General features: G+C 50.6%; 15 protein-coding genes, 1 long non-coding RNA gene and 1 pseudogene across 30 annotated transcripts; 7 read left to right on the top strand and 10 right to left on the bottom strand.

Moving 5' to 3' along the window:
* Positions 1-58,796: 58,796 nt before the first annotated feature.
* Positions 58,797-249,637, top strand: TSPEAR (thrombospondin type laminin G domain and EAR repeats). Of its 3 annotated transcripts, XM_012501851.2 has the most exons (13): positions 58,797-58,911; positions 80,878-80,939; positions 181,097-181,317; positions 215,792-216,030; positions 218,442-218,532; positions 220,054-220,210; positions 221,734-221,865; positions 222,808-223,034; positions 224,487-224,673; positions 228,262-228,491; positions 241,157-241,344; positions 245,641-245,742; positions 247,568-249,637. In XM_012501851.2, exons 3-13 carry the CDS (start codon positions 181,219-181,221, stop codon positions 247,719-247,721), a joined length of 1,806 nt encoding a protein of 601 aa, XP_012357305.2. In that variant the 5' UTR covers positions 58,797-58,911; positions 80,878-80,939; positions 181,097-181,218; the 3' UTR covers positions 247,722-249,637. The 3 variants fall into 3 exon arrangements, with proteins under 3 accessions (XP_012357305.2, XP_003277425.2, XP_012357306.2); XM_003277377.4 differs by lacking the exon at positions 80,878-80,939 and having other exon boundaries at positions 58,830-58,911; XM_012501852.2 differs by lacking the exons at positions 58,797-58,911; positions 80,878-80,939; positions 245,641-245,742; positions 247,568-249,637 and adding exons at positions 175,262-175,292; positions 241,633-242,039.
* Positions 66,546-67,393, bottom strand: LOC100584790 (annotated as a pseudogene).
* Positions 73,354-74,221, bottom strand: LOC101176172 (keratin-associated protein 10-12). Its single transcript, XM_004092335.3, has one exon. The coding sequence runs from the start codon at positions 74,210-74,212 to the stop codon at positions 73,448-73,450; it is 765 nt and encodes a 254-aa protein (XP_004092383.2). The 5' UTR covers positions 74,213-74,221; the 3' UTR covers positions 73,354-73,447.
* On the top strand, positions 89,255-89,895 carry LOC100586454 (keratin-associated protein 12-1). 3 transcript variants are annotated; one of them, XM_004092334.1, is made up of 2 exons: positions 89,255-89,470; positions 89,531-89,895. In XM_004092334.1, the coding sequence occupies exons 1-2, from the start codon at positions 89,289-89,291 to the stop codon at positions 89,637-89,639; spliced, it is 291 nt and encodes a 96-aa protein (XP_004092382.1). In that variant the 5' UTR covers positions 89,255-89,288; the 3' UTR covers positions 89,640-89,895. The 3 variants fall into 3 exon arrangements, with proteins under 3 accessions (XP_004092382.1, XP_012357331.1, XP_030662143.1); XM_012501877.1 differs by having other exon boundaries at positions 89,289-89,380; positions 89,435-89,639; XM_030806283.1 differs by having other exon boundaries at positions 89,289-89,639.
* On the bottom strand, positions 97,916-98,313 carry LOC100583457 (keratin-associated protein 12-3). Its single transcript, XM_003277368.3, has one exon. The coding sequence runs from the start codon at positions 98,269-98,271 to the stop codon at positions 97,981-97,983; it is 291 nt and encodes a 96-aa protein (XP_003277416.1). The 5' UTR covers positions 98,272-98,313; the 3' UTR covers positions 97,916-97,980.
* LOC100583795 (keratin-associated protein 10-11) lies at positions 102,475-103,659 on the bottom strand. 2 transcript variants are annotated; one of them, XM_012501863.2, is made up of 2 exons: positions 103,297-103,659; positions 102,475-103,059 (listed from the first exon to the last, which is right to left on the bottom strand). In XM_012501863.2, the coding sequence occupies exons 1-2, from the start codon at positions 103,657-103,659 to the stop codon at positions 102,763-102,765; spliced, it is 660 nt and encodes a 219-aa protein (XP_012357317.1). In that variant the 3' UTR covers positions 102,475-102,762. The 2 variants fall into 2 exon arrangements, with proteins under 2 accessions (XP_012357317.1, XP_012357315.1); XM_012501861.2 differs by having other exon boundaries at positions 102,475-103,230; positions 103,339-103,659.
* On the bottom strand, positions 111,668-112,323 carry LOC100585458 (keratin-associated protein 10-3-like). The gene has a single exon (XM_012501876.2). The coding sequence runs from the start codon at positions 112,280-112,282 to the stop codon at positions 111,668-111,670; it is 615 nt and encodes a 204-aa protein (XP_012357330.2). The 5' UTR covers positions 112,283-112,323.
* Positions 122,099-122,926, bottom strand: LOC100585110 (keratin-associated protein 10-9-like). Of its 3 annotated transcripts, XM_012501873.1 has the most exons (3): positions 122,609-122,926; positions 122,489-122,545; positions 122,099-122,374 (listed from the first exon to the last, which is right to left on the bottom strand). In XM_012501873.1, the coding sequence occupies exons 1-3, from the start codon at positions 122,924-122,926 to the stop codon at positions 122,099-122,101; spliced, it is 651 nt and encodes a 216-aa protein (XP_012357327.1). The 3 variants fall into 3 exon arrangements, with proteins under 3 accessions (XP_012357327.1, XP_012357326.1, XP_012357325.1); XM_012501872.1 differs by having other exon boundaries at positions 122,099-122,185; positions 122,267-122,926; XM_012501871.1 differs by having other exon boundaries at positions 122,099-122,542; positions 122,621-122,926.
* On the bottom strand, positions 137,059-137,921 carry LOC100583126 (keratin-associated protein 10-8). Its single transcript, XM_003277367.2, has one exon. It carries the CDS (start codon positions 137,903-137,905, stop codon positions 137,126-137,128), a length of 780 nt encoding a protein of 259 aa, XP_003277415.1. The 5' UTR covers positions 137,906-137,921; the 3' UTR covers positions 137,059-137,125.
* On the bottom strand, positions 148,426-149,412 carry LOC105738738 (keratin-associated protein 10-12-like). The gene is made up of 2 exons (XM_012501859.2): positions 149,047-149,412; positions 148,426-148,830 (listed from the first exon to the last, which is right to left on the bottom strand). Exons 1-2 carry the CDS (start codon positions 149,410-149,412, stop codon positions 148,426-148,428), a joined length of 771 nt encoding a protein of 256 aa, XP_012357313.2.
* LOC115833126 (keratin-associated protein 10-3-like) lies at positions 157,537-158,253 on the top strand. The gene is given in 3 exon segments (XM_030805972.1): positions 157,537-157,905; positions 157,907-157,928; positions 157,931-158,253. Coding segments are annotated over 3 exon segments (714 nt in total).
* Positions 168,898-169,761, top strand: LOC100584450 (keratin-associated protein 10-1-like). 2 transcript variants are annotated; one of them, XM_012501867.2, is made up of 2 exons: positions 168,898-169,218; positions 169,330-169,761. In XM_012501867.2, exons 1-2 carry the CDS (start codon positions 168,898-168,900, stop codon positions 169,759-169,761), a joined length of 753 nt encoding a protein of 250 aa, XP_012357321.1. The 2 variants fall into 2 exon arrangements, with proteins under 2 accessions (XP_012357321.1, XP_030662131.1); XM_030806271.1 differs by having other exon boundaries at positions 168,898-169,233; positions 169,456-169,761.
* Positions 174,182-175,313, bottom strand: LOC105738740 (keratin-associated protein 10-12-like). Its single transcript, XM_030806278.1, has one exon. The coding sequence runs from the start codon at positions 175,311-175,313 to the stop codon at positions 174,576-174,578; it is 738 nt and encodes a 245-aa protein (XP_030662138.1). The 3' UTR covers positions 174,182-174,575.
* Positions 190,376-191,293, top strand: LOC100584122 (keratin-associated protein 10-3). 4 transcript variants are annotated; one of them, XM_012501855.2, is made up of 2 exons: positions 190,376-190,696; positions 190,949-191,293. In XM_012501855.2, exons 1-2 carry the CDS (start codon positions 190,376-190,378, stop codon positions 191,291-191,293), a joined length of 666 nt encoding a protein of 221 aa, XP_012357309.1. The 4 variants fall into 4 exon arrangements, with proteins under 4 accessions (XP_012357309.1, XP_012357307.1, XP_012357308.1 ...); XM_012501853.2 differs by having other exon boundaries at positions 190,376-190,735; positions 190,880-191,293; XM_012501854.2 differs by having other exon boundaries at positions 190,376-190,854; positions 190,999-191,293.
* Positions 198,429-199,184, top strand: LOC100585802 (keratin-associated protein 10-3). The gene is made up of 2 exons (XM_030806277.1): positions 198,429-198,749; positions 198,846-199,184. The coding sequence occupies exons 1-2, from the start codon at positions 198,429-198,431 to the stop codon at positions 199,182-199,184; spliced, it is 660 nt and encodes a 219-aa protein (XP_030662137.1).
* LOC100586114 (keratin-associated protein 10-1) lies at positions 209,971-210,872 on the top strand. 4 transcript variants are annotated; one of them, XM_012501868.2, is made up of 2 exons: positions 209,971-210,344; positions 210,441-210,872. In XM_012501868.2, exons 1-2 carry the CDS (start codon positions 210,009-210,011, stop codon positions 210,870-210,872), a joined length of 768 nt encoding a protein of 255 aa, XP_012357322.2. In that variant the 5' UTR covers positions 209,971-210,008. The 4 variants fall into 4 exon arrangements, with proteins under 4 accessions (XP_012357322.2, XP_030662132.1, XP_012357324.2 ...); XM_030806272.1 differs by having other exon boundaries at positions 209,971-210,353; positions 210,594-210,872; XM_012501870.2 differs by having other exon boundaries at positions 209,971-210,455; positions 210,594-210,872.
* On the bottom strand, positions 231,608-232,657 carry LOC101176495. Its single transcript, XR_180286.1, has 3 exons — positions 232,526-232,657; positions 232,028-232,101; positions 231,608-231,732 (listed from the first exon to the last, which is right to left on the bottom strand). It is a non-coding gene; the product is annotated as an uncharacterized LOC101176495 (long non-coding RNA).
* Positions 249,638-250,415: the final 778 nt, after the last annotated feature.

Here is a 250,415-nt window from a genome sequence, read left to right as displayed (position 1 = left end):
GCCTGGGGCGGCATGTGCTGGGCGTGTGGGTGCCTGGGTGTGTGGGTGCCCCGGGTGTGCCGGTTGTGCTGGATGCCCGGGTGTGCTGGGTGCCCGGGTGTGTAGGTGCCCCGGGTGTGTAGGTGCCCCGGGTGTGCTGGGTGCCTGGGTGTGTGGGTGTCCCGGGTGTGCCAGGTGTCCCGGGTGTGCTGGATGTCCGGGTGTGCTGGGTGCCCGGGTGTGTAGGTGCCCTGGGTGTGTAGGTGTCCCGGGTGTGCTGGGTGCCCAGGTGTGTAGGTGCCTGGGTATGTGGGTGCCCCGGGTGTGCCAGGTGTCCCGGGCACCCCAATTGTGCCGGTTGTGCTGGATGCCCGGGTATGCTGGGTGCCCTGGGTGTTAGGTGCCCCAGGTGTGCAGGTGACCCGGGTGTGCTGGGTGCCTGGGTGTGTGGGTGTCCCGGGTGTGCCAGGTGTCCCGCGTGTGCTGGATGCCTGGGTGTGCCAGGTGTCCTGGGTGTGCTGGGTGCCCAGGTGTGTAGGTGCCCTGGGTGTGTAGGTGCCCCGGCTGGGTGTGTAGGTGCCCCTGGTGTGCTGGGTGCCTGGGTGTGCTGGTGCCCTGGGTGTGTAGGTGCCCCCGCTGGGTGTGTAGGTGCCCCGGGTGTGCTGGGTGCTCGGGTGGTGCTCGGGTGTGCTGGGTGCCCAGGTGTGCAGGTGGCCTGGGTGTATAGGTGCCCCAGCTGGGTGTGTAGGTGCCCCGGGTGTGCTGGGTGCCTGGGTGTGCCGGGTGTCCCAGGTGTGCCAGGTGTCCCGGGTGTGCTGGATGCCCGGGTGTGCTGGTGCCCTGGGTGTGTAGGGTGCCCCGGGTGTGCTGGGTGTCCCGGGTGTGCTGGGTGCCCCAGGTGTGCTGGGTGTCCGGGGGGGGGGGGGGGGGGGGGGGGGTGGGGGTGTGCTGGGTGTGCCGGGTGGGGTGCTGGGGTGCCCTGGGTGTGCTGGTGTCCCGGGTGTGCTGGGTGCCGGTGTGGGTGCCCCGGGTGTGCTGGGTGTCCCGGGTGTGCTGGGTGCCCAGGTGTGCTGGGTGTCCCGGGTGTGCTGGGTGCCTGGGTGTGTAGGTGCCCCGGGTGTGCTGGGTGTCCCGGGTGTGCTGGGTGCCCGGGCGTGTAGGTGTCCCGGGTGTGCTGGGTGTGCTGGGTACCCCAGGTGTGCTGGGTGCCTGTCCCTTGGACATCCCATGACAGGCACATCCCTGCTGGGAAGGTAGCACGTTGGACACCTGCCATGGCCCCAGCCTCTGTGCGCGGCACTCCTGTTTGCTCAGGGCTGGTGGAGGAGCAGCGGGAAACCAGAGGAGTTCTCAGGTTGTGTGTGTGGGGGGGGCTTTCTGGCAGAGGACTGTCTCATGTTGGAACCAATTCAGATGGAAACAAACGTGGAAGGTTGTCCTTTGCTAATGGATCTTTGAAATCCTGGATAATATACTAAATGAGTTGGAACCACATGAAACATTTGCAGCTTAAGGGCAGAAGAGACTTGAGGATTCTCACGGGTTTCTCCTGCTGGACTGGTTCCCACCTGAAGGAGCTCCTGAAGCAGAGGACGGGGCTGCAGCACGATCCCAAATGTCCCGGGGGCAGCCGATCCCACCCAGACCTCAGGTTCCACGTCACCGAGCATGTGTGTGTGTGCACACGTGTGTGAGAGTGTGTGTGCCTGTGTGTGCCTTTGGAGCAGTTGCAGCAAAACATTTGGCCTGCTCTTTTGTGAAGTTCCGTCTCTCTGTCTCTGTCCCTCCATCTGTCTCTGTCTCTTCCCTCGCACCTGGGATGCTCTGCAGGTGTCCTGTCGTGTCAGCCCTGACCTGCTATGGAGGGTGGAGCCCAGGGGCAGTGAGGCCAGCGGCTCGTGGGCTCCGGGGGCGTACATGGTAGAGATAGCCCCAGAGCAGCCCTGCTGGCAGCCAGCGTTGGAGCACACCCTTCTCTCCTCCCACAGGGCTGCAGAGAGGTGGATGTGGTAAGAACCTGATCCCTGGAACTGATGGGGACATGGGCAAGACAAACACCTGCCCTTAGCTGGCCACTCCTGGGCCTGCCTCAAAGACCCCAGGGCTGGGTGGAGCTGGGTTGCCATCTGGGCCTGGGAGCTGTGTCTCTGGATGGAAGAGAGGTTGGCTCCTCATCCTGCCTCCACCAGCCACGTAACCCTCCTTGATGACGTGGGGTCCTGAGAGTCTGTGTCTGGTGGCTCTGACGAGACTGAATTAGCTACCTAGCAAGGGTACCTAGCGAGCCTGGCTGTGGCAGCCCTTCCTGGTTGAAGTTGGCCGTTGCGGCACGGTCAGGGTCGACTCTTAGCACACTGGGAGCTGGATAGAGAGCTGCAGGCCCCGGGCTTCCTGGCCAGAGGTCCTGGAATCGGCTTGCCAATGCCTGCCCATTCCAGCTGCTTCCAGCAAGAAACGTGAAAACATAACTTCCAGTTGAGTGTGATCTCCAACCCAGTCGCCTTCTGTGTTTGTCACAGGGGTTCCTAACAAGGGGCTGCCTGGCCTCCTGGGCACACTGGGCGGCATCTGCAGACCTTTCTGGTTGTCACAGCAGGGGGCGGTGTGCTGTCGGCCTCCAGCGGGTAGAGGCTGGGGTGCTGGTCAGTGGGCCTCCAAACAGGGACCCAACCCCGGAACTCAGTTGGACCCAGTCAGCCTAACCTTCCATTGGGCTGCTTCTGTTTGAGAACCCAGGGCCGGGGTTTGCCCTGGACAACAATGTGGGTGGTGACGGGGAAGGAGAGGAGGGCAGAGCCCGTGACATGCCGAACACCAGGTGCTGGAGGGCAGTGGGGTGGGGAATGGACCAGGGAGCTAGCCGGCCACGCCCCTGCACCACCCTCGAGTGCCAGACCCCCACGCCTGCGCACCCACACAGCGCCACGCCCACACATGCCCAGGCACACAGCCACTCACATGTGCTCACTCATACACACACACCCTTTGCTCTCTGTTCTTCAGAATGCGCCGTTTCTATTCTCCCATCTTCAAGGCCACTGACTCTTCCGCCATCTCCATTCTGCTATGCGCCCATGGGGTAAAGTTTGTATTTCGTGTGTTGTATTTTTTAGTTCTACAGTCTTTGTGTAGGTCTGTTTCCTGCTCTCCGTTTCTCTGTTGGGAACACCTGTCTCCTCACGCAGCCCAGGTGTGCTCACCTTTGCCTCCAGAGGACGCTACCGGAACTGCCTTAGAGCCTCATCTGATGGTTCCAGCCTCGGCCGCGTCTTGGGGTTGGCATCTGTTGATTATCTTTTCCTCGGGAATTGTAATTTTTAAATTCACTATATGTTGAGTAATTTTATGTGAGTATTTTGAATGTTATGTTTCCAGACTCTGGTGGTAGCGGCAGAGCTCTCGGGAGCTTTTCTGTGCGGCATGGAACTTTTCTCTGCGTGTGCGGCTTTGGGGAGCCAAGAACTTCCGTTGGTCCATGCCTGAGTGAGAGGCCTTGCCCAGCCCTCTTCCCAGGAGCTCCAGGGCCCCTTCCCCACCGTCTCTGGATGGAATCTGGAATGCTCTGAGAATGTCTCCCCTGCTCCGTGCAGCTCAGCACAGCTGGAGCCGCTTCAGAACAAGGCAGTGATGAGCATGGAGAGAAAAGCAACGTAACTGTTCGTGGCAGATGGCCTGGGCTCTCCCCTTCTCCAGAAGACAACTGTTGCTCCTGGTCCCCTTGGCGTTTGAGAACTGGTGGGTCCACCTGAATTGGTCTGAGTTTGGTTTTACCCTTTGTTGGGTGGGATCTGAGAAATGTCACAAGGGCCTCCCAAGTCTCTGTACCTGAGTGGGACTCCGTGTCCACCCTCCGTCTCCCCTGTGGCTCCTGTCAGGGCTTGTCTTTAGGCATGGCCAGCGTCTAGGGTAGACCTTACTTGAGGGCGTCTTCCTCACTTCTCAGTTGTGGCCTTTCTAGTTTCTCGGCTGGATGCCCAGGGGATCTCAGAGGCACTCAAGGGCTCTTTCCATGCTGGCCTGGCCAGAGCTCCGTGTCCCCAGCACCCTCCACTTTTTGTCTGTTCCCCCCGCAGCCCAAGGCAGCTTCTCTGTCGGTTGCCACCTGCTCCCTCTGGGCAAATGCAGCAGCACCCAGCTGAGGCCTTGGGGCTCCATGAATTTTAGGCCCCACCTCTGTGCACTCCTGCTTCCGTCTCCAGCTCCTAGGCTCGGGGGCCCTGCCAGGCTCTGCCTGGAGTCTAGCCTCTGTGCCTGGGTACAAATTGCCCTGGGAAGGGAGCTGTGGCACCTGCAGTGTGTCCTTCCCCCTGGATCACAGCCTTCACCCACCCGCACCTGTAGACAGGTGCCTGTGCGTTCCGTCCAGTGTTTGACTATTTAGGGCAGACGTGCTAGGCCCCCATTCTAGTCAGCAGCAGAACCTTGAGGGAATTCACACCTTTATTTTGTATTGATTCCCTTGTTAGAGCCAATATGTGTCACTTTTTTAATTTGAAAATCATGAAATAGCGATGGGAATGTTGGTAAAATCTGTGGCCTGCCTTTTGCAGGTACAACTCTGCCCGACTGCTCAGACCGACCGCTCTCGCTCAGCACTCTGAGGGGCAGGAGTGGGTGCAGCCAAATCTTCTGCGTTTTCTCCTGAAGTCTGCTGCAGGGAGAGAGTGAGGGCCGCACACCTACAGGGAGGGGACACAAGCAAACATAAGTTCAGTTTTGACGCCTGTTCATCACCCTTTAAAGAGAGCACTCAGAGCTTACGTGATACTCATTTTGGCTTTAGTCATTGGGCGTCTGAGCCCACATTCGGCGTTTGGAGATTCCGACAGACCTTGGCTAAGGCCCATCCAAAGAAGCAGGAAAGGCCAGAAGCCCCATCTCAGAGAGGCCGCTGCCCATCAGTGTCGGTGCCCTGAGCTGGCCTTGGGGGGTTGTCAGTGGGCTCTGTGCAAGGACACCAACCACTGCCATGAGGGCAAATCCCTCTGGGCAGGGATGGTCATCTGGCAACACCGCTGGCCTGGTGTCCATGGGGAGAAGACGGGCCACAGGGCAGCAGGGGCCGCTCAGCTCCAGGCTCTTTCTGGGTTGTGGCTCACAGGGGGCCGGCAGGAGGGCATGCTGGCCTGGTGGCCGGGCCCTCCCACTGTGGTGGGGTTTGCTATGTGCCCAACCGGAGCCCTCTGTAGGGGTGGAGCAGTCCCTCGCTTCCATGGCTGTGGGAGCTGGAGAGGCCTACCAGCCACTGTCAGCCAGAGTGGCCAGCTGATTGGAGAGCGTGGCCCCAAGGTGGGGCTTCGGCCTCAGCAGGCTCAGGGAAGGCTGGAGCCTCAGCAGAGGGAGCCAGGTCAGGGTGGGGAGGGCTCAGGGCAGCAGCTCGTTCTGGAATGAGGGTGGAGCTTTGGAGCTTAGGGAGAGGCAGGGGCTCCTAAGCTGGCCTGGTGGGGCTGTGCCTGGGCGTGGGGGATGTGAGGGAGGCATGGCACGGCTCTGAGGGGCCCTGCAGCCCAGGATCCAGACTGACCTTCGAGAATGTTCACTTGTGCTGTTGTGTGGGAAAGGATGGAGTCGAGGAAGGAGGAGACTGTGGCGGGAGCCCAGAGGCCAGTTGGCGACAGTGAGGAGGGGCCGCCCCAGGTATCACAAGGGGCCCCACATACACGAGGGACCACAGGGACACACAGTTCCAGGGGAGGATGAGGGGCTGCAGGACCTGGGGGCAAACAGGCTCTACATGCACACACGTGTGCACCACGAACTGCCCAGGGCGCCAGTGTGCAAGCCCTGGACAGGTGACGCCTGATGTTCCTCCACCTGGGCTCATCCCACTCCTGGGGCACCTGCCGCGGGGCAGATACCTCCAGCCTGCACGGCCCCGGGCGGCTGGCAGCAGGCCCATGAGACAGCGCTCACTTGCCCGCGCTCAGTGTGTGTGGACTGCCTCTGGTATTACCATGTGCCCTCCAGACAATGATTACAAAGTAATTAACCTAAATTTAGCCTGTTTGTCATAAATAAATTAGCCACCTGAATCATCTGATTTGCCAGCCTACACAGGCTTGGCTACCAGGTGAGTGTCCCTGCAGGGGGAGCGGGGGTCCCTGCAGCCCCCCGTATCAGGCTGCTGCTGGCATGTCCACCTGCAGGTGGTAGAGGAGGTCACCCGTGGGTGCCGGCTCACACCCCAGCTGGGCCTTGGTGGCTGAGGGTGTCGCTCATGGTGCCTGGAGCTCCGCACTGGCAGAGAGTGCAGCCTGAGGGGTTTGCCTCGGACACTGGCTGGCCCCTTCCACCAATCCCTGAGGGCTGAGTGGGTGGCACTGGGGGAAGACCCCGCAGGCCAGGGAGGTGGCACCCTCTGGCTGCAGGACCATGCTGGGCCTCAGGAACTGGCCCTGGGGGTTTGTGGACCACATGGGGCTGCTTGTGGCCACTCATGCGGCAAATACCTGTGGCCTGCGTATGGTTTTGTCGGGGTCCCAGCTGGGGACGTGTTTCTGTTAGTCAGAGTGGGTCTGGCTTATGCTGCAGAAGCAAATGGTCCCCAAATCCTAGGGCTTGAGGTAAGTTTGCTTCTCTCATTCATTACCAACCAGTCCAGTGAGATCTTCAGAGGGGCTCTGTTCCACAGAGTCACTCAGGGACCCAGGCTGGTGGGGCTTCTGCCACTGCCTTGTGGCAGTTCTAGGAAGGGAGTCCAGCCCCCCAGACAGTGGGGCCTTCCCTCTTTGTGCCCATTCCATTCTGAGCCAGGCATGCCTTGGAGGTGTGTTCCCCCCGAGACCATTTGCTTTTGCTTCTGCTGGGGGCTTAGGGGAACGGTCGGCCAAGCTCCTCTTTAAACTACCTCCACTGATGCTTTCATATTTCACCCAGCCTTGTGCTGGTTTTCAGCATTCAGGGACTTTGGGGTTCCGTCTCCACATCTCTTGCGACCCCCCCCACCCCCCAGCTCTCTGCTGTGCGGTCTTCTCCACACCTGTCGTGACCCGCCACCCCCACTCCCACCCCCATCCCCCAGCTCTCTGCTGTGCGGTCTCTTTTGGCAGCCCCTCCTCAGCTGCCTCTTCCACCTGGGCTCTCTGGGATTCCAACTGGGCATCTGCTTTCCAGCACTTGCCTCCCTCCACAGTCTCCTCATGGTTTTCTTGAAAACGTCAGTGCACGCCCTCCCTACCCTCCCTGTCCCAAACCGTCTGAGTGGTCCAGTCATTGTGGCTGGAGCTCCAGTCACCAGCCCCAGCTGCCCCATCAGGCCCCAGGGTCCCCGTGTCTTCCCCATCAGGCCCTGCCTGAACACATGGCCCCATGTCCTGGTGATTCTCAAACTACCCGACCTGCGTTCTAGGTTGTTCTCTCTCACCTGGACCGTGGCAGTGGCCTCTCCTTAAATAGACAAAACACTGAAAAAAAGCCTTTTAATTTTCAGTGAAAAATCAATTTATGACCCTTTTGGAGAAATTAGAAAAGAAAGGTTAGCAAAAAGCTGGAGCTAAAATATATCCATGGTCTGGATCAGCACTGCTGCTAATTGCTTCTTGGTGCCCTGGTCTTGTGCCCTGTCTTTGGGTATTTTAATACCCGGCACAGGGCTCTGTACCAGGATGCTGGGGATGGCAGAGGTGGCGAGGGTGGGCCTGGTCAGAAGCAAGTGGGAGCCTTTTCATGCTGCCTGCTGGTGTCTCCGGCGCCAAGATGGGGCCCTGATGGGCTATAGTGACCGACTTCAGGGCACAGACGGCGTTCAGCCCTGCACGTCTCCTGATCCCAGACTCACGGCCTTTCTCAGCCCCTACGCACATTCCCTCCAGTTGGCGTTCAGGCGTCTGAGTGGCCCCCCACTTCAGAGCCACCTCAGAGGCCCTATCAGTCTTCCCTGTGGTAGTCAGGTCTTTTCTACCATGAAAACCATTGCAAACACTATCTTTGTTCATATTCTTGACTGTGTCCTTAAGATGGCTGGACAGCTGTTGAGGGGAGCAGGGCAGCAGAGGCCCCATCGCATGCTAAGACTAGACAAGTGTTGCAGGCCGAAAGAGTGAGGGTTGTGATCAGCTCAGTATACCACTGGAGGCTATACGAGTAAACAGCAAACTGTTCTCATCAATGCAGAATGTTGGCAAACTGACAAACTGCATCTGCTGCCCCGAAGAAATGCTGAGGGCAGTTACGCCTCAAGCTCAGTGTTTCTTGTGATTAGGCACATCTGAAGCCTGTGAGCAATAATGTGAACCTGTGATCAGTCAAGCAGCTGAGTGATCGTTACCTCCTCCCTGCTCTTTCTACCTAATAAATATGAAGGGCTGTAGAAGCTCGGGGCAGTGGCCCTTGCTCACTAGAAGCAGGGAGCCCTCTTCTTCCCTGGACCCCTTCTTTAAAACCGTTCAAGTTTTCATTTCTGCGTTTGTCCTCCTTCGTTCAGTCCCGTGGTAACTGTGGTAACCATGGCAAACCGCAGCAGACAAGTCTCAAGAGAAACGTTTGTCCACGGGGTTCGATGTGGGGTCTGGTGGCCCTGCAAAGCAGATCTGGGGCCCTTTGGGTCCTGCCTGGTGTCCAGACCTCCCTGTTGCTCCAGCATGCTTTGGTGCTGTAGCCATGGGCCTTCTAGAACCTTCCCACATTCCTGAACTTCAGTAGTAGTGCCCTCCCTCTTCTCCATCACTCCAGTTCTGTTCATTCTTAAATTTTTTTTGTGGGTGTGAGACAGGGTCTCACTCTGTTGTCCAGGCTGGAGTGTGGTGGCATAATCACGGCTCACCTCAACCTCAACCTCCCAGCCTCAGGGAGTCCTCCCTTCTCAGCCTCCCAAATAGCTGGGACTATAGGCATGCACCATCACACCTGACCAATTTTTGTATTTTTTGTAGAGATGGGGTCTTGCTATGTGGCCTAGGCTGGTCTCAAGCTCTTGGGCTGAAGCAGTCCTCCTGTGTCGGCCTCCCAAAGTGCTGGGATGACAGGCGTGAGCCACTGTGCCCAGCCCTTAAATAAATTTTGCAAATTAAAAAGTAATTTGAATTTTTACGGGGGGGGGGTGTGGTCTCAAAGGGTCTCAAAGAAATTATTACGAAGAGGGTCAAGGTGGCATTCTTTTTTTTTTTTTTTTTTTTGAGACAGAGACTTGCTCTGTCACCCAGAGGACATTTAACCCATTATACAGAACAGTCCCCTATAAATGTTTGGGGAATGAGTGGTGCCCCCAGGTGGCAGGATATTGAAGTTTCTATTTTACCAACCCAGCTGCTGTACAAAGAATGGAGGTCACATCCAGGGGCATTTGCGTGGTGGGGGATTGTAGATTGGGAGTGGACCGGAAATGCCTCCCCACTGTCTCCTGGCTTCCACAGCCACTGTGCAGCTTCCTGTGGCTCCTCTGAAGGAAATCTGCAGTTTTCTTTGGCTGCTGTAATGCTTTGACTTTAGTTTTCTGTAGTTTCACTATGATGAGTCTACTCTGTGTTTCTTTTTATCTATCCAGCTTGGATTTCTCTTGGTCTCTCAGATCTGCAGAATGATGCATTTTATCAGTTTTGGAAAATTGCCAGCTAGTCTCTGTTCAAATGTTCCTTTCCCCCCATTTTCTCTCCCCTTTCCTTCCGGGATTGGAGTTAAAAATATGTTGGAATAGTCCAGGGAGACTCATTTTGATCTTCCGACCTCCAGAACCGTATGACAATAAATTATGTTATTTTAAGCCTCTAAGTTTGTGGCAATTTGTTTGTAGTGTTTCAAACATGCAGATTCCACTTTTCATAATTTCTAGTTTCCTGCCAGAATTTCCAAGCTTGCCCAGATGTTTACATCTATGTCTAATCTGGAGTCTTTGAGGGTCTATTTTCTGTTGTTTTGGCCAGTTTTTGTTCATGTGGCTGTGTATCCTTGTATGCTTGGTCATCTTTATATTCTGGGCATTTTATTTGGAAACTTATTCATAAAAAATAATTTGAGGCCTGGGATAGTGTTATTTTCTTCCAGATAGGATTGTACAAATTGCTTCTGCTAGGTGACTGCTGGCATCAGTATTTGGAGATTGCCTTAACATAATTTCTGGGCTTGATGTTTTCCTGGCCTGAATGCCTAGAAGCCAGGCTGCAGGCTGTGCAAGGGCTAACTTGTATTCTGCTCACCCTGGTCCTAGAGTGCAAACCTTCTGGGTCCTGGCATGAGGCAGAGGTGCTTCCCAGGTTACCCATCTTTTTTTTTTTTTTTTTGAGACAGAGTCTCACTCTGTTGCCCAGGCTGGAGTGCAGTGGTGCGATCTCGGCTCACTGCAAGCTCCGCCTCCCGGGTTCACGCCATTCTCCTGCCTCAGCCTCCCGAGTAGCTGGGACTACAGGCACCCGCCACCATGCCCGGCTAATTTTTTGTATATTTAGTAGAGACGGGGTTTCACCGTGTTAGCCAGGATGGTCTCGATCTCCTGACCTCGTGATCCGCCCGCCTCGGCCTCCCAAAGTGCTGGGATTACAGGCGTGAGCCACTGCGCCCGGCCTGGGGCTCCCACCTTTGTTGGGCAGACCTCAGTTCCTGTTCTCCAGGTCATGGGCGACTCAGCTCAGCCACTTAGCTGCCTCCTGCAGGTTGTCAGATACCTCCAGAGCAAAGCGGCTGCAAACCCTGGGCCCATCTCTTGGCTTTCTGTCCTCTCTTGGGTCTTGGCTCAGGAGTGCTCACTGGCTTGTTACCTCTTTGATAGTATTCACGAGATTTTAGACATATTTTTCGAGCTCTGGAAAGGTCTTCAGCATGAGGAGGGCACAGACGGCCTGGGCTGCTGCTGCACAGACTCAGGTGGGTCTCTTCACTTCACCTCTCTGGTTTATGGACTGCTACACTGTTTTAAGTCCAGAGCTTAGTTTTTCATATCAGAGCCATATGTAGACACTTTTTCCATGGTTACCTCCTGTGTGGAGGATTCTCCAGGAAGCTGTTCTGCTCATTGTGAACTGACTCCTCTGAGATGCTGCAACGATGAGAAATCAAGGATTGACTGAAACCGACCCTGAGCCCATGCATCCTGCAGCCAGAGCCACGGCCCCCTCTTCACTGAGGGCCTCGCACAGTGGCCTGGGGCTGGCGGAGAGCTGGGGCTCTGGCATCAGACAGTCCTGGAGCTGCCGCATGAGCTCCGTCGTGTGGGAGCAGCCGCCGTGCTTGTGGACACAGAGGCTGGCGCGTGGCAGGTGCTCTGCAAACAGCCCCGTGTTGTCCTCTTCATCAGCACCATCTCTCTCCCATGCTGCTGGACAGAACTGGGCCTCCCCCAGGAGCCTCTGAGGGTGGGTGCTTTGACACGGGATTCTACTATGAACACACAGCCCAGCCACAGACACGCAGAACAGGTAGCACAGACGGCGAAGATGTGTGATTTCTCTCAGGGTGCCGCACTTTCATCTTTTACAGGCACAGACGCACGTCGAGACCAGTTGTGGGCTGCCTCATTAGCAGTGCCACCCGACTGACATCTCCTGGTGTTTTACACTTGAAAACCTGGAGTCACACTCGGAATGAGTCCAGCTTCCTCCCCTTCAGCCACCTGGAGATGCAATCATTTCCTTTATCTGGCTAGATTCTATCTGCCCCATTCAAAGCCATGGGCCTTTCCCTAGTTTTAATTACCTGTGGCAGGAGGTGACTCACGCAGCCTTGGAATCTAATGAGGCTATTGCTCTTGCTGGTTAGACAGGTACACTCACACACATGCACATACACGTGCACACACAGCACACATGCACACGCACTCACACATGCATACACGGTCACACGCGTTCATGGACATACATGCACTCTTGTGTGCACACAGAGCTTGTAGGCCCCGGGCAGTGAGGCCATGTGCAATGGCAGAGGCTCAGCACACGAAGAAGCACTGAGCATTTCCTGGCTCCTGTTGCCAAAATCACATCTTTATGCAATAAGTTGTCAACAAATTGTTAAATGTTAGAAGTTTAAAAGTTCCCTTTTCCTTCCCCGGTCTTTCCCTTTGTCCCTCCCTCCCTCCCTTCCTCTTCCTCTCTCCCTCTTTCTCTCTACACTTATTTACTACCCATCAGGTGGCCGGCATATTGTGCTTGGTGCTAGGATAACAGTGGAGAAAACACTCGGCAGCTGTGGGCCTCGTGGATTTGGGGAGTTGGACGATACACAAGTGAAAATGGATGAAGGGAGCATCCAGTGCTCGAGGCAGTGAGGAGCGGCCCAGGGCGCCCGCCGTGAACCCACACAGCCCTGGGCGGGTGGGAGGGGGCTTCCCATCTGCAGTGGCTGTAAAGGGTCGTTCTGGGAGCATCACAGGCAAAGGCCGGGCTGAGCAGAGGGTGAGGGGTCCAGGAGCCAGCGGGCCGGGGCCTCCTGCAGAGGCCTCCCGGGCAGAGCTGGTGGGGAGAGGTCTGGTGCCGTGGGCTCCATCGGGCAACCTGGGGGTTTGGAGCTTACCCTCCTGCGAGGAGAGGCTGGAGGAGGTTGAGGAGCCACATGCTGGGACTCGGGTCTTCAAGGGGTCCCTCTTGCTGGTGAGTCGGGTTGAGGGAGGAGGAGGCTGGGAGGCCGGAGGCTTAAGTGGGGGCGGGGGCGCTATGGAGAGGGAGACAGCAGGTGCACTCAATATGGATTCCGAGTGGAGTCCACAGCATGGGCCGACTGATCTGAGATGGATTCAGAGTGGAGTCCACAAGATGTGCTGATTAATCTGAGATGGGTTCGGAGTGGAATCCACAGGATGGGCCAATGGCTCGGAGGGGGCGGAGGGAGAAAGGACGAGGGCTTGCCAGTGGGACACTGGGCAGGGGGCGGCTGGAGCCATGGGGAGGACCAAGGGGCCGGGAACAGGTTTGGAGCCATGGATGTGGGGCCCTGTTTTGGATGTGGGGCCTGTGAGATGCTGCGGCGACACGCTTGTGTATTCGGCCACAGCACCCATTCTCCCTGATTTGGGTGGCGCCCCCTCCCCCACTCCTTTTGGGAATCTTTCCGTAGCAGTCGCAAGGGACATGGGGAGTGTGCGGCCGTTTCCTCAGCCACTGGGGTCCCACCTCCTGGCCTGTGAGCTGAGGGTCCCAGGGACAGAGCACACCCAGAAGCCTGTGCTCCTCCCGGGAGGCCCCATGGCTGTGAAGAGGCTGTGCCCCCGAGACGCCGTTTTGCAGAGCCCGGCCGGATGTTTTAGCGACACTGTGAGCCCGGAGCCGGTGTCGGCTTCATCCACCAAGGGCGGGTTTCATTCTCAGCAGCACAGGGAGCCTGGCACTGGGTCTCTGAAGGTTCACCCTGCGAGGTGCAGGAGCAGGCACAGGAGCTGCAGCGGCTGCAGGGAAGAGGTGCAAGCCCCAGCCAGCAGAGCCTCTGGAAGGGGTTAGGTCGCTGCGGGCGAGGGCCTGGGCATAAATGCGGCATTCTCGGTTTCGATGCTCCCCTGTAACTGGCATCTGAAGTTTCCAGTGAATTCCAAGGGACGCCTCCTGCCAGGCTTTGCTCCCTTGGGGAACGTTCTCTGTAAGAGCCGAGGCCATCACAGTCTCTGCCTGCCTCTGACAATTGTCACACTCACTAACCCGTGCCTTGTGAGCTTGGTTCAATTATCTAACACACACCTGGTGTTTAATTCCACCTTTTACAAAACTCCACCCAGCCACGGTGGATCAAGGAATTAAATTTGCTTTTAAAAAATACCAGTATTATTGGAACAGGAAACCAGCTAGTGATATGTGTGCGGCTGTATACGCAACAGTGTCTGAGCGACTCTCATCACCTGGGCAGATGGAGTGCAGCCTGTGGAGGAAGCATGACTTTAGGGCACAGCACAATCACAGGCAGGAAGTGGGAATGGAGAGGCAGGGGGCCAGTGTGGAGCGTTCAGGTGTTGTTGACCTCTGCCAACACACAGAGGTGCAGGGGCACAGCCAGGCTGCTGCAAGCCTCATGGGGTTGCAGGGAGCCCCACATCCATAGCAAGCAGGCCGTCCGCCCCGGCACGCACCCGGCACGCACACGGCACACACGGCAGGGACATTTGTTGGTTGGTTGGCTCAGCATGCACGGGCCTCGCTCAGCTTGCCGGAGCAGGGAGTAGCTGGGATTTGGCCAAGGGCTTCCGACCCCTGGGCAGAGGCTGGGCTGTGTACCCCATCCCTAGACACCACCATCGAGGACACAGCGCCCAGCCTGAGGATGGTTTCATTCCTGGGGCAAGAGGACTCTGGGTGACTGGCGCTGTGGGATGCTGGCACCGGTGCGGGGAGGCCAGCCTCGTGGGGTGGGTGACTGGTGTTGTGGGGTGCCAGCCCGGTGCAGGGAGACCAGCCGTGTGGGGTGGGTGACTGGCATTGCGGGGTGCCGGCACTGGTGCGGGGAAGCCAGCCGTGTGGGGTGGATGACTGGCATTGCGGGGTACTGGCCCGATGCGGGGAGGCCAGCCGTGTGGGGTGGGTGACTGGCGCTGCGGGGTGCCAGCCCGGTGCGGGGAGGCCAGCCGTGTGGGGTGGGTGACTGGCATTGTGGGGTACTGGCCGGTGCGGGGAAGCCAGCCGCATGGGGTGGGTGACTGGCGCTGTGGGGTGCCGGCCCGGTGCGGGGAGGCCAGCCGTGTGGGGTGCTGCCCTTGGGTGGCGGTGTTTCTCCTGGAAGCTCCTCACCAGTGGCGGGTGGGCACAGCGTGTGCTGCTGGAGGGGCCACAGGCCCTGTCCCAAGCTGGGGTCTCCTGGACCAGCCCAGGAGGAGTGAAATTTGAGTAACTGCAAGGAAAGGCCAAGAATTCCGCAGTCAGCTCACAGCCTTGGACGTGGCCCACAGGCAGGGACAGAGAGACCTCGCTGGCTTCAGAGGGTGTCAGGGACCTGGCCACTGGAAGCAAAGGTTAGGAGCAAGGAAGCAGCGCCACCCCTCACACCCCACCTGGAGGCCTCGGTTGGCCCAGGGCGCTGACACGGAGCTGGCGAACAGACATTCTCGCTGGGGCCCCTTCATCAAAGCCTGTGTCCCTTGTCTGGAGACCCCCAGTGATGCTCTGCCCAGACAAGGAATCCAGGGCCACCCCCGGGAGGGGATCCGGCCTTCTCCTTGGGCTCCCTTGCCTCAGTCCTGGCCTCTCTCTGAACCTGCAGCTCACAGCCAGGTGAGGGCACAGAAATACTGCGAGGTCTGGAAAGAAGCCGACCCTGGGTCTCTCCCGGCCTGCCTGGGCAGCCGCAGTGCTTGCGGCGGGAGCTCCCCCGAGGATGTCTGTTCACCAGCTCCGTGCCGGCGCCCAGGCCCGACCGAGGCCTCCAGGTGGGGTGTGAAGGGTCGCGCTGCTTCCTTGCTCCCAACCTTTGCTTCCAGGATCCTGGTCCCTGACACCCTCTGAAGCCAGCAAGGTCTCCCCGTCCCTGCCTGTGGGCCACATTTAAGGCCGTGAGCTGACTGCGGGATTCTTGGCCTTTCCTTGCAGTTACTCAAATTTCACTTTTTCTCGTCAACCTGGGCTTCATTCGCCTGCCTGCCACTGCCCCTCCTCATCCGCTGCCCCCACTTTCCAAATGCCTTACGGTGCTAGTCTCAGCGTGGCTGAATTTCTCCCTGAAGCCCCAGCGCTGGTTCCCAGTCCATTGAGAGAATCGGAGCCATTCCGAGGCTTGTTAAGACAGGGCTGGCCCCAGCCCTGCCTGCTGACTCCGAAGGGCTGGGTGGGGCCTGAGAATTTGCATTTCTAATGCGTTCCCAGGTGATAGCCCTGGGGCTGGTCTGGGAAAGCCTTTGAGAGGCTCTGCCCTAGAGCCATGCTTCCCAACCTTGGCGCCTGGTGAACGCAGCTGGTGGCCTCCAAGAGGCTGACTCAGGCCTGGGCTGGGGCCCCCTGAGAGCTGCTGATGCCCTGCGGGGTCTAACAGAGGCGGCACAGGGCTCAGTGGACTCAGACCCCGCTAAGCCAGCCTTCTGCAAGGGCCAGGGAGAGTAAAAGGACCGAAGGCCCGGAGAATACCATGGAACGTGATCTGGTTTTCCAAAGACACAGAGGATCCGCTTCCTCACAGTTGTAAAAGAGGTGTTTCTATTCCAGAAAGTCTTTTTGTTGCTCATCACACTCATCTGCAACAAAAAATAGATATATTAATTGAAATTAGAGTTTAAAAAATTCTATGAACATAAGGATCTAAGTGCTAAATATATATTTTTATTTTTTTCTCTAGATTTGCCCTTAAATATTAATACAAAAATGTATAAAACTGCACTGTTAACTAAAAATAAAATTGGAAGCCTCCCACCAATTGAATGGACCTCCTCTTGGCCAAGGGGACCCCAGAAAAACCTGAAAAACCTATTTCTTTCCTGGCGCAAAAAGCCCTTGACCTCAGGAGTTCCAAGATGCAGTGAGCCATGATCACGCCACTGCACTGCAGCCTGGGTGACAGAGCAAGACCGTGTCTCAAAACAATGCCCCAAAACTGACGAAGTATAGACAGGACCTAAGCTCATGCCAGACAAGGGTTAAGTCACACACCCCATAGGTCACGCTGACCCAGTGTATTGGTTCAAAGACTTCCTGATGTTAAACATTCTTTTCTGCCTGCTCCAAAGTTTTATACAACGCTTTATTCCTTTAACCAATTGCAAATGAAATAATCTCTGAATCTACCTACAACCTCATTCACAATATTCTGCCCCCTATTCACAATATTCTGCCTGTGACCCCAAATATCTGAGACAGGTCTCAGTCATTTTAGAAAGTTTATTTTGCCAGGGTTAAGGACACCTGCCTGTAACACAGCCTCAAGGGGTCCTGACACGTGCCCAAGGTGGTTGGAGCAAGCTTGATTTTAAACATTTTAGGGAGACATGAGACATCCAACAGTATGTGTAAGATGAACATTGGTTTGGTCCAGAAAGGCAGGACAACTTGAAGCAAAGGTGGGACACCTCAAAGTGGGGAGGGGGCTTACAGGTTATAGGTAGACAGGAGACAAATGGTTGTGTTCTTTTGAGTTTCTGATTAGCCTTTCCAAAGGAAGCAATCAGATACGCACTTATCTCAGTGAGCAGAGGGATGACTTTGAATAGTATTGGGAATAGGCCCCCAAAATCTGGCCATAAACTTGCCCTAAAAGTGGCCATAAACAAAATCTCTGCAGCACTGTGACATGTTCCTGATGGCCATGACGCCCACGCTGCAAGGTTGTGAGTTTACTGGAATGAGGTTAAGGAACACCTGGCCCACCCAGGGCGGTGAAAACCGCTTGAAGGCGTTCTTAAACCACAAACAATAGCATGAGCGATCTGTGCCTTAAGGACATGCTCCTGCTGCAGATAACTAGCCAGAGCCCATCCCTTTATTTCGGCCCATCGCTTTGTTTCCCATAAGGAATACTTTTAGTTAATCTATAGAAACAATGCCTATCACTGGCTTGCTGTCAATAAATACGTGGGTAAATCTCATCTCTGTTCAAGACTCTTAGCTCTGAAGGCTGTGAGACCCCTGATTTCCCACTCCACACCTCTATATTTCTGTGTGTGTGCCTTTAATTCCTCTAGTGCTGCTGGGTTAGGGTCTCCTGGACCGAACTGGTCTCAGCAGAATAGAATGGGAGTCAGATTTAACCTAAGCAATCCCCAGCTTGAATTTTCCCTTTAGCTTAGTGATTTTGGGGCCCCAAGATTGATTTTCCTTTCACATTCATTTTCAGGCTGAACCAATGTATACCTTCCATGTATTGATTTATGTCTTTGCCTATAACTCTTGTCTCCCTGAAACGTATAAAACCAAACCATGGGCCGGGGATGGTGGCTCAGGCCTGTAATCCCAGCAGTTTGGGAGGCCGAGGTGAGCAGATCACCTGAGGTCGGGAGTTTGAGACCAGCCTGACCAACGTGGTGAAAGCCCATCTCTACTAAAAATACGAAAATTGCTGGGCGTGGTGGTGCATGTCTGTAATCCCAGCTACTCAGGAGGCTGAGGCAGGAGAATCGCTTGAACCCAAGAGGCAGAGGTTGCAGTGAGCTGAGATCATGCAACTGCACTCCAGCCTGGGCGACAGAGAGACTCCGTCTGAAAACAACAACAACAACAAACCATAACCCAACATGTCAGGCACACTTTCTCAGGCCTCATGAGACTGTATTTCCATGGGCCATCATCAGCCATGTTGGCTCAGAATATCTCTTTAAAATTTAATTTTACAGAGTTTGATTTTTCTGCTAACAGCACAAACATAATTATAATATTTAATAAAATACTGAAAAGTGAAGTAGGTAATTGTTTGGAAAGTGCATCTCCTGCTTAGGTGGGATTTTTTCCGTAGTTCATATGTCCATACTCCATGTAGTATTCACGCAGTCCATGTGTCATCGATACAGGACTTCTCCTCCTTAGCTCAGTGAAAACCTGGGTTCTTGTCCCACAACCAGGAAGAAGTTAGGCACATGAACATGCTGAAAGGTGAGGAAAGCAGAATTTACTAAAAAAAAAAAAAGCTCTCAGCAAAAGAAGAGGTCCTGCCAACAGGCTCCCACCACTCAGATTGAATTCCAGGCCACCACACATGAGCCAGAGACAAGGCTCCTCCCCCTGCATAAGGCCCAAACTTCCCATGGCCCCACCGCATCCTCCCAGTACGCAGGTGGGCCCCCAGTCCGTTGTGGGCATGCGCAGACAAAGCCCTGGGCAGCTTCCCTCATCTGTCTCCTGCAGCTGTCATTCCCCCTCTAAAGAAGTACATCTAATTGGTGTTAGAATAAGGATAAGAATAAGGACGAAGTCTTAACTGCTTCCTGCTGACAGGGGCACTGTTTTGGGGAAACAGCAGTCAGCTCCCTCAGAGGCCTATTTAAGGGTTCCCAGCAGAAGGGGCTATCGTCCAAGGCCCCCCTTGCAAGACCGATTGGAGTTTGATGGTCTGAAGGTGAGAGGAGACAAACCAGGTTATTAGAAAACATGTATCGAAATGAAATAATTGGGGGGTAAGGACAACTCAAAAACCCTGAGGCCTTTTCCCAGTCTGCAGAAGGAGAGGGAGGTGAAAAACCCAACTGGTAAAACAAAACAAAACAAAACAAAAAGAAAAACCTTGACCCTTTTGCCGGCATGTTGCACTTCTGGGATCCCTTCCCCGTGTCCGATCCTAAGCCAACCAGTTTAAGGTCTGGGAAATTAACTTTTCCCAGTTTGGAGGATGCATCTGAGGGGAGTGTCCCATTGTACAGAGACACAATTACCTATCTATGAAGACAGGACAGAGGAAGAGAGAGGAAAAAAAGAAGGTTTTTTTTTTTTCAAAGGAGTCCCAGGGGGTCAGGATGCATTTAAAAGGGGTACAGATGAAGGTGGATGGCTACCCACTAGAAGGAAGGAATTGAGGCATCCCAGGTTCCCTTCTCTTCCTAGCAGATACCTGGGGTATGTGAGGGAGATAAAGTGAGGCAACCTTCTTCTTCCATCCTCATATCCCTGGGTCCCAGCGACCACAACAGGGTGCCACCCATGGGTGTCAAATCGGCTTTCACCCATGTTACCAGGGGGGCCTAGGGGGTGGGAGTATCTGCTCTCACCCATGGACGTCCTATTTCCCCTGCTATCAGTAGCCTCCAAATTGCCTAGACCTCGCTTATGCCTTGGATACTAGCATGACCTTTATCCATGAAACAGGAGGCTCGGCTTAACCTGCAGGAATCACTCACCTGTGCTGTGCCTTTTAACTTCATTATCGTCTGCCTCTGGGTCCTTCAGATCCAATTTTGTTCCCTAGGGCTTTGACCCGAAGCTTGGAATTGAGTTTGGGACAAAAATGTGTCTCAAGGAGGTTGCATGGACTCCTTATCATAGGTTGAACGGTAAGGTGAAGCTGTGGAATTGAGTCCTCCTCCAACAAGGGAGAGAAAAGGATGTCCTGTGACACGCCTTGATAACTGGTAGATATAGTTATGCTTGCTAAGATTTAGGTGGGTGGGGCTTGGCTTTGGTTAGCTCCCTTGGTCTTACTTTCACAAAAAGGAAACCTCCAGGTGATAGGCACTATATTTATTCCCATCACCCGGCAGGATTTGCAGGATCATTGCTCAGAATTAAATATTGATCCAGATTTTTACATTACCCATCCCCTTTTGTTCCTTCTGAGCTACAGTTGGAGATCGCTGGTTGGTTCACAGGAATAATCAGGGTTAGTCTAAAATGTAGGCAAAAACGTAAAAACAACGAATGAGTATAGAATTTAATGACAAATATATGATAAGTTTTGAAACATAATGTCTCTCTCTCCAGTCCTCATTTTTGTTAAAAACAAATCATGATAGGACTGAGTTTTTGCAAAATAGACTTTAGTCTTATACTTGGCCTGATTATTTGCATAAAGAGCAGCAAGCATAATTATTTTAACATGGGCCTTTTAGATTTACCTGGGCTTTGATGGAACTCTGTTTCACAAGGAATCTCAGATAGGACTTTCTAAAGCTGAGCCTAGCCATGGGTTCTGTACCCTCAAATACTTGTGAGCTGGGTAAACTCCTCTCTTCTTGAGGTCCCAATAGCATGGAGTTCCTGGACCTGTTAGAAAGTGACATGCTTTACTCACCACAGGTTAGGAACCCTGTATGGGGACTGTGTAGACCAGGTATGAGGCCAGTTTTCCCAAGGGGCTTTTATTGGCTCTGCAAATCGAGCTTGACTCCTTCAAGGTGAGCATACCCTTCTAATCAAAGCCTTGGTAAAACAACCAGTTTCTCCAACTGTGTCTTGTTGCAAAATAAAATGGATTCTTATTGCACTGATGCAAACAACTATATTGCCATAAGTTAAGAATACTTACAACTAGTTTCCAAATCCTGGAGAAGCCAGGCAGAGAGAGAGACAAATATGGTCCAAATTGTGTTCATAGGAGTATACCTTACTCAGTTATTAAAGGCCGTAAATAGCTCAAAATGTTTCCTTGACTCTGAAAACAAAACAAGGATCAGCAATTTTCCAAGCAAAAGTAAAAAATATTACTTCAGTTTTCTATTAGTTCAGTCCTTTCAGTTAACTCTTGTTTTACTTGATATTTGTGAACATTTCAGCTCTTCATGAGTCCTGTACATTTTTTCTTTATTCTAATGTCACAATCTCCAAAGTTATTAGAAACCTGCATTTGAGAGCACCTGGTGAAGTTCTGTAGCTGATTATAAACCATCCTTTGAAGAGGATCAAAACAAGACAACAATTGTCTATGAATAACAAAATGTCTAGGGTAGTTACAGTCAGAAACGTGATTGACAAATACATTTGGTTATCTCCATAGTTTACAATAACTTAACAACCTTAATTGTGATTGACACTCAGACATTAGAATTTTAGAAATCCCATATAACTTTGACACATATATTAATATTATTCCCTAAAATATAACCTGAAGAATATTAAAGATCATTTTGGCAATCCCATGTACCTAACTGTGTCAGGTAATCCTGTTTACCTCTCTTCTGGGTGCTCCAGGGGCCCTCTGTAGCATCCAAAAGCCAGGGATCAGGAATGACAATTTTTGAAACAGGAGTTTGATTTTGGAAAGCCTGTCAAATATGTTAGAGGTTTAAAAGAGTTGATGTTATGAAATAGAATTCCAGATTTCCATAAGTTATTTATTTCACCAAAATGATGACTCAGACATTTTTTTAAGAAGCAAAAACTTTTTATAACCCTTTACAAATTTTGCTAGATAGCAGATTACTGTCTTAAGAGAACCCTTTTGGGCTTTTATTTCAATGCTCAATTTATGGAAAAGCCATAAATTAAAGTCATGTGAGCTAAAAGGTACCACAGCTTTTGTCTTCCCTTTAAAAAATATTTGATCCAAGTGCTTATCCTTCCTTAAGTCAATTAATTAGAGCTCTTTTTTTTATAGACATCACACACACAACACATATATAACTACATAGGCAGAAGAAGATTCAGTAGCTATACTATTTTTTATTTACCAATCTCCTAATTGGATTATTGGCCTCTGGGTGGACCCCTTTAAGAGCAAGACTAGGAAAACATGCAGTTTCCAGGCTCTCATAAACAAGTATAGCTGGGAGACAAAAACAGATTTTGAGAGGGATCCATCTGCCTCTAATTCCTGGGGCTCCTTGAGGAAATCAGAGGTCTCTCCTCTCTCATGTGTGCATTAAGAGTGGCAAGGCAAAATGGAGAAAAATAATTCAGTCGACTGAGAAAAAACCTCTTTCCAGCAAAACAAGATCCAAGAAGAGAAAAACAAAGGCCTTTTAAATATACCTATAACTTGGATATCCACTTTTAATTAAGCTGAGTGCTCTTTAATAAAATCCTTTTAAATCTCATTACCCAACTTTAGCCATGCCAAGCGGCCAATATTTCTGGCTTTCAAACTTTTCTGAAGGTTCAGAGAAAGGAAAATCCAAGGCAGTTTGTGGAGGGGGAGGGAATCAACAAATGGCAAAGGTCATGTAGATATCAAACCAGAAAGAACTCATTCCCTAAGCCAGGATTGGACCTGGGCTGCCACTGTAAAATGGTGGAGGCTAAACCAAAGCACTGGCATGTCGTTACAGGTCATGCTCCCAAGGACATAAAACAAGATGGAGGCCTGCAGCAAAGTTTGCTACTGACCATACAGAAAGACATGCAGAGCACACCAGATTGGCTGTAGCTAAAGACCAACTCACAAATCTTTCCTTCCTTCCTTCCTTCCTTCCTTCCTTCCTTCCTTCCTTCCTTCCTTCCTCCCTTCCTTCCTTCTTTCCTTCCTGTCTCTCTCTCCTCTCTCTCTCTCTTCTCTCTCTTTCTCTCCTTCTTTCTTTCCTTCCTTCTTTCCTTCTTTCCCTCCCTCCCCCCCTCCCTCCCTCCCTCCCTCCCTCCCTTCCTTCCTTCCTTCCTTCCTTCCTTCCTTCCTTCCTTCCTTCCTAGTTTTTTTACTCTTGTTGCCCAGGCTGGAGTGCAGTGGCGCAATCTTGGCTCACTGCAACCTGTGTCTTCTGGGTTCAAGTGATTTTCCTGCCTCAGCCTCCTGAGTAGCTGGGATTACAGGTGCGTACCACCATGCCCAGCTAACTTTTTGTATTTTTATTAGAGACAGGGTTTCATCAGGTTGGCCAGGCTGGTCTTGAACTCCTGACCTTAGGTGATCCACCCACCTCAACCTCCCAAAGTGCAGGGATTACAGGTGTGAGCCACTGCACCTGGCCCACAAATCCTTTTTCATAATTAAAACTTTACGGAGAAAAACAATGATAGCTAGGGTCCTGGCCTAGTAAAACGCTTTCTAAAAGGGGGGAAAAAAACCCTCTTACTTAAAAGTTAACTCCTGACCTCGTGGAGAAAAGAAAAAAAGCTTAAAGTGCAGGGTTGGAAAGATGCCTTGGGAAAGAACCTCTTATTCTTATGCAAATAGTTTCCTCCAACAGGGAGAGAAACTTATTGCTGTGAATGGAGCTGGACTCCTCAGTCATGGAATGGGGAGACACCATGGACACATGGTGAGGAATGCTGGCCAGCCTGCCACATGCAGCCTTTGAGCTATGCACCCCAGCCCCAGCTGGGCGGGGAGGCCGGGGGAGGGGGGAGTTGCCACATGCAGCCTTTGAGCTATACACCCCAGCCCCAGCTGGAGGGGAGGCCGGGGGAGGGAGGAGTTGCCACATGCAGCCTTTGAGCTATGCACCCCAGCCCCAGCTGGGAGGGGAGGCCGGGGGAGGGGGGGAGTTGCCACTCACTCACGTGTCCCAAACAATGAAGGAAAATGCCATAGGAAGTCTGGGTTGGACCAAGGCCGACATTCTTGACCCCTGGGAGTGGCAAGGGTGGGGACCTGTTTCCTTTACCTTCAGAAGAAGTCTGAGGACAAATAGGCTCAAAAACAAAAGGGGAAAAGATGTTTTGGTCCACATTTACTCACCTTTGCTTGTGTCCCTCTAGGGGCCACCAAAATGATGCAGGATTTTACTCCTTAGTTTCCTCATCTGCACAAAAGCATCTGATATAAACACTTGTGGGGTGGGCTGGGGATTCTCTGGGGACCCTCACTTATCTGCCTCCTGCATCTATCATCATTTTGTGATAGAATGAAACTGAGTCCTGTAGAAATTAAAAGCAAAGAGATAATAATGTCTTGGCCATTAATAAGTCTGGAGCTTAGGATGAGTATTTTGAAGACTGTTACATGTCTTATTTAAGCTAGAATTGGCATTGTGTTGCTGTTCATGTGATCTAAGTCAAGTCAGGACTGACAGGACTGAATGGACAAGTGGAAACATAGCAGCTGGGCAGCAAGAAGAAAGACTTGTGCCCAAATGCAAAGTGACTCTGGATTTATAGTATGCACTATAGTCTACTGCTCTGTAACAAACTGTCCCCAAACAGTAGCTTAAAACAGCCAAATGTATTATGGCACACAGTTTCTAGGGGTCAGGGACTCAACAGCAGCTTAGTTGGTGGTTCTTGTTCAGAACATCTTATGAGGTTGCAGTTAGATGTTGGCTGGGGCTGCATCATCTGCAGGGTTTAAAAGGAGTGTCACTTTTAAGAAAGCTTCCTCACAGGGCTGGCAGTCAGTTTGTGCTTTAGTTCTGTACCACATGGCCTGTCCAGCAGGATAGCCTGGACTTTTTTACATGGCAGCTGGGCTCTGAGAGATGGGGGAGAGGAAGAAAGAGGGAGAGGGAGTTCTGATGTGTGTCCTTTTCCTTAAAGATTTATTACTGGTCCATCAGAAGGAAATGTGAAACTTCCCACCTCCTCCTCCTTGAGATGCTGCAAATATACAACTGACCCTGGGGCTGAGGTGCAGGGGGCAGAAGTGGAGCCCTCTCTCATGGCCCAGAACAGAGAGGATGCAGAGTGGCATTTCACAGCATGCTGTTTGGGTAACATGATACCCTAGGTCTAGGAGCAATAGATGCATAAATGGATGGCTGGGCAGGTGGATGGACAGAGGGAGGGACACTGAAGCTTGTCCCAGGTGTCTTCTACATGGACTTGGGATCTACACTGCCATCTTTGCTTTCTTCCTACATTGTCATTGCTTGAACAGGACTGCCCCAAGAGAAATGTGTTTTTTGGCAAGTGCAGGGGCTAGAAAAGGAGCAGTTAAGGATAACTGCCACTGTGCCCACTCTACCTTCAGAGCACCCCATTGTGGCCTCAACATCCCTTTTTTAATGCCAACTTTTCACTTTACATTTCAAGAAAATAATCTCTTAAAGCTCTCGGGCCTGGATCCTCTGAGGACTGCATGCTCTTGAGAGAGTGGGGCTAGCCCCTGGTTGAAGACCTTTTTTCTAAGGTTGCTGTTGATTCACTCCCCTTGCATCTCTTAAGTCTGTGTATAGTTGTCCCTCCTTCTTTCTTGCTCCTCTCTCACTGGGATTATTGCCACTGCCTCTGTGGGGATGTATATGGTTTTGGCCTGTCCAGCACCCACTCATCTTTCCCCTGCTAACAGCTGCCTGGCTGGCCTTGGGGCCTATGCCATTCAGGGGACTTGGGGCTCCTGGTTTCAGGACAGGAGAAAGCTTGGAAACAGGATGTATTCCTCTTGATTTCATGTGTGCTGAGTGGAAAGGTAAGGCTCATCAGGGTTGCCCAGGTCAGAGGCTGGCCCCTGTGGAGGACACCAGGCAGCTGCTGCTCAGAGGTCTCTGCAGGAAGGACAGAGAGCCCACTTAGCTGGTGCTTGCCAGACCAAGGCCTTGACTTAGATTGAGTGTTTTGAATAGTGATGCAGGAACATGATTTAGAGTTGCATAGAGTGATGATGACCTCCTCCAACCCATTTCTGCCAGCTGCTGGATTCATACATCCTTGGAGAGATGGTTGTTTGCCATCTTTGCTTCTCTTAGTGATCTGTCTGGGATCTTGTGTCATGGAAAATGTCCAGGTGTACCACCTTCATTTGAGTGTCTGCATAGTGTCCCTTGAATTGACATCTCAACCTTTACTCAGTCCCCTCTGTATTGACAGCCAGTTTGTTTCCATCTTCTGTTCTTAAACAATACTGCCATAATATTTTGGTTCTTATGTTGTTATATGTATGTGGAGGTAAATCTGTATATATAAAAAAAGTCCCAAACAGGAATCACTGGGTCAGAGGTATTGCCATTTTAAATACTGAGAGATTGCCCCCAAATAAACATGACTTGTACATTCCACCAGGTGCATAAGAGCAATGTTGCCTTTCATAAACAAAGAAAACATTTGGTTCTGGTTCTGCCTTCATGACAGTTTGTGGTGAGCTCTTAAGGCCTCTAATGAGCTTTCTGGTGAATGTCGGCTCCTTTGCGAGCATATCTTGATTGAGACTCTCCTGCACTCTCCTTTTTGGATGCTCTGGTATCCACCAACATGTTCTCTGCCTGAAACTCCTGTCCCCCTTGTTTTTCCACCCAAAAACCCCTTCTTCAAAACCTGTCTTATGCACCCTGTCTTTCATGAAGCCCTCCCTGCCACACCCAGGCTGAGTCTCTTGTCTTCCATGCTCTGAGGGTCTTCCTCCATCTTTGGGTTCAAACTCCACTGTTCAAGTGGGCTGTTAGAAGAAGCAGGCTGCCTGTTTAATGGATGAGGGCTGGGCTGAGAGGGGACAATTTGGGGGAAATCATTTATTTCCCTCATCCATTTGGAAGAAACTTCCTTTATTACTCAAAATGCTTTGGAATATGACACCTTTTAAATTCATTTTCCCCCAAATCACTCTTCATGCTGCATTTTTGACCAGTGGGAGAAAAACCAGAGTCCACGCAGTGGCAGGCTATCCCTATCCTTTGTTCTGCCTGCTGTCTGGCCAAGCAGTGGTGTGTGAGGGAAGAGGGCTCCTCATGCCTGCTCTCCTCCCTCACATCCACATCTCATCCTCCTTCAGCTCTGTCTGTCCAGCCTTTAAAATATGTTAGTTTTATCCAAGCATCATTTCTCCAGGACATCCTAGATCCTCCCAACAGTCTCTTGCTCCCACCTCTGCCCCAAAGTCTCCTCTCCCCAGTGCTCAGATCATGCACCCCACCCTGTTCAAATCCTCCCTGGCTCCTTGTTACACCAGAGTAAGACACAGACACCCTTCCCTGCCCACAAAACAGATGAAGCCTGCCCCCACTCGCCTGTCCCTCCCCTGCTCACCTGCCCAGCCCCCACCTGTTCTTCCCCTTCCCCACCCCTCTCCTGGCTGTTCTCTGGAAACCTCAGCCTTGTCCCCTGCAGAGGGCCTCTGCATCAATTCCCTTCTCAGAGAGGCTTGGCTGGTTGCTTGCTGCATCCCAGCTGCCCTGTCTCTCTTTTCTGTCCCCTCTGTGGGACATTTGTTTCCATGATCCACCACAACATGGCCTCTGTGGCCCCACAGCAGATGGGGGACACCCAGAAGGGCTCTCGGGAGGGAACTGTGATTTATCTCAGGGCACAGGGCCCTGCAGGTCCTTGCTAAGCATCAGTATCTGCCCCTCCCATGGATGCCCAGCCCAGTCAGGGCAGCTGCATCACTCACTATGTTGGCCTGGTGCCCATGCTCTGTGAGTTCAGCTGGACTGTGGTGTCCTGCCGTGTTTGCTAACTTGTTCCCACCAGGCTATTTCCTTGGCCTCTGGACACGCAGCCTACTGTAAATGATCATCTCAGTGAACCTTGTGCAGCTTTGCCGCAGGGACCCTGAAGAAGATGCCCATTCCTCCTGTCCACTCTTGTGTGGGTGAACTGGCAGATGATAAGAAGGGAGTGTCACTCAGGGAGGGCTGGTGCCCTGGAAGCATGTGGAGCCTGCAACGGCCCTGCTGCTGCTGGCTAGGACAGAGTGGGAAGTCAGGTGGGCCTGGGGTACCCAGGGATGTGGCAACAGGACAGGGATTTTGCGATGGCCTCAAGGCGAGGCTTCTGGAGAGCCCCGGAGGATCCAGCCAGGAGTGGGCCCAGCTCCTCTCCAGCTTGCTGTGCCTCAAAGAAGCCTCTGGAGCTCTCTGCCTCAGTTTCCCTAGCTCACCACTGACAGGCTGGACTTCAGGCCCTCTGCAGTGGCTCACAGAAACACCCATGATTCTGCATGGCCACCCCAAAAAAGATGCTGAAGTCCTCTTCCTGTGAATATGCCCTTATTTGGAAAAAGTGTCTTTGCACGTATAATCAAGTGCAGGTGAGGTCACTGGGGTGGCCCTAACCCAAGAGGCATATGTCCTTATGTGAAGGTCGTGTGGAGACAAAGACTCAGCAGGTGGCCGCATGACAACGGAGACAGAGGTTGCAGTGATGCGGCCACAGGCCAGGAAACACTGCAGCTGCCAGGAGCTGGAGGAGGCAGGAAAGATCCTCCCCTGGAACCTCCAGAGACAGTGTGGCCCAGTGACACTTTGATCTGGGACCTCTGGCTCCAGGCCTGAGACAAGACGTTTCTGTTGCTTTAAGCTGCCCGGGTTGTGGCTGTTTGTCACAGCAACCCCAGGACACTGGCACTCCTGACATCTCAGCCAGCCACCACCATGAGAGAAACCAGCTCTTCTCCCCTGGCCACGACCATGAGAGGAACCAGCTCTTCTCCCCTGAAGTCTACCTTTCTCCAGCCTAGACCCCGAGGAAGGACACTGTCTCGTACCCTGCAGGGAGCACCCATGACCCCATTGGGGGATGGAGACCCCGTGTATTGTGGGAGGACGTGACACATCCCTGCAGGGAGGACCATCTGCTTCCTTTCTCCTTGTGGTGCGTGGGCCTGACCTGGAATTCGGAGCTTTGGATTACCTCGCTGCCTGCGTGGAGGCTCCTCAAGTGGGACACCCTCTATGTGTTCTGCTGTGTCGTCTATCTTAGGTCAGAGCCAAAGCACACAGCACACGTTTTATGCCTTTCAGAGTTAATTTGTCAGAAGGCAGGGCCTGCTGGATAAACACTGGGAGCTGGGGACCCCAGCCTGGCTTCGAGGGCTGGGGAGGGTGGTGCCTGGGGCCCCACAGAGCCTAGGAGCTCCACGCCAGTGCGGCTCTTCCGCCTGCTCGGATCGTCTCTGGGTAGCCGCTGAGCCTGCCCGTTGTCACTGGTTTTTCAGGTGACCTCAGTGGCCTGCCAGTTGGGCCTCAGCGCTCATGCAGCCCATGAAGAATTTCTGGGTCCTCGTTTTCCTGAACATTTATCTTCCATCCTGGAACATTTACGCTTCCTCACTGAGAAGACAGAGAATGCACCCCAGCCCTGGCTCCTGCAGGAGGCTGGGAAGCCACGCTGGGACAGTGAGGCCCTGCTGGTGACTTGCCGCCAGGCAGCCCTGGCCATTCCCAGAGCAGCTCTGGCCTCATTTCCGGGGATGAGGCCTCTCCTGTCCTGCCCCCTCCTATTGGCACCCTCCCTGCAGCCGGGGCCTGGGGTTGGGAGAGGGAGGCTCTGACAGTAGGGAATGACCTGGCGTTGGCCACAGTGAGGAGGCAGAGTCCTCTGGGACAGGCTCGGAGGGCAGGGCTGGAAATGGGAATTGGGAGAGGACGGGGCCGGGGCGGGCGGGATGGCAGCAAGAGCCGGCCAGAGTCCACAGGCAACATGGCTATTGCTGTAGCTCCAGCCCCATTTCTCCCAAACCTCCAAGTTTTGGGAAGCTCAGGAATTAAACAAATGTGTCCTAAAGACCCGTATCATGCCCTGAATACCATGTGTGGGTGAAAAGTCATCAAGGTGGACAGCAGATCTATGTGGAGTGTGCCCTGAGCACATGTATCCCCGGCACGGGGCTGTGGGTGGGCCCTGCTGTGTGGAATGACTGAAGGGCTGCTCCCCACTTCGGGGACCCTTTGGATGGAAGGCTGAGTTTCCAGGGGCCGAGTGGCATTTGGGAATGGCCACTGCTGTGGTTACACGAACGGCATTATCTCCTGGCCCAGTGGAGGGGCTGAGCCCAGACCCAGGCCACCTGTTTTGTAGGAACTTGGGGAGGCAGGACACTGGCCACCAGCAGGGTTCCCTTTTTATGGGTCAGAAAATGGAAACTCAGCGAAGTGAAGGGATTTGTCTCTTCCCTCTCACCCAGGGGCGGTTTAAGCCGCCTGCAGCCCCACCCAAGCCGGGCCCCATCTTGAGCAGTGACATTCGGAGAGGACAGAGAGCCACAGCACGTGTGGGGAGGCTGACTTCAGGCCACGTGGCACTTTCTCATAGATGACATGTCCTGACCCCGCAAGTGTTTTACCTCCCGGGGGTAATGCTCTGAGGCCGGGCACCCTACACTCTGAGGCCAAGAGCCAAAGCAGCTGAGTCAGTCACGAGACACAGGCCCATATGTGCCGTTCAGCTCACATAACGCGCAGCCCACATCCCCGTGGGTCAAAACAGCCAACATCTATTTTTGCATGTCACAAGTCCAAGGGGGGTTGAAGTTACCCAAGGCTCAAGGGGAGGGAGTACCCCATGCGCTGAGTCTCTGCTGCCCATGGCCCAAGGCCTAGGAAGCAAGCAGTCAGAGCCAAGAACCAGCAATCACCCCCACCCAGAAGACCCACCGCCAGGCCCAGCTCCAGGGGCAGGGAAGGCAGGCACAGCCATCAGAGACAGCCGAAAACCTGCCCAAGAGTCAGGGCACACTCCGTATGGATCTGCTATTCCAGAAACACAGCCGTGCAGTAGCCTGGATGCAGCCTCTGCCCCGGTACTAGAAGGCCCCGCGACATAATCAGAAATATAGATTTGGGGTTCCTGGCATGGAGCTTTTAAAGCCCTTGTAACTTCCTGAGCGATGGAGTGAGAGAAACATCGTGTGTTATAGTATTTTGTCCTAGCTCCTAAGACCCTTGGACTCTTGGGAGAGATGAATGTTTTCTGTTTGTTGATGAGATGCCTGGAGGTGAGGCCCTAACCAGGTTCAGGATGGGGTGCTGGTGGCCCGAAAGACCAAGGCAGATGATTGGAGGTGGGGCCCTAGCCAAGTTCAGGATGGGGTGCTGGTGGCAGAAAGACCAAGGCAGGATTCGAGGCTGGGACTTGCTGGAACCTGTGACCTCGGTGCAGAGGTTGGGGACTGAGTCAGTCTCCAGGAGTCACTCACTTCACCAGTCACGCATCACAGAGGCTCCTTCAAACCCCCACACAGCGGATGCAGAGAGCTACCGGGCTGGGAACACATCCTGAGCTGGGAGGGCGGGGCAGCCCGGGCTCCCCCTCTGGGCCTTGCCTTGCGCACCCCTCACCCGCTGCTCGTGTGTGTCCTTCAGCACACCCTTTACTAGGAGAGTAACCCAGCAAACGGAAGTGACGTTTCCCTGAGTTTTGTGAATCCTTATAGCAAATTATTGAACCCAAGCAGGGGGTCATGGGAACTCCCAATTTATAGCCGAGGTGCTGGGAACAGGTGACACCCCGGGACCTGTGATTGGCACTTGGAGTGGGGACAGTCTCCTGGGCCCATCCCTCGGCCTGAGGGGTCTGTGCTGACCCTGGTCAGTTAGTGTCAGAACTGAATTAGATTGCAGGACACCCCATTGGCACTGATGCAGAATTGGAGAATTGGTATGGAAACCCACACATTTGGTGTCAGAAACCACAGTCTGTTTTCATTTACCCCCATCTTGCTTCTGTCTTTTAATTCCACTTTATCCTATTCCTAAAACTGAGCTGAAGAACAAAACCTGTGCTGAGGGAAGCTGAGCCCTGCAGGATGTGCCCGGTCTGGGCCCTGCTGCGGCTGCGCTCCTTCAGCTCCAGGCATCTCCCAAGCCTGCTGCTTCCTGAGCTCCCATGCCCAGGCTGCAGGTGCCCAGGCCGCAGGGGCCTCCTCACTGTTGCAGGGGCAGAAGTCCCTCTACTGCTGTGTATTTGGCTCTGAGTCTCACGCCCAGCCGTTCACAGTGTTCCTTTCCCCTCACCTGCATCTCCTCTGTGGAGCCTGCCTTTCCTGCCCATCCCTCTCCTTCCCTCACCGTCCTCTTGCCACCAGGTTGTCAGCATTTTGCAGATGGGACTTGTGTTAGGTGGGGCTGTGACTAGCTTTCCATGTGACATAAAACCTGAGCATCTTGATGCCAGGAGTCTTGCCATGCTCTTTGGATTTCACTGACTTAACATCTGGGTTTTGTGGTCATTGTCATAGACTGAATGTTTGTGTCTCCCCTAAATATATCCGTTGAAACCATAACCCCCAAGGTGAGGGTATTAGGAGATGGGTCCTTTGGGGGCTGATGAGGTCATAAGAGTGGAGCCCTTGTGAATGGGATTCGTGTCCATATAAAAGAGGCCCCAGAGAGCTGCCTTGCCCCTTCCACTGTGTGAGGACACAGCGAAAAGACAGCCGTCTGCAACCTGGGAGAGCTTTTAGCAGAACCCAACTGTGCTGGCGCCCTGGTCTCCAATTCTCAATCCCCAGCACTGTGAGGAAATAAATGCCTGTTTTCTGAACACCATCCAGTCTACAGGCACTGTTGCGGCACCCAAGCCAGGACAGATCAGTGCAAGGAGTGAGAGCTGCTGCAACCAACGCCTGTGAATGTGGATGTGGCCTTGGAACTGATGAATGGGGGCAGCTGGAATCATTCAGAGCCACATGCTAGAAAAAGCCTAGATGGCTACGAACAGCTTTTTAAAGGTGATTCTGTTGCGGGCTCAGCAAGAAGAGGAGCACTGCAGAGAGAGCCTCTGTCTTCTCAGAGGACGCCTAGGGGATCGTGAGCAGAACCCTGGATGGGGAGGCTCATATGGAAACCAGGAACATGCTAGCGTCGACTGGAGGAAAGTCCACCTTGTTAAAAAGCGGCAAAGAACTCGGCTGAACTGTGTGCGTGTCCCGGTGTTGCGTGGAAAGCAGAACTTGAGAATGATGAAACGGGATATTTGGCTGAGGAGGTTTATAAGCAAAGTGTTGAAGGGATGGCTTAGTTCCTCCTGGCTGCTTAGGGTAAAATCTGAGACGCTAGAAATGATTTCAAGACCAAGCTGTTAAACAAAAAGAAACCAGAACTTAAAGATTTGGAAAATCGTTAAGCCTATGCATAATGTAAAAAAATGAGAATGTGTGTTTGGAAGAGAACATTAAGGGCATGGCCAGGGGACCATCTGATAAGGGGATTTGTGTGGGTGTGAACCACAGTCACCACCAGCTGTCCCGGCAGGAATACTTAGCTTGAACCAAAGGTGGGAGAGAGGGGAAGGAAGTGAGTTTGGCTGTCCGACCTCTTGGGTTGTACCGAGCAGGACCAGGGAGCTATTTGGCTGTGAACATGCACTATTCTTCAAGACAAGGGAAGAAGGACCCAGAGGGTGATTTAGAGTCCATCAGGGCTGCCATATGGGCAGCTGCTCCCTGGCAGCAACAGGCCAGATGCTCCCTGCCCAAAGCCTTGGGGGCAGGACTGCCCAGAGCCTTGCAGGCATGACCCCTGCCCCCCAGAGCTGCAGGGGCAGGACCATTGCCCCAGTGGGTCTGGAAGGCAGGGGCTCAAGCCAAAGAAGATGATTCTTTTTTTTTTTTTTTTTTTTTTATTATACTTTAGGGTTTTAGGGTACATGTGCACAATGTGCAGGTTTGTTACATATGTATCCATGTGCCATGTTGATTTCCTGCACCCATTAACTCGTCATTTAGCATTAGGTGTATCTCCTAATGCTGTCCCTCCCCCCTCCCCCCACCCCACAACAGTCCCCGGAGTGTGATGTTCCCCTTCCTGTGTCCATGAGTTCTCATTGTTCAATTCCCACCTATGAGTGAGAACATGCGGTGTTTGGTTTTTTGTCCTTGCGATAGTTTACTGAGAATGATGTTTTCCAGTTTCATCCATGTCCCTACAAAGGACACGAACTCATCATTTTTTATGGCTGCATAGTATTCCATGGTGTATATGTGCCACATTTTCTTAATCCAGTCTATCGTTGTTGGACATTTGGGTTGGTTCCAACTCTTTGCTATTGTGAATAGTGCCGCAATAAACATACGTGTGCATGTGTCTTTATAGCAGCATGATTTATAGTCCTTTGGGTATATACCCAGTAATGGGATGGCTGGGTCAAATGGTATTTCTAGTTCGAGATCCCTGAGGAATCGCCACACTGACTTCCACAATGGTTGAACTAGTTTACAGTCCCACCAACAGTGTAAAAGTGTTCCTATTTCTCCACATCCTCTCCAGCACCTGTTGTTTCCTGATTTTTTAATGATGGCCATTCTAACTGGTGTGAGATGGTATCTCACTGTGGTTTTGATTTGCATTTCTCTGATGGCCAGTGATGATGAGCATTTCTTCATGTGTTTTCTGGCTGCATAAATGTCTTCTTTTGAGAAGTGTCTGTTCATGTCCTCTGCCCACTTTTTGATGGGGTTGTTTGTTTTTTTCTTGTAAATTTGTTTGAGTTCATTGTAGATTTGGATATTAGCCCTTTGTCAGATGAGTAGGTTGCAAAAATTTTCTCCCATTCTGTAGGTTGCCTGTTCATTCTGATGATAGTTTCTTTTGCTGTGCAGAAGCTCTTTAGTTTAATGAGATCCCATTTGTCGATTTTGGCTTTTGTTGCCATTGCTTTTGGTGTTTTAGACATGAAGTCCTTGCCCACGCCTATGTCCTGAATGGTATTGCCTAGGTTTTCTTGTAGGATTTTAATGGTTTTAGGTCTAACATATAAGTCTTTAATCCATCTTGAATTAATTTTTGTATAAGGTGTAAGGAAGGGATCCAGTTGCAGCTTTCTACATATGGCTAGCCAGTTTTCCCAGCACCATTTATTAAATAGGGAATCCTTTCCCCATTTCTTGTTTTTGTCAGGTTTGTCAAAGATCAGATAGTTGTAGCTATGCGGCATCATTTCTGAGGGCTCTGTTCTGTTCCATTGATCTATGTCTCTGTTGTGGTACCAGTACCATGCTGTTTTGGTTACTATAGCCTTGTAGTATAGTTTAAAGTCAGGTAGCGTGATGCCTCCAGCTTTGTTCTTTTGGCTTAGGATTGACTTGGCGATGCGGGCTCTTTTTTGGTTCCATATGAACTTTAAAGTAGATTTTTCCAATTCTGTGAAGAAAGTCATTGGTAGCTTGATGGGGATGGCATTGAATCTATAAATTACCTTGGGCAGTATGGCCATTTTCACGATATTGATTCTTCCAACCCATGAGCATGGAATGTTCTTCCATTTGTTTGTATCCTCTTTTATTTCATTGAGCAGTGGTTTGTAGTTCTCCTTGAAGAGGTCCTTCACATCCCTTGTAAGTTGGATTCCTAGGTATTTTATTCTCTTTGAAGCAATTGTGAATGGGAGTTCACTCATGATTTGGCTCTCTGTTTGTCTGTGATTGGTGTACAAGAATGCTTGTGATTTTTGTACATTAATTTTGTATCCTGAGACTTCGCTGAAGTTGCTAATCAGCTTAAGGAGATTTTGGGCTGAGACAATGGGGTTTTCTAGATATACAATCATGTCATCTGCAAACAGGGACAATTTGACTTCCTCTTTTCCTAATTGAATACCTTTTATTTCCTTCTCCTGCCTGATTGCTCTGGCCAGAACTTGGAGCACTATGTTGAATAGGAGCGGTGAGAGAGGGCATCCCTGTCTTGTGCCAGTTTTCAGAGGGAATGCTTCCAGTTTTTGCCCATTCAGTATGATATTGGCTGTGGGTTTGTCATAGATAGCTCTTATTATTTTGAGATACGTCCCATCAATACCTAATTTATTGAGAGTTTTTAGCATGAAGGGTTGTTGAATTTTGTCAAAGGCCTTTTCTGCATCTATTGAGATAATCATGTGGTTTTTGTCTTTGGTTCTGTTTATATGCTGGATTACATTTATTGATTTGTGTATGTTGAACCAGCCTTGCATCCCAGGGATGAAGCCCACTTGATCATGGTGGATAAGCTTTTTGATGTGCTGCTGGATTCGGTTTGCCAGTATTTTATTGAGGATTTTTGCATCAATGTTCATCAAGGATATTGGTCTGAAATTCTCTTTTTTGGTTATTTCTCTGCCAGGTTTTGGTATCAGGACGATGCTGGCTTCATAAAATGTGTTAGGGAGGATTCCCTCTTTTTCTATCGATTGGAATAGTTTCAGAAGGAATGGTACCAGTTCCTCCTTGTACCTCTGGTAGAATTCAGCTGTGAATCCATCAGGTCCTGGACTCTTTTTGGTTGGTAAGCTATTGATTATTGCCACAATTTCAGAACCTGTTATTGGTCTATTCAGAGATTCAACTTCTTCCTGGTTTAGTCTTGGGAGGGTGTATTTGTCAGGAATTTATCCATTTCTTCTAGATTTTCTAGTTTATTTGCATAGAGGTGTTTGTAGTATTCTCTGATGGTAGATTGTATTTCTGTGGGATCGGTGGTGATATCCCCTTTTTCGTTTTTTATTGCATCTATTTGATTCTTCTCTCTTTTCTTCTTTATTAGTCTTGCTAGCGGTCCATCAATTTTGTTGATCTTTTCAAAAAACCAGCTCCTGGATTCATTAATTTTTGGAAGGGTTTTTTGTGTCTCTATTTCCTTCAGTTCTGCTCTGATTTTAGTTATTTCTAGCCTTCTGCTAGCTTTTGAATGTGTTTGCTCTTGCTTTTCTAGTTCTTTTAATTGGGATGTTAGGGAGTCAATTTTGGATCTTTCCTGCTTTCTCTTGTGGGCATTTAGTGCTATAAATTTCCCTCTACACACGGCTTTGAATGTGTCCCAGAGATTCTGGTATGTTGTGTCTTTGTTCTCATTGGTTTCAAAGAACATCTTTATTTCTGCCTTCATTTCATTATGTACCCAATAGTCATTCAGGAGCAGGTTGTTCAGTTTCCATGTAGTAGAGCGGTTTTGAGTGAGTTTCTTAATCCTGAGTTCTAGTTTGATTGCACTGTGGTCTGAGAGACAGTTTGTTATAATTTCTGTTCTTTTACATTTGCTGAGGAGAGCTTTACTTCCAACTATGTGGTCAATTTTGGAATAGGTGTGGTGTGGTGCTGAAAAAAATGTATATTCTGTTGACTTGGGGTGGAGAGTTCTGTAGATGTCTATTAGGTCCACTTTATGTAGAGCTGAGTTCAATTCCTGGATATCCTTGTTAACTTTCTGTCTCGTTGATCTGTCTAATGCTGACAGTGGGGTGTTAAAATCTCCCATTATTATTGTGTGGGAGTTTAAGTCCCTTTGTATGTCACTGAGGACTTGCTTTATGAATCTGGGTGCTCCTGTGTTGGGTGCATATATATTTAGGATAGTTAGCTCTTCTTGTTGAATTGATCCCTTTACCATTATGTAATGGCCTTCTTTGTCTCTTTTGATCTTTGTTGGTTTAAAGTCTATTTTATCAGAGACTAGGATTGCAACCCCTGCCTTTTTTTGTTTTCCAGTTGCTTGATAGATCTTCCTCCATCCCTTTATTTTGAGTCTATGTGTGTCTCTGCACGTGAGATGGGTTTCCTGAATACAGCACACTGATGGGTCCTGACTCCTTATCCAGTTTGCCAGTCTGTGTCTTTTGATTGGAGCATTTAGCCCATTTACATTTAACGTTAATATTGTTATGTGTGAATCTGATCCTGTCATTATGATGTTAGTTGGTTATTTTGCTCGTTAGTTGCTATAGTTTCTTCCTAGTCTCGATGGTCTTTACAATTTGGCATGTTTTTGCAGTGGCTGGTACCAGTTGTTCCTTTCCATGTTTAGTGCTTCCTTCAGGAGCTCTTTTAGGGCAGGCCTGGTGGTGACAAAATCACTCAGCGTTTGCTTGTCTGTAAAGTGTTTTATTTCTCCTTCACTTATGAAGCTTAGTTTGGCGGGATAGGAGATTCTGGGTTGAAAATTCTTTTCTTTAAGAATGTTGAATATCGGCCCCCACTCTCTTCTGGCTTGTAGAGTTTCTGCTGAGAGATCAGCTGTTAGTCTGATGGGCTTCCCTTTGTGGGTAACCCGACCTTTCTCTCTGGCTGCCCTTAACATTTTTTCTTTCATTTCAACTTTGGTGAATCTGACAATAATGTGTCTTGGAGTTGCCCTTCTCGAGGAGTATCTTTGTGGCGTTCTCTGTATTTCCTGAATCTGAATGCTGGCCTGCCTTGCTAGATTGGGGAAGTTCTCCTGGATAATATCTTGCAGAGTGTTTTCCAACTTGGTTCCATTCTCCCCATCATTTTCAGGTACACCAATCAGACGTAGGTTTGGTCTTTTCACATAGTCCCAAATTTCTTGGAGGCTTTGTTCATTTCTTTTTATCCTTTTTTCTCTAAACTTCCCTTCTCTCTTCATTTCATTCATTTCATCTTCCATCAGTGATACCCTTTCTTCCAGTTGATCACATCTGCTACTGAGGCTTCTGCAATCTTCGCGTAGTTCTCGAAACTTGGCTTTCAGCTCCATCGGCTCCTTGAAGCCCTTCTCTCCATTGGTTATTCTAGTTATCCATTCTTCTAATTTTTTTTCAAAGTTTTTAACTTCTTTGCTGTTGTTTTGAATTTCCTCTCGTAGCTCAGAGTAGTTTTATCGTCTGATGCCTTCTTCTCTCAACTCATCAAAGTCATCCTCCATCCAGCTTTGTTCCGTTGCTGGTGAGGAACTGCGTTCCTTTGGAGGAGGAGAGGTGCTCTGTTTTTTAGAGTTTCCAGTTTTTTTGGTCTGTTTTTTCCCCATCTTTGTGGTTTTATCTACTTTTTGTCTTTGATGATGGTGATGTACAGATGGGTTTTTGGTGTGGATGTCCTTTCTGTTTGTTAGTTTTCCTTCTACCAGACAGGACCCTCAGCTGCAGGTCTGTTGGAGTTTACTAGAGGTGCACTCCAGACCCTGTTTGGCTGGGTGTCAGCAGCGGTGGCTGCAGAACAGCGGATTTTCGTGACACCACAAATTCAGCTGTCTGATAGTTCCTCTGAAAGTTTTGTCTCAGAGAAGTACCAGGTTGAATGAGGTGTCAGTCTGTCCCTACTGGGGGGGTGCCTCCCAGTTAGGCTGCTCAGGGGTGAGGGACCCACTTTAGGAGGCAGTCTGACCGTTCTCAGATCTCCAGCTGCGTGCTGGGAGAACCACTACTCTCTTCAAAGCTGTCAGTCAGACAGGGACATTTAAGTCTGTGGAAGTTCTTGCAGAGTTTTTGTTTGTCTGTGCCCTGCCCCCAGAGGTGGAGCCTACAGAGGCAGGCAGGCCTCCTTGAGCTGTGGTGGGCTCCACCCAGTTCGAGCTTCCTGGCTGCTTTGTTTACCTAAGCAAGCCTGGGCAATGGCGGGCGCCCCTCCCCCAGCCTCGCTGCCGCCTCGCAGCTTGATCTCAGACTGCTGTGCTAGCAATCAGCGAGACTCCGTGGGCATAGGACCCTCCGAGCCAGGTGCGGGACACAATCTCCTAGTGTGCCGTTTTCCAGGCCCGTTGGAAAAGCGCAGTATTAGGATGGGACTGACCCGATATTCCAGGTGCCGTCTGCTTCCCCTTTCTTTGACTAGGAAAGGGAACTCCCTGACCCCTTGCGCTTCCCGAGTGAGGCAATGCCTCGCCCTGCTTCGGCTCGCGCACAGTGCGCTTCACCGACTGTCCTGCACCCACTGTTAGGCACTCCCTAGTGAGATGAAACCGGTACCTCAAGCAGAAATGCAGAAATCACCCGTCTTCTGTGTCGCTGGGGCTGGGAGCTGGAGACCGGAGCTGTTCCTATTCGGCCATCTTGGCTCCACCCGAGAAGATGATTCTTGAGCCTGAAGATTTAACATTGTTTGCCCTGTTGGGCTCCAGGCTCCATGGGACCTGTTACCCTTTTCTTCCTTCCCATTTCCCCCTTCGGAATGGGAATGTCTGTCATGCCTCTCCCACCATTGTATTTTAAACGCATGTAACTTGTTCCATTTTATAGGTTCACAGCTAGGGAGGGAGTAAACTTTGAGTGTCACCCGTATCTGATTTAGATGATGTTTAGATGAGACTTTGGACTTTAGACTTTAGAGGTGATGGTGGAACAAGCCACCACTTTGGGGTTGGAGGGATGAAATGAATGTGTTTTGCACGTGAGAAAGACATAAAATTTCGGAGTCAGGAATAGAATGTTATGGACCGATTGCATCTCCTGGGAGTTCCTGTATAGAAATTGTAACCCTGGTGTGGTGGCGCTAGGAGGCAGGGCGTTTGGGAGGTGAGTGATTAGGTTGTGGCCCTCATGATGGGGTCCTCTTATGAAGGAGACCCCAGAGAGCAGGCTGTCACTTTCGCTCTGTCTGCCACATGAGGGTGCAAGAAGACAGCTGCGAGCAAACCAGGAAGCGTGTCCTTGCCAGAACCCTGCTGCCACCTTGGCCTCCAACTTCCAGCCCCTAGACTGTGAGGAGCACAGCCTGCTGTTCAAGACACCCAGTCAGTGGTATTTTGTTACAGCGGCCAAAACCCACTAACGGTCATCAAGAAGCTGATGTGTGATTAGGAACCACCTCTTGCCCAACGTTCGGGGAATCAGTTGGAGCCTGACGGAGCTGCCTCGATCAGGGGTCCCGGCTGCAAGGGAGGGACATCCACAGAACCCAGAAGTTACGGAGAAGCCACCGGGGCACACGCAGCCTGGCTCCCTAGGATGCAGAAGACACCAGGCTCTCCGTCCCCTCCCCGCTGCAGGCTGCTGTCCTGCACCTCTTGCTATGGTCAGGGGTGCCGTGTCCCCCTGGCCGCCCTCTGCGCTGCCACGAGTCTTTGGCCCGCTTGTGGCTTGGGCTTACCACAGTGCTGTTTTGTGAGGGGCACAGACGCACACCATCAGCGCTCAAGAGGCTGACACGAGATCGGGTGATACTGGGCCAGCAGGCCAGTGTGCAGCACCCGCCCCTTCCCGGCCCTCTTGGATGGTCACCTGTCCTGATTCTGTGGCCCAGCAGGGCCCTGTCCCCCTGATCTGTGCATATTCACAGGGGTGGGGTGCTGGTGGAGAACTCAAGGGGACCCAGGGCTGGGAGCAGCCAGTGCTCCTGGTGAGCTCACTCTGACCAGCTGCACAGGCCATGTGGAGGAGGGGACGATCCCCAGGTGCCCCACGGGCCCTCCTATCCGCCATCTCTTCAGGAGAGGGATGACGACCACTCCCAGCGGTGACTCAACGCCTGTGCCACCCACATCATCAGCTGTGCTGGCGGCTCACAGAAGATGATGGGACAGTCCATGTTCTATGCCCACATATCATATATCTTTTATCTACCATGGGTATCTACATACATTCTTGCTGCACGGTGCCGAGATGCTCAGTGTCTATCTCTGATGGTGAAATTGTGATCAGTTTTCATTTCCTACTTTTTGTCATCAATATGTGATGAGGTTTCAACAAGGGACCTATTATTACTTGTGTCACAGGAAAAATAAAGTTATTTTTAAAAGCAAATGTATGTCTAAGTGATGTAATCTATTTGCTGGGTGTAATAGGCTAGAACGCTCTCAGAAGCCTCCCACCTGACAGCTCCCCTCAAATCTGTCAGTGGGGAATAAAACTGTAAGGGCGCGACGGCCTTCCGGTTCTTAGTTTAGCAAACTGCACGAGTAAGACACAAGCACATTCTCGTCCATCAGCACCAAGCGGGTCGTCGTGGCAGGGGCAGGACCAGTGCTATGAACTCGCTGTAATTTGGAATTCTACCCGAGAAAAATGCAGTTATTCAAGGGACACTCTGACCCTTGCATTTGAATTTCTTGCATTTTACTTGGACCAACATTATCAATGGTGGGGGTCTATGGTCTCCAGTCTCTCACCACAAACATCACTGGTGGTGATGCTTAATGAGTTGCCATTTGACTTCTGATGCTGAGAATAGCACTAATGCCAAGATACGCTTTTTTTTTTGAGACGGAGTTTTGCTCTTGTTGCCCAGGCTGGAGTGCAATGGCGCGATCTCGGCTCAACACAACCTCTGCCTCTGGGATTCAAGTGATTCTCCTGCCTCAGCCTCCCAAGTAGCTGGGATTACAGGCATGCGCCATCACGCCCAGCTAATTTTGTATTTGTAGTAGGGATGGGGTTTCTCCATGTTGGTCAGGCTAGTCTTGCACTCCTGACCTCAGGTGATCTGCCCGCCTTAGCCTCCCAAAGGATATGCTTTTATCTACCTACTTTTGTTCTGAATAATGACCTCATGTGTCTTCTCTGAGGATGGTTTTTCCGGAGCCCTGGCTGCCAGGGCGTCTCCCAGGGCTGCAGATGTCTCCGGGCCTCTTGTCCTCTGGGTCTCTCATGGCTGTGCCGGACTCCATCCCCCTTCCTGTCCCCTCCAGGCAGGCTCCGCTGTTCCCAGGACCCTCAGCTCTTCCTGCTGCTTGTTCACTCTGCTCCTGCGGCCTGGAAGCCTGTGGGCCACTTCCTGCCACTTGCCTGAAGGACAATGACCCCTCAGAGAAGTTCAGCGGCCCAGGACTGCCCCCATCTTCTCCGCCCACAGCACCCCTAGGGTCACTGTGCTGCCCTGCTGTGCCACCCGGCTCACGTGCCCCTCCCACGCCACTGTCGCCAGCGCCAGACTCTGGGAGCCCAGGGGTCTCTCTGGAGCAAGCACTCCCTCGGGGATCGTGAGGCAAATGAATGACGTATGATCTCTAATACTGTCAGCCATTCTGATGGAAAGTGCTGGCACTGTGGTCCCTGGAAGTCCATTAGGACTGTGGTGACAGGCTGTCCTCATGAGGTGTCCCTTCCTTCGGGGAAGCCTGGGGTCTTCTGACCGGAGGCCTCAGCCGTCCTCTAAGCTCTGCGGGCTGAGAGTTGAAGCTGGGCCCATTTGAGCATCACCTGGATGTGGGTGCTGAGCTGGACCTGGGATTGTCCAGGGACCAAGGCTTAGGAACAGCCAAGGAGTTCACAGGAGGCCAGAGAGGCTGCAGTGGAGGGGAGGCTGTGGCGGAGGGGAGGCTGCAGCGGAGGGGAGGCTGCGGCGGAGGGGAGGCTGTGGTGGAGGGGAGGCTGCAGCAGAGGGGAGGCTGTGGCGGAGGGGAGGCTGTGGCGGAGGGGAGGCTGCAGCGGAGGGGAGGCTGCGGGGAGGGGAGGCTGTGGTGGAGGGGAGGCTGCAGCGAGGGGAGGCTGTGGCGGAGGGGAGGCTGTGGCGGAGGGGAGGCTGCAGCGGAGGGGAGGCTGCGGCGGAGGGGAGGCTGTGGTGGAGGGGAGGCTGCAGCAGAGGGGAGGCTGTGGCGGAGGGGGGGCTGTGGCGGAGGGGAGGCTGCGGCGGAGGGGAGGGGGAGTTCAGGGCAGCTGTGCTGGGCGCAGCAAGGAGGCCTAGATCCTGAGTAGGAGCAAGTGAGGGGCCATGTCCCTCCAAGATGGAGAAGGACCCTGGGGGGACTAGCACCTCTGCTGGGGATGGAGATGTGGTGTTTCTCAAAGTGGGGTCAGGGCACTCCCAGCCCATGCTGACCTCACAAGCTGGAACCCCCAGGGGTTTGTGTGCACTGGACTTTGAGAACCCTGTCCAGGAGGGGTCCCTTAGAGGAAGAGGCAGCGGGGCTGAGTAAGGAGGGGTGCCTTCAGGAATGAGGACTGTGGAGTGGAGTTGGTGTGGACAACCCAGGTGGCTGTGCTGGCCCTTGGTGGAGAAAGGGACAGGCTTGGGGTGGGGGAGACTCAGAACTTGGCGGCTGTGGACCTGGGGAGGAGGAGAGGGTGTGGCTGGCTGCTCAGCTGCAGGAGCAGGAGCGGGCACCGGGAGCCTTTCTGGTATCTGTGATCTGCAGGGCAGCTGGGACGGGCTCGCGGTGCCCAGCAGGTGGGTCATGAGGGCTGCCGGTGAGTCCCGGAATCAGCCCAGCATGGGGATGGTGGGTGCAATCCCTATGAGGTGCCTGGGCACACTGAGAGCTCCTTATGGGGTAAAGACCCCCCCATCCCCACAGCCCCCACCACCACTGAGGCAGGCTCCCCCTCCCTCCAGCAGGCAAAGGCACTCACCCAAGCCCACACAGGAAAGATCTTGCCAAAGGAAAGCTTGATTCGTGACAAAGTCCACAAACTGCCACAAATTCTATTTCTAGTGAAGCTGAAAAAATGCGCACTCTTTAAATAGCCTGCCTGTCCCTGAGTGCCACAAAACGCAATTTAAGGTAAACACGTGGGTGCCTCAGTGACAACATTTGCAACGCTAACCTCGCTTTTAAAATTAATTTTTAAATTGAGGAATAACATACATATAAAATGTACCATCTGCACCATTTTAAAGCGTACAGCTCAGCGAACAAGGAACACGTTTAGATTTCCCTCCTTTATTGCCCCTCCGCCTCCTTCCTCTAGGAACCACCATTCCACTCTGCCTCCACGGGAGCCTCTGGTTTAGCTTCCACATGAGTGACAGCGTGAGATGTTGGTCTTTCTGTGTCTGGCTTATTTCGCTTAACATAATGACCCCCAGTTCCATCTATGTTGCTGCAAATGACAGGATTTCATTCTTTTTGATAGCTCAATAATATTCCATTGTGTATATTTACCAGTTTCTTTATCCATTCATCCACCGATAAGCCCTTAGGTTGATTCCACATCTTGGCTATTGTGAACAGTGCTGCAATAAACACAGGAGCGCAGAGATCTCTGACATATTAATTTCCTTCCTTTTGGATAAATGCCAGTAGTGGAATTGCTGGATTACATGGTGGTTCTGCTTTTTGTACTGTTTTTCACAGGGGCTGTACTGTGCTACCTTCCCACCCACAGTGTTCTACATCCTCACCAGCGTCTGTTATTGCCTGTCTTTCTGATACGGGCCATTTTCACTGGGCTGAGATGATAATGCACTGTGGTTTGATTTGCATTTCTCTGCTGATTAGTGATTTTGAGCATATTTTAAAACACCTGTTGGCCTTTGTATGTCTTCTTTTGAGAAAAGTCCGTTCACACCTTTTACCCATTTTTATTCGGGATGATTATTATTTGTTATTGTTGTTTTGAGATAGGGTCTCACTCTGTTGCCCAGGCTGGAGTGCAGTGGCACAGTCATGGCTCCCTGCAGCCTCTGCTGCCCGGCTCAAGCAATGAATCACCAATCCTCCCGCCTCAGCCTCCGGAGTAGCTGGGACCACAGGTGTGCAACACCACGCCTGGCTAATTTTTGTATTTTTTGTAGAGACAGGGTTTTGCCATGTTGCCCAGGCTGGTCTCAAACTCCTGGGCTCAGGCAGTCCACCTGCGTTGGCCTCCCAAAGCGCTGGGATTACAGGTATGAGCCACTGCACCTGGCTACTTTTTTATTTTTATTTTTTGGCCATTGAGTTATCTGAGCTCCTCATATATTTGGATTATGAATCCCTTGCCAGATGGATAGTTTGCAAATATTTTCTTCGATTCTGTGGGTTATCTCTTCACTTTGTCAATCTCACTTATTTGAACTTGCCATTTCTGTCTTTGGCAAAATGTTAAGCAAGGCACAGGGTGGCCCTTGGGAAGTCCACACAGTGACTGCAGCCTGGTGAGCCCTTTCCAAATGAGCCAGTCTCCAAGGCTTACCTCAGGCCCCAGGTCCCCGCAACACGCTCCAAAAGCTCCAAATGAGCCAGTCTCTGAGGCTTACCCCAGGCCTCAGATCCCTGCGACATGCTCCAAAAGCATGGTCCTAGTTTAAGACTTTTTTGTTTTTTTGAGATGGAGTTTTGCTCTTGTCGCCCAGGCTAGAGTGCAATGGTGCGATCTCAGCTCACTGCAACCTCTGCCTCCAGGGTTCAAGCAATTCTCCTACCTCAGCCTCCCGAGTAGCTGGGATTACAGGTGCCCACCACCACACCCGGCTAGTTTTGTATTTTTAGTAGAGATGGGGTTTCTCCATGTTGGTCAGGCTGGTCTCGAACTCTCGACCTCAGGTGATCTGCCCGCCTCAGTCTCCCAAAGTGCTGAGATTACAGGCGTGAGCCACCGCGCCTGTCCACTTTATCAGATTTTTAAAAATGTACTAGAAAATCGTAAGAAGAAAAATAGCTCATAATCCCAAATGATCCCTTTTGGTCCTTCTAGAAAAGAAGTAATCCATGATTGAAACCCGGAATATTTAAATATTACAGAAATGTGCACGGAGCCAGAGCCTTCCCACCTGGCCTCACCACCTTCCCCACGGAGGCTCCTCTTGGATTCATTCTAGGAAGTCACTCCTACACACATACCTGTCCGCACTCACAGGCGCACCCACCCACACAGACCCTGAGCCCCAGTCAGCACTTTGCTGCCGGAGGGCACATCCTGCATCTGTGTCCTTAGAAAACCCGGTTTTAAAAACACCTTAAGATAACAAGCATAGCACACCAATACGGAGGCCAGAATACTCGGACTTGGAGGCAGTCTGGGATCAACAAGCCATCAGGCAGGTGGCTGGTGGTCGGCCACCTTGAATCCCACCCTTCCTTCTCTCTGGGTGGCTCCTTCTGGAAGCTTCCCCACAGCACCCTCCCCATGGCTCCTGGTCCCCTTAGGCGCGGGCCGGGGGGGCTACTGCTCTCCAGCCCCCCTCCCTATGCGGACACCCAGGGCCGGCCCCAGCGGGGTCTGTGCTCTGTCTGGGAGCAGGGATGTGGCCAGTCCAGGCCCTTGTCCGCAGATCCCAAAAGGTCCAGGGAGCCTGGTGGGAGGCAGACCAGGGCATCTCCATCCTGCTTCAGGCGCTGGGGGAGCACTGGCAGGGCGGGGTCGCCGTCGCATGCCATCGCCCCTAAGCCAGGCTTCCTTCTGCGCCCTGACTCTGCAGGGACTGGGCGGGAGAGGTGCGCCCGCCTCCCTTCCCTAGTTCTGGGTGATTCACATCAAACAGGAGGCGTCTTTGTGCCTCCCTGGCTCTTCGCTCCCACGCGGGCCTTTCCTTGCTCCTTGGAGGCCGCGAGGCGTGAGCAGGCCCGTGGTCGCCCGGCGGGGCCGCACTAATTACAGCTCTGCCTCCCTGGGCTCCTCCCGCGCCTTTGAAGTGGGGGCTGCGGCCCCGCCGGCCTCGCACCCGGTAATTGCAGCTTCCCTCCAGGGCCCTGGGGACGGCTGGTTGCTAAGCTCCCTTGGTCTTTTCAACAGGTTGTTGGGATAAATTACAATGCAGCTCACGGTGGAAGGGAAAACGTTTGCCTTTACCGGGTTTAGATTAATGTGGGTTAATCTGTAAAGAATTTTAAGAACATGCTTGTCCTGGTAGGGTGAGCTTTGCCTGGAGGTGGGAACTGGTGCCTCGGGCAAGCTGAAAATGACAGGCTTGGTGAACCCGAGGGGAAGGCGCGCCGGTGGCCTCCACCGTGGCCGAGGCAGCCTGGTCGTCTAGGAAACAAATGGCCAACGCTCCCTTGTCTGTGCCTTTAGACCAGAAAGCCTTGCCAACTGAACGTCGGCTTCCTTTCCCTAACGAGCTAAGAAAACTAAGTTGAATGCTTGCACTGATGCAGATTCTGGTATTTGAAATAAGCCAAAAGTCAGTTATTGAGGGAGAAGGAGGGAAACAGTTCCTTCTTACCCCTGTTCCCTTGATTCTCTGCAAGGAAACATACTGTTAAGTCAGTCCTTTGGAGATTTTGTCTCCAGCAGTAAATGATTGTAGAAATGATGGCCTGGGCTGGGGCAGGGGAGTTTTGCATGCGGAGATGTCATACGTAGAGATGCAGGAAGCCTTTACCCACCCCCCGCCAACAGTAGCTGCCTTCTGCCTTCCTGGAGCGCATGGCTCCCTCAGCCACTCCACACCTGCCTTCTGCACAGGGACATCAGGCCGACTGTGGACAAATGTGGCAGAGCCCAGAATCTTCAAAGAGACACTCCAGGGCCCTCCTTAAGTTGCAAATGTGACGTAATTTACTGAGTCCTTGGAAAGGGTTTGTCTGGGCTGAGTTCATACTAAAGAGTCATAGAAATTTATGGGATGTTATTATAGAGCAGAATATTGTGGAAAACAGTAAATAAATGCCTAATTCATGTCTCAACCTACTTAAGGAAGGGGGTCCATTGAAAACAGATCCCGGCCAGGCACTGTGACTCACACCTGTAATCCCAGCACTTTCGGAGGCAGAGGCAGGCAGATCACGAGGTCAGGAGATTGAGACTATCCTGGCTAACACAGTGAAGCCCCATCTCTACTAAAAATACAAAAAAAAAAAAAAAAAAAAAAAAGGAGCCGGGCGTGGTGGCATGCATCTGTAGTCCCAGCTATTTGGGAGGCTGAGGCAGGAGAACCACTTGAACCCAGGAGGCAGAGGTTGCAGTGAGTCGAGACTGCACCACTGCACTCCAGCCTGTGTGACAGAGTGAGACTCTGACTCAAAAAAAAAAAAAAAAAAAAGAAAACAGATCTTACCATCAAATAGGTCACATTGAAATTCCCTAGAGGGCTGGGCACAGTGGCTCACGCCTGTAATCTCAGCACTTTGGGAGGCCAAGGCAGGTGGATCACAAGGTCAGGAGTTCGAGATCTGTCCAACATGGTGAAACTCTGTCTCTACCAAAAATACAAAAATTAGCTGGGCGTGGAGGCGTGCACCTGTAATCCCAGATACTTGGGAGGCTGAGGCAGGAGAATCGCTTGAACCCAGGAGGTGGAGGTTGCAGTGAGCTGAGATTGTGCCATTGCACGCCAGCTTGGGCAAAAGGGTGAGACTCCATCTCAAAAAAAAAAAAAATATATATATATATATATATATATATATATATATATATACATATATATTCCCTAGAACAGTGGTTTCCAGGTTTTTACACTTTAATTTAGGAGAATCTTTTTCCCCCAAAGTGACATTACATAGAACTCCAATATATGATGATAATAAAAGCAGAACTCCTCTGTTTGTGAAGACGTGAAGATCCAGGAACCTCACTCCCTTAGTTCAACTCTGTCCTCTTCCTCCACCTTCTCTACTCTCCCCACCCTACCTTAGGGTGTATGTTGGAAAATAATTTCAGAAGCACTGCCCTATCTTTTTATTTATTTATTTATTTTTGAGACAGAGTCTCACTCTGTCATCCAGGCTGGAGTGCAGTGGTGCAATCTCGGCTCACTGTAACCTCTGCCTCCTGGGTTCAAGCGATTCTCCTGCCTCAGCCTCCTGAGTAGCTGAGACTACAGGCACATGCCACCAGGCCAGGCTAATTTTTGTAATTTTAGTAGAGACGGGGTTTGGCCATGTTGGCCAGGCTGGTCTCGAATTCCTGATCTCAGGTGATCCGCCCACCTCGGCCTCCCAAAGTGCTGGGAATACAGGCATGAGCCACTGTGCCCGGCCCTGTCTGTCTGTCTGTCTATCTATCTATCTATCTATCTATCTATCTATCTATCTATCTACCTATGACATGTTTTTCTGGAAAATCACCCACTTCCTAGTGTGTGTGTGTGTATATACATATATGAGTGATTTATTTTAAGAAATTGCTTTATGTGATTGTGGGGGCTGGCAAGTCCAAAATCTGCAGGTGAGTTCAGCAAGCTGGAGATCCAGGGAAGAGTTGGTACAGCACTTCGAATCTGAAGGCCAACTTCTGGCAGAATTCCCTCTTCTTCATAGGGAGATCAATCTTTTTCTCAAGGCTTTCAGTTGATTGGAAGAGGCCCACCCACATTATGGAGAGTAATCTGCTTTACTCAGAGTCTCCTGATTTAAATATTAATCTCATCTAAAAAATACCTTCACAACAATATCCAGGCATGTTTGACCAAATATCTGGGTCCCATGGCCTAGCCAAGTTGACACATAAAATTAACCATCACACTAGCAAATGTAAGAGCATCATTACTTTTCCAAATGAAGGCACTTTCTCTGAGGATACTTCTCATGGGCTCTGAGCAGGCAGTCCTGGATCCCGGGAAGGGGTAGCTTTCCTGAGAGTGTGGGACTCAGTTTATGTCCAGCACAGTTTTCTTTACTGACTTGGTTGAATATCGTGAATGATATTTTATAGTACCACTCCTTTCAGTCTGGTGAAAAGAGGTGATTAAGAGGAAAAGCAGAGGGTGGAGATAAGCTGGGCATTAGGTTCTATTTGACATGAAATTAATTAGTTAATCCTGGGCTCCTTACCGTGGAGATTTACAAAGTATCTCTATTTCAGGACTGGTTCAAATGTCTCCCATTTTGTGACTCTTTCACCAACTCCTCAAAGCCATACCCCTCCTGTAGGCTCTTGTGGTACTTTTGTTGTCAGGTGGAAGTCTGTATGGTGGTGTCTGGTGAGTGAAAGCAGAGACAAGTGACAGGGCCATCAAACACTGTGAATGTTGGTGGAGTGAGGGCCGAGGCAGAGCTAGAGCTGCTCAGGAGAGCTTCAGGGATAAACAGGAATGTTATGTGCCAACCAGGGAAAAAGAAATGCAGAGCACTTAATGATCATGAACATATATGCACCTAACAATATAGCATCAGAATTTATAATACAACAATAGACAGAATTAGAGAGAGAAATGGAACAGAATAGAGAGCTCAGAAACATACACACACACTCACACAAACTGTAGGAGAATGGATTGTTTTGTAGGCAATGTTGGTAAAACTGTCTACTATATGGAGAAAAAGCAGAGTAAGAACTGTACCCAAGTACTTAAAATATGTCTAAATGTATTAAAGATCAAAAACTGAAAGGAAGAATTATAAAGCTAATAAAATATCAGGTCCAGGGGAAAAACAGAGTATCTAAGGGCTTGGTAAAACATAATTTTAACATACATTTAGAAAACTTGGGTATTCAAAAGACTGATAGATAAACTCATGAGAAAATTTAAGGAAGAAGGACAGAGCACAAAAATATGCAACATTAAATATGAGAAAACAGAATTGCAGATGCAGAAGAGATTTATTTTAAGGACATTTTATGTTAATTATTTGTTAATAAATTTGAAAATTTGGAGGAAGTAGGTGATTTTCCAGAAAACTATGTCATCACTGTTATCTCATGAAAGAGTAAAAAACCGGAATGAACCAATAATCATAGGAGAAATATGAAAGTTTAAAGCATTTATCACCTAAAGAGTCCCCAGCTGGAATTGAAATGTAGAGTGCATATTAGCTATTTTTATGGGATCAACGATATTTTTCTTAGATGTGATAATCTTATTGTAGAAATTTGGAGTGTCCTTATTTTGAGGTGACAATGCAGAAATAATTAAGAGTGAAAATCATGTTAATAATTTACATCTAAATGATTCAACAATAAAAAACAGTTTACATGGGCACATGTAGACATGAGAGAGAAAGCAAATGTGACAAAGTAGTAACTAGCAGTGCATTGGGGTGAAGAGTGTTTGTCAAATTTTCTGTAGGCTGGAAAAGTGTTTTAAATGTTGCAAGGTGACGAAGGCTCAAAAGTTTTCACAGACGAGTTCCAGTTTATCTTTAGGAAACAAATTTTATTAGCCAAAATATTCTAGACCATATAAAAGCATGAAAAGCACTCCAATTAATTTTATAAAGCTAGCATAATCTTAGTATCAGCCCACACTCAAGATAATGAGTTCATTCGCTGATTGGTTATACATTTATTGAACGGCAGGCACCGAAGATACAAGGCTGAACCTAAAGAAGCATGGTCTGGGTCACCTGCAGCTCCCAGTCTGGGCGAAAACACACACAATGATCACCTAAACAAGGGGTGAAAACCACCACCCTGAAGTAGGGGCAGCACATAGTGCAGTGAGAGCTCCTGATGGGGTGGCTTTCCCCAGAGGAGTTAATTGGGACAGGGACAGAGGACCGGTGTTCAGGGAGAGGGCCCAGCCTGGGGGCAGCCTTGGTAGGTGGAAGCTCATCATGGATGCGTGCCTGGGAGACACCAGTGGCTGCAGCAGAAAAGGGAGGGCATGTGCAGGCCTGAAATTGCAGCTGGGTGGCAGGCGAGACCACTCCGGGGCCCTACAGGTCACATCCTGGAATGTCGTCTTTATGCTGGGGACAACCAGAAGTCATTGAAGGGAGCTCTGGCCTAACCAGTTCCGGGTTTTGCAGAGACTGCTCTGAATAGGTCCAGGGGACCTAAAGGGGACGTGGGAGACTATCGGGCAGTGAAGGCCACGGGCAACGAAAGTGGCTGGACCAGGAAGGTGGCCAGGAAGGAGGGCAGGAGTGCTTGAGGTTAAACTCAGTGGGACTTCCTGAGAGAGATGCCAAGGATGACGTGAGGATTTCTAGCCTGAACCCCTGGATGGGGGGTCATTTTTGAGATGGGAAACATTTCCCACCTCAGTGGAGAGGGGTGGGCTGTGGCACCCATTTCTTAATCTCTGCATTTAGGGAAGACCAAAGCCTGAGGGGACTGCCTGGAAAGAGCACTAAGAAGAGAAGAATGTGTATAAATGCGACATCAGACTGAACTCAGCAGCGTATTAAAAGAAAAATGCATCCTCACTCTGTGAATCTATTCCAGGAATGTAAGGAGGTTCAGCATTAGGAAAGCAATAGTTGTAATTCATTCCATTAACAACTAAAATTGGAAATGTGAAACCATATCAACTGATGTGCAACAGCATTTAAGAAAATTCAGCAGCCATTCCTACTCTGAGAGGAAAAGAGGGACAATTCTTTAATATGTTAATGACTACCAAACCCCACAGCCATTAGCACTGAAATCTGGAATGAAATAAGAAGTCTACTGTGGCCACTATTTTCAACATTTGCTTTGAAGGTTCTAGTTCATGCTATAAAATAAGAAAACAAATCTATTGGTACACATAGTAAAACTGAAGAGGAAAATTATCCTAGAAAAACAAGAGATTCTAAAATCACATAGTAAATTCAAGGTTGCTAGATATAACTGTACAAAATGAAACAATTTTCTTTATACAAGCAATAACCAATTACAAATAGAAATGGGCGAATATGTTTACAATAATGATAAAATCACAAAGAAATTTATAGGAAGGACTTTACAGAGAAAATATAGGACCTCTACAGTCAAAACTATAATTAAAAAAATAATTGAAGATTGGAATAAACAGATATCTTCAGTGGGAAGACTTCATATCATAAAAATGTCCATCTGAGATAAAAATGTCCATCATTCTCAAATTAATCTATGGATGTATTGCTATTCTAATAGGTATTTCTGTAGTGTTTTTTCCTTGTTTGTTTGATTTTGATTTGGGAGGTGCAGATGGAAACCAATAATTTTTAAAGTCCATGTGGAAGAGTAAGTATGTTAGAATTTCTAACACATTTTTGAAAAGGGAAACTAATGCATATATTATCAGTATGAACCCTTACTATAAATACTGTTATTAAAATAATATAATGCTGGCAAAGGAAATTGACAGAGATAAATAAAGCCAAGATTCATGGAATAGATCCAAGTATATATAGAAGCCTAATTAATCATAAATGTGACATTTCAAGGTGGTGGGAAAGAAGTATGTAATAAATGGAATGTGTATAATGACTTTCTGGAAACAGAGTTAGATTCACTGCATTCCATATGCAAAATCACATTCCAGATGGAAGCGAGATCTAAATAGACACATACAATTCAATAGCAAAAAAGTCTAAAAATTGTAATTCAAAAATTGTCTCCAAGTTTAGTGAGCATTAGAATAAAAATTGTATTTTAAGACCCCTAAAGTCTCAAAGAAAATATTGCTGACTAAATGAGCATTTAAAATACCTGGCAAAATGACAAGGCAAAACAAAGCATCCAAAAAAGGGAAGCAGGCCGGGCGTGGTGGCTCTCGCCTGTAATCCCAGCACTTTGAGAGGCCAAGGCAGGTGGATTACTTGAGCTCAGGCATTCAAGACCAGCCTGGGCAACATGGCGAAACCCCATCTCTAAACACACACACACACACACACACACACACACACACACACACACACACACACAGAAGCAATCAGGATAAAGCAGACAAAGGGTAATACCCTACTATTTAAGGATCTCTTCAAAAGAAAAATAAAAATAAATGGGAACTCTAATGTAATAGGTCAAGGGTCAGATTCTAGTGTTAGATTTTGAGAACCAAAATTTCCTCTCCTTGGAGGTCAAGATTAATAATTATGTTGTTCTTAGTAATATAAAAGACCTACAGTAGTTCTTGTTTAAAAAAAAAAAAACTATGTGAGAAAATAATCTCTTATTCTCTTGTTAAATAATGATATCTAAATGACTTTCAAATTGGAATTCTAGCATGCATTTTCTGGAGACAATGGACCTCACTTTGCCTGGCCAGTTGACTCAGTGACTGATGGACCCAACTGCTCAGTGATGGGGAGCCCAGCCTTGGAGGGCCTGGCCCAAGAGCATATAACCCTAGTGTATTAGTTCATTCTCACACTGCTATAAAGAACTACCTGAGACTGGGTAATCTATGAAGAGGTTTATTTGACTCACAGTTCCACAGGCTGTACAGGAAGCATGACTGGAGGCCTCAGGAAACTTACAATCATGGTGGAAGGTGAAGGGGAAGCAAGCACGTCTTACCATGGTGGAGCAGGAGAGAGAGAGCAAGGGAGGGAAGCACCACACACTTTTCAACCATCAGATCTCCTGAGAACTCAGTCACTACCACGGGAACAGCACGGGGGAAATCCGCCCTCATGATTCAATCACCTCCCACCAGGTCCCTCCTCTAACACTGGGAATTACAATTCAACATGAGATTTGGGTGGAGACTCAGAGCCAGGCCATATCACCCAGAGAGTTGGCTAATGCTCATTGTCCAAGCTTGCCAAGTACTCCCCAGTCTATCTAAACTCATTGTCAGACGCCATGTGTGTGCCTTCTCTTTTTTTTCCAGATACCTTTTCAAATGTCATACAACAGTGGTCATTATATACCAAGTGATGGTGTATCCTGGAAGAATTTTTGTGTCTTTAAATTATTAAAAACCAGCCTGGGCAGCATAGTGACTCTATTTCTACAAAAAAATTAAAAATCAGCTGGGTATGGTGGTATGTGCCTCTCTGGTCCCAGCTACTTGGGAGGCTAAGGCAGGAGGATCACTTGAGGCCAGGAGTTCCAGGCTGCAGTGAGCCATGATCTTGCCACTACACTCCAGCCTGGGCGACAGAGCAAGACACTATCTCTAAAAAAGAAACAACAAAAACCAAAATACAAAGTCCTTCTGGGGTTCATAGACCACAGAAGTGATGGTTTAGTTTAATAGAATACAAAACTGGAGGAGTGAATGTAAGAGTGTTATTTTTGTAACATACAGTTATCATTTCCAGCTTCTCTGAGCTCTGTTCCTTGTTTTCTTGGAGAATGCATTGTTCCCTGTTTGGGGCATGTTGAACATTTAAAGACATGGACACACTTCACAGCCACCTTTGGCCAAACAATGACATGCTCAGGGTTACTTCTGCAGCTTGAGGAAGCCCATGATGACCTCCTGGGGTTTGCTTACTGATCTGACTTGATTAACAACCTGCGTCCTTAGAGAATGGATGGACCCCTCCTCCTCTTCTATTGATCGTCTCTATTTCCCTTGAAGCAGACAAATTGAGTGACAGTCTGCACCAGGATGTGTTTGGAAGAAGTTCTTGGGACATTTTCTCTTTTGTCGTTTGGAGGCAGAGTTAGCAGACCTGGGATGGGCTGCCGTTCCCTCCTATGCTGTGAGGGCCTGGTGGGCCGTGAATTCCCTTGTTAGCAATGCAGCACTTACTCAGCCTGCTTCTAGGGAATGAAGCTCAGCTCTGATGTCTGATGTTATGGCAGGGACATGCTTTCTTCTTTACACACGCATTTCTCTTAGTGAGTTCTGGGGATTCGTCTCCATGAGACTTTGATACATATGATGTGGAGGATTTCTCTCTTTTCTTTTTCTTTCTTGATTAGTCTATTTTCACACTGCTATAAAGAACTACCTGAGACTGGGTAATTTATGAAGAAAAGAGGTTTAATTGACTCACAGTTCCACAGGCTTAATGGGAAACATGGCTAGGAGACCTCAGGAATCTTACAATCATGGCGGAAGGCGAAGGGGAAGCAACCACATCTTACCAAGGCGGAGCAGGAGATAGAGAGAGCAAAGGGGAATGCCCTATACCTTTGAAGAAACAGATCTGGTGAGAATTCCATCATGAGACAGCACTAGGGGGATGGTGCTAAACCATGAGAAACCACCCCCATGATCCAATCACCTCCCACCAGGCCCCTCCTTCGACATGTGGGAATTACAATTTGACATGAGATTTGGGTGGGGACTCCTTTCCCTCCCCTCCCCTCCCCTCCCCTCCCCTCCCTCCTCCCCTCCCTCCTCCTCCCCTCCCTCCCTCTCTCCCTCCCTCCTTCCCTTCCTCTCCCTCCCTCCCTCCCTCCCTTCTTTCCTTCCTTCCTTCCTTCCTTCCTTCCTTCCTTCCTTCCTTCCTTCCTTCCTCTTTCTTTCTCTCTCTTGATAGTCTTCCTCTGTCTCCCAGGCTGGAGTGCAGTGGTATGATCATGGCTCACGGCAACCTCTACCTCCTGGGCTCAAGTGATCCTTCAATCTCAGCCTCCTGAGTAGCCGGCACTATAGGTGCACACACCACGTCCAGCCAATTTTTAAAATTTTTTGTAGACATGGAGGCTCACTATGTTGCCAATGTTGGTCTTGAACTCCTTGGTTCAAGCAATCCTCCCAGTTCAGCCTCACAAACTGCCAGGATTTCAGGCGGGTGCCACCTCGCCCAGCCTAAGCAGGCTTCTGATCACCGATGTCTCAGAGCTCCACGTGGGTGAGCCAAGCTTGTGTCCCTGAGGCAGGGGCTGTGGAGTCCACCTGCAAATGCGCCTGCTTTTTCTCATCGAGCATTTTGGAGCTGGTGTTCCCTGGGTCATGGTTCAAGAAATGCTGATTTAGGTACATTATACCTATCACTTAATTTATAGGACAGTCCTACCACACATGTCCTCCTAGGCACATTTTACAGACGTGGAAGTTAAACCTCGGAGAAGTTAAGTGACTTGTCCAGGGTCACACAGGGAGCTGTAGAGGAGGGAGCTCTGAGCTTTCCTCCTGCGCTCAGCACATCTTTGTGAAGTTTTGTATGTGAGGAGTATTTCCACTGGCTCACCCTTAGTTATCTTTGAGACTATTACTAGTATTACTGCATCAAATGTAACGTAAGAAAAATTTCCCGGAAGGGTTCAAGGGAACTTAATTGTGATTCTTTAAATGAGCTCTGGAGTGCCACCTGGCCATCATTTGGGGGGAGTCCCCATCCCCTCAGGGGCGTGGTCTCAGAGGCCACTGTTAACCGCAGCTGGCCTGGGAGCGGCCCAGCCCAGGACAAAGTTCTCATGGATTGGGAAACAAAAGAGGAGACTCCATTTATTCCACTTGCACAACGATCAGGCCTTTCGCTCCTTTGAGGAACCATGTACTCCCTCATTAGGTTAGGGTTGTCATGAATGGTGCTATGTGGAGCGTTTCCAGCTGCTGAGCCCCAGTGGGGTGGGGAGCCCACTCAGGAAGCCTCTGTCCTGGCACTGAGTGCCCACCGGAGCTGGCAGGGGGTCCTGGGGTGTGAGGGAGGCACACCCCACCCCAGGACTCACTTGGGTGCTGGAAGAGGAGTCACATATAATGGGAGAGCTTTAACCTCCCTTCATATGATGCCAGTTAACTCAAGCCTCATAAATAGGACTACGAATTAATATCTGTGAATTAATATTAACTATGAATTAATATCCCTGGAGGCGGGGCCGGGTAAAAGAGGAAGAGAGAGGGAGACAGAATGAGCCTGTCCGATCACAGGGGCTGTTTATGGGAAGAGCCTCCAGAGCCCCAGGAGCTCTCTGTGCCTCCCCACTTTCTCCCTCTCCCTCTAGGTCTTTCCCCAGTCTCTGTTCCTCTCTTCAGCCCCTTTCTCCTCCCCTCCCTCTGTCTCTGTCTCTCTCAACAAGCCCTAATGACAGGGTCTGTGCTCTTGGAAAACTCATTATGTCAGAGGTCACGGAGCTGGGGCTTCCTTCTGAAACTAGCAGGAGTGGGTGCACTTTGTGGGCCTGTGAACCAGGGAAAGCCATCGGCCTCCGACCAGTTTGCCAGGGCCTCCACACCAGGCACGGAAACCCAGCACCCAGTTGCGTTGGAGATTTCTGCAAGAATGCTGCATTCAGTGCTGTTTGGAGAGGGTAGGGGGGCAGGGCACTTTTGTAAAAAGAATACTCCTAGTTAATAGCTGCTCCCCTCGAGTGGCATTTCATGCCCACTGCAGTGTCGAGAGGTCAGACGCGAGGGTCCTTGGCTCTGGATGAGTGACCATGGCCGCGCCCCTTCCCCGAGGGACACTCACCCGCTCCTTCTCATTAGCTGTTCCCTTTAAGGACCGACTTCCCTCCAGAGGGAAATTCCTGAAACCCAACAGTTGACAAACCCACACACCCTCGGGAGGGCTGGGCACCAGATAAAAAGCCCTCCGAGGGAGCCCAGTCCCTCCTGAGGACGGCCGCTGCCGCCGGGGGACCCAGCAGAGCCCGGGACCTGCCGCCTAGACCCCCCCACCCCCCGCAAAGCACAGGACCTACCTCTGGGACCCCCCCCTCCCCACCACAGCAGAGCCCCGACCTGCCTCTGGGACCCCCTAGCAGAGCCCCGACCTGCCTCTGGGACCCTCCAGCAGACTGTGGGGACTGCTGCCCAAACCCCCAGCCAGAGTGCACCCACCCCACCGGCTCCCGGCCTGCCATGGTCGCCTGTGCCCCTGGTCGAAAAGGCAGTGAGCCCAGAGAGCCTGCGCCTGAGGGAAACGGTCTTCTAAGTTTCTCTGGCTTGTACTCAGCTCTCCGCAGCACGATCTATTTCTGTCTTTCCTTTTGGAAAGTGTGCTTTGCCAGTGACTAATCCCAGGCCGTGCCGAGATTGTTATCACCTGTCACCTGCACGCAGGACCCAAGCCCATCAGGGAAATGAAGAGATAAACCAGCGGCTGCAGCCCAACCTGCCAGGGCCACCTGCCTCCCGCAGGCAGCAACCAGAAGCTTCCCCACCGCGACTGCCAGGGCCACCTCTGTCCCCGCTGCAGGCTGCTGGCATGTGGCCGTCGCAGTGACCCCCGGGGGCCCCGCGGCCGCCCCGGGAAGGCTGACGTAGACGTCTGAGGAGCAGCCACTTCCCTGCAGGCTGAGCGGAGCCCTGGATGGAGCTTGGCACCCAAGCCCCTCATGTCTGCCCTGCTGAGGCTGTGTTTTGTGCTGCCCCTGGTGGCCCCCGGCCACGGCGCGCAGCGTTGGGAGCCCTGCACAGGTAAGGCAGGGGCATGGGAACTCGGGCGGGGGTATCTTGCAGGGGAGCTGGGAGGGGCGTCGAGTCACAAATGCCACTTTCTAACACTGATTCAAGCCGCGGTGCCTGAGGATGCTTTGGCAGGACTGGCAGGTAGCACCCTGGGGAGACGGGCAGCGGCGGGAGGAGCACAGGTGGGGAAGATGAAAGCGCAGGGCGGGCAGTTGCAATAGAAACGCGGCTCTTTAGAACGCACGCAGGGTGGGGACGAGCTTCAAGAGCTAACCAGCAGCCACGGGGCCTCCACAAGTGCTTACCTGCTGGGCTTCCCGGGAAAGGCTGACACCTGCTTTGGGAATGAAGAATGAAGTCGCAGCAGCCCAGCAGGCCGCTGTGCACGAGCCGAGCCGTTTCCTTAGCTGGTGGAGGTGCCTCCAGCCTGCACTCAGCAAAGCGAAGGGCCACACCGGGCCTGCTCCTTCCCCACATGAGCAAAAAGATGGAGACACAGACACAGCCCCAAACACAACCACCTCCGGAGTGAAGGGCTCGGTTCTTTGGGGCGTAACCTGGTCTGAGTGGAGAGCCCCGGGCTGGCTCACCCGGGGGCCCTGGCGAAGCCTGGGGGTCTCCTTCCCACCTTTTAGAAAGGCTGTTTGGCTTGCTCATGACCATGACCCGCTAATACTTTTCTAGAGTTTCTGCTGAGGGATTTTACTTATCAAACCAAAATTTAATAAAGTAACAGGACAACTAGAGCTGGTCACTAGAAACCCGGTTACTGGACAGTAAATTAGTGACTCGAGCACTCAGGCTACGCGGCACGGCTATCAGGGGAGGCGAGGAGATGGCTTGCGCTTCTGGTTTTGTTTGCAAATCATACATCCTTGGTTCCCTGGAATAGATAAGTCCACCCCCGGCACCGGGCCACAGCTCTCTGCTCGGATGGCACTCAGATCCCGATGACATGACCAGGGGATGAGCACGATCACCCGAGTATGGAACGCGCTGACTCGAGTGGGGGGTGGGGGTGGGGGGTCATAAACGTGTGTGCCCACCCAGGGACGGATGGCTGTGCCTCCAGGACAGCCCTTGGGCTGTGCGGTGGGAGGTAGGCAGGCCTTCCGTGCTGGAACCATTACTGCCTGGGTGTTGGGGACGGGACTGAAGCCCCTGCCCCCTGGGCTCCAGCACAGCTGCACCTGCCCGCAGGGACTGCCTTGGAACTGGGTGATTCTGCAAACAATACGAGAGCCAAGTCAGCTTGTGGCAGAGCAAAATCCCCTGGCTTCACGCGATCGAGGGCCCAGCGCCAGCCTTTCTCCCTCCCCTGCTCGGGGACCCCGGGGCAGCTGAGCGACTCCTCAGTACACCCTGCAGTGGGGGGTGGGGTGGGGGGCATGAGTCACAGACATGTATTTTCATGTTCCCTTTAGCTCAGGGAACAGAACCAACCTGCATAATAATAATACAGGTTATTTATAAAGCCCGCCCCCTCTCCCCTGAAGCTAGGTTGCCAATAGTTAAAAGATGACCCAGTTATAAATACCACGAACCAGGGAGGAAAGATAAAAGTCACGTAATAATATTGAGCTAAATTTGGAACACTCCCAAGAGACTTGCATAAGGGCCAGCCAGGGCTTCAGATCATTCTGTAGAAGTCACCTTGGTTCCATTCCGTTTTGGGAAGCACATGCGCTTGCTCGCTCTGTGGGGTTCTGTGGGATTCCGCCTTAGCGTAGGGCCCCGCTGGCTGGGGGTTGTGCCGCTGTGCGCGTGAAGGCACCGGGTCGTGGCTGCGCCGTCTCAGCTTTCTAATCCTGCTCCGAGTCTGTGCCCACGGCGTGGAGCCGCGGCGGGTGGTTGACCCGCAGGTCACAGGCGGTCGTGAGGCTGGGGGTTTGGGTCTGCCACGGGGCCCACGCCCCTTCTCTGGAGTTGTCGGGAGGGGAACCTGCTTGGATTTTCGGCGCTCATTCCCCTTTCGTCTCTCGCTTTCTAGGACTTACTTTGCTAATTAAGTGACTGCCAGGCTTTGGGGAAGTTGTGGGCTGGGATTTTCAGGCGGCTCCAGCCCCGTGGGCAGCAGTGGAGGACAAACCTGTGTTTTTACACCACACCGTAGGAAGCCTCAGTGCGAAGGGCGATTGCAGGGACCCTTCCGATTCTTGTAAGGAGCCTGTGGTCCGGGCTGCACCGTGCTGCGGACCCAGGGGAGTGGGCTGCACCCTAGGCTCGGCACCCCTCATTCAGAGCAACCCACTTCACCTCCATGTGGACAGGAGATCAAGGCAGGAGGTCCCGTGGGAGCCCTCTGAGGAGCACTGGACCCAGTGGGCGGGGTCACTGGTGGGCTCTGAGGGGCTGGGCAGAGGGAGGGCTGCGAGGCTGGGAGTCCCGGAGCTGCAGGATGGAGGGTGGCCATGTCTCTTTCCATTGCCTCTCCCTGTCCCGAGTGTTACCCCAGGAACCGTCAGCGGTGGGGACCGGTCACGCAGGACCCTGCTCAGTGAGGCCTCAGCCCCTGAGCTACCTGGCTGTCCTCATTCACTCCCCTTCCCCCTACATTTGCTCAGCATCCATGCCAGGAAAGGCCGTGCCCCCACCCGGGATGTGGCAGCCACAGGCCAGGGCCCCTGCCCACACGGAGCTGGCAACTTGGCCAAACTGCAGCTCTGCCCGGAGCGAGTGCTGTGAGGTCCCGCGGGCTGTGCCTGCCCTGCAGGTGTCCAGGAGGGCCTCAGGGAGCAGCATTCGGGGAGGGGACTGCAGGAAGGCTGTCAGCTGGTGGAGAGACCCCAGGGTGGGCTGAGGGAGGGGTGAGGATGGTTAGGTCTCTGGGCCTGGGGACGGGAAGGGTGCATCCCAGGAGCTGGAGAAGACACTGAGGAAATAAATGACGGCGCAGATTTGCATCTTAAAAGATCACTGGGGTGTGGAGGCTGCTGGCTGGAGCCCCTTTGCAATAGGAGGTTGGGGGAGGTTTTCCAGCCCAGCCCTCCTACTTCCACTGGTGCTCCCAGGAGCTCTGCCCTCAACCTCTGTCCTCTGCACTTCAGTGCCTAAAGGAGTGTGAGCGCTGGGGAGTCCTGGTCCCTGGCGAGGTCTCCAAGGCCGCTCCTGGAAGGCTCTGTGCTAGCGACACCTTCTCTTGGCTGCGTGTGCATGACCAAAGCCCTCTGAGTGTCCTGCAGTTAGGAAGCGTGCTCATTCCTGACCCGGCAGCCCACTCCTCTGTCCAGGGGGCCCAGCTCCCCACTCAGACCAGGAGCCTGCAGTCCACCCTGCTGGGGGCTGGGGGAGGGATCTGAGCTCCAGCCTGTTGCCCCCAATGCATGCATGCATGGGTTACCCCCAGCGCACACTTGCACTCCCTCTCTCTCCCGTCCTTTCTCGCTCACTCGCTCTCATATCTCTATCGCCTCGTGCTGTGGTGTGTGTGTGCGCGCGCGGGGCGGGGCGGGGGGGAATCGGGGGGCACAGGCTAGGCAGCCAGGAGGGATGTGTGTGACCCCAGGGCTCCAGGAAGAGTGGGGAACCGAGGCTGAGGGACCTGCTGGGAACGGACTGTCCAGTCCACTCCAGTGGGCCTAGGGCTTGTGGCATTTTTCTATCATGTTTAATTACTGAATCCATTCATGTTCTGAAATGAATGACCCCCGCCTATAGAGAATCAGAGGCTTAGCCGCCTCACCCATCACCTTTGTCTCTCAGAAAACAAATCTCAGAGTTAAGGACCCCCTCATTCCCTGCTTCCAGCCAGGCGGTCACTCTGGGACTCCTGAAGCGCAAATTGTCAGTGGCCACGACTTTCCTTTTATAAAATTCTAAATATAAGGCCAGCACTTTCCCCCACTCTGCTCCCACGGTCATCAGGAAACAAAGAATGTTTAGCTTTAGGGCTGAGCCCCATACACTCTGTTGGACACTAGGGTTCCGCTCCACACAAGCCAAGGGTCTCCAGCCTCTCTGTTTCCAGGATAACGAGACGCACACACAGGGCCCCGACGGTCTGGACTAGGTTCCCACCTATCTGAACGCCCCTCCTCTGCCCCTCCCTGCGCCCTGCAGCTGCGCCGCCTCGGCCTCCGCCTCTGCCACTACCCCTCACCCTCCCGACCCTGTGTCCTCTCTCCCCCTACCCCCTCTACCCCGCGTCCTTTCCCCATCCCCATCTTCCTGGTGGAGACCTTGGTGTTGCAGTGGGGGCAGGGGTGGAGCAGCAGGAGTGGGGAGGGCAGGTGTGGTGCTCCTGGCTGTCACCCCCGTCCTAATCCCAAATCCATGTCCAGTGGACTTCGCGCCCCGATCGCCTGGGCTGGGGCTAGGGGTGCTCGCCCAACCCCACCCAACTGATAAATGGAGGCGACCCCGCAGGATTCCTCACTGATCCCACAACCCCCAACTGATGCCCGCGCCAATTCCACTAGGAAAGCCAGGCGGGGGCGGACGTGAAAGCGGGTGCTTCCCAGCCCGCCTTTGTCCTTGGAGGGGTTGGGGGTGGGGGGACCCCATCTCTCGATGGCTCACTTTTCATCCCCCCCACCAAGGTGGGGCTTGGGGGTGGCTTTGGCCCTGGGTGGGGTCTGCGTAGGAGGCTCTGGCGAATCCAATCCCATGGGCACCTTGGGCACTGTCAGGGGCTCAGGGGCGCCGAAGAAAAACAGAAGAGAAGCTCGTCTCGCTTCTAGGGTGACCTAGTCGGGTTCAGCCTGGGGAGCCCCTCCCTGCCCCCTGTCCCAGCATCTGGGAAAGGAAAACGGTGGCGGGGCGACCCCTGAGGCCTGGAGCTGCTCGATCCCCGGCACCTCCGCCTCGGCTGCCCCCTCTGAGAAGTGGGTGAAGCGCGACCCAGCAAAACGACTGCGTGGGAAGCATTTAGCGTGTGCTGCGTGCGAGTCGGAGCCGGGGACTCAGGGAGGATCGTTCTGCACGGCTGGGGACAGCGGTGTGTGCGCGTGCATGTGTGCGCATGGGTGCGCGCGTGTGTGTGTGCGGGTGTGCGCGTGGGTGCACGCGTGTGTGTGTGCACGTGGGTGTGCGCGTGGGTGCGTACGCGTGGGTGTGTGCACGTGGGTGTGTACGCGTGGGTACGCGCATGAGTGTGCACGTGGGTGTGTACGCGTGGGTACGCGCATGAGTGTGCACGTGGGTGCGTGCGCGTAGGTGTGTGCGTGGGTGTGTGTGCATGGGGGTGTGCGCGGGTGTGTGCACGCGTGTACACACAGCTGCGCGGAAGAACCCGGGACGCAGCTGCCCTTCCTTGGTTTTGCCAGTGCATGTTTTCTGTGGTTTCTACCAGGGCCTGGTGTTGCAGCAGGGGAGGCGCTGCCAGCTCTACCTGGCCTAGGCCGCCAGTGGGCACTGGGAAGGGTCTGGGGGGACCTGTGCTCGCACTAGGCCTCGATCTGCAGCTGGGGGTTATGGGCTGAGCTTGGGGCACCAGGGAAGAGTCACCAGTGATTGGGGACAGGCCATCACCGGCCACAGAGAACAGGTCAGTGCATCTGGGTGGGGTGGGCATCCAGGGCTCCTTTGTAGTTAAACTGTGCTCCCAGAGGCAGCTGGGCTCCATCCAGGGTCCCTGGATGGCGTGCAGGGGCCGTGACATGACACTGGGTGGGAGCTGCTGCATCTTTCTCCTGAAAACATCTCCCCAGTGATGGGTGCGGAGGCAGCACACGGCTGAGTGGGCAGCACCTGCCACTGTCACCCACCAAGGCTCCTCTTCTGGTCCCCGTGGTAGATTTCTGGAAACTTCCTGTGGGCCCATCCTGGAGAGACCCTTGCTCCTCTTGTTAATCCAAGCCTTAGTGGAAAGACCCTCCCTCAAGCTGCTGCCCCTCGGTTTTGAACGATCTGGGTAACCAGCTCCATCCAGGTGTCCCCCTTGAAAGTCTGGTGTGTTCTGTCTCATGTGTTGAGAAACCTGTTCTGAGAAGGCCGTGGGTTTTACCCGCCAGCTGGAGGCCAACAGCTCTGGCAGGTCAGGGCGACCCCGCACTGTTTGGGTTCCCTGGGGGTTGGGGGTGGACTGGGCTAGAGGGAGGCTGATGATGTCACAGAGGGGGTGAAGTCTGGACTGACAGGCCACAGAAAATTTCAGGCCCCAACAGCCAGGGAAGTGGGGAACTGGCTTCTCTCACCCCGTGTTCCATGGTAGGGACCCCTGGAGAGTGGTGGGGGGGTAGGGTACCCCAGGGAAGCAGGGGGCAGGGTCCCAGCTACCTCCCCACCCCCAGGGGCTAGGAAGAAGATGGTAGGACCCAGTCTGTCTGAACCCATTTACACCAACCCCGTTTTAATTGCGGGAGGGCCTTCCTCTCACTGAGGGTCGTTGCAGGGAGAGTGCACTGGGAAAGCTGGCCCACTCGAGGGCATCTGCCCCACACTCTCCAGGGGAGACAGAGGCCAGGCGATCTTAGACCTGCACTGAGGGTCCTGGGAACATCTTGCTGGATTTCAGGGCCTCCTGGGATTGCAGCCCTGTGCACCCCTCAGTCCCACCCTGTTCCAGCTCCACTGCAGCTGGGGGGACTCAGGAGCTGGGCGGTGGCATTGGTGTGGTGTGGAGGGGACAGCAGGTGAGGAGGCGGCTCTGGTGACGAGTGAGGCTGGGTGTGGGACTCTTGGGGATCCTGGAAACACTGGCCCCAAAGGAAACCCCCAGAGAATGGCCAGCTTGGGCCCCAGATCCCATCGTGTGGGATCCCTAGGTCATGTACCCTTTGGCCTCTTTCCCTCTGACCTCTGCCACACCCAGCTAGACCTGGGGCCACAGAACAGATGTTGCCATTAGCCTTCACAAGCACAAACAGAAGGTGTTGGCCATTTAAATAAAATGCCAGGGTTCCAGGGGAGAGGGAGGCCCTACCCCATCCCACCCAGGAGCTGGCTGACCACAGTGACGCTCAGCTTCAGCTGTGCCTGCAGAGGGCCCCACACAGAGGCCAACCTGGGCCCTGTCCCCGCGGTTCCTCAAACTCACCAGGGACAGGGAGACATGGGGGCACCAGGCCCCTCCTGCCAGGGAGCCCTCTGGCCAGATGTGCCACCAGAGACATCACCACCTGAATCCTGGATTTGCAGCAGGGTCACCCTGAGAGCCGCCTGGAGGTGCAGATCCGGGAGGCCTGGGCCGCGGGGATGGGAGCCTGGAACTCAGCACCGCTGGAAATGCTACCACGACGTGGCTCATCTCTAGGGTTGCCGAAGCCAGGGCTGTGTTTGCATAGAGGGCCCGAGAAAGAATGAAATAGAACACTAGGCTGGGAGAGGAGCACGCAGAGGCAGAGAAGGCCAGTTTATTCATTGTGCAAGGCACGTGGTGGGCAAGGGCGGCCGATGGCTTGGAAGAGAAGGGCAGTGGGGGGCCAGGGACCTCCTGTGGCTATGGGGGAATATTCCACCACGGAACACCCGGGGCCCCTCAATAACAGGAGAGGGCTGTCTCATGGTCGCCTGGGCCTGGCTTGGAGGTAGTGGATGGGTAAGCCATGGTTGTGGGGTATGAGGTCAGCCAGCTTGCACACTGCGGTGTGTACCAGTGCGTGTGCTGAGAGGTCAGCAGTGGGAGAGGCTGGGGAGAACCTGAGCCTGGCTGGCCCTGGGGGACGTGCCCGTCAGCAGCTGAGCTTCTGGCCTGAGCAGAGGCCTCAGCAGGAGGGGCGGGAGCACACAGGGCAGCAGAGGAGGGACATGCAGGAGGCTGGGCGGCAGCAGCTGGGCTGGCAGGAGAAGGCGGGCGCACAGCAGGAGGGGACGGGCATGCAGCAGGCGGGCCTGCACACAGGGTGGCAGAGGAGGGACACGGAGGAGGACGGTCTGCAGCAGGAGGAGGTGCAGCAAGCCGGCTGGCAGCTAGACTGCTGGCAGCACAGAGAGGAAGCCCCAGAGCAGACAGGCACATAGCTCACAGGCTTGCAGCAGACAGTCTTGCAGCAGATGGGCACACAGCAGGACTGCTGGCTAGGGAGGAGGTGCAGCAAGCTGGCTGGCAGCTAGACTGCTGGCAGCAAAAAGAAGAATCCTCAGAGCAGGTAGGCACACAGCAGACGGGCACATAGCAGGCCTGCTGGCAGGGGGAGGAGGTGCAGCAAGCTGGCTGGCAGCCAGACTGCTGGCAGCATGCAGAGGAATCCTCAGAGCAGGTGGGCACGCAGCACACAGGCTTGCAGCAGACAGGCTTGCAGCAGACAGGCACGCAGCAGGCTTGCTGGCAGGGGGAGGAGGTGCAGCAAGCCGGCTGGCAGCTAGACTGCTGGCAGCACGAGGGCATGCAGGAGCTGGTGCAGCCTGATTGGCAGGGGCTGGGCTCACAGGCCGCCTGGCAGCAGGGGCTGGACACACGGCTCCCTGGGGTGCAGACCAGGGTCAGGCAGGGGGCCGGGGTGCAGCAGCTGGGGGCGCAGCAGGAGGGCTCACAGCAGCTCTCTGGGCAGTCGTCCACCTGCCAGGAGTCGGTGCAGGCACTGGAGCAGATGGACGTGGTGGACGCGGCCATGCTGGGGGTTGAACTGGGGGAGATGGGAGGGAGTGGGTGAGGGAGTAGGGGAGGGAGCAGGGGAGGGAGCGGAGGAGGGAGCGGGGTGGGGAGGAAGTGGGGAGGAAATGGGGGAGGGAGCAGGGGGAGGGCAGGAGCAGGGTGGGGGGGGGGGGGGGGGGGGAGGGAGCGGGGAGGGGGGGGGGGGGGGGGGGGGGGGGGAGCGGGGAGGGAGCGGGGGGGAGTGGGGGGGAGCGGGGGAGGGAGTGTGCGGCGCTCGGGGCTGGAGCTTTTATTTCCCTATGTGCTCGGCGTTGTCTCAACAGGAGGCTTCTCAGTCTTCCTCTTTCCGTGCTGGTGTTTGGAGCGGGTTCTTGGGAGCCCTCATCAGGGATGGTTTATTTTCCCCGGAGAGGCCACTGCCTCATAAAAGCCCCGGCTGCGTTGGGTCTGGGCTGGCAGGTCCTGATTGAGCCTGGTTGGTGGGTAGGGAGGATCACGCTCCGGGATCTGAATCTTTGGGTGCCGGGCTCTCATCTTGGGGGACCCAAGGACGGGGTGACTTGGACTCTGAGCTCACGGAATGGCTCATGTGTGAGCCCCACTCTGGGGCCTGTAGCCCCCTTCCGTTTGTGTTTGTCGCCAGGTCTCTGCAGGTGAAGGGAGGGTGGTTATTCCAGGCCCAGCTCTGCCCGTGACTGCGGCCCACGGTTCCTGCCTCAGGCTGCACCCCAGATGTCTGTGTGCTGCCCAGGGCAGCAGCAGCCCACGCGTTTTTTCTGCCAACTGATACACGTGGGCTCCAGGTCGTGGGGTTGTGTTTGTGGGCAGGGGACCAGGTGGGCTGGCAACTGGCGGAGCAGTGGCCGCCACACGGAGGGTGTGAGTCCCTTCCAGCCATACCTGCTCACAGTGCCTGTGGTGCTGGCACAGCAGGGTCTCAGCCAGGTGTGTGTGGCCGCACTGCACGTCACAAGCTGGGGGCTCTGGAGGCCCCGTGGGCTTGGCTTTAGCCTCTGCTGCCCGCCAAGGAGGTGGTTGGCGCTGCTTCTGCATCTTCTTCTGCGGCCCTCGTGCGTGAGCACAGACCCTCATGCCCAGTGCACCTTTCCTGGGGGCCGAGCCGAGGCGTCCATCCACGGGCCCTTGGACAACCCCTGGGCTGCTCGTTGGTGGTCAGGAGACAGTGGCTGATGCTCTGCCAGAAATGAAAGTAGTGGTGTCCACTCTCAAGGAGGCAGCGGGCACGCACACCTGCACTCAGGCTGCCCCGGCCCTGGGCTGGCAGGATAGAGGCAGCTGCCTGTGGGCAGGCAGGGGGCGAGGAGACCGCACTGTGGCAGGCCGCAGGTGCCTGTGGGGCACACGGGGGCAGCTGGAACACCACGACCACTGCAGGATGGGAGCCCAAGGCAGGGACGCCCTGCAAGGAGGCAAGGCTGTCAGGTCCTTGAAGACCGAGAGCACCTTCGTCTGCCAGGGATTGAAGGGGCCAGACCTGACCCATTAGAAGGCTGGGGCTCTATTTCACGATTACTATTTCATTATCACTATCATCTCAATGACATTTTAAACAAGAACACCCTGAAATTGTGCAAGTTACGTTGATCATACAATGCTTCACATACATTTGCAGAGTTTCTCATGGCTGCTATAATAAATCATCACTAACTTGATGGTTTAAAAAACAGAAATGTATTCTGTTATTCTGGAGGCCAGATGCCTGGGAGCAGTGTTACTGAGCAGAAAGCGAGGAGTCTGCGGAACTGTGCTCCCCTCCAGAGGCTCGGGGAGGCCCCTTTGTTCCCCTTGAGCTTTTGCTCTGTGGGGTGGATGGGGGCCTCTGCTCGCATTGCTTCAGTCTTCACCCCTGTGCTCACATGGACGCCGCCTCTCCTGGGTGAAGTTTCCCTGCCTCCCTCTCATAGGAACGTGTGTGATGGCACTTAGGGTCTCTCCGGCTAAGCCAGGATCATCTCATATCTCAGGGCTCTGAACTTGGCTCAGAGACAGAAGACAGAGAACGTGGACCTCGCAGAAGGAAAACAGGGCAGGAGATGCTGGAGGCTGGAAGGACAGGGCAGGGAGGGTAGGGAGAGACTTGTTGAAAGACACGGAATTGCAGCTGGTCAGGGGGGACACGTTCTAGTGTTCTATAGCAGGGGGTCCCAACCCTGGTACCGGGGACCACTACGGCCGTGGCCTGTTAGGAATTGAGCTGCGCAGCCAGAGGGGAGTGGCAGGTGAGTGAGCTTTACCGCCTGAGCTCCGCCTCCTGCCAGATCAGTGGCAGCACTGGATTCTCAGAGGAGCACGCACCCTGCTGTGAACTGCACATGCCAGGGGTCAACGTTGCTCCTTGTGAGAATCTAATGCCTGATGATCTGCCCCTGTCTCCCATCACCCCCAGACGGGACCATCTAGTTGCAGGAAAACAAGCTCAGGGCTGCCACTGATTTGACATGATGGTGAGTTTTATGATTATTTCATTATAAATTACAATGTAATAATGGAAATAAAGTGCACAGTAAATGTAATGCGCTTGAATCATCCCCAAACCATCCCGCTCCCCAGTCTGTGGAAAAGTTGTCTTCCACAAAACTGGTCCCTGGTGCCATAAAGGTTGGGGACCGCTGTTCTAGATAGCACTGTAGGATGACTGTAAATCAGCAAGAATATATCATTTCACGATGCTGGAAGGAAGGTATCGAATGTTCCCCGCAGAGAGAAACAGTCCGTGTTTGAGATGATGGGAGCTCTGGGCACCCCGGCCCGACCGCTCCGCGCTGTCCCTGTGGAAGCATCACTGGGGACTCCATGGATATGTACAATAATCACATGTCGGTTTAAAAAATGTTTAAGGATCTTAATCAGCAATCTAATCAATCTGCAAAGTGCTTTTTCTCACTCCAAGGGCAGATTCACAGGTTCCAGGGATGAGGGTAGGGACATCGTCTGGGGGAGTGTCATTTCGCCGCCACACCTTCTTTCCCGGGGTTCTGTTGGTTTCTGCCTGTGTCCACCTCTCACCTCTGGCTTGGCTTGCATGACCTTGGAATATCACCCTGTGGGCTGCGGTTTCCTTTTCTGCGAGATGGGGTCATGGCCCACTCACCCCCCAAGGCCACGTGAGGATTATGTGGTTCCAAACAGGTCACGAAGGCTTCCTGAAGGTCAGCCACTGTTTTTATTGGCCACGAGGCAGTATCAAGCTTAACAGTGACACCTGAATTTCCTCTCAAGCCTGGAAAGCCTGGGATGCATTTAGGTGGAAGGTTTCCCTGCTGCAGGTGGGTTTAACCAGACACTGCTGAGGGGCTGAGGCTTCAGGGCCCTCAGGAGTTCTTTAACCGTGAAGTTCCCACTGCCCGGCCCCAAGGCAGATTCAAACCACTGACTTCATGGATATCGTGAAGTTCTAACAAAATAGAAGGTCTTATGCGGCACCCCTGGGGCTTCCAGGCCCCGCTCCCTGTGTGCTGTTTGGTTGGCAAGTGGGGCTCCGGGAAGTCTCTGCTCCCTCGGCGCTTCTCGTGTGCACTGGCCTCCTCTCTCCGGTCCTTCAACGCTGAGGGACTGCAGGGATGGGCTGAGGGACTGCACAGGCGGTGGCGGCAGAGGAGGGGCCCCAGCAAGGACAGAGGAACGGCTCTCCCTGCCAGGCACACGCGACACCCAGCACGACTCCGGCCTTTGTGCTGCGAGCCCTTTTCTTCCTGCTCTCTAGCCTTCTTGGTGGTGGAACCCTGGACTGGAAGGCAGAGTGTCTCCTGAAGTCACCAAGTTCTTCCTATCTTTCTCCAAAATCAGCATCTTCTCTTGGACAAAGAATATGCTTTCTTCCAAAAAAAAAATTCTGTAGAAGAATCTCTGTTGTCATGGGGCACTCTCAAAGCACGGGGCGGCGTCTCCTAGGATGCTCTTACCTGTGGACAGGACTGTTGGCAGCCCTGCTGGCCCAGAGCTGTTTAGCAAATCAGGGGCCAAAGTTACCCTAAGCTGAAGAAATGGTGGTGGGGAAAGGCAGGGCAGACCCCAAAGATATCTTCAGCTCAGTGAAGATGGCAGGGCCCAGGGCAGGGCGGGGAACGGGGTGGAGTCCAGCTTCCCCAGCCGGTCAGGGGAGAGGGCAATTTGGAGGAAGACGCTAGTTCAGCTTCAGATGTGCCCAGGAGCAGCTTCCCTTCAGTCTGGGGACACATCTGGAGGCCGCCGTAAGCGTGGCTGGGAGCCCAGGGGAGGCACCTGGTTGGAGGCCTGGAGTTTGGGGGCAGAGAGAGAACGCACATAGAGAAAAGTCAGAGGAATGAGCGCAGGAGCTGAGACAGACGCAGCCCAGAAGCCCAGGGAGACGGCGTTACAGGGCCAGGCACAGCAGGGGCTGGTCGGCAGAGTGAGGGACAGAGGGAGAGCGACCTCAGCACCGCAGTTCTTGGCCAGCTGCGGGAAGAGGGAAGAGAAGAACGGTGTGTTGGAGGAGCTGGGGGTGAGATGGGGTTGCCAGGAGCCACTTCCTCTGGGAGGTGCAAGGCAGCACTGAGTCAGAGGCTGCAGTCAGGAGGGAGGGGCCTTCGGCTGCATCGCTTTTCTTTCCCCTACCTTTTTTTTTTTTTTTTTTTTTGAGACGGTGTCTCCCTCTCACCCAGGCTGGAGTGCAGTGGCTCAATCATCGCTCACTGCAGCTTTGATCTCCCAGGCTCAAGTGATCCTCCCACCTCAGCCTCCTGAGTAGCTGGGACTACAGGTTCATGCCACCGTGCCCAGCTATGTATTTTTTATTTTAATTAATTAATTAATTAATTAATTTTTTGAGACAGGGTCTCACTCTGTCGCCCAGGCTGGAGTGCAGTGGTACAATCTCGGCTCACTGCAGCCTCCGCCTCCTGGCTCAGGTGATTCTTCTGCTTCAGCCTCCTGAGTAGCTGGTACCACAGGTGCGTGCCATGATGCCCTGCTAATTTTTGTATTTTTAGAGACAAGGTCTCACTATGTTGGCCAGGCTGGTCTCAAATTCCTGGGCTCAAGTGATCTTCTGCCTCAGTCTCCCAAAATGCTGGGACTGCAGGTCTGAGCCACATGCCTGGCCTTTTTATTTTTAATGGAGACAAGGTTTCACTCTGTTGCCCAGGCTGGAGCTTCATCTATTTTCTGTTAGAAAAGACTTCAAGATATTCATGATCTGGGCAGCAGGTTTCAGACACAGGAGTCACAGGGGCAGTAGAAGGAAGCTGAGCCGCTTCTGGAGCTGGAGAGGCGGGACAGCCTTGGGCAGCTGAGCCTGGGCGTTCCTCCCGGGACTCTGAATCTCCCTGTGAGGACTGAGGGGCTGGGCTGCAGGTGGAGCGAGCCATCCTCTCTGTCGGGAGCCAGGACTCTGCATCCAGCCCGCCCCCACTTGGCAGGGACTGGCGACTCCGCGGGGAAATGCGGGGTGGTGGGGGCGGCTGTGCCTGCAAGTGACCCTGCTGCCACCTCTGACACTCGCCCATCGGGGCCCTGGGAGACGGACTTGCCTGCTGGGCTGGGGTGGGGACGGCCTCTCCGTTGACCCTCCCTGGGACTGGTACATTCCTGCGGGGACGGCACCAGTGCCAGACTAATGTGTGCTGGGCCTGGAGAAGGGCTGAGGCTGGGCGCGAGGGCCCCAGGAGGCTGCACCTGTGTCCTGGCCTCCTGTCGGGCTCGTCAGCAATTCAACCAGAAATGACTCAAAGAAGAGGGCAAAGTGCAGCCGGGCTACGTGGAGGGCGTTTATTAGGACTTCCAAGCATGGTCCTAGAATGGCCAGAGGAGGCACAGCAGCTTCCAAGGAGGCGAGACCACAGGGGCCTGGAATGTGGGAAGTGGTCTGGAAGAGCGGGGGGCGTGGGTGGAGGCAGGGTCGTCTGGAGCTTAGCAGGAGCCCCCAGGGCTCAGGGGAAGAGAGGCTGTGCACACATCTCCAAGGAAGAGACAGACACCAGAGCAGCCCAGGGGCCGAGGGGCCAGCAGTGGGAGAGGTGGGGGACTCATAGTGCCCAGTGGCCCTGGGGGACGTGCCTGGCAGCAGCTGGACTTCTGGCCTGAGCAGAGGCCTCAGCAGGCCATGGGGGAACATGTGGGGCGGCAGAGGAAGGACCCACAGGAGGCCAGGCAGCCGAAGCTTGGCTGGCAGGAGGAGGTGGGGGCACAGCAGGAGGGGACGGGCACGCGGCAGGCAGGCCTGCACACGGGGCGGCAGAGGAGGGACACGGAGGACAAGGGTCTGCAGCAGGAGGTGGTGCAGCAAGTTGGCTGGCAGCTAGACTGCTGGCAGCACAGAGAGGAAGCCCCAGAGCAGACAGGCACACAGCAGATGGGCTTGCGGCAGACGGGCACACGGCAGGACTGTTGACACGGGGAGGAGGTGCAGCAAGCTGGCTGGCAGCTAGACTGCTGGCAGCATGAAGAAGCCCCACAGCAGACGGGCACACAGCACACAGGCTTGCAGCAGACAGTCTTGCAGCAGACAGGCACGCAGCAGGCCTGCTGGCAGGGGGAGGAGGTGCAGCAAGCCGGCTGGCAGCTAGACTGCTGGCAGCATGAGGGTGTGCAGGAGCTGGTGCAGCCTGATTGGCAGGGGCTGGGCTCACAGGCCGCCTGGCAGCAGGGGCTGGACACACAGCTCCCTGGGGTGCAGACCAGGGTCAGGCAGGGGGCCGGGGCGCAGCAGCTGGGGGCGCAGCAGGGGGGCTCACAGCAGCTCTCTGGGCAGTCATTCACCTGCCAGGAGTCGGAGCAAGAGTCACAGGAACCAGGAAGGCAGATGCAGCTGCCATAGCTCAGGTCGCTGGAGCAGATGGACGTGGTGGATGCGGCCATGCTGGGGGTTGAGCTGGGGGAGACGAGAGGGAGTGAGTGAGTGTCTGGGTGCTGGATGGGAAGGAGGGAGTGAGTGTCTGGGTGCTGGATGGGAAGGAGGGAATGAGCGTCTGGGTGCTGGATGGGAAGGAGGGAGTGAGTGGGTGCTGGATGGGAAGGAGGGAGTGAGCGTCTGGGTGCTGGATGGGAAGGAGGGAGGGAGTGAGCGTCTGGGTGCTGGATGGGAAGGAGGGAGGGAGTGAGTGTCTGGGTGCTAGGAGCTTATATATCTCTCAAGCATGTGTTTGTTGTCCCAGCACAAGGCCCCAGGCCTCTTTCCTTGTTGGTGTTTGGGGCGGTTTCTTGAGGATGCTCACCATGGACCGTGTAGCGTAGCTCAGCTCCCGAAGCTCCCCAGGTGGCAGAACTGAGCGGGACTGTGGGGACGTGGAGGGAGCCGGCCGATGGGCTGGAGCGCAGCCTCTGCATGGACCACAGAAGGTCAGCAGCCCCTGGCCGCCCCTCTGTGATTGTCTTTTGGGATTGCTTACTATTATTTCCTCCTAATTTCTTCACACTCAGTTGAGTCAAGGATGTTTTTCTTCTTGTTTTATATTCTCTTTATCTTGAATCCGTAGACCAATGAATGGCTTGGGAGCTGGATTTATTTTTATTTTTTTTCGGCAAACAGTCATGTGTTAGGTCTTGCTGTGTGTCAGGAAATATTCTGAGCAAGTTTGTAAATATGACCTCACTAACCCATACATCAACCTTGTAAAGTAGGGGCTGTTATTATTCCCACTCTACAGATGGAGAAACTGAGTCACAATTAAGAACTTGTGCAAAAGCCTGCGCCAGCAGGCAGAGGAGCCTGCACTGGAGGCCTGGCAGGCCCCTATTCCGTGTTCTTAGCCATCGACCTCTGCTGCCTCAGAGAGCAAGGGAGGTGGGAAATCAGCATGAGAAACCCAGACTGTGTGAGAGGAGCAGGGCGGAGCACAGTTTAGACATGGCCGTGTGGGATTGACGTGGAAGTATCTGATGGGTGCCCGGAGGGTTGGGCCTAGCTATGAAACAGGAGCTCCTTCCATCTAAAGAGAGAGGATTTGGGTTTATTTATGAGTGGGAATGTGAAAACCATTATTGTGAAGGGAAGCTCCGGTTCAGAGTTCAGAGGGGTTGTTCTAGGAGGTTGAAAGATTTCCTTATGGGAAGTGAATTGTTTTTAATTTTGAGAAGAAGACATTCTGCAGCCTTTGTGGTTGAGGACGCTAGAGCCCCAGGGCTAATCTGGCCTGGAGGATCCTGAGATGAAGGGAGAGCTGCTTGGCTCTGCCTGGAAAGTTGGAGGGCTTCAGGCCCACAGGCAGTGACCAGCAGGTGAGGGCTCGAGGTGTGTGGTGGATGGGCCCCTTGAAGTGAAAAGCCCTGGTGTGTGGTGTCTGCGGGTCTCTGTGTTGTAAATATTACCCTGTGATGAGACGAAGGCCCTGGTGTGTGGTGTGTACCCCTGTCCCGCTGTGGTGAGATGAGAGCCCCCGTGTGAAGTGTTAGCTGTCATCCATGGTGTAAATATTCGTATCCTGGCTGATTTCAAGCTATGAGCAGTTTAACAACCTGCTTGAGAAAATTCTGAATATTTAACAATCATTTCTCCTAAGCCGAATAAACTGACCCACCACAAGGGACCAGGAACTTGGAGGAAAAATTGGACTTGGGAAAAGGGTCTTGGGATCGGAGGTCATTGCAACCCTGAGGGAGCGTGAGCCAGGTTGGGGCATGGCCAGGGAGAGGCCCGAGGGAGGGAGGACCAGCTGGTGCCTCTGGCCTGGGTCGTGCATTCATTTCCTGCTTTGTGTCATGACCCGACCCCCCACCTCTCAGTAGAAGGTCTGAGAAGAGGTGCTTTGAGGACTGAGACCCAGGGGCCTGTTCTATGCAGATTCAGAGCCTGTGGTGCACTTGCCTGCCTGAGAGGCAGCACAGCGTCCAGTCCAGTGGGAGCAAAGGTGCAGGGGCAGGACCAGGAGAGTGTGAATGCCCCGAAGCCACAGGAGTCGGAGCGGGGTCGGGGGAGCCTGGATAGGCTCCGCACAGTGTGGAGGGCACTGTCTCTTGTTATTTTATTTGGATAATAAAGAGTGACCTCAGAAGGCCAGAGGATCTGGGGACATCTGGGTTAAACACCTCCGAGGTCAAGTGTCTGCATCAAGCAGCTCCATCCTCCAGCCTGTGGCAGAGGCCTGCAGGGTTGGGGCAAAGCACGACCCCCCTTGGGACAAGTCCAGGGGAGACCCTCCATGCTCTGTGTGAGCAGAAGGGATATTGAAGAGCTGGAAGATACGCCATTCCACCTGGAGTGTCCTTGGCAGGTTTATCTGACCTTCATGCTGCACCAGCTCACGGAAGCTCTGTGAGCGCCGCCTTCCTTCCACTTCCTCCACGAGCTACTCGAGCCACTTTTCTGAGACTCAACAAGGTCAACAACCTGCAGCCTTGTGTGCATTATTTTCATTATAGGCACTCAATAATTGTTGTTTATTATCACATGTACTTTATCAATACATGTACATATGTATAAAGTACACATGTACTTTATCAATACATGTGTGCCAAAACTGCATATTCTTCCATTTGACTGCCTTTAAAAATGTTTTATTGTGATAACATATATAACAAAATAGCCAACTATTTTTATCTTTTAAACATTGTGGTAAAATATACATAGCATAAAATTTACCATTTTAACCATTTTTAAGCGAACAATTCTGTGGGTTAAGTACATTCACAGTGCTGTGCAATCACCACCACCATTCACCTCCAGGACTGTTTCTTCTTCCCGAACTGAAACTCTGTCCCCAGTAAACATTCACTCCCCATTTCCTTCTCCCCACTGTCACTGGTCACTTCTATTCTACTTTCTGTTTCTGTGAAGTTGCCTGTTCTAGATATTTCATGTAAGAGGAATCAAACAATATTTTTGTGTGTGTGACTGACTTATTTCACTTGGCACAATGTTTCCAATGTTTATCTGTGTTGCAGTATGTGTCAGGACTTCTTTCATTTTTATGGATAAATAATATTCCTTCATATGGATATACCACGTTTCTTTTCATGTGGAAATCTAGTTTTCCCAGCACCATTTGGGTAAGAGATGATTCCTTCTCCATTGAATGGTCTTGGCATTCTTGTTGAAAATCGGTTGACCATGAATGAATAGCTTTATTTCTGGACTCTTAGATTCTATTGCTTTTTGTGTCTGTCCTTATGTTAGTACCACACTGTTTTGATTACTGTAGCTTTGCAGTAGGTTTTAAAATTGGGAAGTGTGAATCCATTCATCCATTCATCTGTTGGTAGATACTTGGGTTATTCATACCTTTTGGCTATTATGAATAATGCTGCAAAGAATGTTGACATACAAGGATCTATTTGAGTCTCTCTCTTTTTTATTTACTTATTTTTAATTCTTTTGGGTACTCCTTATTTCCTGAGTCATGTGGTAATTCTATGTTTAACTTTTGAGGAACCACCAAAATGTTTCCGTGGTGGTTGCACTATTCTACATTCCCACTGGTAATGAATGAGGGTTCCAGTTTCTCCACATCTTTGCCAACACTTGTTATTTTCCTTTAAAAAAAAATTACAGCCATCCTGGTAGGTGTGAAGTAGCATCTCATTGTGGTTTTGATTTCCATTTTCCTAATGAGTAATACTGTTGAGCATCTTTTCATGTACTTATTGGCCATTTGCATACCTTCACTGGAGAAATGTCTACTCAATCCTTTGCCTATTTTTTAGTTGGGTTGTCTTTTTTTTGTTGAGTCACAGTCAGATGTATGATTTGCAAATATTTTCTTTCATTCTGTGGATTGTCTTTTCACTTTCTTGACAGTGTTCTCTGATTCAAAAAAGTTTTAAATTTTGATGAAGTCTAATTTATTTTTTCTTTTGTTGCTGGTGCTTCTTGTGTAATATCTAAGAACCTAGTGTCAAATCCAAGCTCATAAAGCATTTTTCCCATCTTTTCTTCTAAGATTTTCATGGTTCCAGCTACCATATTTAGGGCATTGGTCCATTTAGAATTAATTTTTATATATGATATTAGGTAAGGGCCCAAATTCATTCTCTGCCATCTGGAAATCTAGTTTTCCTAACACCATTTGTTGAAGAGATTATTCTTTTCTTATTGAATTATCTTGACACTCTTGTTGAAAATCAGTTGGCCATAAAAGTATGAGTTTATTTCTGAACTTTGAGTTCTGTTCTATTGGTCCATATGTCTATTGTTAGGCCAGTACCACATGTTTTGATTACTGTAGCTTTGTAGTACATTTTGAAATTAGGAAGTGTGAATCCTCCAGCTTTGTCCCTCTTTTTCAAGATTGTTTTGGCTATTCTGAGCTCCTATAATCCATATGTGCTTGAAGATCAGCTTTTTCATTTCTGGAAAAAAAAAAGACTTGGAATTTTGATAAGGACTGCATTGAATCTGTAGATTTCTTTGGGTAGTACTGCCATTTTAACAACATTAAGTCTTCTAATCCATGAACATGGATGTCTTTCCATTTATTTACGTCTTCTTTAATTCTTTCAGCAATGTTTTATAGTTATCATTGTACAAGTCTCTTACCTCCTTGGTTACATTTGTTACTAGGTGTTTTATTCTTTTGGATGCCATTGAAATGGAATTGTTTTTCTTAATTTCCTTATCAGATTGTTCATTGCTGGTGTGTAGAAACATGCATGATTTTTGTATGTTGATCTTGTACCCTGAAACTTTGGTGAATTCTTTAATAAAGCTCTAGTAGTTTTCTTGTGGATTCTTTGGGATTTTCTATAGACGTGATCATGTCACCTGTGAATAGAAATAATTTTACTTCTTCCTTTCCAATTTTAATGACTTGTATTTATTTATTTTTCTTGTTTAATAGCTCTGGCTAGAACTTCCAGTACAGTGTTGAATATTGGTGGTGAAAAGGGACATCCTGTCTTGTTCCTAATCTTAGGGGGAAAACTTTCAGTCTTTCACTGTCAAGTATAATGCAAGCTGTGGGTTTTTCATACATGCTGTTTAGCAAGTTGAGGAAATTCCCTTCTATTTCTAGTTTTCCGAGTGTTTTAAAATCATGAAATGGTGTTGGACTTTGTCAAAGCCTTTTCTTTGTTAATTGAGATCATGTGGGTTTTTTCACTTCATTCTCTTTGTGTGGTGTACTACATTTATTATTTTTAATCTGGAACTATCTGCATTCCTGGGATAAATCCAGCTTGGTCATGGTATATAATCCTTTTAATATGCTGTTGGAATCACTTTGCCAGTATTTTGTTGAGAATTTTTGCATCTGTATTTACAAGTCACGTCCATCTGTGATTTTCTTTTCTTTTGATGTCTTATGTGGGTTTGGTATCAGCATAATGTTGGCTTCATAGAGTGAGTTAGAAAGTGATCCTTCTATTTTTTTCTTTCACAACTTGAGGAGGTTTTTGTTAAATTTTAAAAAACTGTTTGGTGATATTCACCAGTAAAGCTGTTGTTGGGTGGAGTGTACTATACGTATCTTTTGTGAGTAACTGGTTTATAGTGGGTTCAGTTCTCTATTTCCTATTGACCTTCTGACTAGATGTTCTGTTCCTTATTGAAAATGAAATATTAAAGTCTCCAGCTATTGTAGAACTGTCTATTTCTCACTTGAATTCTGTCAGTGTTTGCTTCATATATCTGGGGACTCTATGTATGGTGCATATATGTTTCTAATTCTCATATCTTTGATGAGTGGAATCTTTTATCAATAGATAATGTCCTCATGCATTTTTGCAATTGGCACAATATGGATGAATAGGTCCTTGATGTTCTGTCTCTCAGTTCTTAGGGTCTTAGTGTACGGATGGGGACATAAGGATTCTTGAAAGAATAAGCTTATTAAAGAGAAAGTCAGCTGTAAGTAATGGCCGAGACATCATATGGTGTTAACAGTTATACGTTAGAGACATAGGGGTGAGTGCCATCTTTGCTATCAGCTCTGTTCCCTGGCCTAATGATGCACATGCTAATTCCGTAATCTCTTAAAGCTTGGAGAGAGAGAGGGACTCAAAGCAACAAGATTGTAAAATCATGTTCTTAGGAGACATTTCCGATGCTACCTAGGTAAGGGGGTGAGCCGGGGAGAGAGAGAGAAGTGGGGAGAGAGGAGAGAAGGGGAGAGGAGGCGAAGGGAGATGAAGGAAAGGGAGGGGAGGAGGACAAACTGATAGGTGTCTGGATTCTCCATCCCACTTTAAATTAGAGAAGCTGTGTTTTAATCTGTTTTACAGACTTGACATCTAGGTCAGATTCAGTTTGAAAACATATTTCCACTACTTTAAAATATTTTGAAAAGAGCCTGGCATGGTGGTGCATACCTGTAGTCCCAGCTACTTGAGAGGCTGAGGTGGAAGGATCACCTGAGCCCAGAAGCTTGATGCTAGACTGGCAATATGGCAAGACCACCCCTTCTCTATAAACAAACAGACAAACAAAAATGTAGAAAAGCAAATGACCACACGCCCAGAGGATAAAATACATGCTACTTAGTCTTAGAAAAACACATATGCTTACTTAATAGTTTTATGGTTAATAATTTGCTGTCATGTTTATTGCTTATCTTAAGAACCGTTTATCTTCTGCTTAACCTGTTTATTTAGAGCATGCTCATCTTTGAAAGCGTGGGCTGAATGCTGACCTCCTGGACATCATGAGTGTCGTTCTGTGAGTCTGTAGCATTCGGTGCTGCTGATGAGATGTCTGATGCTAATCTGATTTTTATTGCTTGCGGGTGACTTGTTCATTTGTTTGTTTGTTTGATTTTTCTGGAAGCCCATGGGAACCACTTGTTATCTTTGATGTTATATAATTTCAACAGGACATATCTAGGATTTGTCCGTTCATTTTTCTTGGCATCACTTGGTTCTTTTCAGCCTGAAGACTGTGTCTTTAGCCTTGGGAAATGTTCCTCTTTAGGGGTTTATTTGTGCGTCCTCTCATCATTCTCACCGTCCCACTTTTTGGGACTCCCACACATCAGGGATTACATTCACTAGATCAGTCATTTATGGTATTTTTTCATCAGTTCTTTTTTTATCTCTTTGATGTTTTGTTCCAAATCAGATTTCTCAACCTCATGGTGATGGTTAATACTGAGTGTCAACTTGATTGGATTGAAGGATGCAAAGTACTGATCCTGGGTGTGTCTGTGGGGGTGTTGCCAAAGGAGATTCACATTTGAGTCAGTGGCTGGGGAAGGCAGACCCACCCTTAATCTAGGTAGGCACCATCTAATCAGCTGCCAGCGAATATAAAGCAGACAGAAAAAACGTGAAAAGGCGAGACTGGCCCAGCCTCCCAGCCTACATCTTTCTGCTGTGCTGGATGCTCCCTGCCCTTGAACGTTGGACTCCAAGTTCTTCAATTTTGGCACTTGGACTGGATCTCTTTGCTCCTCAGCTTGCAGATGGCCTATTGTGGGACCTCGTGATCATGTTAGTTAATACTTAGTAAACCCATATATATATATATACATACATATATACACACTATTAGTTCTGTCCCTCTAAGGGAACCCTAATACACTCACCTTCAAGCCTCTCTGTTTAATTTTAAATATCAATGAGATGTTTAATATCTGTGACATTTTAGGGATCATTATTTTAATTGTTCATTTTCAAAGCATCTTATCCTTGTTTGATAGATGTGACATCTTCCTGAATGTCTGAGTGTATTTAGGAAATTTTTTTTTTTTTTTTGAGATGGAGTCTCGCTGTATCGCCCAGGCTGGAGTGCGGTGGTGCCATCTCTGCTCACTGCAAGCTCCGCCTCCCAGGTTCACGCCATTGTCCTGTCTCAGCCTCCTGAGTAGCTGGGACTACAGGCACCTGCCACCACGCCTGGCTAAATTTTTTGTATTTTTAGTAGAGACGGGGTTTCACCGTGTTAGCCAGGATGGTCTCAATCTCCTGACCTCGTGATCTGCCAGCCTCGGCCTCCCAAAGTGCTGGGATTACAGGCGTGAGCCACCGTGCCCGGCCGTATTTAGGATTTTTTTAAGTTCCTTAAACCATTGGTTTCCTCTGGGTGCAGCAATATGTTAGTTTATCTTGGTCTTGCTTTTCGTGCCGCTGGCTTCCCTCCTGGCTGGGGTGAGGGTGGTCCCGGGCTGCCCGGTCTCCTCTCCTGCTGTGTGTGGTCTGTTTTCTGCTGGAGGAGCCCCCACCTGAGTGGGGAGGTTGGCCTGGTGCTCTATGCTAGGGGCGCAGGTCCATCCGTCGCCAGCCTCACTTTGGAGTAAAGGCAATGGGAGCCCGAGGCCAGCATGCGAGAACTGTGCCTGGTGCCCCTCGGGGTCTTTGGAGGTCCTGGCCAGGGGGTGCCGTGCTCACACCTTCAGTCCCCCTCTCCACTGCAGCCCTCCCCACTCTCCTTCCGCTGGGCTTGCTGGGAAGCAGAGCCGTGTGGGGCTCCCAGGCAGGTGGGTCCCACCTCTGCCCTGGCCGGCAGTCCACACACACCCCTCTCTTTCTTTTTCATTCTTTTTTTCTTTGAGACAGAGTCTGGCTCTCTTGCCCAGGCTGGAGTCCAGCGGCACGATCTCAGCTCACTGCAAGCTCCATCTCCCGGGTTCACGCCATTCTCCTGCCTCAGCCTCCCGAGTAGCTGGGACTACAGACGCTTGCCACCACATCCGGCTAATTTTTTGTATCTTTAGTAGAGACAGAGTTTCACCGTGTTAGCCAGGATGGTCTCGATCTCCTGACCTCGTGATCTGCCCTCCTTGGCCTCCCAAAGTGCTGGGATTACAGGCGTGAGCCACCGCGCCCGGCCCTCTCTTTCCTTTTCATTGCTGGAGTCCCTCATCCTTGATAAACTCACTTGCCCTCCCCTGTGGTGGTCTTGGGAAGGTGGAGATGGGAATGGTGAGCTGGGTCTGCCATCCTGCCCTTGGGAGGCCATGATATTTGAGTGTTGGCTTCCTCATGACTGTCCTGCTGCTTCTGGGACATTTGGCTGACCTGTGATCCACCGTTATTCTCCTTGAATGCTGGGTACCCCAATTCTCTGAGTGTACCCCACTTCCCTCTGATCATAGCCCAGTTCTCCAAAGCAAGGATCCCATGTGTGGCTTCTATTTTTTATGAAAACATTTACTATTTTCATCTTCTGAACTACTTTTTAAAAACTATCTTTGTTTTCATTTTGTTATGAAAAACGGAAACATACAGAAAAGTTGCAAAAATTAAACAGTGGGCATCCACGCGCCTGGCCCTGGATCTGCACCTGGCACGGCACTCACTCTGCTTGATCAGATACTCACCCCCGAGCTGGCCTCTGTCAGTGCATCTTATTTCACAGGCACTGCAGGGGAAGGCACAGCAACCACACACTTCACTCACACACTGCAGCAACGTGCCGTTAACTCGAGTTCAGCATTTATTTTGCATGTGAAATGATTCAAATCTCAAGGGTATAATTTGACGAAGTTTGCCAATCCGTCAACACAGCTCACCCAGGCCCCCTCGAGGCCCAGGGGTGAGGGTGGTCCCGGCTTCCCTCCTGGCTGGGAGAGGACCCCCATCAGGACCCTGGATTTACCATCCTCTCCAGAACTATTCTGCATTCCCCAGTCAATTTCACCCAATCCCCCAGAGATGGCCAATGTTGAGAATTTTTTAAAGCATGAATTGGTTCTCCTTGTTTTAGAACTCATTTAGATGAAGTCATACAGCAAGTCTTCCGGTGCCGGCCTCTCCCATGCCGCACGGTGTTTCTGCGATGCATTCCTGTTGCTGTGTGCGTAAGCAATGCCGCCCTCAGTGCTGCTGTGGATTCCGCTGTACCGCTGTGTCAGGCTGTGTTTATCCAACCACCGGCTGATGGGCACATGGGCCGTTCGGTTTTGTCTGCTATGATACAGTGGGAGAAGTGTGCCTGCCATTCAGAGCCCTCAGCACCCAGAAGCTGAGTAATCGCCAGGCGCCAAGTGTGTCACTGGGAGCCCTGGCTTTCAGGGGACTCTTCCTCCTGTTGGGCTGACATCTACCTCCCTGTCACACTGGCTCAGTGGCCCCAATCCAGCCTCTGGGGAAACGCGCTGGGGGAAAGCCCTTCTGATACCCGAAGGCAGCCGCCAGGTATTCCCCAGGCTCAGCTTCCTCCTTCCCGCAGCCCTTTGTCCTGTGGCTTGGTTTCCAGGCTCCAGAAGAGCACTGGGTGAGAGATCCTCATCTGAAACTACTGGGAAGGAGACACCCGCTTTGGACTCAGCAGCTTCAGCCACAGCTTTTCCCGGAGCGGCTTCCTGACATTCCAGGGTCAAGCTCCACCTCCGAGCAGTGACCAAGGGCAGAACCCCGTGCTGGCATTGTCTTGGTCAGGAAGGCAAAGGACAATGAGAAACAGCTTCAGGGAAGTTTTTAAAAAGACCCAGTATTGAGGAGCAGAGACTTATTTTTGATAGGGAGTTAAGCCTTCCTGCACAAGAACGTTCAGGGCAAATTCCAGCCACGGTGGGAGGTGGATCCATCACTGGGGACTGAGAAGTGCAGGGGGATTCTGATAATAGGACAAAGGGAAAGGCTTTTGCTGAAAAATAGCAGAGAGTTGATTATCAGGATAATCCATCAGCAGCAGGCCGCTGTGGCAGGCCACAGGTCTGCAGGCCAGGGAAGGGGCAGGAGGGCTGGCAGCACCTGGAGGACCGGCAGAAGGCGGCCACACACAGGCCCGACCTGAGCACGCAGCAGGCCGGCTGGCAGGAGGGGGACGCCTCACACCGGGGCCGGCACAGCAGAGCTGCCTGGTTGGGGGGCAGGGCGGGGGTGGCCAGGTGGCAGCAGGAGGTCCCACAGCCCTGGGTGGGCAGCAGGTGGTGGGGACACAGCATGGAACCAGGGCAGGCCACGGGCGTCCAGGCAGCAAGCCCCCTGGCATCTTCCTCCTGGGTGGGTTTTCCTCCTCTGCCCTCTCCTGTTGATCTTTCTGGGTTTTCTTGTTGAGGTTACTCAGTTCAGGAACCTCTGAGCTGGGGGCTCCCATGACTCAGCAGAGCATGTGTTTCCTGGAAACAGAGCCGAGGGGAGCTGGTGAAGGGCTGTCAGTGAGGCCCGGGGTCCGCCTCATGGATGTTCAAGGTCCCCCCATCGTAAATGCCGTCTGGAGCTCACACAAGCACAGTCACGCTCACTGCACCAGGGGCCCCGTTTCGACTGAGAAGCTCAGTCATCATCAGGGTCTTCCCAAGTAATGAGAGCCAAGCTACTGGGCTCCATATTGTGGAATAATAATGACGATGATTGGGGTAACAGTAATGCACAGAGGTCTAGCACTGTGCCAGGCTGTGATTGGCAGCTTACAGGGTTATCTCATTCATCTTTGCCAGCATTCGGGGTGGCCGATACCCCATTTTACAGATGTGCAATTTGTAAGTCGTAGAGGGTTTGCACAATGGGTGCGTGTCCGCGCCACTGCAGAGACGCAGGGATCTGGACTGCTTAGTTTCACTCTGGAATCCATGGTCGTTACCACTGTGCCAAATTATACTGGGGCTTGAGGGTCCAATAAGTGATTCATCCTGAAGTCCTGAACCAGCTGGGACAGAGAAGATGGATGAAAACATCAGCCACGTTGGCCTCTGCAGAGCATGGCTCAGGCGTGTGACCACAGTGGGCTTCCTGACACCACACCTCAGAAGTGCCCACTTCACACGAGTAGCACTAGTGGCCACAGGCCACCTCCTCTGCAGATGGAGCCCAGAAGGACCCATCACGGAGTGGGGCGTGAGCTACTCATATCTGGTTCCTCTCCCACAGTGTGGGTCTGATCAGTCTCACCCCTGCAGAGGCAGCTTGGGGGAAAGTGAGGGGCTGGCGTGAAATTCCAGGATGCCCCTGCACTTGGGAAGCAGCGGGCAGGAGTGTGGATGGCGCACTCCTCCTCACACCCCAGCTCTGTTCTCTTCATGGGTTGGCCACAGCGCATTATTCTACGGTGGTGTCACACGGTAGGGGGATGAGCCATCTCTCAGGGCAGAGCTACTCCCTCCACCCCAGGCAGCTCCCAGGGGCACGCTCTGCTCCTGTGTGGATCCTCCTGTGCCTGCTGGTGGTGGATACAGGTGATTCCTGCCAAGAAGCCTTCGGACAAGTCAGACACCACATTAATGAAAGCCCCTCCAAGGCTGAAGACCAAGTGGGGTCTCAGAGCTGTGGACAGAACTTAGAAGTCTACGGACCCAGAGCCGATCTGTGGCCATGTGGTGGGAGTGACCTTAAGGCCTAGGGACAAGCCAGGTGAGGCCACAAGTTCAGCCCTGTCAGGCAACTCCTTTCACTGCTATAGTTCAGAATCACACTTAAAAACCAAGAGAATTGGGGCAGCCACCATGATCACATGTTCCTATGTGACCTAGTCATCAAGTAATCCATTTTAAAGATTAGTTGTCTTACGAGTCGACTACAGAAGAACGAGGATGCATCTTTGATATTGACCTGTTCCTTTACCTTCCCCCATCCCCCCACTCCTTCCTGCAGCTCAGGGCCCACCTGGCCTCGTCCTAGTCAACCTAAAGCACATCTGTCCACGTTGCCTGCAGTGCACAACTGCAGGGGAGGATTTCTCCCAGCTTTTGCTCTTCTGAACAGGTCTTCCCTTCAATCTCAGTTTCTGGGGTTTTTTGAGACCCTTCTTGCTCGGTCACCCAGGCTGAAGTATGATGGTGCAGTCATAGCTCACTGCAGCTTTGAATTCCTGGGCTCAAGCTATCCTCCTGCCTCATCCTCCTGAATAGCTGGGACTGCAGGTGCGCACCACCACACCTAGCTAATTTTTAAATTTTCTGTAGAGATGTGCTCTTGCTTGTTGCCCAGGCTGGTCTACAACTCCTGGGCTCAAGTGATCCTCTTGCCTCGGTGTTCAAAGTCCTGGGATTAGAGGTGTGAACCACAGTGCCCGGCCCAGCCTCAATCTCAGTTTTGAAGTGCGTTCTTCATAGATGTAGACTTCTGGATTGCCAGTTTTTTTGCTCAGCATTTTAAAGATGTGTCTCCATTGTTTCTCACGAGAAGCCAGGGTGTTTTTCTTATCCTTGTTCCTTTGTATGTAAAGTGTCTTCCTGTCACTGCTCTTGAGATTTTGTCTTCATTTTTGGTTTTCATCACTTCATGATGTGCCTGGATGTGGTTTTCTTCCTATTTATCCTACTGGGGGTTTTCTGAGATTCCTGGATTTGGATGTTGTTGATTTTTGAAGTCAAATTTGGTGTATTTAAAATTTTTAACTACTGTACTTTTCAGTTCTAGGATTCCCATTTTAAAAAATAGTTTCAATTACTCTACTGAGATTCCCTATTTATCCATTCATGAAGACAATGTTTTCCTTTAATTATTTGAACAGTTTTCTTGGATTTTTTGGAACATGTTTATAATAGCTGCTTGCAGTCATCATTTGCCATGTCCAATATCTAGACCATCTCAGGTTTATTTTTTTAACAGTGAATTAAATTTACCTATATCTTTTAATATCTGATGATTTGTTTTTTGAGACAGGGTCTTGCTCTGTCACCCTGGCTGGAGTGCAGTGGTGTGATCGTAACTCACGGCATCCTCAACCTCCCAGGCTCAATAGACCCTCCTGTCTCAACCTACCAGGTAGCTGGGACCACAAGCATGCACCACCATGTCTGGCTAATTTTTAACCATTTTTTTTGTAGAGACAGAGTCTCACTATGTTGCCCAGGCTGGTCTCAAACTCCTAGCCTCAAGCAATCTTCCCATCTTGGCCTCCCAAAGTGCTGGGATTACAGGCATAAACAATCATACCTGGCCAATATCTGATGATTTTGATTGTGTATGAGGTATTATAATAATGCATTTACAGACTCTGAGCTGTATCATGTTTCTGATTTTTGTTCTAGTCGTCAGTTACTGGAGAATGACCTTAATCTTTGGTGCAGTTTTTGTTTAATGCTTTGCTAGGATGGATCTCTGGGAAGCATCTACAACTTGGAACACTCTCTATCTTGGTGGGACTCACATTCCAAACTGTCTTCCCTAAAAATCTTATTCTGAATTGGTTTAGGCTTTGTTCGGGCTGGTCTAGGTGGGTCTCACTGTAGTCTGTGGTCCTTACTCATTTGGTGCCGGGGTGTAGGGAGTCTTGGCTGGATGTCCATGTGGGGGCTGGAGGGGGGCTTCACTCTCAATCCTCTAGCAGCTTCTCTCTGGTGAGCCTGTGGTGGCCTTGCCCGGGGAATGCACAGCCCTGCCCCATTCCACAGATTCACAGTCAACTCCCACACTGCGGTGCGTGCTCTCCACATGGATCCTTCTTTCTGCTTCTCTGCTCCTCGGACTCCAGGGCTTCAACTGCATGGGCACTGGCCCCTTCCTCCTCAGCAGAGTTGGGCCACTGTATTTTGCTCAGACTCCAGCTGGTGACACTGCATTTTGGAAGCCTGCCCCAGCAGAGAGCTGGGAAATGGGAGTTTATCTCCTAAGTTTCTTCTCTCTCAGGAAGCACAGTCTGCACTGCTGGTTGACGGCTGCCTGAAAACGAGCATCTCCTAAATCTCAACTGTATAGTTGATAGAGTAGCCAGCTTTGCATCACCCACTCCAGCAGGTTTCCCAGTATGATGACATTGTCTATATTCAGTTCTGGTCTCTTCCCCGCAGTTTCTGGTTGATGAACAGAAGTTGTGGTTCGAGGAGGTCTTTTGGGTACCACTCATGTCTGCTCCAGTGTAGAACTAACGAAGGGAGAAAGATGTCAGGCAGTGGAGCTAAAACTGCCTGTGCATCACCCGATAAATTTGGGCAGTTTCCAAATGTAACAAGAGCTTGAAGCAGGTGCAATTAGTCATGAAACAAAGGGCCAAATAAAAAACATGAGCATCTACAACAGAAAACTGAGTTCCAGGAAACAGCCTTGAGGAAGAAAAACAAGGAAGACAACGGGTGCACGCTTCTGTGCTGTGGAGACGCCTGGGTCCAGGTATAAAAGCTGCCCAGGGAAGCTGTCCCCAGACATCACTGCCCTCTGCCTCGACCTTATCCAGCCACACGCCACCATGTGCCACACCAGCTGCTCCTCAGGCTGCCAGCCAGCCTGCTGCGTGCCCAGCCCCTGCCAGGCATCCTGTTACGTCCCTGTAGGCTGCCAGTCCTCTGTGTGCGTGCCTGTGAGCTTCAAGCCAGCTGTGTGCGTGCCCGTGAGATGCCAGTCCTCTGTGTGTGTGCCTGTGAGCTGCAGGCCCATTGTGCGCGTGGCCCCCTCCTGCCAGTCCTCCGTGTTCGTGCCTGTGAACTGCAGGCCTGTCGTGTATGCGGCTCCCTCCTGCCAGTCCTCTGGGTGCTGCCAGCCTTCCTGCACCAGTGTCCTCTGCAGACCCATCTCCTGCAGCACCCCTTCCTGCTGCTGAGCATGAATCTCCAGACCCGCTGCTCCCAGTGCAGATGAGGCCACACCTGTACACTCCCTGGATGAGTCCTCAGTTGGTCTTCTGCACATGGCGCAGGTGGAAAGCATGCTCAGTGAACCCTCTGAATTCTGGATCGAGAATATGATAGAATGATCTGGAGCCCTTGCTGACCTTGCCCATCCCCCCAGGGAAGTCTGGGGTCCCAGAGTCATTCTCTGACCCCATGAGAGCCAAATAAACCAGCTTTCCCCATGCAGCTCTGCGTTTCTGGTCTTTCTTTTTTATTTCCATACTCCCCGCTATCTATTCTGCTGATTACATAGAATTTGCTGCTAAACCCTCTTCAGTGATCCCTTCACCCAGTGCTCATCAGAAGGTGGTGTCCCGGGTGGAGGGCGTGGCTGCAGATGCCCATGTGGTCTCTCCCAGGGCTCCTGGGGCCCAGGTGCAGTGGCCGCAGCGGTGACTTACCAGCCTGTGGTGGAGTGGCCTTGCTTCCCCACTGGCTGTCCACTCCTGCTCCAGGCCAGCAAGCCCTGCATTGATGGCCAAAGCCTCAGTGCACTGACGATCGGGTTTTCCCATATGGTTGGTGGACGTCCTGTTTCCCAGGTCGCGGAGGATCTCAGGTTTACAGAACTGCATTAGTTCTGCAGCACACACTCCCATCACTGGTCCACAAGGGCTCGGTTTTTATTGATTGATGATCAATTACTGAGGATCCTAATAGAATAAACCCCCATGAACCCACATCATCAATAATTTACCAAGAACTTCTTGGGGCGGCCACTGTTGGGATTGTGTGCTCCTTATTCTGTTACTTTCTAGAAAAAATAGAGTTGAGTCATATCTCTATGGATTCCTGAAATGTGTGTTTTCTAATTTAGTAATTTCTGGTGATATGAAAAGGGAATTCTTCTGAATGTAATCTGGAACTTGCTTGTCCCAGTCTGTTGTGCTGGTAGCGTTCTTCTGCATTTCCCCTGTCTGGGCTGTATTCCCTTCCTGTGGGGCTCTGCTGTGACTGTCTCAGGTTAAACGTTCCCCAGTAGATGGGCCAGCCGTCTTGCCCCAGGAGTCTGCTATTCCAGATAGCATAGCCCAGAACTGTCCCCCGAAGAACGTTCTCACTACTGGCTGCCTTAGATTCCAAGCTTTTTATTTGCCTTGGAGGCAAGTGTTGAGTTTAGGGTTGAAAAACTGGTTTCATCATCTTTTAGGCAAGGTGGTCAGGGACCTATTGTGTAGTTTAAATTGGGGGGCTTTGGATAAAACTGAGCAAGAAATGGAACCAGTCAACTCAGACATATAAATGCTGGCAGCTGAACACATTCGAATCCATGAACACACCCAATGTGTGCACTACACAACATGCACACACTTATGCACACACGTAAGCACTCTGGTCCCCCAGGCTGGGAGTTGGAGGTGAAATTGGAAATCAGAGCATGAGAGGAGGGAGGGTTGGTAACCAAAAAATGCTTCTGGAGAACCTACCTGCCCTGTGCTCAGAGAAGCATGGACGAGGCCTGGCTCAGCCTCCGCCTTCCAGAGCTGTGGGGACCCTCAGGGCCACTTGGAGCCCAAGTTCTGTGATGCTAGTGCTCCACATGGGGCATGTGTTAGCGAGTCCAGGTTTTCGCATGGACGTATTTGTTTCTGTCTCTTGGGTAAATGTCTGGGAGTGGAATAGCTGGGTCATATGCTAAGTATCTTTTTGCCGACACCATCCTGCCCTGATAAATGCAGATTTATAGTAGGTTTTGAAATCAGCTAGTGTGAGTTCTCCAATTTTGTTCTTTTAAGAAGTTGTTTAGGCTACTCTAGTTTCTTTGTCTTTCCATATAGATATTTGAATAAGCTTATCAATATCTACAGAATTTGCGTTGAGATTTCAATTGGGAGTGTATTGAAACTATAGATCAATTTGGGGAGAGTTGACATATCCAGCAATCCATAACATGGTCTATTTATTTAGGTTTTCTCTGATTTTCCTCTTCAATATTTTGTAGTTTTCAATGTATACATTTTAAATATTTCCCCCAGAATTTATCCCTAAGTATTTTATAATGTTTAATGCTATTATGGTACTATTTTTAAGTTTCAATTTCTGATTGTTCATTGCTAGTATATTAAAATAAAATTGATTTTTGTATATTGGCATTTTTTCTTTGACCTTGTTAAATTCACTTATTAGTTCTTGTAGCTTTATTATAGAATTTTGGGGATTTTCTAGGTAGACAATAATGTAATATGTTAATAGAGACTGTGTTATTTCTTCCTTTCCAGGCTGCATGCTTTTTACTTCACTATTTAGGAAGTCCAGTATGGTAATAAATGGCAGAGGCAAAAGTGAATGTTCTTGCTTTATTGTTGATTTTAAGGGGAAAGCATGTAGTCTTTCATCATAAAGTATATTAACTATAGGTTTTTCATAGATGCTCTTTAAAAGAGGTTCCTTTTAATTTCTAGTTTGCTAGCAGTTTTTATTCTGAATGGATGTTGAATTTTGTCAAAAGCCTTTTCTGAATTTATTGAGATAATAATATGGTGCTTCCTCTTTAGTCTGTTGATATGGTGAATTATAAGTTGATTTTTTAACACTGAACCAACCTTGCATTCTTGGGATAAATCTCACATGATCACGACCTTTTATCTCTTTTACATATTTCTGGATTTAATTTGCTAGTATTTGGTTGAGAATTTTGTATCTATATTCATAAGAGATATTATTAATAGTATATAGTTTTTTATATACTATATACTATAATACTTTTGTTCAAATTTGATACCAAGATTATGCTGGCTCTATAAATTTAATTGGGAATGATTCCTTTCCTTCTATTTTCTGGAAGAGTTCATGTAGAATTGGTTATATTTCCTCTTTAAATGTTTAGTAGAATTTTCCCGGGAGGCCATTTGCCCCTAGTTTTGTTTGTTGAAAGATTTTAACTGAAAATTCTACCTCTTTAATAGATATGATGCTATTCAGGCTATCTACTTCTCTGGAATAAGCTTTCATACTTTTGTCTTTAAAAAAATCTGCCAATTTTACGTATGTTATCAAATTTAATGATATGAAGTTGTTTACATCATTCCTGTTTTTAATCATGTTTTTAATAATTGTAAGATTTGTAATGATGTCTCTTTTTCACTCCTAATATTGCTATTTTGTGTCTTTTTTTTTCTCTTTATCATAATTTTCCTGATCAGTCTGGCTAGATGCTTATTCATTTCATTGTTCTTTCCAAAGAAGCAGCTTTTGCTTTCATTGAATTCTTTTCCATTTTCTACTTCATTATTTTTTGCAGATTTTTAATTATTTCATTTCTTTTGCTAATTTTGAGTTTAATTTGCTTTTTTTTCTTTAAAGTGCAAACTTAGATAATTGGTTTCAGGACTTTCTTCTTTGTGAATATAAGCACTTAATGATATAATTTTATCCCTCTAAACACTATTTTAGCCATGTTCCATATATTTTGACATGTTGTCTTTTAATTTGTATTTAATCCAAAATATTTTCTAATTTCTCTTGTGATTCTTCTTTGAACCATGGGTTATTTAGAAGTGTGTTGGTTAGTTTACAGTTCTGCAGGGTGTTTCTAGCTATCCTTTTGGTGTTAATGTCTAATTGAATTTCTTTGTGGTCAGAGAACATACATTGTATTAGTTCAACTTTTTTACATGGGTCGAAGTTTATTTTATGGCACAGAATATAGTCTTTTTGGCGAATGTTTCATGTGCTTGAAAAGAATGTGTATCTGTTATTGTTGGGTGGAGTGTTCTGTAAGTATCCATTAGGTCAAGTTGATTGACAGTGTTGTCCAGGCCTTCTGTATCCTTCCTGATTTTCTGTCTACTTGTTCTCTTGAAGCTGAAGTCCAATGACAAATCTGATTTATCTGTTTTTCCTTTCCCTTCTCAGTTTTTTTGTTGCATGTGTTTGGAAAGTTGGCTGTTTGATGCTTACACATTTAGAATTGTTATGTTTCCATGGTGAATTGATGCTTTATCATTATGTAATATTCCTTTTTATCCTTGGTAATATTTCTTTTGTGAAGTTGACTTTGTTTGATATTAATACAGCCATTCCAATTTTACTTGATTAATGTTTGTGTGGTATATTTTTCCATCTGTTTGCTTTTAACCTATCTATGTTTTTATGTTTAATGTGAGTCTTCTGGTAGATAGAATATAGTTGGATCCTGAATTATTTAATCCAATTAAAAATATCTGTTTTTTGGTTTTGGTGTTTAGATGATTTGCGTTTAATTTAATTTAATAAATTAATTTGCATTTAATTTAATATTAGCAAAATATCACTTTACTAATTGTATTCTATTTGTTCCATCTGTTCCTTTTTATCTTTGCCCCCTTTCTATGCCACTTTTTGGTTTAGTATTCTTAGTTATTCCCTTTTATATCTACTTTTTATATACATCTTGATATAGTTTGGATTTGTGTCCCCACCCTAATCTCATGTTGAATTGTAATCTCCAGTGTTGGAGATGGGGCCTGGTGGGAGGTGACTGGATCATGGGGGTGGATTTCTCATGAATGGTTTACCATCATCCCCTTGGTGCTGTCCTTGCGACAGTGAGTGAGTTCTTGGGAGACCTGGTTGTTTAAAGGCGTGTGGCCCCTCCCCTGTCTTTCTCTCGCTCCTGCTCTGGCCACGTGATGTGCCTGCTCCCCCTTCACCTTCCACCATGCTTGTAAGTTTCCTCACAATTCTGCCTCCCCAGAAGCTGAGCAGGTGCCAGTATTGTGCTTCCTGTACAGCTTGCAGAACTGTGAGCCAATTAAACCTCCTTTCTTTATAAATTACTCAGTCTCAGGCATTTCCTTATAGCAAGGCGATAGTAGCCTAATACGTCTTTTCAAGCTTATTTGGCCTAAGATTTACAACACATACCTTTACTATAACAAAGGATACCTCCGGGTAATATGACGCCACTTCATCTGTAAGTGGCGGGACTTTACGGCAGTGCACCTCCTTGTCCTCTTTTATATTCCTTGTGTTATTGTTGCCATGTTTTACTTTTACTTATGTTAAAAATCCCACAATGAGGCCGGGCGCGGTGGCTCACGCTTGTAATCCCAGCACTTTCGGAGGCCGAGGCGGGCGGATCACGAGGTCAGGAGATCGAGACCACGGTGAAACCCTGTCTCTACTAAAAATACAAAAAAAAATTAGCTGGGCGTGGTGGTGGGCGCCTGTAGTCCCAGCTACTCGGAGAGGCTGAGGCAGGAGAATGGTGTGAACCCAGGAGGTGGAGCTTGCAGTGAGCCGAGATTGCGCCACTGCACTCCAGCCTGGTCAACAGAGTGAGAGACTCCATCTCAAAAAAGAAAAAAAAATCCCACAATGCACTGTCACTATTTTTGCTCTGGACAGTGGCGCGATCTCGGGTCACTGCAGGCTCCGCCCCCCGGGGTTCATGCCATTCTCCTGCCTCAGCCTCCCGAGTAGCTGGGACTACAGGCGCCTGCCACCATGCCCAGCTAATTTTTTTTTGTATTTTTAGTACAGACGGGGTTTCACTGTGTTAGCCAGGATGGTCTCCATCTCCTGACCTCGTGATCTGCCCGCCTCGGCCTCCCAAAGTGCTGGGATTACAGGCCGAGCCACCGCGCCTGGCTTATTTATATTTATCTTCTTTTAAAATAATTTCTAGAGCTCTTCTTTTCTTTTCTTTTTTTTTTTTTTTCCCAAGACAGAGTCTTGCTCTGTCGCCCAGGACAGAGTGTGCAGTGGTGCGATCTTGGCTCACTGCGACCTCCGCCTCCCGGGTTCAAGCAATTCTCCTGCCTCAGCCTCCTGAGTAGCTGGGATTACAGGGGCACACCAGCATGCCTGGCTGATTTTTGTATTTTTAGTGGACGGGGTTTCACCACTTTGGCCAGGCTGGCCTCAAACTCCTGACCTCAGGTGATCCAGCCACCTTGGCCTCCCAAAGTGCTGGGATTACAGACATGAACCACGGCACCCAGACAAGAGGTCTTCTTTCCTTTGTGTGGATCCAAGTGTCTCTCTGCTATCATATTCCTTGGCTCGAAGAAATTGTTTAAGAATTTCTTATAGTGCATGTGTGCTGTTAATGAAGTCTTTCAGTTTTTGTTCATCTGAAAAAGTGTTTTCTTTCATTCTTGAAAGATACTTTTAGTGTCATAGGGTCGACAGATTTTCTTTCAGTATTTTAAAGATGTACTTTCGGTCGTATGGTTTCTGATTAGAAGTCTGATGTAAACTTTACCTTTGTCCTTATGCTTGTAGTCTGCTCTTAAAATATTGATGCTTTGAAGATTTCCCTTTTTACCTTTGGTTTTTGTCAGCCACAGATTTAATGTGACACGTCTAGTCATTTGTGGTGGGGATATAGTTACCCAATTTGGGGTTCTCTGAACTTTTTGAATATGGGGCTTTATGTATTTCATTAGTTTTAGAATATTTCTCAACTATTCCCTCTTTGAATATTTCTTCTGCCCTGCCCTCTCTTTCTTCTCCTTCAGGGACTCCAATTACATCCATAAATGAGGAGTTGATGTTTTGCTCTTGTCTCCCTCCACCCTTCTCTTCCTCTTTCTCTTTGTGTTTTAATTTGGTCAATTTATATTTACATGTTTTCAAATTCAATGCTTCCACACCTGTTTGTATCAAGTGTACCGATGAGCCCACTGAAGGAAGCCATCTTTGATGCCGTATTTTGATTTTTACCATATCCACTTGACCTTTCTTATAGTTTCCAGCTCTCTGCTGAAATTACCCATCTGTTCATATACGTTTTTCATGCTTTACTCTTGATCTTTTAATCTATTCATTATAGTTATTTTAAAGTTTATACCTGATAGCTCTAACACCTGTGTCATTTTACTTTTTACTTTCTGTTTTTAGAGATATGTCTTGCTCTTTTACCCAGGCTGGAGTGCAGTGGTGCAGTCTCAGCTCACTGCAGCCTCGAACTACCAGGCTCAAACGACTCTCCAGCCTCAGCCTCCCAATGTGCTGGGGTTACAGGTGTGAACTGTGCCCAGCCCCTGGGTCACTTTTGAATCCAGCTTTGTTGATTTCTTTGTCTCCTGACAATGGCTTGGTTTTTCCTTGCTTTTCTGCATGTCTTATAATTTTTTATTGATTATCAGACATCATCAGTTCCCTCTGGAAATGCGTGTGTCTCTTTTTCGGTCAGGTCATTAGTGTGTGCGGGGAGGTGGATGAATCAGTCTGGTCAGACATTGACCGTGGTTTGGCTTTTGTTGTTACTGTGGTTGCCTTCAGTGCACCAACGGCTTGTGCTTAGGGTGTATCAGTGCTTGTGCTTAGGATGAGGGGTGGGGAGGGAGGTCAGTGCTTTTGCTCCACCCTAAGTTTCACACGCCCCTTCATGCCTGACATTCAGAGGAGATCTCTACACACTTCTGCCTTTCCCCAGAGGCAGGCTGACGTTGCTTACTGAACTGTGCCTGCTAGGCTGGAGCTGGAGAAAGGAGGGCTGTCTGTTGTCCTGGTCCAGTGTCAGTCTTAGGCAGGCCCTTCGCATGTGGGACTTGGAGAATGAGACTTTCTTGGACTTCCTGCTACCCCTCCCCGGGACAGATGAACTCCGCTCTGCATTTGTGGTGGGTGTTGTTTGAAAGAGTTTCCTGCCCTCTTTGCCATAGTAATCCTTTGAGGTATTGCATGGGATCCGGGGCCCAGGTCTATTTCTTGTCCATCCTTCTGGGTAGAGGGTTGTTTTCTTCTACCCTCCCCCTAACACCCTCCATCTGGAAGCTTCTCCTCTGGTGGTCTTTATACCCGGGTCCCAGGCATCTGGGTAACATAAAAACACAGCAGTTGTCTTCCTCATGGTGGTTCCCACTGTGTTTCCCAACATCTTATTACCCCACAGTGCAGGGCTTGGGGAGGGAGTCAGGGGACAGAACCTTCAGGCCACTCCCCCAACCAAGGACCCTCCACTTCAGCTCAGCCACCAGGAAGGCGGCTCTCTGAAGAGGTGCTGCTGCCATTAAAGTTGGTACGTACCTTCAAGGAAAGAACTTACAAAACATATGAAGATAAAAGGGAGACACGAGGTGTATAGGGACAGCCGATTTATTTGGCTCACATGGGTTTTAGTTTCCTGCTGGAGTGAGAGAAGGACTCTGGCAGCCAGGACTTCCTTGGGGGGTTCCCAGGGTCACGGAAGGTCTGAGTCATTTTTCCACGTTCTCACCCCAGAGTTCAGAGGTCTCCTTGAGCAGGCTTTTCTTCTGCCCTATGTGTGCAATCTGGGGGTCCACCAGATGCTTATTCACGGAGGGATACAGGTGTGTACCCCTGTGTACCAGGAGCAGCTGGTCAGCAGCAGGAAGGGGTGCTGCAGGAGATGGGTCTGTAGAGGATGGTGGTGCAGGGGGACTGGCAGCACCCCGAAGATTGGCAGGAGGGAGTCACATATATGATGGGCCTGCAGCTCACGGGCATGCACACGGAGGGCTGGCAGGAGGGAGCCACACACACAATGCGCGTGCAGCTCACGGGCACGCACACGGAGGACTGGCAGCTCACGGGCACATAGCAGGATGCCTGGCAGGGGCTGGGTATGCAGCAGGTTGGCTGGCAGCCTGGGGAGCAGCTGGTGTGGCACATGGTGGCGCGTGGCTGGGCTGGTACTGGGGCGGTGGATGGTGATGTCTGGAAGCTGCTTCTCTGGTGGTCTTTATACCTGGGTCCCGGGCGTCTGGGTAACACAAACACACAACTGTTGTCTTCCTTGTGCTTGTTTCCACTGTGTTTCCCAACATCTTATTTTCCCACGTGTACTTTCCCGCGTTATGCTCCACCATAAATAGCTTTGGCCTTGAGGTTAGTTTCTTCTGTAAACAGGATGTTCTGGTTTGACATTCTGCAGGTTTTTTGTCAATTTTTTTCAGGCTACTACTGTGCACATAGCACCACTGGCTTGACTCAAAGTACCAAATCCTGTTGTTTCACTTTTGTTTCATGCTATCAAGGAAGATGTTGAGGCAATAATGTATTTTGAGCTTTTATTTTGTAGAGTAAAACTTTAAAGCATAGGTTGGCAAACTATGGTCTGTGAGCCAAATTTGGCCCACTGCCTGTTTTTCAAATGAACTTTTATTGGATCACAGCATGCCATTAGTTTATGTGTTGTCTGTGGCTTCTTTTGCACTATGTTGGCACAACTGCATAGTTATGGAAGAGACTGTAACATGCAAAGGCTAAAATATTTGCCGTCTGCCCTTTACAGAAAGTTAGCCAACCCTGCCATAGAGTAATCTATACAAGAAGTTATTTGTTCATGCAACAAATATGTATTGTGTACTAGCAGCAAAGAGATCTTGGCCTCAAGAGCATTCTAGCAGTGGGCAATGAATAAATGAGTAAAGGAAGAAATGAATGCATGTAATAATTCCATACAGGGCTGAGTACTGGGGAAAATGGGTTCAGGAGATAGTAATGGGGGTGCTGGTGGGTGGTCTGGGGGGCCTCTGTGAGGAGACAGTGTGGCCGTGGAGAGAGTGAGGATGCTGCTTCAGAAACTGGTATGTCCAGGGGAGGCAGGAATCCTGCACTCTGGGTGTTGGGCCATGGGCAGGTGAACTGGCCAGATCATGAGGACCCAAGAACCAAGCATCAGAATCCCATGCTGGGGGGTCTAGGGTTTGGGTTTAGGAGTCAGATGGAAAAAGAGTCAGCAAACCTGAAGACACACCAGTAGAAATGATCTTGTCTCAAGAAGAGGAGAAAGAATCTAGAAAAATGAAAAGACATATGAAACAGTACTGAACTGTCTAACATACTAGTAGTTTCAACCTCAGAAAGAGAAGACAGTGATACTGAACCATAAATAAGTTTTGAAAAAATAATGGCCCAAGACACCAAATTTGATTTAAAAAATAACAACTTGCAGACCCAAGAATCTCAGAACCTGTAGGAGGATCAACACAAAGAAAACCATATCCAAGCATCAAATAGTAAAAGTAATGAAAACCAAAAAAATATTGAAGACAGTGGAAAAAAAAGACACTTTTCATACAAGGTACAAGGTTCTTGCAAGCATGAGAAAATCCTTCACTTCTCAGCAAAAACAGTGGAGGCCAGAAGACAATGGAACAACTTCTTTAAAATGCTGAAAAAAAAATTGCCAACCCAGAATTCTATAACTATGAAAAAGATCCTTCAAAACATGTTGAGGTAAAAACCTGTTCAGAAGAGCAAAAGCTGGGAGAAATCCTCCCCTGCAGATGTGCGCTGCAGACGATGTGCATGGATGTCCTTTAGGTTGACTAGGACGAGGCCAGGTGGGCCCTGACCTGCAGGAAGGAGTAGGAGGAACAGGGGAAGGTAAAGGAGCAGGTAAATATCCAAGTAGCGCAGGCTACTTCCCACCAAAGTAGCTGGGACTATAGGTGCACGCCACCACGTTCAGCTAAATTTTATTTTATTTTTTGTGGAGATGGGGTCTCACCGTGTTGCCTGGGCTGCTCTTGAACTCCCAGGCTCAAGTGATCCTCCCTCCTCGGCCTCCCACGGTGTTGAGATTACAGGCATGCGCCGCGTCTGGACCAACATGTCTTTTTTTAAGGGGACACTATTCAGCCCAGGAAAGAGGTCGGTGCAAAGCCATGAGAGCAGCCTGGGTTCCTCTGTGCGTCGGTGGGCCGTGGCGTCTTTCATCGTGGTTCCTTGGGAAGGAAGAGTCCACTGGGAATCCGCGTGGCTGGGCTTCTTCAGGACACAGCCCGAGCCCACTGCACACACAGGAAGGCCCGACGCTGGGCCTGAGGGTGGCCCGGCTCCCATCCAGGCATTGAGGCTATTGCAGAAGGAGGGAGGCCTGTGTGGGGGATGCCTGTGCTAATTCCAAGAATGGGAAGCTTGGCCCCCAAAACCGAGGTCTGCCCCGACAGAGCCAGCTTGGTCCCTGTGGCATGCGTGTGGGCCACACGGGAGAAAGGGCGTGGGCACGTCCTGGGTATGAGTGGGATTTGCCTGGAGGAGGTGGTGTTGGCACATGTGGGTAGCGGGGGAGCCGTTTGGGAACCAAGAAATCAGCTAAGAGGAGCACCAGCCAGTGCACCCCTCCTGCTGAGAGGCCCATGTCCAGAAACTTCTGTTACCAGGATGCCCTGTGTTGACGAGCATGTGAGGTGCAGGGGGACTCCTTAGAGGGCCCCCTCCACAGACCGCTGCTCACCCCTCCTTCCAGGCCAGCAGCCTCGCCTGGGGCTGTGCTCTCACCCTTACAACTGGGCGAGGGTGCCCGCAGGCTGGAAGGTCTCTGATCACACCCTGACGAGCATGCACCAGCCATGTCCTCGCCTTACAGACACCCTCCCCCGGTCCCCAGGGGCCGTCCGGCTCTGTCCAGCAGGCGGTGGAGGGGCTTTGCGGTTCCCTGTGGTTTCACGGAATGCCTTTGCAGGCAGCAGCTGCCCCTGACTCAGTGGGCCCTTCATCTCCCTCACAGACAGGAGGGGCACCCCGGGACCTGGGGGCGGAGCAATCGGAGCTGCCGCTGTGCTGTGAACACCTTCACGCACGTTCACAAGGGAGGGGGCCCCGCCGCTGCAGCCCTAGTCTCTCCTCCACGTCTGGCACGGCAGCTTAACCACGTGGGCTTGGAGAGCTGCACGGACACATGGCCACCAGCAGACCTGCATGTCAGCTGCCACACAGAGCACAGGGGCCCGGGTGTCACCAGCTGTGCCCGGCCATGGCTGTCCCTGGCTTTCCCCTCAGGAGCCATCGAGAGGCTCAAAGGCTCTGGTGACCTGGAGGCTGCGGCCCTGGGTGCGTCTGCCCGCTGGCTGCACAGCGGCTCGGCCTCAGCAATGTTGGTGCTCCCTGTGCCTTAGGCTCCCCTGTGCCTTTGGTTAGTGGTGAGGTGGAAACGTCTCCCCCTCTTTTTTTAACTCTTTGTGCTATGAAAGGTCCATGAAGGCCTTTGTCCACTTATTTATGGGGATGGCCGTATTTTTCTTAATATATGAATAAGCAAGTAATGGACACAGGGGTTGAATAAACTCTGGCAAACTGAGAGATTTATGAGTCAATGCGGGTTTAAATTCAGCTACTTTCTGGTTAAAGGTCCTCTTGGGGTTTTTGTTCTGTCGCCTCTTCCCTGGGCCCTCCCAGCCTCCTGAGGAGGTGCTGACATGACTGGTCTCACTAGTGCCCTCTTCACTCTCCAGGGCTAGTGGTCCACTGAGACTACAGCCTCATCCTCTCCCACTGTTCTCAGGGTTCATCGATAAGGTGTCTTTTTGCTCTGTGTCTCCTCACCCAGGCCTTAAACCCTGAGTAGGATGAGTGACGTCTGAGTGACCGCAGAACCCCTCTTGGGGCCCATGGAATTGCTAGTGCTTCAGAGCACACAGGGCGGCCCTCAAACTCTCGGGGCAGCCCTCTGCTTGGGCACCTTCTCCACGGCCCACACACCACGCGGCCAGCACGGTGCATGGGGCTCTCAGGTCCCACCTGAACGGGATTTCTGCTTCTTCTCGACTCAGCTTTAGCTTGGACTGGCAGGGGCCAGGCATGGGCAGGTGGCCCAAAGCTCACCAGAGGCCGAGCCCACTCAGCTCTGCTCCCCTCCCTGGCTCAGGTTGGAGGCTCAGCCCCTGTGGGCAGGGCTTTGGCAGCAGGAGGGGTGTGGAGCTGATCACATTTGCTTTCAAAGCCTGCTGTCTCCCAGGTGTTTGATCTTAGGATGAGAGACACCGTCCTGTCTGCCTTTAACAGGACAGTGGGTCCCACACCCCAAATTGGGAGTAGGCAGAGGGGCTCAGGGGAAGAGCAGAAAGTGCACACCAGCCCGTATTTCCTGACTCAAGAATGTATTATTAGAGCAGTTCTTCTTTGTCACATTGGGTGTAAGCAATACATTTGGAGAAGGGGGTTCCAGAAGGCCACAGTCCACCTGCTGAGGGATTTGTGGGTTGTCTCTTCCCAGACAGTGGTGAGGAAAGTGTCATGTGCTCAAAATCCCCTTCAGGCAGCAACTATGTGGCTACTGATGGAGCTGGTGGATTCTGAGGACTCCAGGGGCTCCTGAGACTGGAGAATCCTGCTTGGCAGCAAATACACAGTCGGCAGGAGACAAGGATTGAGCACTCAGCAGCTGGACTTCTCACCTGAGCAGAGGCTGTAGCAGGCCAGGCGGGAGCATGCGGGGCGGCAGAGGAGGGACACGCAGGAGGCCGGGCAGCAGCAGCTGGACTGGCAGGAGGAGGTGGGGGCACAGCAGGAGGAGATGGGCACACAGCAGGTGGACCTGCACACGGGGCGGCAGAGGAGGGACACAGAGGAGGAGGGTCTGCAGCAGGAGGTGGTGCAGCAAGCTGGCTGGCAGCGAGACTGCTGGCAGCATGAAGAGGAAGCCCCAGAACAGACGGGCACACAGCAGATAGGCTTGCAGTAGACAGTCTTGCAGCAGACGGGCACACGGCAGGCCTGCTGGTAGGAAGAGGAGGTGCAGCAAGCCGGCTGGCAGCTAGACTGCTGGCAGCATGAAGAGGAATCCTCAGAGCAGGTGGACACACAGCACACAGGCTTGCAGCAGACGGGCACACAGCAGGCCCGCTGGCAGGAGGAAGAGGCACAGCAAGCTGGCTGGCAGGTAGACTGCTGGCAGCATGAAGAAGCAGCCCCACAGCAGACAGGCACACAGCACACAGGCTTGCAGCAGACAGTCTTGCAGCACATAGGCACACAGCAGGCCTGCTGGCAGGGGGAGGAGGTGCAGCAAGCCGGCTGGCAGCTAGACTGCTGGCAGCACGAGGGTGTGCAGGAGCTGGTACAGCCTGATTGGCAGGGGCTGGGCTCACAGGCCGCCTGGCAGCAGGGGCTGGACACACAGCTCACTGGGGTGCAGACCAGGGTCAGGCAGGGGGCTGGGGTGCAGCAGCTGCGGGCGCCGCAGGGGGGCTCACAGCAGCTCTCTGGGCAGTCGTCCACCTGCCGGGAGTCGGAGTAAGCACTGGAGCAGACGGACATGGTGGATGCAGCCATGCTGGAGTGGGGAGGAAGTGAGCTGGGAGCTGGGGGAGGTGTCAGTGAGCGAGTGAGTGAGTGAGTGAGTGTGTGTGTGAGTGAGTGAGGTGCTCAGGGCTGTGGGGCTTTTAAATCCCTCCCTGGCATGTGTTGTCCTGACAGGAGGCTCCACAAGCTTCTCTTCCTTGTTGGTGTTTAGAGCTGGTGGCTGGAGATGCGTCATTCGTGCTGGTTTATCTCTGTTTGTTTTTCCCTCATTAAACTGGTGTGTATGTCACAGGGCTCTGTTTCTTCATCAGTTTTTATTTTGGCCACAGAAATGTGGTGGAAAATATTTCAAGCAAACTTTTGTTGAGTTGAGGTTTTAGAGATGAACGTTTCTCCAAAGGAAGCAATTCTGGTTCCACCTATCGTGTTTCTGGACTGATTAGATATATTTTATTACTTTTAGCATCTTAAAACATAAACATGGAGAAAAATGTGCAATTCATATGAAATAAAAATGGCATAGACGATAAGATAAGAGGAAGCTGGCCGAGTGCAGTGACTCATGCCTCTAATCCCAGCACTTTGGGAGGCTGAGGTGGGTGGATCACGAGGTCAGGAGTTTGAGACCAGCCTGGCCAGCATGGTGAAACCCTGTCTCTACTAAAAATACAAAAAATTAGCCCGGCATGGTGGCAAGTGCCTGTAGTCCCAGCTACTTAGGAGGCCGAGGCAGGAGAATTCTTGAACCCAGCAGGTGGAGGTTGCGGTGAGCTGAGATTGCACCATTGCACCCCAGCCTAGGTGACAGAGCAAGACTCTGTCTCAAAAAAAAAAAAAAAAAAAAAAAAAAAAAGCAAAGTGCTAAGTGGCCCTCCCTTCAATCCCTCACACCTTGTAAGGAGAATACTCAGAGATTCAGTAGCTGGTGGATCCGTGCTTTATTTTTGTCTCTTCAGCTCTTCCATGCCACCCTCAGAGGCTCTCTTTGTTTTATTTGAAGCTGCACCCTGGATTATTTCAATTTTCATTTTGCCTTGGTGAAAGATCAAGTACTTTTTCATATATGGTGATTTTAGGACATACATTTTAAGATTCCTTGCTTGTCTGAAAATATATCAACTTTATCCTCACATTTATAATGATAGTTTAGCTGGGTATAAAATTCTGGTTTTAAATTAATTTTCCTCAAAATGATGAACACATGTCACCATTTTTTTGTGATGTCCAGTGTTGCTGATGACAGTCTGATGCTGGTCATTTGTCATTTTTTAGTTTCTCTCTCTCTCTCCTTAACTCTCTGGGAGCATTTGGGTTTCTTTTTATTGTCCTAAAGTGTCACGTTTTTGTTTCTAGGCTACTGCATTATTTTACTTTCTGTGGTTAGAACTTATTGAGCCTTTCAGTATAAAGACTTATCTCTGAAGTGTTTTTCCATTTTTAATAATAATTTCATCCTTCCCAGTCTCTCTTCTTATGACTTTTTACTTTCATCTTGTGATGAATGAAATGTGTTATCCATTCACTCTGATGATGTTACTTTGAGTTTTTAAATGTTTTTTTCTTGTTTCATTGGACATCAGGTAGTCTGCTCATTGGTGGCAGTTCATTCAGTTTTCTGAATAAAAGACTATTTTATTCCAGTGCATTAGGGTCCTGCTCCAATTTATTCCCTAACCTGTTTCTGTCTCCTTCTCTTTTCTACAAACATATGAAGGACCCTGCTGAGCCTCCTGTTTTTGTTAGATAATTTTGATTTCATTTTTTATAACTCTAAATATCCTTTCAGTGATTATTAGTACAGATATGTGAGAACTGTGTGCTTAATCCACTTTCCGGGACTGAAGGACTTAGTGCTGCTTTCAGGAGATGATAGGAAAGCCAGGAAGTCTAGGGTGACACCATATTAGTGGGTGCACTACAGACACACACAGTGCAAGTACGGTCTTTTTACATCAGCCACAACATGAGGTGTAACTTTGGAGCCCCGGACTCACTGGAGACATGACTTTTTGGATCATGGAACTTTCCACCGGGGGCCAGCAGGGCAGCTTCTATGGGCCATCAAATGATCAAACCATTTCTTAAATCAAGCAGACACTCTGGGGATCTGAGTGAGCTGAGTGGCAGGGATTGAATGGCCCTGGTTGGGTGAGGGAGGTGCCGGGAGGAGATGTGAGTCTGGAGGGCAGGGTGGCCCACGGCTGGGTCTTCTGCAAGTGACACACATTTGGATTCTTCTTTTCCAAAACATAGTCTTTTGTTTTATTTGACTCCCTTTCGCTGTGGCTGGCTGCCCAGCACAACGCTGGAGACGTGATGACAGCAGCCCTCGGGTCTTGTTTCCAAAGTTAACAGAAATGCCTCCCGCAGCTCCGCACTAAGCCGGTGTTTGCTGGTTTGTAGCACAGCCTTGGTCTCGTGCATGCAGTGTTTTCCTACTTTAGTTTCTCATGAATTTTGCCTCAGACTTTTAAGGAAGGAGTGAGTTTGTTTGTGTGTGTGTGTGTGTGTGTGTGTGTGTGAATGTGTGTGTTATAATCTACTGAGGGTTCCAGTGGCTTTTCTGCTTCTATTTTATGAGTATAGTTAATGATACCCTTTGTAACTTGAGCGATCTAAGATATACATTACTTGATAATGGCTCATTATCCCTTTTTCCCCAGCTTTATTGAGATATAATTGACAAATAAGAATTATATAAATTCAAGATGTACAACATGACATCTTGATACATGTACACATTGTGTCATGATTACCATGGTCAAGCTAATTAATATGTCCATCACCCACGCAGTTACCTTTATTTTGTGATGAGACATTTAAGATGAACTGTTAGAAGATTTCGGTGTTACTATGTTGTGTTCTGTGTTACAGTCAACTGTCCTCATGCTGCACATGAGGTTTCCAGAACTGACTCATCCTGCACAGCTGAAGCTGTATCCTGTCATCAACACGTCCCCACTCCCTGCAGCCCCTGGCCTTCGAATCCCCACTCTACTCTCTGCTTTGTTTAACTTGGCTTTTTTAGATTCCACAAATAAGCAAGGTCTGCAGCATTTGTCTTTCTGTGCCTGGGTCACTTCACCTAGCGTAGTGTGTGCAGGTTCATCCATGTTGCCACAGATGACAGGATCTCCTTCCTTTCTATGGCTGAATCGTATTCCATTGTGCATATACACCGCATTTTCTTTATCCACTCATCTGTTGATGGTCACTTAGGTTGCCTCCATATCTTGGCTGTTGTGAATAGTGCTGCAGTTAGCATGGCAGTGCAGGTATCTCTGAGATCTGGCTTTAATTTGTCTTGTATAAATACACAGAAGTGGGATTGCTCATCACATGGTAGTTCCATTTTTAATTTTTAATTTTTTGATTTTTTTTTTTTTTTTTGAGATGGAGTCTCGCTCTGTTGCCCAGGCTGGAGTGCAGTGGTGCAATCTCGGCTCACTGCAAGCTCCGCCTCCCGGGTTCACGCCATTCTCCTGCCTCAGCCTCCCAAGTAGCTGGGACTACAGGTGCCCGCCACCACACCTGGCCAATTTTTGTATTTTTAGTAGAGATGGGTTTTCACCGTGTTAGTCAGGATGGTCTCGATCTCCTGACCTCGTGATCTGCCCGCCTCGGCCTCCCAAAGTGCTGGGATTACAGGCGTGAGCCACTGTGCCTGGCCCCATTTTTAATTTTTTGAGGAACTTCCGTACTATTTCCCATAATGGCTATACATAGTGGCTTTGTTTTCTGTTAATGTAGGTTCATACAATCTCTTACATTATGTTTTTAAATGACATTGGTCTACAGTCCTATCTCTCTCGCCGTTGTTCCTGGTTTTGGCATCAGGGTGTCACCAGTCTTAGTAGAGGAATCCAGAGGACCTCTGGCTTCTTCTGATCTCTGGAATATTTCAAGTGTCACAGAAAAGTCTTTGTATTGAAGGTTGATGATATACACCTTTGAAACATCTGAGTCTGCCTTCTGAAGAATGAGCTTTTTCAATACCATTTCCATATTTTCCTGGATATCATTGTATTAAAATTTTTGTCTTGTTACTCAGTGTAGGTAATTTATATTTTTTAGAACACGGTACATTTCATTTATATTTCCAAATTTTAGGATAAATATACCCATACTATCTTCTTATACTGAAAAAGGAAAATCTGTGAATCTGTGAGCATACTTCTTTTTCCATCTTTCATGTCTGCTTATTTTTATTAGACTTTATTTTTATTTTCTTTAGATTTTCCTTGATGGGTGTCTGTGGATTTTTGTGGACGTTTGAAAACAGGGGGTCATGTTCCTTCTTGTTGGAGATTGTTGAGTAAAAGTTTCAGAAAGCGTCATGGGTGGTAAACTTTCCAGATCCTTGTTGTTTAAGAACAGCCCTCCTGCTGACACCTGCCACAGCAGAGTCTAGGTGCGGAATTTCTTCCCTCCACCTTGGTAGAGGCTGGGCCACCAATGCGTCTCGTATTTGCATAACTTTGACCTTCTCGTGAAGTCTTTCCTCTGTCTAGAACCTGGCACTATTGTCTCTTTCTTGTACTTCATTCATTTCACCAGACCCCTCTTCTGTCACTGTCATCAGCTGTGTTCATCCCCTCGATCCCATCTTCCTTTAGTTCAAAGAACTTATATTCCCATATGGGTTTGATGATTTTCTTCCATTCTTGGATTTTCTCTCCACTGCAATCCCGGTTAGGATCACAGACCCTGGGTCTCCTGGGCTCTTCCCACTCAGATCTCAAGCTCTTCTTGGCTTTATCTCTGTCCTTCTGCATTGGGTTTGGGTCAATCCTTGCCTGAACTGGGGTCACTGTATCAGCAATTCTGCTTTCAGGGTCTATTATGCAGACCATCATTGAGTTTCATCTGTGTTTGGAGTGTCATGCTTTCAGTCTCCTGGAACTTGGGGTGTTTTCCTTCCTCCTCTTCCCCTTCCTTTTTGGTAGCACCCTGTTCTTGTTTCATGGAGTGACAGCCTCTTTGTTTCCTCATATCTGCATCATCGCTTGTTCAGACTTTGCTTCTCTGTCATGCTGTGATTTCCTCACATGTCTGAGGACCCTTAGTTGTTGTTCACATTTTTAAGTGAGGGTCTAGATTGTCTGGCATTCATTGCTGAAAGGTTTTCTGCACATAGATACACATATTCTGCACCCAGAGCTGATGCTGGGGCTCTGATGAGGGGGGCCTTGTTCATCGCTGATTGGACATGGGGGCTCCAGTTCATCTTGACATCCAGAGCTTCCTGGGGCATGGCCTCTTCCTCTCCAGCTTGGGACCTAGCCTGGGAGGCTCCTGGGCCAGCCCCACCCTTCCTGGTTCTCCCACTGGTTGCAGGCATGGAATGGCTCTTCTTCAGAACTCGACCCATCAGTTAAAGACCACTGAGTGCCCACAGCCATCCTCATGTATGGTCCCTTTGCTAGGATCCCCGGGAAAAGTCATTTGTCTTCAGAGTCCTTCTTCTGCCTTTCTTTCTGTTGGATTTAAAGTCAATAGAACCTGATCTTTTTGTCTTGCCTTTCCCAGAAAATCCTTACTGACCTAGTCTGTGGATGGCATGCCTCCGTTTTCTATCACTGCTCTGGCGCCATTCATTTTTATTTAGATGAAGGGGAGGTGGAGGCATTGGCCAGTGGCCATCCCAAATGGAGGGCTGAGACTATTTGTTTTTAACACATTGACCAAGAGAAAATTCACAAGCCATGAAGTTCACCCACTGTAAGTGCACAATCCATTGGTTTTTAGTGTATTCCCAGTGTTTCTCAGCCATCACCAATATGTAATTTTACAACATTCCCACTCCAAAAGCCACACCCATAAGCAGTCACTCCTCATTAGCCCCTCCGCCAGCCTTGGTCACCCACTCATCTACTTCCTTTCTCTGTGGATTTGCCTGTCCTGAGTCTTTCATACAAATAGAATCCCACCACATGCGGCCTCTCGCTGAGCATCATGCTTTCAAGGCTCACGCATGTTGTGGCCTGTGTCAGTATTTGATCCCTTTTCATGGCTGAATAATATTCCCATGGGAATGGGCTGTGTTTTGCTTGTCCATTCATCCTCTGATGGCCATTTGGGCTCTTTCCACTTCTTGGCTTCTGTCAGTGGTGCTGTGTACATGGGCACACAAATCTGTGTGTGGACGTTTGTTTCATTCCTCCAGGGTAGATGCCTAGAACTGGACTGACAGGGTTACAGGGTCACACAGTGAGTGACATTTTGAGGAACTGTTTTCCAAGGTGCTTTCACTGGGGGTTGAAGCTCTGATGAGGCAGAAGACACATCGAATGAGGACCCAGAGCAGGAGTCAGAGCTGAGACCCCCCGCCAGGAGGTGTCCTCCCTGGGGATGGCCAGACAGGATGGGTCCTGTTGGTGCCTCGGACAAGGGCAGGTGGGGACAATGGCAAATGTGGAGGAGGTCAGAGAGCCAGCCCTGGGCCCTCCTCCCGGCTCTCTGTTCTGACCCTGTGGCCATCAGTGGGCACAGTGAGGTGGGTGGGGCTCCGACACGCATGTGTGGGGAGCCCCTCCCCAGGATGTCTCTGGGGCCCTAGGATGGAGGCTCGGCCCCTGCCAGCTGCCCCAAAACCAGGGCAGGATTTGGACAAACATCTCTGTCCCTGGAGGCCCTCATTTGTCCTTTCATGGGGACTTGGCTTTGCTTCCAAGGAGGTGGACAAGGCTGTGTCAGTTTGGCCTCCGGCCCTGGAGATGGCTGCTGCTGGTTGTCCTGGGTGGTCTGCCTCAAGGGGAGTGAGGGAGGCGGCTGTGCTGACCACAGTGAACTCTGTCGGGTGGGACTCCAGGAGGTCCTGGTGCTGGGGCTGGTGGCCTCTGGCATTGACATGCAAGGGTCATTTGCTGGAGCCGGACCTGGTCTCTCAAATGCGCACAGTGACCTGGCGGAAAGAGTGCGGCGGCTTGTGTCGCTTCCCCGACATGGCATCTGGGACGGAGGGTGGCAGGCAGAGCTAAGGGCTATTTGGGAGAGACCTGGGAGGCTGGGGGTGTGGGGACAGGGTCCTTGGGGTCAGAGTCCAGGATCATGGGACCAGGAGGGAGCTAGGACCCTGAATCACCAGGCGAGGCTGCATGGTTATGGGGGCCCACAGGCTTGGTTAGTGGGTGCCATGGTCCCTGCCCATCTGTGCTGTCACCAGCGATGCCTGAGCAATGGGTATTCCAGAACCCCATGAATACTGGGCTGCTGGGCTCAAGTCCTGGGGGAGGGTGTGGTCCCCATGTCTTACTGTGGAGGAGACGAGGGCTGCAGGGATGGGCACTGTGGTCCATAGCTGGTCTCCCCAGGGGTAACAGGAGGGGTGAGGCTGCTGGCTGGAGCTAGGCCCCAGGTGGGCACCCTAGTCCTGGGGGGCAGCCATGGAGCTGGGGAGGGTGAATGTGGCTCAGGGGCCCAGAGCTGCTGCCAGGGTCCACTTTGTCCCAAAACTCCTGGCCTTGGTTCCAGAGGCAGCTTCCCTAAGATGGGCCGGGGGGCCACGTGCTGGGGTTGGGGGCCCACGGGGCTAAGAGGGAGACTGGCCTTCAGGGTTCACAGAGGCCAGCACCAGGTGGCATTGCTTCCTGCCTCATCCCATGCCCCTCGGGGGTCCACAGACAGGATGGAAGGTCGACAGAGACAGAGGGGTGGGGCCAGGCCTGCTGGGGGTCAGGACTCTCCCTGCAGTCACGGGTGGCATCACTTCCCACCTCACCCTGTGCCCCCCGGGGGTCCACAGACAGGACAGAGGTTGGTGTGAGACAGAAGCGGCTTTATTAGAACTAGAGGGGGTGCTGCCCAGGGTGGGGCCAGGCCTGCTGGGGGTTAGTTCTGCAGAACTTGGGTCTGGGGGAGCAGCTGGGGTCCCTCATGCAGCCAGCATCTGGGAAGGACTGGGGGAGCAGCCTGGTCCCTGAGACAAAAAGCCTGCCCCATCTTCTGAGGGTGTCAAAGCCAGAGAGGGCAGAGCTGGCTGGGGCAGCTGGGAGGTCAGCCCCTGGTGGGAAGGGACTCTGGATGACATCCAGGGCTGTCAGCAGCTGGACTTCTGGCCAGAGCAGAGGCTGTAGCAGGCGGGGCGGGAGCACACGGGGCGGCAGAGGAGGGACACGCAGGACACTGGGCGGCAGCAGCTGGGCTGGCAGGAGGAGGCAGAGGCACAGCAGGAGGGGACGGGCACGTAGCAGGTGGACCTGCACACGGGGCTGCAGAGGAGGGACACAGAGGAGGAGGGTCTGCAGCAGGAGGTGGTGCAGCAAGCCGGCTGGCAGCTAGACTGCTGGCAGCATGAAGTGGAAGCCCCAGAGCACACAGGCACATAGCAGACGGACTTGGAGCAGACAGGCACACAGCAGGCCTGCTGGCAGGAGGAGGAGGTGCAGCAAGTTGGCTGGCAGCTAGACTGCTGGCAGCATGAGGGCGTGCAGGAGCTGGTGCAGCCTGATTGGCAGGCGCTGGGCTCACAGGCCACCTGGCAGCAGGGGCTGGACACACAGCTCACTGGAGTGCAGAGCAGGGTCAGGCAGGGGGCCGGGGCGCAGCAGCTGGGGGCGCAGCAGGGGGGCTCACAGCAGCTCTCTGGGCAGTTGTCCACCTGCCAGGAGTCGGAGCAGGCGCTGGAGCAGATGGACATGGTGGACGCGGCCATGCTGGGGTGGGGAGGAGGTGAGCTGGGGGAGGTGTGTGAGTGAGTGAGTGTGTGTGTGAGTGTGTGTGTGAGCCTGTCGGCTGCTGGGGCTTTTATATGCCCAGGGCCTGTGTTTTCCCAGCAGGAGCAACGCCCTCCCCTTCCGTGTTCGTGTTTGGAGCCGGGAGGACCCTCATTATTTCTGCTTCCTTTGCCATGACTTGTCCTCACTCTGCTCCTAACACTCGGCTGGTCCTGGGCAGGACCGGTGCCCCTGGCTGAGCCTGTCCCCCGGGAACACCAGGAGGGAAGGTGTGACCTCTCTGGGGCTGACCTGGTGACTTCCACCTGGCAGGTCCCGTGACTGTGCCCGGCGTGGGCCCTCAGCCCGGGGGAGGCCCAGCCTCTGTCTGCAGGGACCTCACGGGGTGGGCTGGCGTGGCTGCGATTGGGAGAGCCAGGACGGAGGTGCCTGTGTTGGGAAAAGACGCTTGAGGACAGCGCTTCCTGGCGCGCTCTGGGATCTTCTAAGATCCTGATGTCTGCCAAGGGCAGGAGGACAGAGAGGACCTCCCCTCCCCTAAGAAGGAGATGGAACATTCCGGCAGGGCCTCTGGACAGTCAGCTCATTAGGAGGACAAGGTTTGGGGACTGGCTTTTGGGTCTGGACTGCCGTCCCCTGGAGCCCTGGTCAGGTGTCCTGTGAGGGGCGGGTGCAGGTCAGGGTCTGAGGGTGGGGAGCGGCCTTCACCTTGGAGAGGCAGTTGTGGAGTGAGGGTTGCGTGGAGAGTGGAGGATACTTGGGATTGGCAAAGCTGTCCTATGCTTGGGAGGTCACTGGGCAGGGCTGGCCCTGACCCCGGGGCAGGGACGGTCACAGGCAAGCTCCTCTGTCCCAGGGCCTGAGCCCAGCACGGCCTGAGGCTGGTTCTGAGGAACCGCAAACATCTCCCAATGTCCTTCCAGCCTCTTCTGGATGAGAAAAGGGTCAGATGGGGACACAGTCAGCCCCACTGCCCAGACGCCTGGCCTTACTCTATGTTTGTACCTTGGCTGAAGCCACATGCCAAGAATTTGAAATGTGATGTGAATTTCTGGTATCTGTAGGTGACATCATTGTCCACCTAGGATCAGAGTGACTGTCCCAGGCCACGGTCACTGAAGGGCTGGATGAGACAAAGTCACTGCACCCAGCACCCCCTACCTGTACCCCTACCATGACAGTGTGAAAATACAACGGGAAAGGAAGCCCGTCAGCCTGGCAGACCCCAGTATAAAATGCCCAGTGGAATGTTAGAGGGTCAGATGTGAACGAAAGCGTAAACCTTGACCAGAGCACATGCAACGTATGTCCCCTGGAAACCCGGCAGGGTTGGGCGCTGGAGACCGGTCCACGTGCCTCAGCTCAGCTCAGCATCCACAACATTCCCATCACAGCCCCGAAGGAATCGTTGGGTACACAAATGAAGATATGAACGGCCAGAAAGTACTTGCAATCTCCATGACAGATGGAAGATTAATGTAAAAAATTTAAAGTCCTTACCACTAAAACAGGATAAGATACAAGAGAATTGAATGCAAGACTAAAAATTTTAAGTTTCCAATAAGCATTAATGAGATGAACAGCTAGTTGATTTCATTAACAACTGAAGTTTCTCAGGTTTAAGCATACGTCTCCCACCTGTAAGAGCAAACAAGATTTAAAATGCTGATAATATCCAGTACTGCAGAGCGAAGGGCTTCATTCTTAGAAACCCTTGGCAGGTGTGGCCAGGCACGGTGGCTCACGCCTGTAATCCCAGCACTTTGGGAGGCCGAGACGGGTGGATCACGAGGTCAGGAGATCAAGACCATTCTGGCTAACACGGTGAAACCCCGTTTCTACTAAAAATACAAAAAATTAGCCGGGCGTGGTGGCGGGCACCTGTAGTCCCAGCTACTCAGGAGGCTGAGGCAGGAGAATGGCGTGAACCAGGGAGGCGGAGCTTGCAGTGAGCGGAGATTGCACCACTGCACTCCAGCCTGGGCGACAGAGCGAGACTGCGTCTCAAAAAAAAAGAAAAAAAAAGAAATCCTTGGCAAGTGTAATTTTATTTAAATTGTGATCAACCATAAAATAAAATGTACCATTTTACCCATTTTAAAGTGTGCAATTCAGTGACAGTAGAGTCACAATGCTGTGCAACCATCCCCACTACCTAGTTCCAGAGCACTGTCACGGCTCCAGAAGGAAACCCCGTACTATTAAGCAGCCACGCCCAGCCCCTGGCAACCACTACTCTTCTGCTTGTCTCTATGGATTTGCCTGTTCTGCACATTTCATATAGATGCAATCATGGAATATGTGGTCTTTGTGTCTAGCTTTGTTCACTTAGCATGTTTTCAAGGTACGCCCGTGTTGGGGTATGTTTCAGAATGCCATTCCTGTTTTTGGCTGAATCATATTCCATCATAAGGACACGCCACATTTCATTTATCCATTCATCTGCTAATGCACTTTTGGGTTCTTTTCAACTTTTGGCTAGTGTGAATAGTGCTTCTATAAACATTCTTTTTTTTTTTTTTTTTTTTTGAGGCAGAGTCTCCGTCTGTCACCCAGGCTGGAGTGCAGTGGCACCATCTCAGCTCACTGCAACCTCCACCTCCAGGGTTCAAGTGATTCTCCTGCCTCAGCCTCCTGAGTAGCTGGGATTACAGGCACGCACCACCACACCCGGCTAATTTTTTATATTTTTGGTAGAGACGGGGTTTCACCATATTGGCCAGGCTGGTCTTGAACTCCTGACCTCAAGTGATCCTCCCGCCTTGGCCTTCCAAAGTGCTGGGATTACAGGCGTGAGCCACCGCGCCCGGCCCTATAAACATTCTTGTACATGTTTCTGTTTGAACACCTCTTTTTAATTCTGTTGGGCATATACCTAGGAGTGGGAGCTGATGAGTTGTATGGAATTCCATGTTTACATTTTGAGGAACTGCCAGAGTGTTTCTCACAGCATCTGTACCATTTTATATTCTCACCAGCAATGTACAAACATTCCAATTTCTCTTCATCCTTGTCAACATCTGCTACCTTCTATTTGTTGGTGTATGTGTGTGTTAAATTATAGCCATCTTAGTGGGTATGAAGTATCAATAGCATGTCATTGTGGTGTGGATTTATGTTTCCCTAATGACCAATAGCACTGAGCTTATTTTCCTGCGTGTATCACCCATTTGCATATCGTCCTTGGAGAAATGTCCATTAAAGGACTTTGCCTATTTTTAAATTGGGTTGACTTTTTGCTGTTGAGTTGTAAGAGTTCTTTATATATTCTGGGTGTTAGATCCTCATCAGAATTATGATTTACAAGCATGTTCTCCCCTTGGGTGGGTTGTTTTACTCTCTTGATAGTGTCCTTTGATGCACAAAACTTTTTAATTTTGATGACATCCAATTTATCTATTTGTCCTCGTGTTGCTTGTGCTTCTGGTGTCATATCTAAAAAACCATTGCCCAACATAAGGTCATACATATTCAGTCTTATGTTTCCTTCTAAGAATTTTATGGCTTTATCTCATATATGTAGGCCTTTGATCCATTTTTGGTTAATTTATTGGTGTGAGATATAGTGCAACTTTATGATTTTGTGTGTAGATATCCGGGTGTCCCAGCACCATTAAAACAAATAGAGACACGGTATTGCTCAGCCTGTTGCCCAGGCTGGAGTGCAGTGGCACAATCATAACTCATTGCAGCCTCAAACTCCTGGACTCAAGTGATCCTCCCACCTCAGTTTCCCAGGTAGCTGGGACTACAGGTGCACACCACCATACTTGGCTAATTAAAAAACATATTTTTTTAGGGACCAGGGTCTTACTCTGTTACCCAGGCTGGTCTCGAACTCTTGGCCTTAAACAATCCTCTCATGTCAACCTCCTGAGTAGTTGGAATTACAGGCATAAGCCATCATTTTATAACATTTATGTACCTAACATCAGTTATAAACATTTATGTACCTAACAATTATAAACATTTATGTACCTAACATCAGACCCCCAAAATATATCAAGCATAAATGGACAGAATTGAAGAAAGAAATAGGTAATTCCAGCTCAACAATAATATTTGAAGACTTCAATAAGTCACTTCCATTGATTAAAAAATTTTTTTAAATAGATCAAAGATCAATAATGAAATAGAGAACTTGAAGAACACTATAAACAAGCTAGATCGAATATGGCCGTATATAAAAATTCAACCCAACAACAGCAGAATACAAATTCTTCTCAATTCTCCAGATTAGACCATATGTTAGTCCAAAAAACAAGTCTCAATAAATTTAAAATTATCAAAATCATATAATGTATCTTCTCTGACCACAGTGGAAATTAGAAATCAACAACAGAAGGAAAACTGGAAAATTCACAAATAGTGGCAATTAAACAACACACACTTATAACAACCAGTTGATCAAAGAATAAATCAAAAGAGAAAATACTATGGGATAAATGACAGTGACAATATAACAAACGGCAAAACAGTTTATGGAGGGAAATTTATAGCTATAAATGCTTATGTTAAAAAACAAGAAAGATCTCAATTCAGTAATCTAACTTCACACCTTAAGGAACTAGGAAAAGGAAGAGCAAACTAAACCCAAACCTAGAAGAAGGAAGAAAATAAAGATTATATGTAGGATAAAGGGAGCAAATAAAGAAATTGAGAATAGAAAAACAATGGAACCAACGAAGCCTAAAATTAGTTTTTTGAAAGCAACAATAAAATTTACAAACCTTTAACTAGACTAAGAAAAAAGAGAAGGCTCTAATTATTAAAATCAGAAATGAAAATGGGAACATCACTGCTGACCTATATAAATAAAAAAGACTATAAGAGAATATATGAACAATTGTACACTCACACATAAAATCAATAAAATTTATTCCATTTAAGCGTGTTTAGTGATATTAAATACATTCATAATGTAGATAACCTAGATGCAATAGATAAATTCCTATTAACATACAAACTACCAAAACCGATACTTTATTAGTGTTCTTTATTTCTTTTCTTCTTTTTCTTTTTGAGATGGAGTCTCGTGCTGTCACCCAGGCTGGAGTGCAGTGGCACGATCTTGGCTCACTGCAACCTCTGCCTCCCAGGTTCAAGTGATTCTCCTTGCCTCAGCCTCTCAAGTAGCTGGGATTACAGGTGCCCACCACTACACTTGGCTAATTTTTTTTTTTGTATTTTTAGTGGAGATGGAGTTTCATTATGTTGGCCAGGCTGGTCTCGAACCCTTGACCTTGTGATCTGCCCGCCTCAGCCTCCCAAAGTGCTGGGATTACAGGTGTGAGCCACTGTGCCCAGCCAGTTCTTTGTTTCTTAATATGGCTTCAAGTTATTGTCTAGTGCCCTTTGATTTCATCCTGAGCTGTCATTTCTTGTAGGGCAGGCCTACTGGCAATAAACTCTCTCAGTATTTATTTATCCAGAAGTGTCCTAATTTCTCCTTTAGTTTTGAAGAATCATTTCATTGGACACAGCCTTCTTGGTGGACAGTTTTTTTCTCTTTCAGCACTTTAAGTACATCATCTCATTGCCTTCCGTTCTTCACGGTTTTTGATGAGAAATTGGCTGTTAATCTTCTCTCTTCCTGCTTTCAAGATTCTCGTTTTGTCTTTGGCTTTCAGTAATTTAATTTTGTGTTTCTGTGTGGATCTTTTTGAGTTTATTCTACTTGAAGCTCATGGAGCTCCCTGAATGTGTAGATTCAATGTGTTTCATCATATTTGGGAAGTTTTTGGCCATTATTACTTCAAATATTTAAAAAATTATTGTAGTAAAATACACATGAAATTTATCCCATTTTAAGTGTACCGTTCAGTGATATTAAATACATTCATAATGCAGTGCGGTCATTGCCACTGTCTGTCTTCATAACTGAAACTCTGTCCCCATTAAATACTAACTCCACATTCCTCCTCCCCCAAGCCCCTGGCAACCACCATTTTACTTTCTGTCTCTATCGTTTTTCTTCAAATATTTTTGAGTGCTCCATTCTCTCTCTGCTCTTCTTCTGACACTGCAGTTAAGTGTGCTGTTGCTATGTTTGATGTTGTCCTACAGGCCAGTTAAACTCTGTTCATTTTTTAAATTCTTTTGTTTTTGTTTGTCTTGAGATGGAGTCTCACTCTGCAATTCAGGCTGGAGTGCAGTGGCATCATCTTGGCTCACTGCAACCTCCGCTTCCCAAGTTCAAGTGATTTTCCTGCCTCAGGCTCCCAAATAGCTGAGATTACAGGCATGAGCCACGACGCCCAGCTATTTATTTATTTATTTTATTTTTAGTAGAGACAGAGTTTCACCATGTTGCCCAGGCCATTCTCAAACTCCCAACCTCAAATGATCTGCCTGCCTCAGTCTCCCAAAGTGCTGGGATTACAGGTGTGAGCCATCACACTCAGACTCTTTTTGTTTTTATGCCCTTCAGACTGGAGTATTTCACTTGACCTATCTACCTGTTCTCTAATTTTTCCTTCTGTCTGTTCAAATCGGCTGTGGGACTTCTCTAGTGAAATTTTCATATCAGTTATTATACTTTTCAACTCCAGAAGTTCTATTTGATTCCTCTTTATAATCTCTCTCTTCATTGATATTCTCTCTTGGTTGAGATGTTGTTTTCTTAGTTTCTCTTTGTTCTTTTGCCATGGTTTCCTTTAGCTCTTTGAGTATATTTAAGAGAGTTAATGGAAAGACTTTGTCTAGTAAATTCAATCCTGGGCTTCTTCAAGGACATTTTTTACTAATTGGCTTTTTTTTTTTTTTTTAACTGTGAATGAACCATACATTCTTGCTTCTTTGCATGCCTCATAATTTTTGTTGAAAACTGGACATTTGGAATATTATAATTTGATAATTCTGGTTGGCAGGTTCTCTGTCTTCCCTGTGGTTTGCTGTTGCTGTTTGTGTGGCTAGCAGTTTTTTGTTTTGTTTTTAAGTGAGTTTCCTAAACTATTTTATTAATGACTATACTCTTTGTCATGAAGGGGGTCACTACTCCATTTGCTTAGTGCTCAGATAGTAATTAGAGAGAGTTTCTTAAACACCTGGAGTCAAAAGATGTTTTTTTTTTCCCAGTCTTTGTAGCTGGGCTGTGTGTGTTGGTCCACACCCTCAGTGCTCACGTGGGCGGTTTGCGACTCTGCCTTCCCCTTCACTTCCCCTTCACTTCCTGCCTTCCCCTTCACTTCCTGCCTTCCTCTTCACTTCCTGCCTTCCCCTTCACTTCCTGCTTGCTCAGAGCCTGCAGTTCAGCCAGAGGTGAGCACTGAGAGCCTCTCAGGTCTTTTCTGTGCCCCATCATGGGCATGCATGGGGGCCTTATAGACTCCCAAGAATATATGGAATCTTCCAATGCCTTTATTTCCCAAAGTGTCTAATTTCTCAGCTCTTCCTCCCAGGTTTTTTGGGGTGTCCATTGTTTTCCCAACTGATGTCCTTTGTCCAGGTGGCAGTGACTGGTTCATTTACCTTTAAATGTTCTGACCAAGCCTCTGTGTAGCTGCTTCTCTGGCTGGAGGGAATCTGAGTTGGTGAAATAAGGCAAGCCCTATGTGTTAGTCCTTCAGGAAGCCATCACTACTGTGCTCCTGTCCTGCCTTGTTCTATTAGATCTTTGGAGAAGAAATTATTTGCCTTCACATTTCACTTCCCCAGTGCTTGTTCCTCCTCTGCCCACCATAGGATGCCCCTGCCCAAAGAGTGTGACTGGAAAGCCCCTCATCAAGGTCTCCAAGAACTCCCATTCCTAAATCCTGAGTTGGTTTCTATCACTGGGAGTGTGTGTACCACGGCCCCTGAAGCCCTAGGTCACTCTCCATACCACTCAGGAAGCCTGTGCAAGATGCTCCTGATCCCCGCGACAGCCCTGTGGCCCCCACTTTCCCTGCACCCATCCCTGTGTGGCCTGTCTCTTCCAGCACAGCTGCCTGGCCTGCGCTCCATCCCCACCTTCCCCGTCTGGAAGCAAGCCATGCCTCCTGCGGTGGGACCAGTGAGAATTCCCCTTATGAGCCAGGCACTGGGGACAACAGGATGCCTAAACAGGAACCATTTGGTGGGTGTCTGAGGCCTCTGGACAGCGTTGTTCAGCAGGTGAAGGAGTCCATGTGAGCAGAATTTCCCTGAGGGTCGTGTCTCTGTCCAAATGTCCATCCCTGCAGTTTATGGACAGGGAGTGCCTGCCCCAGCCAGGCCCCACTGGGGTCTTCGAGGCACAGGTGGCCTCACTGCCACCCTCACTCCTGCCTCAAGGGCCAAAGCCAGACCCCCTAATATGGGCTGACTTGTGATGCCCCCGAACTTACATGTTGAAGTCCTAAGTTAAGGTCCCACGGATGGGCCCTAATCCAATGACTGGTGTCCTCGTGAGAAGAGGAGATGAGGGCAGAGACACACACAGAGGGACAGCCCCGTAAGGACACAGGGAGGAGACTGTGTCTGCAAGCCCAGGAGAGAGTCTTCGGGAACCAGCCCTGCCATACCTGGGCCTCGATTTCCAGCCCCAGGACTGTGAGGGACCCCATGTGTGTGGCTCAAGCCCCCAGTCTGTAGACTGTCACGGCAGCCTGAGCTGACACATGCAGCTCCTCTCAGGTGGGGGGTCCTTTGTGCCCACAGAGTATGGCCGAGGCCCCCAAACCCAACTGCATTCTCCTAAGGCGAGAAGAGTGGGCGGCATCGCAGCCCCGGGTCACCAGCGTGGGGGGCGTGGGTGAGGACTGGAGGGGACAGTGTGGCTCTGGCCATCTGCCTGTCTCCCATGGCAGGAGCTAAGAAACTACCCCCAGGAGGCCTCTTTCTTGCTCTCTGGTCTGGACACATTCCCACACTGTCTTGGGACTCCTCTGTCATCGCCGCCCTGAGACCTTCCTGTTCCCACTGGCCCTCCGCCCGCCCAGCCCAGCACAGGGAGCTCTGGAGACCACGTGTCTGTTCCCTACTCTGCATCCCAGCGGCAAGCCCAGGGCTGGAGCAGGGGCGTCCCTGAGCCTCTGAGTGTGCGCAGGAGGCCAGGATGGCCAAGCTGTCACCAAGTGGAACTCCTGAGTGCTAGGACAGCTGGAGCCCAAGTCTCCACACCCACCCCCCACTGCCCATCTCCCACCTCCCAGCACAGCTGGGGCCTGCCACCCCCTAGGACAGCCTCAACCCTTGCCATGGGAAGGAGCTGCTTCTACCCACAGTGAGTGGGGCGTTGGCCCGAGCCATGTGGTGTCCGTGGGACTCAGCCAGTGAGCAAGGCTTTTGGGCCCCACAGGACCCGGGAGGGGAGCCGGACAGCAGAACATGCCACGAGGTGGACAGGAGCTTCCAGGTGTCACACAAGAGCCCCCGGAGGCCCCCCAGCTGCGGATGTAAAGAGATCCACGGGGCCCAGCCCCCCAGAGCCAGGCCAGGCCCCACTCTGCCCCCTCCCGCCCTGGGTATGCAGAGTCAGCACAGAGTCAGCTGGGGCCGCAGAGGCTTTATTGGTGCTCAGAGGCAGAGGGTGACACTCCTGGGTGCGAGACACGGGTCAGGAGGGCCCATCCCCGACCAGCGACCAGCGGAGGGTTGTGGTCTGCAGCCAGGAAACACCGTGAGGAGCAGCCAGGGCTCGCCCACCCTAGGGGAGGTCAGGGAGGAGCCAGTGAGCATCTCAGACCCCATCCCTTGCCTGGGCAGCTGTGGGTGGGGCTGTTCCTTCTCTGTGTTGAGCTGTGCTGAGGCTGGGTGGGCTGGGAGGTCAGGGGCTTCCAAGGACTGGAAGACAGGTGGGGCCTGAGCCTAGCTGGCCCTGGGGGACATGGCCGTCAGCAGCTGGACTTCTGGCCTGAGGAGAAGCTGTAGCAGGCCGGGCGGGAGCACACAGGGCGGCAGAGAAGGGACACACAGGAGGCCTGGCGGCAATAGCTGGGCTGGCAGGAGGAGACGGGCACGCAGCAGGCGGGCCTGCACACAGGGCAGCAGAGGAGGGACACAGAGGAGGAGGGTCTGCAGCAGGAGGTGGTGCGGCAAGCCGGCTGGCAGCTAGACTGCTGGCAGCACAGAGAGGAAGCCCCAGAGCAGACAGGCACACAACGGACAGGCTTGCAGCAGACGGGCACACGGCAGGACTGCTGGCAGGGGGAGGAGATGCAGCAAGCTGGCTGGCAGCTAGACTGTTGGCAGCATGAAGAGGAATCCTCAGAGCAGGTGGGCGCACAGCACACAGGCTTGCAGCAGACGGGCTTGCAGCAGACAGGCACACAGCAGGCCTGCTGGCAGGAGGAAGAGGCACAGCAAACTGGCTGGTAGCTAGACTGTTGGCAGCATGAAGAAGCCCCACAGCAGACGGGCACGCAGCAGCCCTGCTGGCAGGGGGAGGAGGTGCAGCAAGCTGGCTGGCAGCTAGACTGCTGGCAGCACGAGGGCGTGCAGGAGCTGGTGCAGCCTGATTGGCAGGGGCTGGGCTCACAGGCCGCCTGGCAGCAGGGGCTGGACACACAGCTCACTGGGGTGCAGACCAGGGTCAGGCAAGGGGCCGGGGCGCAGCAGCTGGGGGCACAGCAGGAGGGCTCACAGCAGCTCTCTGGGCAGTCGTCCACCTGCCAGGAGTCGGTGCAGGCGCTGGAGCAGATGGACATGGTGGACGCAGCCATGCTGGGGTGGGGAGGAGGTGAGCTGGGGGAGGTGTGAGTGTGTCAGTGAGTGAGTGTGTGAGTGTGTGAGGTTCTTGGGGCTCTCAGGCTTTTATACCCCTCCTGGCCTTGTTGTTCCAGGGCCCACAGCTTCCCCTTCCTTGTTGCTGAGAGGCGGCGTCTGTCATGATTAGGGATGTTTGTTTCCTGGTGACATTGCCCAGCTCAGAAATCTCCTGTCACACCTGGGCTATAGCCGGTCGCATGTGGAACCTCAGGGGTAGGAGTTGGGGTGGGCCCGATCCCAGCTGGGTTCTGGAGGCAAGGAGGGCTGTGGGCGTCTGGTGGGTGGGATGTGGATGGGATGTGCCTGGGGCCATCCTTGGTTGCTGGGGCATCGTCCAGCCACTGACCCCAGCAGCCTCAGGACACGGGCTCCCTCTGCAGGAAGCCAGCCCTTAGGAATTATTTCCCGTGTTGCAAACTCCTCCTCTAGCATGGTCCTTCCCCTGCTGCAGGACACAGGACTCGCCAATTTCTAATCCCCATGGCCTCTGTGCCTCCTGCCGTCTGTTCATTGCCCACCCTGTCCTTTGCTTGGGAGGCAGCAGGACTCTATTCCAGGGCAAGGATCGTGGGCTCAGCCCACTCCTTGCTGAGGCACAATAACAGCATCCTGGGCTGTGGTTTCAGGTTCTGAACCTGTGAAGTAGCTGTGCTAGGCAGCAGGCAGCCGCCAGGCCTCACCACTGCTGGAGCCATCTCCTCCGTGTGCCCTGCACTGCAAGCATCTTTTTCTCACCAGCCCTGCCCACAGGCCCCATCACACACCCCCAGGTCAGCCACAGGCAACTCTCATGGCAGCATGATCTTTGATGATGAATTGTTGTCACCACAGGGCATAATGAAGTCCCGAGCTTCTTGCCTTATAAAATGGCCCTGATCACTTTCCAGGAACACTGCTACCCACTAGCTAATTATAATATTGATTGTGATTTAACATTTTTATTTAAAAATTCAAGTACACATATGCATATTTCATTATAAAGTAAGACGTATTACATGATGTTGAGTAGAACGTCTTTGTTGCTCTCAATCTGGCAAAGCTGGAAACGACCTCTCATTCTAAAAATAATGCTAACATTCTGGGTCAGACCTGTCCCCACAGGGTTTCTAAAATAAGACGGAAGTTGACCAGCTATGGCCAGCTGCCACACCCCACCAGTGCTGCCCAGGTTGTAAGAAGGAGGCTGCGGAGGCAGGGGTGGCCCTTCAGCCTTACGCAAAGTGTGGTGTCCCAGGGAGAGAGTCCTCCAGCTACTGTCCCTAGGGGTGTCTCTAAAGTGGGTCCTCGCTGAAGAGGCAGGAGCTGCCGGCAGCAGCACAGGATCACGGGAGCAGCCGGAGAGAAGGTGCAGCGGTGGCCAGTGAGCCCCACAGTGGTGGCCCTGCACATTCCTTCCCCCGTCCCCATCACTGGAGGAGTTAGAGCCCCAAACAGGGAGAAGGGGAGCAAGGAAGGAGAGGGCATGCACCTGCCCACAGCCTTCCCCGAGGTCCACTCAGACTTGCCTGTGGGAACGCTGGGGATAGAACTGGGTTTCAGATAGGAAAGAAAAGTTTTGAACTGGTCCATTCTGGGCTATGGATTTGGTTCTGCCCTTTAAGGCCATAGCTTTATGATGCGCTTCAATCATAGATAGTTCAAGTCCCATTATCAATATTTCTTTTTGTAAAAAAAAAAATTTTTTTTTGTAGAGACCAGAGTCTTGCTATGTTGCCCAGCTGGTCTTGAACTCCTAGGCTCAAGTGATCCTCCTGCCTCGGCCTCCCAAATTGCTGGGACTACAGGCGTGAGCCACTGTGCCTGGCCCATCATCAGTATTTCTGTGCCAAGTCTCCTAACTTTTCTTGCTCATTTTCTTTGCTGTCCTCAGCTCCCATTCTTCAAAGGTAAGCTTCATGTGGGCAGGAAGTGTGGTTGTCTTGTTCACCACTCAGTCTCTGAGGGCCTAAGATAATGCCTGGAATAGGGAAGATCCTTTATAAAAATGGGCTGAAATAATAAATGTTTTTGGAGAAATTATTGAAGAGTAATTTTGAGCTCTGAAAACGATTCCATTGTGCTACCTTTTTCTTATGCTACATAAAACTCTCTGTCAAGTTCTGCTTTTGTGTATGGGGAATTGGCTGACATCAGACTGGCCATCTAGCTGAGAAAAATTAGGAAACCTGATTTAACAAACAAAATCTCTATTTGAGGGCACCAGGAGTCACCAAGACAGCTGAGACTTGAGTGAGTGAATCCCTATTAGAGGGAAAGTGCACAGAAGTGAGTCTAATATTTCTTGTGGATTTTCTTATTGAGGCATTTACTGATTCACAGACCACAGCCATGAGGCTGAGGCTGAGCATAGCTTTTAGTAGTCTCATACAATTGGAAGACAAAAACATAGAGTTCAGGACCTGACAAGGGGGAGGGATTCTGGTAAAACAACAACAGCAACAACAACAACAACAACAGACTTTCAGTTGGAAACAGTGAATGTAAGTGAAGGATTACTCCCTAGGATGAAGGAAAAACCAGAAAGAAGAATGAAGCCCACCTTTAAATCAGCTCGTATTGAACTCATATAATTTGTCCATAGCCTAACTGCATCCCAGAAACAAAAGTGATCTCTTCTGGAGACAGCAGCATCAACAGAGGCTCAAATCATCTTGGAAATTTTCATGAAGTCCTGGATTCAGTGAAAAATTACTAGGGATACTCAAGACAAACCAACTGACCAAAGGACCAAGAGGAAAAAGCAAACGAGAAACAGATACACAGGGCCTTTAGATATTAGAATTGTCAAACTGAAATTTAAAGTAATGCTGATTAGCTTGCTCAAGAAAACAGAGGACAAATGGAGAATTTCAGTGTCAAACTAGATTTATGAAATGGAATCAAACAGAAATTCTGCAAATGAACATAATAGCTGAAATTAAGAACTAAGTAGATTAGCCAGACAACATATTAGACAAAACCAAAGAGAAAATTAGTAAAGAAAGGGAGATGAGGAACTGTCCAGCCTGAGTACAGAGATGGGAAAGAAAAGAGGGAAATAAAGAAAGTGGAGTAATAAGCATGCCCTTATGTTGTAAATAATTATGAATATAAATGGTTGAAATCATAGAAGGAGATGAGTAAAATAAGGGTAGTAAAATATTTGAAGGTATAATAGACAAGAAGTTTAAAGTGATGAAAAACATTAACCCATAGATGCAAAAAGCATTTAGGAATCTTTAGCAAGGTGAATACGAAGGAAACAACACCTGTGCATATTGGGGCTGAAATCCAAAGACAGAGAAAAATTTAAAAGCAGCCAGAGGAAAAAAAAAAGAAATATTACCTTTAAAGAAGCAACAATAACATTTACAGATGACTTCTCAGTAGAAATTATGGAAGCCAGAGGATGATGGAATGATATATTTACTGTCTGAAAGAAAAGAAGCACCAAGCTAGAATTCTACACCTGGGAAGAAGATCCTCAAAAATGAGGACAGGAAAATGACGTTCTCTGGACGCTGAGAGGATGTGTCACCAGCAGGATCTGCACTAAAGAAAATAAAAAGATAATTAGGCAGAATGAAAATGATCACAGATGGAAGCAAGAAGTCTAAAAGGAAATGAAGTGTAACAAAAGGAGGACACACATGAGGAAATTAAATGAATATTTACTGTATAAGATGTCTTAGAAGTTGTAAAATATTTATAGAAATAAAATACATGTCAAGATCACCAAAATCAGGGGGTGCTACATGAAGTTCAAGTGGTCTTAGTACACTATACTGTCTGGGAAATAATATAAGATCTAATTTACATTAGACTTTAAAAAGTCATAGATTCATGCTGTAATCTCCACTAGAGTAATCAAAGAATATGCAACTCAGGAGGAAGCAGATGAGGGTAGTGGGTTGAATCTTGTCTCCTCAAAAGTCATATCCACCCAGAACCTTACTGTGTTAGGCTGGTCTCGCATTGCTGTAAAGAAATATTTGAGACTGGGTAATTTATAAGGAGGGAAGTTTAGTTGGCTCGTGGTTCTGCAGATTGTACAGGAAACATGGTGCTGGCATCTGCTCAGCTTCTGTGGAGGCCTCAGGGAGCTTTACTCATGGTGGAAGGTGAAGGGGGAGTGGGCATGTCACATGGCAAAAGCAGTAGCAAGAGAAAGAGAGTGGGGGATGTGAGGTGCTACACACTTAAACAACCAGATCTTTCCAGAACTCCCTCACTATCCCAAGGACAGCGCTACCAAGTCATGAGGGATCCACTCCCATGACTCGAATAGCTCCCCCTAGGTCCCACCTCCAACAGTAGAGATCACATTTCAACATGAGATTTGGCAGGGCCATAGAACCAAACCATTTCACTCACAATGTGACCTTACATAGAAATAGGGTCTTTGTAGATGTAATTAGTTAAAATGAGGTCATACTGGGTTATAGTGAACCTTAAATCCAATGACTAATGTCTTTATCAGAGAAAGGAGAAGGAAGTTCAAACACACACACAAAGTGAAGAAGGCATATGACAACCAAGGCAAAGATTGTCATGAGGCAGCTATAAGCCAAGGGACACCAAGGTTTGCTGGGAGCACCAGAAACTGGAAGCAGCAAGGACAGATTCTCCCTCGGAGCTAAGAGAAAGCATGGCCCTGTGGATATCTTCATTTCAGGTGCCTGGCCCTAAGAACTGTGAGATAATAAATTTCCACTCTTACAAGTCACTTTTTTGGTGTCATTTGATGCGGCAGCCCTAGGAACTAATACAGAGAGGGGAAGATGGGGGAATAAAAAATCTCAAAACACTAGACCCAAAAACAGTAAAGCAAGGAGATAAAAGGGAGTAGATTCCTTGCATAAGCAAAACCACAGTGAGATGGGAGGTTTAAGCTGAAACGTATCAGCAGAGCCCCACATTCTTGCCCATCCTGCACAGCAGATATATCGTTACTTTAGTCAACACAGCTATACGGACAGAGTCCCTTGGGGTTTAAGTTTGCATTGTCCTGATGACTCATGATGTGGAGCATGTTTTCATGTATTTATTTGCCAACTGTATCTGCTCTTTAGGGAAGGGTCTATTTAAGTCATATGTTATGTGGCAAAATACTAAGCACAATGGGGTTCCATGCATATAACATTTTGGAAAAGGTAATTGTAAAGGGACCAAAAAAAATGTCAGTGGCTGCCAGGGGCTAGGATGGGGATGTGGAATGACTACAAAGGGCCGTGAGGGAAATTTATGGGATGATGAGAGGAGTCTATGTATTGATTGTGTTGGTGGAGACACAACTGTCTATATTTGTCAAGACACCGAATCCACACAAAAGGAAAAAAATACAAATATCCCATATTGATTAAATAACTTGAATCTAAAATCAAAAGCTTTCCTACAGAGCCGACTACAGACCCAAATACTTTCCCTGCTGAATGTTCTCAAACAACTGGGAGAGAAATAATACTAGTCTTAAATTTATCAGCTTGTTTTATGAGGCCGCCATAATTTTCCAGACCTTAGGAAGTGGGGCCTGAAGTATTGGCCTCTAGTGAGAGCGACTGAGGAATGCTATGTGCTGCCCAGGGGGCCACAAGGATGTTACCTGGGGACATGATGACCCTACTGGGGAGGGGCCAGCCACAGGCCAGGAAAGGAGCCTGATGAGGAAGCCACTGTCATACAGAAGCTGGAGCAGACTGATCAGCAGGGGCTGGGCCCACAGGACATTGTGTAGTGATTAAAGTCCATCCATCAATAAGATATACCAATTATAAATATATACACATTTAACATCAGATCACCAATGTATATGAAACAAAAATGGACAGATTTGAAGAAAGAAATAGTTCCAGTCCTACAATAAGAGTTTGAGACTTTAATAAGCCATTCTCTCTAATTTAAAAAAGTATAAAATAACAGAACTAAATTTTTATTCAATAAGGAAATAGAGGACTTGAAAAATGACATAAATCTACTGGGTCTAACAGATATGTGCAAAAACAAACAACCCAACTACAGCAGAAAACTCACTCTCAAGTTCACATGGGACATTCTTCAGATTCAATTATACCTTAGGCCACAAAACTAGCCTCAATAATCTAAATTGATTTGAATCATACAGAGTATCTTCTCTGATTACAATGGAAAGAAACTAGAAATCAATAACAAAAGAAAAGCTGGAATTCACAAATATGTGTAACCTAATAGCACACTTTCAAACAACCAGTTGGTCAAAGGAGAATTCAAAGAGAAGATAGAAAACTCTTGGAAAGGAATGAAAAAGAAATCACAGTAAACCAAAACTTAACAAGATGCAATGAAGGCAGTACATAGAGGGAAATTGATAGCTATGAATGCTTACATAAAAAAATAGAAACATCTCAAATCATTAATTGAACTTTACACCTTAAGGAATTAGAAAAAGAGCAAACTGAATCCAAATTTAGCAGAAGGTAGAAAATAAAGACTAGAGCGCAGATAAATGGAATAGAAATTTAAAAAATCAATAGAATCAAGGAACAAAAAAGTTGGTTCTTTGAGAAGAGCAACAGATTTGACAAACCTCTATCTAGACTGATTAAAGGAAGACAGATTCAAATAACTAAAATCATAAATGAAAATGGGAACATCACTACTGACCTTAACATCAAAAAAAATAATTATAAAGAAATACTATGAATATTTGTACCCAACAAATTAGATAACCAAGTTGTAATGGAAAAACTCCTATAAACACACAAACTACCAACATGGCTACTTTTGCTGTTGATCTTTCTTCATTCATATTGCTTCAGGTTACTATCGACTGCCTTTTTATTTCAGCCTGAATTAGCATTTCTTGTAAGGCACATCTTTCAGCAATGAGCTCTCTCAGGTTTTATTTACCTCAAAATGTGTTACTTCTTCACTTTTGAAGGGTCACTTTGCCAGATGAAGATGTCTTTTTGGTTGTTGGGTGCTCCCCACCCCTGTGCCCAAACCCAGCATGTTAAATATGTCATCCCAATGCCTTCTGGCCTCCATGGTTTCTGATGAGAAATCCGCTGTTAGTCTTCTGTCCCACTGCTTTCTACATTCTATCTTTGTTTTGACTTTTGAGAGTTTGATTATACTGTGTTTTTATATGAATCTCTTTGAGTTAGATTGATGTGTTTCCTCAATTCTGGAAGTTTGGGCCATTATTTCTTCAACTATTTTTTCTGCTCCCACTGTCTGCCCTCCAACTGGAAATCCTGCTGGGTGTGTTGGTATGCTTGATGGTGTCCCACAGGTCTTTCCAGATTTGCTTATTTTTCTTCATTCTCTCATCTGCTCCTCATTTTCTCATCTTCTCCTCAGACTAGAATACTTTAATGGATCTATCTTCATGTTCACTAATTCTTATAGCTGCTAAAATCTGCTGTTGAAACCATATCATGAGTTATTTATTTCAGTGATTGTACTTTCCAATTCCAGAATTTCTATTTAATTTCTTTTTAAAATTCCTCCTCTTTATTGATATTCTCTGTTGGGTGAGGCATCATTTTCCTGGTTTATCTTAATTCATTGTGATTTTATTTAGTTTTTTGAACGTGTTTAAGCAGTTGATTGAAAGGCTTTGTCTAGTAAGTCCAATTCTGGGCTTCCTCAGGAAGATTTTCCATTAATTGCTTTTCCTCCTTATGAGTAGCTTATATTTCTTGCTGCTTTGCATGGCACATGCCTCTGGTGAAAACTGGACAGTGACAATTACAATGGGATATTTCTGGGTATCAGGCTTTCCTCCCTCTGTGCAGTTTGCTGTTGCTGATTGTTGTGGATTGTGGTTGTTTTTGTTTGTTTCTGTCAGTTTTTAAAAATAGTTTCTTCACGATGCATGCTCACTGTTCTATTAGCTTCGTGCTGAGACAGTAATTTGACAGAGAGTTCCTTAAACCCCTGGAAACAATTTTCTTCAGCGTTTGTAGCTGGGCTCTGTGTGTTGGTCCATGTCCTCAGCACTTGGCTGGGGAGTTTCTGACTCTGCCTTCCCCTTCACTTCCTGCTTGCATCTTCACTTCCTGCTTGCTCAGAGCCTGAAGTTCAGCTAGAGGTGAGCATTGAGAGCTTCTCAGCTCTTTTCTGAGCCAGTGCCCCATCATAGACATGCATGGGGGCTTTCTGGACTCTTAAAAATATGTGGAATCTTCTAACTCCTTTATTCCTCAAAGCATGTCATCTCCTAGTTTTTCCTCCCAGGCTTTTTGGGGGTGTCCAATGTTTTCTCAACTGATAATTTTTGACTTAGGTGTCAGTGGCTTCTTCCTTTACCTTTAAACGTTGTAACACACACCCTCCATATAGCTGCTCCTCTACCTTGAGAAAGTCTGAGTTGGTGAAATAAGGCAAGCCCTGTGTGTTAGCCCTTCAGGGAGCCACCAGAAGGATCGAAATAGAAAACTACACTGCCTTACAAACAAGGTCCACTCTGCTTCCCTGGCAGCAGCACCCCACACCAGGAACTCCAGCTGCTGTCTTCCTGACTGTCACCCAGCTGGGGATGGGGGATGGGGCAAGGGGAAGTTAAAATCCACAAGGTTCTCCTATTGGGCTCTGTTGCTTTTACTTGATTATGTGTTCCCTTGCTCGCTGTAAACCTTCGGCTATTTTCCAGAGTTCAGATAAAGTTGATTTTACCAAGTAGTGTTTGTTTGTTTTTGTTTGTGTATTAGTCCTTTTTCACACCGCTATAAAGATACTATCCAAGACTGAGTAATTAATAAAGGAAAGAGCTTTGATTGACTCACAGTTTCACATGGCTGGGGAGGCCTCAGGAAACTTACAGTCATGGCGGAAGGCAATGGGGAAGCAAGGACCTTCTTCACATGGTGGCAGGAGAGAGAAGCAAGTGAGAGCAGAGAAAACTGCTTTATAAAACTGTCAGATCTGGTGAGAACTCACTATCACGAGAACAGCATGGGGGAAGCCAACTCCATGATCCAATCACTTCCCACCAGGTCTCTCCCTCAACACCTGGGGATGACAGTTCAAGATGAGATTTGGGTGGGGACACAAAGTCCAACCATATCTGTTTGTTTTGCCGGTTTCTGATGTTCTGTGGAGGGACAGCCCCTTACAGTTCCCTGCTGCACCATTTCCTCTGTCATCGGTCTTAGCAGGCACAGTTTGGACACTCTTTTTGAGGGTATTTCTAAATATCTTTATGAATTTGAAATCTGCTAACACTCCAGCTTAGAAGTGCCACTTTTAGGAATTTAGGTAAACACATACCTGAGTGTGGAAATGTATGCAGTGGAAACACCCACAGAAGTGCCATTTGTAATAATGAACAACTGGAGAGACATTCAGTGCCATCCACCTGTCGTTGCAGACATCAAGTGCAGCGTGTTCACACTTTGGAACACTGCACACCTTGCTGAAGAAAACCATAAGATATTTTTCTTCATTAAATTGGCAAAGAAAGAATAATGTGTTCCCCCGGCATTGTGATTGTATAGCTGTTAACAAGTAAAGACTCAGGGCCTCTCGCAGGCAACCTGGTGACGGCCACACCTTGCCAGCATCCCTTGCCTGCAGTTGTATTTCTAGGAGTCTGTTGCTCAATCCTGTTTGAAACCACATCTGGCTACATCTGGACCTGTGTGTCCATGTGTTTCTCTCACCCTCTGGTCTGCATGTGTCCCCGTGCTGTCCTGGACTTCCTGTGCCGTTGGGGCCTTCCTGTTCCCACCAGCCCTCTGCCCACCCAGCCCAGCACAGGGAATTCCAGAGGCCGTGTGTCTGTTCTCTGTTCTGCATCCCAGCGGCAAGCCTGGGGCTGGAGCAGAGGGCGTCCCTGAGTGTCTGTGAGCATGCACAGGAGGCCAGGATGCCCAAGCTGTCCCTGAGTGGAACTCCCTGAGCTCTGGGACAGCTGGAGCCCAAGCCTCCCGCCATGTCCCACCTCCCAGCACAGTTGGGGCCTCTGCCACCTGCCAGGAGTCAGTGCAAGTGCTAGAGGAGACGAACATGGTGGACGTGGCCATGCTGGGGGTGTGGAAGAGGTGAACTGGGGGAGGCATGAGTGAGTGAGCGGGTGAGTGAGTGAGGTGCTTCAGGCTCTTGGGTTTTAGAGACCCCCTGTGTGTGTTTTCTGGCAGGGTTCCCCACTGCATCCTCCTTTCCTGGTTGCTTTTCCTGGTGGGTGTCTAGGCTGTGGCACGTGTTCCTCCTAGGAACTTTTAGCACAGCCTTGGGGCTGTGTTGAATTGGCTGGGTTGTTCGGCACCAGAAGCAAAAGTCAGACAAAAAATACACCCAAGTGGGCAGGCGGTACCGGACCAGAGGCTGAGGCTTGAGCGGGCACCTGCTGCCTTAGGGCTGCTTGGTGTGGTCACACCACAGGCTCTGTCGGTGTGCCGCCTGCGCTGAGCCAGGTGTCGGGTGCACAGCCACATTGCCATGGTGTCTCATTCTCACTGCTGAGCAGAGCTCTCGAACTGGGTGCTGACCAGGGCAGGGTCTCGGGTTCCACGTAAACAAAGCCAGGTTTGCCCCGCTGATCTGAGAACAGGGGCTGGAGGAGTTGTGGGAGGTGGAGGAGGAGGCTGTGAAGCTCTGGAAGGCACCCGGCAGGGAGGAGGCGGAGGCAGGGCCAGGCAGCATGGTGAGGGACTGGGGACCCAGGGTCGGGGGCTGACAGGCTGTGAAAGGTAAGAGCCCTGTGGCTGCACACCTGTGACATTTGGGCCCGTGCCCCAGCCTTGTGTCTGTGGTTGTGTGGAAGGTGGTGTGGGGTGGAGAAGGGAGGTGCTTACCCCCAAGGCAACATCCTGGCAGAGAAAAAGAAGAATTGTAAGATCTCTCCCCCCTTTAGAGACAAAAGGGCACCGTGAGAGCATCCACCTCCCCTGGGGTTTGTTCCCTGCTGTCATGTCGTTAGAGCAGAGGTGACCCTGGCAGGGATCTGGGGCAGCTGCCTTTGCCTGCGTCGAACAGATGTGGCCTCGGGCTGGAGAGCCTCAGCATGTGTGCATTGACACATAGGAAGCCCCGCCGGGAGGCGCCCACTGACACGCTGCACTCTGCCCAGGCGCTGCCGACCTCTGTCTGTGGAGATGGGGTGGTCTCTGTGTGGCCTCTGCTGGGGGATGTGGCACTGCTGGGACGCCCTGTTGCTCAAGCGCCTCCTGACAGTGGCTTTGGCATCCCGGGCGGCCCCGCCTGAAGCAGTTGTCTCATGGGCGTAGTTTCCTTGATGAAGACCTCACAGCAGTGTCCAGAATGCTCAGGGTCAGGTCCTGGGAGGACGCTCCTGGGTTAAATGAGATGAGAATGTCAGGGTCACCAGGGCAGTGCACAGACTTATCTGATTCCAGTTTGGGGGGCTTTTTGGGAAATTTGGATACGACTGTTGCATGACGTTCTGCTTCTTTTGATAACTATATATATATAGAAGTTGGCCGTCCTCAGCTGCACTCACTGCGGGCAGGCGGGAGAAGGCCCTCACTCCCAGGAGGCACCTGCAGAGGGACCCGGGGGAGGTGCCGCCATGTGGCTACAGCACTGAATTTCAAATGGTTCCAAAAAACCAGAATAAATTAAAAAAAAAACCTTTGATCATGGAATTAATGACATCAGGTTAATCTGGGTGGTGAAATCCCCGCTGTTACTAATTCCACGGTAAAAATTTCTCTAATCCCCCAGCTATTTCTCTGGAAAATCCGCTGAGAGGTGGGATCCCATCCACTTATTTACAGAAACTGCTAAAGCGTGTCCCCAGGCCAGAGAGCGCCGCCTCGCTTGGCACCTGTGCGGCCTGGGCTTTCTTCCGCAGCCTGCGCACTCGCGCTCCTGTGTGTGTGCGGCTCAGGTGAGCGCACGGCCCTCGTTCAGGGCCTCCCCGTGGTGCGGCGCTGGCTCCATTCGCCTCCATTCCCTCGTGGATGGATATTTAGGTTGTTTCTAATTTTTCATGGTAACAAACAGTGCCGCTTACGTACATGCGCCGGAGATTTTTCAGCACTGCCGATGGTGGGGTCCGGGGGGCCTCTCCCATGGTAAGATAGGGCCCCGCCTCTTCCCAAAGTAGTGGTGCCAATCCCCCATTTCCACAGCCAGCTGGAGCTCCTGCCCGCCACGTCCCCTGAGCAATGGGTGTGTCCAGCTTTTTCTTCTAGGACAAGCGGGGTGAGGTGCCTGGGGTTCCTGTTGGCAGGTGCCTGCCTTCCAGGGGTGCCGATGTCTCATGTTCCAAGGCCATTTGGGCCTCTGGGTGGGAGTAGCCCGTCCATGCCTATTCCCTCCTGGGAGTTTATGCCTTTGTCTCATTGAAATCTTCTCAGTCGAGTGTCCTCTCACACCGTGGCTTCCTTTTTCACTGGTTTTCTGCTGTCGTCTCGTGGCATAGAGAGGTTAATGTCTGCTTATGGAGTCAAGCACATCAGGGTTTTCTTGATCTCTTGCTCTCCGTGTCTCATTGGAGAAGTCTGTCACGCATTCATCTGTCTGCTGGTGATGGTCCCCCCAGCCCAACACCCCCGAGCAGGCCCCGTCAGAGGGGAGAGGGGCCAGCAGGAACGTTCCGGAGCCCCGCCACACAGCCCTGCCAGAAACCGAGCCTGGAACTGGGAGGAGAGGAGGGCAGACCAGGGACTCTGTTCCACCCTCGCCTGGGCCCTGGGATTGGTCACTCACGAATGGCAGAGGTTTCTTGGACTCCCTGTCTGCAAGGGGGCCCACCCTGACAGCCCCCTGGGGATGGTGCCTGTTGTAGAGCTGGGCTCCCTCCAGCCACTGTGACTACTGGTCCTGTCTCTGGGCGCTGTCCCCGTGGTGGTGATGCAAAGCGCATGGCACAGGCCAACTTAGGGCTGCCTGACATCAGTGGGGACAGTCATCCCCAGCTCAGACCGTGTGCTGGGCTTGAATGGGTGTAGAGCGGGCAGTGACGCTGGCGGCACGGATCGTGAATCGTCAAAGCAGTGAGCAGGGTCTTGATGCTGTGGACAGAGCAAGATAGGGGAGCTGAGGTCCCCAGAGACAGACACCAGACACCCCGACAGACACCAGAGCAGGAGCTCATGGGGTCATCAGGTGAGGGACCTACGGCGGGATGGGCAAGCCCAGCAGAGCAGGGGCCGTCCCTATGCTGCTGGGCAGGGTGAGAGGAGGAGAGGCCTGAGCTGGAGCCGTGTGGACCCCTGACCCGGGTCGGGGCAGCAGAGCCGCAGGGCCTTGAAGAACCTGGCCAGGCCTGGCCTGGGATAGATTAGGGACAAGCCTAGAAAATCACAAGTTGCACACCTAAACCACATGAAGGACGTGCATTTCAGGGGCAGCGGGCGGTGGGCCTTGGGGAATGTCCCAGTCAGCAGCAAGCATCTGCCCCTATGCCATCCCTCCACCCACCCCATGATGCTTTTGTCCTCATCGAGTCCCTTGTCTCCTGTGCAGGTGCAGCAGCCCCTCACTCTCCCCTTGCGTTGCTGCTAAATGGGCAGAACCCTCGGGCGGGCGGCACACAGGGAGGGTGACCAGGCCTGGAGGCTGCAGTGCCCGGACCCCAGACCAGCTTCCCAGCAGGTGACTCTGCAGGGCGGGCTCTCCCAGGTGAGAGAGTGGGTGGGAGGGTCCTGGGGCCTGGAGAGCGCCACAGCCCAGGGCACGGCAGCGAATGACCAGGCTCAGGAAGACCTGGGCACAGGGGCTGAGCCGGGACTGAGCCTTCCTGGGAGTGACCGTGCGTCCCACCTGGTGACCCCCTGGAGGAGTTAGGCCACTGTCCCCTGTGACTTCTAGGTTAAGTCACTCATTCCTAAAAATAATCATGGCTGGAGGAGACCAATGTCAGCTCAAAACCGTGTGTCCCCCAGGAGCACAACAGAAAAGAGAATCAGGTGACCAAGGAGAGTTTATTGGGGAGCAGGAGGAGGTGCTGACAGGTTCAAGTCGAGGCCAAGTGACCCAGAGCAGAGAACCTGGAAGGGAGGACAGGGGACCCAGCAGGCAGGTGGGCACCTGCTGGGAGGCAGGAGCTGGGGAGCAGCGAGGCTGGAGGCTCCTGGGAGTAAGGAGGGGGAGGTCACCTCAGCACAGGGGAGACATGGGGACCCTGTCCCAGGTAGGGGCAGCCACTTAACCCAGGTCAGGACCTGAGCCAGCTGGCCCTGGGGGATGTGCCCATCAGCAGCTGGACCCTGGCCTGAGAAAAGGCCTCAGCAGGCCAGGCGGGAGCACGCAGGGCACCAGAGGAGGGACAGGCAGGAGGCTGGGCAGCAGCAGCTGGGCTGGCAGGAGGAGGTGGGGACACAACAGAAGGGGACGGGCACACAGCAGGTGGGCCTACACACAGGGCGGCAGAGGAGGGACACGGAGGAGGAGGGTCTGCAGCAGGAGGTGGTGCAGCAAGCCGGCTGGCAGCTAGACTTCTGGCAGCACAGAGAGGAAGCCCCAGAGCAGACAGGCACACAGCAGTTGGGCTTGCAGCAGATGGGCACACAGCAGGCCTGTTGGCATGGGGAGAAGGTGCAGCAAGCTGACTGGCAGCTAGACTGCTGGCAGCATGGGGAGGAAGCTCCAGGGCACATGGACACGCAGCACACCGGCTTGCAGCAGAGGGACTTGCAGCACACAGGCACACAGCAGGCCTGTTGGCAGGGGGAGGAGGTGCAGCAAGCCGGCTGGCAGCTAGACTGCTGGCAGCATGAAGGTGTGCAGGAGTTGGTGCAGCCTGATTGGCAGGGACTGGGCTCACAGCTCACTGGGGCACAGACCAGGGCCAGGCAGGGGGCTGGGGCACAGCAGCTAGGGGCACGGCAGCTGGAGGCACAGGAGCAGGGCTCGCAGCAGCTTTCCTGGCAATTGTCCACCTGCCAGGAGGAGCCAGTGCAGGTGCTGGGGGAGGAGACTCGGCTGACACAGCCCACATCACTGGAGCAGACAGACATGGTGGATGCAGCAATCACATACGTCCTGGTGCAGCAGGTGTCAGCCATGGTGGGTGCTGGGCTGGGTGGTGTGAGTGCTGGCGTGAGATGTGTGGGTTTGCGTGCCCTGGCTACCGTGAGGTTTTATACCCTCCCTGGGTATTTTCCTCACAGGAGTCTCACAAGCCTTCCCTTTCCTTGTTGTGGCTGAGACTTTGCCTCCAGGCAACCCTAATTAGTTTACTTGCTGTGGGTTGTTACTGTGGTCCCAGGACTGCTGCATGTGGTTGGGTGATGCTGGCCGCTTACAGGTGTCTGTGCCCTGCAACCACACGCAGTGATGCTGCATGTCTGCTGGTGGAGCTGGGAGTTGAACAGATCGTGAGTTGGCAAGTCTGGAAAACCTGGCCCCACTTTCCTCCTGTCTTTGCCTGTGTGTCTTTGCTATTGGGGTATTTGGTACCAGGGGTGGGGTATTTTTTTACCAGCAGATGTTCTCCACCTGTCCCAGAGTCCTGCTCCATTGAACAATGGGTGTCTCGGCTAGGAATGCCCCCTGGCTCCCCACCCTGCCACCCCTATCTGTTCCATCTGCAAACTCCGGTGGGATGCCCCTGTTTTAGTCCATTTTCACACTGCTGATAAAGACATACCCAAGACTGAGAAGAAAAAGGGTTTTAATTGGACTTACAGTTCCACATGGCTGGGAAGGCCACAGAGTCTTGGTGGGAGGTGAGAGGCACTTCTTACATGGTGGCAGCAAGAGAAAATGAGGAAGAAGCAAAAGCAGAAGCCCCTGATAAACCCATCAGATCTTGTGAGACTTATTCACTACCACTAGAATAGCACAGGAAAGACCAGCCCCCATGATTCAATTATCTCCCCCTGGGTTCCTCCCACAACATGTAGGAATTCTGGGAGATGAAATTCAAGTTGAGATTTGGGTAAGGACACAGCCAAACCATATCATTCTGTCCCTGACCCTTCCAAATCTTATGTCTTCACATTTCAAAACCAATCATGCCTTCCCAACAGTCCCCCAAAGTCTTAACTCATTTCAGCATTAACCCAAAAGTCCACAGTCCAAAGTTTCATCTGAGACAAGGCAAGTCCCTTCCACCTATGAGCCTGTAAAATCAAAAACAAGCTAGTTTCTTCCTAGATAAAATAGGGGTACAGGTATTGAGTAAATACAGCCATTCCAAATAGCAGAAATTGGCCAAAACAAAGGGATTTTACAGGGCCCATGCAAGTCCAAAATCCAGTAGGGGAGTCAAATTTTAAAGCTCCAAAATGATCTCATTTGACTCCAGGTCTCACATCCAGGTCATAATGATGCAAGGAGTGGGTTCCCATGGCCTCAGACAGCTCCACCCCTGTGGCTTTGCAGGGTACAGCCTCCCTCCTGGCTGTTTTCATGGGCTGGCATTGAGTGTCAGCAGATTTTCCAGGCACACAGTGCAAGGTGTCAATAGATCTACCATTCTGGGGTTTGGAGGATGGTGGCCCTCTTATCACAGTTCCACTAGGCAGTGCCCCAGTAGGGACTCTGTGTGGGGGCCCTGGCCCTACATTTCCCTTCTGCACTGCCCTAGCAGAGGTTCTCTATGAGGGCCCCACCCCTGCAGCAAACTTCTGCCTGGGCATCCATGTGTTTCCACATATCTTCTGAAATTTAGGCAGAGGTTCCCAAACTTCAATTCTTGACTTCTGTGCACCTGCAGGCTCAACACAACATGGAAGCTGCCAAGGCTTGGGGCTTCCACCCTCTGAAGCCACACTCTGAGCTGTACACTGGTTCCTTTCACCCAGGCTGCACACAGGATGGGGACCCTGGACCCACAAAACCACTTTTTCCTCCTGGGCTTCCAGGCCTGTGATGGGAGGGGCTGACATGAAGGTCTCTGATGTGGCCTGGAGATATTTTCCCCATGGTCTTGGGGATTAACATTAGGCTCCTTGCTACTTATGCAAACTTCTGCATCCGGCGTGAATTTCTCCCTAGAAAATGGGTTTTTCTTTTCTATTGCATAGTCAGGCTGCAAATTTTTCAAACTTTTATGCTCTGCTTTCCTTATAAAACTGAATGCCTTTAACACCCCCCTCTCTGGCATGCATCCCTCCCAAGACCCATCCCAGATGCTCTTCTTAGTTCTCCTGTTTATCTCAGAATTATTAAACAATGTACATGCTCTGTTATTTCTTGCATTTTCAATTTCAGATATGATCTGATTTCCTATTGTGGAGGAAAGTACTTTCTCTTGTTTATCACCAGGCCCATGAAAAGCTCCCCCTTCCCATCCTCAGAAGGCAAAGGCAGTAAAATATCAATATTTGGTTAAATCAGTGTTCAGAATGTATATTATAATAAAGTAAATATTGTTCATAGCCAAGTCTGAATAGTGGAACCAGATTAAATTTCCTTATTTGTACATGTTTTGTTTTTGTTTATGTTTTTCCCCTCTTGGAGTTAACAATTGCTCCTCTCCAAACTCTGACTCATTCATCCCCATGCTCCACTCAAGAAGTTCAAATATAACAATCTATTAGCTTCATTTATTTTTTGGAAACATCTCTCGTAGAGCTCTCTTATGTGTGGACCAGTCTCTATTGGCGGCTCCCTCAGCCTGGTACACAGGTTTTCTGGGATCTCCCTTCACTCTTGTCTTTGGATTTTCATTCATCTCTCTCTGATGTTGGATCCATTACTTCCTGGATGCCTTGTCTTTTTCTTTCTGGATTTATGCCCTTGTTTGGGTGGAGCACATCCTCCAGTAACTTTCTGAAAATGGGTGCAAGGAAGATACATTTTTGAGCCATAGCATGACTAAACATGCCTTTATTCTGCTCTTCTATTTTATTGATAGCTTAGCTGGATATAATTTCTGGGTGGAAATATTTCCCCTTAGAATATTTTGGGGAAGATGTGGAACATTTCCAGAATCCTAAATGATCCCTTGTGCTGTCTCTCTGTTACTCCCTCCTTCCTAAGTATTAGTTGCTGTTCTACCTTCTCTCCTCATTGGTTAGCTTTGCCTGTTCTATGGAACTCTTTTGTTTTATGGTTCATTTTGTTCAGCACAATGTCTGTGAGAAGCACCATGTTGCTGCATGCATCAGTACTTCACTCTTTTTTTGCTGCCTCATTGTATTAAATTCTACAACATGTTATTTGTCCATTCTCTTTCACAGTGTTAGAGATTTAGATTGTTTCCTGATTTTGGCTGCTATTAATAGTGCTGCTAGAAAAATTCTTGTAAACTTTTTCACTGATATTTTTACTAATTTCTCTTCATTGTGCTCCCAAAAGTGGAATTGCTCGGTCACAGATAGGCATATGTTGGCTTAGCATATACCAACAACTTTCTAGAGAAATTTACATCCTCACTAGTTGATTTTATAATTCCATTTATTCTGTATCTTTACGAAATGAGGTTGATCAGTCTTTTAAAATTTGTTTATTTTGGAAAGTGTGTAGGAATATTGCACTGTTGCACTAATGTGCATGTCCCTGATGAGTAAAGCCGCTCATTGAACCTTGGATATCTTTTCTTGTGAGGTGCCTGTTCAACACATTTGCTTGCTTTTAAAAATATGGCTACTTGTGTTTCTTATTGATTTGCAGAAATTTATTATGTATTCTGAATATGAGTTGTATATATGCAGTGTGTCAGTGAACATTCAATAACTGGCTTTTGTTTTTGTAACGAAAACAAAAACAAAAGTCCCGATTGGTTGCATTTGCCAACATCCACGTGTGAATGCTCCCAACCCAGCTAAATCCAAGCTACCGAGACAATGTCACTTAACACAGAGATGGGAAGAGAGGGGGGCATGTCAGCTGTCATGAGCCAGGGCATGCCGGCTTTAGTGCACCACTGAGTATGGGAATTGCAAATAACTCATCCAAGTCTGGGGTTTAAAAATGAAGTTTTTAAAAAGTCAGTTTTATTGAAGTATGATTACATGCTGTAAAATGTACCTATTTAAAGTTACCATTTGATGAGTTTTGAGAAAATATACACCCATGTAACCACTACCACAAGCAAGATCTGGATTTTCCATCATCTCCGAGTTCCCAGGTGTACTTTTCATGATCAATCCCCACCCCTCCTGACTCTGCCCCAAGAAACGACTGATCTCCTCTGTATCTCAAATAGGTTTGTCTTTCCTGGAATTTCATATAAATCAAATTCTATAGTACAATTGACCCATGTGTCGATGGACACATGGCTTGTGTGGCAAAAGCGTCTTTAAATATTTGTGAGCAAGTCTTTGTGACATGATTTCACTTCTCTTGGGTAAACACACAGGAGGTGGAGTGTGTGGGGCATGTGATGGACACATGGCTTGTTGTGGCAAAAGCTTCTTTAAACATTTGTGAGTGAGTCTTTGTGATATGATTTCACTTCTCTTGGGTAAACGCAGGAGGTGGAGTGTGTGGGGCATATGAAGGGGGTGTGTGTCATGTTTATGACACTGCCAAACTGTTTTTCAGAGGGATTGTTCCATTTCACATTCCCACCCCAGCAAATGTAGGAGAGTTCCATTTCCTGCACACATTTGCTGACACTCGGTATTGGTCGTCTATTTCAATTCGAGTCATGCTTATGGGTGTGTTGTGGTATTAATAGTATCATCTGATGAAGAGACGCTCTTAATTGTAGTAAAATCCGATTTACTAATTTACTCTCTTATGTGTAGCGTTTTTACCCCATTCCCAAAGTCTTTGCCTACCACAACGTCGTGAAGACATTCCCCTATATGTGCTTCTAGAGCTTCATTATTTTTATTTCATTCATTGTTTATTTACCAATTTTTAAACTGACAAATAATAATTGTGTGTATTTACTGGGTATAATGTGATGTTTTGATCTATAATGTGATGTTTTGATCTGTGCATGCATTGTAGAAAGATTAAATCAAGCCCTGTAATCCCAGCACTTTGGGAGGCCAAGGCAGGTGGATGATGAGGTCGGGAGATCAAGACCATCCTGGCCAACATGGTGAAACCCTGTCTTTACTAAAAATACAAAAATCAGTTGGGTGTGGTGGCACGCACCTCTAGTCCCAGCTACTTGGGAGGCTGAGGCACAAGAATCGCTTGAACCCAGGAGGTGGAGGTTGCAGTGAACTATCGTGCCACTGCACTCCAGTCTGGCAACAGAGCAAGACTGTGTCTAAAAAACCAAACCAAACAAAAAAGATTAAATCAAGCTACTTAACATAACCATCATCTCACCAACTTAACAATTTTCTGGTAAATTAAAAGTATATTCTTTTACAAATTTTGAAGTATGCAACACATTATTTTTATGTGTCACCATGCAATGCAATAGGTCACTAAAGCTTTTTCCTCCAGTGTGATGGAAAGGTTGTTTCCTTTGATCAACATCTCCCTTCCCCATTCCTCCCTCTGGCAGCCACCGGCCTCTGGTAACCACCTTTCTGCTCTCTGTTTCAAAGTTTGACAGTTTTAGATTCTAGACACAAATCATGCCATTTGTCTTTCTGTGCCTGGCTTATTTCACTTAGCATAGTGTCCTCCAGGTCCATTTGTCCTCCAAGTTGTCACAAATGACAGGATTTTTCTCCTTTTCATGGCTGAATAGTATTCCCTTGTGTATATATGCCACACTTTCTTTATCCATTCATCTATTGATGAACTTAGATTGATTCCACACCTAGGCTATTGTGAATAAGACTGAAATGAACATAGGAGTGCAGACCTCTCCCCAACAGAATGACTTCAGTTATTTTAGATATAAACCCAGAAGTGGGATTTGTGGATCATAGGCAAGTTCTATTTTTAGTTTTTTGAGGAACCACTATAATGTTTCCCATAGTGGTTGTACTAATTTAGATTCCTACCAATAATGTACAAGATTTCCCTCTTCTCTACATCCTCCCTAACACTTGTTCGCTTTCATCTTTTTGATAAGAACCATTCTGACAAGTGTGGGGTGATGTCTCATTGTCCCTTCAATGTGCATTTTCCTGATGATTAGTGATGTTGAGCATTTTAAAATATGCCTGCTGTCCATTTAAATGGCTTCTTTTGAGAAATGTCTGTTTAGGTCTTTTGCCCATTTTTATTTATTTATGTAGTTTCATTTTTTTGAGCCAGGGTCTCGCTCTGTTGCCAGGCTGTTTTGTCCATTTTTAAATTGGGTTATTTATGTTCTTGCTACTGGGTTGTTTGAGTTCCTTATTGTGAATAGTAGCCCCTTATCAAATATATCGTTTGCAGATTTTTTTCCCAATCCATGGGTTGTTTCTTCACCCTGTTGATTGTCTCCTTGGCTGTACAGCTTTTTTGTTGGATGCAATCCCATTTGTCTATGTTTTCTTTTGTTGGGTGTGCCTTTGGGGTCCTATTCAAGGAATAATTGCCTGGACCAATGTAATGGAGATTTTCCACTATGCTTTCTTCTAGCAGTCTCACATTTCAGGTCTTATGCTGAGGTCTTCAATGCATTTTGAGCTGATTTTTGCATATAATGTAAGATGAGGGTTCAATTTTAGTTTTCTGCACATGGATATTGAGTTTCCCCAACACTGTTTATTGAAGAGTCTGTCCTTTCCCCATCATTTGTTCTTGGCACCTTTGTCAGAAATAAATTGACAACAAACACTTGGGTATGTTTCTGGGATTTCTATCCCATTCCATTGGTTGATATGTCTATTTTTATGTCAGTCCCATGGTGTTTGGATTACAATAGCTTTAAAGTATTTTGAAATTAGGGAGTGTGAGGCCTCCAGCTTTGCTCTTCGTACTCAAGACTGTGTTGGCTATTCAGAATCTTTTACAGTTTCATATGAATTTTGGGATTGTTCTTTTCTATGTGTTTGTAAAACTGACGTCGAAATTGATAGAGATTGCGTTGAATCTGTAGATAGCTTTAGGTAGTATGGACATTTTAACAATATTAATTCTTGTAATCCATGAATGTGGGACATTGTTCCATTTATTTGTGTCTTCTCCAACTTCTTTCATCAATGTTTTGTAGTTTTCAGTGTACAGATCTTTCACCTCCTTGGTTAAATATCTTTCTAAACTCTTTAAAATGCTGTTGTAAATGATATTGTTTTCTTAATCTCTTTTTTGGATCATTGTTCATTGTTAGTATATAGAAATGCTATTAATCTTTGTATGTTGATTTTGTAACTTGCAACTTTATTAAATTTGTTTATCAGTCCTAACAGTTTGAAGACTAACAGGTAGAGTCTTTACAAGAAAAGAAAACTACAGGCCAACGTCCTTGACGAATATAGATGCAAAAATCCTCAAAAAAAGACTAGCAAACTGAATTCAACAGCACATTAAAAAGATCATTCACTATGATCAAGTGGGATTTATCCCAGGGATGCAAGAATGGTTCAACATACATAAATCATAAATGTGATACATCACACTAACATCAGGGACAAAAACCACACGATCACCTCAATAGACGCAAAAAGGCATTTGAACAAATTCAGCATTCATTAATGATTAAAACTCTCTAGAAAATAGATATAGAAGAGATGTACCTCATCACGATAAAGGCCATATGCAACAAGCCCACAGCTGATGCCATACTCAGTGGTGAAAAGCTGAAAGCTCTTTCTCTAAGATCAAAAACAAGGCAAGGATGCCCACTCCTGTCACTTCTATTTACCATGGTGCTGGAAGTTCGAGCCAGAGCAATTAGGCAAGAAAAAGAAATAAAAGGTACTGAAATAGAAAAGAAAGAAGTGAGACTGTCTCTGCTGATGATGTGATCTTATATAGAGATCTCATTATTTTATCTCTGACATTTAAGTCTAGGGTTCACCCCTAGTTAATTTTTGTGCATGGTGTCTTGATGGTAGGTGAGATTGGCTATCTTATCCTATGATTTTTGGCCATTGGACATCTTATCCCATAATTGCATATTTCCATCTCTTTTATTCATTTCTTTTTATGTTTTCTTTATAAATTCTGAATTTGAATCTTTTGTTACATACTGTTGGTGAAGGTAATCAATGCTGGTTCAGAAACCAACAGAAGTCAACATGTCGATGGCTTAAGCCCACAAGGCCTTCCCCACTCCTCACATTGCCATCCAAGCATGCCACGCCCCTATCTTGTGGGCCCACTCTCTGGCACGTGAGCCTCCAAGATAGCCCGGCAAGGAAGAGAGGCAGCAGGACTCCCAGAACCTGTGGCCCGGAAGGGGCAGACATCTCTTCATGCACGTTTAACCAATAGAAACTCATCGTGTGGCCCTAACTAGCTGCATGTGGCTGGAACCTGCCAGGCCATGTGCCCAGGAGGGAGACAGTGAGCCTCCAGTCTCACCGTGATGCCCCAGAGGTGGCTTCTCTGAGATGGGATTGGTGGGAACTTTGATTATGTGCTTGTGCTTTTGTGTGCATTTTACTGCATTCAAGATTGTCAGTATTTTCTCTAATGATTTGTGCCTTTTGCATTTTTTATGAGATATTGGTTCTTTCACCAAGGATGGCAGTAGGCATTGTTGACCAGGGGCAAATGGTGAATGTCCAGGTGACAAAGGGCAGTTTCAGCCACCGTCAGCTTCTGTGGTGCAGCTGAGAATAGCCCCTTGGAGGAGGCTGCCTCTCTCTGCCCGGCCACCCTGGCATGCCCTTCCTCTGCAGGAGGTTCTGAAGTTCCACCTGTTGCCCTTGGAAAGGAACTTGATGTTTCTCCCCCACAGCACACCTCCCCTGAAGTTCACACCCGGGGTGTGGGGGGTGTGTTTCCCCAGAGGCTCACATGCCTGGATGCTTGCTGGGGCCATGCCTAGGGGAGGAGCCGAGTCCGGGATCCACAGAGGAGGACGTGCTTCTCTGAGCAAGGCCCCTCCATCTTGCGTCTGTGGGATTCAGGTGTCTGTAGTTCGGGGACTCACCACAGGGTCCCCTTGGTGCCTCCTAGAGAACCAGAGGGGATCCAGTGAGGCAAAGCCTGGATGCCGACTTAGGGTGCAGCCCTGGTGCCAGAGAGAAGTCTGGCTCATTTCTTCTGCATTGGGGCCGGGGTGGGGGCAGAGGAGTGCAGGGTGGGACATGTGGGGGCTTATTCCTTGCCAGCTGGTGCTCCAGCCCCATGCCAGAGTTTCAGGCCACAGCCTCTGTGGCCACCACAGGGGAGGGACAGCTTGTTGCAGGTGCAGGACGGCTCTGCTCCTCGTGAAACCCACGATGGCCTGGCCTCACCCAGCCTCCTTCTCTGTCTCCACCCCCTCTGGAGCAGGAGTCAAAGGAAGCACTACCAGAAATGCACCCAGCACTGTCCTAGGATAGCATTGTCGTCACTTGGGAAGGGCAGCTTGGGGTCTGTGTCAGGGTCCCCAAGACCACCCAGGGCAGCGATTCTCCAGGAGCCACAGGCCACGCAGGTCGTGGTACCTATGGCTGTGATTTCCCACAGAGAGGACACTGAGCAAAATCGGCCAAGGGAAAGGTTCCTGGGGCCGAGTCCAGGGGCACCAGGCTCAGCTTTGGAGGCCTCTCCTGGGGTGGGGGTCACCCAGGATGTGCCTCACTCCCCTGCAAGCAGCTGGGACGCCGCGCATGTGATGTTGGGGATGCCCTGCCTGGTGATGTACCCGGGGACTGGTCATGTGAGCAGCTTCTGCCTGGGCTGCGCCAGAATTCCAGACTCCCAGTGGGGACATGAGTGCCTAAACCACGTGGTACAAACAGCTCAGGCCCAGTGAGGCGGGGCCAGGGGGAGCCCCTCGGAAATCCCAGTTCCCGGATGCCAGCCAAGGGCCAGCCTGGCCAGCGGGCCTCAGGACAGCCGTCCCCACCCACCGTGTGGACCCTTTCTGCACACGGCCATGGGGTTTCCTTTCTGGAGCCAGGGGCTGGACACAACCCAGTTTCTGGGGAGCCCCCAAAGCAGCCCCACCCAGGGCAGGCTCTGCTGTTGGATCACTCGCCTCTCCCATCCCTCAGGCCTGCCTACCCCTCGGACATCTGTGTGGTGAGGGTGTTGCAGGGCTGCCAGGACACCTGGGAAGGACAGGGACCTCGTGGCGTGGGAGCAGCTCAGGACCACCCACGGGTGGGGGGCATCAGGCAGGGGTCTTTGGTTGTGATCAACAAGAATGAATTCCAGTTGTACTTTTTAGGAAAGGAATTTATTAGAAGGGTCTGACCTGCTCCCGTGGTCAGGGAAGACAGAGAAAGAGGCCCAGGCCCACAGCAGGGGAGGAGCAGGGCTCGCCACTGAGCCAGGACAGCGACGAGAAACCCACACCTGATACGTGTCTACCCTCGTTTCTCCCCACACTGGGCCATGGCCTGGGAGGACCCGCTGGCCTTGCTGGGGTCACTGCCCACCTGCTGCTGGGGAGGCAGGGCTGAGTAATTGGGGGAAAGTCAAGACTTGGAGAAACAGCTGAGCTGCTGCTAGGAGGAGAAGCGCACACTGGGTGGCCAGCTGACCACTGCCGTCCACTGCAGGGCTCAGGAGCGGGATGTGGAGAGCCGTCCAGGGTAAAGAATCCAGGGGTGCAGGTGGCAGTGAGCACTCAGGCTTTGGATGATCTTAAGGAGATCACTCAGCAGCTGGGCTTCCGGGTTGAGGTGCAGCCTCAGCAGGCCGGGCGGGAGCACGCGGGGCGGCAAAGGAGAGACACACAGGAGGCTGGGCGGCAGCAGCTGGGCTGGCAGGAGGAGGCAGGGGTGCAGCAGGAGGAGACGGGCACGCAGCAGGCGGGCCTGCACACGGGGCGGCAGAGGAGGGACATGGAGGAGGAGGGTCTGCAGCAGGAGGTGGTGCAGCAAGCCGGCTGGCAGCTAGACTGCTGGCAGCATGAAGTGGAAGCCCCAGAGCAGACGGGCACACAGCACACAGGCTTGCAGCAGACAGGCACACAGCAGCCCTGCTGGCTTTGGGAGGAGGTGCAGCAAGCTGACTGGCAGCTAGACTGCTGGCAGCAGGAAGAGGAATCCTCAGAGCAGGTGGGCACACAGCAGACGGGCTTGCAGCAGACAGGCTTGCAACGGACAGGCACATAGCAGGCCTGCTGGCAGGGGGAGGAGGTGCAGCAAGCCGGCTGGCAGCTAGACTGCTGGCAGCACGAGGGCGTGCAGGAGCTGGTGCAGCCTGATTGGCAGGAGCTGGGCTCACAGGCCGCCTGGCAGCAGGGACTGGACGCACAACTCACACAGCTAGACTGCTGGCAGCACGAAGAGGAAATCCCAGAGCAGACAGGCTTGCAGCAGATGGGCACACAGCAGGCCTGCTGGCAGGGGGAGGAGGTGCAGCAAGCCGGCTGGCAGCTAGACTGCTGGCAGCACGAGGGCGTACAGGAGCTGGTACAGCCTGATTGGCAAGGGCTGGGCTCACAGGCCACCTGGCAGCAGGGGCTGGACACACAGCTCCCTGGGGTGCAGACCAGGGTCAGGCAGGGGGCTGGGGCGCAGCAGCTGGGGGCGCCGCAGGGGGGCTCGCAGCAGCTCTCTGGGCAGTCATTCACCTGCCAGGTGTCAGAGCAAGAGTCACAGGAACCAGGAAGGCAGACGCGGCTGCCATAGCTCAAGTCGCTGGAGCAGACGGACACAGTGGATGCGGCCATGCTGGGGATTGAGCTGGAGGAGATGGGAGTGAGTGGGTGAGTGAGTGAGTGAGTGAGTCCGTGTGTTAGGTGCTCAGGGATGTTGGCTTTTATATGTCTCCCTGGCCTGTTGTCCCAGCTGGAGTGTCAACAACTCCCGCCCCTTCCTTGTTTGTGTTTAAAACCTAGAGAACGCTTATTAGTGCGAGTTTTATGTTTAGTCCTATGAGATGCCGTTCAGTTTGTAAAGTCCCGAGTCTGTATTTGGGTCCGTTGATGCACCCTCACCTGCCTTTGGCTCCAGAGCATAATATTGAAGTAGACAGGGTCTAATGTCTGCAAATAGAGTGTCCCGGGGGCCTGTGCTGGCTGCAGAAGAGATCCATCCATCCTAATCCCAGCGCCTGTGGGCCATCACCAGGGGACTCTGCTTGTCTGGGTGGCTGTGGCTTCTGGAATGCCGGGCTAGAGAAGCCCCTGTCAATGATGGCATGAGGGTGGAACGTTCCTAGAAGTGACTCCCCACTCTCTCTGGTGCATGAAGTCCCCCCAAGGGCTTTAGAGCAAGTGGCAAACGGGAAAGGGTGGACAGTGGTGTGAGCCATTTCCCGTCAGGTTCACAGCAGTTCCTGGGGGCTGTGCACCCCCTCTTCCATCTGGGCACTTAGGGAGGCCCCAGATCCCTGTATGGGCCCCCCCCCACCATTTCCATTTGGTTTTATCCCAAACACTGCAAACCCGTAGGTCTAACCCGGAACACCTAATGCATCTCCTCAGCAAAAAGCACAGCCACTGGCGACAGCACTGCCGTGTGAAAAGCAGCAAGCACTGCTTTCGCTTGCAGTGTATTTTCTTGATTGCTAACTAAGTCCCAGCTAGACATCTGATCTAAGTCTCCATTTCTTCTGCAAATAATATCAAATTGGCCACCATATCTTTTTGATTCTTTCTGCTAAATGTTTCCAATTTTATCTGATACTTTTACTTCTCAAGCATTCATTTATTCATGATGCAGTGAGTCCTCCCACGTGCTGGAAATAGCACCGGGTGCTGAGAATGTGAAGGTGAAGGGGTAGTAACCCTGACTGTGGACCCCACCAGGGAGGGAGGTGGGCTGCTTGGTGCCTGGTGATGTCAGTGATGACCAGCCATAGCCCAGCATGCATGTGGCCCAGAGGAGTGGCCCCTACCCAGGGGAGAGGGCTCCAGGGGCCCTTCTGGTGGGGTTTGATGCCCAGGCAAGTCTCAGAGGCTCAGGGTGTTCTGTGTCTCTATCTGTGTTTCCCAGTCCAGGCCTCTTAACTCCTAGGGGATTTAGGAAAAGTACAAAAGGCCTCAGAGGGCTAGAAATTCAGTTACATGGTGGGATGAATTGTCTTTCTGTATATTTTAAACTATAAAAATAATATAAATTTGAGCATGGCCTGGTCCCTCCAGAGGTACAGGATCTGGTCCTATAGGATGGAAGTACATTGAGAGAGACAGAGAGAGAGAATGGGGGCCTCTGCTTCCATATGGGACAAAGTGGCTATGTCAGACATATACTCCTGCTGAGAACAACTTGAAAAGCTGAACAAAATGTTTTAAAAATGATTCCTTTAAAGCTCTCCTAACAGAGCTGTTGAAGAAACTAAAGGTAATAGAATGACATCTTTAAAGAGCTGAAAGAAAATCACTGCAAACCTAGAATTCTGGACCAGGAAGAACATCGTTCAAAGGTGAAAATGAAACAAAACAATTCTGGATATCAACTGAGCAAATTGGACCTGAGCAGACCCACTCTACAGTAACCACGAAAGGGAACTTTTCAGGCAGGATGACAGAAAGATAAAAATGCAGGAAGGAACCAGGAGGATCTGAAAGGGTAATATTATTATATTTATAATCTCTTGTGGGGTCTAAACTAGAAGTAGAAAAGTAATGCATAATGACATTAACAATAAAAGGTGAGAAGGATAAATGGAGTGAAAGTTTTCTAAGGTTTCAGCATTGCTTTGGAAGTGGTGGAAGTGCTGATGTATGTTACACTTGAATAATCTAAGAATGTGTGCTATAATCTCTAAAGTGACCACTGAAGAGATAGTAAAAATTATGTATAATCAATGTATCGTCAATAATGTTAGAAATAAGGCTCAGAGTCATAAGGAAAAATGAGCACTGAGACAAAGGATTTCTCAGCAAAGCAAATTTACTTCTGCACAGGAGGGTGTCTCCCATACGGCTGATTGCCACAAGAGCACACAGAAGAAAGGAGAGTAGAAGTTTTTATTCCTAACACGATCCTGCCCCCGTGTCCTTTCCCCATTGGCTGGGGTTGCGCCACACAATTTAAACTAGACCCGACTGGCTAAACATTTAAACTTTCTTAGATAAGGTGGATGCGTAATGGGAGAGATGGGAGAGGAGGAAGGGGTCATCTATGGGAAACTAGAGAGCCAGTCTTTTCCTAAATATGGAACGGAATGGTGCTGATAATGCCAGTGATGCTGCAGCATGCCTGGGCATGTAGTAAAGTCAGAAAGAAGAAAAGGAGAAGAAAGAGAGGGGAAGGGGGTACTAGGAATTAAAGAATAAAAGGTTGAGCTGCCTGTTTGAAGAGAAGCCTTGCCATATCTCACGAATAATGAACAGAACAGAAGAAGGAAAATAAATAATAAAAAATACTCGATTAATCCAAAATAGACAGGAAGTGATTTTTAAAAGAAACGTTAAAAAATTGGGACAAATAGAAATTGTACAATCAGATAGTAGATAGATATAAACTAAATCGTCAGTCAATAAAGTATCAGATATTCCCATTAAAATATATTGTTGGTCTGAATAAAAAATAGAAAACCTAACTACATGTTGCTTACAAGATACAGAGCCTGAATACAAGAGCATAGAGGCCAGGCACTGTGGCTCCCGCCTGTAATCCCAGCACTGTGGGAGGCTGGGGCAGGCAGATCACCTGAGGTCAGGAGTTTGAGACCAGCCTGGCCAACATGGTAAAGCCCCATGTCTACTAAAAATACAAAATTAGCTGGGCATGGTGGTGGGCGCCTGTAATCTCAGCTACTTGGGAGGCTGAGGCAGGAGAATCACTTGAACCCAGGAGGTGGAAGTTGCAGTGAGCTGAGGTTGCACCACTGCCCTCCAGCCTGGGTGACAAGAGAGACTCCATCAAAAAAAAAAAAAAAAAAAAAAAAAAGAAAGAAAGAAAGAAAAAGAGTGCAGAAAGCTTGAAAGTAACAAGATGGAAGAAAATACACCAGGCAAACACTAACTAAAACGCTAGTGTGACTTATGAATATCAGAAAAAGTAGATTTTAGAGCAATAGAGATGAAGAAAGAAATGTATGAAGCTAAAAGAGTCAACCTACCAGGAAGCTGTAACAATTCTAAATTTGGATGAATCTAATTATATAGTTTAAATATAAAATTAAAAAAATTAAAAAATTAATGTTTTTTAATTTTTTTAACTGGCAGAGCTAAAAGTAGAAATAGAGAAAAGGGAAAATCATAGTGGGGGATGTTAATACACCTGTCAGTAATGTTAGGAAGGAAAAGAAAAATCATCTCCGAGTGGAAAGGTCTATTCTGTTTTGAGTAAAACACTGAAGCCGTTTAAAAAACTGATAAAACTAATTACATAAAAATTTTTAAATTGCAGGAGAGAAAACATTATAAACCAAGTCAAAAGACAGCAATATTGGAAACACATTTCCTATCCATATATCAGAGAAACGGCTAATTTGCTTAATATCCAAAGAGCTCCCACAAGTTGGTAAGACCACTAACAGCAACATAACAGAAAATGAGCAAAGGATACAAAGGGGCAATTGAAAGAAATATACATGGTTCTTAAATGTGAAGACATGCTCAGCCCCATTTAAAATGAGATGAAACAAATTTAATGGCCATATGATATCATTTTTTATATTGGAAAAAATGAAAACCATTGATGTTCCCAATATGGGTTGGCGAGGGTGTGGGCAAACTACCCAGATGACTTGCTGCTGGGCTGAGGATGGCTCCACAGATTTGGCAGGCAGTTTGCTGCTACGCATCAAAATTCAAAACCTCACACCTTTGAGCCTGAATCACTATGCAAGCATCCTATAGATACTCCTGGGTGGATACAAGGTATGTGCAAAGGTATCACAGCCATGAGACTGTCTAGACAGCAGGAGACAGACTCTAGGGTGGCCCCATGTCCCTCGCCTCCTAGTGGTCATTGGATGTGTGCCCCACACCCCTTGAGTGTGGGTGGGACTGTGGCACGAGTATAGACACAAGGAGCACAGAGGGGGTGATGGGATGTGCATGGTCCCATTACATAAGGTCCTAATGCTCGTCTCAGGAGGACTCTGTCTCCCTGGCTGGCTGTGAAAAAGCCAGCACATTGCAAGCTGCCCATTGAGGCCACATAGAAAGAGATTATGGCAGCCTCCAGTTGACAGCTGGTGAGAAACTGAGGCACTCCGTCCAAGAAGCTGCACGGAACTGAGTTCTGCCAACAATCACATGAGCTTGGAAGTGGATCCTTCTCCAATTGAACCTTCAGATGAGACACTCCGATACAGCCCTATAGAGACCCCAATTTAACTGTGTCTGGACTCCTGACCCACCAAAACTGAGATGATAAATGTGTTATTTGAAGTCACTAAGCTTGTGGTACTTTGTTACACGGCAATAGAAAATGAACACACAGACCAACATGGAATTCTATGCAGCTGTAAACAAGACAGAGATCATTATGTATTCATAGGAAAGGAGCTCCATGTTTTCAAAAACATAGTGGGTAGAGTATGGCATCATTTGCATTTTAAAAATTTATGTATACAGAGGCATTCTATGTATGTATGTGTATGTACATATATGTTTACACATACACATAACAGAACGAGGTGATGTTTTGCTTTCCTGTCTCAGCTCGCATATGGTAAACAGGTGTCCTTGCTGTGTTCTCCTCAGTGCCGCGCGTTCCTCCACGATGCTGTGATCTTGTTGTTTAAAGTGCCCCAGTGCAGTGCTGCTGTGCTGCTGGGTGTCCGGAGCTCAGAAGGCTCCAGCACGTCTTACAGAGAAAACACATGTGTTCAACCAACTTCATTCAGGCTGTGTAGGGCTGTTGGCTGGGGTTCAGTGTTGATAAATCAACTATAAAGGTTCAATAAGGTGTCTTTAGACAGAAGCACTCATAAGACATGTCTATGCATTGATTGGATGATGAGAACGTTGTGATCAGAGGCTCATGAGACCATAACCCTGTACTTCCTGTAGGAGCAATGGTTATTCAGTGCTGGTGGAGACTGTATAGAGCAGAACCTCTGGGAATAATGAGAATGGGCTGTGTGTGTGCATATATGGAAGAGGCAGACAGACAGAGACAGAGAAAGATGGAGAGATACAGAGAGAAAGAGAATAAGTGGGTGAAAGTAGCCGCTTCCTGAGAAGAGAATTGGGTGACTGCTTGTGTTCACTTAAAAAAATCACCATCTGGCCGGGTGCGATGGCTCAGGCCTGTAATCCTAGCATGTTTGGGAGGCCAAGGTAGGTGGATCACTTGAGGTCAGGAGTTTGAGACCAGCCTGGTCAACATGGTGAAACCCTGTCTCTACTAAAAATACAAAAATTAGCCAGGCATGGTGGCTTATGCCTGTAATCCCAGCTACTCGGGAGGCTGAGGCAGGAGAATTGCTCCTGGTTCAAACTAGGAGGTGGAGGCTGCAGTGAGCTGAGCTCGTACCACTGCACTCCAGCCTGGGCAACAGAGTGAGACTCCATCTCAAAAAAAATAAATAAATAAATAAATATAACAGATCTGTAAGTTCGGAAAAAAAGAGGAGACTTTGTTTCTTCTAAAGGGGCACAGCCTGCAAGAAAGCCATCCTGCAGGCTGGGAAGCACAGCCTCTGGCCAAGACCAGAGCCAGGAGGAGGGGCTGGGGCAGGAGCTCCATGCTGACCAGGTTGGCTGAATACACATGTGCAATAGGTTGTGGAGGAATAGTGAATATTCACGAAGGAGGAACTGAACAAACATGCATGTAACATATGACCTGTTTTCACTCTGGGGTTGTGAGAAATACACTTACCTGTCCAAATCCAAAGAACGGACTTAGAGGCATGAAGAACAGTGAAAGTGAGACTTTAATGGCCGTCTTGCAAGATCAGGTGTCTGATGGGCAGGCACACCCAGCACAGTTTCAACAAGCAATTTATCCCCTAGTGTGCAGGTCCCTCCCCCAGTTCCTCGCAGCCTGAGTACTGTGGGGTTGCAGGCTTCCTGGACATCACCTAAGCTTCATTATCCCCTTATAAGGTTACATCCGGTCCCCTTCCCCACTTTATGTTTTGATTTCTCAATGGCAAAAGTTTCTTTCCTTTTATGTGTTAGCCATCCGCCACTTTTTCTTCCTCCCCTCTGACTTCTGTGAGTCTTATCACTCTTCCCAGATGTCTGTACTATGTGGCTTGTCACATCTGCAAGGTTGCTGCCTGGACCTCCCAGGGCCTGTTTTCTGAATATGGACCACTTGAAATGTGCTTCTTACAGGGTGGAGTCTTAACATGTCGGTGTATCGCAATGAGGCCCTAAACCTCAGAGGTCTTCTCAGGACACAAAGGCACTCAAGTGCGCAGCCTCTGCAAACCGGCTGGAACCGGTCCATGGTTGGGGGTCCCTTATCAGGAGGAGGTTCCTGAAGTCAGTCTCCTGCCCAATCAGAGCTGTGGTCATGGCTGTGGAACGTGGTCAGTTGGCGTCTGCGGGTGGATGGGCTGCAGTCGTTTGAATCTTGCTCATCCTCATCGTGGGGCCAGTGCGTGTTTAGCCGCTGCAGAAAAAGAAGCAGCTGTGGTGTAAGAGCAGAGTCCGTCCTCTCGGTGTAGGGTACGCGGCTCGACCCTTGCCTGGCGTGGCCTGAGATCCTGTTTGTAATTTGATATCTTATTGCCACAGAGTCTGTTCTGTGGGTCTTACGGTCTCTATTTTAACTTTAATGCTGGGCAGTGGTTGTGTCTAAACCCTAAAGGGAGGGGGTGTAACGAGGCGTGTCTGACCTCCCTTCCTGTCATGCAGGAATTCGGTTTTTCGGGGTCCCCATGGCCAAGATGGGGTCCATTTAGTCAGTTGAGGGGCTTAGGATTTTATGTTTAGTTTACACTGGCAATGGGGTTGCAGCGAGATCAACTTCTCATGGACCCATTTTGTGTCTTCTGTGCGGGTTCTTTGGACAGATGTCCCTTAATTTTAAGGTGGTGACACTAAGAGGCCTAGCACAGGGCTTGGAAGACAGGGCTGGGAAATGGGCCCAGCCAGAGGCTGGGTGGGGGCTGACGGGCAGCGTCGGAGAAGCAGAGCACACAGAGGAGCCATTCCAGGTGGGGACGAGGGCTGCTGACCACCCGCTGCTCAGCACGGTTACTCTGCAGGTTCAGAACCCAAAACCACAGCCCAGAAGGCTGTCATGCTGTCCAAGCAGGGAGGGGCCGGGCCCACCATTCTTGCCCTGGAACACACAGGTCCTGCTGCCTCCAAAACACAAAGACGAGATGGGCACGAAACAGGGCAGGAGGTGCAGAGGCTGTGGGGATGAGAAGTCTTCCAGAGCTCAGAGCCAAGAGGTCTGGGCACAGTTACAGCTGCCCCCCCATGCCATGGCCCTGGGCAGGTCAATGAAGGCTCACTGGGCCCCAGGTTGTTCCTCAGAAGATGGCCACAGTCCTGTGTCCCCTGATGGGGGAAGGACCACTCTGGATGAGGAGTTTTCACCACAAGAACCTTCCTAAGGCCGGCTTCCTGCAGAGGGACTCCGTGTCCCGGGGCTGCTGGGGCCAGGGCTGGACGATGCCCCTGCCTGTGGCTCTCCCAGCTCCCAGAACCCAGCTGGGACCAGGCCCAGCCCAATTCCTGCCCCCAGGGATCCACATGGGATGGAACACAGCCCAGATGTGATGGGAGATTTATGAGCTGGGCCACATCACAGGCAAACAAACACCCCTAATCCCGGCAGACTCCAGCTCTCAGCAACACGGAAGGGGAAGCTGTGGGCCTGGGGACAACAAGGCCGGGGGGAATAAAAGCCCGAGAGCCTCGGCACCTCACAGGCTCACTTCCTCATCCACTCACTCCCTCACCCTCCGCCAGTTCAACACCAGCATGGCGGCGTCCACCACGTCTGTCTGCTCCAGCAACCTGAGCTACAGCAGCCGCGTCTGCCTTCCTGGTTCCTGTGACTCTTGCTCTGACTCATGGCAGGTGGTCGACTCCCCAGAGAGCTGCTGTGAGCCCCCCTGCTGCGCCCCCAGCTGCTGCGCCCCAGCCCCCTGCCTGACCCTGGTCTGCACCCCAGTGAACTGTGTGTCCAGCTCCTGCTGCCAGGCGGCCTGTGAGCCCAGCCCCTGCCAATCAGGCTGCACCAGCTCCTGCACACCTTCATGCTGCCAGCAGTCTAGCTGCCAGCCGGCTTGCTGCACCTCCTCCCCCTGCCAGCAGGCCTGCTGCGTGCCTATCTGCTGCAAGCCTGTGCTGCTGCGTGCCCACCTGCTCTGAGATCCTCTCTGCTGCCAGCAGTCTAGCTGCCCCGCTGCCCTCCCCCCTGCCAGCAGTCCCTGTGCCCCTCTCCTCCCCTCTGCCAGCCTCCCAGCCAGCTGCTGCAGCACCTCCTGCTGCAGACCCTCCTCCTCTGTGTCCCTCCTCTGCAGCCCCGTGTGCAGGTCCACCTGCTACGTGCCCGTCCCCTCCTGCTGTGCCTCTGCCTCCTCCTGCCAGCCCAGCTGCTGCCGCCCAGTGTCCTGCGTGTCCCTCCTTTGCCGCCCCGTGTGCTCCCGCCCCGCCTGCTACAGCCTCTGCTCTGGCCAGAAGTCCAGCTGCTGACAGCCCTGGATGTCATCCAGAGTCCCTTCCCACCAGGGACTGACCTCCCAGCTGCCCCAGCCAGCTCTGCCCTCTCTGGCTTTGACACCCTCAGAAGATGGGGCAGGCTTTTTGTCTCAGGGACCAGGCTGCTCCCCCAGTCCTTCCCAGATGCTGGCTGCATGAGGAACCCCAGCTGCTCCCCCAGACCCAAGTTCTGCAGAACTAACCCCCAGCAGGCCTGGCTCCACCCTGGGCAGCACCCCCTCTAGTTCTAATAAAGCCGCCTCTGTTTCACACCAACCTCTGTCCTGTCTGTGGACCCCCGGGGGGCACAGGGTGAGGTGGGAAGTGATGCCACCCGTGACTGCAGGGAGAGTCCTGACCCCCAGCAGGCCTGGCCCCACCCCTCTGTCTCTGTCGACCTTCCATCCTGTCTGTGGACCCCCGAGGGGCATGGGATGAGGCAGGAAGCAATGCCACCTGGTGCTGGCCTCTGTGAACCCTGAAGCCCAGTCTCCCTCTTAGCCCCGTGGGCCCCCAACCCCAGCACGTGGCCCCCCGGCCCATCTTAGGGAAGCTGCCTCTGGAACCAAGGCCAGGAGTTTTGGGACAAAGTGGACCCTGGCAGCAGCTCTGGGCCCCTGAGCCACATTCACCCTCCCCAGCTCTGTGGCTGCCCCCCAGGACTAGGGTGCCCACCCGGGGCCTAGCTCCAGCCAGCAGCCTCACCCCTCCTGTTACCCCTGGGGAGACCAGCTATGGACCACAGTGCCCGTCCCTGCAGCCCTCGTCTCCTCCACAGTAAGACATGGGGACCACGCCCTCCCCCAGGACTTGAGCCCAGCAACCCAGTATTCATGGGGTTCTGGAATACCCATTGCTCAGGCATCGCTGGCAAGAGCACAGATGGGCAGGGACCATGGCACCCACTAACCAAGCCTGCGGGCCCCCCTGCCCTATGCGACCTTGCCTAGAGATTCAGGGTCCTGTCCTTCCTGATCCCGTGGTCCTGGACTCTAACCCTGAGGACCCTGTCCCCACACCCCCAGCCTCCCAGGTCTCTCCAAGACAGCCTTCGGCTCTGCCTGCCACCCTCTGCTCTGGCACTCAGACGTGGTCCAGGATGCCACGTTGGGCGAGTGGTATGAGCCACGCACTCTTTCTGCCAGAATGACCCTTGCATGTCAATGCCAGAGGCCGCCAGCCCCAGCACCAGGACCTCCCAGAGTCTCAGCCCACTGAGCTCCCTGTGGTCAGCACAGCCGCCTCCCTCACTCCTCTCAAGGCAGACCACCCAGGACAGCCAGCAGCAGCTGTCCCTAGGGCCGGAGGCCAAGCTGACACAGCCTTGTCCACCACCTTAGAAGCAAAGCCAGGTCCCCACGAAGGGACAAATAGGGCCTCCAGGGGCAGAGATGTTTGCTTCCTGCCCTGGTTCTCTGGGTAGCTGGCAGGGGCTGAGCCTTCATCCTTGGGCTCCAGGACCATCCTGGGGAGGGGCTCCCCACTCATGCATGTCTGAGCCCCACCCACCTCACTGTGCCCACTGATGGCCACAGGGTCAGAACAGAGAGCCGGGAGGAGGGCCGGGGCTGGTTCTCTGACCTCCTCCATGTTTGTCATTGTCCCCACCTGCCCTCGTCCGAGGCACCGACAGGACCCAGCCTGTCTGGCCATCCCCAGGGAGGACACCTCCTGGCGGGGGGTCTCACCTCTGACCCCTGCTCTGGGTCCTCATTTGATGTGTCTTCTGCTTCATCAGAGCTTCAACTCCCAGTGAAAGCACCTTGGAAAACTGTCCCTCAAAATGGTCCCTCACAAAGTGACCCTGTGATCCTGCCACTCCAGTTCTAGGCATCTACCTCAGAGGAATGAAACAAATGTCCACACACAGATTTGTGCACCCATGTACACAGCATGACTGACAGCAGCCAGAGACTGGTGCACCCATGTACACAGCATGACTGACAGCAGCCAAGAAGTGGAAGGAGCCTAAATGTCCATCAGAGGACAAAGCAAAACACAGCCCATCCACACAAGCAAAATGTGGCCCATTCCCATGGGGAATATTATTCAGCCATGAAAAGGAATCCAATACTGACATAGGCTACACCATGCATGAGCCTTGAAAGCAGATGCTCAGTGACAGCCCACATGTGGTGACATTCTATTTGGGTTTTTTATTTTTTATTTTTATTTTATATTTTATTTAGGTTATTGGGGAATGGGTGGTGTTTGGTTACATGGATTAGTAATTTAGTGTTGATTTGTGAGATTTTGGTGCACCTATCATTCGAGCAGTATACACTGCACCCTATTTGTAGTTTTTTATCCCTCACCCCCTTCCCACCCTTTCCCTCTGAGTCCCCAAAGTCCACTGTGTCATTCTTACGCCTTTGTTTCTTCATAGCTTAGCTCCCACTTATGAGTGAGAACATATGATGTTTGGTTTTCCATTCCTGAGTTACTTCACTTAGAATAATAATCTCCAATCTCATCCAGGTCTCTGTGAATGCCATTGATTCATTTCTTTTTATTACTGAGTAGTATTCCATCATATATATATATATATATCAGTTTCTTTATCCACTCATTGATTGATGGGAATTTGGGTTGGTTCTGCATTTTTGCAATTGCGAATTGTGCTGCTATAAACATGTCTGTGCAAGTATCTTTTTTGTATAATGACTCCTTTTCCTCTGGGTAGATACCCAGTAGTGGATTTGCTGGATCAAATGGTAGTTCTACTTTTAGTTCTTTAAGGAATCTCCACACTGTATTCCACAGTGGTTGTACTAGTTTAAATTCCCACCAGGAGTGTAGAAGCGTTCCCTGTTCACCACATCCATGCCACCATCTATTATTTTTTGATTTTTTGATGATGGCCATTCTTGCAGGAGTAAGGTGGTATCTCATTGTGGTTTTGATCTGCATTTCCTTCATCATTAGTGATGTTGAGCATTTCTTCATATGCTTGTTGGCCATTTGTACATCTTCTTTGGAGAATTGTCCATTCATGTGCTTAGCTCACTTTTTGATGGGATTGTTTGTTTTTTTCTTAATTGTTTGAGTTTGTTGTAGGTTCTGGATATTAGTCCTTTGTCAGATGTATAGATTGTGAAGATTTTCTCCCACTCTGTGGGTTGTCTGTTTACTCTGCTGACTGTTCCTTTTGCCGTGCAAAAGCTCTTTAGTTTAATTAAGTCCCAGCTATTTATGTCTGTTTTTATTGCATTTGCTTTTAGGTTTTTGGTCATGAAATCCTTGCCTAAGCCAATATCTAGAAGGGGTTTTTCATGTTATATTCTAGAATTTTAATAGTTTCAGGTCTTAGATTTAAGTCCTTAATCCATCTTGAGTTGATTTTTGTATAAGGTGAGAGATGAGGATCCAGTTTCATTCTCCTATATGTGGCTTGCCAATTATCCCAGGACCATTTGTTGAATAGAGTGTCCTTTCCCCACTTTATGTTTCTGTTTGCTTTGTCAAAGATCAGTTGGCGGTAAGTATTTGGGTTTATTTCTGGGTTCTCTATTCTGTTCCATTGGTCTATGTGCCTATTTTTATACCAATGCTGTTTTGGTGACTGTGGCCTTATAGTATAGTTTGAAATCATGTAATGTGATGCCTCCAGATTTGTTCTTTTTGCTTAGTCTTGCTTTGGCTATGCAAGCCCTTTTTTGGTCCCATATGAATTATAGAATTTTTTTTGTAATTCTGTGATGAATGATGGTGGTATTTTGATGGGAATTGCCTTGAATTGCTTTTGGCACTATGGTCATTTTCACAGTATTGATTCTACCCATCCATGAGCATGGGATGTGTTTCCATTTGTTTGTGTTGTCTGTGATTTATTTTAGCAGTGCTTTGTAGTTTTCCTTGTAGAGGTCTTTCACCTCCTTGGTTAGGTATATTCCTGAGTATTTTATTTTTTTGCAGCTATTGTAAAAGGGATTGTGTTCTTGATTTGATTCTCGGCTTAGTCGCTGTTGGTGTATAGGAGAGCTACTGATTTGTGTACATTAAGTTTGTATTTGGAAACTTTGCCGAATTCTTTTATCAGTTCTAGGAGCTTTCTGCAGGAGTCTTTGGGGTTTTCTAGGTGTACGATCATATCATCAGCAAACAGCGACAGTTTGACTTCCTCTGTACCGATTTGGATGCCTTTTATTTCTTTCTCTTGTCTGATTGCTCTGGCTAGGACTTCCAGTACTATGTTGAAGAGAAGTGGGGAGAGTGGGCGTCCCTATCTTTTTCCAGTTCTCAGAGGGAGTGCTTTCAGCTTCTCCCCATTCAGTGTTATGTTGGCTGTGGGTTTGTCATAGATGGCTTTTATTACATTGAGGTATGTCCCTTGTATGTTGATTTTGCTGAGAGTTTTAATCATAGAGATGCTGGATTTTGTCGAAAGCTTTTTCTGCATCTATTGCTCATGTGATTTTTGTTTTTAATTCTGTTTATGTGGTGTTGAATTGTGAATGTTAAACCATCCCTGCATCCCTGGTATGAAACCTGGTGGGATTCTATTTGTATGAAAGGCTCAGAATGGGCAAATCTACAGAGAAAGAAAGTAGATGAGTAGGTGCCTGAGGCTGGGGGAGTGGCGCATGGGGAGTGATGCTGATTGGTGTGATTTTTTGGAGGGGGGAATGTACTAAAATTATATATTGGTGATGGCTGAGAAACACTGGGAATATGCTAAAAACAAATGGATTATGTCCTTGCAGCAGGTGAGCTTCGTGGCTTGTGAATTTTCTCTTGGTAAATTTCTTTAAAAGCCTAAGCCCTCTGTTTGGGCTGGCTACTCGCCAATGCCTCCACCTCCCCTTCATCCAAATAAAAATGAATGCTGCCAGAACAGTGATAGAAAACAGGCATACCATCCGCAGACCAGGTCAGTAAGGATTTTCTGGGACAGACAAGACAAAAAGATCAGGTTTTCTTGACTGTAAAATTCAACAGAAAGAAAGGCAGAAGCAGGACTGAAGACAAATGGCTTTTCCCAGAGACCCTGACACAGGGATAGCACATGAGGACAGCCATGGGCACTCAGGCATCTTTAACTGAGGGTTGAGTTCTAAAGAAGAACCGCCTGGTGCCCTGAGTCCAGCAGGAGAGCCAGGCAGGGCAGGGGTGGCCCAGGAGGCTCCCAGCCTGGGTCCTAGGATGGAGAGGAAGAGACCATACCCCAGGAAGTTCTGGATGCCAAAATGAACCAAAGCCGCTGTACTCAGCCAGCGGCAGACAAGGCCCCATCCTGAGAGCCCCAGTGTCAGCTCTGTGAGAAGCACACATGTGTCTACGTGCAAAGAACCTTTCAGCAATGAAATCCAGTTTAGACCCCCACTTAAAAATGTGAACAACAACTAAGGGTCCTCAGACGCATGAGGAAATCACAGCATGACAGAGAAGCAAAATCTAAACAAACAATAATGCATGAAACAAAGAGGCCGTTACTCCATGAAACAAGAAGAGAGTGCTACCAAAAAGGAGAAGGAGAAGAAAGGAAAACACCTTGGGTTCCTGGAGACGGAAATCGTGACACGCCAAACATATGGAATTCAATGACAGTCCTCATAACAGACCCTGAAGGCAGAAGAGCTGACACCATGACCCCCAGTTCAGAAAATGACCGAAACCCAATGCAGAAGGACAAAGAAATGAAGCCAAGAAAAGCCTGAGGTCTAAGGGAGATGAACCCAGGAGACTCAGGGTCTGTGATCCTAATGAGGATCACAGTGGGGAGAGAAGCCAAGAATGGAAGAAAATCATCAAACCCATATGGGAATAAAAGTTCCTTGAACTAAAAGAAGATGGGACCGAGGGCATGAACACAGCTGATGACAGTGACTAGGGAGGGGTCTGGTGAAATGAATGAAGTACAAGGAGGAGAGAATAGTGCCAGGTTCTGGAGAGAGGAAAAGCTTCACAAGAAGATTAAAGTTATGCAAATCTGAGACACATTGGTGGCCCAGCCTCTACTAAGGTAGAGGGAAGAAATTCTGCACCTAGACTCTGCTGTGGCAGGCGTCAGCGGGAGGGCTGTTCTTAAACAACAGGGATCCGGAAAGTTTACCACCCATGACGCTTTCTGAAACTTTTACTCAACAATCTCCAACAAGAAGGAACACAACCCCCTCTTTTCAAATGTCCACAAAAATCCGCAGATGCTCATCAAGGAAAATCTAAAGAAAATAAAAATACAGTCTAATAAAAATAAGCAGACATGAAAGATCGAAAAAGAAACATGCCCACAGATTCAGAGATTTTTGTTTTTATGTAAAAGAAAGTAGCATGGATATGTTTATCCTAAAATTTGAAAATATAAATGAAATGTACTGTGTTCTAAAAAATATAAATTACCAACACTGAATAACAAAATGAAAATTTTAATACAGTGGTGTCCAGGAAAATATGGAAATGGTATTGAAAGATATTCTTCAGAAGGCAGACTCAGATGTTTTAAAGGTTTATATCATCAGCCTTCAATATAAGACCTTCCTGTGATACTTGAAATATTCTAGAGCTCAGAAGAAGCCAGAGATCTTCTGGATTCCTCTAGTAAGACTGGTGACACCCTGCTGCCAAAACCAGGAACAATTGTGTGTGTGAGAGAGAGAGGGAGAGAGAGGACTGTAAATCGATCCCATTTAAAAAGATAAAGTAAGAGATTCTATGTGCCTACGTTAAAGAAAACCTAAGCTGTTACAGCCATTATGGAAGACAGTATCAAAGATCCTCAGCAAATTAAAAATAGAACTACCGTGTGATGAGCAATCTTGTATATACAAGACAAATTAAAGCCAGATCTCAAAGAGAGACCTGCACTCCCATGTTAACTGCAGCACTATTCACAACAGCCAAGATATGGAAGCAACATAAGTGCCCATCAGCAGATGAGTGAATAAGGAAAATGCGCTGTATATGCACGATAGAATACGACTCAGCCATAGAAAGGAGGGAGATCCTGTCATCTGTGGCAACATGGGTGAACCTGCAGACACTATGCTGGGTGAAGTGACCCAGGCCACAGAAAGACAAATACTGCAGACCTCGCTTATATGTGGAATCTAAAAAAGCCAAGCTCGGCAAAGCAGAGAGTAGAGTAGGGGTTCACAGGGGTGGGGGGTGCAGGGAGTTTTCATTTTTTATCACTCTTTAGATATCCTTTCAGCGATTATTAATACAGGTGTGCAAGAACTGTGTGCTTAATCCACTTTGATGCTGATGACAGGATGCAGCTTCAGCTGTGCAGGATGAGTCAGTTCTGGAAACCTCACGTGCAGCACGGGGACAGTTGACTAACACAGAATGTGACTCAGTAACACTGAAATCTGCTAAGACAGTCCATCTTAAATGTCTCATCACAGAAGAAAGGTAACTGCGTGGGTGATGGACATATTAATTAGCTTGACTGTGGTAATCATCACACAATGTGTACATGTATCAAGACGTCATGTTGTACATCCTGAATTTATATAATTCTTGTTTGTCAGTTATATCTCAATAAAGCTGGGGAAAAAGGGATAATGAGCCATTATCAAGTAATGTATATCTTAGATCGCAAGTTACAAAGGGTATCATTATACTCATAAAATAGAAGCAGAAAAGCCACTGGAACTCTCAGTAGATTAATACACACACATTCACACACACACACGTATATGAACAAACTCACTCCTTCTTTAAAAGCCTGAGGCAAAATTCTTGGTAAACTAGAGTGGAAAAACACTGCATGCACGAGACCAAGGCTGTGCTACAAACCAGCAAACACCGGCTTAGTGCGGAGCTGCGGGAGGCATTTCTGTTAACTTTGGAAACAAGACCCGAGGGCTGCTGTCATCACGTCTCCAGCGTTGTGCTGGGCGGGCAGCCACGATGAAAGGGAGTCAAATGAAACAAAAGACTACATTCTGGAACAGAAGAATCCAAATGTGTGTCACCTGCAGAAGACACAGCCGTGGGCCACCCTGCCCTCCAGACTCACATCCCCTCCCAGCACCTCCCTCCCCCAGCCAGGGCCATTTAATCCCTGCAGCTCAGCTCACTGAGATCCCCAGAGTGTCTGCTTGATTTAAGAAATGATGTGATCTGGCCGGGTGCAGTGGCTCACACCTGTAATCCCGGCACTTTGGGAGACTGAAACGGACGGATCACTTGAGGCCACAAGTCTGAGACCAGCCTGGCCAACATGGCCAAACCCATCTCTACTAAAAATACAAAAAAAAAAAAAAAAGAAAGAAAAATAGCTGGATGTGGTGGCCCACACCTGTAATCCCAGCTACTTGGGAGGCTGAGGGAGGAGAATCGCATGAACCCGGGAGGTGGGGGCTGCAGCACCACTGCACTCCAGCCTGGGTGATAGAGTGAGACTACATATCAAAAAAAAAAAAAAGAAAGAAAGAAATTGGTGTGATCATTCGATTGTCCATGGAAACTGCCGTGGTGGCCCCCAATGAAAAGTTCCATGATCCAAAAAGACACATCTCCACTGAGTGCAGGGCGTGGAATTAGATCAGGCACACTGAGACCCTGGAGGTGTTGTGGGCACAGCAATGATTGTGGAAAGACACTTTGGACAGTGACGGGTGGTCCAGGCACCAGCAGAAGGGAGCAACAGAGGGCATGGATCACAAATAGTAATAAAGAGATGAGGAATCACCACACTCATTCAATTAAGGAGGCTGCCAGAGACAGCGGTGGGAAAACTAAAGCAAATTATCATACAGGCCCCAGGGCTTGTCCCAGAAGCCATGTCAGCCTTACCACAGCCCGCTGGCTCAGGACCACCTCCCTCCCTGCCTGCCTGCCACTTGGGAAGCACGCATTTTTCTGGGAGCTGTGTGACGGAACGGAGCCATTTATGGCCGTGAGGGAAAGGAGTGAGAGCGTGCGGTTGTAGGGTTCACTGCCGGCCAGCTGTCCTCTTTCAAGGTTACTTATCTTCTCTCAGCATTTCTGCAACTGTCAAAATGGGCTGCAGAGTCACCCCTCACATGGTGGCTATGTGGAGACCGCACCTGCACCGTGCATGTCTGTAGCACACCCGCTAATATGATGTCATCCTAGCCTTCCTGGCTTTCCTGTCATTTCCTGAAAGGAGCATCGAGTCCTTCAGTCCCAGAAAGTGGGTTAAGCACACAGTTCTTGCACAACCTCTACTAATAATCACTGAAAGGATATTCAAAGAGTTATAAAAAATAAAATCAAAATTGTCTAACAAAAAGGGAGGCTCTTTAAAATCCTTTGTATATTTGTAGAAAAGGAAAACAGATGGAAACAAATTACAATGTAAACTGGATCAGGACCCCAATGCCCTGGAATAAAATAGTCTTTTACTCAGAAAATCAAATGACCCACCACCAATGAGCAGAGCTTAACTGATGTCCAGTGAAACGAGGGGAAAACGTTTAAATGCTCAACATAACATCATTACAGTGAGCCAAAAATGTATTTCATTCATCGTGAGACAAAAATCAGAGTCACAAAAGGAAACACCTCAAGAGATAAGAGTTATTTTTAAGAGCGCAAAACACTTCCTGAGCCTCCACATTGAAAGGCTTAATGAATTCTAACCACAGAAAGTAAAATAATGCATACACATAGAAACAAAACAAGAATAAAAAGAAAACCAAATGTTCCCAGAGAGATAAAAAACAGAGAGAGAGAGACAAACTATAAAAAATGACAAATGACCAACCTCAGTCTCTCATCAGCAACGCTGGACACTACAGAAAAATGGTGACACAGGTTCATCATTTTGAGAAAACAGGTTTTTTAACGGGTTCATCATTTTGAGAAAGCAGATTTTTTATTATTATTTATAATAGTAATTCTGATTTAAAACTAGAATTATATACCCAGCTAAACTATCATATAAGTGTGAGGGTAAAGTTGAGTACATTTTTAGGCAAGAAAGAAATCTTAAAATGTATGTCCTAAAATCACCATATGTGGAAAAGTACTTGATCTGTCACCATGAGGAAATAAAAATGGAGAAAACCCAGAGCGCAGCTTCAAATAAAACAGAGAGAGGCCTCTGAGGGTGGCATGGAAGAGCTGAAGAGACAAGGATAAAGCACAGATCCACCAGATACCGAATCTCTGAGCATTCCCCTTACGAGGCACGAGGGGTTGAAGGGAGGGCCACTTAGCTTTGTCTTACCCTCTGTGCCAGTTGCATTTTATAAGAAATGCATATTTTTTCTGCCTATTTATATTTTAATATGCTAAAAGTAATAAAATATATCCAATCAGTCCAAACACAGGATCGGTGAAACTAGAATTCCTCCCTTTAGAGAAGTCTTCATCTCTAAAACCTCTACTCAACAAAAGTTTGCTTGAAATATATTCCACCACATTTCTGGGGCTAAAATAAGAACCGATGAAGAAACAGAGCCCTGCGACATACACACAAGTTTAATGAGGGAAAAACAAACAGAGATAAACCAGCACGAATGACGCATCTCCAGCCACCAGCTCTAAACATCAACAAGGAAGAGAGGCTTGTGGAGCCTCCTGTCAGGACAACACACGCCAGGGAGGGATTTAAAAGCCCCACAGCCCTGAGCACCTCACTCACTCACTCACTCACTCACTCACTCACTCACTCACACACTCACACCTCCCCCAGCTCCCAGCTCACCTCCTCCCCACCCCAGCATGGCTGCGTCCACCATGTCCGTCTGCTCCAGCACTTGCTCCGACTCCTGGCGAGTGGACGACTGCCCAGAGAGCTGCTGTGAGCCCCCCTGCTGCACCCCCATCTGCTGTGCCCCGGCCCCCTGCCTGACCCTGGTGTGCACCCCAGTGAGCTGTGTGTCCAGCCCCTGCTGCCAAGCGGCCTGTGAGCCCAGCCCCTGCCAATCAGGCTGCACCAGCTCCTGCACGCCCTCGTGCTGCCAGCAGTCTAGCTGCCAGCCGGCTTGCTGCACCTCCTCCCCCTGCCAGCAGGCCTGCTGCGTGCCTGTCTGCTGCAAGCCCGTCTGCTGCAAGCCTGTGTGTTGTGTGTCCACCTGCTCTGAGGATTCCTCTTCCTGCTGCCAGCAGTCTAGCTGCCAGCCAGCTTGCTGCACCTCCTCCCCCTGCCAGCAGGCCTGCTGTGTGCCCATCTGCTGCAAGCCTGTGTGCTGTGTGCCCACCTGCTCTGAGGATTCCTCTTTATCCTGCCAGCAGTCTAGCTGCCAGCCAGCTTGCTGCACCTCCTCCCCCTGCCAGCAGGCCTGCTATGTGCCCATCTGTTGCAAGCCTGTCTGCTACAAACCCGTCTGCTGTGTGCCTGTCTGCTCTGGGGCTTCCACTTCATGCTGCCAGCAGTCTAGCTGCCAGCCGGCTTGCCGCATCACCTCCTGCTGCAGACCCTTCTCCTCCGTGTCCCTCCTCTGCCGCCCCGTGTGCAGGCCTGCATGCTGCGTGCCCATCTCCTCCTGCTGTGCCCCTGCCTCCTCCTGCCAGGTCAGCTGCTGCCGCCCGGCCTCCTGCGTGTCCCTCCTCTGCCGCCCCGCGTGCTCCCGCCCAGCCTGCTGAGGCCTCGGCTCAGGCCAGGAGTCCAGCTGCTGACGGGCACGTCCCCCAGGACCAACTGGTCCTGACTCGGGTTAGGAGGTTGCCCCCACCTGGGACGGGGCCGCCATGTGCTGAGGTGACCTCCCCTTCTTTGCTCCCAGGAGCCTGCATCCTCGCTGCTCCCCAGCTCCTGCCTCCCTGCTGGGTCCCCTGTCCTCCCTCCCAGCTTCTCTGCCCCAGGTCACTTGGCCTCGACTTGAACCTGTCAGCACCTCCTCCTGCTCCCCAATAAACTCTCCTTGGTCACCTGATTCTCTTTTCCTGTTGTGCTCCTGGGGACACATGGTTTTGAGCTCACATTGGTCTCTAGCCATGACTGTTTCTATGAATGAGTGACTTAACCTAGAAGTCACAGGGGACAGTGTCCTAATTCCTCCAGGGAGGTCACCAGGCGGAACTCACGGCCCCGCCCAGGAAGGCTCAGTCCTGGCGCAGCCTCCATGCCCGGGTCTTCCTGAGCCTGGTCATTGGCTGCCATGCCCTGGGCTGTGGGGCTCTCCAGGCCCCAGGACCGTCCCACCCACTGTCCCACCTGGGAGAGCCCGCCCTGCAGGGTCACCTTCCAGGAAGCTGGCCTGGAGTCCCGGCACCACAGCCTCCAGGCCTGGTCACCCTCCCTGTGTGCCGCCCGCCCGAGGGTTCTGCCCGTTTAGCAGCAGTGCGAGGGGAGAATGAAGGGCTGCTGCACCTGCACAGGAGACAAGGGACTCGATCAGAACAAAAGCATCAGGGAGTGGGGGGATGGATGCACAGGATTCCCCAAAACCCGGGCGCTGCCCCACATCCTCCTCTGGGGGCACCAGGTTCCACATGGGCTTTCAGGACCCAGAGTCCGCGCCTGCAGGGCCATGCGTCAGGCCCCTCTTAGGTGAGGTTGACATGGGCGACACTGGAGGGCACAGGTGGACAAGGCCCAGCTGAGACCTGGGGGATTTTCTAGGGGGATGGCCTTCCAGGAGCTGCAATGGTGGCTGGAACTGTTTTAGTAGGTAGGCAACGGTCCCCAGTGGGTAAATTTTCAGTTACCCTCCCTGCAAAGCCATCTCAGGGCCAAGGCGTGGCTGTTCCTCCGTGAGTCCCCCTCTCATCCCCGGAGACTGTGTCCATGGCCAGAGCCCACAAAGGGAGTCCCTGCCACCCGTGAGGACTCAACCTCCGTCCCCTAATCCCTAGCACCCTCGCTGACGCTGTGTCTACCCCCACGGTTTTCTGGAAAAGTTTGGGTTAGATTGGTATTATTTCTCCCCTAAATGCTTGGTAGAATTCAATCGCAAAGCCGTTCGGGATTGGCATTGTCTTTGTGGGAAGGGTTCTAATTATGAATCCAATCTCTTCAATTGATAGAGGGCTATTCAGATTTTCTATTTCTTCTTGTATCTCTTTTCACAAATGATATATTTCCAGTCATTTGCCTATTTCATCTAAGCTGTTGAATGTATTGACATAGAGTTGTTTGCATTGTTTCTTTCGTTTCCTTTAAATATCTACAGATTCTGTAGTGGCAACCTTTATTCATTCCTGATGTATTAGTTCATTTTCACGGTGCTAATAAAGACATACCCAAGACTGGGCAATTTACAAAAGAAAGAGGTTTAATGGACTCACAGTTCCACATGGCTGGGGAGGCCTCACAATCATGGTGGAAGGTGAAAGGCACAATTCACATGGTGGCAGACAAGAGAAGAGAACTTGTGCAGGGAAACTCCCCCGTATAAAACCATCAGATCTTGTGAGACTTACTTACTATCATGAGAACAGCACAGGAAAGACCCACCCCCATGATTCAATTACCTCCCACCAGGTCCCTCCCACAACATGTGAGAATTCAAGATGAGATCTGGGTGGGGACACAGCCAAACCATAACACCTGATATTGGTAATTTATTTGTTCTCTTGTTTTATAATGACCAGTAAAGTTAGAAATTTGCCAATTTCATTGGTCTATTAAAAAAACTAGGTTTGGTTTTATTTATTTCCCTGTTTGTCCACTTTCTATTTGGTAGGTGATATGGTTGATACATGTCCCCTCCCAATCTCATGGTGAACCATGATCCCGTGTTGGAGGCAGCGCCTGGTGGGAGGTGATTGGGTCATGGGGACGGCTCCCTCATGAGTGGCTTGGTGCCACCCCCACAATAATGAGTGAAGTCTTGCTCTGTTACTTCATGGAGAGCTGGTTGTTTACAAGAGCCTGGCACTCCCTCCTCTCTGTCTCTCTTGCTCCCCTCACACCATGTGATGCCTGCTCCCTGTCCACTTTCCACCATGAGTAAAGCTTCCTGAGACCTCAGCAGAAGCTAAGCAGGTGCCATGCTTGTACAGCCTGTAGAACCAGGAGCCAGATAACCACGGGCCTTTCCTTATAAAGTGCCTAGTCTCGGGTGTTCCTTTACAGCAGTGCAAAATGGACAAACACAGTGAGTTTTTAAATTCTCGATTATTTTATTATTTCTAGTTATTTTTGGGTTCAACATATGCTGCTTTAGCTTCTTAAGCTGGAAGCTCAGATAATTGATTTTAGGCCTTCTTCTCTAATAAAGCAAATTACTATGCATTTTCCTCTACATGCTTTGTTAGCTGCATCCCACAAGTATTGATATGTGGTGATTTCATTTTCGTTTTATTCCAGATATTTCATAGTTTCCATTGTGATTTATATTTTTACTCATAGATCTTAAAGTGTGTTATTTAATTTCCAAGTATGTGGCAGTTTTCTAAATGTCTTTCTGTTAATGATTTCCAATTCTGTGTGGTCAAGCAGCACACTCAGCCCTCCTGTCATTTCATCCCTCCTGAGGACACTGAGACTTGCTTTCAGGCCTCTCTGGTGGTTCATGTTGGTGGATGTTCCATGTGCACTTTAAACAACATGCAGCCCGTTGTTGTTGGATAGGATATTGTATAAATATCCCTTAAGTCATCTTGGTTTATGGTGGTTTCTCAGCTTTTCTATACACCTCCTAGAAAATGACTTTCTGAAGACAGAGTGAGGTTTGGTAAAGACACAAAGGACCTCAACCAGCAGTGTTCTCAGCTCACGTGAAGGGAAACAGCACTGTAGTTTAATGAAGCCTCTTCCACAGAGTCCCCCTTCTCTGGAGTTATTTTTAACTCTCTGGTTCCATGGGTTGCAATCAACACATTGAGTTGTGTTGCTGAAAACCATGGGCATATTCACCCATGAGGTGTGTCCCCTTACCCACCCTGGGACATCCGTGTGTCTGTTCACCCATGAGGTGCCCACTGTCACCCACCCTGGCACATCCGTGTGTCTGTTCACCTGTGAGGTGCCCACTCTCACCTGCCCTGGGATATCTGTGTGTCTGTTCACCCGTGAGGTGCCCACCCTCACCCACCCTGACACATCTGTGCATCTGTTCACCTGTGAGGTGCCCACTCTCACCCACCCTGGCACATCCGTGTGTCTGTTCACCCATAAGGTTCATGCTCTCACCTACCCTGGGACGTCCATGTGTCTGTTCACCCGTGAGTTATGCACTCCCTTCCACTCCGGGACTGTGACTCCATGTGGCCAGTGCTCTGAGTCTGTCCTCACAACTCCACCTCCACTGCAGCTGAGTTCCCGGGCCACTCTCTGACACCTGTGCATGGAAATTCTTTCTGATCTTATCATCATTGCTTTATGAGTATGTTTTATAATCATTGGAATAGTTGGCACTTCTTCCAGTGGTTACAACACATCTTTATTCCACATATAATTTTTAAAGACTTCTTAAAATACCCAAAACTCCTCAGACCATCCTGCTCTGGCCAGTCTGCTGGCCCTGGGCTCACTGTGGTCACATGTGCGCTGTCATTCTTGCCACTCCATTTGGAAACCTGAAAGAGGGAGTCCTACTTCCCTGACCTTAGAGAGGCCGGAGGGTCGAGGAGATGATTCTGCTCACACAGGGTGGAAGCGACAGAGACCTGATTCCAATCGCCTGCCTGTGTTCCTCCCACCACGCCAGTAATGTCTGCACAGGGCACAAGAGGTTTTAGGCAATGTCGATGAAGACTACTGATTTTGAAGCTAGGGAGGCATTTGGACACGCTCTGGGCAAGCATGGCGCTAGAAGACACCATTCTTATTTGACAACTGTTGTGCAGAAGAAGGATAACTTGAAAAGCAAATCAGCAAAAAGAACTATGACGTGACTAAAAACACAGGAGGGTTAGGGACAAACCCAAGGGCCTGAAATGGCCAAAGGGCTGCAAGGCTCCCCCCTGCCCATGTACGTCTAGCCTGGACCCCTGGGAACCACACACCCGTGGGCACAGGAAAACACTTAGGGGCCTGAAGGACAGCAGAGGGTTGTGCACAAAGGAGAAAACCATGGCCATGACTCCAGCCAAGGCCTTAATCAACACAGCTGGATGCCAGCGCCATTGCAGTCTCAGGGCCTTTATTGGTCAGTTTGAGGGCATCCAAAGAAGGCTCTGGGGCTCTGAGCCAGGAGGACAGAGACCTCACGGGTCAAGGCTGAGCTGACCCTCATGAGAGGTGGGAGATATGGAGGGGAGGCCACTGCCATGGGAACTTTCTAGAAGCGCCTCCTCCCACCCCCCACCCGCTCCCCCCCGGCAAGAGGGCTGCAGTATTGAGTATAGACGTTCAGTTCTTCCATTGTCCAGCTCAATAGCAGACACCAGGAAACGGTCAAAGTGCAGGAACAATTCAGGACGTGACTATCAGCTTTCAGGTGGGACCTGAGCCTGGCTGGCACTGGGGGGCATGTCCATCAGCAGCTGGGCTTCTGACCTGAGCGGAGGCCTCAGCAGGCCGGGCGGGAGCACACGGGGCGGCAGAGGAGGGACACACAGGAGTCAGGGCGGCAGCAGCTGGGTTGGCAGGAGGAGGTGGGGGCACAGCAGGAAGGGACGGGCACGCGGCAGGCAGGCCTGCACACGGGGCGGCAGAGGAGGGACACGGAGGAGGAGGGTCTGCAGCAGGAGGTGGTGCAGCAAGCTGGCTGGCACCTAGACTGCTGGCAGCATGAAGAGGAAGCCCCAGAGCAGACGGGCACACAGCTCACAGGCTTGCAGCAGACGGGCACACAGCAAACCTGCTGGCAGGAGGAAGAGGCACAGCAAGCCAGCTGGCAGCTAGACTGCTGGCAGCATGAAGAGGAATCCTCAGAGCAGCTGGGCCCGCAGCACAAAGGCTTGCAGCAAATGGGCACGCAGCAGGCCTGCTGGCAGGGGGAGGAGGTGCAGCAAGCCGGCTGGCAGCTAGACTGCTGGCAGCATGAGGGCATGCAGGAGCTGGTGCAGCCTGATTGGCAGGGGCTGGGTTCACAGGTCACCTGGCAGCAGGGGCTGGACACACAGCTCACTGGGGTGCAGACCAGGGTCAGGCAGGGGGCCGGGGTGCAGCAGCTGGGGGCGCAGCAGGGGGGCTCACAGCAGCTCTCTGGGCAGTCGTCCAGCTGCCAGGAGTCGGAGCAGGAGTCACAGGAACCAGGAAGGCAGACACGGCTGCTGTAGCTCAGGTCGCTGGAGCCCACGGACATGGTGGATGCTGCTGTTCTGGGGGTTGAGCTGGGGGAGATGGGAGGGAGTGGGTGAGGGAGTGAGTGAGGTGCTCGGGTTTGTGGGGCTTTTATACTCCTCCCTGGTGCGTGTTGTCCAGACAAGAGTCTCAGCAAGCCCTCCCTTCCTTGTTGGGGTATGCAGCCAGCTCCAGGAGAATAAACAGTAGCTGTGTTTTTGTTTTCCAAGAGCTGTTGCTCAGTTTACAAAACTTGGAATTGACCTGGGGCGCGTGTGCGTGTTTTAGACTCAGGAGGAAGAGCTGAGGTGCAGTTCAGGCTGTGCTGCTTTGCTCCCCAGGCTCACGTGGAGGGTGGTGTGGTCCGTGTGTGTGCCGGGCTACGGGGAGTGGGTGCCTGCGGGTGGCTCTGCTGTGTGTGTGTCGGGCTATGGGGAATGGGTGCCTGCGGGTGGCTCTGCTGGGCCTTGGTTTTCTAGGCCGCTGAACAAGATCATGTGCCTCTGTGATTCAAAGCTTAGGGAGAGAGGTTCGTTTGGGTTCTAAATAAAGATAATGTGAGTCATGATTTGCATGCTGTAATGTATTCCTTTCCTTGGGCTGCCATGACAAACAGTACCACAAACTGGCTGGTCACACAACAGAAATTCCGTGTCTCGTGGTTTTGGAAGCCAGAAGTCTGAGATCGAGGTGTGGGCAGTGGACAGCGTGGGTTCCTTCCGAGGCTGCGAGGGGCACTGTCTCACCTCGCTCCCCTCACTCCTGTGGGCTGCTGCTATCTTTGGGGTCCTTGGCTTACAGTGGCCTCACCTGAGCTCTGCCTTTATCTTCACACAGCTTCTCTCTGTGTGTGTGTGTGTGTGTGTGTGTGTGTGTGTGTGTGTGTGTGTGTGTGTGTCTAAATCTCTCCTTTTTATAAGGACACAAAGCATATTGCAGTAGGGCCCATCCTAACAGCCTCCTCTTAACTTGATCACCTACAAAGACCCTATTTCCATATAGGGTCACATTCACATGTACCAGGGGTCAGGAGTTCGGCACCTTTTGAGGGACACAATTCAATCCACAGCAAGCAGACACAATGGCAGAACCTGGGATGAGGAGGTGGGCGCGGGAGCAGAACCCGGGATTGGAAGGCAGGCACAGCAGAAGCGTTTCTCATGGACTTGGGCCTGGGGCAGGTGGAGCATGGGGGGTGGCGAGGGTAGCACAGGACAGCAGGGGCCCAGCACTGGGCACTCAGCAGCCTTTGCTTGTGAGGTGTGGCTTGACCTCGTGGAATGGTTTTAGGGAATAGTGGCTGAAAAGCAGAGTTCACATCGCCCTTCACCAGCTTCCCGACGCCACCACAAGTCGGTTCCCAGCTCTGAGAAAGCAGCGCTGGTCTGTTTCTTCTCACCCAGGACGGGCTTTAGGCAGGTGCACCGGCTTCCCGTGGGTCCTGCTCAGGACCCCACATGGCGTTAGCTGAAAGGTCTCCTCAGCTTCTCTGGTTTGTGACGGTTGCCCAGTCTCTCCTTGGCCTCAGCGACCTTGACTGGTTGGGTGTTTCGTAGAACGCCCCTCCGTGTGGACTCGCTTGAGGTTTCCTTGGGGTCAGGGTAGGCATCGTGTTGGGGGAGGAATCCCACAGGAGCAGTGCACGTGGGGTACGGGGGTGACATGGCCGCATCCCATCCCTCGCGGTGCCGCCGTTTCCCTCTGTAATTGGTCACGTCTGAGACTTGGCAGCTGTCCTGCGTCTGCCCAGGCGTCTGCCCAGTAGTGTTGGTGCCCCTCTGGGGGCCTGGCCCACGCAGTCCCTGTGGGGCTCTGTTAAGGATTCTCCTCCCTGCCTTGTTCCTTCCACACTTACTAATTGAAACTCTCCTGGGAGGAGGAGCTGTCCTGCTCTTCTGTGTGTCTATTTGCTTCCTTATTTATTTAACTAGGTGTGAACTAAAGAATGTTTATCTATTACTTGAGCTATAATCCAGTACGATCACTATGTATTTTGTGGTTGCAGTGGTTCCAACCTTGGCACTCAAGTTCTTTCGTTTTGGCCCTGGTGCCCTTTCAACACACTGTCCCTCCCCGACCTTTCTTACTTTTGGGTCCAAGTTCATCTCAGATTTGCCCTGCTTCATCCCTGGAATCAGACGCTTCTCTAGGAAGCCCCACTCCCTCTTGGTGGACGAAGGCATTTAGAAACCAAAATCTGGAGCAAGGTGTGCTCACACCACTGGGGTGTTGCTTTCCCAGCCCTCCCAGGAGACAGAGCAAGGAGGCCGGCATGTGCATTAACACCCACCTGATCTTAGAGGGAAGGGTTTCCCCACTAAGAATCGTGTTGGTGCTGGTTTTTCCAGACTAGTGTTATCTGGTCTGAAATGTTCCCTTCTAGGCTGGATGTGGTGGCTCATGCCTGTAATTCCAGCACTTTGGGAGGCCAAGGCGGAAGGATTCTTTAAGGCCAGGAGTTTGAGATCAGCCTGGGCAACATAGCCAGACCCCATGTCTACAACGTATTGTCCTTTTTACATGTTGCTGGATTGTATTTGCTAATATTTTATTGAGGATTTTGGTTGGTCTGTAGTTTTCTCTTATTGCAATGCCTTTGCCTGGTTTGGTAACACTGCCTTCATGAAAAGAGTTGGTGAGTGTTTTCTCCTATTCTGTCTTCTGAAAGAGATAATGTAGAATTGACATGTTTTCTTCTTTAAAGGATTGGTAGTATTTTCCAGGAAACTGTAGTTTTTCTGTGTTGGAAGGTGTCCTTTATTAGATATTGGACCTCCCAGTTATCTTTTCTTCTTTAATGAGTTCTGGTATTTGTGCCTATCAAGGAATTGGTCCACATTATCTGAGGTTTTGATAAACAACACGTGGTGTTGTTTATGGCGTTCCCTTATCAGCCTTTTAATTTCTGACAATTGTTTAGCAATATCCCCTTTTGTTCTCCATATTGTTTATCAATTTGATTGATCTCAAAGAACCAGCTTGGGTTTAATCAATTTCCTCTATTTTCCTTTTGTTTTTAATTGTGTGGATTCCTGCCCCATCCTTCCCTTTGCTTGCTGTGGGTTCCATTTCCTCGTCTTTCTCTAGTTTCTCAAAGCAAAGCTCCTATGTTGGATTCAATACGTTTCTTCTTTTCAAAGCAGCGCTCGGTTCCCTCCTTCTCCATCCTCGGTGGCTGTACCCGGCCTGTGCCTGAGGCTGTGAACGAGCTTGTCTCTGCAGCCCCTTCTGTAATTCCATAATTCCTGGCTTCTGGACCCATGTCTCGCCGATGATAGAGTCAAGGAGGATGCCCCACAAGGTGGCTGTGACGGCGGGTCAACCTCCAGAGGCCCCCACCCAGCACTGCCGAGGCTGTGTCGGGGACTCATCTGCCCTTGGGTGTCCACTCCCAGGAGGCTGAGAGGCACACAAGACTGCAGGCGTGGGGTCCGGAGCCAGGAAGAGGCTATTTTAATTCAACAGTGGAGGGAGAGGCTCTTGCTGGGATGGGCAGGATTCTGTTTCCTGATTGCCAAAGCCCAGCAAGCGATGGGCTGACTGTCTATCCTGGGGCTCAGCAGGGCAAAGGCTCATCCCGAGTGCTGGGCAGGATGGGCTGACTGTCTGTCCCGGGGCTCAGCAGGGCAAAGGCTCATCCTGAGCGCTGGGCAGGGCACTGTCTGGATGGTGGCCCCCACATTGCCTCAGTGAGGAGGTGGCACCTGGTCGTGCTCAAGCTAAACCCCCGGGGGTGAGCCCAGCACCAGGCAATGCTGTGCAGCAGTGTCTCTCTGGGACTGGGGGGAGGGGGCGGTAGGGTGCGTGGGGTTTACTTAGAGACTCATTCTTTCCAGGGGACCCAGGACGCAACGCCACAGGATGTGGAGTCTCATCCCCAACCTCCACCAGCCTGAGGCTTGGGCCAACATCAGAGCCCTGAGGCACAGAATCCCCCCACACCAAGATGCCAGAATCCTCCTAGAGTCAGCCTAGGACCCCCCAAACACACACAGTGGCCTCCATCAGGGGTGGTCCCTGTACACAGACCTCTCTACACACAGTGTCCACTGTTGCTGTCCCTCTGTCGTGGCATGTTTTATAGCTCAGGGTCTTTCCAAGAAGCAGCAAAGCCTCCTCACACTCTGCCTTTTGTGTTTAATTGCATAAATAGTAACAATAATAATAGACTCTCCTGTCCTAAAGCAGGCCACCCTTTCTTCACCGTGCTCCCCCCATCTGCATGTCCCCACACTCTCTGGTGCTGTGGGTCACACACACACACCCCTGCCCCAGCCAGGACCCTCTGCATCCTTTCCGTCCTTGGCCCACGGTGTGTCCTGCCACATCTTCCCACTCTGTGCCTGGGCTAGGCCCAGGCAGCGTCCTGCAGCCAGGATGCTCACGGCTGCTTTGCCAGCTGTTCCTGCACTGCACGTCTGGGTCACATCTGGTTTTTCTAAGTGCCCTTTACACCCTGTGTGCACATGTGTGGACGTGCACATCTGGGTCACATCCGGTTTTTCTAACAAAGAAGTGCCCTTCACACCCTGCGTTTCACACCCTGCGTTTCACACCCTGCATTTCACACCCTGTGTGCACGTGTGCAGACGGGGATGCTTTTCCAGGGTATGCTCTTCTGCAGACCTGCTCCATCCCAGGTGCTCACACTCTCTGGAGGACATAGAGGACCCAAGTGTCACTGCAGCTGTGGCACTGCGATGCACATGGCAGCGTGAGGAAGGGCTGTGCCTTCTCCTGGGCTGGAGTGGAGTCCTGCTCTCCACGTGCTCACTGGGGCCCTGCCACACGCAGGCGGGCGGGGGAGGAAGGCCTCTGCTTGAGATGTTTGACCAAAGCCCTTCCAGGGCCTTCACAGGGAATCCATGACATTCCCCATACAGTGCCGGCCAGGATGGGCATGTGGGGGAAGATGAACCCTAGAGGGTGCCAGAGTAGACTGACCCAACACCCTCATGCCAGGCTGAGGCAGGAGGCCCCTCAGCAAGACTGCCAGATGGAGGGAGACAGCTCCGGGAACGCCTGCTTCACTCAGCTATGCCCTGGCATTTACCCAGGCTGGGGCCAGCTGCAGTGGCCGGGCTGAGGAGGGTCCAGGCGTCAGTCTCAGGCTCTGCTCCCAGCCACTCAGCCTGGGCCAGGGATCTGGTCTGCAGCCCTCTGCCCTCCATGCTCCCCATTTTCCTCCCTGTCACCTGGCCCCAGAGGAGGCCAGGCCAGCCATCAATTATGTTCCCACCAACTTTGAATCCAAGGTTCCCCAGGAGCTTATTCACTCCCCTGGCACGCCCAGAGGGGCACGAGGGGAAGGCACTGCCAGCTCCACGGCAGCTCCAGCCTCCCACAGCACCCGAGGGCAGCACAGGGACCCAAGGGAGGCCCGCAGACAGGAGCCTGGGCCTGCCTGGTCTCATTCCCAGCCGCTTCCTGCGTTTCCTTCGGGGTCCCCGCGGCTGCAGTGGGGCCATGCGTTCCTTCCTTCATCCTGCACAGCTCACCCTGCACAGTGCCTGGCTGCCGACTTGAAAACAGCAGCCACGGGTGGAATGTTACCTGCAGCTCAGAGGCAGCTGTGCAAGATCCCCCAGGAGCAGGAGGAGGGGTGGGGGGAGGCCACACGGGCACGCCTCATGGTGCCTCTGTTTCCTCACCACAGAAACAGAGGAAACCTTGGTTCACAGCTCATAGGGGCTATAGTGCTATGTAAAGTGCCTGCCACGCTGATGCCCCATACATGTTGGCTGTTATGGGTATCCACTTTTGGGGGTGTCCTGGCCTAACCCACCTGTGATTTCTTTGCCACAGACCTGCGCCCCCTGGATATCCTGGCGGAAGTGATCCCTTCTGATGGCGCCACAAGCGGGATCAGGATAGTTCAGATTCACGGTGCACGGGGACTCCAGCTCTCAGCAGCCGCCCCCCACACCATGAGCTTCCCTGCATCCAGGATTTTCTCCCGGTGTGACCTCTTCCCTGAAGAATTTTCCATCGTTGTAACTTTGAGAGTTCCCAATCTTCCACCCAAGGTCAGTGGCACTTTCTGCGCTTTGCGTTATAATAGCGTAGTTTTCCCTTGTGAGGTTCCCAGTACCAACGCGTGCACAGGTTGAGGGGCGGCATTTGTCAAGGACTCTCTGGGTTTCTCTGGGATCAAGAGTGGCTGGCCTTGCTAGGTAGTGAGGTCCCTGCCACTGGCAGTATGTGAGAGTCTGTGTGACCATTTGCTAGTGGTTTGCGCAGCCAATTCCTGCAATCGAGGGTCTAGTGCTCAGAGTTTTTATGTTGACATCCTTTGGCAGGAAGCGCTAACAATAAAATCACATCTAAAAAGGGACACTTTGTAGACCCATTTATCTAAGACTTGAAGTGCCATCAATCCCAAATCTAATAGACAAGCCCTATCCCATCCTCTGCCTACTAGTTTGGAAGGTGAAGACAGTAATGTTTGTCTCTGTCCCCTTCCCTACGGTTTCTGGGACACTGCATATCATATCTGTACAGCAGGTCCTTCTGAAGTAAATAAAAATGAATTTGCATTTCCAACAGTGGTGTTGAGCACTTCTCGTGTGTATTGGCCATTTGTGCATCTTCCTTGGAGAAATGTTCATTTAAATTTTTTTGCCCAGTTTTTCATGGATTAATGGACTTCTTATTGCTCAGTTGTAAAGAATTCTTTATATATTTGATGAGCCCCTTATCAGATATATGATTTGCAAATATTTGCTCCCATTCTGTGGGTTTTCCTTTTACTTTCTTGGTAGAGCCCTTTGGAGCACAAAACTTTTAAACCATAATGATGTTCAATTTATCTATTTTTTTTTATTTTGTTGCTTGTACTTTTGGTATCATATCCAAGAATCCAATGCCAAATCCAAGGTCATGAAGATTTACCCTTATGTTTTCTTCTAAGAGTTTTATACTTTTGGTACTTACATGGAAGTCTTCAATCCATTTAATTTTTGTATATGGTGTGAGGTAGGGGGTCAATTTTGTTCTTTTGTATGTAGATATTCAGTTGCCCCCACACCATTTGCTAAGGAGATTATTTTTTCTTCATTGAATGGTCTTAACAACCTTGTGAGAAATAAAGTGACTATAGATATGTGGGTTTATTTCCAGACTCTCAATTTTATTTTATTTATTCATTTGTCTATTTATATATTTGTACCACACAGTCTTGGTTACTGTAGCATTGTAGTAAATCTTTAAATTGGGAACCATGAGTCATCCAACTTTGCTCCTCTTTTTAAATTTTGGTTTGGCTATTCTGGGTCCCTTGTAATTACATATTGATTTTATAATCAACTTGTGAATGTCTACAGAGAAGTTAGCTTGAGAGTGGACAAATCTGTAGATTAATTTGGGGAGTATTGTCATGTTAACAATATTAACATGAGTGGATCATGGACTTCAGATTAATGAACATATGATGCTTTTCCATTGATTTACATCTTCCTTAACAAAACAAAAATAATGTTTTATGGTTTTCAGAGTATAAATTTTATAATTATTTTGTTAAATCTAGTCCTAGTATTTTTTCCTTTTTGATGCTATTATAAATAATTTCATGTTTGCCTTGTTCATTGCAAATATATAGAAATACCGTTACTTATTTATTTATTTATTTATTTATTTTTGAGACAGAGTTTCACTCTGTCACCCAGGCTGGAATGTAGTGGTGCAATCTCAGCTCACTGCAACCTCTGTTTCCTGGGTTCAAGCGATTCTCCCACCTCAGCCTCCAGAGTAGCTGGAATTCAGGTGTACACTACCATGCCCAGCTAATTTTTGTATTTTTAGTAGAGACAGGGTTTCGCCATGTTGGCCAGGCTGGTCTGGGCCTCCCAAAGTGCTGAGATCACAGACATGAGCTACCACACCTGGCCTGAAATACCACTGATTTTTGTGTGTTGACCTTGTATCCTGCAACCTTGCTGAGCTGGCAGTTTTTTAGTGAATTTCTTAGGATTTTCTATATATAAGATCACGTCATCTGTGAATAGAGATGATTTGTTTCTTCTTTTCCAATATGAATACTTTTTATTTTTTCCCACTAAGTATGATGTTAACTGTGGATTCTTCATAGATGCCCTTAACAAATTGAGCAAGTTTCCTGCTCTGTCTTGTTGAGTGTTTTTAACATGAAAGGATGGTGGATTTTATCAAGTGCTTTTGCTGCATCTATTGTTATAATCATGCTATTTTTGTTTTTTATTCTGTTGATATGTTGTGTTACATTAATTGATTTTTAGATATTAAACCAATCTTGCATCCCAGGGATAAGTCCCATTTAGCCATGGTGTGTAACTCTTCTTTTATGTCGCTGGATTCAGATTGCTAGTATCTTGTTAAGTATTTTGCATTCATATCATGAGAGATACTGGTATTGGTCTGTAGTTTTCTTTTCTTATGATGTCTTTGTGTGATTATGGTATGAGAATAATACTAGCCTCATAGAATGAGTTAGGAAGTAATACTTCCTCTTAGTTTTTGAAAGAGTTTGTGAAGAACTGGTTTTAATTCTTTATTTATTTCCACTTCAATCTTCATTATTTCCTTCATTGTGCTTGCTTTGAGTTTGCTCTTCTTTCTCCAGCATCTTAAAGTAGGTTAGGCTATTGATTTGAGATCTTTCTTAATACAGATATTTACAACTATAAACTTCTCTCTAAGCAATACTTTTGCTGCATCTTATAAGTTCTGGTATTTTGGGTTTCATTTTTATTCATCTTGATGATTTTATGGTTTTCCTTTTGGTTTCTTTTTTGACTTGTTGGTTGGTTATATGAGAGTGTGCTGTTTAATTTTCACATATTTGTGTGTTTCCCCAGTTTTTTTTCTATTATTGATTTCTAATTTTATTTTATTGTGGCCAGAATACATACTTTGCATAATTTCTATCCTTTTAAATTTACTGGAGGTTTATTTTATGGCCTAACATATGTCCTATCCTAGACAATACTGCATATGCATTTCAAAAAAATGTATATTCTGCTGTCATCAGGTGGAATAGTCTAAAGATGTCTGCTAGACTTTATTGGTTTATTGTATTCAAGTTTTCCTTTTTCTTGTTGATCTTCTACCTAGTTATTCTATCCATTGTTGAAATTATGGTGTTGAACTATTCAATTAATATTGTTGACTTGTCTATTTCTCCTTTCATTTCTGTCAGCTTTTGCTTCATGTATTTTGGTGCTCTGTTATTATTTACATACATGTTTATATTTATTATACCTTCATGATAGGTTGACGTTTCATCATTATAAAGTGTTCCTTTTCATCTCTAATAACAATTTTTGTTTTAAAATTTATTTTATCAGAGAGCAGTTGGGCTACTCCAATTTTCTCGTGGTTGTTGTTTGTATAATTTATCTCGTTCTGTTTACTTTCAATCTAGTTGTATATTGGAATATAAAGAATGCCTACTTTACAGAGCATCTAGTTACATCTTGTTTTTCATTTAATCTAGTCTGACAGCCTCTGCCTTTTGATTGGGTTATTTAATCTATTTACATTTAATGTTGTTATTGATAAACAGTTGACCTCATTTTTATGAATTTTGTATTTGCAAATTCAGCTACTATCTAAAATTAATTTGTAATCTCAAAATAAATACTGGTGGCACTTTTGTAGTCATTCATTGACATGCACAGATTAGTGAGAAATTTGAGTCTCCCAAAATGCATGTTCCCAGATGAGGTTGAACAAGGCACACTATGCATTCTTGCTTCAGCTCTCATATTGTAAATAAGCATTTTTTTGTAATCTACTTAATGCCACATTTTCACATTTTTGTGATTTTTTGGGTGACTTTACTATTTAAAATGGCCTTCAGGCATGGCGGTGAAGGGGCTGTTCAGTGTTCCTAAGTGCAAAAAGGCTGTGATGTCCCTTATAGAGAAAATATGTATGTTAGAGAAGCTTTATTAAGGCATAAGTTATAGTACTGTTGGCTGAGTTCAATGTTAATGAATAAACAATAATTATTAAACACATATAACACTTGATTATATGTTGATAGTTGAAACTGCGACCAGAGGATTACAAGAACCGAACTCTGTATTTCCCCTAGGAACAATGGTATATTATTTCCTTATTCAGTATTTGCAATGACTTTATGTAATTACTACTAACAGTGAAAATCAACTGTACTTGGATTTATGTCTACTAGTTTACTTTTTATTTCCCATATGTTTTATATGGTTCTGTGGTTTTATGGGTTTTTTTGCCACCACTGTCCTTATATTCTTTCTTCACTACTTTCTCTCATATTAAGTGCATATTTCCTAATGTAGCATTTTGATTTCTTTATGTTTTCCCATGACACTGTTTTAGTTTTTCCTTAGTGGTTGCTCTGGGGTTTACCATATGCTTATTTTGACTTATCAAGATCAACTTCAGATTTGTGCCAACTTAATGCCAGTGAGATACAAAAAGATTGCTCCTCTACAAATCTTTTCCTTTTTTCCTTTTTGTAGTCTTGCTGTTATATACATTACATCTACAGATGTTAAAACCCAACAATATATTGTTATACTTATTACTTCCTATAATTGTATGGCTTTTAAAGATGCTTAGAGAAGAAAGAACAAGTATATATTTATATCATTTGTTATATTAGCCTTTTTATCATTTCTGATTCTCTTCATTTTTTCCTGTGGATTCACATTACTATCTTCAGTAACTTCCTTTGCACAATATAGCTTTGTTTCCAAGTACCTCCTTTGTAGTATTATTGCCAAATATATTAGATTTCTACATGTTACAGGCCTAACAATACCAAATATACATTTTTATATTGCTTTTAAAAAACAGTTGAGAATAAACGAGAAAATATGCATTTGTACTACTTTTTATAATTCCATAATTAGTTTTACTGCTGTTTTGTTTTTCTGTGTGGATTTGAATTTCTGTCTGGAGTTACTTGCTTTTGGTCTGCAGAACACTAGTATGACTTGTATGACTTGTAAGATGCACCTGCAGGTAATAGATTCCCTCAGTTTTGATTTATCTGGGAATGCCTTTATTTTGCCTTCATTTCTGAAAGATAACTTTGTTGGATATAGAATTCTTGGCTGACTTTTTCTTTGAGCACTTTGAATGTACCATCATACTACCTTCTGGTGCCCATTGTTTCTGATAAGAAGTGAACTGTTGCTCTTCTTATGGTTCTCTTATAAATAACTTGTTTTTCTCTTGCTGCTTTCAAGATTTTCTCCTTGTTTTTTTGACTTTCAGTATTTTTACTATGATATGTCTGTTTGCATATCTTTTGTGTATCTCCACCTTGGAGTTTTCTGAGGCCCTGGATATGTAGATTAATGTTTTTCAATAATTTTGGAAAGTTACTAATTCTGCGAAGAATGTCAGTGATAGTTTGATGGGAATAGCATTGAATCTATAAATTACTTTGGGCAGTATGGCCATTTTCATGATATCGATTCTTCCTATCCATGAGGATGGAATGTTTTTCCATTTGTTTGTGGAAAATGGAGCAGTGGTTTGTAGTTCTTGAGCAGTGGTTTGTAGTTCTCCTTGAAGAGGTCCTTCATGTCCCTTGTTAGCTGTGTTCCTAGGTATTTCATTCTCTTTGTAGCAATTGTGAATGGGAGTTCACTCATGATTTGGCTATCTGCTTGTCTATTGTTGGTGTGTAGGAATGCTTGTGATTTTTGCACATTGATTTTGCATGCTGAGACTTTGCTGAAGTTGCTTATCAGCTTAAGGAGTTTTTGAGCTGAGACGATGGGGTTTTCTAAATATAGAATCATGTCACCTGCAAAAAGAGGTAATTTGACTTCCTCTTTTTCTATTCGAATACTCTTTATGTCTTTCTCTTGCCTGATTGCCCTGGCCAGAACTTCTAATACTATGTTGAATAGGAGTGGTGAGAGGATATCCTTGTCTTGTGCTGGTTTTCAAAGGGAATGGTTTCTGCTTTTGCTCATTCAGTATGATATTGACTATGGGTTTATCATAAATACCTCTTATTATTTTGAGATATGTTCTATTAACATCTAGTTTATTGAGAGTTTTTAACATGAAGGGATGTTGAATTTTCTTGAAGGCCTTTTCTGCATCTATTGAGATAATCATGTGGTTTTTGCCATTGGTTCTGTTTATGTGATGGATTACGTTTATTGATTTGCATATGTTGAGCCAGCTTTGCATCCCAGGGATGAAGCTGACTTGATTGTGGTGTATAAGCTTTTCGATGTGCTGCTGGATTCAGTTTGCCAGTATTTTATTGAGGATTTTTGCATCAATGTTCATCAGGGATATTGGCCTGAAGTTTTCTTTTTTTGCTGTGTCTGCCAGGTTTTGGTATCAGGATGATGCTGGCCTCATAAAATGAGTTAGGGAAGAGTCCCTCCTTTTCAGTTGTTTGGAATAGTTTCAGAAGGAATGGTACCACCTCCTCTTTGTACCTCTGGTAGAATTTGGCTGTGAATCCATCTGGTCCTGGGCCTTTTTTTTGGTTGGTAGACTATTAATTACCACCTCAATTTCAGAACTTGCTATAATCTATTCAGGGATTCAACTTCTTCCCGGTTTAGTCTTGGGAGGGTGTATGTGTCCAGGAATTTCCCATTTGTTCTAGATTTTCTAGTTTATTTGTATAGAGGTGTTTATAGTATTCTCTGATGGTAGTTTGTATTTTTGTGGGATCAGTGATGATATCCCCTTTATCATTTTTTATTGTATCTATTTGATTCTTCCCTCTTTTCTTCTTCATTAATCTAACTAGTGGTCTATGTATTTTGTTAATTTTTTCAAAAACCAGCCCCTGGATTCATTGATTTTTTTTTTGAAGGGTTTTTCACGTCTCTATCTCCTTCAGTTCTGCTCTGATCTTAGTTATTTTTTTGTCTTCTGCTAGCCTTTGGATTTGTTTGCTCTTGCTTCTCTAGTTCTTTTAATTGTGATGTTAGGGTGTCAATCTGAGATCTTTCCAGCTTTCTGATGTGAACATTTAGTGCTATAAATTTCCCTGTTAACACTGCGTTAGCTGTGTTCCAGAGATTCTGGGTCGTTGTCTCTTTGTTCTCATTGATTTCAAGTAACTTCTTGATTTTTGCCTCAATTTCGTTACTTACCCAGGAGTCATTCAGGAGCAGGTTGTTCAATTTCCATGTAGTTGTGTGGTTTTGAGTGAGTTTCTTAATCTCGAGTTCTAATTTGATTGCACTGTGGTCTGGGAGACTTTGTTATGATTTCAGTTCTTTTGCATTTGCTGAGGAGTGTTTTACTTTCAATTATGTGGTCAATTTTAGAATAAGTGCCATGTGACACTGAGAAGAATGTATCTTCTGTTGATTTGGGGTGGAGAGTTCTGTAGATGTCTATTAGGTCCATTTGATCCAGAGCTGAGTTCAAGTTCTGAATATCCTTGTTAATTTTCTGTCACGTTGATCTGTCTAACATTGACAGCAGGGTGTTAAAGGCTCCCACTATTATTGTGTGTGAGTCTAAGTCTCTTTGTAGGTCTCTAAGAGCTTGTTTTTTGAAACTGGGTGCTTTTGTATTGGGTGCATATATATTTAGGATAATTAGCTCTTCTCATTGAATTGATCCCTTTATCATTATGTAATGCCCTTCTTTGTCTTTTTTGATCTTTGTTGGCTTAAAGTCTGTTTTATCAGAGACTAGGATTGCAACCCCTGCTTATGTTGCTTTCCATTTGCTTGGTAAATTTTCCTCCATTCCTTTATTTTGAGCCTATGTGTGCCTTTGCAAGTGAGATGGGTCTCCTGAATACAGCACACTGATGGGTCTTGACTCTTCATCCAATTTGCCAGTCTGTGTCCGGCTATTATTTCTATGAAATAATATTTTTCCATTGTAGCTTGACTTTGCCAGGTAGTCCTCCAACAGAGCCCTTAGCCATACCCATCAAAGGTCAGAGGCTTCAAACCCTGCAGCCTATGGGCCCCCACCAAGCACTCAGTGGAGCCCTGGCCTAATGTTGGAGAGCCCTGCAGCCTAGAGCAACATCAGAGCCTCTGCCTTTGCCGTTTCAAAGATTTAGTAGAAAATAGTGATCATAGAGTGAGGAGATGAGGGATCCATGATCAGAACTTTGGGGGTTTACTAGTGCACAGGTATGGTCCTGAGCACAGGCATGGGCTGATACACACAGGTGTGTAGGTATTTGTGAGACAAGGCTCTGCGATCAGACCCTTTTACATTTACTATGACAATGTCCAGGAGCCAACAGTAGAACTAAGACATTCTGATGACTTTCTGGCCCATAAGGGAAGAGACCTTGGAGCTCCCAAGGACACCACTGCAGGTGATGTTGCCCAAGATCTGAGAGGAGAAGGTGTGAACACTATTGTGCACACCACCGGGAGAAGGTCCCATAACAGTTCAACGTGAAATGAAACAAAGGTGCTTGCCCCTCATCTCCATTTCTACTGTGCTGGGCCTGCAGCTACCTCCCTGCTCCCCTCTGTGAGCCAATCTTTGCCCAGGAAAACACTATTCCCTCACACCTGCCCCAGGGCTCACCCCCAGCAGAAATATGCCCCATGGTTCCCACTGACAACCAGCAGTGACAACCCACAGGGTGGATCTCGCCGTGCGGCCAGGCCAACTGAGCATCATCAAACTTGTCCACAGCAGAACACATCTCTCCCTTTCCTCAAGGCCCAGAAGCTGAGGTTCTCCTAACCTCATCCCTCCTTAGGTATAGAAGTATTTTTTTAAGTGCAAACTCCTCCTGGGATGGAGCAGAGGGCTGTCAATTCTAGAATATCTCCTAATTGCCACTGTCCCTGCTTCTGCAGTGTGCTTTGATGCAATCAGTTTATTTCTACTAGTTTATCTCTGGACAAACCCACATTAGGGAAGCCCCAACTCCAGTCAGGAGCCTCACAAACCAGAACATCCACAAACAATGAACCAACACTACTAACACAACAGCGCCTACAACAACAAGGAAGAGGAAGGCTTCTCGAAGCCAGCCAGGGGCAGCACAATCAACACAGAGGGGTATAAAGGTTCCGACCACTCAGAGCACCTGGCACGATCACTCACTCACTCACTCACGTCTCCCGCAGCTCACCTCCTCCCCACCCCAGCATGGCCGCGTCTACCATGTCCATCTGCTCCAGCGCTTGCTCTGACTCCTGGCAGGTGGATGCCTGCCCAGAGAGCTGCTGTGAGCCCCCTTGCTGTGCCCTCAGCTGCTGTGCCCCAGCCCCCTGCCTGACCCTAGTCTGCACCCCAGTGAGCTGTGTGTCCAGCCCCTGCTGCCAGGCGGCCTGTGAGCCCAGCCCCTGCCAATCAGGCTGCACCAGCTCCTGCACGCCCTTGTGCTGCCGGCAATCTAGCTGCCAGCCGGCTTGCTGCACCTCCTCCCCCTGCCAGCAAGCCTGCTGTATGTCCGTCTGCTGCAAGCCAGTCTGCTGTGTGCCTGTCTGCTGCAAGCCTGTGTGCTGCGTGCCTACCTGCTCTGAGGATTCCTCTTCATGCTGCCAGCAGTCTAGCTGCCAGCCAGCTTGCTGTGCCTCTTCCTCCTGCCAGCAGGCCTGCTGCGTGCCCGTCTGCTGCAAGCCCGTGTGCCGTGCGCCCACCTGCTCTGAGGATTCCTCTTCATGCTGCCAGCAGTCTAGCTGCCAGCCAGCTTGCTGCACCTCCTCCCCATGTCAGCAGTCCTGCTGTGTGCCCGTCTGCTGCAAGCCTGTCTGCTGCAAGCCTGTGAGCTGCGTGCCTGCCTGCTCTGGGGCTTCCACTTCATGCTGCCAGCAGTCTAGCTGCCAGCCGGCTTGCTGCACCACTTCCTGCTGCAGACCCTTCTCCTCCGTGTCCCTCCTCCGCCGCCCCGTGTGCAGGTCCACCTACTGTGTGCCCATCCCCTCCTGCTGTGCCCCTGCCTCCTCCTGCCAGCCCAGCTGCTGCCGCCCGGCCTCCTGCGTGTCCCTCCTCTGCCGCCCCGCGTGCTCCCGCCTGTCTTCCGCGTGCTGCGGCCTCTCCTCAGGCCAGAAGTCCAGCTGCTGACGGGCAGTTCCCATTTCTCCAGAGTTGTTCCAGGGCCATCTCTGACTTCCGAAAATCCTTGCAGCCCTGAGCCCTGAGTCTCCTCTGCCCAGAGCCACTGCACCTCCAGCCAGCAATGCTGAGCCTTCATGCCGAGTTCCCTCCAGGCATGCATCTCTCCCGCCCCTTCATCTCCATCCTGACCAGCCGGCGGTCACTGTGTCCTGCCCCATGTGAGTGATCAGTCTGTCAACAAATAAAGTCACCGCTGTGCCCTCTCAGAGGCCTTTTTTGCATATCTGGCAAACCTGTGGGAAGAACTTCGATGCGCTGTGTGGGGTGGGAGCTTCGGGACTCTGGCCTTGAGCTGCATCCAGGCTGACAGTGCCAGGGGCGGAGGCAGTCCTGACTTCCCGCTGTGCTGGGTCTGCTGTTGTGGGGTTCCCCTGCCAGCCTCAGTGTCTCCAGGCCCTGGGGGTGCCCTTCTCTGTGAATCCCCCACACCCACCGGGCCTGGCCTCTCCCTGGGCTCCCCCTCTCTCCTTCCTCTGCCTGCCTGACCCCCACTCACCATCTTCTCACCAGCCCTCTCTTATTAAATAAAATAAATATTTCTCATTTCTGGAAGACATTTTAGAGCTGATCCCTTATTTCAAAGTATCTGTGTATGTTCGTTGGACGGTCCGTGTACGGTCATCCCAATGCCTGAAGTCTCTGTGGGTCCATTTCAGCTTTCTGTCATTTCCACCAGTTCTCGCTCGTGGTATCTTGTTTCCTTGTGTGCTTCACTGTTTGTGGCTGAGTAACCACCCTTGTCCTTGGAAAGTATTTGTGGGCATTTTTGAGGCCTCTAAGAAAGTTGTGTTTGCTTTTGCCTTATGTGACGAACCTTCTGATTCCAGGATCACCTTCAACTAAATTCATGGCCTCGATTTGTGTGGGCCACCCAAAAGGTGCCGGTTCAGGCTGCAAAGCAGAATGAGGGCAGGCTTGTTGGGGCAGGATGTTCTCCTGTGGGTGTGCTGAGTCCCCAGGCAGCCAGCAGCCTCTGGGATGGTCATAAGCCCATGCTTACCTCTGACTCCCTCTTCTCTGAGGGTGCAGCCCGTGCAGTCTCTAGCTTCATGTAGGGATGATCTTCTTTAGACCCCACCACGAGGGGGGCCCTTGGCTTCGGTTTCTGTCGTCTTCATCCTGCAAAACCATTCAATCCTAAATTTAAAATCACCAGACCAGCAAATGCCCTCAAGAACGAAGTGAATTCTGGGTGTTTCTAAATGCTATGGGTTAGAGCAGGAGTCGTTCACCTGCTGTCTGTGAGCTTGGATGAGAAGAAAAAAAAAAAGCATCTTTATTTTCCCAAACATCTAACTGAAATACAGTGTTTCAATCAACTATGAATGTAGCCGACAAAACCTACGGTGGCACCTGCAGCTTTGTCACCAACAGGAATGAGATGCGTGGCGTCACATTATGCCGGCTGCAAATGCTCAAAACCTCATTCTGGCCACTGCTGCTTAATAATTACGGTGGTGCGAGATGCACCTGCTGGGTCTCACCAGGCACGTGTTCCCTAGGGAAGTACATGCTGTATCACCAGTTTGCTTTTTCATAGTGTAATAGCCATGTTGTCATGAAGTTGGTTTCCTTTTACTCATCTGGAAACCTCCAAAGCTTTCACGAGGTAGCCAGGAAGTTCCCTTGCACAAAAAGGGCAAAGACCCCGCCTTTGATTTGGGCCTGTAATCCTGTAATTCTTTATTCCTTTTCCAGTTTCCTGTTGCAACTAGGAAGATTCTTCCTAGTGTTTTCAATTGTTTTCAGCAGGATGATGGGTCAAACAATCTCACCAGCCAGTTTCCAGAACTGGAATCCCTGGAGCAACTTCTATTTTTTTTTTAGAAAGAGTCTGGCTCTGTTGCCCAGAATGGAGTGCAGTGGTGCGATCTCGGCTCACTGCAACCTCCACCTCCCGGGTTCAAGGGATTCTCCTGCCTCTCCTCCTGTGTAGCTGGGATTACAGGTGCCGCCACCACGCCCAGCTAATTTTTTTGTATTTTTAGTATAGACGGGGTTTCACCATCTTGGCCAGGCTGGTCTTGAACTTCTGACCTTGTGATCCACCCGCCTTGGCCTCCCAAAGTGCTGGGATTACAGGCATGAGCCACTGCACTGCACTCGGCCTTTTTTTTTTTTTTTTTTTTTTTTTTTTTTTTTTTTTTTGAGAGCGGGTATCACTCTGTTGCCAGGCTGGAGTGCAGTGGCGCGATCTCTGCTCAGTGCAACGTCTGCCTCAGGGGTTGGAGCTATTCTTCTCCCTCAGCCTCCTGAATAGCTGGGACCACAGGTGTGCACCACCATGCCTGGCTAATTTTTGTATTTTTAGTAGAGACTGGGTTTCACTATATTGGCCAGGCTGGTCTTGAACTCCTGACATCGCAATCTGCCTGCTTTGACCTCCCAAAGTGCTGGGATTACAGGCATGAGCCACCGTGCCCGGCGCGACTTCTTAATTCTTAAGAATAACTGGAAACTTTCTGTAACCTTCCCCTGTTGTTCGCAAGGATTCCTTAATTCTTGAGTAGGTCTTTTCCTTTGAACCACTGTATCTATTAACTTGTCCCAGCAGTCATTTATTCCTTTGCAGTTTTGATGGCATGTCTGTGCAAATGCAATACACGCTTGGAAGTCCCTGTCCGAGTGTCACAGGCACCCAGGATGGAAGGACACAGGCCCCTTGTCACTGTCATTTTCCTTTGTAAGCTCCCAGCCCAGCTACCAGGACAAGGGGAGCAGGCATGGCAGGAAGGGCTGTCCCCAGCCCGCTCTGTGTCCTGGGTCTGATCAGTAGCCCAGGGTGAGGCCACCTTGCCCTGAGCCCCAGGACTGTGTGTGTGCAGCCTCCACCCTGCTTGTGAAGGGGGGTGGGATGTGTGTGTGGCCAGAGTGGGAGACTCACCACACAAGGACTGGGAGGGGACTTCTCACGCTAGGGCTCTCAGATCCTGGTGCCCCTCACCACCCATCTCCCACAGCCCTTGGCCAGCTGGCCTAGCCAAGTGCCCATGTCTCCCATTGGGTGGGACTCTGTACGGGCACACAGTTTCTGCATCTTCAGGGAGTCCTGAGCCAGGCTGCCCTCCCTTTGGCTCATCCTGTGGGATGTGGGGGCCCTGCTAGTGTGGGAGTCCCCATTTCTAGGCTGTGTGGGTCACCCCTTGGGGAGGATGAGAGAGGAGGCTCTGTGTGGGCCCCTGCAGCCGTCGGACCTGGGAGACGTCTCTTTTCCCTCCCATTACTGTTTATTTGTGACATTAGTTACCTTATTTCGGTTTTTATTTTATAAACCGTTTTGAGAAATGTTTTCATCTAATAGAAAACATCAGGTGCAATTTCCTTTCCTTTCCAACTGGCTGCTTCGCTCCTCATCCTCACATTTTCATGGTCTTCTCTGCTTTTGAGGTTTTCCTCCTGTTTTGGTTGCTTTTCCATCTTTAGAATATCCACCACGGTTTGTTTTTTCTCTTCTACTTTTATTTGCTGTTTTGAAAAATATACATTCTGTTTTTAATTGTACTAATAAATAGCTTTTAAGTTTACCTTTATGTTTATTTTTTAACTATTAAAGTGAGGACTGGAACTGCAATTCGAGAATTTCTATTTAAAACAGAATTAATCTTGCTCTCCCCAACATCAGCCCACGGGTCCACCCCCACCCACTTCTCAGTCTTTCTTGTTTAATTGAAAGCAACATACAGCATAAACCAGTAGAAACAGAACCACACATATAATCCTAAATATTATAACAGCCAGATTTAAAGATGGCAAAAGGAACAGGTGAAATTAATTTAATAATAGATCTTATTTAACCCGGTACATCCAGAATGTTACCATTTCAACAAGTGGCATAAGCCACATTTCAATCACTCAAGAGCCACATGTGGTTAGTGGCCTCTCACATTAGCATGCAGTAAAGTATTAGAATCTTACCATTGCTATTCAATTAGGATGTTGAATATGCATCCGTTGTATGCATCTGTTATAAAAGATGTGAAATTTGCATTTGCAGTTATAACTGAGCACATTGGTTATCTGGACACAGGTCAGTGTCTTCCTGTCTTTGCATCCGGGCCAGCCCTTTGATACCCCAGCCTCTACGTTCTGGAGCTCTTGTCTTTGCTTCTTCTCTCTCATAGTCAGCTGGGGCTGCTATAACAAATTGCCGTGGACTGGAGGGTCTTGAGCAGCAGGCATTTCTTTCTCCCAGTTCTGGAGGCTGGCAGTCCAGGATCAGTCAGGGTGCCACATGGTGGGGTTCTGGAGAGGGCTCTCTTCCCGGTCTACAGACAGCCACCTTCTTGCTGTCCTCACATGGCCCCGATAATCTCTCCATGGTTTCTTCTTTAAAGGGCACCAATCCCATTTTTGAGGGCTCCACCCTCCTGACCTAATTACCTCCCAAAGGCCCCACCTCTTAATACCATCATATTGGAATTAGGGTCTCAACATGTGAATTTTGGGAGGATACAAACATTCCATCTGTAACAATCACTTTGCCATTTGTCATATTTCCTTAAGTATTTTTTCCAAGAGGGATACCTGGGTGGAGTACTTTCTAAGCTCTTGCTTTTGTGAAAATACATTGCTGTTATCTTTATTTGAGAAAGATGTAATAATTTGAAAAAAGGAAAATTAGAGCCTTAGTCCACCAAAGATTACCCTGGAAGCTCTGAGGATATTGCCATACCCTAGTTAGTGGGACAGGGGTCTGAGGTCAGCCTGATGCAGTTCATTTCCAGATCATGTATTATTCGTCTGGCCTGTGAGAGGCCTGTTCTTAGGTCTTCTACATTGAAAAACTTGTCAATGCATGTCTAGGGTGGGCTCTGAAGGCCTGATTTTCTTGAAATTGATTAAGTTCTTCTACTCCAAATACACACACCTCTGTCCATTCAGCCCAGAATGCCTGATCCTCAATTATTTCTTTGATTATTACTTTGATCTTATTTTTTTCTCCCTAGCAATTGAATGTTCATGTTTTGTCTCAGCTAAATATACACTCTGTTTGTTATCTTTTCTCTCATTGTATTTGTGGGTTTTATCCTTTACCTCGGTGTTTGGAAGAACTCATGTTTGGACTTAAAATTGAATTGATTCTCTGTGGTGTTAGTTTTGCTCTTCTGCTTCTGCTTCTGATGTGAATTTTTAATCCAGCTGTTTGGTATTAAATTTGGTATTGAAGATTCGCTGTCTTTCATCTTCAACATTTTTTTTTTTTTAGAATCAGAGACACACTGGTTGAGAATGTAGATCCTAGGTACAGACTGGCTGGCTTCTAGTCCTGGTTCTGTCACTATTTTCTGTGTGACTTTGAGCAGATTGCTCAACCTCTCTGCTGAGGCTTCCGCATCTGTCCATAGTAACTTCGACAAGAAGTTAATGCCAAAATTAGGTGAATGAATAGATGCCAAGTGCTTGGAATGCTACCTGGCATAGCCACGTGCTCTGACCTCGCCAGCTTCATCATCAGTGCTACTAGGGGGGTCATTTTCTAAGATCGCCGAAGCTGTCACTACAGTCACATGCTATAACTTGTGGCTCCAGGTCTGTGGGACCCTCCCCCATCACACTCCATTAGGGAACGCAGCTGCCTCGGCTTCCCTTCGGCTCTTGCCCTGGCTCCCATTGCTGACTGCCCTGCGTCTTCAGATGAGAGGATCTTGTCGGGAGCTGAATCTTCACAGACATCACCCCTGAGAGGTCGGAGGGGCTAGTTTGACCACAGCCATGGAGGGCGGAGTGACTGGCACGTGCTGGAGGCCCCAGCTTCAGATGGAATTTCCATCACAATGGCGAGGCAGGTGTGCAGGGAGGAGGGGCTGTTGGGGGCTGTGAGTTTATCCCACGTCCAGCCGGTGCACATGGCCAGTGACAGTCACAATGGCAGTGACTCAGATCTTTATGTGGACAATTGTGTCACCCACGAATAACAGAGGTTCACGTCTCATTTCTATTTCTCGGCTTGCTGCTTTGACTGGCCCTGCAGGACAACGGAGAAAGGTTCTGGTGACCAGGGGCCCGCTCACCTCCTGCTACACTATGACAGGAGAGCTTCCAGTGAGCCTCCCTAGCGCTATAGGCTTTCTGGGCCACCATGAAAGGCCATCCCAGGCTGCCGTAGCCTCATCCCCAGCTGAAAGAGGCTGGAAGGACATTAGGAGATGTTGGTGGTTCCTGGTGAGAACCAGCTTCAGGCCGTGCTGGGCTCAGGCCCCAAGACAAAGGAGCTCGCCTGTGATGGTCCCTGCCCCGGGGTCAGGGCCTGTCCTGCCTGATGACCTCCCAAGCACAGGCTGGCTTTGCCCACCCCAAGTGTCCTTCACTCTGCAGTGACCCTCATTCCACATCCACCTCCCCAAGGCAGAGGCCCCTCCCCACCCCCAGGCCCGGATCTGTACCCGCCCCTCTCAGAACACCTGACCAGGGCTCCAGGGGACGGCAGTCCAGACCCAAAGGCCAGTCCCCAAACCTTGTCCTCCTAATGAGCTGACTGTCCAGAGGCCCTGCCGGAACGTTCCATCTCCTTCTTAGGGGAGGGGAGGTCCTCTCTGTCCTCCTGCCCTTGGCAGACATCAGGATCTTAGAAGATCCCAGAGCGCGCCAGGAAGCGCTGTCCTCAAGCGTCTTTTCCCAACCCAGGCACCTCCATCCTGGCTCTCCCAGTCGCAGCCACGCCAGCCCACCCCGTGAGGTCCCTGCAGACAGAGGCTGGGCCTCCCCCGGGCTGAGGGCCCACGCCGGGCACAGTCACGGGACCTGCCAGGTGGAAGTCACCAGGTCAGCTCCAGAGAGGTCGCACCTTCCCTCTTGGTGTTCCTGGGGGACAGGCTCAGCCAGGGGCACCGGTCCTGCCCAGGACCAGCCGAGTGTTAGGAGCAGAGTGAGGACAAGTCATGGCAAAGGAAGCAGAAATAATGAGGGTCCTCCCGGCTCCAAACACCAACATGGAAGGGGAGGGCGTTGCGGAGTCTCCTGCTGGGAAAACACAGGCCCTGGGCATATAAAAGCCCCAGCAGCCGACAGGCTCACACACACACTCACTCCCACACTCACTCACTCACACACCTCCCCCAGCTCACCTCCTCCCCACCCCAGCATGGCCGCGTCCACCATGTCCATCTGCTCCAGCGCCTGCGCCGACTCCTGGCAGGTGGACAACTGCCCACAGAGCTGCTGTGAGCCCCCCTGCTGCGCCCCCAGCTGCTGCGCCCCGGCCCCCTGCCTGACCCTGGTCTGCACCCCAGGGAGCTGTGTGTCCAGCCCCTGCTGCCAGGCGGCCTGTGAGCCCAGCCCCTGCCAATCAGGCTGCACCAGCTCCTGCACACCCTCGTGCTGCCAACAGTCTAGCTGCCAGCCAGCTTGCTGTGCCTCTTCCTCCTGCCAGCAGTCCTGCTGTGTGCCCATCTGCTGCAGGCCTGTATGCTGCGTGCCCACCTGCTCTGAGTCATCCTCTTCATGCTGCCAGCAGTCTAGCTGCCAGCCGGCTTGCTGCACCTCCTCCCTGTGTCAGCAGGCCTGCTGTGTGCCCGTCTGCTGCAAGCCTGTCTGCTGCAAGCCCGTCTGCTGTGTGCCTGTCTGCTCTGGGGCTTCCTCTCTGTGCTGCCAGCAGTCTGGCTGCCAGCCAGCTTGCTGCACCACCTCCTGCTGCAGACCCTCCTCTTCCATGTCCCTCCTTTGCCGCCCCATGTGCAGGCCCACCTGCTGCGTGCCTGTCTCCTCCTGCTGTGTCCCCGCCTCCTCCTGTCAACCCAGCTGCTGCCGCCCAGCCTCCTGCGTGTCCCTCCTCTGCCACCCCGTATGCTCCTGCCCGGCCTCCTGCAGCTTCTCCTCAGGCCAGAAGTCCAGCTGCTGACGGCCATGTCCCCCAGGGCCAGCCGGGCTCAGGCCCCACCTCCCTGCCAATCCTTGGACCTCCCAGCCCACCCAGCCCCAGCACAGCTCAACCACAGAGAAGGAGCAGCCCCACCCACAGCCGCCTAGGCCAGGGATGGGGTCTGAGATGCTCACTGGCTCCTCCCTGACCTCCCCCAGGGTGGGCGAGCCCTGGCTGCTCCTCACGGTGTTTCCTGGCTGCAGACCACAACCCTCCGCTGGTCGCTGGTCGGGGATGGGCCCTCCTGACCCGTGTCTCGCACCCAGGAGTGTCACCCTCTGCCTCTGAGCACCAATAAAGCCTCTACGGCCCCAGCTGACTCTGTGCTGACTCTGCATACCCAGGGCAGGAGGGGGCAGAGTGGGGCCTGGCCTGGCTCTGGGGGGCTGGGCCCCGTGGATCTCTTTACATCCCCAGCTAGGGGGTCTCGGGGGGCTCTTGTGTGACACCTGGAAGCTCCTGTCCACCTCGTGGCATGTTCTGCTGTCCGGCTCCCCTCCCGGGTCCTGTGGGGCCCAAAGGCCTTGCTCACTGGCTGAGTCCCACGGACACCACGTGGCTCAGGCCAACGCCCCACTCACTGTGGGTAGAAGCAGCTCCTTCCCATGGCAAGGGTTGGGGCTGTCCCAGGGGGTGGCAGGCCCCAGCTGTGCTGGGAGGTGGGAGACGGGGGTAGACTTGGGCTCCAGCTGTCCCTGCGCTCAGGGAGTTCCACTCAGGGATAGTTTTGGCATCCTGGCCTCCTGTGCACACTCATATACGCTCAGGGACGCCCTCTGTTCCTGCACCAGGCTTACAGCTGGGATGCAGAGCAGAGAACAGAGACGCGGCCTCCAGAGTTCCCTGTGCTGGGCTGGGTGGGCGGAGGGCCAGTGGGAACAGGAAGGCCCCAACGGCAGAGGAAGCCTGGGACAGCATGGGGACACATGCAGACCAGAGGGCAAGAGAAACACATGGACACACAGGTCCAGATGTAGCCAGATGTGCTTTCAAACAGGATTGAGTAAATCTGAGAACAGACTCCTAGAAATGCAACTGCAGGCAAGGGACACTGGCGAGGTGACTGTCACCACGTTGCCCGCAAGAGGCCCTGAGCCTTGACTTCTCCACAGCTATACAATCACAATGTGGGGGGCACACATTATTCTTTTTTTGCCAGGTTGATTTAAAAAAATACTTTCTCATGGTTTTCTTCAGCAAGGTGAGCAGCGTTCCAAAGTGTGAACACGCTGCACTTGATGTCTGCAACGCCACGTGGATGGCCCTGATGTCTCTCCAGTTGTTCATTATTACAAACAATACCTCTTGTGAGATATGGCAAGGTTTCTCTTCAAACAACCTGATCAGTCCTTTATTGTTTAATTCCCAGTACCCCTCCCCATGTCTTTCTTCTTCTTTCCTTCTTTCTGCTTTTCCTACACGCCCAGGCATGCCACAGCACCAGTGGCCTCATCAGCACCAGCTCACATTCCTTTCCTTACTTGAGAAAGACTGACTCTCTAGCTCGCCGCAGACGGCCCCTTCCCCTAAATGTTTAGCCAATAGGGTCTAGCTGAGATTGTGCGGTCCGACCCCAGCCAGTTAAAAAAGGGCACAGGGGCAGGATTTGCGTCAAAAATAAAAACTTTCACTCTCCTTTGTTCTGTGTGCTCTCGTGGCAACCACTTCTCTGCTCAAAGATAAATTTGCTTTGTTAAAAAATCCTTTGTCTAAGTGCTCGTTTTCCCTATGACTCTGAGTTCTATTTCTAACACCTCTGTGGGTGTTTCTACCATATACCTTTCCACACTTAGGTACATTTTTGCCTAAATTCCTAGAAGTGGCATTGTTAGCGCGGAGTGTTCATGGATTTCAAATTCATAGAGATACTGAGAAATGCTCTCCAAAGATGGTTCCCAACTGTGCCTGTGAATACCGATGTCAGAGGAAATGGCGCAGCGGGGAACTGTGAGGGCCAGTCCCACCATGGAACATCAGAAACTGCCAAAACCCAAATAAACAAACCCACCGCCCCCGGCCACCCCCGGCCAGCGTCCCCCAGCTCTGCAGTTGTATTTCGTGGAGTCTACTCTCGGATTCATTCAGTCCTGTTTGAAACTGTCTGGCTCCATCTGCACTCATGTTACACGGTCACCTGTTCTCCCACCCTCTGGTTTGGACGTGGTCCCACGCTGTCCTGGGCTTCCTCCACCATCGCTTCCCCAAGACCTTCCTGTCCCCACCTGCCGTCCACCCACCCACCCCAACAAAGGGGGCTGGAGTTCAATTTTATCTGAACTCTGGAAAATACCTGAAGGTTTGCAGCAGTCAAGGGAACGCATAATCAAGAGAAAGCAGCACAATCCAATAGAACCTTGTGGATTTTAACTTCCCCTTGCCCCATCCCCCCTCCCCAGCTGGATGACAGTCAGGAAGACAGCAGCCTGAGTTCCTGGTGTGGGGTGCTGCTGCCAGGGAAGCAGAGGGGACCTTGTTTGCAAGGCAGTGCAGTTGTCCGTTTCTACCCATCTGGCAGCTCCCTGAAGGACTAACACACAGGGCTTGCCTTATTTCACCAACTCAGACTCAAGGCAGAGAGCAGCTACACTGAGGCTTTGTCAGAACATTAAACAGCCAGTGCCACCTGGGGCCAAAGGTATCAGCCAGAAAACACTGGGCACGCCCAAAAAGCCTGGGAGGAAAAGCTGGAAGATGACATGCTTTGAGGAATAATGGAGTTGGGAAATCCCACTGATTCTTGGGAGTCCAGAAGGCCCCCACGCATGCCCATGATGGGGCACCGGCACAGAAAAGACCTGAGAAGCTCTCAGTGCTCACCTCTGGCTGAACTTCAGGCTCTGAGCAAGCAGGAAGGGAAGGTGCAAGCAGGAAGTAAAGGTGCAAGCAGGAAGTGAAGATGCAAGCAGGAAGTGAAGGGGAAGGCAGAGTTGCAAACTCCCCAGCCGAGGGCTGAGGGGTGTGGACCAACACACAGAGCCCAGCTACAAACCCTGAAGAAAAACAATTTTTTGATTCCAGGGATTTAAGGAACTCTCTGTCAAATTACTGTCTTAGCACCAAGCTAATAGAAAGTGAGCACACATGATGAAGAAACTATTTTTTAACTTGACATAAACAAGCAAAAACAACCACAATCCACGACAATCAGCAACAGCAAACTGTGCAGAGGGAGGAGAACCTGATACCCAGAAATATCCCATCGTAATAGTCACTGTCTGGTTTTCACCAAAGCAGGAAGAAATATGAGCTACTCGTGGGGGGAAAGCAATTAATGGAAAATCTTCCTGAGGAAGCCCAGAATTGGACTTACTAGATAAAGCCTTTCGATCAACTCTCTTAAACATGTTCAAAAAACTAAATAAAATCACAGACAAAGAATTAAGATAAACCAGGAGAATGGTGCCTCACCAAATAGAGAATATCAATAAAGAGATAGGAACTTTAAAAAGAAACCGAACAGAAAATCTGGAATTGAAAACTACAACAACTGAAATAAATAATTCATGATAGGGTTTCAACAGCAGATTTTATCAGGTGGCAGAATTAGTGAACATAAAGACAGACGAATTAACATACTCTAGTCTGAGGAGTAGTTGAGACAGAGGGGAGTAGATGTGAGAATGGAGAAAAATGCACAAATCTTAGAAGACCTGTGGGACACCATCAAGCATACCAACACACTTAACTGGATTTCCAGATGGAGAGGAGACAGGGGGAGCAGAAAAAATAATTGAAGAACTAATGGCCAAAACTTCCCAAATTGAGAAGACATATTAATCTACACATTCAAGCCACTCAGTGAACCCCAAGTAGAATAAACTCAAAGAGAATCACACAAAAACACAGTGTAATCAAATTCTCAAAAGTCAAAACAGAATCTAGAAAGCTGCTGGACAGAAGACTAACAGCGGATTTCTCATCAGAAACCGTGGAGGCCAGAGGCATTGGGATGACATATTTCACATGCTGCCTTGGAGTACAGGGGCAGGGGAAACCAACAACCAAAAAGACATCAGCATCTGACAAAATTATCCTTCAAAAATGAAAGAGGGGCCAGGCGTGGTGGCTCATGTAATCCCAGCACTTTGGGAGGCCAAGGCAGGTGGATCCCGACGTCAGGAGATTGAGACCATCCTGGCTAACACGGTGAAACCCCATCTCTACTAAAAATACAAAAAATTAGCCAGGCCTGGTGGCGGGAGCCTATAGTCCCAGCTACTCAGGAGGCGGAGGCAGGAAAATGGTGGGAACCCGGGAGGCGAAGCTTGCAGTGAGCAGAGATTGCACCACTGCACTCCAGCCTGGGCAACAGAGTGAGACTCTGAAGAGAAAGTGATTCATTTCAAGGTAAATAAAACCTGAAAGAGCTCATTGCCAATTGACTTGCCTTACAAGAAATGCTAATTCAGGCTGAAATAAAAGGGCACTAGACAGTAACCTGGATCCATATGAAGGAAAGGTAGCCATGTTGGTAGTTTGTGTGTTTATAAGAATTCTTCCATTACATATTAGTTATCTAATTTGTTGGTGTACAAATTTTCATAGTATTCTTTATAATCCTTTTTATTAATGTAAGGTCAGTAATGATATTCCCATTTTCATTTATGATTTTAATTATTTGAATCTGTCATCTTTTAATCTAGATAAATATTTGTCTAGATAAAGATCTAGACAGATAAAGATTTGTCAAATCTGTTGCTCTTCTCAAAGAACCAACTTTGAGGTTCATTGATTCTACTGATTTTCTACTTCCTATTCCATTTTTCTGTGCTCTAGTCTTTATTTTCTACCTTCTGCTAAATTTGGATACAGTTTGCTCTTCTTTTTCTAGTTCCTTAAGGTATAAAGTTAGATTAATGATTTGAGATCTTTCTGTTTTTTAAAAAATGTAAGCATTCAGTTATCAATTTCCCTCTATATACTGCTTTCACTGCATCTCATAAGTTTTGGTTTGCTTTTTTTATTCATCTCAGAGTATTTTCTATCTTCTCTTTGAGTTTCTCCTTTGACTCCTTGGTTGTTTGAGAGTGTGTAATTTAATATACACATATTTGTGAATTCCAGTTTTTCTTCTGTTGTTTTCTAGTTTCTTTCCATTATAATCAGAGAAGATAGTTTGTATGAGTTTGATCATTTTAAATTATTAAGACTAGTTTTGTGGCCTAAGGTATAGTCTAATACGGCAACTGTCCCATGTGAACTTGAGAAGAGTGTGTTGTCTGCTGTTAGTTGAGTTGGGTGTTTCTGCATCTATGTTAGATGTGTTTAGGGGGTTCTTCAAATCCTCTATTTCTTTACTGAATGTCAATTTAATTCTTTTTTACAAAATTAATTAATTAATTAATTTTTTTTTTTTTTGAGACAGTGTCTCGCTCTGTCGCCCAGGCTGGAGTGCAGTGGTGCGATCTCAGCTCACTGCAAGCTCCGCTTCCTGGGTTCACGCCATTCTCCTGCCTCAGCCTCCCAAGTAGCTGGGACTACAGGTGCCCGCCACCATGCCTGGCTAATTTTTGTATTTTTAGTGGAGACGGGGTTTCACCGTGTTAGCCAGGATGGTCTCGATCTCCTGACCTTGTGATCCGCCCGCCTCAGCCTCCCAAAGTGCTGAGATTACAGGCGTGAGCCACCACGCCTGGCCTCTTTTTTTTTAATTACAGAGAATGGCTCACTGATGTCTCTAACTCTTATTGTAGAACCGGAACTGTCTATTTCTTTCTTCATGTCTGTCCATTTTTGTTTCAAATACTTTGGTGATCTGATATTAGATATGTATATATTTACAATTGGTATATCTTCTTGATGGGTTCACTTTCATCAGCACATAATGTCCTGTGGGCCCAGCCCCTGCTGATCAGTCTGCTCCAGCTTCTGCATGACAGTGGCTTCCTCATTATCCTTTGTTCCTGGCCATTCTCCTGGCCTGTGGCTGGCTCCTCCCCAGCCAGGCCATCATGTCCCCAGGTAACATCCATGTGGCCCCCCCGCCCCAGGCAGGACATAGCATTCCTCAGTTGCTCTCACTAGAGGCCAATACTTCAGGTCCCACTTCCTAAGTTCTGGAAAATTATGATGGCCTAATAAAACAAGCTGAGAAATTTAAGCCTAGCATTATTTCTCTCCCAATTATTTGAGAGCATTCTTTGGTGAAAATCTTTGGGTCCGTAGTTTGCTTTGTAGAATGGCTTTTAATCTTAGATTCATTTAATCAATATGATATATTTGGGACTTTTCCTTTTCTTGGATTCTGTGTCTCGACAAATATAGACAGTTGTGTCTCCACCAACACCATCAATACATAGACTCCTCTCATCATCCCATAAATTTCCCTCATGCCCCTTTGTAGTCATTCCACATCCCCACTCTAGCCCCTAATAGGCACTGATTTTTTCATCTTATTATTATTACTATTGCCATAATATCACATCTACAGAATCCCACAGCGTTTAGTATTTTGCCATATAATATATGACTTAAATAGACCCTTCACTAAAGAACAAATATGGATGGCAAATAAACACATGAAAACATGTTTCACATCATGAATCGCCAGGACAATGCAAACTTAAACCCCAGTGAACTCTCTCTATACAGCTGTGTTGACTAAAGGAATGATACATCTGACGTGCAGGACTGGCAAGAATGTGGGGCTTTGCTGATACGTTTGAGCTTAAACCTCCCATCTCACTGTGGTTTTGCTTATGCAAGGAATCTACTCCCTTTTATCTCCTTGCTTTACTGCTTTTGGATTGAGTGTTTTAGGTTTTTTTATTCCTTCATTGTATTGGTTCCTAGTGCTACCATAGCTAATTACACTAAAAGAGTGACTGAAAACAATGGAAAATTATTCTCTCATAGTTCTTAGGGCCAGGCACCTGAAATGAAGGTTTCCACAGGGCAATGCTTTCTCTGAGCTCCAAGGGAGAATCTGTCCTTGCTCCTTCTAGCTTCTGGTGGCACCCAGCAAACCTTGGGGTCCCTTGGCTTCTATCTTCACTCCAGTCTTTGCCTCTGTTGTCATATCATCTTCTTCCCTTTGTGTGTATGTCTGAACTTCCTTCTCCTTTCTCTGGTAAAGACACTAGACACTGGATTTAAGGTTCACTATGATCCCGTATGACTTAACTAATTATATCTGCAAATATCTTATTTCCATATAAGGTCATATTGTGAGGTTCTGGGTGGAGACAACTTTTGGGGAGGCATGATTCAGCCGAGTACATGCATCTACTTCCTAGTGAGTTGTATATTCCTTTATTATTATAGTGGAGATTATAACATGAATCCATGACTTTTTAAAGTCTAATGTAAATTAGACCTTATATTATTTTTCAGATGGTACAGTGTGCTTAAGCCACTTTAACTCCATGAATTTTGTGTTCTTGCCATGTATTTTATTTCTATAAATATTTTACAACTTACAAGACATTTTATACAGCCAATATTCATTTAGATTTCCCCCATGTGTTCTTCTTTTGTTACACTTCATTTCCTTATCAACTTCTTGCTTTCATCTGTGCTTGTTTTTGTTCTACCTAACACTCCCTTTAGTATTTTCTGTAGTGCAGATCTTGCTGGTGACACATCCTCTTGGTGTCTAGAGGATGTCATTATTCTGTTCTCATTTGGGAGAATCTTCTTCCAGGTATAGAATTCTAGCTTTGTGCTTCTTTTCTTTCAGACAGTAAATATATCATTCCATTGTCCTCTGCCTTTCATCATTTCTACTGAGAAGTCATCTGTAAATGTTATTGTTGCTTCTTTGAAGGTAATATGTCTTGTTTTCCTCTGGCTGTTTTTAAATTTTTCTGTCTTTGGATTTCAACCCCAATGTGCCCAGGTGTAGTTTTCTTTGTGTTCACTTGCTAAAGATTCTTGGTTTGGAGGGTTCCTTTTTTTCTTTTTCTTTTTCTTTTCTTTTTTTTCTTTTTTTATCAGGTCTCCTTCTGTTGCCCAGGTTAGACTGCAATGGTGCAATCTTGGCTCACTGCAGCGTCTACCTCCCAGGCTCACGTGATCCTCCTCCTTAGCCTCTTGAGTAGCTGGGACTACAAATGTACCACCAAAGTGGGCCAATTTTTTATATTTTTTGTAGAGATTGTGTTTTGCCATATTGTCCTGGCTCATCTTCAACCAGGGCCACCTTGGCCTCCCAGAGTGGTGGTATTACATGTGTGAGCCATCATGCCTGGCCTAAAGATTCTTAAATGCTCTTTGCATCTATGCATTTCATCAGGTTAAAGTTCTTGTCCATTATATCTTCAAATATTTTACTACACCTATTTTACTCCTCTCCTTGTAGGATTTCAATCATTTTTCCCATAAATTTTCACAAAATATAGGCATGTTTATTGCTCCACTTTCTTTATTTCCCTCTTTTCTTTCCCATCTCTGTATTCAGGCTTGAAATTTCTTCATCTCCCTTCCTTTACTAATCTTCTCTTTGGTTTTGTCTATATGTTGTAAAGCTAAGCTACCTAGTTCTTAATTTCAGCTATTGTGTTCTTCGTTTCCAGAATTTCTGTTTGATTCCATTTAATAAATCCAGTTTGACACTGAAATTCTCCATTTGTTCTCTATTTTCTTGAGCAAGTTAATCAGCATTACTTTAAATTCCAGTGTCACAATGCTAATATTTAGATCTCCTGCACGTCTGTTTCTTTTGTTTGTTTTTTCCTCTTGGTCTTTTGGTCAGTTGGTCTTGTCTTCTAGTATCCCTAGTAATTTTTTGACTGAATGAAGGACTTTATGAAAATTTGTAAGATGATTTGAGCCTCCGTTGATGCTGCTGTCCCCAGAAGAGATGACTTCCGTTTCTGGGAGGCAGTTAGGCTACAGGCAGATCGTATGAGTTCAGTACGAGCTGATTTAAAGGTGGGCTTCATTCTTTCTGGTTTTTCCTTCCTCCGAGGGAATAGCCCTTCACTTACATTCAGCATTTCCAGCTGAAAACCTAGGGGTTTTTTTACTAGAATCCCTCCACCTTGTCAGGTCCTGAACTCTGTGGTTTTTTTCTTCTATTTCCATGAGACTACTAAAAGCTCTGCCCAGCTGATCAGCCTCTCAGCCTCTTGGCTGTGGTCTGTAAATTGGTAAATGCCTCAATAAGAAAATCCACAAGGAATATTGGAGTCACTTCTGTGCACTTTCTCTCTAATGCGGATTCACTCACTCAAGTCTCAGCTGTCTTGATACCTCCCGGCCCCTTCGAACAGAAATTTTGTTTGTAAACCAGATTTCCTAATTTTTCTCAGCTAGATGGCCAGTCTAGCCAGTTCCCCACACATGAAAGGAGAACTTGACAGAGCATTTTATACAGCATAAGAAAAAGGTGGCACAATGGAATCATTTTCAGAGCTCAAAATTACTCTTCAATAATTTCTCCAAAAAAGTTTATTATTTCAGCCCATTTTTATAAAGGCTCTTCCTTGCGCCAGGCATTATTTTAGGCCTTTGAAGACTGAGTGGTGAACAAGACAAACACGCTCCCTGCTCACATGCAGCTTACGTTTGAAGAAAGGAAGCTGAGGACAGCAAGGACAATGAACAGGAACAGGGAAGACACGTGGGGTGCACAAACACTGATGATGGCCACGCACAGGGCTCACGCCCGCAGTCCCAGTGCTTTGGCCAAGGCAGGAGGGATCACTTGAGACCCCATCTGTACAAAAAAAAAATTTAAGAAATATTGGGCCGGGCGCAGTGGCTCACGCCTGTAATCTCAGCACTTTGGGAGGCCGAGACGGGCGGATCATGAGGTCAGGAGATCGAGACCATCCTGGCCAACATGGTGAAACCCCGTCTCTACTAAAAATACAAAAAATTAGCCGGACGAGGTGGCGGGTGCCTGTAGTCCCAGCTACGTGGGAGGCTGAGGCAGGAGAATGGCGTGAACCCTGGGGGGCGGAGCCTGCAGTGAGCCGAGATCGCGCCACTGCACTCCAGCCTGGGCGACAGTGAGACTCCGTTTCAAAAAAAAAGAAAGAAAGAAATATTGATAATGGGACTTGAGTTATCTATGATTGGAGCACATCATAAAGCTATGGCCTTTAAGAGCAGAACCAAATCCATAGCCCAGGATGGACCAGTTCAAAACTTTTCTTTCCTATCTGAAGCCCAGTCCTATCCCCAGCCTTCCCACATGAACGTCTGAGTGGACCTCGGGGAAGGCCGCGGGGAGGGGCATGGGCTCTCCTTCCTTGCTCCCCTTCTCCCTGTTTGGGGCTCTAACTCCTCCAGTGATGGGGATGGGGGAAGGAATGTGCAGGGCCACCACTGTGGGGCTCACCGGCCTCTGCTGCACCTTCTCTCCGGCTGCTCCCGTGATCCTATGCTTCTACCAGCTGCTTCTGCCCCTTCAGTGAGGACCCGCTTTAGGGAGGAGACACCCCCATAATCGTGGGTGGGACAGCTCTCGCCTTGCCATGCCACACTTTGCATAAGGCTGAAGGGCCACCCCTGCCTCCACAGCCCCCTTCTTACAACCCGGGCTGCACTGGTGGGGTGCTGGGACCAGGTCCACCTCCACTCTTGCCCCCAGGGATCCACATGGGACAGGCTACAGCCCAGACATGACAGATTTATGAGCTGGGCCACATCACAGGCAAACAAACATCCCTAATCATGACACACGCCGCCTCTCAGCAACCAGGAAGGGGAGGCTGTGGGCCCTGGAACAACAAGGCCAGGAGGGGTATAAAAGCCTGACAGCCCCACGAAGCTCACACACTCACTCAACCACTCACACACACACTCACTCCCACACTCACTCACACCTCCCCCAGCTCACCTCCTCCCCACCCCAGCATGGCCGCGTCCACCATGTCCATCTGCTCCAGCACTTGCTCTGACTCCTGGCAGGTGGACGACTGCCCAGAGAGCTGCTGTGAGCCCCTATGCTGTGCCCCCAGCTGCTGCGCCCCGGCCCCCTGCCTGACCCTGGTCTGCACCCCAGGGAGCTGTGTGTCCAGCCCCTGCTGCCAGGCAGCCTGTGAGCCCAGCCCCTGCCAATCAGGCTGCACCAGCTCCTGCACACCCTCATGTTGCCAGCAGTCTAGCTGCCAGCCAGCTTGCTGCACCTCCTCCCTCTGCCAGCAGGCCTGCTGCATGCCCGTCTGCTGCAAGCCCATCTGCTGCAAGCCTGTGTGCTGTGTGTCCACCTGCTCTGAGGATTCCTCTTCATGCGGCCAGCAGTCTAGCTGCCAGCCAGCTTGCTGTGCCTCTTCCTCCTGCCAGCAGTCCTGCTGTGTGCCTGTTTGCTGCAAGCCCGTGTGCTATGTGCCCACCTGCTCTGAGGATTCCTCTTCATGCTGCCAGCAGTCTAGCTGCCAGCCAGCTTGCTGCACCTCCTCCCCCTGCCAGCAGGCCTGCTATGTGCCCGTCCGTTGCAAGCCTGTCTGCTGCAAACCCGTCTGCTGTGTGCCTGTCTGCTCTGGGGCTTCCACTTCATGCTGCCAGCAGTCTAGCTGCCAGCCGGCTTGCGGCACCACCTCCTGCTACAGACCCTTCTCCTCCGTGTCCCTCCTCTGCCGCCCCGTATGCAGGCCTGCCTGCTGCGTGCCTGTCTCCTCCTGCTGTGCCCCTGCCTCCTCCTGCCAGGCCAGCTGCTGCCGCCCGGCCTCCTGCGTGTCCCTCCTCTGCCGCCCCGCGTGCTCCCGCCCGGCCTGCTGAGCCCTCTTCTCAGGCCAGGAGTCCAGCTGCTGATGTGCACGCCCCCCTGGGCCAGCTGGGCTCAGTTCCTGACCTGGGTTAGGTGGCTGCCCCCACCTAGGATGGGTCCCCGTGTCTCCCCTGTGCTGAGGCGACCTCCCCCTTTTTGCTCCCAGGAGCCTCCATCCTTGCAGCTCCCCAGCTCCTGCCTCCCAGCAGATGCCCACCTGCCTGCTGGGTCCCCTGTCCTCCCTCCCAGCTTCTCTGCTCTGGGTCACTTAGCCTCGACTTGAACCTGTCAGCACCTCCTTCTGCTCCCCAATAAACTCTCCTTGGTCACCTGATTCTCTTTTCTGTTGTGCTCCTGGGGACACACGGTTTTGAGCTGACATTGGTCTCCTCCAGCCATGATTATTTTTAGGAATGAGTGACTTAACCTAGAAGTCACAGGGGACAGTGGCCTAATTCCTCCAGGGGTTCACCAGGTGGGACTCACGGTCACTCCCAGGAAGGCTCAGTCCCGGCTCAGCCCCTGTGCCCGGGTCTTCCTGAGCCTGGTCATTGGCTGCTGTGCCCTGGGCTGTGGGGCTCTCCAGGCTCCAGGACCGTCCCACCCACTCTCTCACCTGGGAGAGCCCGCCCTGCAGAGTCACCTTCCAGGAAGCTGGTCTGGGGTCTGGGCACTACAGCCTCCAGGCCTGGTCACCCTCCCTGTGTGCCGCCCGCCCGAGGGTTCTGCCCATTCAGCAGCAACGCAAGGGGAGAGTGAGGGGCTGCTGCACCTGCACAGGAGACAAGGGACTCGATGAGGACAAAAGCATCATGGGGTGGGCGGACGGATGCACAGGATTCCCCAAAACCCGGGTGCTGCCCAGGTTCTCCTCTGGGGGCAGCAGGTTCCACAGAGGTGTAGGGATGAGGAGCCTGGGTTCCCACAGATGATGCCAGTGTGGGCACACAGTCAGCGACACTCTCATCCCTCTAAGGCTTGGTCCAAGCGGGGAGCATGAGCTGCCTGTGATGTCCTGTGGGAAAGGCCGTCAGCGGGGACAGTGGTAAGATCAGGCAGCGCATGGGGCTCCGCCACCCTGGGTGGGCACAGAGCAGTCAGTCCTCAGACTGTGAGACAAGCTCCTCCAGGCCAGCGGCAGAGATCAAAACGCTGACGAGAATGCCCGCCCCTGGGATGCTGCAGTCACCCCACAGCCAGGCCGGCCGCAGCCTGATGGACGTGGTGCTGCTGTGGCTGTGGTCAGAACAGGCACAGAAATGCCACAGAAAGTGAGGTGGAGCCTGGAGGGGCAGGGCCTGCATGGTTGCTGCCCAGTGCCCTCAGTGGCTGGGGGACCCCGCGTGACCCCGGCTCAGCCTGATCTGCTCTCAGCTCCCTGCCCTCTGCACTGACAGCTGCTGGGAACCCACTACGGCCTAAGCGCATGGCCCTCCACGCTGTTTCCTGTTCACATTCCTAGCCCATTTCCTATCATGCTATGTGTGTTTTTCTTGTGGATTTAGGGCTGGGGATCCTCTGTCCATCATATGCCCTCCAAATATTTCCAACCCATCATTACTTCTATACAGCACACTCCCCGAGATTGGAAACAGGCCGAATTTTGCTGATATTGGTTTCATTGTTATTGCTTAGATTTAACTTTTTGCCCCATTTGCTGATATGACTTCTGTGAGGTATGACATATTAATCTTTCTCTTCCACCAATAGCCAACTGTCCTTTTTTAAAGTTAGTTTACTCTCTCCATCTCCCATTTGAAACATCTCTTTCGTCTGATAGAAATGTTTGTATAGTCTGCTTCTGAAATCTGTATTTTGTATTTTGTTCTATTAATCTCTTGATCTGTCCTTGAACCCATTCCAGATGTTCTATCCATGTTATTCAGCTTCGTAATATATCCTAACAGCTCATAGGGAAGGTGCCACTATCTTATTTTCTGAAAACGCTGGTTCTAGCTTGTCCTCGATTAATTTTAGAAAGCTTTTCAAGTATTTTTTAAAGTACTATGATTTTGATTGGGATTGCATTGAGCTTTTAAATATGTAGGAGGAAACTATAATTGTTCATCTCATCTTGCCTTGCAGTTACATAGTACAATAGTTCCATTTAGAATTCTATCATTTTCTTCTATAGGTCTAAAATATTCCTCTTTGGATTAATTTCTAGGTATTTCACAGGGATGTTTTACTAGTGTGAATGGGGAACAGCTTTCTATTACGTTGTCTTAGTATATAAATCTTATATATATGTCTATATAAATTATTCACATATTGTCTTCATATCAAACCGTATGTTTAGCTCTTTTCCTTTGCAAGTTCTCTTATTAGTTCTTACACTCTGTCATTGATTTTCTTGGAATTTTCTATGTACATGAGCTCATCATTTGAAACTAAGGAGAATTTAACTTCTCATTTCCAATCTTTAAAACTCCCATTTCTATTGTTTTTCCTGTGGCAACATTACTTTGAACACCCAGGATGATGCTGAATAAAATTAAAAGAATCCTTGATTGTTCCTGATTTTCAAGAGAAAGCACCAAAGGTTCATCACTACACACAGTGTTTGCTGTGGGGTTTAAGTAGAAACCTTTTATTTTTAAACCAAGTCTTTCTATTTCCTTTTTGCTCTGAATTTTCGTTTACTAGGATCAAGGATTGTTTTGAGGGGGAGGGGTGGGTCCTAGAGACATGGTGCTACCTGAGGCATAGTTTCCAAATCTCCCTAAATCCCAAATAGAAACAGACAGAATTACCAGATAGAAAAAGAAAAACCCATGGGTTGCATTTAGGACAGAACTTAACGGCAAGACATCACCCAAGGGCCCAAAATGCCAGTGGGTGGGAATCAGGCCCAGAAGCCAGTGTTGCTGAGGTCTGTGCAGGAGGACGCTGAGGGGAGCACTGGCAGGAGCAGCAGCCTGAGGATGGGAGAAGCCCAGCACCGCTTGGAAAGGGGCCAGAGTGTGAACAGCCACTGCAGCTGGGCAGGTCCCTCCTCTCCATCAGCCATGGAACACAAGTGGCTGACAGGGCTAGACTCTGGCCACTGTGAACTCTTGAGCCTGAGCCACCAGGGCTTCCTTCCACAGAAGAGTCCCTCTGTCTCCCAACCTGAGGGTAAGGAGCTTGGAGTGGAAACAAAGTTAGGCAGAACAGAAAGTCCACTTCCAACGGAAAAAGACCTAATAGCCCCATAGATAGTTTTTTTTTTTTTTTCTTTTTTTCTGATAAACATAGAAATTGATCCTTCTGGTCTTAAAGCTCAAAACTTTGCTTTATCTGTAATCCCAGCACTTTGGGAGGCTGAAGCGGGCAGATCACCTGAGGTCAGGAGTTTGAGACCAGCCTGGCTAACATAGTGAAACCCCATCTCTACTAAAAATACAAAATTAGCCGGGTGTGGTGGCGTGTGCCTGTAATCCTAGCTACTTCGGAGGCTGAGTCAGGAAAATTGCTTGAACCTGGGAGGCAGAGGGTGCGGTGAGCAGCTACTTTCAGCACGCTACTGTGTGAATACTGCAGGCAGTCGCAGTGTACAAACAGTGTATTTGTGTTTCTAAACACAGACAAGATACAGTGTCTGTATCTTGTCAGTGTTATAATCTTACAGGACCACCATCCCCTGTGCTGTCCACTGTCGACTGAAACGTGCTCTGGCCGCACGTGACTGTATGCTCTCTAACTGGTTTCATACCTGCTTTACCCTTCAGGCTTCATCACTTTCAATTCTTTAATTGTGTTGGGCTAGGAATTAATGGAATCTAAATTGGAAATAAGTACAATCAAGTACTTTGTTTCACATAACCCAAATTGGAAAGGAAGCCAAAAAGCTCTGAGGTCTTGGTGGCACCGCATTTGTATACGTTCTTGTTTTTTAACTGTGGTAAAATACACATAATGTAAAATTTACCATTGAAACGACTTTTAAGGGTATAGTCAGTGGCATTCAGGACATTCATGTTGTGCAGCCATCACCACCGTCCATCTGCAGAACTTCTTCATCTCCCAACACTGAAACTCCACACCCGTTAAACACTCACTCCCCGTCACCCCCCAGCCCCGGCACCCACCATTCTACCTTTTGTCTCTGTGAATCTGACCAGTCTAGTGACCTCATATAAGCGGAACATCCCCAAGGTTCATCCATGTTGCAGCGTGTGTCAGCATTTCCTTCCCTCTTTATGGCTGACTAATATTCCACTGTGTGGATGGACCACACTGCGTTTACCCATCCATCCATTCATGGACACTTGTGTTGCTTCTACCTTTTGGCAATTGTGAGGAAGCTGCTATGAACATGTGTGTACAAGTATCTCTTTCGATTCTTCTGAGAATGGACCCAGAAGTGGAATTGCTGAATCATTTGGTCATTCTGTTTATAACTTTTTGAGGAACTGCCATCCTGTTTTCCACAGTGGCTGTACAATTTTAGATTCCCACCAGCAGTGTGCAAGAGTTCCAGTTTCTCCACACTGTCACCAGCATAACACATTCTGTTCTTTGGGCATTAGCCATCCCAGTGTGTGGGGGTGCCTTTGGGTTTTACCATGGACCCGTGCTCCTGACTAAGCCAGTCCCTACTGCCTGGCACCAGCCTTGCCCCTGGCCCAGCAGCCCCACCTCTCACACATCAGCCCTGTCACATATCAGCCCCACCCCTCACACACCAGCCCCGCCCCCTCACACCAGCTCCACCCCTCGCACCAGCCCTAGCGCTCCATCAACCCCATCCCTCCCCATTAGAGGGCTAATTAGAGGGCCCCTATCCGCCCTGCCCTTCCCATCCACCGCGCCCCCTCGCCTCGCCCCTCCAGTGAGCCCCTGCTCCTCTCAGCACCTGTGCTCATCACCCCTGCCATTCCCATCTGCCCTGCCCCTGCACCCGACCCCTACCCCCAGCCCCGTCCTGAGCCTGGCCCGCTCTCCACAGAGGAACGAGTACCTGCTGACGGTGGTGGCAGAGGAGAGCGACCTGCTGCTGCTTGGCCTGCGGTTCTCACCTGCCCAGCTGCACTTCCTGTTCCTTCGCGAGGACACGGCCGGCGCCTGGCAGACCCGAGTGTCCTTCCGCAGCCCGGCCCTGGTGGACAGCCGCTGGCACACGCTGGTCCTGGCTGTGTCCGCAGGCGTCTTCTCCCTCACCACGGACTGCGGCCTCCCGGTGGACATGTAGGTACCGACCCGGGGAGGGTGCACCTGCCGCCCGCAGAGTCCTACCAGGCCAGGCGTCCTTCAGCCATGCTCGCCAAGCAACACCTGCAGGAGCTGTCCTGGGGCAGGCGCCGACCAGGGGCCAGGAGCCATGGTGGGGAGGGGCAGGAGCCGCCCAGGGGGCAAGAGCCATTCACGAGGCAGGGGCTGACCATGGGAGGTCAGGTCAGGGTCCGAGCCAGCCTCTGAAGGGCTGCATGGGGTGAGGCAGGCTCACCATCTGTGGGCAGAGTGGACACTGGCGAGGACAGGTGGTGAGTGATGCCCTGGATTCGGGCTGGAAGGGGAATGGGCCTCTCCCGCGGAGCATTTATGAAGCACACTCCTGTCAAAACCCAGATTTTAATGTTCCTCCATGCCTTAAACACAAAACCCGCCGCACATCAGCGTCAGTGGCTTAGAACCAGGTAAGGGCGATCATACCAAGCGTTTTCCAGAAGTAGCTCAGGGGACTTGGCAGGGGACCGGCCCTGTGGGGAGGGCGTTAACATCACAACAGGCAGCAGCAGGAAGTCAGAGTAACTCCTTCCCCAACCTCCAGGCTGGAGGCCGAGGCCCGGCTTCGTGACTCCGCATGGCAGGTTCCTCATGGACGAGGGAGCAAATGTTGACAGAAACTCCAAATGAGTACAAGATTATCCTTTGTGGCCTTGGACACAACGGGGGCTTTTGGAAGCCGAGTTCGTTTCTTGCTTTTGCGTCTCCTGGTTTCTGTGGCCTGACGGTAGGTCCCCTGGACAGGAGCCCTCAGTCCCCACAGCTCAGCCAGTTGGTCACCCACGTCAGGATCTACCGCTGTGGAGGAGGGCTGCGCTTCTGTCTTTTTAATTGCAGATGATCCGGTTTATATTAAATCTATTAAATATTAAATTATTTCAAATATTACTTTCAAAGGTAGGATCTTCTGTTTTGTTATGAAACTTATCTCATAATTATTTTTATGACGCAGTTAGTTTAAACACACTTTTATCACTGCCTCTCTCCCACCATACCCCAAACTCATTAGGGCCTTAGGAGGGTGATGAGTTCTTAGGTCCCGAGAGCTGCGAGCCTCCCAGGGACGTGCTGGGAAGGCCGAAGACAACCTGACCTAGCAGCGGCTTCCCACCCTGTAAAGAAAGTCCTTCTGGCTGGACGTGAATGCTGCCTGACTTCTGGCTTTGCCGCAGCAGCTAGGAATGACGCGGCGGCAGCGCCTGAGGCCTGCACAAACGTTCACCTGCCTCATCAGGAGAAAGGAAGAAATTAGGGTCGAAAGCATAATGATTAGGAATGTTCCCCGAATGTTTTAAAAGTGGACTTCCTGGGGAAGATGGTGGGATATGAGGAGTCACAGGCCTGGAGCTGATTGTGGCCACGATACAACTTAAGCCCATGGCAGGCTACCATGGAGGGTATAGGCCAGGGCTTGGGGGCCAGCAGCCTGGACCCTAGCAGAGGCCGAGCTGTGTGCAGAGGACGGGGCCTTCTGGGACAGCAGGGCAGGAGCTGAGTTCACCATGGCCAGCTGAAGCCAGATGGCAAAGACTGGAAGGAGCAGGTGTTTTACAAGAGACAGTGGCAGCGCGGGCAGGAGGCAAGCCCGAAGGCACCCCTGCTCTTCCGCCCAGGAGCTCTAGCCATGCCGTCCCTCAGCGGGCACCCACCTTGCTCCATCTCCAGAGTTCAGCCTCCACTCACTCATCAAGACTGCCTGCTCCTGACACCCTCATGGGTCACCAGCCTCCTTCCTGTCCTGAAGCCATCTGTCCCAGCACCCCAGGCCGGGTGATGGTGCAGGAGCTCAGCAGAGGGAGGGTGAGTGGGCCGGAGGACCCTGTGCAGGTCGAAGCCACTGCACATTCACCATGAGATGGGGAAGAACCGCTAAACATGTCACCACGCACTTCTGCAGGAGGCCCTGGCCCTGGGGTGAAGTGCCCCCCAGAATTCATGTCCACCCAGCACCTGTGAATGTGACCTTACCTGGAAACAGAGGCTTTGCGGTCATCGAGTCAAGCTGAGATCATCCTGGAGGGAGGCGGGCCCTGCTCCAGTGGGACTAGGATCCTTACCAGGAGACAGATCCGGGGAGAGTCGGACACTGGAGCGACATGGCCACAGGTCACGGGGAGCACGTGGAGCCACCAGAAGCTGATGAGTCAAGGAAGCATCCTCCTCTGGAGCCTTCGGAGAAACCCTGCCCCAGCTTGATCCAGGCTACTGGCCTCCAGAGCTGTGCAGGCGATCGGCCCTGTGTGCCATCCTCTGTGTGGCAGCCGCAGCACCGATGCACGCTGCTTAATGAAGGGCTTGTTCCCGTTCCTTCTGTGAGTAAACTGGGGCAACTGCTCTCCTGTGGCCCTAACACAGTCCTTTGATATTTTCAGAATGGCCGATGTGCCCTTCCCAGCCACCCTATCGGTGAAAGGAGCTCGATTCTTCGTCGGCAGCCGGAGGAGAGTCAAAGGCCTGTTCACGGCGAGTATGGAGGGGCTGCCCCCCCAACACCCGCACCACGGGATGGGACTGCCCCAGGCCAGTTGTCCTACTGCTCTAGTTGAACGGATCCTTGGATGTGCTAACTGAGAAAAGAAGGCACAGCGTGCGTGGAGTCTCCACCACAGGGCCTTCATGCTTGCTGTTTCCTCCTGGCACCCTCCTCCCTGATGGTCTTGGGTCCCTGCCCAACGGTCCTCTTCAGGCTGCCCCCACCATGCTGAGCTGATGCCCACACTCTGCCCTGCAGCCCCTTCCCCAGAGCTGTCTTTCCTCAGTAGGGCCTACTGCTCTCAGGCCAGCTGTGTGTCTGCTCAGTGCCTGTGTCTCCACTCACGTGCGAGCGGGGACCTCACTCCATGAGGCTTAGAGGCCTCTGTTCCCTGCTGAGTCCGGTGTCTAGAGCCATGCCTGACACACAGCAGATGCTCTGAATATTGATCGATGCATGTTTGACAGATGGATGAGTGGATGGGCAGATGGAGGGATGGACAAATGGATGGATGGATGGATGGATGCGTGGAGAGATGAACAGATGGAAAGAAAGATGAACGGATGGATGAATGGATGGGTAGATGGAGGGATGGATGGATGAGTGATGGATGAATGGGTGGATGGATGGATGAATGCATGGATGAATGGATGGGTGGGTGGAGGGATGGATGGATGAGTGATGGATGAATGGGTGGATGGATGGATGGATGAATGCATGGATGAATGGATGGGTGGGTGGAGGGATGGATGGATGAGTGATGGATGAATGGGTGGATGGATGGATGAATGCATGGATGAATGGATGGGTGGGTGGAGGGATGGATGGATGGATGGAGTGATGGATGGATGAATGGGTGGATGGATGGATGAATGCATGGATGAATGGATGGGTGGGTGGAGGGATGGATGGATGAGTGATGGATGAATGGGCGGATGGATGGATGAATGCATGGATGAATGGATGGGTGGGTGGAGGGATGGATGGATGGATGAGTGATGGATGAATGGATTGGACTGATGGATGGACAGATGGATGGATGAATGGATGGGTGGGTGGAGGGATGGATGGATGAGTGATGGATGAATGGGTGGATGGATGGATGGATGAATGCATGGATGAATGGATGGGTGGGTGGAGGGATGGATGGATGACTGATAGATGAATGGATTGGATTGATGGATGGACAGATGGATGGATGGACAGATGGATGGATGAACAGGATGGGTGGCTGGGCTGTTGGATGAGCAGAGTAGCCAGTCACTCTGAGTTCACATAAAAAACCCCTTCTGTGGTTCAGTTCCCTCGGAAGGGGGGCAATTCTTCACCATTGCTCCCATGGCCTCCTCAGTAACCATCATGTAAACTCTTCCCACTTAGCTCTGCAAAAGGTTAGGTTCCATCCACCTGACCCTCCTCCAGGGTCTGGATGGGCCAAGCTCAGTGGCCCCCTCCTCAGCGGGTCCCTCCCCAGCAGCGTGGGCCTGAAGGAGCTGTCCCTCTCTCTGCAGGGCCTGGTGAGGCAACTGGTCCTGCTGCCGGGCTCAGACGCCACCCCAAGGCTGTGTCCCAGCAGGAACGCCCCGCTGGCGGTGCTGTCCATCCCACGGGTCCTGCAGGCTCTCACAGGGAAGCCAGAAGATAACGAGGTGCTAAAATATCCCTATGGTTAGTAGGGGGGCCGCCCGCCCCCACACCAAAGGCAGACGCGAGAGCCCTGGCCTCACACCAGGCGGGAACTCAGGGCTCAGCTCTCAGCCCCTCCCGTGTGCTTGCCCCTCTCATCTCTGCCGCAGGGGGGCAGCGGTCACATTGGCCAGGGGGATACTGGGGGCCCACCCCTAGGTAGGCAGGTGGCACCATCAGACAGGCCAGTGTCATCCTGCCCTGCCCTCTGAGCACTCCCACGACAGCCATCCAGACCCTTCCTGGGGACCCCAGGCAGACAGCAGGCCTAACTTACTTTAGAAAGTCTTTGTCCAGGCCGGGCGCGGTGGCTCACGCTTGTAATCCCAGCACTTTGGGAGGCCGAGGCAGGCGGATCACGAGGTCAGGAGATCGAGACCACGGTGAAACCCCGTCTCTACTAAAAATACAAAAAATTAGCCGGGCGTGGTGGCGGGCACCCGTAGTCCCAGCTACTCGGAGAGGCTAAGGCAGGAGAATGGCGTGAACCTGGGAGGCGGAGCTTGCAGTGAGCCGAGATAGCGCCACTGCACTCCAGCCTGGGTGACAGAGTGAGACTCCGTCTCAAAAAAAAAAAAAAAAAAAAAGAAAGTCTTTGTCCAGAGCTATCTGACATCCCTCATCCCCTTTTGCCCCCCAAGGACAGCGTTTGGGCCATTTCTCCCCACCCAGCCTCTGTCCCACCATCATCCAGACCAGCCCACCCCAGTCGAGCCCACTCTGGTCCTACACTCACATCTTCCACAATCCCCTGGCCCAGAGGGCCTCCCCACTTGGCTTTCTCTTGTGTGAAGTTACGAGGGTGACTGTATTTATTTAAACCACACTCCCACCATGGAGAATCTCAAATGCCCCTCCCCGCCGCATCCCCACTGCTCTCGGCCACCCCGAGGGACAGTGAGGTAGAGAACAGCTGAGCCCCCGAGCCTCAGGGTTAGCGGTTACGAGGTAGGGGAGCCCCCACTTCCAACACATCGGGGTCGCATGGTATACTGTGTCACATAGCTGGCCAGCACTGGCTGGCAGGTGCACAGATGTCCCATGTAGAGTCAAGAGGTGGCAGAATTAGGACCCATGGTGGGGTGTGACTACTGGAAGTGATGAGATCAAACCGTCACAGATCCAAGCCAAGCCGTCATTAAGATACACCAGTGTCAATAGGGACGCCCTCCTGAGAGGGGACCACGCCCTGTGCAATCGCTGAGGACTCTCAGAGGAGCAGGCCTTTTCTGTCTCAATGGGATGGAAAGCCACGCCTTTCAGAGTGGACAGAGGGTGGGCTGACCATATAGGGGGCATCATGATGTGCTTCGTCACCGGTAGGCCAGGTTCTCACTTCCCCGCCTGCGATGTGGCAGGCTTGTGCCAAGGTGCCTGCAGGGGTGCTTCCAAGCCCGCGTGCAGAGGCTGAGGCAAGGCAGCCTGGTTTGGGGGCCTCTTCCTGTGTCGTCTTCCTTGGGGGGCACTGGCTTGCTAGATACTCATCTTCCTGGTCTTCCCCTCAGAAACCAACATTCGAGTGACGCTGGGACCCCAGCCACCATGTACCGAGGTGGAAGACGCCCAGTTCTGGTTTGATGCTAGCCGGAAGGGGCTGTACCTGTGTGTTGGCAACGAGTGGGTCTCCGTGTTAGCAGGTGAGGCAGCCCTGCACCCGGGGCGTTGGCATGCAGGGCCACTCTGGCACAGCGTGACTGGGAGTGGAGGCTAGGAAGGTGGCACCTCAGCCACCCCTGAATGACCTCAGGCTTGGCCGTCAGGCTGGGGCACTTCTGAGAGTGAGAGGCAGCATCAGTCCTGATCCCCAAAGCAAGCGGCGGGCAGGACACTGCCCTCCCTAGAGCCACAGGACTCTCAGCCACGGCCCCTCCTCAGGGAAGGCACCACTCAGGACAGGAAGCCGCCCCACCAGGAGCCTCGAGCCTGTACATCTCATTTGGAAATGTGAACCTCCAAGGGCATGGCGCACGGGCCGACAGGGCTGGGCATCATGTGGTACCCCTTCCCAAACTATGGGAAGAAGATGCCTGCCTCCCTGCAGCCTCCTTGGTAGGGTGACCCGGACGCCGCCTCTGCCCACACCCTCCCTGTCCACTAGATCAGAGATGAGATCCAAGGAGATGAAGAGCCTGAAAGGTCATTTTTACAGACAGCCTTCTCAGCAGTCTGTTCCCGCTGCTGCGAAGGTGACTGGAGGCGGCGATAGATGCTCCAGACAGGTTACCCGTGGGAAATGGGCACGGGTTCCGCCTAGCACGTGTGTGAGCTGCTCTCTTTCACATTATCAAGGACACAACTTGCCGTAGAAGCAGTGAGCTTTTTAACACGGCCACAACATGTAAACTTCATCCTGTCGGTATCATTGGGGGCTGCACAGATCACAAAGGCCCTGGCAGCAGCGAGCAGCCTCCCTTTGACAGGCCTTTCCTGTGAGAGCGAAATGTGGAAACTGATGCCCGAGGCTGAGGCGCAGGAGTCGGGGCTTGGGGCTTGGGGCTTGGGAATCGCGCTCCCGCGAGGATTGCTCTGGATTTCCGTTCTCGGAAATCTTAACCGAGTCACCATGTTTCTATCACAAGCCAAAGAAAGACTGGACTACGTGGAGGAGCATCAGAACTTGTTCACCAACTCGGAGACCCTGGGCATTGAGGTGTTCCGCATCCCTCAGGTGGGGCTCTTTGTGGCCACAGCCAATCGCAAAGCCACATCCGCCATCTACAAGTGGACCGAAGAGAAGTTCGTCTCATATCAGAACATCCCCACGCACCAAGCACAGGCCTGGAGGCATTTCACCATCGGGAAAAAGGCAAGTCTGTGTTCGGTGACTTTCTCCATCCCCTTTCACTTGGAAAGCCCCGAGTCCACGGGCGGGGCCCCCTACACTGATTCTGCAGGTAAAGGAGTTTCTCGCGGTGTCAACACCTCGTTCAGGCGGTAAAAGGCTCACAGAGTCGCACACGTTAACCCACCACCCTAAATCCAGGATGTGACTTTGAGACAGTCTGCTTGGCTCCCGCAAAACGGAAGGCCAGACCGTTTCCCACATGCCATCTGGTTCTACGTAGACCCCTCGTCACTACATTTAAAACCTGTTGAGAGTGTTTACATGAGCCGGTCAAGAACCCACAAATCGTTTCAGAAAGACATTAGAAGATGGACATTCCTGATCCCTCCTTTCCTCAGATGTTGAGGACACACGATGTCCGCATGCAAGGCTGAGGCCAGGCTCAGGGGAGCCATGGGTGGGACCTCGCAGGCTGGCAGCCACCTTCCTGTCAGGGCTGCTCTGGGCAGAGGGTCGAGGTGGTGGGTCTGGGAGACAGTTGACACCCCAGTGGGAAGGATGGGGTTTCCTCTTCCCAGCTCTGTCCACTCCCTGGATTCCACACAGCCATGTCCTAGAGACAGCACCTCCTGACTGCCCCCAAAGAGTCACTCACTGTACTACAATATACCAAGCACGCCCACCAGGCCCCGCCTGGACACAGGGCTAAAGCAGTGAACGCAGCAGACGGAAACCACTCTCCTGTGGCTTACAGCCACCCTCATGCAGGCTGCATTTGCATCCAGCCTGGCGGGTGAATAACTAGTTTTTTTTTTTTTTTTTGATGACATCATCAGGTTTTAGTTTTTTATTATAAAAAAAGCTTTGCATCAAAGAACAATTGGAAAATTCAGGAAAGCAAAGGGGAAAATGTTTTGTTCCATCATCCAAGCAAGTACGTAGGTTCATGTGGCGTCCCTGCCTCCAAGCACATCATCCATGAACCATGCACCTTGCCCCTCATTCTGTATGTTCACACAGCTACACTACGAGCCCTGGGCACACTGCGCCATGTTCATGTTTTACACGCATTGCCCTGACACAGCTTTGCGTGGTGATCACACCCATAACACAGGAGAGCAGGTTGTGACGAGTTTTTCTGGTCATCTGGGTTATGAAGAACATTTTTGTGCATAAAGCTTTTCCTGAATTTGGGAATTTTGGCTTTTGTGTTTTTTGCCTTCAGATAGCAATAGAAGTGGAAATATTGGGTAAAGAATATGGACATTTTCAAGGGTCTTGATGAATGTAATGACCGGCTCTGCGCCCACCCCACCATGATGACCTGTAATGCGGGGGCCTCGGTCCTCTGTCCCTGCACCACGTAGCAGCCGTGGATCTGGAGAGAGACGCTGATGTTCAGAAGCCTTCAGAAACCAGGCCGCTGGCACCGACCCAAGCAGAACCACGTGGTCCCGGTTTACTCTCTTTCAGATCTTCCTGGCAGTGGCTAATTTTGAACCAGATGAAAAGGGTCGGGAGTTCTCTGTCATTTACAAATGGAGCCACAGAAAGCTGAAGTTTACCCCATATCAGAGCATTGCCACACACAGCGCCCGAGACTGGGAGGCCTTCGAGGTGGATGGGGAGCACTTCCTGGCGGTGGCCAACCACCGGGAAGGTAGGGCAGGTGTGGCCTTTACACCAGGAGGCAACCATTCCAGGGGCAGAGCAAGACTTGCACGCAGGGTGAATGTGTATCTTATTAGAAAACAATAAGCCACATGCAGCACAGGGTGAACATGCGTTCTGGACCATTCCTCACTGTCTGGGGGAGGGAGATCTACCGGTGGTCCCTGGGGCACCTGCCCACAGCACACAGCCACCCCAGAAACATGGACTGCCAGACTGACTCCCAGCACAGAATGCCTGCCAGCCTCCCTCCCTGTCTGAAACTGACTACCTGACTGACTGACTAGCTGACTGACTACCTGACTCACTGACTGACTACCTAATTACCTAACTAACTGATGACTGACTGCCTGACTGATGACTGATTGACTAATTACCTGACTGACTTCTTGACTAACTACTTGACTAATTACATGACTGACTACCTGACTGACTGATTGACTACCTGAATGACCGACTACATCACAGACTCACTGACTACTTCACTGACTGATTGACTGACTGATTGTCTGACTGATTAACTACCTGACTGTCTGACTGACTGACTGACTACCTGACTGATACCTGATTGGCTGACTGACAACCTGAATGACTAACTAGCTGACTGGCTAACTGACTATCTGACTAACTACCTGACTGGCTGGCTGACTGACCACTTGAATGACTAACTATCTGACTGGCTGACTGACTGACTGACTGACTGCCTCAAAGAGTGACTGACTGACTGACTGACTGACTATCTGAATGACTAACTACCTGATTATCTGACTGACTGACTGATTACCTAACTACCTGACTGGCTGACTGACTATTGGCTGACTGACTACCTCACTGACTGATTGACTGATTGACTAACTACCTGACTGTCTGACTATCTGAATGACTACCTGACTCTCTGACTGACTACTAATTACCTGACTACCTTACTGACTGACTGTCTCACTGACTGACTACCTAACTACCTGATTAACTGACTAGCTGACTGACTAATTACCTAACTGATTAACTGATGACTAACTACCTAACTGACTGATGACTGACTACATGACTGACTGATTACATGACTAACTGGCTAACTACCTAACTGATTGACTGACTACCTGAGACTACATCACTGACTGATTACCTTACTGACTACTTGTCTGACTGACTAAATACCTGACTGACTACCTGACTAACTACCTGACTGACTGACTGACTGATTACCTAACTACCTAATTGGCTGACTAACTGACTGACTCATTGAGTGACTACCTCACTGACTGACTGACTGACTACCTGACTAATTACCTGACTCTCCCACTGACTGTTTACCTGACTAACTACCTGACTGGCTGACTCATTAACTGACTTACTATCTAACTGACTAACTACCTGACTGTTTGACTGACTGAATGATTAGTTGACTAACTACCTGACTGGCTGGCTGGCTGGCTGACTGACTGATGGACTACCTCACTGACTGATTGACTGACTGACTGACAGAGTGACTACCTGCCTACCTGTTTGACTGATTACCTAACTACTTGACTAGCTAACTGACTGACTGACTACCTCACTGACTGACTGACTGACCAACTATCTGACTGACTACCTGCCTACCTGACTGATTACCTAACTACTTGACTAGCTAACTGACTGACTGACTGACTACCTCACTGACTGACTGACCAACTATCTGACTGACTACCTGACTACCTCACTTATTGGCTGATTGCCTAACTACCTGACTGATGACTGACTGACTACCTGACGACTGACCGACTACCTGACTGATGACTAACTACCTGACTGATTAACTACCTGACTGATGACTGGCTGACTACCTGACTAACTACCAAACTGACTAACTGACTACCTCACTGACTAATTGACTGACTGACAAACTACCTGACTGATTAACAACCTGACTGATGACTGACCAACTACCTGACTAGCCACTGAACTGACCAGCTGACTACCTAATTACCTGACTAACGAACTGACTGACTGACTACCTCACTGACTAACTGATTAACTACCTCACTGACTGGCTGACTGACTGACTGACCACCTGGCTGATTACCTGACTGACTGACTGACTGACTGATGACCTATCTGACTGGCTGATGACTACCTGACAACTGACTACCTCACTCACCGACTGACTAACTGATGACTGCCTACCTGACTGATTAAGTACCTGACTGATGACTGACTACCTAACTACTGAACTGACTGACGACCTGACTGACTTACTGACTGACCATCTCAATGACTTAACTGACTACCTCACTGACTGACTGACTGACTGATGATGACTGCCTACCTGACCAACTACCAAACTAACTGCCTAAATGACTGATTACCTTACTAACTACCTGACTGACTACCTAACTACCTGACTGACTACCTGACTTATTAACCACCTAACTGACTGACCAACTGACTACCTTACTGACTAATACAACTGACCGACCACTTCACTGACTAACTACCTGACTGACTGACAAACTGACTGACTGACTGAATACCTCACTGACTAATTGGCTGGCTGGCTGACTGACTGACTCGCTGACCAACTACCTGACTGACAAATTAACTGACTGGCTGACTGACTACCTCACTGACTAATTGACTGGCTGGCTGGCTGACTAACTGACTAACTACCTGGCTGACTGACAAACTACCTGACTGACTACTTGACTAACTGCCTCAGTGACTAACTGTAATAACTGACATCTGACTGACTGACTACCTCAATGACTGACTGACTAAGCAGCCTCCCAGCAGGAAAGGTCTGACCAGTACAGGGAGGGCAGATGTTGGGTGGTGGGCCCAGGCCCATGGCAGGGATACTGGCCTGGTGGCTGGCATGGCCAGGTGTGCGGTGGAGGACAGCTGCCAAGGACATGGGATCTGGATGGCCTCCATGGCCTTGTTTCCTGAGGACAGGCAGCTGTCCCACCTTGTGCCAGCAGAGACAGTGAGGAGCACTGGCCTGGGAGGCACCAGGACACCTGCTTTCCAGGCCAGGACACTGCCCTGAGTGGCCACCACGAGTACCTGCCATTGTGTAGCTCCATGAGCCAGCCTGGGTCTGAGGGCATCTTCCCTCCTGCAGGACCCCCCAGACCCAACCCTGCCCAGGCTCCACAGCTCTGCACTCCCCTGAGCCCACGACCCACCCAATGGGGGAGCTCCACAGTGGAGACGGAGGGGCCTCCAGGCAGAGGTGGCAGTTCGTGGGAAGGCCTGGCCTGTGGGGATGCTGGGGAGCTGTGGGTGGCGGGGCCAGGACACGGTGGGCCCCACCTGCAGGACACGGGGAGGTCCTGGAGATGTACACCTGTCCCGAGGGCGGTGGGGGCCACCAAGCATTTCCATATGGGAATGGCACCTGTGATGGCCCAGAGGTGGAGTCAGCAAGGGGCTGAGGGCGGGAGGCTCAAGGTAAGAATGTCCCCAACAGCTGGCCTTGCCCTCGTGGGTCTTCGGTCCTCGGGGCAGGGACTTGGACTGGGCTCTGGCCCCGTCAGGGCTGCCATGGGGCTGTGGAATCTGCCTCCCTGCCCCCAGCACAGTCCCTTGGTTCCAGGCGACAACCACAACATCGACAGTGTCATCTACAAGTGGAACCCGGCAACCCGGCTCTTCGAGGCCAACCAGACCATTGCCACCTCCGGCGCCTACGACTGGGAGTTCTTCAGTGTGGGGCCCTATTCGTTCCTGGTGGTGGCCAACACCTTCAACGGCACCTCCACGAAGGTGCACTCGCACCTCTACATCCGGCTCCTGGGCTCCTTCCAGCTCTTCCAGTCCTTCCCGGTAAGGCCCCCGGCATGAGCCCCGGCTCTCCATGGCTGGCCACTGCGTCTGTCGTGTGCACCTGCTGGACAGGTGATGTGGGCTGGGGGTCCACCGAGAGCCAAACCTAGTGCTACTCTGCACCCGCGACCCCAAAACCCAGGCAGGGCCTGCCCCTCTGGACGGCACAGGATCCTTGCCTGGCGTCTGAGCCCTTCTTGCCTGAGAGCCTCTGTGCGCCCAGGGACAGTCCAGGTGCCTGGAAATGAGGTAGGAGGTACACCCTGGCTCTGCCGGACCCTGGCGTGGTGTTCTCCATAAAGCAGCCCCCGGGCTCAGAACAGGCCCTCCCTCCCCTCGGAAGCTCCCGTGGTCTAATCTGAGTCTGTATGGGCGTCGGGGCCCTGGCCCTGGGGCAGCTGGGCAGCTCGGCTCTGACCCAGGGCAGTGTGGGGGCCGGGTCAGGGCAGCAAGTGGCACTCCCCTCCAGGCCTCAAGTGTCCGTCGGCTGGTTCCAGCCACCACAAGACCTTTGAGTTGAGGCAGCGACAGGTGCTTATTAGGCTACCTCCAGGGGCAGGGACAGCGTGCTGCCTGCTCCCAGTAAGTGTGCTGAGGACTGTGACCGGAGCAGAGGTGTGGGGTATGGGACAGGTGGGGGCGCATCTCCCACCTCGGGCTCAGCCTCTATGTGAGCTGCAGTTCCCTAGAGGGGGCAGCTCAGGGGCTTTGCAGTGCCGGTGACAGCACTCCCACTGTTTGCTGGAAGCGTGCCTCTCATAAGACATCACCTCCCTCGTGTCCTTCCAGAATCTTCTGTGCCCTCTGACCTGGCGACTCATTCCCCTGCAGAAATGTTCTCAGGGCCTTCTGCACCTGAGGCAGTGAGACTAACCCGGGCCACTCTTGCCACGTGAGCTGCCCCCACGCCATATCCCAGTGAGGCTGGTACAGGGGCAGAGCCATGGCGGACGCTGATGCCTGGACCCCTCGCCCCCATCAGGGAGTCTGGAAAAACAGCGACAACAGTCAGGCCTTGCCAAGCTATCCCTGCTTTAGACAAGAGGCTGTGTATGTGGTGGGTGGGGCTTTATGGCTGAAATGATTGAAGGCATTCTGGAACATTCCATACATAACATTCCATACAGACATCTCATTAGAGCAAGCCTGCAGGTAGCACATGGGAATGAGCTTCAAAACAGAAGGGAGGAAGATGGAGTTCAGCAATCGCAGGTTCCTGGAGCCCCTCCACCCAGCAGGAGTGAGAGCAGCACCTTGAGAAGCCTGCAGGGGCCGGACCAGGAGCCACGGCTCACAGGGACCAGTCACACATGTTAATGCATGCAGAGAATTGCACCGGGACTCCCACGTGCTCAGCCCTCTGGCAGGCTGGGGCACAGTGTCATCCAGGTGACCACCGCCCCACCCTTCGGGCACTCGTGGTCCAGTGGGGAAGGGCAGCTTTACATGGATGTTCAGGGCATGAGGACAGCAGATGTCAGGGAGCACCCTCCCCACTTTCCCAGCCCTCACCAGGAGGAAGTGAGGGCTGGGAAAGTGGGGAGGGTACCTGCAGGGCAGTGGGGCTGGGAGCAGGCAGCAGGGTCACCACCCAGAGCCACAGGCTGCAAGTGAAACGTGAAGCCTGCCCTTGTGGGGCTGACAGGGCTGCAAGATAATGACTGGTCGGTGGCTGGGAGGCAGTGAGCCACTGGGAGGCTGCTGTGGCGGCCCAGATGAGCTGCAGGTGCCCAGGTGAGGAGGCAGCAGTGCCAGAAGGAACACACCTTGAGCTTGCTAGTGCAGTGGATGAAACAGGTGAGCGTGCCTGGGAGCCAGGAAGAGGCGGGGTGAGCCTCCTGGCACGAGGGCAGAGTGAGGCTCAGTGCACTGGGGTTGAGGGTGAGCAAGATTCCTTCCAGCCATTGGCCTTGGTAACAGCCTCAGGAGGTAGGTGGTGGTAGCAGCCCACACTGGCGGAGCCTCGACTCTGTAGAGCACCTGTGCCAAGAGCTCTGCCCGCATCCTCCCACGTCACCCTCACAGCACCTTGAGAGGGGCTTGCTGCCACTGGTCCCTGTTACCCACAAGGACACAGAGGCTCAGAACGGTGAAGCGCTTTGCCCGTGGCAGAACTGGGATCAAGCCAAGCAATGCGGCCTGTCGCTTGGTTTGATGTGGCACAGGACAGAGCTGAGCACAAGTTCCTTGTCTTACTGGTCCCTGCACCGTCCTCTCACCACAACACGCATGCTGCTAAGACTCTGGGAAACTACAAGGGTGTCCTTAGCTGGTGGCCACGTGCTGGTGTGCAGACAGCGGACCTGAAGGAGGGTTCAGGAGCCTTCGGTCATGGGTTACCCTGACCACAGGGCTCAGCAGGAATGGCTCCTCTGACCAGTAATCATTGACCTGGAGTTGGACTTGAGGCTGGTGAGGTTTGAGATGTGAAAGCAGCTGCCAGCTGGGGCCAAGAGCATGATATGGGCTGGAAATTGGGACTCCCAAGGAGGCCTCGACACGTGGGGACAGTGGCTAAAAAGGCAAACGGTGGGCTGGGCGCAGTGTCTCACGCCTGTAATCCCAACACTTTGGGAGGCCAAGGTGGGCGGATCACGAGGTCAGGAGATCAAGACCATCCTGGCAAACACGGTGAAACCCCATCTCTACTAAAAATACAAAAAAAATTAGCCGGGCGTGGTGGTGGCGCCTGTAGTCCCAGTTACTCAGGAGGCTGAGGCAGGAGAAGGGCGTGAACCTGGGAGGTGGAGCCTGCAGTGAGCCGCGATCGCACCACTGCACTCCAGCTTGGGCGACAGAGTGAGACTCCATCTCAAAAAAAAAAAAAAAAAAAAAAATGGCAAATGGTGACATCGAGCAGCAACGAAAGGATGGCTTGGGGACTTGGGCACAGCTGAGCTGCAGAGCGCAGGCAATCCGGCCGATAGCAGTTCCCGTGGAAACACCCGGGGCTCCACACCAGCCACGTGTCATCAGGATCACACTGGTGCTCTAACATGAACGAGCACCCTGCTGGCTCCAGGCTCACACATACAGAGCCCCAGCACACTGGAGCATGTTCGAGGAGCTTTGCCAGAATCAGGAAGGGATTTGAAACGTTATCACACAAGGAACAATTGCAGGACTTGAGGCTTTATCCTGAAAGAAGGCATAGGCAGTCCCTTCCAAGCATCTCACAGATGAGCTGGGGGTCGGGGGGAGGGGGAGCCTCCAGGGGGTCTTGAGAGCAGAATCGCACACCCTGGATGGAAAGGCACCACAAGTGACTTTCTCGTCAACTAGGCAAGGTCTCCTAACAGCTGTTGAGCCACGGAGAGGCTGCTGTCCTGGAGGCCCTGCATTCTAAATCACAAAGTGAGGTGACAAGAGAAAGGATCCCTGCAGTGGGTTGGGGAGTGCATTTTGGAGATTATCATCCTAGATCTACCAACACCGTGATCCTAAAGCTCCTGTGATAACACCAAGTCCAATTTACAGTGTCTTCTTCATGACACTGCACCAAGGTGCTCAAGATGCCCCAGTGCCCCAGAGCGTACCTGGCCAGCTGCGTGTCACCCATGCCATCCTCTCCAGCTGAGGGTCCCTGGAGGTTTGACAAAAATCCAGAAAACTGCAGGAGCCAGGCTAAAGAAAATAAAGATAGGCTGAAAGAAACTGAGCTAGCTCTAGAAACAGAAAGGAATTTTTTAAAGTTATAATTGCCTTCAGAAGTATTCAAGAAAATACTGCACTTATGAAATAAAAATGCTACCAATGAGACAGAGAGCTTGGACATTAAAAATGCAATTGCTGGCATTAAAAGAAGACATTCATTAACATGATTGAAATATAAAGTTAACAGTATCTTCTAGAATGTAGAATGAAAAGAGAATCAACTCAGGAGAGTCTGTATCTGGCTAACCAAAGTTCTAGAAAAAAAGAAGAGGGTGAGGAAAGTGATGGAATTGTCAGAGAAGCCTTGAAGAAAACCTCCCAGATCTCATCAGACTGAAAGGGTGCTGAGCCCAAGGAGGGCGAGAGCAAAGGAAAGTTACCTTCAAAGCACACAGGAGCCACGGCAGCCTGGGACTTCCCATCCGCAGGGTATCAGGAGGTAGGAGGACTCAGTGTTCTGAAGGCGAGTGATGTACGCAGTGCCCCCGCAGGACAAGGACGCTGGCCGCTGCCATGCACGGCTCCCACATGTCAGTGGCTTCCTGCCATATTGGGTTAGTTCTCATATCAACTCAGACAAGGTTTTGCTGTCTCGTCTCAGCTACCCCTTGGAGCACACACAGTGGGAAGCAGCAGGAAAGGGCTGACCTGACCTGTGTTCACAGCCCATTGGCCAGTGCCAGTCACATGTCCCAGCCTAGCTGGACCTGTGCTCACATGTCCTCACAGCTCATTGGCTAGTGCCAGTCACATGACCTAGCTTGGCCCTGTGCTCGCGTGTGCTCACGTGTGCTCACAGCTCATTGGCTAGTGCCGGTCATATGACCCAGTCTGGCTGTCAGTCTGAGACATGTGGGAGCCCTGGATTAGGCGGTGTTCCTGGGGTGCACTGGCAAGCCCGGGTACTCAACCAGATGCAGGAGATCAGAACTGGAAGTGGTGGCTCCACCCAAAGATGACCATAAGGAAAGTTCTGGAATGAGAGCTGGTGTGTGTCCTAGAGAGAAGCCAGCCCAGATGGTCTGGGGTCAGGGAGGGCATAAGAGGGGATTTGGGGGCTGTGGAGTCCACGGAGCACAAAGTGTGTCCAGGGATGGCACACTGAAGGAGTGACAGAAGCACAGACTGCAGGAGACGAGGAAGGCAGAGACACAGGGGCCAGGCCAGGAGACGGCCTTCCTGTGCAGCAGCCGCCGAGGTGGGACAGGACCCAGAGCCCCAGGGAGCAGGAGCGAGGGGCGCCTGGGGTGGGAAGATGGGAGAGCTGGGAGCGCTCTTGCATGCACAGCTGGTGTGTTTTCTTCCTCTGGGAAAGAAGGAAGGAGGGGAGGGCCAGACCCAGGAGGGGACAACCAGAAACTTGTTGAAAAGCAGCGTACGTAGATCACAGGTCCAAGTACGAAGCAGGTGAACCTGTCCTGTGATTTTAAGCATGAAAGGAGAATGTTTGCCTGGCATGGGGGACTGCCCCAGGGAGGGCACAATCGGTCGTCCCGACATGGAAATCGCCTGGGTGGGTGGTGCCATAGCCCGGCCCCTGGCTCTGGGGGCTGACATTACCATGAAGTCAGGACCACACGAAGCTGATCATGATGTGTCACTCAGAGAATCGCCCCGTGGCCGAACCCAGGGGAATCTGTCTGGGTCCAACACTGGGCATGGGTGTTGGTGTTTATTAGTGGGGGTACAACCCAGGCTGCTTGGGGGAGCGGAAGAGGAGAAGGAGAGCAGAGGCCCTGCATCTCCATCCCACACCCTACACCGTGGGGGAAGAGGCGAGGCCAGAAGCCACCCACCAGGGATCAGAGGAGCTCCCAGCAGCACCCACTGAGGAGGACAGTTGCCACAGACCCTAAGCAGGAGCAGCTCTGCCTTCGGGTGCCCAGACCAGGTGCAGGCAGCAGCCTGGCACTCCCAGATAAACAAGACCTGGCAGCCCTGGCCCCTGCCCTGCATGTGGAGCACGGCTCCCTTCACTCCTGACAGCCTCATTCTGGAAGCCCTGGAATTCCAGCCTTCCTTGTCTTCCTGTTTTGGAAAGCCTTTTGGAGATTTCTGGAAGGTGGTCTGTGGCTGCACATCCTCAGCTGGTTGGCGATTCCACCTCAGACCCACCTCGCAGGTGTGGAAACTGAGGCTCGGGAGCAGGGACCTGGTCACAAACACACGGCGGTAGGCAGCCGAGCCAGGGCGTCCACAGGTGTCCCTGTGTCCACATGAATCACCTCCTCTGTGCCTGCCCCGTGGGGATGCCGCCTGCAGCCTGGTTTGGGCCCTGACGGGAGTGCCTGGGACACCTCACACTGTGGTGGGGTCTCAGCCCTTCACTCATGGGGCCCATCCCTTTGATGGACTACCTGCTTTTCATGAAATGACATCGGGACTGGATTCTGAGCTTCGTTGATCTTTGTGTGTTCTGGAAGGCAGTCGGGAGGTGTTCGTGGAACGTGGTTACTGAAAAACACGGCCGTCTGTCACGGGTGATGTGGTGGAGGTGGCAGCCCGGCCCGGAAGGCGGCCACTCTGCATTTTCAGGCCGCATGTCAAGGCCAGCTTTGATCTACACCAAGGACTGGAGCAGTGGTCCTGGAGAGGCACGGGCATCCTCAGAAGGGGGCCAGCAGCAAAGGGGCAGAAATGGAACCACATGAGCCAAGGGGAGGGTCTGGGCTAGCGACCCGCGGAGAAGAAGTCCCAAGGGGTGGGTGACATCCGCCTGAAACAAACATCAGAGAAGAGCAGGGGCTGGAGCAGGACCACGGCGGACAGAAGGAAGCCCGGCTGCAGCTCCCGCAAGCAGAACCAGAACTCCAGGAACGGGGACCTGGCTGCTGGGGGCACCGCCATGGCCCAGGCCCTGCACGCGCCTTAGGAGGGCCCTGGGCAGGCGCTGGGAGCACGCACACATGGATGGGCTTCCTCTCCACCCGGCCTGAGCCTCATTTCTCACAACTCAGTAATTCCTCAAAACTCACAAAGCCCACTTTCATGTTTTGCCAACATTTTTCACATTGTGTTGAAATCCTTTTAGGTCCTAGAGATGTCTTCATTTGTTTACTGTTTGGTTTGAGTTTTGCAATGTCTTTCATGAACGCGAGCTTTGAAGCGGGTGAAGCCGAGATGCTTTGAAAATGCATGTGTGCCGCAGAGAGGCGCCCTTTCTGGAGGGGTCTGTGGGGGTGTGGGGTGCGGGTGGAGTTTGAGGAGCTGTGCACACAGAGCTCACTTTCTCCCAGAAACACAGGGTGGGCGTTCCCAGGGCACTGCAGGTTAAGTGCAGTGCTCCAAGGGAATGGTCGGTGGGCAAGGCAGGACTTTGCAGCCCCAGGGCAGATATGAGTGATGAGCTGGCTGCCACCCTGGGGAAGGGAGTTTGATGTCCCGTTCTTCCGCCTGCCCTCAAAGTCTTTCTGCCCATCCCACCAGGAATTCTAGAACTTTCTTCCAGGTGGGAGAGACCAAGCCTCCAATGACTGGGCCTCCCCTGCTTGGACCAAAGGAGGAGTGAGCTCTGTCCCTAGAAGTCTAGGGTCCTGCTCCTGGAGCTGATGGAGTGGGCCCTGCGGTCGTGGTCACCAAATGTGGTCTCCAAAATAGGTTTGGCTTCTTAGTGAGTTTGCTGCAGACCTGAGAAGGTGTTGCAGCTTCCAAAGCTTGGTGGTTCTGTGATTGTAGCTGCCAGCACGTGGGGTCCTCACAAGGACAGCAGCAGCCACCATGTTAGCAAGGACCCCTCGTCACAGCTGGGCCCCCGACTTGGTGCCACACACTTCCCAAGGGTCCCGCCCATGGCTCCTCAACACACATGTACATGCACACTCATGCACACGTGTGTGTACTCACTTCCATGGTGATGGAAGGGCAAGAGGTGCTGTGGGGCAAGGACGCAGTGGGGGCCACTCTGGGGACAGGTGCCCGGCAGGCAGCCGTGTGGTGGTTAGAAAAACAGGCAGGAGCCCCTAAGCACCCTCATGAGGCCTGGCTGTGTCTCTCTGAGTCTCCATCTGCACATCTGTCAAGGGGACGGCATGAGGGGGCCCCTCTCGGTGGTCAGCACTGCCCAGGACAGCCTGAAGGGGCTGCGCAGAGCCTGGGCAGAGCCTGGGTGGGAGGGCTCCAGGAAGGTGGCAGCTATGCCCCATGACTTCTGTCTTCTCTGTGACACAGGAGCTGGCAGTGGCCTAGGCAGCTTGGGGAAGGTGCCAGGCTTGCGGGTTCTGCAGGGCCGGGAAGAGCACAGGGGGGCACCCAAGAGTTGGCTGGGGAGTGTGCTGAGCCCAGTTCCCTCAGGGGAGTGACCTGTCATCCAGTAGCGCTGCCTTCCACGGCTGCCCGGGATGCTTGTCCAGTCTTAGCTGGCTACCCTCAGAGAGGATGCCAGTGCCCCCCCAACCAGGGCATGTTGGGGAACTGCCTTCTCCTGGCAGCTAGGGAGGGAGCCCCAGGGGTGCATCCTGCCTCCCTCCCCTCCCCTGGCACTCCCAGACCACAGAGGCATCCTCTTTCTTTGCCCCATCAAAGCCGGAACCCAAGGGCCTCTTTGCCCAGCAACTAATCCACTGATTACCGGGTGCCCACCCGCCCTCGAGGGAGCTGTTGGGGGCTCCAGGTGCTCCTGGCTGCCAAGTCCCGGAAGCACTATCATCCCAGCAAGATGCTCCTGAGCTGCCAGGCACCGTGCCAGGGCAGCAGGGCCAGGCTCCGGGGAATTCCATTGGAGGGAGGGCGGGGAGGGCCTGCCCAGCCCAGCAGGTGCCTGGCCGCTTGGCTCCCGTGCCAGCCAGGGTTTGGCAGGGCCTTTGATGTGAAGATTCTTTTTCTCTCCTCTATGAGTCCCTAATGTGCTTAGAATCTGGGAGTGGCCTGACAGCGGGTCGCACGCTGCACACCCTCTGCCTGGGTTGGCACAGCCCCTGGGGGGGCACCTCCTCACTTCTGAATGGGAGAAGGCCCCGGCTTCAGCAGAAGGACAGGTTCACTCCAACCTGCAAGGGGCTTCTGACAGCTTGGCATAGGGAGGAGGGGCTGTCAACAGCCAATGACAATGACCACCCTGCTGTGGACTCGGCCAGCTAGATGCTGGGGCCGGGAGCCGGTGACACCCAATGGGGGGGTCTCTGCCAGCCTCCAGCCAGTTTCAGATAAACTAATTTTTCTTTTTGCCAAAGTATGTCTCAAGTATTACATGGGATACACACAGACTAAAGAATCATTCATTGTCTGAAATTTAGATTGAACAGGGACCCTGGATTTGCTAAATCGGGTGCACAGACTCTGGCTGGGTGCAGGGAACAGAAGGGTGACTTGAGCAGCCTCCGAGCTGCCCCCGGCCCCCCCAGGCCTGTCTGCACTCCAGCAAGGGCTCTGCCTTGAGCAGCAGCCAGGCAGGTGGCCACACAGCACCGACTTCTGCCACTGCCATGTCCTGGACAGACCTCCATGCCCACCCCCACAGCTGACACGTGCTCTTCCTGGAACAAATACATGCCCCACCTTGGGCTCCAACCAAGATGCAGCTCAAGGTTCGCTCCCTGCCACCCCATGAAACGTGGGCACAGTCCCTGCCCTGCAGGCAGGCTGCAGTGCTGCAGGTCCCACCAGACCAGACTGCACATCTCAGGCATTCCCAACCCAGGGTCTCCACCAGCCTCGGGGCTGTGACCAGAGCACCACCACCTCCACCCTACACTCCTGCCACCTGCCCCTCCCCAGGGCTCACACAGCAGCCCGTGTGCCACCCATGCCTAGGGAAGTACCAAGTTCTCTGAGGGGTCTCCCGAAGCCCCTGTCTCCATCCCTAGGGATGTACCGAGTTCTCTGAGGGGTCTCCAGAAGCCCCTATCTCCAAGGACCCCACCCTTCTTTCCCCTCTTGGGAATGGGACCCACCCCACCCCACCCCCACAGCACTTGGCTCACCTCTGTCCTGACACCCTCCTAGCTCCTGTGGGTCTCAGAGCCGTCCACATACATCTGACCTCCTCGTTCTGCTCAAAAGCCTCCTCTGGCTCCCAGTGACCTTTGGCTGGAGGCCCAGCTGCTTTCCACAGCACCCCTGCCCTGTAGGCCTGCCCCAGCCCCTGCTCCGCACTCTGTGTGCGCCCAGCCCTCCTGGCTCCCTCAGTCCTCTGTCTGTCCTGCAGTTCCTTCTGCCTGGATACCCTTCCCTGCTTCCTGCTGCCAACTCCCCTGTCCTTCCTCCATGCCTTTGGGCCCTCTTCCTCTGTGCCCCCAAGGCCCCAGGCAGCCCCTCCATGGTCCCCCATCTGCAGCAGCCCCTGTTCCAGGGCTCCTTTGGGCAGGGAGGGCACCTCACTCATCACTGAGATGTGATGCCCGGCTCAGCCCCAGCTTGCAGTAAGCTCTCTCTACACAGTGCTCAGAGTGCCAGCTCGGGGTCTCCCATTACCCTGGGCTGCTACAGGGTGGGCACTCTGAGGCTTTCCCTGAGAGGGAGTTTCAGGCTCTTCTGGCCCCGGCAGTCCATCAGGATCTGCCTCAACACAGGTGAGCATCAGCAAGTAGCTAAGAAGCAGGGGGCTCCACTGGAAGGACGCCCAGGGCTGTAGGCATGTCTCTTCAGGCTTCCCCAGCAATGTGGGGAGAGCTGTGCTGTGCGGGTGTATGTGTGCGTGTAGATGTCATGCAGGCGGGTGCATGTGTGTGCCTGCAGGGATGTGCCTGTGTACAGGCATGTGTGCAAGTATACACATATGCACATGTGCACACATGCCTGTATGCATGTACACACATGCATGGTTGCCTGCGTATATACATGTGTGTAGGTGTACATGTGTATGTATACATGAGCAGGCCCGTGTATCTGCATGTGTATCGACATGTGTACAGGCGTGCATGTACATCTGTGCATGTAAAAATGTAAGCATATATGCCTGTGTGTGTTTGTGTGTGTGTGTGCATACACAGTGCATATCCATGTTTGTGTGTGTATGCATGCATGTGGCAGGTATGGCTGTGCGTGCAGGTGTGTGTCTGTGTGTGCATGTGTCATACAGTGCACATCCATGTTTTGTGTATGTATGCATCATGCAGTGTGCAGTATGGCCATGCATGTGTGTGTGCGTGGTACATGTGCTGTGCGTGTGTGTGTGCGTGTGTGCATACACAGTGCACATCCATGTTTGTATGTATGCATACATGCAGGTGTGCAGGTATGGGCCTGTGTGGTGTGTGCATTGCATGTGTGCAGGTGTGTGCAGGCATGTGTACAAATGTGTACACACATGAGGGTTGCCCACTCAGTTGGTTTCCTCAGCACAGGCGTGGGAGAAGCCCAGGGTTTAACAGTCTGATGATTCCTGTTTCTCTTCTGCTAAGTCAGAGAACTGGCCTGTGTGTAACACTCCCACCCGCCCACCTGTGAGACAGCCAAAGTCCAGATGATGCTGAAGGTCCCACCGGCCTGGAGTGTCTCAGAGTCCCCTTGAAGGACGTGGGGTGGCCTGGACAGCTGTTCTCCAGCAGATAGGAATAGTCCCATCTCGTGGAGCCGCAGGAGGGGAGGGCGCGCTGACCTGGGAAAGCGTCAGCCAGCCCCTGGCCCCGCCCCCGCCGAGGGTTCGGCGCCGCCAGGTGTCCTGGTCCCCTGTCCTTGCCTAGTGAGTCTTGGTTTCTTAGCTTAAGCTCACCCATGTGCGCTCCTCTGACCGGCTGCGGATCTGCTTTGGGACCTTGCCTGGTGCCCACGGAGCTGTGTCCACACCTGTGGCGCCCTCCCCTGCAGCACCTCACCTTTCCCTGCAGCCCAGGCTCTCCGGGCTCGGGCGGGCAACGGCGCCCCCTGCTGGGCGTGGAGAACGCACGTTGACTTTGGGCCCAGAGTTTTCTCTTTCCTGCGGCACCTGAGCCGGCCGGGCAGGCGCCGGACAGTCAGGGGGACCAGAAGACGCCTGGGCAGCCCCGTCCTGAACATACAAGCATGGGAGGGTGCCTGACCTACTGCGGAGGGCAGGTCGCATCAGACCCGGGGGCGTCTGAGCCGGGCCCTTGCTGGTCGACTTGGGCAAATAGAAAACGTCCCAGCTGCCTCGCACCTGGCCCGGTGGTGCACAATGTCCCTCAGGCAGAAGGCCCTCCGGACGGGGGTGAGTCAGGAAGAGACACAGCCCCGCAGCATGACCGGCTCTGTCCTCAGCTAGGACAGCCTGGGACCGTGCACAGGGATCCCCAGCCTGTGGGGACACTGTCCCCAGGGAAGCAGCCTTCCCCTTCCCCGTGCAGCCCCACCACCCTTATCCCCAAGGTGCTGGCATAAGCTTCCGCCTTGTGGGCCCCACATGCAGACAGGCTCCTGCAGCTCAAGGTTGGTGGCAGAGGTGCCGCAGTTGGGTCTCCGTGTGCAGCCCCAGACCTGTTGCCTCCTGAGGGTGGTAAGTGATTTATGGAGGAATGGCAAACACAGGAACTCAGAGATGGCTTCTGTCTACGGAGCCAGAGGAAAGCCTCAGCCAAACTGCAAGGCCAGGGAAAGCGTGTAAGAGAAAACTCGAGAGGTACCTGATGTTGCTTCAGTGTCTGAGGCTGGGACTAGAGGGATCGGGGTGGGCTTCCTGGAAGAGGTGAGACAGCAGGTGGTGCTCGTAGGATGCACAGCACTGGGGCCTGGAGTAGGGGGAGGCATGGATTGCTGAGAAGCAAGTCATACAGATGGTCGCTGGGGGCAGGGGTGGGCACAGCTGGCACTAACATTCAGGAAGAATGATGGCCAAGGAGGCTGCCAGCAGGAGTGCCACGTCTGGCACCTGCAGCGCAGCAGGCACTGGGCTGTGCCAAGATCCCACGTCCTGCCAAGTGGCAGCCCTGGGGACAGCCAGGGAGAGTGCTGCTCACACCTCTGCACCCGCTCCCCCACACCTCTGCACCCGCTCCCCCACACCTCTGCACCCGCTCCCCCACACCTCTGCGCCCGCTCCCCCACACCTCTGCACCCGCTCCCCCACACCTCTGTGCCCGCTCACCCACACCTCTGCACCTTCTCTCCTTTGGTCCTAGACATTCGGTGCTGCAGACTGGGAGGTCTTCCAGATCGGGGAGAGGATCTTCCTTGCTGTGGCGAACAGTCACAGCTACGATGTGGAGATGCAAGTCCAGAATGATTCCTACGTCATCAACTCCGTCATCTACGAGCTGAATGTGACCGCGCAGGCCTTTGTCAAGTTCCAGGACATTCTCACCTGCAGGTATGCGCCACCACAGGCCGGTGGGAGGGTGGGCTGATCTCTGGGAGGCCCACCATGTCGGAATCCCTGTTAGGCTCATCCTCACCACGCTTCCCGTGGAAAGACTGGCCTGGGGACCTTCCCGTGGAAAGACTGGCCTGGGGACCTTCCTGTGGAAAGACTGGCCTGGGGACCTTCCTGGCCTGGGGAAGTCAGTGCCTCCCTGAGCCACAGGTTTGGTTCCCAGAGCCGGGCGCTGTGTGCAGGGTTCTGCCCCTTCACACTCATTGCCTCCTTTCATCCAGGCAGTGGAGAAAGGAGGGGGCTTCATGCCCATCATGCAGAGGGATAGCCGAGGCCCCACAGGGACAGGTGCAAGGTGCAGGCTTCGAGTGCCCACTGCCTGCCAATGCCAACTGCCACCAGACATGATTACTCCCTTCCCCCGATGTTGCATCCTCCCCGACAACAAACACCAGGACACGGAGACTGGCGTGTTGAGACAGACGTGAGATCCAGGGAACATGGAGGGTGGGTCTGTATGTACAAGAAAGTGATGGCTCCAGACCGACATGCTCTGTGGGGCCACAGGAGGTTGCGTGGGCACCACATTTTGGACAGCGGGCACTGAGAATCCATAACCGTCCTGACCAGCGTGGGGCTTCCTCTGGGGTGGGATTCTGAAGTCTGTGAATAAACCTGCAGTCGAATCCGTATTACTCAGATCCCAGAGCCAGGGGCCATGGGTCAAGCTTGGAGCTGGAATCTGGCCCATCCCCATCCTGGGAGGGAGGAGGCGGCTTTCCCAGGCTTCCTCAGGGTTCCATGCACTCCCATTTCATTCAGTCACAATTCACCTGCCCCTCCTGGGCACTGGGCTCTCATCTCAGCTTGAGAGACACAACAACACATACCTTTAGACCCTTCAAGGAGAAAAGTCTCCAAGACGAACTGCTCTGTGGAAAGGGCTGGGTGAGATGCAGTGACATCTCATGATCCCAGTCCGGAGGAGCGAGCCCAGCCGCTGTGTGCCGCTTAGCTGTGCGTGCCCGTGGAAGTGCAGAGAAGATCTGGAAGGGCGTGCCCTCTCCGTCAGCAGTCACCCCAGGACCAGGCGGGCTGCAGGGGTGTGCAGGCAGGCCAGGAAGGACTTTCCCTATTTGCCCTGTTACTTCTGAACTGCTGGCTTTACAAAGGACGACAATGTTAACTGACTAATATCTTACTTATATGATTTTTTAAAAATTAAAAAAAGAACACTCAGAATAAAGAAAAAGAGCCAGCGGCGGTGCCTGCTGGGGGCACTGGGGATTCCGGGATGATCTGCCTGTGGGTTCCGTGGCCCCTGCGTGGCCTGGCAGCCGTGGCAGGAGAAACAGGCACGGGGCGGCGGCGGCGGTTGCGTGTCCCCAGCACGAATCCACGCCATCTAATGTCAACGCCGAGAACAAAACAAAGATTAGGCTTTTTAGAAGAACGTTTAGAATAAGACAAGTTGGAGAGTGAAGTGTGATTAAAAATTAGTCATGGAGATGATGCTAGTCCAGAAACGGATGAGGCAGATGCCTCGGTGTTTGAAAGCTGCGGGAACTGACAGGACACAGCTACACACTCGCGACTTATGGCCATGTCACCACTGGACAGTGGTGTGGACAGTTTATGAACTAAATTATGAAACACAGAAAGTACTTACTAATTAATTAAGGTAATGTTTAATAATTACCATCGAAACAGCACACAGAAGTCAAACTCCTAGCCCTTCTACCCAGCATGGGGAATTCCCTACACTTCCCGGAGACGTGATCTGACCTCACCAAGTCCAAAACCCTATTCGAGGGCGCTGAGGGGTTTCGTGGCTTCTGTGTGTAACCTCGGCTCTGACTGCCTTCAAATGGTCTGCTGTGTTTGCTTTTTAGATTGAGTAGTTCTGTTAAATCCACAGATACGTGCAGCCATGGCTGCAGTCAACTCTGGAACATTCTCATCCCCCCAGAAGGAGCCCTCACACCCTTTACCAGTCCCACCCTCCCTACTGGGCACCCCCAGGCCAACTTCCTGTCTCTGTGATTTCCCATTCTGGACACTGCACAGAAATGGACTCGCAGAGCCGTGGCCTGTGCCTGGCTTTTTCTCGCAGCACCGTGTCCTCTGGGTTGGTGGCGTGGCCGCGCGTGTCAGAGCATCCCCCTCCTCGTGGCTGAGTCACACTTCATCCATCCGTTTGTGCGATGATGGGCATTTGCCAGAGGGCATGATTCTAAAGAATAACATCTGTCCTACAGCGAGTGTGACCCAGGGCTGCTTTGGAGGCAGAATCGGGCACTAGCTGCCTTATTTTGTGGTGAAACCGAAGCTGGCTTCTGACGTGAGCCTCGGTGCAGCCAGACAGGATTTTCCACCGCTGGTACATCCGACATGGCCGCTTGTCTTCCTTGGGTCTGGGTTTTAGAGCTCAGATCCGATTGAGGAGTAACCCCGCGGATTCACGCTGACCCAGGGCCCACGGCCGTGCCTCCAGACCAGAGCATGTGATCGCAGGCGTCGGCGTCCTCGTCCTCCCAGCGAGCTGGCACGGGCTCCATGGGAACCAAATCATAACCCGCCATTAATGGAGGTGGCTCCAGATGTCACCCTGACTGACCGGAGCGAGGAGTCCAAGGCCCCATGGGCTCTGCCCGCCCTGCCTGTCGCTGGACACCTCCGTGATCCCTCCCTCTCCCAGGGTCCTGTCTGAGCCCCTGCTGCAGGCCGGCCCCTCAACTGCCTACAGGGAAGCACCAGGATGAGGCCCCTCTGCTGCCTGAACTGGCCACAGCCCTGAGGCTGCTGAACAGAGGCACCAGCCTGGCCTGCATGTCAGCAGGACGCCTGCGTGTACATGGCTTTGACCTCCATTTCCTCATCTTGAGATGTGGGGCTGACGCCGACAGCTCAGCAGGTGGGCTCCTGGGGAGGAAAGGTTCCGGGGGAGCCGCTCGTCAGACCCCTCAAACCGAGCCATCCCCAAGCACAGATGCATCCTTGGCAAATTCAGGCAAGACTCCTGTCTAAGACAGGACACAGCAAATCTGTTTGCAACAAGAAACAGCTTCTGCCTGTAGGAGAACCTCTGTGAACCAGCAGGTCCTGCAGGTCCTGTAGACCCCTCCTGGAGTGACCTCACGGCTGCTGACCTCACAGCTGAGGACACGATGCTGAGAGAAGAAGCCAGGCACAGCGGCCACAGCACCGTGACTCCATTTCTGCACAGTGTCCAGAGCGGGAAACGAAGCTCCTGCCTCCAGCAGGCGCCAGGAGCCTGAGACTTTTTCTCTGATTGTTTCAACCTCTTAAAAGTGGACTTCTGTACCCTGGTGTTCATAGCAGCATTATTCACAGTAGCCACATGGAGGAAATTCCCCAAGTGTCTGTCAGCGGACGGACAAACACATTGTGTCCATTCACACAGTGGAGCATTACTCGGCCTTAAAAAGGAAGGAGATTCTGACACACAGCGCAACACAGATGAACCTTGAGTCACTGGAGTCTCAGCTAAGGCAGACACAAAAGGACAAACACCGTGTGATTCCATTTATATGAGGTCCCTAGAGTGGTCAAATTCATAGAGACAGAAAGTGGCGTGTGGGTGCCGGGGCTGGGGAGGGGGTGGGGGGTGATGTTTACTGGGTGCAGAACTTCGGTTTTGCAGGGTGAAGGCGTTCTGGAGGTGGATGGTGGTGGCAGCCACACAGCAGTACAAATGTGCTTAATGCCCCTGATCTGTGCACTTAAAGATGGTTGAGGTGGGAAATGTTATGTTATATGTATTTTACCACAATTTAAAATTTGAGGCCAGGCATGTGGCTCATGCCTATAATCCCAGCACTTTGGGAGGCTGAGGTGGGCAGATCACTTGAGGTCAGGAGTTCAAGACCAGCCTGGCCAACATGGTGAAACCCCATCTCTACTAAAAATACAAAAATTAGCCGGGCGTGGTGCCGCACACTTGTAATCCCAGCTACTCCAGAGGCTGAGGCAGGAGAATCACTTGAATCCGGGAGGCAGAGGTTGCCGTGAGCCGAGATCTCACCACTGCACTCCAGCCGGGGTGATAGAATGAGACTCCATCTCAAAAATAAAATAAAATAAAATTTGACATTTTTTTAAGCAAACAAGTAATTTACATTTTCCTGGAATAGACCAACACATATGTGACTGTGAGAAAATCACTCCCTACTTAGGCCCCGGCTCCTCCTCTGTGAATTTTGGAGGTAGCTTCAGGCCAATCCACCTGGCGACGTCTGTTGTGTCCTAATATCCGCCCACTTGTTCCCACAGTGCTCTGGACTGGGAGTTTTTCTCGGTGGGAGAAGATTATTTCCTGGTGGTCGCTAACTCCTTCGATGGGCGCACCTTCTCGGTGAACAGTATTATTTACAGGTAATGAGCTGCCAAGCCTGGCCTCCTCCCAGCGCCTTGCTTCCCCCTGGGGGCTCACCTTCTCTCGCAGGTGCCACCAGCTCACAGCGAGTCCCAAGTCAGGTGTCATTTCCGAGATTGGCTGGGCCCAGTGGACAGCCCGGCACTGGCTGCACCCGCGTGGGATCTGAGCTGGGGCCCCTGCCCCGGGTGTAGCCACAACCCACGAGTGCTGGCGCTTCTGCCTTTGGGTTCTGTCGGGGATGCGGCGTGCGGACATCCTAACATGGGAGGTGTTGATATTTAATTTTTCTCTCATAGACACTGTGGTGTTCTCAACATATTTATTTCTAGGAGTTTTCCAAGTCTGGTACATTTAACGAATAGGGTTGGCTTTTTTTTTTTTTAACTTTCATTTGCAGCTGCTCATCATGACAATCATTTTTTGTCTTGCCACCTAACCAAACTATCAGTTCTAATAGCTTTTCTTAAAAAGATTCTCAGGGGACTTAGGAATATAATTACCTCTGAGAATAAAGAACATTTCCCCTTGATTTCTAGTGTTCTAATTGATTATTTAGCTTGCTTCCCTAGCTAAAGATTCCAGAACAATCTTGGATGGTGGCAGAAGCGGCAGCTGTCCCACCTTGCTCTAATTTCACGAGCACATCTGAGCGTGGCCGTTCGATGGGCTGTGGGCCGTCCGGGCTGGGGCTGGGGTCTCCTTTGGCATCTGTGAGTGTGTGGTGCAGTCCACTACATTTACTGCTGATGTCATGATTTATAGTGAGAGATCTCCTCACGTTATTAGACCCGATGCCACTTGGCGATGATGCAGAATTATTTAATAAGCCACTGCCTTCCAATTGCCTATCTTTAAGCTTTTAGCATCTATAATAGGAAATTAGATTGCTTGGTGGTTTTCTTTTGGGGACTTAACTTTATCCAGTTTAAAATGAAGCCTAACAGTAAATACACACTGCAGGGCTTTCTAACTGTGGACACTGCAGGGCTTTCTAACTGCACCTGTGGACTGGGATAGCGTGAAGAATAGGATTTTTCTCTCATTTCTGACAGCTGGGTTAAATTCAGTTATAAAGCCATCTGGGCCTGGTACCTTTTTAATAATATCTCCTTTTTATTTATTTATTTTTGGGGGGAACAGGGTCTCACTCTGTAGCCCAGGCTGAAGTGCAGTGGCATAACCTCAGCTCATTGCAGGCTGAAATTCCCAGGCTCAGGCCATCCTTAATTAAATGTAAACAACTCATGCCTTTGATGTTGTTGCCCTGCCTTGGGGACTCCACGCCTTGGAAATGGAAGCCCCTGGGATAAATGAGTCCTTCTGAAGGCAAACCCCGGCGGCCAGCAGCTGCCCAGAGCAAGAATGAGGGCCTGGGGCAGCCCCTGACGTGGGGCCGCAGAGCAGCGGGCAGAGAGTTGGGCTCCTGCATCTGAGGACAGAGGGACTCCTGCCTGCGTGGTGGCCTGCGTGTGTTTGAGGGGGCCCTGGGGAAGGTCACGCACCTCACAATTGAGGCTGACCCTTGGAACTGCACGTTTGGGGGTCCCCAGGGGTAGGATCTTGGGTGGATAGGAGGTAGCACTGGGATCTTGGTGAGATCTGGAATCTTTCCTCTTCTGGGCCTCAGCCTCCTGCTTTGCAAGATGAGAAGGGCCCTCATGGCCCAGAATTGATCTCTCCACGCCGTTCCAGTCGGGGGGATGGAAGAGGCTCTGATGTGACCCAGAGCTGCTGGGTCCCTGACAGCGCGGGTGGGAGCCGGGGGAGAGGAGCCGCCCCGCAGATCCCAGGCTGACCCGGCTGCCGCTGTCTGTCCCGCAGGTGGCAGGGCTACGAGGGCTTCGTGGCGGTGCACAGCCTCCCCACCGTCGGCTGCAGGGACTGGGAGGCCTTCAGCACCACGGCTGGTGCCTACCTCATCTACTCCAGCGCCAAGGAGCCCCTCTCCAGGGTCCTGCGGCTGAGGACGCGCTGAGGCCGTGGCTGCCTGGGAGCAACTGGGGTGGCCAGGCGGGGCGGGACCCCAGTACCTCCCCCAGGTGGCCCTGGACGTCCAGGTGGGCCGAGCCTAGGGCATCCCAGGCCTGGGCATCAGGCAGGGTGCAGGTGGGGCCATCTGCGGCCCTGGTTCGGGCAGGGACATCCATCCACCTCTGGGTCCTTCTGAGCCACAGCCCCAGTGACGGTCCGGGTCTTGCAGGCGGAGGCCCAGAGCCCCTGCCAGTGCTCGCCCATCTGAGTGTCCAGCGGGGATTTCGCTGTCAAGGAACCGTTTCTATAAATTTTTACCTCAAACAACAGGACCTCGGCTGGTGTCCCCGCGGCTGGCCTCTCGCCAGCCACTCCTGCAGTGTGTGTCCGGCTGCCTGCGCAGGCCAGGCATGGTGCCGCCCCACCATTGCCACCACCTATTTATTGTGTTTTATCTCAACGGAACTGTATTTATACTGCTCTTTACAAAAGCACCGGTGCTCCTGTCTTGGCAGCGGGAGGGCACAGCCCCTCACCACGGACACGGACAGAGGACCACCTCCCCGTACATGAGAGGCTTCCCTCCCAGCCTCCGTTTACCCGGAAATGCACTGGCGCAAGGTCTGAAAGCACAAGCCTGGGCATGGCCTGGGTGGCACCCCCTCCCCACAGCCCCACCCACAGGGACCTCAACTTCTGGGCCCGGGACTTTTTCCCTATTCAGCAGCATTTTAATCACATGTCCTCCCGCTGCCTGGGACTCAAGCTGCGTGCCTCCATCTGCCTGTGTGCTGGCTGTCCTAGCTCCCTGGTAACAGCATCCTCTGCTGGCTCTCCTGTGGTCATCTTGTCTCTGCAGCCGGGAGAGCTGCTTGTCCATCCGTCACAGGCAGTGAGGATGAGAGGGGCTGATGGGCATGAGGCCCCAGGGCTCCTCCCTCTTAACCCATGTGGGTGCCAGAGAAACCACCCCCCCTCCATGAGAAGAGGCTCAGACAGCAGGCTCCGGGGCCACGCAGCCCAGACCACACCTGCCAGGGTCTTCCAGGAACGGTGCTCCTGCTTCTGCAACACAAATCGGAACAGGAGCGCTCCTCAGAGAGTTTACAATTTGCTTTTTCCGCCAATCAGAACTGTGGACAAAACTTCCTGTTTCCTACACCGCAGCTGTCCATTCACCTTCAGCTCAGAGAGCACTCCTGACCTTTCGTAATGAAATGGAAGCCTCCCCTTGTCTGGCAAATAATAAACTCAGTGTCTGCTTTTGCCAGCTTTGGGACCTTCGTGTTTTTCCAGGGCCCAGGTCTCACTCCAGCCATCGCCGTGGCCAGTGGAGAGCCAATCCCCTCTGGGGGCAGTCGCCAAGAGCCTCCTTCCCCTCCGTCCAGCCAGCAAGGCTTCCCCAAGCGTCCTGGGCAGGGGGTCGGGCCCTGCTTTCCACCAAGTCACTCAGAAGATCCCAATCACACATGATTGGCCTCATTGGGTCAGCACTTGTGAAAGGAAGATAAAAACTGGAGGCCCCAATTCACTCAACCAAGAAGAAAAACGCTGAAATCTGAGTCCTGCAAGAAGCTGCCTTTCCCTTTGCCCTAAGCAGACAGCTACAGATGAGAGGGTCAGCATCTCCACTAGTGGCTGCTCTGTGTGCACCTTATCTCGTGGAAAGTGCCGATTTACTGAGCACGAGAGAAACAGGTAACTGACTGTTCCCACCTGCCCCTTTTCTCCTGCAGCATGGGGCAATCAGTCATGTGACCACACCCTCCTCCCTCTGCCCCTCCAGCCGGCTTTTCCCCTTGACCGAAGCCCTGAACACCATCTTGGGAGAGAGGCACAGACCTGTCTCCTGGGTGCGTCCTTAGCCTTGGCAAAATAAACTTCTCCATTGATCGAGGCCCGCCTCGGGTACTTTTTTGGTTTGCAGACTCATCTACATGCTTTTCCAGTTGGGCCTTGCTCTTCTCTTGTTTGTCTGAGTAATTTGTTTCTGTTCATGTGAGGCTGACGGTGCCGCAACTGTTCCAGCTCCCATCTCTCAGCCAGATCCCTTCATTCCCCAAAGTGTTCTAGATTTGGCCTTATTTTGGAAATCAGAGCCTGGCTTGAGTAGCTGAAAATCTAAGAACTTCTGGGTAAAGTTACCAAACACTCAGTATTTGGTGCGCAAAACTGAAAGTGTCTGAGCCAGATCTCAGTCAGCTTAGAGGGTTATGATGCCAAGGTTGAGAATCTGCCCAGGAAAAAGCGACGCCAGTCACAGCAGGACCTGTGGCCAGGCCTTTTCCAGAGAGCGTTTTGAGGTGCTGAGTATTTAAAAGGAGGAGAGGAGAGGAGAGGGCGGGGCGGGGGGAGGAGGAGAGAGAAAAGGGGGGGTAGGCAATGAGGCGAGCGGTCAGGTTCCTGTGAGGCTTTCATTAGCACGCACGCACCGAGTGCACATTACAAGTGAAAGGGGGAGGTGGGGGAACAGCCTTTTACGCACTCACCTGGCGCTCAGCAAACCTGCATCTCACATCAGATAGAGTGGACACAGAGAAGAAGAAAAAGCCAAGCCTGTGTTTGTCTCGAGCGTTTAACCAGAAGTCATGGCTGGAGACACAAAAGCACCTCCTTGCCTATGTAATTTTGTTCCTTTACTGCTTTAAACAAGCAAGATGTGGTTTTATTCCTTTAGCCGCTGGTGGTGTTGGCTTTG

This window comes from Nomascus leucogenys, chromosome 25 (assembly GCF_006542625.1).
Source record: "Nomascus leucogenys isolate Asia chromosome 25, Asia_NLE_v1, whole genome shotgun sequence".
Classification (NCBI taxonomy): Eukaryota; Metazoa; Chordata; class Mammalia; order Primates; family Hylobatidae; genus Nomascus; species Nomascus leucogenys.
This window is presented reverse-complemented; position numbering and strand designations above follow the sequence as displayed.

Excerpts from the sequence above, each read along its gene's own strand:
- TSPEAR (XM_003277377.4), top strand. The coding sequence starts at position 58,830 with ATGTCTGCCCTGCTGAGGCTGTGTTTTGTGCTGCCCCTGGTGGCCCCC. Across the intron at positions 216,031-218,441 it reads TGCGGCCTCCCGGTGGACAT|AATGGCCGATGTGCCCTTCC; the intron begins GTAGGTACCGAC and ends TGATATTTTCAG. Across the intron at positions 220,211-221,733 it reads GGTGCTAAAATATCCCTATG|AAACCAACATTCGAGTGACG; the intron begins GTTAGTAGGGGG and ends TCTTCCCCTCAG.
- LOC101176172 (XM_004092335.3), bottom strand. The coding sequence starts at position 74,212 with ATGGCCGCATCCACCACGTCCATCTGCTCCAGCGACCTGAGCTATGGC.
- LOC100586454 (XM_030806283.1), top strand. The coding sequence starts at position 89,289 with ATGTGCCACACCAGCTGCTCCTCAGGCTGCCAGCCAGCCTGCTGCGTG.
- LOC100583457 (XM_003277368.3), bottom strand. The coding sequence starts at position 98,271 with ATGTGCCACACCAGCTGCTCCCCAGGCTGCCAGCCAACCTGCTGCATA.
- LOC100583795 (XM_012501861.2), bottom strand. The coding sequence starts at position 103,659 with ATGGCTGCATCCACCATGTCCGTCTGCTCCAGTGCTTACTCCGACTCC. Across the intron at positions 103,231-103,338 it reads TGCCTATGTGCTGCAAGACT|CGGGCCTGCTGTGTGCCCGT; the intron begins GTCTGCTGCAAG and ends TCCTCCTGCCAG.
- LOC100585458 (XM_012501876.2), bottom strand. The coding sequence starts at position 112,282 with ATGGCCGCGTCCACCATGTCCATCTGCTCCAGCGCCTGCTCCGACTCC.
- LOC100585110 (XM_012501871.1), bottom strand. The coding sequence starts at position 122,926 with ATGGCTGCGTCCACCATGTCCATCTGCTCCAGCGCCTGCACCGACTCC. Across the intron at positions 122,543-122,620 it reads AGCAGGGCTGCTGCGTGCCC|GCCTGCTGTGTGCCTGTCTG; the intron begins GTCTGCTGTGGG and ends TCCTGCCAGCAG.
- LOC100583126 (XM_003277367.2), bottom strand. The coding sequence starts at position 137,905 with ATGGCTGACACCTGCTGCACCAGGACGTATGTGATTGCTGCATCCACC.
- LOC105738738 (XM_012501859.2), bottom strand. The coding sequence starts at position 149,412 with ATGGCCGCATCCACTGTGTCCGTCTGCTCCAGCGACTTGAGCTATGGC. Across the intron at positions 148,831-149,046 it reads TGCCCATCTGCTGCAAGCCT|CCTGTCTGCTGCAAGCCCGT; the intron begins GTCTGCTCTGGG and ends GTCCGTTGCAAG.
- LOC100584450 (XM_012501867.2), top strand. The coding sequence starts at position 168,898 with ATGGCTGCGTCCACCATGTCCGTCTGCTCCAGCACTTGCTCCGACTCC. Across the intron at positions 169,219-169,329 it reads TGCCTGTCTGCTGCAAGCCC|GCCTGCTGTGTGCCCATCTG; the intron begins GTCTGCTGCAAG and ends CCCTGCCAGCAG.
- LOC105738740 (XM_030806278.1), bottom strand. The coding sequence starts at position 175,313 with ATGTCCGTGGGCTCCAGCGACCTGAGCTACAGCAGCCGTGTCTGCCTT.
- LOC100584122 (XM_003277370.2), top strand. The coding sequence starts at position 190,376 with ATGGCCGCGTCTACCATGTCCATCTGCTCCAGCGCTTGCTCTGACTCC.
- LOC100585802 (XM_030806277.1), top strand. The coding sequence starts at position 198,429 with ATGGCCGCGTCCACCATGTCCATCTGCTCCAGCGCCTGCGCCGACTCC. Across the intron at positions 198,750-198,845 it reads TGCCCATCTGCTGCAGGCCT|GCCTGCTGTGTGCCCGTCTG; the intron begins GTATGCTGCGTG and ends CTGTGTCAGCAG.
- LOC100586114 (XM_012501868.2), top strand. The coding sequence starts at position 210,009 with ATGGCCGCGTCCACCATGTCCATCTGCTCCAGCACTTGCTCTGACTCC. Across the intron at positions 210,345-210,440 it reads AGCCCATCTGCTGCAAGCCT|TCCTGCTGTGTGCCTGTTTG; the intron begins GTGTGCTGTGTG and ends TCCTGCCAGCAG.